The sequence below is a fragment of the Macaca thibetana genome, chromosome 1 (assembly GCF_024542745.1).
Source record: "Macaca thibetana thibetana isolate TM-01 chromosome 1, ASM2454274v1, whole genome shotgun sequence".
In the NCBI taxonomy this organism is placed as follows: Eukaryota; Metazoa; Chordata; class Mammalia; order Primates; family Cercopithecidae; genus Macaca; species Macaca thibetana.
Genome location: NC_065578.1, coordinates 54237723 through 54526080, shown reverse-complemented (window position 1 = coordinate 54526080; position 288358 = coordinate 54237723). Strand labels below are relative to the sequence as shown.

Genomic DNA, 288358 nt, shown 5'->3' with positions numbered 1-288358 from the left:
ATGCTAACGGAAGAAACCAGAGCTCTCTTTGGCAGAAGCCAGTGAGGCCCTGGAAACACAGTTTGCCTTTGGGGGCTTTTGCAAAATCTGTAATGGACTTGGGACAGGCAGAATGTAGAATTTTCTGGCCAAAATATGTCAGATCCCACCTCTTAACCTTACAGAAAAGGAAACAAAGAGGGAAAGTAACTTGCCCAAGGTCATGAAGCAAGTCATGGCAGAGTGAATACTGGTATAGAAGTTTGAAGAGTCTTCATTCAATACTCTTTCCAATAATAATAACAATAAAAGCAGCTAAGATTTACTGAGTATTTAATATGTACTAGACATTGTTCTAAGTGCTTTGAATGTTTTAACTCATTTAACCGGCAGCACTACCCCATCAGGCTGGTAATAGCATGATTTCCATTTTACAGATGAAGAAACTGAGGAACACAGAGTTTAAGTAACTCTCCAAAAGTTACACAGCTAGAAGAGTTAGAATTTGAACTCAGGCAACCTGTATGTTTAAAACTACTCAGAACTGCAGAGAGACCATCCAACCTCACATCCTCCAAAAGGCAGAATCTATTCAATAATGTGGACTCTGCTTTTTATCAGTTGGTCTGTTTTGGGCCTGGGGGGGTTCACCTGCCTTCTTCTACCCACAGCTGTTCCTCAGTCTGCAGCAGCCCCTGGTCTGCACTGAGAGTATATCAGTGCAGCACACTGACCTTTTTTCTCTATGCTAAATTATTGCTCCCATCTCCAACAAACTAAAGGCAGAAACAAGGTCACATGCCAATATGCCAGCTGACCCATGCCCCTTCACTACTCTATACTTGGCCCTCTATCCACCTTTCTAGACTTGGCTGTCTATCCCTGGTGCCTAACTTGTATAGACTACATCCATGGGCTTTCTTGCTCTCTAGTCAATGGGAAATATGATCAGGAGACTAGAGGAGAAGAGAAAAGGGAAATTGGGGTATTTATTCCTGCAGCTCCTGCTCTTTCCAGTTACTGCAGGCTGACTGGATCCCTCACCTGCAGGTCTCTGCTGCTGTAAGAAGGACCTTCCATACAGCCTTGTCTTTTTCTTGTTCCAGTCACCACTCCTTCCCCATCCCTTCAGGGCTGGGAAAGGTAAAGAAGTTTCTCTGTTATTAGATCCAGGGTTCTGCAACATTCTTTGTGGCTTTCCTATACCCTGCCATACTGCCATAAACAGTTCCTCTATGACATTCTTGATCTGTCCTAATTGGAGTGTGCTGTCTGTTTCCTGTCTGATGCACAGGCTATCCCTTGACCTTCTGCATGGTGCACTGTGCTGTAATCCAGGTGAGCTGGGACTGGCACAGAGAAGCTGGTCGCTCGCTGGTGGTGCCCCTCCTAAAAAACTAACCAGAATTGGCCGGGCGCGGTGGCTCACGCCTGTAATCCCAGCACTTTGGGAGGCCGAGGCGGGCGGATCACAAGGTCAGGAGATCGAGACCACGGTGAAACCCCGTCTCTACTAAAAATACAAAAAAAAAATTAGCCGGGCGCGGTTGTGGGCGCCTATAGTCCCAGCTACTCGGGAGGCTGAGGCAGGAGAATGGCGTGAACCCGGGAGGCGGAGCTTGCAATGAGCCGAGATCGCGCCACTGCACTCTAGCCTGGGCGACAGAGCGAGACTCCTAATTGGAGTGTGCTGTCTGTTTCCTGTCTGATGCACAGGCTATCCCTTGACCTTCTGCATGGTGCACTGTGCTGTAATCCAGGTGAGCTGGGACTGGCACAGAGAAGCTGGTCGCTCGCTGGTGGTGCCCCTCCTAAAAAACTAACCAGAATTATTGTGCTAAGTAGCTAATTTCAGGGTCATCATTAGAAACAGTCCTGAAGTCTAAAACCTAGTCTCCAGAACCATTATTAGCCTTAGTTACTGAGACTCAGTCACTTAGTCACATGTCCCAAGTGACTTATCAGGCGCCAAAGCATACATGTTCTCTAATCCTGACAGCAACCCGGCAAGGTTTGTCATTATCCCCATTTTACAGATGAGGAACTGGGGCCCAAAGAGATAGAGCTCAGAACTGTGGTTGGTAAGGCTTTTTCCCTCCACCCTGTTCCTCTGTAGAACACCTGGGCTGGATGGGTGGGCCACAGCAGAAGGATTTCTGGGAAAGGGGCAAAATTCAAAGTCCGGAGAGACCAGCTTAACTGGGGACACTGAACCTGACAGTTTGGAGTCAAATGACCTACAACTGTTAGGTAGAAGGGGCTGGCAGAGGTTGAATAGGGTTTCAGGGCTCAAACATTAAGTAGTGACCCAGAGCAGGTATTGGGAACATCTGACAGTTTTTATCTGCCAGGCATCCATTTCTCTTCCTTGTCTTTACAGCCTCATTTCCCTTAAGGAACCTCAACCTCCTACCACTCTCTTTCCACGTGGTTCAAATAGGGGTGCTGTGGCTCCACACTAATGCAGGGGACTATGCCTTAGAGTATTTAGGAGAGAATGATCCTTTCCTCATGATTGGTCTCAAATGGACACTTGACCCAACTTAGTACAAACTGAGAGTCAGCATTAGGGCTTTTCCTAAAACTGGGGCAGGAAATGTCTTCTAAAACTAGGACAAGAAGCACCAACTAGCAGAACATAAGCCAAGAGCTGCTCATGGCCAACTTGCCCTCACTTGGGAAGCACCTGCCTGAGGATGCAGCAAATACAAAGAAGCACAGAGTTGAAAGACAGAGAAAAGAAGGAAAATCCCGTCTCCATCACCAGAGTATCTAGTTTCAGTAATGCTTTAGTTCAGCACAATCCCTGCAGTTTCAGGAACTGGAAGGAAGCCAATCTAGTCCCTGTTTTGTGTAAACCTATTTGAGTTGAGTTTCTGACATATGGAACTAAGAGTCCTGACTAATATAGAAGGTCTTAAACTTAATCAAGGAATTTGGGTACAGATTAGAAAAACTGAGGCAAAAGCCCAGGTGTACGGGACCCACTGGGAGAGGCTGCAATTCCCAACATTTCTCATTGTTAAGTACACTGGCCTCTGAAATCATGCTGCCTGAGTCTGCCTGGCTCGGCTATTTACTGCCTGTGAGAAGTGCCCTCTTGTGCCTCAGTTTTCTCATCTATATGATGCAGGCATTCAAAACAGTACTATTCTGCTAGGGCTGTTGATCAAATAGGATATCGCATGTGAATCATTTACAACAATGCCTGGCGAATTGTAAACTCTCAATACACTTTGGGTCTTACTGTTATCTTAAGCCACACAGACAGCTCATTCCAGACAGCAAGGCTCATTTCAAATCCAAGGAGCTGAGTTAGCTGAAGTCAAGCAACTGGTGCTGCACCCTCATCAGAGTGCCTCAGGGACTCTGGGGCACAGCCTATAGGAGAAACTTCAGACCTGACCAGTCGTGATGGGATTAGGACAATGGGGGCCCCCAAACTGGCAAGCTAGGGGTTTCTGGACTAGCCAGCGCATCCTTCAGATGTGCTGCAGTTGCGGAACCTGCTGGGAGGCCCCATTCCCCACAACTGAGTGTTGTGATGATCCTTTCATAACCACTAGCAGCCCCCAGGAGAGGCAGGAACCAGGCCAGGGCACGGCCCAGATTCTGCCTGAGAAAGCACATTGCCAGGCCTGTCAATCAGTTTGCATTTTTGCTGCTATGTCCAAAGATAGAACAGGATATCTTTGGTTAGAGAGGAAACGGTGCATTTTCTTTATTAGATTAAAAGTCCTCTTGACCAAGAAAAAGAAGAACATGCATAGTGAGAAAAAGCCGTGGAGCAGGAGTCAGGAGGCCAAAGTTCTAGTCCAGGTCTGTACCTGGCTTACTAACGGACTTTGGCAAGTCCCATCCTGTCTCTGGCCCGTGCTTCCCTCAGCTGTAGAATCCTGATGGGAAGTAGCTGGATGGGGAGAAAGAAAGCAATTGGATGAAGTGGTCCTGGTGGCCTCCTGGTGACCAGCAAGTTGTTTGGAAATTCACTTTCACCACAGAGACTAGTAACTTGCACAGTTCAAGAAAATGAACTTTCTTCAGTCCTGACACTGGTGGTCCTGCCCCATTCTTTCTCACTGTTAGCTTCTCATCTCCTCCTGTGTCTCTCCTTAACCAGCAGCTTTTTTCCTTTTCTCTGGTTCCTTTTCTGTCCTTGGAGAGCAGGTTCTAAGAACTAGTCGATAATCTTAACACATGACCAACATTTGCATTAGCCCTTTGCAACTTAAAACTGACTTCACATGTGTTGCTTCATTTAGCCTGAGATGAATGGAATCCTCCCAGGGTGATATCCCCTACAGAAGACTTACTCCTCTCTATTGTCATTGCTTTATTGGCTTCCTTGTGAAGTGAAATCTCTACCAGTGTGGGGACTGCTTCTACCCTGCTCATCACTGCACCCCCAGGGCTAAAGTGTGGTGCCTGTTATATGGTAGACTCATAATAAATACATGCTGAATAAACCAGCAGGCCAAATCAGCCAGACCTGGAGCTGATAGAAAATGGAGCTTAAGAAAGAAGGAGTCTGGGATGGCTACTGGATCCCTGTTCTTGTGAATGGTCTCGCTGCTCACCCGGTCACTGCAGAAAAAGTGACAGAAATAGGAAGGAAATCACTGTAATAAAGGACCCAATCGGGGATAACTGGGACCTCCCCAAACTGAAGACATAAAGACTAATGCCCAAGTAATCCTTCCATGAGAGCTGGGAGAAGTCCTCAGGGTGGCTTTTACAGAGTCTGATCATTCTGCGACCCGTGACACCAAATCAGACCATCTACAGTATTTTTGTTGTCAGCGAGTCATCTGTGACAATTTAGACAAGGTAAGTGAGTATTTGGGCTTAAGTCAATCTGGAGGAAGAAAAGTTCCGTAAAAGTTTCAAGAAGGGAAAAAATAATAATAATGAGAATAAGCCCCAGTGAAGCCAATGTTTCTGATCCAGGTCAGACTCTGCAAAGAAAACCACATGGACGTTCAGACATGTTGGTCAATTAGCTAAAAGGAGCACTCACCACACCTTCCAAATGCTTTCTTCTTTTGGGGGTCTTTAATTAATGGGCCAGAGGAAGTCTGGCAAAGAGAATGACAAATGGTAAGTGGATCACCTTAAAGAAACCACTGGCACAGAAACAGAGAAGTCTAGACTGGCTGGGATGCTCAGCATTTATTAAAACTCCCAAAATGTGAACTCACACCTAAGTCAGACGGTCAGGGGGCTGGCTGGGGAGGAGAGCGGGGCCCATAAGACATTCTGCAGACCAAAGTCATGCCACCAACACCAATCCCAAGACTAGGGCTGAGTCAGGGAAGGTAGAAAGCTGAAGTTTGGCTGTGGAGTCTTAGGAGAGCAGGGCCCTCAGGCAGAATGTGACTAGCCTTGCTAGGGCTCTCCTAGCTTAGGCGGGCTCAGAAAGGAGGTGTGTGTGTGTGGGCCTTGGCCAGCAGCTCATCTAAGAGAATGAAGTGGGGGCTGAGGAAACCATGCAGGCCATGCCCGGTTGTATGCTAAGCAAGACGGAAGTATTACTACTGGAGGCTGTGGGGACCTGAAGGACCTTCACAGGCCCTTCTTTATCATTCCCATCAATGTTGGTGCTCCCCAGGATTCAGTCTTGGCCTGCTTCTCCTCTCAGTTACTGCCTCCAGCTCCAACCTGACTTGTGAGATTCAGACGCATTCTGCAATCTGCCTACGGGACTTTTCTTACTGGGTGTCTCATGGGCCCTTTGAACTCAAGATCCCCCCAGATCAGACTCATTTTCCTACTTCCTGCACAACACCGTTCCACCTCAAAGTCCACCCTGTGAGTGAACGGCAGAACCATCCACGCAGGCACTCGAGTCAAAAACCTGGGTATTGGCCTCACCTCCTCTCTTCCTGACATCCTCCATCTGTAAATAGTCAGCAAATCTGGTTCTGCCTCTTAAATGGATCTCAAAGCCAGCATCCCTCTCTGCACCCTACCTGGCATACATCAGGTGACTGCAGGTGCTTCCCTATAGATCCTGTGGTGAGTACAGCCAACCCACAGTAATTCAGAGACTGGAGGGCTGTGACCCGTTTTCTTCCCCTCCTGTTGAAATGCAAATGTCCCTCCTCAGCCTTGAATCCTAAAACCTAGCCCACCAAGCCAGCTCTCACAGGACTTGGGATCTTAACTCTTTGCCCTCAAGTTCCTCATTTCTTCCTTAGCCTCTGCTCCTGACCTGACCCTGGCCAGGCACTCCACTCGCCCCTGCTTACTCTGCACAGAAACCTGCTCGCCTCTTTCTCTTTGTCCTCGCCATCCCCGCCTCATCCTCTGAACTGCTCTGAGTGGCAGTGCCTCTCCTGATTGAGGCTCTCAGCTTGGGTTTGGCACCTTCTCTGAGTTCCCAGAGCCCTCTGTGTGTCTCTATCACCACATTCATCTCACCATATTGAATTTTCCTCATCACTTGTAGAATTGGCTCCTTGGCAAGGGACACTTAAAATGAGGTCAGTTTCTGTTGTATCTAGAAATAAGGCAGCAAGTCGCTTTTAGAGAAAATTCACTTAAGTGCCTAAATCCATGGCTTCACATCATTAAAGGTTTACTTCTCGGCTGGGCGCAGTGACTCACGCCTGTAATCCCAGCACTTCGGAACGCCGAGGTGGATGGATCACCTGAGATCGGAAGTTCAAGACCAGCCTGGGCAACATGGTGAAACCCCGTCTCTACTAAAAATACAAAAATCAGCTGGATGCAGTGGCACATGCCTGTAATCCCAGTTACTGGGGAGCCTGAGGCTGGAGGAGCACTTGAACCCAGGAGGCGGAGGTTGCCTCGGAGACTTCTCCATATAGCAGGCAGGTCAGGAAAGAGCAAGGACCACATGTGAGCCAGTTCTAGAAGTGGTGCGGTCACCTCCACTCACATTCCCCCAGCAAGAACCCACTCACACAACACCTAACTTCAAGGGAGTCTGGAAACATAGTTGAGCTCCATGCCCACAAAGAAGAAAAGAACATGAATACTGCTGAGCACTAGCATTTTTGGCCATACCTGGCCATGTTTACCAGGCAAGAGTTTGTCTGTGTGATTAGCTACCAAGTTTAACCTTGGGAAAGAGAACCTTCCTTCTTTGAAGAAACCTGGACAGGAGTAGCAAGAAAAATAAAGGCAAAGGCCCCTTCAGACTGTCTTCACTGCCATTGCTACACCAGTTCCCCGCTCCAAACACCCTGGCAGTCATCAGTGCATCTCAAGGCAAGCCATCTCCTGCGGAAGGTAGGGCACCTCCTGTCTTAAAGGGTAAGGTCTGACCACTGCGTTCTTGTGATGACTTGGGAGCCTATAGGACTTGGCCTCTCCACACACACTAGTAAGTATCCATGGAGTCCTAATGAGGTTACTGGAGGAGAAGGCGTGGGCTTCTTCCCAGTAAAGCAGGACAGGGGTAATGAGAAGGTTCTACTCTAGGATACCACTGAGGAGGACCATATCTGTATCCCAAAACATAAGGTCAGACCTTTTCATTGTATTAGCTGGTCTTTTTTTTAAAATTATTATTATACTTTAAGTTCTAGGGTACATGTGTACAACATGCAGGTTTGTTACATAGGTATACGTGCGCCATGTTGGTTTTTTGCACCCATCAACTTGTCATTTACATTAGGTATTTCTTCTAACACTATCCCTCGCCCAGTCCTCCACTCCCCAACAGACCCTGGTGTGTGATGTTCCCCTCCCTGTGTCCATGTGTTCTCATTGCTCAACTCCCACTTACGAGTGAGAACATGTGGTGTTTGGTTTTCTGTCCTTGTGATATTTTGCTGAAAATGATGGTTTCCAGCTTCACCCATGTCCCTGCAAAGGACATGAACTCATCCTTTTTTATGGCTGCATAGTATTCCATGATGTATATGTGCCACATTTTCTTTATCCAGTATATTATTGATGGACATTTGGGTTGGTTCCAAGTCTTTGCTATTGTGAGTAGTGCTGCAATACACATACGTGTACATGTGTCTTTATAGTAGCATGATTTATAATCCTTTGGGTATATACCCTGTAATGGGATTGCTGGGTCAAATGGTATTTCTATTTCCAGATCCTTGAGGAATCGCCACACTATCTTCCACAATAGTTGAACTAATTTACACTCCCACCAACAGCATTCCTGTTTCTTCACATCCTCTCCAGCATCTGATGGTTCCTGACTTTTTAATGATTGCCATTCTAACTGGTGTGAGATGGTATTTCACTGTAGTTTTGATTTGCATTTTTCAGATGACCAGAGATGACAAGCATTTTTTCATAAATGTCTTCATTTATGAAAGATATTTATGACTGCATAATGTCTTCTTTTGAGAAGTGGCTGTTCGTATCCTTTGCCCACTTTTTGATGGGGTTGTTTCTTTTTTTATTGTAAGTTTGTTTAAGTTCTTTGTAGATTCTGGATCTTAGCCCTTTGTAAGATAGATAGATTGCAAAAATTTTCTCCCATTGTAGGTTGTCTGTTCACACTGATGATAGTTTCTTTTGCTGTGCAGAAGCTCTTTAGTTTAATTAGATCCCATTTGTCTATTTTGGCTTTTGTTGCCATTGCTTTTGGTGTTTTAGTCATGAAGTCTTTGCCCATGCCTATATTCTGAATGTTATTGCCTAGGTTTTCTTCTAGGGTTTTAACAGTTTTAGGTCTTACATTTAAGTCTTTAATCCATCGTGGGTTAATTTTTGTATAAGGTGTAAGGAAGGGATCCAGTTTCAGCTTTCTACATATGACTAGCCAGTTTTCCCAGCACCATTTATTAAATAGGAAATCCTTTCCCCATTGCTTGTTTTTGTCAGGTTTGTTAAAGATCACATGGTTGTAGATGTGTGGTGTTATTTTGGGGCCTCTGTTCTGTTCCATTGGTCTATATATCTGTTTTGGTACCAGTACCATGCTGTTTTTGGTTACTGTAGCCTTGTAGTATAGTTTGAAGTCAGGTAGCATGATGCCTCCAACTTTGTTCTTTTTGCTTAGGATTATCTAGGCAATACAGGCTCTTTTTTGGTTCCATATGAAATTTAAAGTAGTTTTTTCCAATTCTGTGAAGAAAGTCAGTGGTAGCTTGATGGAGATAGCACTGAATCTATAAATTACCTTGGGCAGTATGGCCATTTTCACGATATTGATTCTTCCTATCCATGAGCATGGAACGTTCTTCCATTTGTTTGTGTCCTCTTTTATTTCACTGAGCAATGGTTTTTAGTTCTCCTTGAAGAGGTCCTTTACATCTGTTGTAAGTTGGATTCCTAGGTATTTTATTCTCTTTGTAGTAATTGTGAATGGGAGTTCACTCATGATTTGGCTCTCTGCTTGTCTGTTATTGGTGTATAGTAATGCTTGTGATTTTTGCACATTGATTTTGTATCCTGAGACTTTGCTGAAATTGCTTATCAGCTTAAGGAGATTTTGGGTGGAGACAATTTAATACTTTAAATTCTAGGGTACATGTGCACAACATGCAGGTTTGTTACATATGTATACATGTGCCATGTATGTGTGCTGCACCCATTAACTCGTCATTTACATTAGGCATATCTCCTAATGCTATCCCTCCCCCCTCCCCCCTCCCTCCACCCCATGACAGGCCCCAGTGTGTGATGTTCCCCACCCTGTGTCCAAGTGTTCTCATTGTTCAGTTCCCACCTATGAGTGAGAACATGCGGTGTTTGGTTTTCCGTCCTTGTGATAGTTTGCTCAGAATGATGGTTTCCAGCTTCATCCATGTCCCTACAAAGGACATGAACTAATCGTTTTTTACGGCTGCATTGTATTCTATGGTGTATATGTGCCACATTTTCTTAATCCAGTCTATTACTGATGGACATTTGGGTTGGTTCCAAGTCTTTGCTATTGTGAATAGTGCCGCAATAAACATATGTGCGCATGTGTCTTTATAGCAGCATGATTTATAATCCTTTGGGTATATACCCAGTAATGGGATGGCTGAGTAAAATGGTATTTCTAGTTCTAGATACTTGAAGAATCACCACATCGTCTTCCACAATGGTTGAACTAGTTTACAGTGCCACCAACAGTGTAAAAGTGTTCCTATTTCTCCACATCCTCTCCAGCACCTGTTGTTTCCTGACTTTTTAGTGATTGCCATTTAACTGGTGTGAGATGGTATCTCACTGTGGTTTTGATTTGCATTTTTCTGATGGCCAGTGATGATGAGCATTTTTTCCATGTGTCTGTTGGCTGCATAAATGTCTTCTTTTAAGAATTGTCTGTTCATATCCTTCACCCACTTTGTGATGGGGTTGTTTGATTTTTTTCTTGAAAATTTGTTTGAGTTCTTTGTAGATTCTGGATATTACCCTTTGTCAGATGGGTAGATTGTAAACATTTTCTCCCATTCTGTAGGTTGCCTGTTCACTCTGATGGTAGTTTCTTTTGTTGTGCAGAAGCCCTTCAGTTTTATCAGATCCCATTTGGCTTTTGTTGCCATTGCTTTTGGTGTTTTAGTCATGAAGTCCTTGCCCAAGTCTATGTCCTGAATGTTAGTGCCTAGGTTTTCTTCTAGGATTTTTATGGTTTTAGATCTAACATTTAAATCTTTAATCCATCTTGAATTAATTTTTGTATAAGGTGTAAGGAAGGGATCCAATTTCAGCTTTGTACATATGGCTAGCCAGTTTTCCCAGCAGCATTTATTAAATAGGGAATCCTTTCCCTATTGCTTGTTTTTGTCAGGTTTGTCAAAGATCAGATGGTTGTAGATGTGTGGTATCATTTCTGAGGGCTCTGTTCTGTTCCATTGGTCTATATCTCTGTTTTGGTACCAGTACCATGCTGTTTTGGTTACTGTAGTCTTGTAGTATAGTTTGAAGTCAGGTAGCGTGGTGCCTCCAGCTTCGTTCTTTTGGCTTAGGATCCTCTTGGCAATGTGGGCTCTTTTTTGGTTCCATATGAACGTTAAAGTAGTTTTTTCCAATTCTGTGAAGAAAGTCATTGGTAGCTTATGGGGATGGCATTGAATCTATAAATTACCTTGGGCAGTAAGGCCATTTTCACAATATTGATTCTTCCTATCCATGAGCATGGTATGTTCTTCCATTTGTTTGTGTCCTCTTTTATTTCATTGAGCAGTGGTTTGTAGTTCTCCTTGAAGAGGTCCTTCACATCCTTTGTAAGTTGGATTCCTAAGTATTGTATTCTCTTTGAAGCAATTGTGAATGGGAGTTCACTCATGATTTGGCTCTCTGTCTGTTATTGGTGTGTAGGAATGCTTGTGATTTTTACACATTGATTTTGTATCCTGAGACTTTGCTGAAGTTGCTTATCAGCTTAAGGAGATTTTGGACTGAGACAATGGAGTTTTCTAAATATACAATCATGTCTTCTGCAAACAGAGACAGTTTCATTTTCTCTTTTCCTAATTGAATACCCTTTATTTCTTTCTCTTGCCTTATTGCCCTGGCCAGAACTTCCAATAGTATATTGAATAGGAGTGGTGAAAGAGGGCATCCTTGTCTTGGGCAAGTTTTCAAAAGGAATGCTTCCAGGTTTTGCCCATTCAATATGATATTGGCTCTGGGTTTGTCATAAATAGCTCTTATTTTGAGATACATTCCATCAATACCTAGTTTATTGAGAGTTTTTAGCATGAAAGGCTGTTGAATTTTATCAAAGGCCTTTTCTGCATCTATTGAGATAAACACGTGGTTTTTGTCATTGGTTCTGTTTATGTGATGGATTACGTTTATTGATTTGCATATGTTGAACCAGCCTTGCATCCCAGGGATGAAGCCAAGTTGATCATGGAGGATTCACTTTTTGATGTGCTGCTGTATTCAGTTTGCCAGTATTTTATTGAGGAGTTTTGCATCAATGTTCATCAGGGATATTGGTCTAAAATTCTCTTTTTGTTGTTGTTGTGTCTCTGCCAGGCTTTGGTATCAGGATGATGCTGGTGTCATAAAATAAGTTAGGAAAGATTCCCTCTTTTTCTATTGATTGGAATAGTTTCAGAAGGAATGGTACCAGCTCCTCTTTGTACCTCTAGTAGAATTCACTGTGAATCAGTCTGGTCCTGGACTTTTTTTAGTTGGTAGGCTACTAATTATTGCCTTAATTTCAGAACTTGTTATTGGTCTATTCAGAGATTCAACTTCTTCCCAGTTTAGTCTTGGGAGGATGTAAGTGTCCAGGAATGTATCCCTTTCTTCTAGATTTTCTAGTTTATTTGCGTAGAGGTGTTTATAGTATTCTCTGATGGTAGTTTGTATTTCTGTGGGATCAGTGGTGATACCCCTTTATCATTTTTTATTGCGTCTTTTTGATTCTTCTCTCTTTCCTTCTTTATTAGTCTTGCTACTGGTCTATCAATTTTGTTGATCATTTCAAAAACCAGCTCCTGGATTCATTGATTTTTTGAAGGGTTTTTTGTGTCTCTATCTCCTTCAGTTCTGTTCTGATCTTAGTTATTTCTTGTCTTCTACTAGCTTTTGAATTTGTTTGCTCTTGCTTCTCTACTTCTTTTAATTGTGATGTTAGGATGTTGATTTCAGATCTTTCCTGCTTTCTCTTGTGGGCATTTAGTTTAGCTGGTCTTTTCTGATAAACTCTGAGTTACTGAGAGGAAGAAATTCTCTTATTTATCTCTGTAGCCCCAGGGCCTGAGGCAGAATCTACTGGCGAGAAGTGATCACAAATCCAGCTCCTCCCGGGACCACACCATTCCTAGAATCTAACCTGGGATTGTTGGCTCCAGTTAACTAAGGCAACCAGGCATCAAGGACAGACCAACAGAAAACTTCACTCAATACTGTGTTCCATCTTCCAGATAAGTCACCAGAGGCCACAAACTCTAGAAGTGTCATTAAATTCAGTCCATTTGGTCATTGTCTGCTAAAAATATGTAGAAATCAGAATTGTTGATCAAAATACAAGTTGGAACATGATGGGGTACTACATGCTCCTAAGTGAAGTGGTGAAATATTTATTAAGCACTGGATTGGGATGTTTCATTCATTAAGTCGTCCAATCTCATAAGGACTGCATAAAGTAGATATTTAGATGTTGTTTTTCAAGTAAGAAAACAGAAGCTTAGCAAGTGTAAATAATTTTTCTGAGGCCACCCGCTTACTGAATGACTGCATCAAGATTTGAACTCAGAACCAGGCACAGTGGCTCACACCTATAATCCTAACACTTTGGGAGGGCAAGGCAGGAGGATCACTTGAGGCCAGGAGTTTGAGACCAGCCTAGGCAACATAGTGAGACCCATATCTCTACAAAAAAATTAAAAATTAGCTTAGTGTGATGCACCTGTAGTCCCAGTTACTCAGAAGGCTGAAGCAGGAGGATGGCTTGAGCCCAAGAGTTCAAGGCTACAGTGAGCTGTAATCACACCACTACACTCCAGCCTAGGCTACAGAGCAAGACCCTGTCTCTATAAAGAAAAAAAAAGATTTGAACTCAGGTCCTTCTTCTTCAAAGCCTACCATCTTTTCACGTACTATGAGGCCCACACTCCTCCCACCAACGGAGGTTGCTAAGATTAGTGAGCCGCAGCCGAGGAGTCAGCACTTCTGAGAAAGCCGAGGGCAGAGGCATTGCTTGAAGTGAAGCCAAGCAGTGATGGCGGGAGGGGAAGGGAAAAGGAAAGAGCACGAGCTGAGGGTCCACAGCATGCCAGGCATGGGGCTTGACACTCCCCACGTGGTATTTCATCTCTTCCTCACAGCGGCCTAGAGAAGAGGTGTCATTATCTTCATTTTACAGAGGAGGAAAGTGGGCACAGAGGTAACTGAACAAAGTCGCAAACTGAACAAAGTCGCAAACTGTAATGGAGCTGGAGATTGAAAGGGTAACTCAGGAATTGCTGAAGATTCCATTGCCAAGGCCCCTGCCTGACACGTCCACTGCCACCCCTGCCGGATTACATATAATCCAAGATGCTGCCTGATCCAGAAGGATTTATGAAGGCAAAATGCTGTGTGCATCTGGCTAGAGCCCAGCCCCCCTAGTGGTTCTGAAATCCAAGATGGTGAATCCCTATTAACACTCCGACCAATGGTACTGGGGGCTGCAAATTTTGGGGCAAATGCAGGACAGATCCTGAGCTCCCTCCTCACCCCAGGTCCAGCCTCAGGGGAGGCCATATGGGAGCACTTTGCCTTCCCCTGGCCACCTCCCACTTGTATTGCTCAGCTCTGATCTGTGTGTGTATTGTACTTTAAGAGGAAAAGGCTGCAGAGACAAACAAGGAATAAAATCAAACAATACAGAAAACCTCCAGTACAAGAATTGCTGCCAGGCCAGGTGCGGTGGCTCATGCCTGTAATCCCAGCACTTTGGCAGGCGGATTGCTTGAGGTCGGGAGTTCAAGACCAGCCTGGCCAACATGGTAAAACCTCATCTCTACTAAAAATACAAAAATTAGCTGAACATGGTAGCATGCGCCTGCAGTCCCAGCTACTCGGGAGACTGAGGCGAGAGAATCCCTTGAATCCGGGAGGCGGAGGTTGCAGTGAGCCAAGATGATACCACTTCACCCTAGCTTGAGCAAAAGAGTGAAACTCCGTCTCAAAAAAAAAAAAAAAAAAAAAAAAAAAAAAAAAAAAAAAAGAAGATTTGCTGCCATTTATGACTGCATATCGTTTAAAACGCTAGCTTGCTAAAATATTTTTCTAGTCCTGGTTCAAATGCCACCTCCTTTAGGAAGCCACTCCCTGGAAGGAATGCCTCTCACCCTTTCCAATGCTCTGTTTTATGATTAGATTTTTAATTATCATATTCAGCCCAAGAATTAATGATACTTCCTTACTAAATTGTGGTCATATTGAAAGCAAGGACCCTGCCCTCTTTGCAGTAATAAAAGTAAACTAATAGCCACCATCTGTTGGGTACTCACATGTCCCACATGCTTTATATTCATTATCTCCTTTGACACTCATGATATTCTGTTTGTTTCCACTATTTGGAAACTGACATTTAGAAAGATTACCCACAGGGTCAAGGTCCAAACTCAGATCCAAGCCTGGGCTCCTTCCAATAAGCAATGATGCGCAAAGTATTTATTATAAAAATATTTGTTCAGTATTTGTGAATTCATGGGCTCCAACCCTGTTGCCCAGTGTGACAACTAAAACGGAATGCAATAGCATTTCTGTTTTCCATTGCTGTATAATAAACCACCCCCAACCTCAGTGGTTTAAAGCAACACCATTTTCTTTGCACTTGATTCTGAGGATCAGGAATTTTGGCAGGGCTCAGTGAGAACTGCTCCTCTCTGCTCCGTGCAGGATCTATGTTCCTCTCCATGGCCTGTCTCTTCTTGCCATGGCACATGTGTTTCCCTCTGACTGAAAACAAAGTCTCCTTAAAAGCCTCCTTCATCTCAGAGTGTCAATTCTGCTGCATTCTACAATAGGCCAAAGCAAGTTACAAGTGCAGACTAGAGTCAAGAGAGCACAGAGATCAACTTCAGCCCTTGTTGAGAGAAGCAAGAAAAGTCACATCATGAAGGACACGGGCCTAGGAGAAATGATCCACTGGGGCTGGGATGGTCAACCTGTTGTGCTCTCTTGGCTAGGCTGTGGGGCCCAGGTGTGGTCAAACACAAGTCTAGATGTTTGGGCAAAGGTATTTGTGGATGTGATTAATATTTATAATCAATTGACTTTAATTGAAGCAAATTTCCCTCAATAATGTGGGTGGACCTCATCCAATCAGTTGAAGGCTTTAAGAGCAAAGACACAGATTTCCTGAAAAAGAAGCAATTCTACCTCAAGTGTGCAACAAAGAAGCTGTGGAGTTTCTGCCTGGGTTTCCAGCATGCTGGCCGGTCACACAGATTTTGGACTCAAGACTACATCAGCTCTATTGAATTGCCAGCCTACTGAGCAGTCATCCAGACTTTAGGCTTACCAGGCCCCTTAATCATGTGAGCCAATTCATTAAAATAAACCTCTCTCTCTTTCTCTCTCATATTCCCTCTCTCTCTCTCCCTCTGCATATGTATATACACATACACAAACATATGCATATATAATAGTGTGTGTGTGTGTATATATATATAATAGTGTGTGTCTATATATTAAAAAGTGTGCATCTGTGTCTGTGTGTGTATAAAATAGTGTGTGTGTATATATATATATATATATATATATACACACACACACTCTATTAGTTCTGTTTCTTTGGAGAACCCTGAAATTACATGGACCATTTTTAACAATCTACTGTAAACACAAAAGATAGATTCTGATCAGAACATAGGGCTGTGGCATTAACTGTCCACGACCTTGAAGAGAGAGAGATCTTTCCTAGTATGATCTGGAAATCAGAACACAGCTGCCTCAGATCTGGGATTTTTCATGAATGTTGTTGTTTTTCTGCTTTGGCCAGGGTTTGCTATGATAATCACCACATACACTTCACAAATTATCTCTTTTATAGAATGACACAGGCTGTAAGTTAAATCTTTGCTAGATCATGCACAATCTGATGAGGGTGCCACTGCTGCCACTGCTGGACCCTGGGAACTACCACTGGCACCTCCACTGCCCCCACTGGACACGGGGCACGAAGCAGGCACTGCGGGCACCAGAATAATTCTGACTTACCCCTGGGTCACTCACTACAGATCCAGAGCATTTACAGTGACATTTCACTACCTGGAAATTTTACTATGTGGAGACTTCCTCACCGGGCAGGAAGTGGAAGAAAAGGAGGCTCTCAGGAAAAGATTCAAGTCTACCAACTAGTGCCATGAGAGACCTGGTCTCACATACACACAGCCCAACCTTCCCCAACTCACAGATCAATACCAGACATTTACATTCAGTACCCCCTTTATTGCGTGTGACGAACCATTTTAAGTCAGTTCACTACCTGTGTAATGAGCTGTGTGAGTTCCCAGCAGGAAGCAGGGAGTACACTCAAATCTATAACAAAGGGACTATACTTAAAGATGTGAGCAGACTTTAAGGAAACCAGCAAGGGTAGTGCAGTGCCCTGGATTAGCCGCAGCTGCGTTGCCTAGAACTTAGCCACCTCTGGTCTTCTGGCTGGGAGAATGCCTTCTGTCCCTCCTACCCCAATCTCCTGCCTGTGCCTTGTTCAAAAGGTAGAGGGTGCTGACACCCATGGAAGCAGTCTGTTAGGGAAGGAAATGGCGCTGAGGGACAAATGACAGGCACCCAACGCACAGTCCTTCTGCAAGGCAGCACACTGGCACTGTCTCTAAGCACTGCTTTCCCCCTCATGCCTGGCTTGGTAGTCTTTCAAATCGCATTTTAAGCTGAGTGTTATGGTATGCAACTGTAGTCCCAGCTACTCAAGAGGTGAAGTAGGAAGATCCCGTGATCCCAGGTGTTTGCATCTACAGTGAGCTATGAGGGTGCCACTGCACTCCTGCCTGGGCGACAGAGCAAGATGCCGACTCTTACAATAAATAAAATAAAATCCCATTTCACTCAATTAAGCATTTGTAGGGCAAAGAAAGAGGATAGTAGACTGAATTTGTCCCAAGCCACCGAGAGATGTCCTCTGAGGCTCAGTGCTCTGACCTATAAATTACAGATAGTAATTTTTACTTCCCAGGGTTGCTGTGTGAGTGTGCAATGAGCTCACAGAATCTTTATAAAGTATAAAGCAACATACAGAGACGCTCTGCTATGACTGACGAAGACAGAAGGGCCACAGACATAAAGCCACACATCACAGTGAAGGATGGCCAGGCCACTCTAGCTCCATCACTTCCTCCCCTAACACGTCACTCCTCAGCTACAGGCCCAGGGGAGTTCTCAGATCCCCACGAAGCCGCCTCTGCTCTGATGTGCCAGCAGTGAGGAGTCTAGTCCAGGTCCCTGTAGCGTCAGTGATGACCGCCCAGATGGGCAGGCAGGAAATGGTCCCCTCATCAGCATGACTGAGGAACTTGAGATGCATAAACGTCAGCCCAGTTTTGGTTGTAGGAACGTTCTTTTCTCCCAAGAGGCCCCGTGGGAGCACTTACACCCACAAGGATTATTTAGGGGCATAGGAAGTCAGTGAGGATGGCAAAGAGTGCTTTCCCCAGGGAACAGCTTTACAGGAGCCGCTGGCCAGAGACACATGTACAACTCAGCGGGGCCCACGGCTGTCCCTCTGCATCCTCACAGGACCCTCGCTAAGCCCTCGGCAAGAATGGCTCCAGAATTTATGAGACCAAAAGAGGCTCTGAAATGGCTTTTATTTTAAAATGAAATTGGAAAAATATAGCGGGAACAGTGAGACTCACCCTCTGCAGAGGGGGTGAAGCAGCATGACAGTCAATGGAGATGGTGCCACAGCAACTACCACACGTGCCCACTTGACCTCTGAATGAAACGTCCATTTTACTCGGGAAGGAGGAGAACACCTCCGCTCTACTTTCACAGCTAGTGGCTCCCCACTGCCTACAAGACAATGCCCATAGCTCCCCAGTTTGGCATTTCAGAGCCTTCCCAGCTGGCCCCATCCAGCTTTTACAAGCCTACTTCCCAGTACCACATTCATGGACTCACAGTTCCGCGTCACGTGGCAGTCAGAGGCATAAGCTTCAAAGTGTGACATACCAGGTTTCTAATCTGGGCTCTGACCCTTACTAAGTCATGTGACTTTCGGCAAGATCTTTAACCTCTCTGACCTGACTCAGATTCCACATCCCAAAAAGTAATAGCATTTGCCACAAATTAAATGAGATTATTCATACAAAGCCTTCAGCGCATTACCTAGCCCATAACCCAACTATGGGCCAAACTTCTGGCTGTGCCCCGTCCTTGGCCCCCAGAATCCTACCTGCCCAGCCTCTCACCAGTGCGAGCCCACCCCGAGTTCCACATGGCTGCTCCAACCACACTTGTCTCTCCCCTGGCCCTGACCTCCACTCCTCTCTCAGGACTCCAAGTAACCACACTCACCCTGGGAAGACCACAGCCATGGGATGGAAATACTACTGAATTCAACACCTGAAGACCGTGGTTCAATTCCCCACCTCTCCAGTGACTCAACACCTGACCTTCCACCGGTCACTCAACCTCTCTGGCCTTCTGTTTCCTCTTCTCTAAGAGGGGAAAAATAGCCCTTTTCACTTGTTATAGAAAGTCAACAGGATGATATATGTGAAAGGACTTTGTAAACTCTGAAATGCTGTGGAGTGTTAGGAAAAAATAAACTATTAAGTTTTAGGGCAATAGTAATACTGAGCCATAAAAACTAATTTTGTTATAATTTGGATCTTCATTTGTGGTTTGTAACTTTTCTACTAGAAAACCCAGAGTACTGACTCAATGATGCAAGAGAATTCGTGTAACTGATAAGCAAAATTTCCCACAGACTTCCTATTTTTCCCCCTAGTCCCCACTCTGGAAAATGTAAAAGTAATATATGTTGTTGCTAAGACAATGGGAGTTCTACTTCTCATTTCCAAGGCACTTTACAGTTTACAAACTGTTCATACAGCCTAGGGCCTAAGGAGGCTACAGTTGGCTTGAAGAGCCAAGTGGAATACTTTGTGTCAACCCTAAGTCATGGCCTTCCATCAAATCCAAAGGGTCCTGAGCTTATGATTACCTGGGAGCAACCCAGCCTCATCCACAAAGGGTCAAATGCCCGTGTATCGTATGAATCAAGCCAGGGTTTTTTAACCTCATAGGTAAAAGGATCGCTTCTTTTATTTCTTGCAAAGTGTAAATCTAGCCATTCTTTTTTCCTCTCAGGGAAACACACTGAGACCTCAATTTACCAACTCAAGCAGCCTGTCAAGGATTCTATACATTCAATGCCAACGTGTTTCATTGTAACTTTCTTGGCTGACATGTCCTAGGCAACATCTAGTTAGGGAATTTCACAATGCTTGAGCTATCCAAGATAGGGGAAGACATCTAGGGGAAACAGACTAATCTGTAAGCACAAGAAAAAATCAGTCCACTTGTTTAATACTACACAGCATCATAGATGAGATGAAAGGCTGTGGTCATAAATGTTCTGGGCTGCCTCAATGATTTCCATTTAAGCAATGGAAGTCCTGCTAAGGTAAGAAAAAGGAAGTTAGAGGCCGGGCGCGGTGGCTCAAGCCTGTAATCCCAGCACTTTGGGAGGCCGAGATGGGCGGATCACGAGGTCAGGAGATCGAGACCATGCTGGCTAACACGGTGAAACCCCGTCTCTACTAAAAAATACAAAAAATTAGCCGGGCGAGGTGGCGGGCGCCTGTAGTCCCAGCTACTCAGGAGGCTGAGGCAGGAGAATGGTGTGAACCCAGGAGGAGGAGCTTGCAGTGAGCTGAGATCCGGCCACTGCACTCCAGCCTGGGCGACAGAGCGAGACTCCGTCTCAAAAAAAAAAAAAAAAAGAAAAAAAAAAAAAAAAAAGGAAAAGGAAGTTAGAATCTTTAAGTCTGATTGGTGACCGTGGGAGCCGGACAGTAAGTGAGAAAAACCATTATCCCAGCTCTGTCTCTAGTTCATTGTATAATCTTAAATAAGTCAATTCCCTTCTCTGGAATTCTATTCTTAATTGGTTAAATGAGAAGGTTGGACTAGTTGAGGTACAGCAAATGCATGACACACGTGTTGCCACAGGAGACTTACTCATCTGAAGCCCATGCAGACATTGCTAATCAATTACAGCACCCTTTTCCAGTAAGCAGGACGCAGTACAGTGCCACCAATAGGCCAAAGTTGGCACATGAAGCAAATAAAACCCGTTTACCATCCCTGAGCTAGATAACTTCCAAGGAGTTTTGCCTGTTATGACATTTTGCCATCCATGCACTAGTGAAGAGAACAAAGCAGAAATCAGGAAACCTGGAGGCTTGTCACCATCCTGCCTTGAGTTTTCAGTGCCACCGAGAAAGTAACTCAAAAACTAGGTCTCTCTTTCCTCATTTGTTAAATCGAGGGTAACCATTTTATTCTTGTAATTTTCGGGATCTTTGTAAAGATGAAAATTAAAATTACCACACACTGTCTTAAAGCAATGCAAATTTACTATATTACTATTCTGTAGGTCAGAAGTCCAAAATGGGTTTCACTGGGCTAAAATTGAGGCATCAGCAGAGCCTCCTTCCTTTTGGAAGCTCTAGAGGAAAACCCACTTCCAGCTCTACAGGCTGCCTTCATTCCGTGACTGGCAGCCCCTTCCTCCGTCTTCAAAGCCAGCAGTGGGGCATTTTCACAGCTCTCTGACTCTGACTCTTCCGTTTATTCTCAACTCTCCTTCTCTTACCCTAACCTTCTGCCTTCCCCTTCCAGCATTTAAGAACCCTTGTGATTACATAGGGTCCACCAGGATAATCTTCCTATCTCAAGATCTTTACCTTAATCACATCTGCAAGGTCCCTCCAGGAAAGTGAGGTAACAGATTCACAGGTTTGTGGGGGTTAGGACAAGAATATCTTTGGGGGTTCATTATTCAGCCTGCCACACCTCACATAATTCTTTGTAAACATCGTCCTCCTGAGCAAAGACAAACTGCTCCTGGAGGAAGGCTGAAAAAGGAATTAAACTGCAGAATCACCAGAAACTTTCTATATCTGCCTGCCTAAACACCAATGGTTAACATTCAAAAGAGAGCCACAGGAAGGGAAGTTCAGGCTATTGTCCATTTCAGCAACTCTCCACCAAGTTTTTGAGATGAAATACACAAGACAAATTTGAAAACAAAACAAAACAAAAAAAATACCAAACCTGGGGTGAAAGAAATACTACTTTTTAAGCTATCCAACAGCACCCCCCAGTGCCAAGAAGCAGAAAGAGGGGAGAAGGGCTGGCAATTGGTAAAGAACCAGAATATTGTCCAGGTGTTCATTCTTGTAACGCTCCTTTGGGAGGCCAAGGTTGGAGGATCATTTGAGGCCAGGAGCTTGAGACCAGACCAGCCTGAGCAACATAGCAAGACTCTGTCTCTAAAAATTAAAAATAAAAAATTATCTGGAAATGATGGTGCATGCCTGTAGTCCCAGCTACTCGGGAGGCTGAGGTGGGAGGATCTCTTGAGTGCAGGAGTTTGAGGCTGCAGTGAACTATGATTGCACTACTGCGCTCCAGCCTAGGCAACAGAGGAAAGTTCTGTCTCAAAAATAATAATAATAATGATAATCAGAATATTTAGCTCTATGGTTCTCCATCAGACACACAAGGCGTGGGATACAAATGATCTGAGACTAGCCCAGGCATGGCATGTGAACTCCTTTTTTTTTTTTCTTTTTTTTGATGGAGTTTCGCTCTTGTTGCCCAGGCTGGCATGCAACGGCATGGTCTTAGCTCACTGCAACCTCCACCTCCCAGGTTCAAGCTATTCTCCTGCCTCAACCTCCCAAGTAGCTGGGACTACAGGCATCCACTACACACCCAGCTAATTTTTGTATTTTTAGTAGAGACGGGGTTTCACCATGTTGGCCATGCTGATCTCCAACTCCTGACCTCAGGTGATCCACCTGCCTCGGCCTCCCAAAGTGCTGGGATTATAGGCAACTGTACCCCTGTACAACTGCACCCAGCCTGCATAAGCCACTTTTTAAGCTCACCAAGTGATTCTATGTTTTGGACCTTTGATTTACAGTTAAAACCACCGACTTCAGCAAAGCAGTAAACACAGTCTGAAAGCCTTCTAGGCCTTGGGGAGTCAAAAATAAATATGATAAAGCTCCTCCTCAAAGAGAGTTTCCAGTCTAGGTAGACTACAAGAGCTAGAAGAGACATTGGCCACAACTAACAACTATGGGACATAAGGCAAATTACTTAACCTCTCTGTGCCAGATCCCTCATCTGTAAAATGAGGATAATAATAGTATCTGCCTTATAGGGGTACTAAGAGAGTTAAATGATGTAACTCACATAAGGCACTTAATGTGGTATCTGATACAAAATAAGCACACGGCAAGTGTTAGGGGCCAACTGGTGAGCCAGAGATGGGAAGTCCATGGCTACCGTTCCCTTGCCACTCAGTGCCAACCCCAGAGTCATCTGAATGCTCCATTCTATTGAATGTGGACAAAGCTCTGAATTCTTCTTAATCTAATTCTCCACGCACAAGAGAGAGAGAGGTAGGAATCCACTGTACCTTGAAAATTCTCTTTGCATTTTTCACTTAGGGAAATGGAGATCCAGGAAGGCCAAGTTCATTGAATGAGTCTATGCGGAGTTGGGAAAAGGGTCTGAATCCTCTGAAACTGATGATCCGCACATGCAGCTCTTCAGCAATCACAAGCTTGGTGGGGTCTACCATGGCCGCAGTGTGCTGTGCCCATATGCTCCTTCTGGAAGGTTCCCGGACATTCTTGTCTACCTCCCTCTCCACCTGCTGCTTCCTAGGTGTTCTGTAGCAGCAGACAGTCCCATGGTGGGCCAGGTGACGTTGTAAAAACCCACACCCTTTCCCACTAACAGAGCCCTGATACCTGTCTTGTGCTAATTGCTTGGCATACATAATCTCAGATGACTTCATATTGATTGCACGAGGCAGAGATTTTTAACCCCATTGTATAGATGAGAAAACTGAGACTTACAGAAGGTTAGTGTCTTGCCCAAGGAAAAATGATTATTAAGAGGCAGAAGAGGATCCAAATCCAAGTCTGAGACCCACGTGGTTAATCACTAGGGCATATTGTTTAGCGTTATACACCCATAACTTCATGAAGCAGATCCATTAGGCTTTGATGTACTCCCCAAATTCCCAAGTTTCCCTTCATCAAAACATTTACTAAATTACACCAAACCTACTAAATTACACATATGGGCCTCCTGCATGAGGCTGAAGTCCTTCAGCCACTACTCTGGCCAACACACACACAGCTACCTACATACCTTCTCTGGTAGAATATCCTCATTTATCCTTCAGTTTTATGCTTATAATCACTCTCCAGGAAGCCTACCTAACTGTCAGGTGTTCCTATTATTTCCACCCGTATTAACCTGTATTTCCCTTGTTTCAGCACTTGTCAAACTATCTGCAGTATGTTATCTGATGACAGTGGAATTAATCTAGAAGTCCATATAACAAGTGAAAATTATGAAACACTCGATTATATTCAGTAACAGTAGCTACTATTTATTGAGCTTTGTGCCAGGCACTATACTAAGCACTTATATAAATACATACACACACAAACACACATGCATACCTCTACAATCTCATTTACTGACTACTCCAAGCCTCTTAGGTGGTTGGTGTCACTTTTTTCATACTATAAGAGGTACGGGTGGGAGCCTGCAGGAAATCAGCCTTGGAGAGGTTAAATGATTTGCCCCAACCCATGCAGATATATATGTAGCAAAACCAGAATCTGAACCCAGATTTTTGAGTCTCCATCTCACTATACTGTCCTGCCTCAATGCAGCATGGGTTAAACTCACAGCTTTGTACAAGAACCAGGGGCCCTATAAGAACAAGTTCAACCCTGGAAAGTGGCATTCCTTTCCTCTTCTTACTGTCACTTCAACTACAGGCATCCCTTGGAGATATTGCAAGTTCAGTTCCAGACCACTGCATTAAAGTGAGTATCACAATAAAGTGAGTCACATGAATTTTTTTTGGTTTCCCAGGATATATAAAAGTTATGTTTACACTATACTACAATCTAGTACATGTGCAATAGTATTATGTCTAAAACAATGTACACACTTTAATTTAAAAATATTTCATTGCTAAAAAACGTTAATGATCATGGGAGCCTTTAGTGACTTGTAATCTTTTTGCTGACGGAAGGTCTTGGGGTGGTGGGGGAAGTTTCTTAAAACAAGACAACAATGAAGTTTGCCACATTGATTGACTCTTCCTTTCACAAAAGATTTCTCTGTTGCATGTGATGCTGTTTGATAGTACTTTACCCATAGGGAAACTTCCTTCGAAATTGGCATCAGCCATGTATGGTGTCACGCAAATGTAATCCCAGCTATGTGGGAGGTTGAGATGGGAGGATCCCTTGAGCCATGAAGTCAGGAGTTCCAGACCCTGTCTTTCAAAAAAAAAACAAAAAGAGTCAGTCCTCTCAAACCCTGCCACTGCTTTATCAACTAAGTTTATGTAATATTCTAAATCCTTTGTTGTCATTAAAACAATGTTCACAGCATCTTTACCAGGAGTAAATTCCATCTCAAGAAACATCTTTCTTTGCTAATCTATAAGAAAAGTAAGTCCTCATCCTTGCAAATTTTATCATGAGATTGCAGCAATTCAATCACATCTTCAGGCTCCACTTCTAGCTCTCTTGCTATTTCCACCTTCTTCCACTGAAGTCTTCAACCCCTCAAAGTCATCCATGAGGGTTGGATTCAACTTCTTCCAAACTCCTGTTAAGGCTGATATTTTGACCTCTTCCTATGAGTCACAAATGTTCATAATGACATCTAAAATGGTGAATCCTTTCTGGAAGTTTCTCTATTTACTTTGCTCAGATCCATCAGGAAAAAAAATGCTATCTATAGCCTCATGAAATGTATGTCTTAAGTAATAAGACTTGAAAGTTGAAATTACTTCTTGATCCATGGTCTGCAGAATGGGTGTTTGTGTTAGCAGGCATGAAAACAATATTCATCTCTGTGTACATCTTCATCAGAGCTCTTGGGTGATCAAGTGTATTGTGAATGAGTAGTAATATTTTGAAAGGAGTTTTTGTTTCAGAGCAGTAGGTCTCAACAGTGGGCTTAAACTATCCAGCAAAATATGCCGTTAACAGATGTGCTGTCATCCAGGCTTTGTTATTCCATGTACAGAGCACAGGCACTGTAGATTTAGCATAATGTTTAAGGTCCCTAAGATCTTTAGAACGAGTCACATCTGCACTAGCCCCTAACAAGAGATTCAGCCGCCCTTTGAAGCTTTGAAGCCAGGCATTGACTTCTTCTGTATAGCTATGAAAGATGGTATCTTCTTCCAATAGAAGACTATTTTGTCCACATTAAAAATATGTTGTGTAATGTAGCCACTTTCATCAATTATCTTAGCCAGATCTTCTGGATAACTTGCTGCAACTTCTCCATCAGCACTTGCTGCTTCACCTTGGACTTTGATGTTATGGAGATGACTTATTTCCTTAAGCCTCATGAAGCAACCTCTGATAGCTCTGAACTTTTCTTCTGCAGCTTTCTTGCCTCTCTCAGCTTTCATAAATTGAAGAGAGTTAGGGTCTTGCTCTGGATTAAGCTTCGGCTTAAGGGAATATTGCAGCTGGTTTGATCTTCTGTTGAAACCACTAAAACTTTTTCCATATCAGCAATAAGGTTTTTTTGTTATTGTTGTTTGTTTGTTTGTTTGTTTTTGCTTTCTTACCACTCATGTATTCACCGGCATAGAACTTGTAATTTCCTTCAATAAATTTTCCTTTGCATTCACAATGTGTCTAACTGGCACAAGAGGCCTAGCTTTCAGCCTGTGTTGGCTTTTGTGATGCCTTCCTCACTAAACTTTATCATTTCTAGCTTTAGATTTAAAGTTTAGAGATGCATACCTCTTTCTTTCACTTGAACACTAAGAGGCCATTGTAGGGTTGTTAACTGGCCTAATTTTAATATCATTGCGTCTCAGGGAATGGGAGGCCCAAGGAGAGAGAGAGAGATGGGGAAACAGTCAGTGGAGCAGTGAGAATACACACAACATTTATCTATTAAGTTTATTGTCTTATGTGGGTGCCGTTCATGACACCCCAAAACAATTACAATAGTAACATCAAAGATCACTGATCACAGATCATCATCATAACAGATATAATGATAATAAAGAAGCTTAAAATTTTGCAGGAATTACAAAAATGTGTCACAGACACACAAAGTGAGGACTTGCTGTTGGGAAAATGGTGCCAATAGACTTACTAGATCCAGGGTTGCCACAAATCTTCAATTTGTAAAAAATGCAACATTGACAAAGTGCAATAAAGCAAAGTATAGCTGTACTAGAAATTTACCCAATTATGAATAGTTAATTGAATTCAGCCATCAGAAGTTGCCAATAAATAGACCAGGCACGGTGGCTCATGCCTGTAATCCTAGCACTTTGGGAGGCCAAAGCAGATCACCTGAGGTCAGGAGTTCGAGACCAACATGGCAAAACCCCATCTCTACAAAAAATTAAAAATTTAAAAAAAAAATTAGCTGTGGCATGCCTGTAATCCCAGCTATTCAGGAGGCTGAGGCACAAGAATCTCTTGAACCTGGGAGGTGGAGGTTGCAGTTAACTGATATCGCACCACTGCACTCTAGCCTGGGTGACAGCAAAATTCTGCCAAGAAAAAAAAAAAAAGTTGCCCATAAATAGCAAAGTGTTCCCAGAAATTGATCAGAAAGAGATCACCAGCTGCTTGCAGTGGCTCATGCCTGTAATCCCAGCACTTTGGGAGGCCAAGGCAGGTGGATCATAAGGTCTGGAGTTCGAGTCCAGCCTGGCCAATATGGTGAAACCCCATCTCTACTAAAAATACGAAAGTTAGCCGGCCATGGTGGTGCGTGCCTGTAGTCCCAGCTACTCGGGAGGCTGAGGCAGGAGAATCGCTTGAATCCGGGAGGCGGAGGTTGCTGTGAGCCAAGATTGTGCCACTGCACTCCAACCTGGGTGACAGAGTGAAACTCTGTCTCAAAAGAAAAATAATAATTGTACAAATATGACACAAAAACTGTTTCAGGTAAATTTAAATGTTCAAAATTATATCCAATTTTAGAAACACATTTATCCTTTTTCTCATATCTTTCCCCAAAAATAATTATTATATAATCCTAGTTGGGCATGGTGACTCATGCCTGTAATCCTAGCACTTTGGGAGGCCAAGGTGGGAGGATCACTTGAGGCCAGGAGTTCAAAGCCAGGAGCTCAAGGCTGCAGTAAGCTATGATCATGCTGCTGCACTCTAGCTGGGCAACAAAGCAAGACCTTGTCTCATATACATATATATATATATATATATATATGAATATATGAAATATACTGGTAATTAATACACAATGCCCTTCCTCTTCCATCATCCTTAACAATAATAATATGACATAGAGAATACTAGTAATTAATGAACAATATATCACATACATTGATGAAAACAGCTAGCAAGTTGTTACCATTTTTTCTGTGAATGGGCCAGTGAAATCTGTTGAACAAAAGGAGACAGAAGAGTGTGTGGTAGAACGCAGAGGCCAGGAAAAGGCTCAAAGGAAGGAACTGAGAGAAGATGAGACGAGAAGGCTGATGCCAGAGGAGGAAATTTCCGAGGGGTGGTGCGTTAGAAGAGGTTTAGGATGGGTATCTACGGTCAGGGGAGGAAACATTCTCAGCAGCTCAGCTGGATGACAGAATATTTGTTCCCCCATCCCTAGGACTCCCAGCCACTCTGCTAAGCGGCTCTTTCCCTGGGGCTACTTGATGGTCTTTTTGACTTTTTCCTGAATGCTCCACCTTATGTTTAATCATGGTTATTCTACAAAGCAATTACTCCACCCATCCCCTTACCATAGAAAGCTAATTCTAAACAAATCAACCAATTTTTAAAAGAAGAATGCGCAGGATGAAGTCTTCACTAAAGGCTGTTGAAGAAAAGGAGAAGGTTATATTCAGGGAGTGGTTCATCGCAGCCTTTGCTATGCTTGACTAAATCACCCCTTGAAGCACTATTCAGTCCTAACATTGGTGACAGGGAAGAACGCGTCAGCCACGGTCATTGCTGTGTCCATGTCCACAAGAGGGCAGTGGTGCATGCAGTCAGAACCCACGTTCTCACCCCGGCATCAGCCGCTAGGATCAGAATTAGGGACTGTGATATAAGATCCAGAGTCAGACAGCTAAGATCATCTCACACACACATGCTCACACACACAGGCGCACACACACGCACACACACATATGCGCACACGCACAACACGTGGAGCACGGAGGCCCAGGGAGAAGGACTCGCCTGTAGTCTCACAGAGACGAATTGCAGAGCCAGGCCTCCCTCCCTTCATCAGTGGTTCCCTGGGGAGTTTCTGTTAACAGACATGCTGGGGCCCACCCAGACCCAAATAGTCAGAATCTCCAGGTGGGGCCCAGGCCTCAGATTTTTAAAGCACCCCAGGGTTAAGAAGTCCTGCTGTCTCCATGGTTGCCTCTCAACAAAAGGGAGAGAAAAGACAGAAATATGAGTCTTCGATACCTTAACAAGTCTCAAGACACTAAATGGGGCAGGAGAGGGGGAGGCAATAAATTATGCAATATTAAGAGAAAATGAATACAAAACAGAGTATAAGTCAAGGCACAGCAAACAGTCAAGATCCTACTTAAATGGGGTACCTTGGGGAGAGTTAACAAAGGAATTGCGAATATACAGTCAGGATGTAGAAAACCACAGATCAGTATCTGTGGGGGCAGGGACCCCCAGGCCAAAGAGAGTGGTTATGGGAATCCAGGGACAAGACGGGCTGGGTGGCTTCCCACCACCTGGCAGGAGCTGTGATCTTCAGTAGAGGGAAGCAGCCGGGGGATTTAATACCCAAACCCACTCTTCCCCACCCTCTGAGTCCTTGCCAGTGCCCCCTGGGCCAAACTCAACCAGAAGCCCAAAGGCAAGGCAGCCATTGAGAGTCCCTAGAGATGTGCTCCTGGGGCACCGAACAGGCTGACCAAGGACAGAGAGTGGTTCGGTGGCACACGCGATCACTGTTCAAGCGTTTGTCTGTTCAACAAAAGTTGAATGAGCATTGCTAGATACAGACACTATTGCATGTAAAACAACTTTCACTTCCATTCCTCTGTGGATGAGGAATAGACATTTTTTGCTGGTTTGAATGCAATATAGGCAAAGTCTCTTCTTGGAGAACAATAATAGGGCTTTAGTTAGAAAAAAAGTAATGCCTAAACATTCTTACTTCTTGGATTTGTTTTAATATAGCAATGAGCAACTTTCTTTAGAATTGGAAAATAGGAAAAAGTTTTCATTAAGTTACAATACAATAGGGTTGGTAACTTCCTGGTTGAAACTACAGAATCTCCTTTCTGAGGCTTAGTAAAAAGATATGTTCCTTAGATTTATTATACAATTTCTGCCTGTTCAAAGAAGTTTCATATATATTTCATCTACATTTTCTTGCCCCTAACCTCCCTCTATCAGGGCATTTATCTGGTCCTGGAGGTGGAGTCAGGGGGTTACAGTTGAGAACTCAGCAAAATTGAGTCTCAGCTCTCCATGACCTCACTGGGTGACCTTGGCCCAGTCCCTTCCACAATCATAACATAAGAGAGCTGGATGAGACATGTAGGTTTCAAACATTTTTTAACAGGAGGACTTAAAAAAAAATCTTACATGGCAACCAATAATAGAACAGATTTAGTAGCTCTTCACTTGTTCAAACAGACTCCCTCTTCTCCTGTGGCTAAAAATTCCTGTGGAAATTCTAGAGAATTTTTCAAATTCCTTCCAGGACTGTGTTCTACGAAATATTAGTTCCATAACATAGTAATATTAGCATTTGTGGGGGAAGTAGAGGGATCAGCAAAGTTCAACAGATTTTCTTTGCTGTGGGAATTTTGGGGGACTTTAATATGGTAAAGTGTTTTGTCAGTCTCCAGTCTGGTAATTTACTATATAGTTAGGGAAACAATGATTCAGACAAATTTCTTTTGACTTTTTTTTTTTTAACCAGAATCCACAGTCAGAAATACACTTTCTATCATGCGTGACTCAACACACACACAGAGATACACACATACACACATTTCACAAAACAATATTTATCTTTACTGCATTCTGATACCATCTAGTCTATTTCTCTCATTTTTTAAATGTTTAGGTTGTGTGTGAGCGTGTACATGAATGTGTGTGTGTGGGGGTGTGTGTCACTAGATCATAATGCAAAATTCATTTCTCACTGTAGGCTATAGTCACAAGTGTGTGAAAGCTGCTATCTCGGCAACTCTCAGCTCTAAGACTCCACCCGTGCAGGCTGCAGGCTGCTTGCGGGTCTCCGAGACACAGATTAACTGATTCCTTCTAGGGCTTAAAACATGGGAGCCTCTGTGCCTGTCCTCACAGCTGAGTTGGGCCAAAGAATGTGGACAGGATGGAGTGAAGAAAGCTGGCACTGCCCTGGTCTGGGAGGTACGGTCAGGAACAAAGACAGAGTTTGTTTCAAGGGCTGCCAATCCCGCTTCATTCACAGGCACTAAATTCATTCCGCCTTCGTTGCCCTGTAGGAGGTCCCCCTCACCCCACGGACCCGCCAGGCACTTCCACAAGGGGTTAGTGTCAGATCTGGGCAGCTCTCCCTGCCTGATGTGATGGGCATTCAGGTTGCCTGTGAAAATCGGAAACAGAGTCGCGCTTGTCACTTGAAAAACAACATCCGTCCCCCACCGCCCCACGTGATCCCAGCTCCCACCCTGACCCTGAGGAGGGCCCAGAAAACAAACATGTCTTGAGGTGTGTCAGTGGCGGGAAGGGTGCTGGCCAGCCTGGCTGCTGTGTGCGGGTCCCCAGAGGTCATCCTGCTCCACTCTCTTTTCCTCACCCCTCTCCTTACTTCTTGTGCAGGGCATCTGAAAGGACCGTCTTTCCAGAGTCAGCCTCCTAGAGCAATGGGAGGCTACGCTGGGTCTGGCACCTTAAGCAATAATCTGGTGGCATTTTCTTTTGTACAGATGGGGGAAATGAGGCTTAGAGAGGTTGTCGCTCAAGTCTGTCTGGTGCCAAGTTCAGGAGCTTCTAAGCCAAGGGGAAGAGGGAGGTAGCAGGGATAGCAGATCAAACTTGAATAACGCCAGGGCAGTCTCGGGCTTAGGCAAAGTGGCCAGTGTTTCGCAGAATTAGGAGCCAAGGGGCGGAGGCGTGGGCAGTTGAATGCAGGCACACTGGGAGTCGTGAGCTGGAGGCAAGAGCACACGTTTTACCATCATATAGACCCAATTGTTTTAATTAACAGACTTTATTTTTCAAGAGCAGTTTTAGATTAATAGCAAAATTGAGCAGAAAATACAGAGCTCCCCCACACTCTTCCCCATCACACACACAGCCCACCCCCACCCCAAGGTCCCCGACCAGGGTTACATTTAGTAGAATGATGAAACAACATAAATACATCATTATCACCCAAAGTCTGTAGTTTACATTAGGGTTCACTCTTTGTATTGTACATTTTATGGGTTTGTACAGGTGTATAATGGCAAGTATCCACTGCTGTCATATCACACAGAATAGTTTCCCCGGCCTAAAATCCCTGTGCTCCACCTATCCGTCCCACCTTCCCCCCAGCCTCTAGAAACCACTCATCTTTGTACTGTTTCCGTAGTTTTGTGTTTTCTAGAATGCCGTATAGTTGAAATCATAAAGTCTGTAGCCTTTTCAGATTACTCAGAGCCAGTGTTTTAACCTTTATAAAAGTATATATGGACAACATTCACTTCAGGGAAGATGAAGAAAACATACGTTTCCTTATTTCTCCTAAATACAAATAAAAACCCTGACATTGTATACATAAAACAAACCTTAAAACACTCTGAAAGGTGGAGAGAAGAAGGCAGGCCAGCTGGGGACCTCAGGAACTAAGAAACAACACAATCGTGAGTTCTCTGGGTTTCTTTTTGCCTCATATATTCCAGACTTGGAGCTAAAGAAGCCTTTGACCTGGAAACATCAATGGATGCAGACCAGAAAAGCCCCAGCAAAAGTCTGCTCTGTCCAGTCAAAGGACCAGGTGAGCAGTAGCCTAAAAAGACACAAAACTTTTGAATAAAAATCACTTTTGTGTAAGATGTGAGTGATAAAACATAAAATAAAAAAAAAAAAATTAAAAACCACTGTACTCTAGCCAAACACCACAGGAAACACACACACACACACACACACGCACACACACACCCCTGTGGCCCTACCCCCAGTGCACCAGCAAAGGTGGAGCAGGGAGCCTAGATTTCTACCTTTGCCAGCTTGAAATGGGACACCCCAAACCCCTACTGGGATGGTATCAAAGAGGGCCAAGTAAGGAGCTGGGACTTTCACCCCCGCCAGGTGGTAGCAAGAACCCTTGACATGAGGGTATCAGTAAAGGCCACATGGAGCCTGAATTTCCAACCCCACCCAGCAGTGATGAGGTGTCCCTTCATCTCCCCCATGGAATGGTCAATGGAAACAGAGTCACCACCTCCCGACAGTTAAAGGCTCCCCTCCCCACACAGTATCAGTGAGGCCACGTGTGGAGCACTAACAAGGCCTTCCAACCCTTCCTAGCCAGGGAGATATCAGTGGAGGCGTAGTGGATGGCCAGAACTCCCACCTCTGTGCAGTAGTAACAAGGAGGCCCTTGCCCCTTGAGTACCAACAGAGGCTGAGTAGGGAACTGTGACCTCTATTACCCCCCTGACAATAATAAAACAGCACTCCCCATTTCTCAGCAGACCAGTATCAAAGGAAGCCAGCTAAAACGAAAGTTTAAATAATATCCAGAATCTCATAACATAATACTCAAAATTTCAGGTTTGCATTAAAAACCACTCACTTTACCAAGAACCAAAAGATCTCAAATTGAGTGAAAAAAGATAATCAGTAAATGCCAGATCACCAAGATGACAGAGATGTTAGAATATTCTGCTGAAGATTTAAAGTAGTCATTATAAAAAATGTTTTAATAAGCAACTGAAACAAGTGAAAAAATAGTCTCAGCAAACAAATAGAAAGGCTTGCCAAAGAAAGATAAGATGTAAAGAACCACATGGAAATGTTATAGCTGAAAACTATGATAAGTGCACCAAGAATAAACACTAATATATATTGTGAACTTTGAATGATAATGATGTGTCGATGTAAGTTCATTGATTGTAACAGATATACCACTCTGGTGCAGGATGCCTTTTGGCGGGGGCGGGTGGTGGTGCTGTGGATACATGGGGATAGAGAGTATATGGTAACTCTCTGCATTTTCTACTCAGTTTCGCTGTGAGTCTAAACTTTTCTTTTTTCTTTTTTTTTTTTTTGAGACAGAGTTTCACTCTTGTTGCCCAGGCTGGAGTGCAATGGCGCGATCTCGGCTCACTGTGACCTCCACCTTCCAGATTCAAGCAATTCTCCTGCCTCAGCCTCCCGAGTAGCTGGGATTACAGGCATTCACCACCACGGCCAGCTAATTTTGTATTTTTAGTAGAGACAGGGTTTCTCCATGTTGGTCAGGCTAGTCTTGAACTCCTGACCTCAGGTGATCTGCCTGCCTTGGCCTCCCAAAGTGCTAGGATTACAGGCGTGAACCACCATGCCTGGCCACTGTGAGTCTAAACTTTTCTAAAAAATAAAATTAATTTTTGTAAACTAGTGACCAAAATTATAAATATCAATCAATGGGTTCAAGAGCATAATGAAGCGCACAGAGGAAAGGATCAATAAACTGTAAATGGAGAGATAGAACAATACAAATTATACCATCTGAGCAACAAAAAAGAGTAGACAAAAAAAGAAAAGAAGAAAAAAAAGAAAGAAGAGCCTCAGGGACTTAGTGTTCAGGCTACCACAACAAAATGCTATAAGCTAGGTGACGTATAAACAACAGAAAGTTATTTCTCACAGTTCTAGAGCCTGGGAAGTTCAATGTCTGGTGAGGGCCCACCTCCTGGTTCATAGAACAGCACCTTCTCACTGTCTCCTTACATGATGGAAGAGACAAGGCAGCTCTCTGGGGTCCCTTTTATAAGGCTACTAATAATCCCAGCACTTTAGGAGGCTGAGATGGGCAGATCACCTGAGGCCAGGAGTTCGAAACCAGCCTGGCAAACATGGTGAAACCCTGTCTCTATTAAAAATGCAAAAATTAGCTGGGTGTGATGGCATCCAACTATAATCCCAGATACTCGGGAAGCTGAGGCAGGAGAATCACTTGAACCTGGGAAGCAGAGGTTGCAGTGAGCCGAAATCATGCCACTGCACTCCAGCCTGGGCCACAGAACAAGACTCCGTCTCAAAAAAGAATCTCTTCATTCAGATTGGTGAAACGATTACACCAGTAAACTGTGATAAGTTATGCACATATAATATAATACCTAGGGAGATCATTGAAAAGCTACACAAACAGATGTAATAAAAACACTACAAATAAATCAAAAATAGAAGTCTAAAAATTAATTTAAATAATCCACAGCAACAAAGGCAGTAAAAAGAAAACAAAGAAATGAAAAACAGAGTACATACAGAAAACAAAACCTAAAGTGACTGACTCACCATCTCAATAATTACACTTAATGTAAATGGTCTACATACCCAATTAAAAGATAGAGATTGGGCCAGACACAGTGGCTCACATCTGTAATTCCAGCACTTTGGGAGGCCAAGGTGGGCACATCACTTATGGCCAGAAGTTCAACACCAGCCTGGCCAACATGGTGAAATTCCATATCTACTAAAAATGCAAAAATTAGCCAGACATGGTGGCGCACATCTGTAGTCCCAGCTACTCAGGAGGCTGAGGCATGAGAATTGCTTGAATCCAGGTGGCAGAGGTTGCCACAAGTCAAGATTCTGCCACTGCACTCCAGCCTAGGTGACAGTGCAAGAGTCTGTATCAAAAGAAAAGAGATTTGTATAGGGGATTTAAAAACATGAGCCAAGTCCATGCTATCTATAAGAAACTCACTTCAACTACAACAAAAGTGAATGATAGATTAAAAGACAGATTAAAAGTAAAAGGATAAGCCAGGCATAATGGCTCATGCCTGTAATCCTAACATTTTGGGGAGCTGAGGTGGGAGGATTGCTTAAGACCAGGAGTTCAAGACCAGCCTGGACGACATAGCAAGACCTCATCTCTACTAAGCATTTAAAAAAATAAATTAGCCGTGCATGGTGGCACATGCCTGTCATCCTAGCTACTTGGGAGGCTAAGGTGGGTGGATCACTTGAACCTGGATGGTTGAGACTGCAGTGAGCCATTATCACACCACTACACTCCAGCCTGGGCAACAGAGCATGGCCCTGTCCCAAAAAATTTTTTGAAAAATAAATAAATGAATAAAAAGTAAAAGGATGGGGAAGGAACACCATGCAAACATTAATCAAAAGAAAGTAGACGTGACTGTATTCATATCGGATAACATGAACTTCAGAAAAAAAATAAAATTACTAGAGACAGAGAGGGGCATTATATAATAAACAGCCAACCCACCAAGAAAACATTGCAATCCTAAATGTATATGTACCAAACAATAGAGTTGCAAAATATGTGAAGTAAAAATTGATAGAACAGAAAAAAAGAAATATACAAATTCACAATTTTAGTTGGAGGGTTTAACACCGTTCTCTCAAATATTGATAGAACAACTAGATAGAAAGTCAGCAAGGATATAGAACTCAACAACCCTATGAACCAACAGGACCCAGATGATGTAGATATGCTTCACCCAACAGCTGCAACAGAATACACATTATCTTCAGGAGCCCATGGAACATACATCAAGATAGACCATATCCTAAGCCAATAAAAAAATTTTTTAAAGAATTGAAAATCATACAGAGTGTGTTATCCAACCACAATAAAATCAAACTAGAAAAAAATAACAGAAAGAGCAGGAGAAAATTTCCTAACATTTAGAAACTAATAACCTACTAAATAATGTCTAAATAATCTGGCTGGGTTTGGTGGCTCACACCTGTAATCCCAACACTTTGGGAGGCCGGCCAACATGGTGAAACTCCATCTCTACCAAAAATACAAAAGAGTTACCTGGGCATGGTGGCATGTGCCTGCAGTCTCAGCTACTTGGGAGGCTGAGGCAGGAGAATTGCTTGAACCCGGGAGGCAGAGTTTGCCATTGCACTCCAACCTGGGTGACAGAGCAAGACTCTGTCTCAAAAGAAAAAAAAGAAAGAAAAGAAAGAAAGCAAATGAAGGGAGAAAACAATAAAGATAAAAAAGGAACTAAAAAGGAAATAATCTATGGGTCAAAAAAAAAGAAGTCTCAAAGGAAATTTTTAAAATATACTAAGCTGAAAGAAAATAAAAATATAACACATAAGAAGTTATGGAACATATCTATAGCAGTACTGAGAGGAAAATTTATAGCACTAAATTCATATTTTGAAAAAGGAAGTTTCAAATCAACAATCTAAACTCCACCTCAAGAATCTAGAAAACAAATGAAGGGCGGAGTGTGGTGGCTCACGCCTATAATTCCAGCACTTTGGGAGGCTGAGGCGGGCAGATCACAAGGTCAGGAGTTCAAGACTAGGCTGACCAACATGGTGAAACCCCATCTCTACTAAAAACACAAAAATTTTTAGTAGATTTGGTCTACTAAACAGATAGGATGTGGTGGCACACGCCTATAGTCCCAGCTACTTGGGAGGCTGAGGCAGGAGAATTGCTTGAACCTGGGAGGCGGAGCTTGCAGTGAGCCAAGACCACGTCATTGCACTCCAGCCTGGGAAATAGAGTGAGACTCTGTCTCAGGGGAAAAAAAAAAAAGAAAGAAAGTAAATGAAGGGAGAAAGCAATAAAGATAAAGATAAAAAAGGAAATAAATGAAATTGAAAACAAAAAAAAAAAGTAGAGAAAGTCAGTTATACAAAGGACAGTTTCTTTGAAAGAGCAATAAAATGACAAATCTCTAACAAAAGTAGCAAAGAAAAAATGAGAAGGCATAAATTACCAATATTGGGAATGAAGCAGGAAATATCACTACTGATCCCGTAGATATCAAACCCATCATAAGGAATACTACAAACTACACACATAAATTTGACAACTTAGATTAAATGTACCAATTCTTTGAAAAGTACAAACTACCTCACCTTACCCAATATGAAGTAATTATTTGCTTAGCCCTATAACTATTAGTGAAATGTAATTCATCATTTAAAAACTCTCCAAAAAGAAATCTCCAGACCCAGATCTTTTTATTAGATAATTCTAGCAAATGTTAAAGAAGAATTAACACTAGTTCTATACAATCTATTCCAGAAAATAGAAGAGAAGGGAGTATTTCCCACTTCATTTTATGAAGTTTAAATAATGCCTTGATAGCAAAAGCAAAGACAATTCAAAAAAGAAAAGAAATTCACAGATCAATATCCTTCATGAATATAAATGCAAAAGTTGTTAACAAAATATTAGCAAATAGGATTCAGCAACATTTAAAAAAGAATTATATACTATGACCAACTCAAATTTATTCCAGGGATACAAGACTGGTTTGATATTCAACAATTCACCATATTAACAGGCTAAAGAAGAAAAATCACATGATTATATCAATCTATAAAAAAATCATTTGACAAAATTCAGTATGCATTTATGATTTTTAAAAACTCTCGGAAAAATAGAAATAGAGAGAAACATCAACTCAATAAGGAAAATCTACAAAAGCCTATAGCTGACATTATGCTTAATGGTGAAAGATTGAATGCCTTCTTGCTAAGATCAGAATCAAGGCAAGGATATTACTCTCACCACCTTTCTTCAACATAATGCTAGAAATTTTGGAAAATGTAGTAAGGCAAGAAAAATAATTAATAGGCATTCAGATAGAAAAAGAAGAAGTAAAATTGTATCTATTTTCAGATGACATAATTGTACACATAGGAAATCCCCAAGGAATCTACAAAAAAAACCCAAAAAACTAAAAACTCTTGGAACTAATAAGTGAGCACAAAAAGGTTATATAAGATAAACATACGGTGATCATTGTATTTGTATAAACTAACAAATTAAAAATAAAATATCATTTATAATCACTCAAAACAATGAAAATGTTTAAGTAAATCTAACAAAATACATATGACTAGCATGCTAAAAACTACAAAATGAAAGAAATCAAAGATCCAAATAAATGAGGGACATATGGTGTTCATGGATTGAAAGAGCCAAAAGAGTGAAGATGTCAATTCTCCCCAAATTAATCTATAAGTTTAATGTGATCCTTATCTAAATTCTGGCAATACTTTTTTAGATATAAAGAAGCATATTCTAACATTTAGATGAAAAAGAGAAGAAACTACAATAGCTAAAACAATTTTGAAAAAGAAGAAAAATGAGAAGAATCAGACCACCTGCTTTCGACACTTAGTCTATAGCTATAGTAATCAAGATTGATATTGGTAGAATTGGTGGTGATCCACATAGATCAAGGGAACAGAATAGAGAACTAATCAATAGACCCATACCAAAATGCCCAAATGCAAAAGCCATCCAATGGAGAAACAGCCTTTTTGACAAATGCTGCTGGAATAACTGAATACCTAGAAGGAGGGAAAGTTAACCTCAACCTAAGTCTGACATGTTATATGAAAATTAACTCAAATTGAATTATGGACTTTAATGTAAGACTATCATACTTTTAGAAAAAAAAATCTATAAAATAAAAAATGGATAAAATGGACTTCATCAATATAAAAAATTTTGCTCCATGAAAAACCCTGTTACGAGGAGAAAAGACAAGCTAAAGACTGAAAAAACATATTTGCAAACCACATATCAAATAGGTAGAATATATAAACATCACTCAAAATTTGACTCAAAAAACAAACAATCCAATTGGAGAATGGGAAAAAGACATGTAGAGGCATTTCACGAAAGAGGTTATGCAGATGATAAATAAGCACATAAAAAGATGTTTAATATTGTCAGGAAGGAGATGCAAATTAAAACCAGAATGAGATATTACTACACACCTAACAGAATGGCTAAATTAAAAAATAGTGACAACACCAAACACTATTGATGATTGAGAAAAACTGAGTCGGCGGAGTGTGGTGACTCATGCCTGTACTCCAGCACTTTAGGAGGTGGAGGCGGGTGTGTCATCTGAGGTCAGGTGTTCCAGACCAGCCTGGCCAACACGGAGAAACCCTGTCTCTATTAAAAATACAAAATTCGGCCGTGGGCAGTGGCTTATGCCTGTAATCCCAGCACTTCAGGAGGCCAAGGCGGGAGGATCATGAGGTCAAGAGATCGAGACCATCCTGGCCAACATGGTGAACCCCTGTCTGTACTAAAAATGCAAAAATTAGCCGGGCATGGTGACATGTGTCTGTAGTCCCAGCTACTCGGGAGGCTGAAGCAGGAGAACTGCTTGAGCCTGGGAGGCAGAGGTTGCAGTGAGCCAAGATCACGCCACTGCACTGCAGCCTGGCGACAGAAGGAGACTCCGTCTCAAAAAAATAAAACAAAAAAACCCACAAAATTCTCCAGGCGTGGTGGTTCATGTTTGTAATCCCAGCTACTCGGGAAGCTGAGGCAGGAGAATCGCTTGAGCCTGGGAGGCAGAGGTTGCAGTGAGCCAATATTGCACCACTGCACTGCAGCCTGGCGACAGAACAAGACTCCATCTCTAAATAAATAAATAAATAATTCACCAGGAGTGGTGGTTCATGTTTGTAATCCCAGCTACTCGGGAGGCTGAGGCAGGAGAATCACTTGAACCTGGGAGGCAGAGGTTGCAGTGGGCCGGCATAGCGCCATTGCACTCCAGCCTGGGCAACCAGAGCAAAACGCCATCTCAAAAAAAAAAAAAAGAGAAAGAAAAGAAAAACCGAGTCACTCACGTATTGCTGATCAGAATGTAAGAGAGGAGTACATCCACGCTGTAAAACAGTTTAATAGCTTATTTAAAAGTTAAACACGCACCTACTGTACAAACCAACAATAGCATTCCTGAGCATTTATTCCCGAGAAATGAAAATTTACATTTATGTAACAATTATATGCACATGTTTATAGCACCTATATTTGTAATAATCAAAAACTAGAAATAACCCAGATTATCGGGAGAACCCGCTCCCGATGTTTAATGTGGGTTCTTTTATATTTCCTAAGTGTCTCGGCTGGGTTGAGAAATAAAGGGAAAGAGCATAAGAGAGAGAAATGTAAAGCTGGGTGTCCGGGGGAGACATCACATGTCGGCAGGATCTGTGATGTTCTCCAAGCCCTAAAACCAGCAAGTTTTTATTACCGATTTTCAAAAGGGGAGGGAGTGCATGAATAGGGTGTGGGTCACAGAGATCACATACTTCACAAGGTAATAAAATATCACAAAGCAAATGGAGGCAGGGCAAGATCACAGGACCACCAGATGAGGAGAAATTAAAATTGCTAATGAAGTTTCCGGCGCGCATTGTCATTGATAACATCTTATGAGGAAACAGGGTTTGAGAGCAGAAAACCTGTTGGAACACAATTTATTAGGTGGGAATTTTCTCATCCTAATAAGCCTGGGAGCACTATAGGAGACCAGCGCTTATTTCAACCCTTTGGGTTCGACCATAAAAGATGGCATGCTTTGAGAGGGCCATTCATAGGCCTACCCTCAGGGCGTATTCTCTTTCTCAGGGAAGTTCCTTGCTGAGAAAAAGAATTCACGATATTTCTCCTATTTGCTTTTGAAAGAGGAGAAATATAGCTCTGTTCCGTCCGGCTCACCGACAGCCAGTTCAAAGTTACCTCTCTTGTTCCCTGAACATCGCTGTTATCCTGTTCTTTTTATAAGATGCCCAGATTTCACATTCAAACACACATGCTCTACAAACAATTTGTGCTGTTGATACAATCACAGGGTCCTGAGGTGACATTCATCCTCCTCAGTTTACAAAGATGACAGGATTAAGAGATTAAAGACAAGACAGGGGGCCGGGCGCAGTGGCTCACGCCTGTAATCCCATCACTTTGGGAGGCCAAGGCAGGCAGATCACGAGATCAGGAGATCGAGACCATCCTGGCTAACATGGTGAAACCCCGTCTCTAGTAAAAAGTACAAAAAATTAGCCGGTGTGGTGGCTTATGCCTGTAGTCCCAGCTACTCGGGAGCCTGAGGCAGAAAAATGGCGTGAACCCAGGAGACAGAGCTTGCAAGTGAGCCGAGATCGCGCCACTGCACTCCAGCCTGGGCAATAGTGCATGACTCTGTCTCAAAAAAAAAAAAAAAAAAGACAACACAGGCGTAGGAAATCACAAGGATATTCAGTGGGGAAGTGATAAGTGTCCATGAAATCACAATTTATGTTCAGAGATTACAGTAAAGACAGGTGTAAGAAAGTATAAAAGTATTAATTTGGGGAACTAATAAATGTCCATGAAATCTTCACAATTTATGTTCTTCTGCCGCGGCTTCAGTCGGTCCCTGCGTTGTGGGTCCCTGACTTCCCGCAACACCAGATGTCCTTCCAAATTGTTTGCAAATACCAACAATGCCATTGTAAGGGCCATTCTTGTGAAATGTCTTCTTTTTCACATGTGAGAGTTTGGGAGACACCGCTGAATGCCTCCCATAACCCATTCTCACCTTTTAAGGTTAATAAATTAGACAGACACTATTCCCGCTATTATACAGCTCTCAGTTTGGGGAAAAAGACAGATAAGTAAACAGGTACATGCAATTGATTGCTTCAGTAATGGGTTGCAATAAACCACTGTCAGTTCACAGATATCCCAACTCAAAAAAGGTGTCAAACTCAGTAGCCAATGACACGAGCTTGCATAAAGGAGGCTAGGACTGTTTTATATTCTCATGTAAAACTCGTCACAAAACTTTCCACAGGACAAGGAGAAAGCCCTAGGAACCCTAATTAAATCTGCCTGATTTAATTAGAAATCCAAACACTGCCAAGTCTCCCTGATCAATGGAGCAAGGAACAGTTTGCCTGATTTAATTATTTTGTTTAAGGATTAGCTTTTTTTTACTTTTATTGAACTCATATATTAATGAGAACATAAAGCAAGTAAAGTTATTAGAGGTCCACACACTAGAGTCAGATCATCCCAGCTTCCTCAGTTCTTCACAATATAACCTTACTTCACTTCCTTGAGTCTCAGTTCCTCTCCTGTTAAAAGAAAGAAAGAAAGAAAGAAAGAAGAGAGAGAAGGAAGGAAGGAAGGAAGGAAGGAAGGAAGGAAGGAAGGAAGGAAGAAGGAAGGAGGGAGGGAGGAGGAAGGAAGGAAGGAAGGAAGGAAGGAAGGAAGGAAGGAAGGAAGGAAGGAAGGGAGGACTTCATGAAAATACCTCAAAAGGAAACTTATGGATGAAATGAAATAATGCATATTAATGCAGTTAGCACAATGCCTAGCATATAGCAACTCAATCACATTATATGATGATAGTGAAACATTTGCATTATTTTATTTATTTTTTTTGTTTGTTTGTTTGTTTGAGACAGAGTCTCACTCTGTCCCCCAGGCTGGAGCACAATGGCACCATCTCGGCTCACTGCAAGCTCCGCCTCCCGGGTTCACGCAATTCTCCTGCCTCAGCCTCCCGAGTAGCTGGGACTGCAGGCGCCCGCCACTACGCCTGGCTAATTTTTTGTATTTTTAGTAGAGACGGGGTTTCACCATGTTAACCAGGATGGTCTTGATCTCCTGACCTCGTGATCCGCCTGCCTCGGCCTCCCAAAGTGCTGGGATTACAGGTGTGAGCCACCGTGCCCAGCCTGCATTATTTTTTAGGATGAATTCTTGGGAGTAAAAATACAAACCAGAGAGTTTAAACGTTTTTAAATTCCGTGAACATACTATAAAATTATTTTCCAAGAATAGTAAGACCAATACATATTTCTACCAACTATGTAGAGAGCACCCATCTCTCCTAACCCTTGCCAGTTTTGTGTGCTCTCATTTTAAAGTATTTGTTATTTTATAGGTGAAAGTGTATAATGTATTCCCCCCTTTGTGCTTCTTTGATTACCAGCAAAGTTGAATTATTGTTTTAATGTCTGTTAGCTATTTGTATTTCCTCTTCAATGGATTGGTTAAAATCCATTGGATTGGTTAAAATCTGCCACCTACATAACTATCAGAGTTTTAATTTCATCAATTTGTAGGAGCTCTTTACATATTAAGGTATGAATTCTTCATTGGCAATGTGAAATTTAATAAACATGTGTGGAAAGGTGAGAGCAGTTCTAGTGTTTGTCACTGGGATGGTGAGTGATGTTTATGAGTTGATTATATATGCCCTTCAAATTGCTTTTAAATCTGCATGAATGATAGGACCACCGTTTATTTTTGTTTTGTTTCCATCTACTTGTATGTGATTTCCCATCCACTACAAACCTGAAGATACTTCTATTTGTTATTTGTAGGATAGCTCTAGTGGATCCTGTTCGTGGTCCTTTTTCCCAGCCAACAGATATGAGTATTGTTGATAAAATTCTGTTGCCCTCTTCTGGACAGAATTGCCCTGGGCCAAACAAGACCACCCTCACCAGCACTTTAGGAGGACAAGATGGGTGGATCACCTGAGGTCAGGAGTTCAAGACCAGCCTGGTCAATATGGCAAAACCCTGTCTCTACTAAAAATACAAAAATTAGCTGGGCATGGTGGCACATGCCCATAGTCCTAGTTATTTGGGAGGCTGAGACACGAGCATGGCTTGAACCTGGGAGGCAGAGGTTGCAGTGAGCCAAGACTGTACCACTGCACTCCAGCCTGGACAACAAGTGAGACTCCATCTCAAAAACAAAACAAAACAAAAGAGGCTACCCCACTTTCTCCTCTACTTCACCTGCCCACGGACCTCAGCCAATGACTGATTGACATTGGGGTATGAAAGACCCACTCCCACTCCCTTACCCTAGGTGAGACTAATGAATGTGCACGATGTGTGCTCCCGTGGGAGCAGACTGAAGCTGGACTACACTCTGGCTTAGCTTTCCTCCACTGCCTCATGCTGCCTGCCTCTCTCCTTTTCTCCGGAGAGCATTCTCCCAGCAAACCTCTCGAACAGGAATCTCTGTCTCTGGCTGTACTTCTAGGGAACCCAACCTAAGGCAGTGGCCTTTCCAGGAATAAATATTTCTGTTTGTACCTTTGTTCCCACAATCATTCTGTGTCACACTTACACCTGGCCACACTGAGCATGAAACCACTTACTTTTCTTTTTTTTTTGTTTTGTTTTGTTTTGTTTTGTTTTTAGATGGAGTTTCATTCTTGTCGCCCAGGCTGGAGTGCAATGGGACGATCTCGGCTCACTGCAAACTCCACCTCCCAAGTTTAAGCAATTTTCCTGCCTCAGCCTTCTGAGTAGCTGGGACTACAGGTGCGCGCGCTACCACACCTGGCTAATTTTGTGTTTTTAGTAGAGACGGGGTTTCGCCATGTTGGCCAGGCTGGTCTCGAACTCCTGACCTCAAGTGATCCACCCATCTCAGCCTCCCAAAGTGCTGGGATTACAGGCGTGAGCCACCGCACCCGGCCAGAAACCACTTACTTTCTTGAGGGTTGAGTTAACCTGTTGGTAAATTGTTTCAGTAGCTTGTCCAGGGTCATCTAGTGTGTTGTTTAATATTTACTGAGACCCCTGAGGCAAAGCAACCTGCATTTGAACTTTTGGCCAATGGCAGCTGGAACTATTTCTTGGTACCTAACCCTGATGAACTGAAATCTCACATCTTGTTCCCCCAGGGCTGGCTCCTTCTGAGCAGAAAATGATTCATGCTAGCTCTGCAGCTCCAGTATAAAAGATTCAGAAAGTACCTCACCCAGAGGCCCAAGAGCCTGGGAAATACGGGTTTGCACAATCACACATGGTTAGAGCCAGAGAATACCATAGTGATTACATAATCTCACAGATGGGGAAACTGAAGCCTAGAGAGATAAACTTACTTATTCGAGGCCAACCAAGCAGAGTAATACTACCACTACAGGCCGTTCTGGTCTAGGGGAAAAACATGGGTCTATCCAAAATTTCCTTTGCCTTTGATTCCCCCATTATCTCCAATATAGCAACACTAGCTCAGCTGCTAGTGTTCCCAGTTTCCGGTTCCAATGGCTGTCTCTCATACTACACTCCTTATTGTTCCTGGCTCTGCCAACACTACTGACTCTAGGGTGACCAACCACCCCAGTTTACCCAGGACTGACAGAGTTCATAGGACATGGGACTTTCGGTGCTAAAACTGGGACAGTTCCAGGCAAACCAGTGTGATTGGTCACCTAATGATATTCCTGCCTCTTAGAATTCTACCTCCACTCTCTCCTGGGTCTTCTCCTGGCTCACAAATCAAACTATTTCTTCTCAGTTTCTAAAATATATTCTTTCTCTCTTTCTCTCTCTCTGTCTCTCTCTCTCCCTGTCTCTCTCTCTCTTTTGTTTTTTATGTTTTTCCTATGAGGTATTTCTTCAGGGGTTGATTCTCAATCCAATATTTTTTTTTTTTTTTTTTTTTTTTTTTTTTTTTTTGAGACGGAGTCTCGCTCTGTCGCCCAGGCTGGAGTGCAGTGGCGCGATCTCGGCTCACTGCAAGCTCCGCCTCCTGGGTTTACGCCATTCTCCTGCCTCAGCCTCCTGAGTAGCTGGGACTACAGGCGCCCGCCACCGCGCCCGGCTAATTTTTTGTATTTTTAGTAGAGACGGGGTTTCACCGTGGTCTCCATCTCCTGACCTTGTGATCCGCCCGCCTCGGCCTCCCAAAGTGCTGGGATTACAGGCGTGAGCCACCGCGCCCGGCCAATATTCTTTCCTTAGGTGTTATCCCTGGCCAATCTCATCTATTCTCAACCCTTGTAAACTGATAATCTTCTACTTCTATACCTTCCTCCTAGAATTCTTATAAACTCTACAACTTATATCACAAGCCCATATGGAGAATCAAACTCAACAAGTCCATTGCAGAATCCATCATACATCTCCCTTTCTTGGCTAATGGTGCCAGCTCTAGAACTGTGTGTAGGGCTGTGACAGTGAGGAAGAACATGACATCCAAGATACTGATTGCTTTTACCCAATACCTATTACCCTTTTCTCCTAGGAATATCACCTGGTTTTCTTCTGGGGACCCATCTATCTCCAATATTCACTTCATTGTGGTTTGTGTGGGCAAATCCATTCAAGGTTAGCTAGCCTGTTGCGTGAAGGGATCTGAGGACACAACACAAATGATGCACGTTCATCCTAACACTGCCCATTACTTCCTACAACATGGATCCCAGGGCCTCCCCATTTCTGTCCTTTCTGAGGTCTGGTTAATGAGCTTTTCCTTTGATTCTGAGAGCTAGGCTGTTTGCATCCACCAACTATTTTCGCTGAAATTAGCCACAACTGTTTTTCTGTTGCTAATAACCAAAGAACAGTAATAGATTATAATGAGATGTCTCCCTGTCCCCTACCCACCCCATGTGTCACTGCCTCCCCACTGAAAAGTCTGCAGAATTTCTTTCATAATTTCTCTCAAATCTAATCCCTCTTCTGCATCTCCATTATTTGACTTATTTCTTGCCTGACCTATAGCATCATCTCTTGCCCAAACTATAGCTGTAACTCCCATTTTCAAGTGTCTACTTTGTGCCAAGCACTTAACAATTGTTCTTTCAAAACTCTTCAGAGTAGGTTTTGTTATCTCCTTTTTAGAGACAAGGAAATGGAAGCTCCCAGGTGGTGAGTCACCTGTCCAAGGAAACAGGCAAGACAGAATGTGAGCCCACTCTCTCTCCACCGCTTCACACAGCCTCTCCAGCTGGTTTCCCAGGTTGAGCCTTTCTCCCCACACTGCCTTCCAGAGGTGGTTTATTTTTTATTTAATTTAATTTTTTTTTTTTTTTTTTTTTTTTTTGAGGCGAAGTCTCACTCTGTCGCCCAGGCTGGAGTGCAGTGGCGCGATCTCGGCTCACTGCAAGCTCCGCCTCCCGGGTTCACGCCATTCTCCTGCCTCAGCCTCCCAAGTAGCTGGAACTACAGGCACCCGCCACCGCGCCTGGCTAATTTTTTGTATTTTTAGTAGAGACAGGGTTTCACCGTGGTCTCGATCTCCTGACCTCGTGATCCACCTGCCTCGGCCTCCCAAAGTGCTGGGATTACAGGCGTGAGCCACCGCACCCGGCCGGAGGCAGTTTATTTAAGATATAAATCTGACTAGTTACACCCTTGCTTAAAAGAATTTCTGGGGCTCAGCTAGCCCACAGCATGCCAGCCAAGGTCCTAGGTGTAGCCCCTTTTTTTTTTTTTTTTTTTTTTTTTTGAGACAGAGTCTCACTCTGTTGCCTACACTGGAGTGCAGTGGTGGATCTTGGCCCACTGCAACTTCTGCCTCCCAGATTCAAGCCATTCTGGTGCCTCAGCCTCCTCAGTAGCTGGAATTACAGGTATGTGCCACCCCACTCAGCTAATTTTTGTATTTTTATTAGAGATGGAGTTTCCGTATGTTGGCCAGGCTGGTCTTGAACTCCTGACCTCAGGTGATCCACCTGCCTTGGCATCCTAAGGTACCGGTATTACAGTCGTGAGCCACCACACCAGGCTGGCGTGGCCCTTCTTTATCCAATCCCTGCTTCCTGTCCAGACCCAGGAGCGCCTACTCCCCAGCTCAGGCTCGCTCTTCTGGGCACATTAACTTACTTGTAGAGCACACTAGGCTATTTCTTGCTTTATCGCCTTTGCCCATACAGGTCCTTCTTTCTGGAACATCTTTTCCCTCCTGTCTTCTCTCTTCTCTCAAGACTTAGGTCAGTTGCTATTTCCTCCAGGAAGCCTTGTTTGACCACCTACACCCCTCCACCGCTACCTAAGCGAAGCTCCTCCTTGCCTGTGCATCCTGCTATGTAGACCAGCACCTATTCATTTACTGCATTATAGTACAACTGTTTATGTCTGTCTGTTTCCCCCACTAAGCCAGAAGCTCCCAGCAGGCCAAGGCTGTGGTTTCTCTCTGCTTGAGTGGGATTCCAGCACCTGGCACATGTTAAGTTCTCAGTTCCTAGTGACTCCCCTTGCCCTTCCTGTTCAGGTGGTTTCTAGGGCCTCCTCTGCCCTGGAAACCTGCGACAATGCTGTGGCAGTACAGGTAAAGCCATTCCCCCAGCCCTGCCTCTGGGTACTGCCACCATCACGGAAACTGGGCTCAGCAAACAGAAAGCTAAAGAACGTAAGCCCTTTGTTTATATCTTCTAACACTGTGAAGGGGATGCATTCAATAAGAATATGTCTTTTAAAATTTCCCTTTTTCTCTCTTCTACTTCCCCAAGATGCCACAGCTGCATCAGAACCAATATCTTCAACGCTCCCCCTCATCTCTGCTCTCACTTTCTTGTCCTTCTGACACTGCATAGGCAGCAAAAAACAAAACTGGCACAGCTGGAGCCTCTGCAGGAGACAAAAAGAGGAGAGTGGCTTTCTCTCCCTTGGAGTGACAGCAGGGGGCAAATAGAGCTCAATCATCCCTCTCTGGGTGCATCCTAATTTATATAACTATTTACCTCCTACTTAGATGTGTCTAACATTTTGCTATTGTAAAATATGTTTTAAAGAACATCTTTGGCCAGATATGTTTGCCCCAGAACCTCCACTGACTAATTCTTTGACTTTTGACCTTGAACAAGTTTCTTATCGTCTCTGTGTCTCAGTTTCCTCAACTGTAAAACGGAGACAAGAATTCCCACCTTATAGAGTTGCTCTGGGTATCAAATGAGACCAAAAAATGCAGAGTACTTAGAACAGTACCAGGCTCATAATAAGCAGTCAGCAATCTTGGCTATTTTTGTTAGGTGATGGTTGTGCTTGTCAATTTATTATTATCAAGCCTGTATTGCCTACCTTGTCCTTTTATCCGACCGTGATGCTATTGTCATGACTTGGATATCCCACAGACATCTCAAACACATTTTATTTCAGACTCTATTATCACCAAACACCACCTCCCCTCCTACCCTATCATTCCACTAACTTATTTCTTCTATATTCTTCCTTTTGATGAATGGCATTGCTAACCCCCTACTCTCTCAAGTCATAAGCCCAGGAAAAGATCAACCATCCTGGTTTGCTCAGGGAAGAGGGGTCTCACAGCATGTATGACTTTCAGTTTTACAACTGGTAAAGTTTCAAGCCAACCAGGATAAGGGCCACCCTAATTCTTAATCCTTCCCCAGCTTCCCACATCCTTTGGCCACTGACTTCCATAAGCTCAACCTTCTGAATCCATCCCTCCATTCCACTGCCACTAACAAGCCTTATCCTTGAGCCTCTTGTTTCCTGCCTGTGGTTTCCTTGCATCCACCTCTGCCTCCCTGTCATGTGCCCAGCATAGACTGACCTTCCCAGAAGACGCACTAAAATCCTTCAGTGACTCCCCATAGTCTTACTCTTAGTCCTAAACCCTTGCCACCACCGGCGTTCTCTTTTGCCAAAACTCCACAGGTAGGCCACTGTTTATTTATAACCATTTTTATATTTTTAATAATTATTATTTTTTGTTTTTTGTTTGTGTGTGTTTTTTTGAGGTGGTATCTCATTCACTCTGTTGCCCTGGTTGGAGTGCAGTGACGCAATCTTGGCCCTCTGAAACCTCCCAGGTTCAAGCAATTCTCCTGCCTCAGCCTCCTGTGTAGCTGGGATTACAGGCACACACGCGACTAATTTTGTGTTTTTATTAGAGACGGGGTTTTACCATGTTGGCCAAGCATGAGCCACCGTGCCCAGTCAATAATGATATATTACTTATAAGCACTCTTTTGCATAAAACATGGTCACACCAGTGTTGGTCTAGCCTAATACACCTGTTATGTGAATGGAAAAACACTTTAAACAGACTTCCTCTTAGGATGAGTAAACTCTCTTAGTTGGCAAAATACATTAAGTGGTTGGGTTGGAACGTCTCCCCTGTGTGAGGCAGGGGAGACACTTGTGTTGGGACCAGAGGGAGGAAAGAGAAAGAGACCAGAAAAATGGAGGAAATGGAACTGGGAGAAGGCAGAAAGCTCTGTGGCTAGAACCGCCAACCTGCAAGAACTGCCCAGCCATCTTCAGCAGCGTAACTAAGCTCACAAAAGAATTGGTGTGGCCGGGCGCGGTGGCTCAAGCCTGTAATCTCAGCACTTTGGGAGGCCGAGACGGGCGGATCACGAGTTCAGGAGATCGAGACCATCCTGGCTAACACGGTGAAACCCCGTCTCTACTAAAATACAAAAAAAATTAGCCGGGCGAGGTGGCGGGCGCCTGTACTCCCAGCTACTCGGGAGGCTGAGGCAGGAGAATGGCGTGAACCCGGGAGGCGGGGCTTGCAGTGAGCTGAGATCCGGCCATTGCACTCCAGCCTGGGCAACAGAGCTAGACTCCGTCTCAAAAAAAAAAAAAAAAAAAAAAAAAAGAATTGGTGCATGTGGGTTGTTGTAGAACTTGGTGGAAAGGCAGACCTTTGCCTGTGAATTGACTTGGGGCAGGGAGCACAAAGCAGAGAGGTGGAGGAAGAGATCAGAGCAAGAGAAAAATTGCATAGAGGACTCATGATGTCACAGGCTGTGCTGTTTGGGTTCAGGTCGAGGTTAACCAGAGTTCCCAGGGAGCGGGAGCCCCAGCTAGCATCTAGGTTGCACAGATGCCTTCTGAAACACATTTTCACCTCTACAAGTCCTGGTGTGGGGTCAGGTGTTGCACTCTAACCAAAGCACCGAGAGTACAGGAGGATAATGATCTGTCTTCAGGAAAAGCCAGACTTCAACAGCTTGACCCTCTCTCTCTGATTCTGGCAAAAGCGTGTCGTGGCTTCAGTTTTCACTTCTGTTCTCTACCCAGGCCTCCTGTTCCTCTGGTCCTTATCAGAATGTATCTGTCTTGTGTATTCATCCTCAGATGTTATCACCAAACATCCCTGTCATTTATCCTTCCCTCTCTTCTTCCTCTCTCCTATAATTTTCAAAGATTTTATTGATCAAAGTACATTGGCTCATAGTTTATTTATTTCTCCATATTTTAGCAATCAGAAGCTTGTACAATTGTCAATCAATACTTCTGATTTGCTTGAGATAAAATTCATGCTGAACTGATATAATTCCAGGTCAAATCAATGCAGTTTTATGGCTTAATAATAGCTAATGTTTATGGAAAACTTATCATGTGCTAGGTAGCAATCCATTGAGGTAGGCATTATTATTATCCGCATTTTACAGACAAGGCCACAGAAGGGCTTAGCTTCCCTGGCATCACACAGCAACTAGGTAACAAGCTAGAATTAAAACCCAGGTAGCCAGGCATGGTGGCTCACACCTGTAATCTCAGTACTTTGGGAGGCTGAGGTGGGCAGATCACCTGAGGTCTGAAATTCGAGACCAGCCTGGCCAGTGTGGTGAAACCCCATCTCTACTAAAAATACAAAACTTAGTCGGGCATGGTGGTGAGGGCCCATAGTCCCAGCTACTCAGGAGGCTGAGGTAGGAGAATCACTTCAACCCTGGAGGCAGAGGTTGTAGTGAGCTGAGACCATGCCATTGCACTCCAGCCTGGGCAACAGAGCAAGACTCCGTCTCAAAAAAAAAAAAAAAAAAAAAAACCAGGTAACCTGATAACAGAGCCCAAGATCTTCTACCTTTTTGTTTTATCAAACTATTGCCAAGGTGCTTAAATATGCAGTTAAAGTATATAATGTCCATCATGTTTTATGAAATATACTAAAAATTTAGAGTCCCTCTATCGCTATCCTAGTACACCCCTAAGAGCTCTCACCTTCCAAGTAAGGGAACACTATAATAAATAAAACCTGGCCGGCCAGGTGCGGTGGCTCATGCTTGTAATCCCAGCACCTTGGGAGGCAGGGGTCCCAAGTGAGCTCAGGAGTTCAAGACCAGCCTGGCCAACATGGTGAAACTCTGCCTCTACTAAAAATACAAAAAATTAGCCCAGCATGGTAGCTCATGCCTGTAGTCCCAGCTACCTGGGAGGCTGAGGCAAGAGAATTGCTTGAACCTGGGAGGCAGAGGTTGCAGTGAGCCAAGATCGCACCACTGCACTCCAGCCTGGGTGACAGAGCGACACTTCATCTCAAATAAATAAATAAATAAATAAATAAATCAATCCCTCTTTAAGATAGTAATTACTTTTTTGTTTTAGTGTTTTAAAGAAGCTGGTTTTTGCCACTTCAGTCTAGAGTTTAAAAAAAAAAAAAATCTCCTTTTTTTAAAACTTGATTCAGCATTTTTTTTTCTCTTTCTTTTTTTATTGACTACAATATTTAAACTGCTCTGCCCAAAAATACAACAGCAAGGAAGGAAGCTTCATATACTAATCATTTGCATACCTCTATAAATACTTCTGATTCTTACTAGCATACAGACATCAATTTCACCTAACTTTAGAGAAGTGTACGCATATTCTTTTTGGTGCTATTTTGGAGCCCATCCTTTTTATTAAGTGTAGCTTCAGATGTTCTCTACTGATGTAATTGATGCATTTGTCTTTTGAAGCTTGCCATCTTATGTTAATGTGTGGGAGCTTGCCATTCCATCTTCCAATTTGAGGTCATAGGGCTGGGTGATGAACATTACAGAGCTATAAATATTTTTCATTTTGGTTTTGTTTTAACAAATGACCTTCTTTTCTTTTTAAATTATTTGCTTAGGATATTTTCCCAAAAGTGGGACTGCCAGGCCTGACAACAGAAAGGCTTGATGAGGTAAACACAGACATTGGAGGGAGGCCTGGATTTAAATCCTTTCTTCACCACCTACTCTCAGGAGGCTTCAACCATGTTGCTTAATCTCTTCGTAAACCTCATAAAGCAAATGATAATAGTATCATTCCCACAAGGTAGTTACAAGGATTAACAATAAAATAAAAGATGTGAAACCATAATAGGCCGTAACTAAATGGAGGCAGCTGTTGTTAGTATTACTAATTTAAGGCCTTTTTTTTTTGTAAGTTGCCATCTTACTTTCCAGAAAGCTTGCACAATAAAAAGATGCTCCTTAACTTACATCCAGATAAGCCCATCCTAAGTTGAAAGTATCCTAAACCAAAATGGATTTAATACACCCACATACCAAACATCATAGCTTAGCCTGGCCTACCTTAAACGTGCTCAGAAGACTTACATTACCCTATAGTTAGGCAAACTCGTCTAACATAAAGCCTATTTTATAATAAATGTTAAATATTGTTTGCAGGTGGGCATTTTATAGACATGGTAAGATATGAAAACACAATATTCAAAAAACGTTGGCAACACCATATGCGGTAAAGTACTGTTTTACCCTTGCGATTCCGTGGCTGACTGGGAGCTGTGGCTCACTTCTGCTGCCCGGCATTGCAAGAGAGTACCCTACCTCATATCACTAGCTCAGGAAAAGATCAAAATCCAAAATCTGAAGTATGCTTTCTACCAGACGCATGTGGCTTTCACACCATCATAAAGTCAAAAAATCGTAACTTGAACCATTGTAAGTTGAGGCCCATCTGTGTAGCTTAATTATTAATTAAGACAATGGCCAGGCACGGTGGCTCATGCCTGTAACCCCAGCACTTTAGGAGGCCGAGGTGAGCGGTTCACCTGAGGTTGAGAGTTCGAGACCAGCCTGGTCAACATGGCGAAACCCCATCTCTACTAAAAATGCAAAAAATTAGCCCCGTGTGGTGGCAGGAACCTGTAGTCCCAGTTGCTCAGGAGGCTAAGGCAGGAGAATAGCTTGAATCCAGGAAACGGAGGTTGCGGTGAGCTGAGATTGTGCCACTGCACTCCAGCCTGGGCAACAGAGCAAGACTCCATCTCAAGAAAAAAAAAAAAAAAAAAACTTAATAATTCAGACTGATCATAGTATAATGTGTTTCCCGTCTATGGCATTTTCTTTTAATAGGGCTTCTAAGAGATGGCATACCTTAGTGCAAATATTATAGTAGAATCACCATCCAACAATAATATATTAGAGGGAGGCTAATAATGGTATTGGAACATCCCTACCATTTATTGGTCACTGTCTACATGCCAGGCATAGTGCAGGAAGCTTCACTGTGTTTTCCAGCTTAATCTTCGCATCCCTATGAGTAATGAATCACAGCACCATTTTAAAGATGAGAAAACTGAGTCACCGTGATATTACATAAATTGTACTGGGCTACACAGATAGAAGAGTCCGAGTTCAGGCTGGACGTGGTGGCTCACCGCTGTAATCCTAGCACTTTGGGAGGCTAAGGCGGGTGGGTCATTTGAGGTTAGAAGTTTAAGACCAACCTGGCCAACATGGTGAAACCCCATCTCTACTAAAAATACAAAAATTAGTCAGGCAGTGGTAGTACCTGTCTGTAATCCCAGCTACTCAGGAGGCTGAGGCAGGAGAATCACTTGAGCCTGGGAGCCGGAAGTTGTAGTGAGCTGAGATCACGCGGCTGCACTCCAGCCTGGGCAACAGAGCGAGACCCTGTCTCAAAAACAAATAAACAAACAAACAGACAAAAAGAAGAGTCTGAGTTCAGTTTCAAACCAAGGTCTATATGACTTCAAAGCTCATGTTCTCTCCTTTGCACCAGGCTGCTTCCCAGTGAACTAGAATAACCATCCATTACTGATTACAATGATTACTTAATGAAAAGTAATCATTGACACGTGGACACCTGGGGAATATCAGGGTTCACACTTGAATCTTTCTGGAATCTACTGTTTTGATGATCATTCTCTGCTGGACCCCTGCACTCAAAACCGTAATATAATTTGATATTCTTATTCCCATGGCAGAAAATTCAGCAAACATTCCCGTATCTTCAGCTCTAAGCCCACCTGTCCTACTTACTAAGCTTGGACAAGTTGTTTAACCTTCCTAAGTCTCAACTTTTTAGTCTATAAAGTGGGACTAATAATAAGACCTAACTCGAAGGGCTATCATTAGGAAAATTAAAGGAACTAATATATGTCCACATTGCTGGTACAATACCCGGGACCTAGCAGATGTTTAGTAAATGTTACCAATTATTGTAAAACTAACACATATTTTTTAAAAAAATTTTTATAGAGACAGAGTCTCACTATGTTGCCCAGGCTGGTCTCAAAATCCTGGCCTCAAGCAATCCATCCCACCTCAGCCTCCCAAATTACTGGGATTACAGGTGTGAGCCACCAAGCCCAGCATATAGTATTTTTAAATGAAGAAATAACCTATTTCCAACTTATATGTCCTTGTCTTGATCCCTTTCCTCCCCTGCATAGCTCCCCCATCCTATCTCCGATAATATAAAAGCTGTTTGGAGATATTTCTGCCTGGGATTAGGTGGGAAGAAAACAAAATTAAACCAACCAGGCTATACAAATTTTTCTTTGCCAAGATGGCTTTGAGCCAGGCCTGCTGGCAGCCAGAATATATGAGCCAAGGAGAGATGAAGGATACAAGTCCCTTTAGAAAGTGCCACTGTCAGGATCAATCTTTGGCATGGAGTCAGAGCTTGCCTCCTCCATGACAGGGTGAGCTGGACTGGACAAGCAGCCTTTGTTGCTCCAGAGGCCCCTACAGACGTTGGGCCCAGATCCCCAAGTGTCAGCCAACCTGGATTTCCCACTAGGAAAGTGAGGGCAGAGTCAGGGCCCCCAGGTTGGTCTCCTCTCAAAGGACTGGTCAGACCTGGCCAGAATGTTACACACCCATTCCTGAGAAGGGCAGTGGTGCCTGGAGGCAAAGTAACAAGGGAAGGTCATCAGAATAGTCATGAGAGGAGGGAGCTAAGGTCAATGTGGGGAAAGAGAACCCAGTCTTCCAGGGACAGGGAGAGCCGGTGAGAAGGTCCTGAGGCGGGTTGGTGGCTTGGAGTGTGGACAAAAAGCCACTGGTAGCTGGGCAGCAGTGAGCTAGGGGCAGTGGTAAAGTGAGACTAGCAGGGTGGGAAACTCGTTGCTCAGGACCTTCTTGCTACATTGAAAATTTCAGTTTTTATCTTAAAGGAAATGGTACATTTTAAACAGAGAAGAGACATAATCAGATTTGCATTTTAAAATAATTTGCTGAATAAATATTCCTGAGCACAATAGATTACGCAAGGTATCAAGAAGAGTATTATGGAAAAAATAGCACTTATTAAACATCCAGTTTAGCAGGGAGATGAGACCAGTAACCAAATGATTCTAATATTATGTGGAAAGATATATGTTTCATTAGAAAAGCTTTGTAAGTGGAGTACATAGAATTCAAAGGTAGAAGAGGGTGTTCTAAGAGAGATCTGCTAAGCTTCATGAAGATAGTGGAATTTGTAGAGGCAGTTACACAAGTAGGTAGCATAGCCTAATGTTGTAGTGTGGACATTGTAGAGTGTAGACACTGGTGTCTGACAGCCTGGGCCCAAAGTCTGCCTCTACTACTGGCGTAAGAGTCGTAAGACCTTGGGTAAATTGCTTAACTTTTTTATTCATTAGTATTCCTATTTCTATTTGAGCCAGACTTAAAGGAGAAAGAGGTTTGGGACATACAAAGGTGAGACAGAGGGCATTAAAGAGGGGACTGTCTTTAAGGAACAGCATCACTAAACACACAGGAAGAGCAAAGCAGCTTCATTTGGCTGGACACAGTGTATTAGGAAGAACAGTTGAGGGCTGGGTAGGGTGGCTCACGCCTGTAATCCCAGCACCTTGGGAGGCCAGGGTGGGTTGGATCACTTGACATCAGGAGTTCGAGATCAGCCTGGACAACATGATGAGACCCCATCTCTGCAAAAAAATTTAAAAAATAAAAAATTGGCCAGGCATGGTGGTGCACAGCTGTAGTCTCAGCTACTTGGGAGTCTGAGGCAGGAGATGGTTTGAGCCTGGGAGATCAAAGCTCCAGTGAGCAGTGATCACATCACTGCACTCCAGCTTGGGTGACAAAATGAGGCCTTGTCTCAAAAAAAAAAAGAAGGAAAAAAAATAAACAGTGGATGAGAGAACAGTATTAATACTCTACATTTTGACCAGGTGTCAGAACTCTGTATACATTAATTCATTTAACCTTCATGACAACCCTGCAAGGAAGTTGTACTTCCTTCATTTTACACAAAGAATCTGATGCCTCAAGATGTTGAGCAGCATGGCCAAGCTTGTAAGTGGGAAAGAGAAGATTTGAACCCAAATCATCTGACTCCAAAGCTCACACCCTTTTCACTATGGTCAGACTAATGCCTCTCTCACACCATCTCCAAAGAGTAGGACAGCTCCATCTCCGGAGCTAACGCCCCATGCCCCTCAGGCCCTGAGGACATTTGAGGGTCTGATCCACACTTGGGGAGATGATTCTGAAAAAATATTCCAAAAGTGCTTTGAGCAAAAAGAGAATACTGTCAAACCAACAACAATGTCATCCAAAGGGGACTCTGAGGAGTTCAGCATTCATTTGGATGTGTCAGATGTCTGGAGGTTTTTAAGCATCAGTCATATTACTTTATATTCACACCTCTGTGTTACCTTGGAGTGGCAACAAAGTAAGCCGGAATCAGCTATTCACACTGAATGATTTTATAAAGTTTGCTTTGCTCCCGCAGCTTGTCTACTTTAAATGCCAAAAAAGGAAGCAGATATGGTGGAAACTGAATTAAAAGAAGGCGCATAAATCACTCCAACATCCTGGACCCTGCACTTCCAGAATCCCTTTTTCATCAGTTCTCTTAGCTCTCAATCAAATAAAAAAGAAGAGAGTAGAGGCAAGAATTTAAAAATGTACTTCTGTCCAAAAAGAACCATAAATGACAAATGTGTTTTGTACATTGTAGAGTAAATTCTGCCAGGAAAACAAACAAACAAACCAGCGAGTTTTTGAGAATGGGAATTGCCATTTGAGAGAGAATTGACATTTGGCAAGTTTAAAAATAGATCATCTAATGGAAAGGGCATCTGCTCACTGAAAATATGAATCCACACACAGGCCAGGGGCAGGCAGAGAGCTCTGACCAGGTTATTGGGCTATTCAATAATGCCCTATTTTTAGGGCTGTGGGGCCAGGAAATACAGCCTGGTGTCAGTGGCTCAGTTAAACACAAAGGCAAGGACATGCAGAGTATGTCTCCCAAGTACCTAGAAATAAGGATTTGTAATACATAGCATAGTTGTCTGTGGCAAAGAGATGTTGATGTAGCTCTTAGAACCTGCTGATTTAAAGGAAAGAATGTTGATGTGATGACTGTGCCAATTCTCACTGTGGTGCCCAGAAACATGGAAACATTAGTACTGGAGGGTCCTTGGAGATGGCCTAGTACTGGACATGTGATGTTCATGGCTACCCAGAATCTGAACCCTTCAGCTCCTACACTGGGGAACTTTCCATCTCAGGAGTGAAGCTGGCTGGCAGAGCCTGCCCCTTTCTCTGGAAAGCTCTGCTTTCCCACTTCCCCTGGCAGCCAGGGCTCCAAGTGTGACCTAGCTTAGACTGTCAGATGCACCTGCTCAGGTTTGTGAGTCAGGAGTTAGTGATGCAAAGAAGGAGGGAGAGTGGTGAATTCTTTCCAAGGGTAGCAGCAAAGGCAGCAACATCCAGTTTCCAAGGACAGCACAGCCAATTCAGTACAGGGGTACTCTGTGCCCATTCATGGCACAGGTGCAGGCTGTGACACTTGGCGTGTCAAGCGGCCACAGTGGCCCCGTCACTGTCTGGTCCCTCCCTGAGATTCTGGCCCTGGCTTGTCTGCACAGTCTTCCTTGCTTTTGCCTGTCCTCTAGGTCTGGTCTTCCAGGGTTCTAGGTAATCTTGTAAGCTGGCCAACATCCTTTCAATCAGTTCATTTTCTGCTTCAATTGTCCAGAAGCAATATTTGTTTCTTTGCAACTAAGAGCCCTGACTAATATAATAATCCAACCCTGTTATTTTACAGATGAAGTCGTGAATGACAGGGAAAGGACACACAGTTAGTTAGCATCAAATCCAGGCCTTGAAAGCAGGTCTTTGGACTCACAGGTTAGTGTGTGTGCCCCCGGCCATGATGCAGCCTTACAGAGGCACAGAGGGTGCCTGTGGACCTGGCCTTCTGTCCCTGACACACCCTCATAGTTCTCTTCTGCCTGAGGGTCACCACTGTCAAGACATAGCCACCAAATTGTCTATATCTGTCTTGAGTAATTCTCAAGGTCATACTCCACTTACCCTCAGTCACTTTTCCTCTGGGCCCTTCTTTTTAGGCTTTCTTTCTTCTAAAAGTGATTGAGCGCCTACTATGTCCCTAGTACTACACTAAGAACTAGGAATCCTATACTAAGGAAAACAGAAGTGGACTCAGACATCATGAATATTACAGTATAGAAGAAAAGACAAACATTAACCAAATAACCATAGAAGCATATGATTACACATTTAAAATAACTAAGAAGGAAAATGGGCCTCATCTACCCTAGAGTTCAAGAAAGACTCCCTGGGAATGGAAATGTAATCTAAGATCTAAAAGTTGGTTTATGTAATTTAGTGAAAAGAGGGGAAGTGGGTTTCTAGGAAGAAGGACTAGCACTCCATAGGTCCTAAAGCAGGAGGAGCACAAAAATAGGAACAACTGAAAGAAAGCCAGTGTGGTTAAGCAAGAGGAAGAACGAAAAGAGCTGGGACTGAAGCAGGGACTCAGGGCTGGATCATTTATGGTCTAGACCACTTTAGGGCCTTGGGCCTTGTGAAACATTTTGCTGTTGACCTTCCAGGCAGCAGGAAGCCACTGAGTGATTTTAAGCAGAGGGGGACATGGTTACACTGTATTTTTCCATGATCACTGTGGGTGTTCTATGGAGAATTAATTGGAGAAGAGGTAAGTGTGCACATAGGCAAACCAATCAGCAGGCCATTGCCACAGTTCAAAGGAGAGGTGATAGTAGCTTAGATTTAGGAGATGGCAGTGGAGGAAGAGAGATATGTTCAGACTGGAGAGATAGTTGGGTTAAAAAACAGTACTTGGTCTTTGGGAAGAATGGAGAGAAGGTGTTAAGAATGAAGCCACACTTGTCAATAGATAGTGGAGTTACTCACTGTAGAAAGGCCAGTTTTGAGGTAGATGGGACATCATGAGTTTGGTTTTAAATAAGCTGAGTTTGAGATGCCTTTTAGAACAGAAAAGTCAATATATGTGAATCTGAATCTCAAAAGAGAAGATTGGGCTAATGAAATAAAATGTTCGTGTTATTGTTGTATAGGTGATCATTGAAGCCATGGGTAGGGATGAGTTCAGTTAGGGAAAGAGGGTAGAGGGACAAGAGAAAGACATGTGGGGAAAAACCTTTGGGAATTACATTTGAAGATCATGCAGAGGAGGGTAATCTAGCCACAATATTAAGAAGGAATAGCCAAAGAAAGAAGAGGAAAGCTAGGAGAATGTGTTTCACAGATGCCAAGGGCAGCAAGTGTTTTGAGAAGGAGCTGGTGTCCATAGTATCAAACGTTGCTGCAAGTTGAGCAAGCTGAGGATTGAAGAGTTGCCAGTTGTTCTAGCAACATGGCAGCCATTATTAACCTTAGTGAGAATCATTCTGATTGCATAACGGTATTGTAAAAAAGGATGAAGTAAGCTGGAAGATGAGGAATGACAGGCATGAGAAAATGACCTCCCAGGAAGAAGACAATTCTTTTGAGAAGTTTTGCTATGCAGGGAAAAGGGGAGCTATGAATAGTGAGGGAAGTGGGGTCCAGGGAGAACACTTTAGGATGTATGAGCCTTAAGTGATTAAATGCTGAAGAGGCACATAAACATAGGTAGAAAGAGGTTCAATTTTTTTCTATCAAATAAATCTGAAAATTGTTATCAGGTAAAGTTAACACCATCCACCTCCCAGGAAATATTGTTTTTGTTTAGATACTTGATAACGTATTCCAAGTAATAGATGGTGTGGGACTTTCTTTTTTCTTTTTTTTTTTTTTGAGACGGAGTCTCGCTCTGTCGCCCAGGCTGGAGTGCAGTGGCACAATCTTGGCTCACTGCAACCTCCGCCTCCTGGGTTCATGCCATTCTCCTACCTCAGCCTCCCAAGTAACTGGGACTATAGGCTCTCGCCACTGCGCCTGGCTAATTTTTTGTATTCTTTAGTAGAGACGGGGTTTCACTGTGTTAGCCAGGATGGTCTCTATCTCCTGACCTCGTAATCCGCCCGCCTCGGCCTCCCAAAGTGCTGGGATTACAGGCGTGAGCCACCGCGCCCAGCCAGTGTGGGACTTTCAAGAGGATAGCCCCAGACTCTATCCTCTGAGCACCAGCACTTGGTTAGTGTCTATTGCAGGACCTCCAATGTTGTACTGTGATCTATCATCTGTCTTCTTCACTCACAAGGCCTAAGATTTTGCTGTTGACCTTCTGGGCAGCAGGAAGCCATTGAGTGATTTTAAGCAGAGGGGCACATGGTTACACTGTATTTTTCAATCATCACTTGCGTCTTCTATAGAGAATTAATTGGAGAAGAGGCAAGTGTGAATATATGCAAACCAATTATGTTCTTAAGAAGGTAAGTACCATATTTTCCTTATGTCATTTGGGTCAAGTACACAGCCTAACAGGGCTATGGCATTGCACAAGTTGGGGGGTTCTAGAGTTGAGCTATGATGGCTCTGCCTGACACATTGCACTCTAAATATATTTTTTAGATGATGAATGAGTAAACAACACAAACAAGTTAGAAACAGGCCTCTGAAAAAGAACATGGGTTTGGAAGGTACTTTTCACCTTCCATCAACTGTTACCCCTCTGTACATTCATCCACAAAGCTAGCTCTGATGGCAAGATAATCCCTGTCTTGAGCAATATGATTTCTGATCAATATATTTTAGAAGTACTATGTGCACATCAGGCTCTGCCAGGAGCATTCAGACTGAGGATGCGATGTCACAGAAGCTCATCCCTGTGGATGGAAGACCTGGTGAGCTAAGTCAGCTCTTCTTTGGCCAAGACAATTTCTCAAAGAACCCAGACTTCTTAAATCAACCTTTGCCTGAATTCCTTGGAAAATGGAGCAACATTCTGGCAGGAACAGGCCAGAAATTCCCAGACCTGGGGCAGTTACTTCAAATCTGGGCTGCCTACTGCCTCTGGAGACCAGTCTGAGAGTGTGTGATCTCCTTTGCCTCTTTCATTCCTTGCATAGCCCAAGTCTAGGTGATGTCACGCTCATTATGAGAAAAAAGCAATCACAAAGTTCTCATCCGCTTTTACTTTCTCTCCTAAGTGGTCCCATCCACAGGGAAACTGCTAAGTCCAGTTTTTTGTTCACCTGGAATATCAAGGGCACCAATAGTAATTGGCAAAATTCACCCTTTTTGCCACCCCACCAGGGGGTAGCACCATGATAGCTGTTGTTACCTTCTGTTCAGGGCCCTTCTGTAAACTGCACTATGTTCCAAGGAGTGAACTGCTACAGGCCTTATCTCTTGGGTTTCCTTGTCCTCTGGGTTCCAGCTGTGTTTGGCTAGTGAAGGCACTGGTGGAAGATTAAGAGCTAGAGGAGCGTGAGGTCAATATTTTTTCGCTGATCCCTCTGCTGCTGCACAGGGGTTCTGGTAATGCATTACCTCTAAGGCCCCTCTGAGATGCCAGTCCGGGCAGCTCGTCCTTCACGACTCCAGCTCCCACAAGGCCCCTTTAGGCCAACAGGCAGCAGACTTCTCCCTGTGGCTACTCCTGGGTGCCTCCTCAGCCCTAGTTGTTTCTCTAACCTGGCTTCACCTCTGTAAATAGGTAACCTTTGTTCAATTCTTTTCCAAACTCCATCTGAATGTGCCGTCTGCTTCCTGCAGGGACCGTGACTGACACACCCTCCTTGTCCCCGTTTTCATTAGGGGACCGAGGGATAAACAGTTGAAAAGTTAAATGGCAATATGAGTGAAACAATGATAAATACTTGAGAATACGTTTAAGCACCAAACAGGAACTCTTACATTTTCTTTCTAACTTGGAAAAGTGGATTCCCAAAGTCTGTCTCAAAAACTCAGAAAGCTCAGAAGCTTTCTATGGATTATATTGTGCAGCTCCTGTATTTTCACAAATGTGGGTAAATTTCTGACTGAAAGACATTTTCAGGCCGGGGTGGCAGCTCACACCTGTGATCTTAGCTACTTGGGAGTCTGAGGTAGGAGAATTGCTTGAGGGCAGGAGTTACAAACCAGCCTAGTCAACATAGCAGAGATCCCTGTCTCTAAAAAAAACTAAAACAAAAATTAGTCAGTAATTGTGATGTGCCTGTAGTTCCAGATACTCGGGAGGCTGAGGCCCAAGAGGTCAAAGCTGCAATGAACTGTGATTACACCACTGCCCTCCAGCCTAAGCGACAGACTGAAGCCTTATCTCAAGAAAAAAACCACACAAGACATTTAAGACATTTTCAAATGTTGACTAGTGGAGAACGTTTTTTCCTGCAATCTTGCATACCATTGATTGACATAGAGAGGTATGTTCATTTCAATGAGTAGGCTTCTACAAATAGACATTAAGTAAAATCCTAAAGTAAGTAAAACTGCTTTTACCTTCCCCCTTCCTGCATTTCATGCTATTCCTGGTGCTCAAGGTCTCTTCCACAGCAAAGCAAGGTGAAAAGCTAAGACACCAAGCCATTAGTGACCTGTAACAGCTCTTCAAATCTTAAAACAATTCCAGAACAGTAAGTAGATCTGGTTTTTACACAGAGACCTCTGACACCTCTATCCTCCCATGACCTCCACCCTCTCTCTCTCTCTCTCACACACACACACACACACACACAAAACACTGAAGCATTTGACAGAGCACATGGGTGGGCTTAACCTTGCCCAGTGGGAACAAGCCAAACCAGAGAGATAGAATAGAAAAGAAATTTTATATATATATACACATATATATGTGTATATATATACACACACACACCACACACACACCCCTCCAAGTATATATACACCTCCATATATATATACACACACCATATATATATACACACACACCATATATATATATATATATATATATAAATATATATATATATATTATACCTGGAGAAATAATAGAGAAACCATCAAGAAAAATCTGGATCTGGCCACGCTTGGTGACTCACACCTGTAATCCCAGAACTTTGCGAGGCCAAGGCAAGTGGATCACCTGAGGTCAGGAGTTTGAGACCAAACTGGCTAACATAGTGAAACCCAGTCTCTACTAAAAATACAAAAATTAGCTGGGCACAGTGGCCGGCACCTGTAATCCCAGCTACTCTGGAGGCTGAGGCAGGAGAATCGCTTGAACCCAGGAGGCGGAGGTTGCAGTGAGTTGAGATCGTGCCATTGCACTCCAGCCCAGCCTCGGTGACAGAGCGAGACTGCATCTCAAAAAAAAAAAAAAAAAAAAAAAAGCTGTCTCTATATGTTGAGCAATATTGGGTCAATGAGATAATTTAGTGGTGGTGGCTCAGGGTAGAAACGACATTTCCTCTTTCTTAAAGGGTTTCTTTTTCTAGGCTGCTGGAATTAGGGGTGTTGTTTATTCCTCATACTTGTGTATAACCTGTATTCTGCCTAACCCACATTCTTTCTCTTTCCCCTGATGGTGCTGACAATTACTTTTTTGTCTCTTATTTATCACTATAGCCAGACTGCTCCAGACAATCTATGTGGCTCCCCAAACTTCCATTTTTCATTAAAGGAAATACTGTGGGGGCAGTTTGTAACTCAAGGGTTATCTTTTTCAAAAAATTCCAATTCTGATTAATATGGCACCTTGTGGTCGCTGACAAGTAGACACGTTAGGTGTGCTTTTGTTATTTTTGAGACAAGAGAGTTGTGATACAGACCCAAACTCCATTAAGGCTGATGGGTTGCTTAATACTGTACCAGGAAGGAGAACTAAAGTGAGCCTACTCATAGAGACAGCAATCACTTACACCTCCCCCAAATAACAGAAACAGCACCTAGGTAAATGAGCAGACGGAGGTGGATAAAAAGATGTATGACCACCCCCAACTTCACCTTAAACAGCTTCTCAATGTCTGGGCCTGGCATTGAGACTCTCTGCAGACTTCCTCCTACCTGTGCCTCCAACCATCCTTAGCATCTTTTCCATCTGTGCCCTGTATCTTTAAATCAGCAGTCCTACTTCTGTGCCTTTTTCTGGGAGACAATATGAGTGAAGACTCAGGAATTCATCACAGCCTTTGTTCCTTCCCTCGTTCATTCACAGAATATTTTGCATGCACCTATGTTCCTGGCATTGGTGAAGGAGGGATTAATTCACTATAGAGCTGCCTGGGACCAGATGGGGTAAGGCTGCCTAATTTGACAGTGACCGTTGTCTAACTACACTTCTCAACTATCCCTTGTTAGTAAGAAAGGTGATGTTTTCACTTCTGTCTTTACCCTTTTATTATATTTATTGAAATTGTCCAGAACCTAGGGGAGGAAGAAGAGTGCTTTTTAGTGTATGTGTGTGTGTGCACATCTGTGGGTGTGTGGGTGTGTGGGTGTAGACTGTCCTTGGATCCAGCACCAGGCACTTTCTACCACTGGAGATAACGCTATGAATAAAATAGCGTGGTCCCAGTTCTCTTAGAGTTTACCTTCTAATGGAAGAAGACAGTTAATAAACAAAGATAAAAGATAAATTCAGATATTGGCAGGTACTGGGAAGAAAATGCACTGGAGAATAACAGAATGCTTTCAACAGGAGGTCAGGGAAGCTTCTCCAAGGAGGTGACCTGGAGGTGAGCCTGAATGATAACAGGACATGCAGTGAGATATGCGAAGAGCTATTTAGTAAGGAAACAGCGTGAAGCCTCTCCCAGGTGGGAAGGAGCAGAGCACGAAGAGTAGTGTGTGTGTGAGGGGAGATTTGTGTGCTTCAGCTCAGTTAATAAGATAAGGAGTGAGATGAGGTCAGAGAGAGCTAGGCAGGGAGCAGGTAAAATAAGGTAAGGAACCTGGATTTTCTTCTACTTGCAATGGGGAGCCTTCAAATGACTTAAAGTAAGAGAACACATACAATCTGATTGATATTTTTGAACTTTTTATTTGTAGATTCACAGGGAGTTGCAAAAAAATGTACCGAATGGTCTCATAATACCCTTCCCCCTCCTCCCCAATGTTAGCATCTTATATAACTGTAGTACAATACAAACACCATGAAATTGATGTTGCTACTATCCACAGAGCTTATTCAGATTTCACCAGCAATACAGGTACTCCCGTGTGTGTGTGTGTGTGTGTGTGTGTGTAGTTCTTGGCAATTTTTTAACATGTGTAGCTTCCAGTAGCCACCACCACAATCAAAATGCACAACTGTTTCATTACCACAAGGCTCCATGGCACTTTGTAGTGCCATGTAGTGCCCCTTGTAGCACTCCTACTTCCTCCCCACAAAATCCTAACTCCTGGGAAAACCCCAAATCCTAACTCCTGGAAAACACCAATCTAATTTCCATCTCTATCATTACAACATTTCGAGAATATTGTACAAATGGACTTGTACAGTATGTAATCCTGTGAAATGGGCTTTTTTCACTCAGCAGAATTCCCTTTAGATCTATCCAACTAGCGCTTATAACAATAGGTCCTTCCTTGCCAGATGCAGTGGCTCACACCTGTAATCCCAACATTTTGGGAGGCCAAGGTGGGCAGATCAGCTCAACTCGGGAGTTCAAGACCTGACTGGGCAACATGGTGAAACCCTGTATCTACAAAAAATTAAAAATCAGCAGGTCCCATTTACTTGGGAGGGTGGGGTGGGAGGATGGCCTGAGCCCAGGAGGTTGAGGCTGCAGTAAGCCATGTTCACGCCACTGCACTCCAGCCTGAGTGACAGAGTGAGACCTTGTCTCAAAAAAATAAAAATAAAAATAAAAATAAAAATAGTCCTTTCCATTTTACTGCTGAATAGTATTCCATGGTAAAGATGTACCACAATTGAACTATTCACCCATTGAAGGACATCTAGGTTGTTTCCATTTTTTAGCAATTATAAATAAATGATTATAAATGAACATTTGTGTGCAAGTTTGAACATTGAAGATACAATTTCATTTCTCTGGAATAAATATCGAGGAGTACAATTGCAACACTGTATGTTAAGTGGATTTTTAGTTGTTTTTTTTGTTTTGTTTTGTTTTTTTGAAATTGAGTCTCCGTCTTGTCCCCCAGACTGGAGTGCAGTGGCACCATCTCAGTTCACTGCAACCTCCACCTCCCTGGTTCAAGCGGTTCTCCTACTCAGCCTCCTGAGTAGCTGGGATTACAGGCGCCCACCATCACACCTGGCTAATTTTTGTACTTTTAGTAAAGATGGGGTTTCAGCCATGTTGGCCAGGCTTGTCTCAAACACCTGACCTCAGGTGATCCGCCCGCCTTGGCCTCCCAAAGTCCTGGGATTACAGGCGTGAGCTGCCACGACCGGCCGAATTTTTAGTTTTAAAAGAAACTGCTAAACTATTTTCCAGAGTGGCTGAACTGTTTTACATTCTCACTGGGATTGTATTCTCAGTGATCCAGTTTTTTCGCATCCTCAGCAGCATTCAATGTTACCACTATCTTTTATTTAGATCTTTGATTTCTTTCATCGGTGTTTTGTAATTTTTAGTATATGAATCTTGTACTTGCTTTGTTAAATTTATACTTAGGTATTTCATTTTCTTTGGAGCTATTGCAAATGATATTGTGTTTTTAATTTCAGTTTCCACATATTCCTTGTTAGTATATAGACTTTTTTTGTGTGTTCATCTTGTAACCTGTGACCTTACTGAACTTATTAGGTGTAGGAATTTTTGTATTGTTTTGTTTTGGTTTTGGGGTAGATGCCTTGGGGTTCATCTACATAAACAAGCATGTTGTCTGCAAATCAGGGCAAATTATTTCTTCCTTTCCAATCTGTATGTTTTGGCTTTTTTTCTACCTTGTGCTGGCTAGAGTTTTCATGACTGTGATGATTAAGAGTAGTAGGAGTGGGCATTCTTACTTTTTTCCTAATCTTAGAAGAAAAGCATTTAGTCTTTCATCATTTAGCATAATATTACCTGTAGATTTTTTGTAGATGCTCTTTGTCAAGTTGATTCATTTCCTTCTATTTCTATTTTTTCTAAAATTTTCATGAGAATGGATATTGAATTTTGTCAAAATTTTTTTCTACATCAATCAATATAATTATGTGAATTTTCTTCTCTAGTCTGTTAATGTTGTGGATAACATTATTTGATTTTCAAATATTGAACCAGCCCAGTATCCCTGGAATAAATCCCACTTGGTCATGGTATGTAATTTTTTATACACTGCTTGATTCAAGTTGCTAATATTTTGTTAAATTTTTTTGCATCTAAGTTCAGGAGAGATACTGGCTAATTTCCATTTTTAAAAGATCACTCTGGTTTCTTGTGGAGAATAAACAGAAGACTAAGAATGGCAGCTGGAAAACTAGTTAGAAAGCTAGTCAGAGTGGACCAGATGTTATGTCAGTAGAGGAGATGTCATTGGATTCAAGATATGTTGTGGAGATAGAATTAATTGAATTTGGGCCGGGCATGGTGGCTCACGCCTGTAATCCCAGCATTTTGGGAGGCTAAGGTGGGCAGATTACCTGAGGTCAGAAGTTCAAGACCAACCTGACCAACATGGTGAAACCCTGTCTCTACTAAAAATGTAAAAATTAGCCTGGTGTGGTGGCATAGCTACTTGGGAGGCTAAGGCAAGATAATCTCTTGAACCTGGGAGGTGGAGGTTGCAGTGAGCAGAGATCCTGCCACTGCACTCCATCCTGGGCCACAGAGCAAGACTCCATCTCGAAAAACAAAAAAAAGAGAGAGAGAATTAATTGAACTTGCTGTTGGATGAGCTGTGGCTTTGTGGGAAGGAGGACTGGTGAAGGAAAGGGAAATATTAAGAATGAGGAGTGCCAGGGAGAATAGACAGAGTCCATTCCATGAAATGGGAAAGGCAGGAGGGGGAAAAACTGGGCAGGGGGATGGGATGTAAAAATCAGGAGTACTGTTTTAGACATACTAAGTTTGAGGTGCCTGTAAGAACTCGCATGGCAATGTCAAGCAGTTGGATATCCCCAGTCCCAAGGGAAGAGGTATTTAAAGTCGTGGAATTGGATGACATCACCTAGGGAAAGACAGCAGATGAACAGAAGAGGAAAGAAGAGGGGCATAAACAAGTTGCACAAGTTTTAAGTCCCCAGGGTCTTTAACCTCAGCGGTGGCTCTAAAAAATCCCAGCATGAGTCTGCTTTACAAAACATAGTAACATTAACTTAGGTATTTTTCATATGATGATTTTGAGAATAGAGTTAGGTAATAAGTTAAATTGCTTAAAAATTAACAAATGCATAGGAGATCTGTTAACATTAAAATGGGATTTAATTTTTCAACAGAATTTGTTGTGATGTTGAAAATATCCTGAAAATGTTCATTTAGAATAATATGCTGTCCAATGTGGTATGCACCAGCCATCTATGGCTACTGAACAATGAAAATGTGGCTTATGTGATTGAGGAAAGGAATTTTTTTATTTAACTCAATTTCTATTAATTTAAATGTAGGTAATCAGATGGGTCTAAGGCTACCATATTGGGCAGTGCAAGTCCAGAACTCACATCTCAAATTTGATTTGATCATTTAATATGTCAAATTTGTAATTCATGGAGCTGACACAAAGTATTGCTACAATCAGACCATCAATCAGACAATTAAAAGACTCCAGATTTGCAACAGAGATTTAGAATAAACTGTGAGTAAGCCTCTTTTGGTGATAAATTATTAATTAATACATTAATTTGGTTATCAACTTAACTCTATAAGTAAGTCCTAATACGTGTGTTATTTTGAGCAAGTCATAAATACTAATTCTTAGTTTTCCCAATTGTAAATGTGTGTAGAAAGGTGGATGAAAATTTGAAAGAGTTAATTCATGTACTAGTCTTACAATGAGAGGTAAATACTATGTACTCAGTACATATTGGCTCCCTTTAATCAAAACAAACATTAAAGAAAAATAAACATAGCACCTCTTCTGAACGTAGAGGTATTTAATAATGACGATTTGATTATTCTTTGGGTTTGGGTAAAATAAAGACCTGAGGCTTCCCTTGAGCCAGGATTAATTCAAGACATACACTGCTGTGTTCTTGCTGTGCTTTTATGTCTGTGCTCCAGGCAGAGCTTTTAGTAGTTTATGTATCCCTAAGCTCTGATTCTTCCGCCTTTCAAAGAATTTTGCCACTTCTGAGTTGAGTTCAGAATCAGAGGAGAAGCTGGATTGTAGCTACCTTTCTGGAAACAGCCTTTCATGCCCCTCTGACTTATACTTAAAAATTCCTTAACTCTGGGTGACTTGATAGTGCTCTCTTGGTCTACATGCCCTTTCCGTTTCTAAACTACATGGGAACCCAGCCCTCCCAAAGAAATTTCTAGGGCTTTAAATCTTCTCCCTAGGACAAAATTATCTGACATTTTCATTTGTCTTCTTTATGACTTAGATTAACATTAATTTTACAGCTTTACTGATCCAAGTGTTGGCCTTGGACTAGCAGCAAGCACGGCTTTACCTTGGAGCTTGCCAGAAATGCAGACTCTCAGGCCCTACCCCAGAACTGCTCAATCAGAACTGACCTCTTATGACCCCCAGGGGGTCAAGAAATGCTTAAGAAATGCCATTCTATAGCACACTGCCTTTTGTTGGCTCTGAAATAATAGAAAAGTATCTTATTAATTGAACTTGTTATTATACCACTTCCTTAAATGAGCCAACTTCATGATCCTCAATCTACACTTCTTTTTTCTTTTCTAAATCATTCTTTCCATTTCATTTTCTTCTTAATATTTTTTAAAAGAGACAAGTACAAGAACTAGCCAGGCTTTCGTTCTTCCCTTGTCTTAGTATAAAGCATAAATGTGCATAGTCATTGTCTCATCTGTCCTGCATAGGTGCAACTCGACAGAAGAAAAAGACCATTTGTTTCCATAAATAGGTATTTGGCATCACTCGGAATATTATCAACCTGCCCTAGGAATCTTTTATGCCATTCTAATTTTAGATTTTCTTTCATGAAAACTTAATTTTCTCTTTCTCTAAATATACTTCAAGTTTTCAGCTGGGCACGGTAACTCATGCCTATAATCCCAGCACGTCGGGAGGCCGAGGCCAGTGGATCATGAGGTCAGGAGTTCAAGACCAACCTGGCCAAGATGGTGAAACTCTGTCTTTACTAAAAATACAAAAATTATCCGGGTATGGTGGCGGGGGTTCCTGGAATCCCAGCTACTCAGGAGGCTGAGGCAGAGAATTGCTTGAACCCAGAAGGCAGAGGTTGCAGTGAGCCGAAATCGTGCCACTACACCCCAGCCTGGGTGACAGAGCGAGACTCCATCTCAAGAAAAACAAAAACAAAAAAAACCCTTAAGTTTTCAATGAAACATTTGTTCTTTAATCACTGAATCAATATAGTTCCCTTTTTGTTCACTCCTTTATTCCTTTATTTGACATCTAGATGCAGGATAAATATTTAAAATATGGGTTGCATTAGTAATTCTTTTTTTTTTTTTTTTTTTTTTTGCGATAGGGTCTCACTCTGTCACCCAGGCTGGAGTGCAGTGGCATGATCACAGATCACTGGAGGCTTGATCTCCAGGCTCAAGAGATCCTACCACCTCAGTGTCCCAAATAGCTGAGACTATAGACATATGCCACCATGCCCAGCTGATTTTTTATTTTTATTTTTTCATTTTTATTTTTTTAGTAGAGCAAGTTATTGCTATGTTGACCAGGCTGATCTCCAGCTCCTGAGTTCAAGCAATCCTCCTTCCTCAGCCTCCCAGCATGCTGGGATTACAGGCGTGAGCCACCACACCTAGTAGCAATTCTTATTTGTTGTTTTTGCTTACTTTTTGTGACATAAGAGGAAATAAAAGAAAGCATTATCATCTTCCTCTTGTTTGCCCTAATATATTTGGGATATATCATAAGATAGAATGGTTGTTTTGTAAAATGATATTTGGAAGTAATCAATTTTGTTCAGATTTTCCATTGGTATCTCATGTGGCTTATTTCTGCAGGTAAAGTCTTTAATTATAATTGAATAAATAACAAGAGGAAAAAACCCTGTTAAATCTGTCACATGGCATATCTCCTATGCTTACCTTAAATATCCTGAAGCAAAAGCATAGAAGAGATTTGATAGATTATCCACCCTCTTACATTTGCTCAATAAAATAAAATAAAAATATATGAAAACACATTTATATTTATTATATCAAAATTCTGTTGGTTAGTAACCTTCACTGAAACAAATCTTGTATTATGCAACCTAAATATCTTATATTACAGTTTAAGCCTATTTTGTTTAATGTTATCTTTGTGGATCAATGTGAATTACTGAACAACAAAAACCTTTTAGCAAATCTTGGTTGAAAAAAGAAAGGCCTTTTTTTTCTGGCATTTCTTATCTTGACTTACCTACTGCTAAAGCAATTTTCCCACTTTGTGTACAATGCTTCCGTAATTTTGTTTGTTTGTTTTTGAGATGGAGTTTCACTGTTTTTGCCCAGGCTGGAGTACAATGGCGTGATCTCAGCTCACTGCAACCTACACCTCCTGGGTTCAAGTGATTCTCCTGCCTCAGCCTCCCGACTATCTGGGATTACAGGTGTGTACCACCACTCGTGGCTAATTTTGTATTTTTAGTAGAGACAGGGTTTCACCATGTTGGCCAGTCTGGTCTTGAACTCCTGACCTCAGGTAATCCGCCCGCCCCAGCCTCCCAAAGTGCTAGGATTACAAGCATGTGTCACCACGCCTGGCCCATAATATTTCTGTCTTGATTTATAATTACTCCTTTAGCACTAATTTTTCACCTTTTTTGTATTGCCAAAGTTTCTCTAATACATCTAAAATAAGTATCCTAAAATGCAGCCTGTGGCAAGATACACATTATATTTAAATATATTAATAATGATAGTGATGTTATTTCTTATTTCTTTAATAGGCATTTGTGAGAAACATGTTCTGGTTTAGTTTTGTTCAAAAAATGGTTTCCTGAATAGTCTTTTAAACTTAATCTGATATTGAGGGTTTATTTTATTCCATCTGGAACTATATACTGAATGTCCAATAGGGAGTGAGGGAAATGAGACTACAAAGAGTGGGGAAACAAAGTTATTATATTTTTATTTCTTATTGTAATAACCATCCAGAAAATATTTTAGGCTGATTGCAGTGGTTCAAACCTATAATCCCAACACTTTGGGAGGCCAAGATAGGCAGATCACTTGAGGCCAGGAGTTTAAGACCACCCTGGCCAACATGGTGAAACCTTGTCTCTACTAAAAGTACAAAAATTAGCTGGGTGTGGTGGCACATGCCTGTAATCCCACCTATTTCAGAGGTTGAGGCATGAGAACCGCTTGAACCCAGACTGCACTCCAGCCTGGGAGACAGAGTAAGACTCTGTCTCAAAAAAATTTTAAAAAAAAGAAAAGAAAAGAAAATATTCTAGGTTGGGGCCGGTGGCACGTGCCTATAATCCCAACATTTTAGGAGGCCGAGGCAAGAGGATCACTTCAGTCCAGGAGTTCGAGACCAGTCTGGGAAACATAGCAAGGCCCCATCTCTAATTTAAAATAATAACAAAAAGAAAACATTCTAAGCTCTGTTTATTTTATGTATAAGTCAGTTTCTAACAAGCTTAAAGTGTGTTATGTTCTAATAAACCAAACTCACTTGGCAAAAAAAAAGAAGAGCACAGGTTAAAACTCTGCCTCTTCCAGCCTTGCTTGCCATCCTGCACTTTTTGCTTCCCTAGTCTCTTAGGTGTGACCTCAAAATTATCCTTTAGATCTCAGAATGGATATCGTTCTTTTCACTCAACCTTGAATTCCCTTCTGGGCCTTGATCTGCATTTGCTTCTCAAATTGCATCTGGCTCCTTTGAGTCCAGGTAATACCATAGTTCAATTGAATATAACCCTGGTGACCCTAACCCAGAAGCTCCACTGAATTTGCTCCAACTCCAACAAAAGGAATAAACTTTCCATTCCAGGCTTACACATCTTCTGCAGAATGTGTCATGTGCCTAATTTATGCCTTACCCTTCCTTTGAGGTCCTACTGAAGTCCTAGCACCTCCTTAAAGCCTTTCCAATCATTCCAGTCATTGCTAAGTGTTCCTTCCTCTCACCTCCTACAGCTCCAATTGTCCATAATGTTCATTTCATTTATTTATGTACATTCCACAAACATTAATTGAGTACCTACTATCTGCCAGACACTGAGCAGATACAAGGACACTGCTGTAAACAAATGAGATGCAGCTGCCACCCCAATGGAACTTGTGGACTAATGGAAGACACAATATGAAACAAACATTTACGCAAGTATACACTATGTGTGTGTGTATATATACATATAATATATACACAAATATATAAATACAAATAGTTTGTGTGTGTATGTGTGTGTGTATATGTATATTTACAAATCAAGTGCTATGAAGAGAAGCATTCAGAACGGACTTCTCTCATTTATTTTTTTCTGTGAATATTCTAGTTTAATCATCAGCTCTTTGAAAATAGAGGTCATCTTTTATGTCACTTGGTTAAGCTCAGAATCTCACCCATAGTAGATATACAGTGAGTTTTTATTAAGGGTGTAGTGACAATGAATCCTATTGTTTGGAAATGACTCTTAAGTACCAAAGAAATGACACTTCATTCTGTATCCTTGCAAAACGAAAGCAGCCTATAAAGTGCATTCTTATTGCATTGGTTTCAAACACAAGAAACCACTTGTTTGTGCTTTATCTCTGGCAAGGATCTGAAAATTGTTTTGAAATTCCTATCTAATTGTCCCAAATGTACATGCATTTCCGTTCTGCCTCCAAATTGTTGATTTTTAGGATTGCGCCCAGTGGTGTGCTGGTGAATGTTCAGCAACTAATTCTCTCAAATACATACATGACAGATTTGTGGCATTTGCTGATTTCTTTTGGTTTAAATACTCCCAGGGCCAATTTAAAGCCATCAACATACTACTACTAAACACAGAGATGGGAAGAAATGCACAGTAACACATTTTAAAAATACCATACAGATACAGTAGACATAAATATCCCCAAAAGCATAGTTAATAGTAAAATGTAGTAAAGCATTTGAGTATTATTTGTGATGGTCTTTGAGTATTTATTATCTTTTTGTACACACTTCATTTAATTATAAGTTCATATAATTCAACTTTTTTTTTTTTTTTTTTTGAGACGGAGTCTCGCTCTGTCGCCCAGGCTGGAGTACAGTGGCACAATTTCAGCTCCCTGTAAGCTCCGCCTCCCAGGTTCACGCCATTCTCCTGCCTCAGCCTCCCGAGTAGCTGGGATTACAGGCACCCGCCACCATGCCCAGCTAATTTTTTTGTATTTTTAGTAGAGACGGGGTTTCACCATGTTAGCCAGGATGGTCTCGATCTCCTGACCTCGTGATTCACCCACCTCGGCCTCCCAAAGTGCTGGGATTACAGGCGTGAGCCACCGCGCCCGGCTTGGGTTTTTTTTGTTTTTTTTTTTTTGAGACATAGTCTTGTTCTGTCTCCCAGGCTGGAGTACAGTGACGCGATCTTGGCCCACTGCAACCTCCACCTCCAAGTTTCATGCAATTCTCCTGCCTCAGCCTCCCAAGTAACTGGGATTACAGGCGTGTGCCATCACATCCAGCTAATTTTTATATTCTTAGTAGAGATGGGGTTTCGCCATGTTGGCCAGGCTGGTCTCGAACTCCTGACCTCAGGTGATCCGCCCACCCTCGGCCTCCAAAAGTGCTGGGATTACAGGCATGAGCCACTGCACCCAGCCTATAATTCAATTTTTAATAATGTCTATGTTTATCGGCTGGCTCACAAAATTCCTAAAAATTTAACGATTGGCTCCCATGAAGTGGCTTCCTACTGACTGTGCAGCTTAACACACCCCTATATGTTCCAGATGGGATCTGACCGTGCTCTACTGGGTCTTTTAGTTAGACAAAGGGGAGAAAGCAAAGTTGACTCTTGCTAACTGACCACCAACTCCAGCCCCCTCCCTAGCTTTGCAGAACAGCTAAGAATTACACCAAAAGCTTCAGTGTAGCAAATATTACAAGTTAGCTGACCCAAGACCCATTCTTGACCATTTTCTCCCTTGGCTACCTCTACTTATAAAGGGTGGAAACGCTAAATACTCTTTTTCTCAACTTCCTGCGGAGCTGAGTGGCCAATGAGACATAAGAAGTGCTAGTGGACAGTGGTCTGGAAATGCTTTTTGCTTTCCTGATAAAAGGACTAGGTGGGTCACTTACCCTTCCTCCCTGCTTAAGATATTAGTATAGGCCGGACACAGTGGCTCACACCTGTAAACCCAGCACTTTGGGAGGCCAAGGCAGGCAGATCACGAGGTCAGGAGTTCAAGACCAGCCTGACCAACATGGTGAAACCCCATCTCTACTGAAAATACAAAAATTAGCCGGGCATGGTGGTATATGCCTGTAATCCCAGCTACTTGGGAGGCCGAGGCAGAAGAATTGCTTGAACCCAGGAGGCGGAGGTTGCAGAGAGCCGAGATCACGCCACTGCACTCCAGCCTAGTGACAGTGCGAGACTCTGTCTCTAAATAAATAAATAAATGAATAAAAATAAAGATGTTAGTATGATATATGGAGCTGTGGCAGCAATTTTGAAACCATGAGTCAAAATGCCTGAAGAAAAGGCCAGGAGAATTGAATAGCTATTAGCCATATGTTTAGTGGGCTCCCAGACTAAAACCGAACCAACAGATTCCAACATCAGACTTGGTGTTATGTGAGGGAAAAAGATCTTCTCTTTTTTATTTTTTTTTTGAGATGGAGTCTTGCTCTGTCATCCAGGCTGGAGTGCAGTGGTACAATCTCAGCTCACTGTACCCTCCGCCTCCTGAGTTCAAGCAATTATCCTGCCTCAGTCTCCCTGGTAACTGGGATTATAGGTGCACATCACCACGCCGGCTAAATTCTGTATTTTTAGCAGAGATGGGGCTTCACCATGTTGGCCAGGCTGGTCTCGAACTCCTGACCTCAGGTGATCCACCCGCCTCAGCCTCCCAAAGTGCTAAGATTACAGGCGGGAGCCACCATGCCGGGCCTATCTTCTTTATGGTCTTATGTTAAGTTTTCTGTTATTTACAGCCAAAGCTACTTCTATCCCATACACATAGGAATTTTATCTCTTGTGGCTTCTACCACCCTAAAAGCTAGAAAGGGAATAAGAGGAAAGGCAACTCATATGCCAAGCATGGTGCTGGGTGGTTTCCATGCTTCATCCTCTTTAAGTTTCACAACAACTTTATGAGAGATGACATTCACAAAAATGTGTCATTTATTATGGCTAGTCATAATTTCTGTTTTTAAGGACTATCCCACAGCACTGAAGTTATGTGGACTTTGAAAAATTAATTTCAGCATAAATGTACAAAGGTTTGAACACTTATCCTTCTTCAGCAAATTAAAAATACATCACACAGACATTTCCTTCGGGTAAATTAGACAAGAACTGCACACTGCCAGACATAGCATTCATACCTAACTTCTGCCAAGCAACCAAGGTTCCATTAACAACACACAGGAAACACCTTTCCTTTTGTCAAAGTTTGCCTGGGTTTCAAGGAGATTAAGGAAAAGGTTGTCCTCCTCAGGGCTTGGTGGCATCCACTAGGGAGGAGGAGGCAGTGGTACTTTCTTTGGTGTGGGCTGGTCCTCTCTTAGGCAGGCCATAGACCTGTATTTCCCAGGAGTCTAAACTCTCCCAATGAGGGTCAGGAGAGAAATGAAGGAGACAGTACACTTCCAGGGCTCAAACAGCCAGGCCGCCAGGAGTTAGAAGTCCCTGAGCCTTTGTTATATTTGGAAACAGGAGGTTTCCCTGGTATGAGTCAGGAGGACTGGGAAACTACAGAAGGTGGTGAGGGACAAAAGGAGAGTCAAGGTGACAGATACTACATCATAGAAACAACAAACCACAGAGAAAACAAATAAAAAAAACCATGGACTTTGGAGTCAGACAGATCTGACTTCAAACCTCAGTTCCATCACTTAACTAGCTATGTTCCCTGAGACTACTGTTTTGTCTAAGCTCCTTTCTGGATTTCTGAAAACACATCTCCTAAGCCACAAAGAGGGTGTGAGATTGAGTCTAAACCAATCACGGTGTCAAAAGCATTCAAACCAGAGCGACTCCATCTTTGAATAGGGGCTGGGTAAAATACGGCTGAGACCTACTGGGCTGCATTCCAAGGACGTTAGACATTCTTAAGTCACAAGATAAGATAAGAGGTCAGCACAAGATACAGATCACAAAGACCCTGCAGATAAAACAGGATGCCGTAAAAAAGCGGCTAAACCCCACCAAAACCAAAATGGTGACAAAAGTCCTCACTGCTCATTATATGCTAATTATAATGCATTAGCATGCTAAAAGACACACACCAGCACCATGACAGTTTACAAATGCCATGGCAACATCTGGAAGTTACCCTACATGGTCTAAAAGGGAGAAGAACCCTCAGTTCTGGGAATTCGTGAGCCCTTTTCCAGAAAACTCATGAGTAATCCACCCCTTGTTTAGCATATAATCAAGAAATAACCATAAAAATAGCCAACTAGCAGCCTTTGGGGATGCTCTGCCTATGGAATAGCCATTCTTTTGTTTCTTTATTTCCCTAATAAACTTGCTTTCACTTTACTCTATGAACTCACCCAGCATTCTTTATCAAACCTTCTCTTGGAGCCTGGATCAGGACCCCTTTCGGTTAACAATGGTACCCCTTTTCCTCCATAGAGACAGACAGCAGAGGGGCTGGCCTTGCTGGCCAGAGTCCCTCTCCAGGATCTGGTTAAGTGGGGTGGCAGTAGTCCTTTCCTCTCTAGCTGCAGAGTGTTAGGGAGTGAATCTAAGCTGTGCACAGCCATATCCTCATTCTTGTGAGGACGTCTGTCTGTAAAAGACTTGACTCAGAAGCAGAGATAGGAGAAAGAACCTCGTTGGTTTCAATGTTCCAAGCTTGTCGGTTCCAGGAACTAATAACACTCCTTTCCTCTGAAGCAAGTTTGAGCTCAATTTCTGTCACATGCAACAAGTCCCAAGCCCATCTGTAAAGTAGGAATAGTGATACCTAATCCTAAGATGTTGTGAAGATAAAATAACCTGTAATAAAGAACTCAACAGTTCAGCCTGCTTGTGACTGCTTGGTATCTGCTTTAACAGATACCATGTATTTGTTCATCAAAGTGTCACTATCACCAATGAACACTAATTACACAAGCTGTTACTAGATTTTCTTTGGGAAGAAAATAATGAAGAAATGATTTGAGAAATGCTTAACAAAATCCTTCCTAAGGAACCTACCAGAGTTTCCAATCTTCAAATCTGCATCATGAATTCCCAACTATACCAAGTAATATGACCACAAAACCCTATGTCAGAGAGCGTCTTTGAACATCTTGGGAACCGCTCGATGATATAAGTGGCTAACTCGGTAGTTGTGCTATGGCAAATACTGCTGCAGTGAGAGTTTGACTTTCTGGTGACTTTCAGTTCCTTTTCTACATGAGCAAAACTCTGACAGCTTTTACCCCAGCACTGGTAATTACTATGAGACTTGGAAAAGTCACTTCAACTCCCTGAGCCTCAGTTTCTTTATTTGTAAGATGACAATGCTAGACTCCATAACCTTTTAAGCATCCATGCAACTATGTATTTCTTTGCTTGTGGGAGTATAGATGGTTCTGGGAGGATCAACTGTACTGCATGGATATCCTGGGTCTATGAGAGTCAAGAAAAGCCCAGGTGTTGAGTGAGAAAAAGGGAGCAGAAATGGTATACGGCGTGAAGGTTCAGAGCAGACACTAGGATCAGCTAAGCTATTTGGAGATTGTATTCCAATATTCTGATGTAAGTAATCTTTGGATTAACTAAACTTTCTTAAATTGAGGCTTCTTTTGACACCACATTCTGTGGATTCACACATTTTAGGTTTGAATGGAATAAAATTAAAGCCTTGAAAAACAAAGAGTTAATGTAACTGAATGTTTGCTCCATGGGTCCTCAAAGGCCAAGAAAACCTAACAAAAAAAGGTGGTGAGGAACGAAGATCATACAACTCAGACCTCTAAACTCCTGAATGTTGTGTTTCTTATGTTCCTATTCAGTTCAAATTTAACCAAGACACCCATAAACTGAACCCTCTTCTTTTCTACTAGCCTAAGCTAACCAGCAGAAAACCCTCTTGGGGATGATTAGTAAGCATGAAGAATAAAGTGTCATGAAACAACGAAGGAAAAGATCCTTTGAAAATTGAAAAACACTCCACAAATATATTATTTTTATTATTATTCATCTGTTTAAATTGTAATTTTGGCTTAACCACAGACATGACTTCAGGGAAGTAATTCATCAGCTCTGCCCTTCATATAAAACAAATGCAGTCATGGATGCGAAAGATTAACTAGAAAATGATGGTGAACGTCTTTGAAAATTGAGGGTCACTGTGATGCTTATTAATTAATAGTAGCCATACAATTGTGATGTTATAAATAGCTTTACATTCGAGCAGCACCCAGAGTAACCTGCTATTTTTTCGCTTGTTGCCATTTTGATTTAGTCCATTCCTCCACTAACCTATAATTAGCACAACACCCTGGAAAATTAATCCAGCCTGGTGACTCAACATCAGGGAAATGAAACAGACTTCTAAATCATGTTAGAATTAAATTGGAGCCCAAGGGCTAAGTCCTCATGGTTTCAGAGGGAACTAAGAGCCTCAAGCCCTGATTTTTCAGCTAAATATAGGGGAGTCCATCTTTCTAAACAACTGAGTTTCAACATTGCTATCAAGGTACACATATTCCTTATTAGAATTTTCAATCAGTTATAAAATAAGAAAGAGAATTGCAAACTGTTACATTATGACTATGTATTTTCAAATATTCCTTGTAAGAATGTGGCTTTGGAGAACCTAACCCTGCTAACCAAATTAAGATAAACTGCCCCAATCTCCATCTCCTGGCAGAGATTCTGGGGTCAATCTGAGCAGGAGGGTTTTGAGGGACTGGACTGGCAGAGGAAGTCTTCTGCTAGAAACTATGCAATCGCTGGCCGGACGCAGTGGCTCAAGCCTGTAATTCTAGCACTTTGAGAGGCTGAGACGGGCAGATCACGAGGTCAGGAGATCAAGACCATCCTGGCTAACACGGTGAAACCCCCGTCTCTACTAAAAAAAATAAAAAAAGCTAGCCGGGCGAGGTGGCGGGCGCCTGTAGTCCTAGCTACTCGGGAGGCTGAGGCAGGAGAATGGCCTGAACCTGGGAGGCGGAGCTTGCAGTGAGCTGAGATCTGGCCACTGCACTCCAGCCTGGGCGATAGAGCAAGACTTTGTCTCAAAAAAAAAACAAAAAACAAAAAAACAAACAAACAAAAACTATGCAATTGCTGAAATCTGAGCATTCTCAGAGCCCATGGAAAGAGGTATCCAATAGCCAGAAGAGACCACATGCAGATCAAAAGCAATATGGAAAGCTAGAATATGGAACCAGCTATCCAGGAGCAGGAAGATGAAAATAAGTGTCAATGGGGTAAAAATGGACAGTGTGGGCTGGGCGTGGTGGCTCACGCCTATAATCCCAGCACTTTGGAAGGCCAAGGCAGGTGGATCACCTGAGGTCAGCAGTTCAAGACCAGCCTGACCAACATGGTGAACCCTTGTCTCTACTAAAAATACAAAATGAGCCAGGCATGGTGGCAGGCACCTTTAATCCCAGCTACTTGGGAGGCTGAGACAGGAGAATCGCTTGAACCTGGGAGGCAGAGGTTGCAGTCAGCCAAGATCACACCACTGCACTCCAACCTGGGCGACAAGAGTGAAACTCCGTCTCAAAAAGGACCGTGTATACTTGGGGCACTTCTCCCAAAACAAGCTTTGCTTGCTTCCCCTGACATATATTGTCACGGGTAGGTCAGTATGCTGAGTTAAAGGCTAGGAACTAGGTCATCAGATAAATAAATAGATCCTTTCACCTTTCTCTTTTTTTGCTAAATCTTTTCACTTTCTAAATTAAATAGCCCCAGTGTCCTTTCCTTGTAAATGTTTATTAGCTTTGGCTGTTTTATTTCCAATTGTTTGCATGGGATATGATTGTGGAAGCCTGCAGGCAAACTTTCCTAGTTTTAAATCTCAGCTCATCTAAGGCCAAAGCCATCACCTTTCCTTCTAGTCAAACTTTGACTTCAGAAAATACCACCAGTATTGTTTCAATTGCTCGACCTTAAAATCTAGTAGTCTTTCCTTTCCCTTGATCATCAAATCTAATTGCCAGATCCTGCAGAATTTACCTTCTGCAAGCTGCTTTTCATTCTCATCACCCAGCTGCTTATTTGATCTTTTATATCCAATGCACTAATGCTAGTTTAATCTTCTTAAAGCACAGCTTCAATCATGGTATTCCCTGACTCAAATATTTAATGGTTGCCTACTGCCTAATAAATCAAGGAAAAGTCCTGGGTTTGGCAGTCAAAACTTTGGTCTTAGCTCCCATGTCTCCTCTACTTGACAATCCAGTATCATGCATTTTTTAATGCTGTGACTACCAGATATAAATCCAGCTCAACTACTACAAGTAAAAGGTATTCCAAAGTGGAGGCAGTGGAACCAATTTGCAGTGCCCAGGAAATAGGTCTACCTTAGTGATGGGGGCTCAGAGCAACTCGTTGCTGCTGCTGCTGCTGCTGCTGCTGCTGGAAAAATAACCAAAAGCTAATGTTGGGTTGTCATTAGATCAGTCACATTATCAGTCACATTATTTCTTATGTGAAGGACAATACCACATTAAATTTCAAATGACTCTCCATTTGGGAATATACTGTCTTTACTGAGGGATAGGGAAACTTAAGAAATATCTTTTCTCTTTCTTCTTTCAGCCTTCTCCGTTGTCCATACTGACTTTTTAAAAATTTTTTATTTATTTATTTATTTTTTGGCAGTACAGACTCAGAACCTAGATTCCTATAAAAGTAATTGCTCTTGGCCAGGCATGGTGGCTCATGCTTGTAATCCCAGTACCTTGGGAGGCCGAGGGGGGGCAGATCACTTGAGGTCAGGAATTTGAGACCAGCCTGGCCAACATGGAGAAACCCTGTCTCTACAAAAAATACAAAAATTAGCCAGGCGTGGTGGCATGCACCTGTAATTCCAGCTGCTTGGGAGGCTGAGGCAGGGGAATCACTTGAACCCAGGAGGTGGAGGTTGCAGTGAGCTGAGATCACACCACTGCACTCCAGCCTGGGCGACAGTGAATGAGACTCCATCTCAAAAAAAAAAAAAAAAAATAGGCTGGGTGCAGTGGCTCACGCCTGTAATCCCAGCACTTTGGGAGGCTGAAGTGGGCAGATCATGAGGCCAGGAGATTGAGACTATCCTGGCCAACATGGTGAAACTTTGTAACTACTAAAAATACAAAAATTAGCTGGGTGTGGTGGCACTTGCCTATAATCCCAGCTACTTGGGAGGCTGAAGCACAAGAATCACTTGAACCCAGGAGGCAGAGGTTGCAGTAAGCCAAGATCACGCCCCTGCACTCCAGCCTGGCAACAGAGTGAGACTCCATATCAAAAAAAAAAAAAAAAATTTAAAAACAAAAGTAATTCCTCTCTTTCCCCAATATTATCACTAAGCTTTAAAGGAAAATATTAGCAAGCTGAATCCAGTATCATATGTAGTAAATTATACATCTCGACAAAGTGGGATTCACTCCAGGAATGCAAGGTTGGTTTAACATCTGAAAATCAATTAAGGCAACACATCATATCAATAGAATTCTTTTAATAGCATGATTATCTCAATAGATGAAGAAAAAGCATTTGGAGACAAAGATCCAATGCCTGTCATGATAAAAACAAAATAATAATAAGGAGCAGGTCACAGTGGCTCACGTCTGTAATCTCAGCACTTTGGGAGGCTGAGGCAGGTGGACCACGAGGTCTGGAGTTTGAGACCAGCCTGACCAACATGGTGAAACTCCGTCTCTACTAAAAATACAAAAATTAGCCACATGCCACGGCACTCCAGCCTGGGCGACAAAGCAAGACTGTGTCTCAAAAAATAGTAATAATAATAATAAAAAGGAGAAAAAGAACAAAAGAGAAGTCTGTCAACTTGATACAGGCATCCGTGAAAAACCCATAGCTAACATCATTCTTAATGGTGAAAGACTGGGTATTTTCCCCATAAAATAGTAGCAAGACATGGATGGCTGCTCTTACCGCCTCCATTCAACACTCTACTGGAGGTTCTAGTCAGGGCAATTAGGCAAGAAAAAGAAATAAAAGGCATCCAGATTGGAAAGATATATAAGATATATTATCTTACATATCATTAATATACAAGATAACATGATCTTGTGTATTAAAATCCTAAGGAATTCACAAAAACTATTATAAATAATAAACAAATTCAGCAAGGTTACAGGTTACAAAATCAATATATAAAATTCAATTGTATGTTTATACATTTGCAATGAACAATCCAAAAATGAAATTAAGAAAACAATTACATTTGTAATAGCACCAAAAGGTAAAATATTTAGAAACAAATTTAGCTAAAGAAGGATAAGACTTGGCTGGGTGTGCTGGCTCATGTCTGTAATCCCAGTACTTTGGGAGGCCAAGGAGGGTAAATCACTTGAGGTCAGGAGTTTGAGACCAGCCTGACCAACACAGTGAAACCCCATCTCTACTAAAAAAAAAAATACAAACGCCGGGCACAGTGGCTCACACCTGTAATCCCAGCACTTTGGGAGGCTGAGGCAGGCAGATCACCTGAGGTTGGGAGTTCAAGACCAGCCTGAACAACAAGGAGAAACCCTGCCTCTACTAAAAATACAAAATTAGCCAGGCATGTTGGCAGGCACCTGTAATCCCAGCTACTTGGGAGGCTGAGGCAGGAGAATCACTTGAACCTGGGAGATGGAGGTTGTGGTGAGCTGAGATCACACCATTGCACTCCAGCCCGGGTAACAAGAGCAAAACTCTGTCTCAAAAAAAAAAAAAAAGTCAGATACTTAATACTTATTACTAAGTATTAGAGAAGATGTGTAGAAATCAAAACCCTCATACACAGCTGGTAGGAATATAAAATTGGAAAAAATTTGGCAGTTCCTCAAAAATTTAAACATAGAGTTAACATTTGACCCAGCAATCCAAGTCCTAGGTTTATGTCCAAGAGAAATGAAAACATATGTCTACACAAAGACTTTTACTTAAATGTTTATAGCATTCTTCATAATACCCAAAAGTTGGAAACAACTCAAATGTCCATCATGAATAGATAAACAAAATATCCATATAATGGAATACCATTCAGCCATAAAATGGAATGATCTAGTAACACATGCTACAACATGAATAAATCTTATAAAGGTATGCTAAGTGAAAGAAGCAAATTCAAAAGATCACATATTGTAAGATTCCATTTATTTGAATTTTCTAGAATAGGCAAATCTAGAGAGATCAAAAGTAGATAAGTGGTTGTTTATCTCTGTGGGGGTTGGGGGAAGTAGGGAAATGGGAGGGTGATAGCTAAAGGCTACAGAGTTTCCTTTTAGGTGATGAAAATGTTCTGAAATTGCCAACGGTAATAGCTGTACATACCTGTGAATGCACTGAAAACTAGAATTGTATATTTCAAATGGGTGAATTGTATGGTACGTAAATTATGCCTCTCAAGAAAGCTGTTATAAAAAAATCAATACTCAATTAGAGTATTCAAGGTATGAACACTGATGACAATTTTCTGGTTGCTGTTTTTTTTTTTTTAAGAAAAAACAAACATATAATATATAATGGATACAGATTTGTATCCATCAAAACCCAGTACATTAAATATCATTTTACTTTGCTTTTTCTGAAACAAATTAAAACTCACCTGAACCTTCATTTGCTAAAATATTGAGACATTGAATTATAGTTATAATTAGGGCCCCCCTACTTACCTTCCAGGAGGATTTATTCAGGTTGCAGGGTTCCTCTGCAGTCAAGAGCATCAAGAGGGCTCACTGGTACTTGGTGGGTACTTCCTGATGCTTTTGACTGCAGAAGAACTGGTTAACTAGTTAATACTGGTTAACAGTGAAAGAATGACAGTCTAAGCTTGCACAGGCTAAAGTACTTTGAGGAAAGGTGGTTCTGCTGCTCCTCTGCCCTGCCCTGCTAGAGACTGAGGGATTTTCCAAGACTAGAAGCCCTGGGACCCAACCAGTCACTTCTCTTTGAGCTCTTTCTACTTCCCGGGCCACTGTGAGCCAGCAATACAGATCAGCTTGCTTAAGACCATCCCTCCTATGGAGAATAACTAGAAAAGCTGGGAACAATACAGGAAATATCAGTTTGAAGGCACTGGAAAGTTTCTAAGAAAATGTGAGCTCAGAGGACCAATCCCGAAGAGAAAGGAAGTACAGAGAAGTGAACCCATCACTTGGTATTGCTTTTCCTTTGACATTTTTGCTGATTCTTAATCAGCAACTGAGAAGCCCAAAAACTGAAGAGAGCTTACAGGGCTGAGATGACAAGAATTGGAGATCAGGAGCCATTAAAGAGGAGGTACTCTGGTAAACACTATAGGATTTCATTTGATATGGTAATATGTTACATTGCCTGCCGCTAGTGAACCAAACCTTCCAGGATTTATGCCTGTGGGTGGTCCTCTTCACATTGGCTCTGGGCTTAGCCATGTGATTTGTTTTCTTTTGTTTGTTTCTTTAGAGACAGGGTCTTGCTGTATTGCCCAGGCTGGAGTGCAGTAGCTATTCACAGGTGTGATCACAGCACACTCCCTCCTCAACCTCCTGGCCTCAAGCAATCCTCCTGCCTCAGACTCCTTAGAAGGTAAGACTACAGGTGTGCACCACTGCATCTGGCTCATGTGATTTGTTTTTATCAATAGTACATTAGTGAAGGTGAAAACAAAGATTAAATATGCACTTGCTCACTGGGACTTGTACTTTTGGATTTCTCCCTGTTAGAATCTAGCCTCCATGCTTAAGTCAAAGTTATCCCAGTGGAGAAATACGCCATGTGGAAAGGCCCTGGGGGATGGAATACTGTATAGAGATGCTATGTGAAAGCTTACCAAAATGCCCCAGCCCAGTGCCCAGCTGAATGCAGCTTTACAAATGATCCCAGCCAACACCAAATGGAGAACTGTCTAGTCAACCCAGAGAATTACAAGAAATCACTATTGTTTTAAGCCACAAGTATTGAAGTGGTTTGAGATACAGCAATAAACAAGTAAATCAGTTGGGAACCCTAAAGAATCCTCCAAGTAAGGATGGGCCAAATATAGACTAGGCCTCACAAAGACTGAGGTCCAGCAAACCCACAAAAACCTTCCTAATCTCTGATTGAATTAAATTGCTTTTTTTTTTTTTTTTTGAGGCAGAGTCTTGCTGTGTTGCCCAGGCTGGAGTGTAGTGGCACGATGTCAGCTCATTGCAACCTCTGCCTACCAGATTCAAGTGATTCTTCTGCCTCAGCCTCCCGAGTAGCTGGGACTACAGGCATGCGCCACCATGCCCAGTTAATTTTTGTATTAGAGACAGGGTGTCACCATATTTGCTAGGCTGGTCTCAAACTCCTGACTTTATGATCCGCCCGCCTCGGCCTCCCAAAGGTTGCTTATTTTTTATTTTTTACTGCAATAAGTCTTTATTTTTCATACAGGGTGCCACTGTAGGTAACCATCAGAGAACATATTGGTATTTTCAAATATGCAGACTGAACAAAAGCATTTTAGCATGCTGCCTTACCGTACATAGAAAACTGGTGAACATCTTCAGACACTAAGACCAGGAAATAAAATGGGTTAATGCTATTTGTTGATACGTTTATGAATCATTCAGCAGTGTTAATATAAGCTATATTTACCTGCAAGCAGAATTACAATCACTCACTCTGGCAGCACGGGGCAATTCTAAAATGCAGGTCTAGTGAAAGGTAGGTACAACCAGCAAGCAAGCAAGGATCAGATGCCATGTCTACTTCTGAAAGCAGTGACTGATTTGGAACCAGGGTCTGCAGATTTTAAGAATCGATACAGCCACCTTAACAGCTTAATATTGAGCTTCCCTTACTTTGTATGTTGGCAGTCAACAAAAGTGAGAATTTCTGAAACAAGCTAAATAGGATTAAAAAGCAAAACGCTGTCCAGGTAACAACAGAACTGCTGCTTCACAACTTTTGCCCAGTTCTCACCTGTTGTCTTACAAAAACCCCTCATCTGGTAAGTTTTAGTGAAAACCTCTAGCGACTGTAACAGACTTTTCTCAACCCAGCTCTAGATACTAAGTATCAGAAACAAGGCTTGTGAAGTGGATGTGTCCACAGGAAAGTGCAGTGTTTCTACTGGAGGTAAGTGTCAAGTTTCCTCTCCATGTTGCCAAAGGAATCAGCTCCCATGTAATCAGCCTGGCCCTGTTCCCACTGCTCCTTCCATTCTTCTGAGGATACAAAAGCTGGGCCATAGCGGGGATCTCCCTGAGAGAGATGTGATATGGCTCCTGAGACATCTTCCACATTTATGTATGAGCAGTTGCCTTTGACAAGGCCAAATTGTTGAAGTAGAGGTAAAATGATGGTGGTAAAGATGTTCCACCAGGATGAGAAACTCTGAATGAGTCATGTTGTGATGGTGGGACTCACTTGACACTTTTTGTTTTGGGATCATAATTCCATGGTTTGCCTCATCCCAGGAAATGCACAACTTTGGCACTTCCGCCAAACACTTTAAATGCTGGGAGGTAGGAATATATAGAGATGCGACTTAGGCTATAAATAAACAGCAGGTGTTTTCTGATATCTGTTGTTGCCCAGCTGTTAAAAAACGTGTTCTGTATGCTTTGTTCCCCCACCATCAAAACTACCTTGCTCAGAAGCAAGATGCAACAGCTGATTATATGTTTCAACTGAAGGCTGATAAATTCAGAATTGAAGCAGTCAGACTACCCTGTGTCAGGTGCTGCTGACAATTCTTCTCTCTCAAAAAGATCATCAATATTTGCTGGGACCAGAGTATCTGCATCCATGAATACACATTTTGAATAATATGTAAGCGACCAGCAGTGGAGCTTTGTCAGCGTGACACCCAACTGTGACCTCTTCATTAAGCTTAGATGAGCAGAATCACCGCTGTCCAAGACATCTACCATGATGACTTCATCAAAGACTCTCTTTCAAACTTTTCTCATGGAGTCTGAGACCTGTGGGGTGGGGAGCATGACTAGCCTCCTGGTGGTCCTGTGCTGTTTCAGAGATGAGTCCGGGACCAGGGCACCTTTGGTGTAGGCATCATTTGTGGTCAGTGTCACAAAGGCCTGATCTGTCATGGTGCTGCCAGAGGTGCAGGTGGACCAGGGCAGCCACAGGCTGGTGGCTCAGAGAAGCCAGTGCCTGGAGGGAGTGTGGCCAATGAGGAGGCACGGTGGGACTTAAGTTGCTTATTATATGTACTCCCAACTGCTTGTTGAAACTAAAGTGAATCCTCCCTTAAATAAGGTATCAACTAGAACCTCAGGTCATCTCTATAGTTTTTAAAACACAATTTTCCATTTCAAAAAAACTATGCTGATAAAAATATAAGAAGTGACTGATAATCAAGAGAAAAATCAGACAATAGAAACAGACCCACAAGAGATCCAGGTATGGAAGTTATCAGACACAAACTATAAACAGCTGTGATTAATGTTTGTGAAATTAAATGACAAGATAGCTTCAGCACAGATGTGGAAGTCATAAAAAATTAAAGTGAATTTATAGAAATATATACAATAACTAAAATTAAGAACACAATAAGTAGACAACAGCAGATTAGGCCAGGCGCGGTGGCTCATGCCTGTAATTCCAGCACTTTGGGAGGCCAAGGCAGGCGGATCATGAGGTCAGGAGATCGAGACCATCCTGGCTAACATGGTGAAACCCCATCTCTACTAAAAATACAAAAACTTAGCTGGGCATGGTGGTGGGCACCTGTAGTCCCAGCTACTTGGGAGGCTGAGGCAGGAGAATGGTGTGAACCCAGGAGGCGGAGATTGCAGTGAGCCGAGATCACGTCATTGTACTCCAGCCTGGGCAACGGGGCAAGACTCTGTCTCAAAAAAAAAAAAAAACCCAGCAGATTAGATATAGCTGAAGGGAGAATTTGTGAATGAGAAAAGAGGCAGAAAAAAATATTGAGATGAGCATGAAGAGAGAGAAGAATATAACACTTTAGGAGGCCAAGGCAGGTGGCTCACTTGAGCCCAGGAATTTGGGACCAGCCTGGACAACATAGTGAGACCCTGTCTCTACAAAAAAAAATTTTGAAAATTAGCCAGGCAGATGGCTCATGTCTCTACTCCCAGCTACTTGGGAGGCTGAGGTGACAGGATTGTTTGAGCCCAGGAGATTGAGGCTGCAGAGAACTGGGAACACACCACTGCACTCCAGCCTGGCAACAGTGTGAGACCCTGTCTCAAAAAAAAAAATTATAAAATAAACAAACAAACATAGGAGACAAATGTGATTTGGTGAAAAAGGTCTCACATTTATGTAATTAATGTCCCAGAAGGAGAAGAGAGAGACAATGAAACAAAAGCAATATATGAAGAAATAATGACCAAGAATTTTCCAAGCTAATGAAAGACCTCAAACCACATACTCAACACACTCTACAAACTCCACTGAAGATAAATACAAAGAAAGCCACATCTAGACATATCACACTAAAACTGCTTCAAAGCAAGACAAAAGACAAAAATTGTACACTGCATAAGAAAATAAAATTCAACTTTTCATTCCAAAGTGGTTACCTAGGAAGGCTAACTGGTTTTGTCTCCTTACCGGGTTCTCTCCCTTCACTTTTCCTCCCTTCTAAACCATTCTCCAAATTGAGTTAGGTTGATCTTTCTACAATTTAAGTAGCATCATTTCTGTCCTCTGCATAAATGTTTCTGTGACTTTCCATTCCCTCAGAATAAAGTTCAATTTCCTTATTGCAGTTTAAGCGGCCCTCTTGGAACTGGTGTCTGTCCACCTTCTTAGCTTCTTTTCTCACTACTACATGTTGAATATCTCTCATCTGAAATGCTTGGGACCACAAGTTTTTCAGATTTTGGACATTTTTGGATTTTGGAATATTTGCATATACACAATAAGATATCTTAGGAATGGGACCCAAGTATAAACACAAAAGTCATTTGTTTTATACAAATCTTATTTTTATTTATTTATTTTTTAGACAGAGTCTCACTCTGTCACCCAGGATGGAGTGCAGTGGTGTGCTCTCGACTCACTGCAACCTCTGCCTCCTGGGTTCAAGCGATTCTCCTGCCTCAGCCTCTTGAATAGCTGGAACTACAGGTGTGTGCCACTACGTCAGCTAATTTTTTTTTTTGTATTTTTAGTAGAGATGGGGTTTCACCACGTTAGCCAGGATGGCCTTGATCTCTTGACCTTGTGATCCGCCTGCCTTGGCCTCCCAAAGTGCTGGGATTACAGGCATGAGCCACTGTGCCCAGCCTTTATACACACCTTATACACCTAAGCTGAAGATAATTTTATTTATTTATTTATTTATTTATTTATTTATTTATTTATTGATATGGAGTCTCTGTCACCCAGGCTGGAGTACAGGGGAGCGATCTGAGCTCACTGCAACCTCCACCTCCTGGGTTCGAGCAATTCTTCTGCCTCAGCTCCTGTGTAGCTGAGCTCACAAGTGTGCCACCATGTCCAGCTAATATTTTTTTTTTTTCAGATGGAGTTTCACTCTTGTTGCCCAGGCTGGAGTGCAATGGTGCAATCTTGGCTCACTGCAACTTCCGTCTCCTTGGTTCAAGCGATTCTCCTGCCTCAGCCTCCCGAGTAACTGGGATTACAGGCAACCACCACCATGTCTGGCTAATTTTTTGTATTTTTAGCAGAGGCAGGGTTTCACCATGTTGGCCAGGGTGGTCTTGAACTCCTGACCTCAGGTGATCTGCCTGCCTCGGCTTTTCAAAGTGCTGGGATTACAGGTGTGAGCTATCACTCTCTGCCTGAAGATAATTTTATATTAAGTCAATGCAAAAGTAATTGCAGTTTTGCCATTAAGAGCAATGGCAAAAACTGCAATTACTTTTGCACCAACCTAATACACATTTTTAATTTTATGCATGAAACAAAGTTCGTATACATTGAACCATCAGAAAGCAGAGGTGTCACCATGTGAGCTACTGATGTAGACAATCTGTGATTATCTGGCATCACCATCACTCCTGACTATGAATATGTATGCTACCAATAAGCAATTTTTTTCTTATACCATTCACACTTAAGTACTTAACAGTAAAAAATATGGCATATGCTTAATACAGTGAAAGAATAATGTGTTCAGCATACCTAAACAGGGCAGTATCATCCCCAGAATACCTATATTAGCTGTTAAACAACAACAATAACAAACAATGGCAGGCTTTCAGTTTCCACCCACGTTTTGTCTGCAATCTATCACATGAAGTCAAGTGTGGAGTTTTCCACTTATGGCATTATGTCAGCACACAAATTTTCAAATTTGGGGGGCTGGGCATGGTGGCTCACACCTGTAATCTCAGCATTTTGGGAGGTCGAGGGAGGCAGATCACTTGAGGTCAGGAGCCTCATTGAGACCAGCCTGGCCAACATGGTGAAACCCTGCCTCTACTAAAAATACAAAAATTAGCCAGACATGGTGGCAGATGCCTGTAATCCCAGCTACTTGGGAGGCTGAGACAGGAGAATCGCTTGAACCTGCGGCAGAGGTTGCAGTGAGCTGAGATGGCACCACTGCACTCCAGCCTGGGTGACAGAGTGAGACTCCAAACCAAAAAAAAAAAAAAATTCAAATTTTGGACTGGGTGCAGTGGCTCACATGCCTATTATCCCAGCACTTTGGGAGGCCGAGGTGGGAAGATCACTTGAGCTCAGGAGTTTGAGACCAGCCTGAGCAACATGGTGAAACCCCATCTCTTAATAAGAAAACAAAAAAGAATAAGAAAATAAATTTTTTTCCCCAGATTTCAGGTTAGGAATGCTCAATCCATCTCTCTCTAGAATTCTTTACTCCACTGGCTTTTAATTCATCCAAATTGCTTTATTTTCACCCATAACAGGACCTTTGCACATGCTGTTCCTGTTCTTTTGAACTTTCTCTCCTTATTTCATACTCCTTTTCCTGGCTTTCCAACCTTATGTCAGATTATAGTTTGAATGTCATCTTCTCTGGGAAACTTTTCAGTTTTCATAGACTTGGTAATTACCCCCACAGAGGGCAAGAATTTGCCCCTTATGTCCTGAAATTCCCCCATCAAAGTACCTATCATGCTTTATGACTATTATTTGTCGATTTCCCTTTATTATAGACGGTAAGTTCCAAAGGGGCAGAAATTGTGTAATGTTTTTCTCACAGGTGTCTCCCTAGTCCTCAGCCTGGCTCAAAGTAGATATTCAATAAATAATCTGAAAAACTACTTATTAACATTAGAAAACCCTCAGTCTTCAAGATAATTCATCATACCTTACTTCTAGATGTAGTTATTTTTTTTTCTTTTTCCTTTAGAACCTTTCTAGAGAAAGAGGTATGGGAATTGAATGTAATTTAAATTTTTAAAAATCTTCTCAACATTTTCTAGATTTTACTGCAATAAAAATAAAAATGTAAATGAAAATTATGAATATTCATATCATAGGCCCCACCCCTGCTATCCCAATTCCACAGTTTGAAGTACTCACTTGCTTTCTTATATGCAAAAAAAGTATGATTATACTACTCGCATCCTCAAATGACACTCTGCCTTTTCAGTCACTCCAGGATCCGGTTCCAAAATGGACTTCCTTGTTTTTTGTGGCCTTTTGTGGCTCCTTTCCAGTTTTTATCACAGACTTTGTTTTTCTCTGCTTCCTTCTCTGCTTCCTCTTCTCAGCTAAGCACAGCTTCCTCTGTCATGTTCTATAAACTTGCCACCGTTGATGAGTCTTTTAACGTGCCATCTGATTCAGTTGGCTCTCTCATGACCTCTTAGATTCAACCTCAAATTTTAGTGACAATTTTTTCGTTACCTGTTACTTCCTCTCTCCTTGTAATTCATTTCTTAGTCACTAACTCTTCAAACACAAGGCAGAATTGAATGCCCTCACTTTGCCATCATCAAATTTTTGTTTGTGCCAAGAATAGTACCTGGCACCTAGTAAATAGAATCATTTTTATTCTATTTATTAAATTTATTGAATATATTATTTATTGAATTATTTATTGAATAAATTTATTCAGATAAACATTTAAAACTTCATTGTGTACCTAGAAGTTCATACTTAACAAAATTTTATTTCAATATATACATTGTGACTCAAACCAATTATAGGCATTCCTTCTTGTCATTGTTGTTCAGAAGTATGAGAAGGTTTCCTTTTGTTACTTTTAATTCAAAAATTAAGAGACTTTATTTGCTTTGGATATGAGGTCTAGGCTTTATAATGTCGCATTTAATGGAAAAAACAAATACAGTAACTTCATTTAAAAGTAAACAATAGTGACAAATCCACCCTGTAAATCAAATTGCTGGTGTTTATAAATATAGGTGGCAATTAACTAGGTACGAAGGGTTCGTGGTCCAGGGGAAAATATGCCAGCAGAGTGCAGAGACAATGTCTGGGTACTGGCACTAATTTTTTTTTTTTTTCTTTTTTTTTTTTTTGAGACGGAGTCTTGCTCTGTCGCCCAGGCTGGGGTGCAGTGGCCGGATCTCAGCTCACTGCAAGCTCCGCCTCCCGGGTTTATGCCATTCTCCTGCCTCAGCCTCCCAAGTAGCTGGGACTACAGGCGCCCGCCACCTCACCCGGCTACTTTTTTGTATTTTTTAGTAGAGAGGGGTTTCACCGTGTTAGCCAGGATGGTCTTGATCTCCTGACCTCACGATCCGCCCATCTCGGCCTCCCAAAGTGCTGAGATTACAGGCTTGAGCCACCGCGCCCGGCCTACTGGCACTAATTTAATATTTGGTGTATGTGGAGATCTTAGTGCGTGCTGGTTTGGCAACAGCAGGGGTTTGATGGGATGAAAAAGAAAGGTTAGTTGGATTTCAGGTTCAGGAAGAAACCAGGATGAGGACATTACAAGATGAATTCAGCAAGTATGTAAGAATAGGCATAGGAGATGAACTCAGCAAGAACGAAGGAATAGGTATCTGAATCTTGGGAAAGGGTGGGAAAATAACCTAGAGAACTATGAATTGAAGGAAATTGAAGAGGAAAAATAGCAAGGACTTAGGCCCAGGACGGCTTTGAATGCGGCTCAGCACAAATTCGTAAACTTTCTTAGAATATGATGAGAGTTTTAAAAAATTTAATCAGCTATCATTAGCGTTAGTGTATTCTATGTGCTTTCTTAGAACATGATGAGAGTTTTAAAACATTTCATCAGCTATCATTAGTGTTAGTGTATTTTATGTGTGGTCCAAGACAATTTTTCTTCTTCCAATGTAGCCCAGGGAAGCCAAAAGATTGGACACCGTTGGCTTAGATAGTGGAAGTCAAGGGAACTAAAGATATGGCCCCAGAGTGCCAACGCCAAAGGTGAGAGAGAAGAGAAAGCAAAGAAAGCAGGCCTTCAAAGGGGTAGACGGATGTTCAAAGGTGGAAAGAAATAGGGATAGGATGCTGCCCAAGAGGCAGGGACAAAGAATCAGAGCCAAAGACTGCGGTGAAAATGTGGGAAGGCGATGTCCCATGTTCGAACGAGTCTGTGGTCGAAGTAACAAGAGTCTGGGTTTCTGGAGGTTTTCACACAGAGAACTGGGATTTAGATTTCGGGCTGAAAAAATATATTTTGGACTCCCAGGGGATTTCAGGGTAAGAGTTCGGTAGAGTTCAGTCAGTTTGGCGGAGACAGGTGGTCAATCTTGAAAGGAAAATTCGGACGGCTGAGAATTAATTTCAACGGGTTTAGGGTGATTTCGGCAAGGGCTGGCGGGGCTAGGGTCGAGTGTCAGTGAGCGTGAATTTCAGCTCAGGTGGTCCACGCGTCTGGTTTGGGCAGGAATTTCTGTAGGCAGCCAGGCGTATTCAGGCAGCGTTGCGGGTGAATCTGCGTGGGATGAGGGTGGATTTCCTTCAGGACTGCGGTGCATTTCAGGCCGGGGTGTAGGTGCCTCACAGCCGCGGCGAGGCAATTCCCTCTAGGATGCGGGGAGGCTGGTCGGGCGGCGCCGGCCAGGGAGGGGAAGTCCAACGGGGGCTCGGAGAGGCTCGGGGGACTCGGACCGAGGGAAGCCGCGTCGCGGCTGCGGAGGCTCGGCCGGCCAGGGGATTTCGGCGACGTTCGGCGCTGCGAGCTGCGCGGCGCGGCGCGGCGCTGCGGCCCCTCCCGCCCCGGGGGAACCTGTTGCCGGCAAAACGGGCGGGCGGTGGCGACGACGGAGGAGCTTCCCTCGCCTCTGCCGGGCTGCGCGGCAGCCCTTTCACCTTAGGCACGCTCCGCGGCGCGGCCCCTTTCTCGGCTCCTTCATTTGAAAGAAACAGACTACGCCGCAGCCACCCCTAACCAGGCAACGGCGAGCACGGTCACCTCCCGTGCCGCTTCCGGGAGCGGAGGCGCGGCCCCGCGGCCCGGGGAGGAGGAGGCGGAGGGGGAGGAGGCCAACATGGCGGCGCGCAGGGCTGGGCCGGGCAGCCGCCGCGCCTGAGCGCCCCACCGCCGTAGCTCGGCTCGCAGAACCCACGCCCGCACCCAGCCTGGCCTGCGGCTGCGGACCACGCGGGACAGGAACGCAGGGGCCAACCTGGGCGCGGAGGCGGCGCGGGGGGTGCGCCGCGCGGTCCGCCAGGCCCGGGACCCGTAGCTTCGCCGTGCGTTCGCCGGGGCGGCCCGGAGGCCCAAGCCATGGAATCGGAGGAGGAGCAGCACATGACCACGCTGCTGTGCATGGGCTTCTCGGACCCCGCCACCATTCGCAAGGCCCTGCGCCTGGCCAAGAACGACATCAACGAGGCCGTGGCGCTGCTCACCAACGAGCGGCCGGGCCTCGACTACGGCGGCTACGAGCCCATGGACAGCGGCGGCGGCCCCAGCCCCGGGCCCGGTGGGGGCCCGCGGGGCGACGGCGGAGGTGACGGCGGCGGCGGCCCCTCCCGCGGCGGGAGCACCGGAGGCGGGGGCGGCTTCGACCCCCCGCCCGCCTACCACGAGGTGGTGGACGCGGAGGTGAGGAGGGGCAACACCAGACCTCTGTGGGAAGCCACTGGGCTGGAGTTACTGGGAGGGGACACACCCCGCTGGGCTTGGTGTGGGAAGAGGGCATTCGGCGGGGGCTTTAGTGGGGGCGGGGCGGAGACAGAAGCCCCAGGCGACAGTTGGGGACCGAAGTCACTTGATTGGGGTTAAGTGGGGAGAGGGACCCTTAGGAGAGGCGTGTAAAAGGGAATTAGGGATGCCGAGAGCAGAGCTGTGGGTTGGGGTGAGGAGGGGTCCCTTAGGTTTCCGGCTATGCACGCAGACGATGGGGAGGAGGTTCCAGGGCCATCATCCGAGATGGGAAGACAGACACTCGAGCGTATAGTGAGAAGGATGCGTGCAGTAGGGCGTCGGAAATGGGGTACTGGTGCACTAGGCTAGGTCGGAGATTTTGTGGCACGAGGTTTCAGTGAAGGATTGGCGGAGGCACCAGGTTCAGAGTCAGAAAAAGTGGTGTGGGCCGGCCGGAGTAGTGGTCTTTGACAGGATCACAGGAAAACTGTTGGGGTTAGGAATGAGGTTGGGGTTTTAGTCAAGGATCGGAAAGAGGGGACATTGAGTAGGATTTAAAATGAAGAGGGAAGGGGCCGGGGCCAGGAATGAGGACTTGAATCAAAGTCTGGGTTGTGGGCACTGGACTTGAATAAGATCAGGTATTAGAGCAGTGGGGATTGCACTGAGAGGGCAGAGGTGGGAGGCCTGGGCAGGGATGGGAGCTGAGGAGGGTCTAGGCAGGGATGGGAACTGGAATTGGAAGATAGAGCTGGGACCAGGTCTGGGTAAAGAGGGAGTGCTGGTCATCGGTAAGGTCAGAAATGAGAGAAAACTAGACTGGGGAAAGAGATTGTAGTCATATTGAGGTGCTATGCAGAGGGCACGGAACAGGGTGGGAGCCCAATGGGAGTGGAGGAGGAGTCTTGAGGCTAATGGCTTTGATCAGAGACCTCAAGTCTAGGTGGAGAAAACTATGCCTGTTTAGTTTGGGGTGTGAGCAAGGAACATGGGGGAAGAAAACGGACTCTTCTACAATGAAGAAAAAAGATCAACCAGAAGCAGCAGTGCTTTTGAATAATTACTTTGCAGAAACATAGCTCATGGCAGGAATTTTGGTCAGATTCGTTGGGCAGTTCATTTCAGGGGCCGGTAGAGCAGCTTGGCCTGACCACAGAAAAGCACAGATCTCAAATTATTGGGATTGCATTATTAGGTAGAGATACGAATTTGGAAGCTTAGAGAAGCTAAGCCTTCTGAAAGACTTTTTCCTGAGCAGTTTTATATCCTTTTAATTGTATGCTTTTGCAACAGTTTCTGGGGCTGAAGTAGCTTGAGCAAGAAGGTGGCACTTAAAAAAAAACTGGTTTCTGCACAAGATTTCTTTGGCTTCCACACTTTGACACAGTTGCTAGATTGCCCCTGTAACCCACTAACTCAGCTGTATCGTTGACTAGTATTTGGAAATAAATATTGTTATTATTCCTAGTTTGGGAATTTTTAAAAATTCCCATATAATTGAGTAACCGTACTTAAGTCACTTTAAGAAATGAGCTTCTCATTGCCAGTTCTTATCACTCCTCCCTTGTTCCTTCTAGTTTTGACCCAGTTTTGAAATCAAGAAGAAAGCCGTTGCTTTTTCAGAAGGTGTTTGTATAACTGCAAAGCTCAGTGTATCCTCATTATGTGAGAAATTTGATTCTTTTTTTCTTTTGTCATACCTTTTAATTTCCTGTGATTGGAAAATCAATTTAAATTACAATGCTTGGTGCATTCATGTTAACATTAGCGCTAACCTTAGCTTACTGCCAGTACATGTACGTACAAAGAATTGGGAGTGGCTTCTTATGTGAATGGCAGGCTAAGGAGTTTGGTTTGCGGTAAATTAAAATCCATAAAATCTTCATCTTTTCGAAGCAGTGCATCAAGTCCTCATTTCTCCTAGACCTGTGGGTTTGGCCTGCGGGAGGGAGGCTGCACTGTTTACTTTTTAGAGTTCTAGAGGAGCTGGTGACTGAGGCTGCTTTACCCAGGAAGCGTGTTGGCAGAGGTTGGCAGGCTGACACTTTACTGACACACAGGAGCCTTTTGGGAACATTTAACCCAGAATGTGCCTCTGTGGTTTAAAAATCTTAATGCATGCCACCTATGCAACTTCTTGGTCATCCTTGGTGTACGCAGTTGGGAAACTGAGGCTCTTGATCTTGGGAAATAGGGAAAGGCAATAAATATTATCCAGCATCTACAGGGTGTCAGGCCCTGTCTTAGGTGCGTTATACAGTTTATTTAACCCTTGGTGAGAGAGTTAACGTAGCCATTTTAGTGATACGATTATGTAGTGGGTGGCAGAGGCTGTGAACCCAGGTCTCTGTCTTCAAAGTCAGTGTGCTTTTCACTCTGCTCAACTCATGGTTTTGGGATTAAATTTGTTTGGTAACATTATGGATAGTAAGGAAAAATAATGAGGGAAAGACAGATTTTGAGGCTACTGTGCAATGATGTGAGCACCAATCAAGGCATTAGGAATCGAATAATGGATAGAAAATAAGGTGAATCAGATTTTTAAAAAAGAAGCATACTTTAGAAATTAATAACTGGTGCAGCTCCCTTGTTTAACAAATGCAGCCTTTCGGGCCCCAAAGGGGAAGTGACTTGTCCCCACAGAGTCAGTTAATAGAAGAGGTGGGGCTAGTACTCAGGCCCTTTTGCTCTAAGTCCTGCACTCTTTCGGCCTCTCTTTCAAGGAAAAAGGAATGGGACACAGTAATGGGTTAAAGGGAAGGAAGAAAAGAGTAAAAAAACTGGGTGAAGATTGTCAGCTATTATATAGTTAACCCTTTTTATTTCTAAAAACAGAACCTTATTTTAAATTATATCCATTTCTATTTGCTGCATAGGAAATTTCAGTTTCATTGTCTTCTTTAAAAATGGGAAAAACAGAATAAAATCTAATTGATTAGAAAAGAAAAAAATGACTTAAGCTTTTTTTTATATTTGTAGTTTGGGGACAGCAATGGTTTTCTCTTAATGCCTTCCTGTCCCAGGGGCAGGGAGTAGAGTGGTGAACAGAACATGGTGTTTACATTCTAGTGGGTCTTAGTCCAAGCCTCTCATTTTACAAGAACTGACTGCCCAAGGTCATGTAGCTAGTTAGGTAAATCTGTTTGGGGCCCTACTGTAATTAGTGGTTGGTTTAAAAATTAATATTTGAACAGTGAAAGCTGTTAACTTCCGGTTCAGTAGAAGCAAGGAGAATGCAGATAAAAAAGAGCCAGATATCTAGCAAAACACAGAACTGCATAGAAAGCCACCTTGTTGATATCCTCCAATTAAGTAAAGATACTGTTTTTCAGAAAAGATGTGTTTGGTTCTCGCTGGTATTGTTGGATGTAAATGTTCTTGGTCTCTGGATCTGGAAGGGACTTTGAGAAGCTGTCCAGTTTTGATTTTGAATAGCAATACTTCAAAATCATTCCACAGCATGTAAGAGTCTGTTCTATTATTAAAGAGCGTGATCTCTCACAGCTGCTCTAAATAACTTATTCTGATTTTTAACCACCCCCCCGTCAGAATTCTTCGCTCTTTACTGCATGGCTAATGTAAACTCCTTTGGCCTGCTAAGTGCGTACCAATTGGTTCTGTTCTCTGCACAACGGGAAGAGTCAGGCCTTTGTAATCCCTCCAGGGGATCAGTAGAAATCTGAACCAGGTATCCTGTGCATCTTACAGAACTTAACAATTATGAAATGTACGTTATCCATAAGGAATACCTTCATACATTAATACTATAATGAATACCTTATTTATTAAGTTTGTCTTTAGAAAATACTAAAGTGGAAGTTTGGGGAAGGAAATTTCATATTAACTGAGGAAATACTTTTCTTAGCTGTCTAGTGCTGTTAATTAATATTCCCAGAAGTGACATTTAATACTGGGATCTGATAAACATTGTGAACTCCTTGCTTTGTTCCTGTTTTAATGTGGATGTTCCTTCTGGAGGTATTATTTTGTCAGAAGTGCTTTCAAGATTTCATTGCTTTTTTTTTTAAGTTTAGAGCCCCAAAGTTGGTCCTGCTGTAATATATCTAAGTCACATAAAAATAAAAAAGCATATTAATTTGTAGTTCCTTAACTTACCTCATTCCTGTCTCTTTTTTTCCCCTTTGGTAGTAAGTGTTAATTATAAATGGATTAAAATTGTAATACTGTCAATGTGTATGATTGAGGTTTATGTTAAAATTCGTGTTATTCTTTTCCTAAAATACAGCAATCCTAGTATGAATGTGGAGTGAATATCAAATGAGTAGCTTTTAGTTAACTATTAGTGATTGGAATCCATGACCTGTGGTTTATGAATTACTGTGATTTGGTAAATTTTAAAAAAAAGGCCCTTTAAAGGCTTTAGAGTAAAAAAATGAAATAATTTCCCAAATCAGTTGAAAGTAGATGAAATAAAAATAGGGAATTAAATAAGAATCAGCATAGCCTAATTTTTAAATAAGAATTTCTTTCTGATCCTATATATATATATCTCCTTTGGGAATTAGGTCTGTGAGTTAATCTAATGGTTGGAGTCTCACCTTGTAATTACCTGGCCATTCACTTTTAGAATGAATGTAATTTGGCATGAAGGGAGTACCTTTTGTGTGTCTGTGAATGTGGTTTTAGTGAAATCATAGTAGGTTGTGACAGCTTTATATAGCATAGTAATATTGTTAGCTTAAATTTTGAAAACAATTTCAATGTTAGAAAAGCAAATGTTGTAATGTTTTAGCAATTTGAGGAAAAGGTTTCAACGTTAATAGAAAAATATGTCCATATACTTATTTTTGTACTTACTGCCTACAATATCATATACCATTTACTTGAATCTGAGTGTGAAGGAGGGCATTTTTTGCTTTTAATAAGAAAATATTAAGAAAGATTTAGTAGAGTCTCAAATCTAGAGTTCAGTTTTCCTGGAAATTTTCCTTATATGGAACCACAGAGAGAAATAAGAAGTAAACACATAAGATTGAACCATTTCAGAACACCTTCATACATGCGTTAAAGCTCATGCACTACTCTACTCACTAAGCGCTCTCAGTGCATGAAAGCTCATGCATTTCATTCGTGTTTAAACTTAAAAAAAATACAGTTCAAACAAGTTTCAATATTAGGTTTCCTATCAAATTAGAATGGTTTTATGGCAGTCTAAACACAAGGTGATGAGCTCTTAGAGACAAGCCCATTTGACAATAGTGAGAAGTGACAGTAGCAGCTTAGTGGTCAAGGAGGGGACAGGAAAGCTTTAAAAGCCGACTCAACCAAATCACACTAGCCAATTTGTGTAGGGTGATTTGAAACAGCTTTATATGTTTCATGGCCCTGAGAGGATAACTGTGTTTTCAATGATGCCACAGTCAAGAAGAGGTTCCAGTATGGTCTGCTTAAGAAGGGTCAGGAATGTTTAATGTATTTTAGTAAGGTTTTCCTTAAAAAAAAAAAAAAAAAAGAAGAAGAAGAAGAAAGTTGGACGGATGGAGAAGTAGGCTTCAGACACCTGGAAAATTCAGATGTGAGGACATTTCAGTCACAATACTAGATTACAGAGGTACGACTAAGAGAGTTGTGCTTCATTTTCAAAAGAGTAAATGTTTTTCTCCTCCCTTTTTTTCTAGGGAGTTTTACTTCCTTTTTTTTAAGCTTGTATTTCTCATTCTCCTTATCATAGGAATTTTTATTGTTTAGTGTTATCACATTTTTCAGTCACAGCTGATATAAAAATTGTTAAGCTCATATTGATAGTAGGTGATAGTAGGTGACATTATTGGTTGTTTTTTTTTTTTTTGAGATGGAGTTTTGCTCTTTCGCCCAGGCTGGAGTGCAGTGGCGCAATCTTGGCTCACTGCAACGTCCGCCTTCCAGTTTCAAGCGATTATTTTGCCTCAGCCTCCCAAGTAGCTGGGATTACAGGCGCCTGCCAGCATGTTCTGCTAATTTTCGTGTTTTTAGTAGAGATGGGGTTTCACCATGTTGGCCAGGCTGGTCTCGAACTCCTGACCTCATGATCCGCCTGCCTCGGCCTCCTGAAGTGCTGGGATCACAGCCGTGAATCATCATGCCCAGCGCTGTTTTTTGTTTTGTTTTATTATTTTGAGACAGAGTATAGTTCTGTCACCCAGGCTGGAGTGCAGTGGTGCGATCTCAGCTCACTGCAACCTCTGTCTGTCAGGTTCAAGTGATTTTCCTGCCTCAGCCTCCCAGGTAGCTGGGATTACAGGCATGCACCCACCACGTCCGGCTAATTTTCGTATTTTCAGTAGAACTGGTGTTTCACCATGTTGGCCAGGCTGGTCTCACTGGCCTCAAGTGATCCGCCTACCTTGGCCTCCCAAAGTGCTGGGATTACAGGTGTGAGCCTCCACACCTGGCCAACATTATTGTTTTTGTCCATAATCTCTGTGGTGAGTTTTGGCGAAGTATTTTATAAGCATTTGTTTTTATAGTATGTTTACAGGGTCACTTGTCTGTCCACTAGTGAGAAACCTGGCTCCCACCATTGTTAGCTTCCATTTTTTTATTTCTCTGTGTGTGTTATGTGTGACAAGTAGAATCCACTGTTTTAGAGGTGATTACCGTAAGCTAGTTAATGGAATATATAACCGTAGATTTGATTTGTTTTTATTTTCTCTGAAGAGCTAACACAAGTAAGTTTAAATTTTATTCTTACAATCTTTCCAACAATTACAATGCTTCAGACATGATGCAACAGTCCGTGGAATCTTTTAAAGGACTGAGTTGAAGATGTGATTGTTCTCTTAAAAAATAAATAATATTAGGCCGGGCGCGGTGGCTCAAGCCTGTAATCCCAGCACGTTGGGAGGCCGAGACGGGCGGATCACGAGGTCAGGAGATCGAGACCATCCTGGCTAATATGGTGAAACCCCGTCTCTACTAAAAATACAAAAAACTAGCCGGGCGAGGTGGTGGGCGCCTGTAGTCCCAGCTACTCGGGAGGCTGAGGCAGGAGAATGGCGTAAACCCGGGAGGCGGAGCTTGCAGTGAGCTGAGATCCGGCCACTGCACTCCAGCCTGGGCGACAAAGCGAGACTCCGTCTCAAAAAAATAAAAAATAAAAAATAAAAATAAATAAATAAATAAATAATATTTTAGGTACTCGCCAAAGGCTTCCTACTTCTAAAGATAAACACTAACAAGTAGTTGTTCTAGCACACAATTTGCTTTCCTGTAGCATCAAGCCAGTTATTTGTATTGTGAAATTCATTTGACATTATTTATTATATTTTCACTTAAATTTATATCAAGAATATTTTATAAAACCATTACTTACAAAGCAACACAATACAGTTGTCCCTTGATACCCATAGGGGGCTGGTTCCAGGACACCACCTGGCCATGCTCAAGTCCCTAGTGTTTCCATCTAACCTACACACATCCTCCCCTATACTTTAAGTCATCTCTAGATTACTCGTAATACCTAATACAATGGAAATGCTGTGTAAACAGTTGTTACATCATATTGTTTCTTGTTTGTATTTTTTATTGTTGTAGTCTTACTTTTAATTTTTTCTTCAAATAATTTTGATTTGCAGTTGGTTGAATCTGCAGATGTGGAACCCATGGATACAGAGAGCCAGCTGTACTTAACTCCTGTATCAGTAGGTTTCCAGAATTGTTTCTGAAATTAAATTCTTTGTCAGAAAGACTTGTTGGTCAGAAATTCAAATCCAAGACTTTTCAGTCTCTGCTTCATGTACTGTTAAAACCCAGCTTTTCATAAACAGTTCAGCATTTCCTTTTTTTTTCCCCCTCTCCATTTCTCCTATATTGTCAGTTTTGGTTGAACATTAATTGCTTTTTGAGAACTATAGTTGGTAATCTATAGTGTGGAGCATTTTGGTAACAATTTTATTACTTTGTTTTAGTTTTTGAGACAAGGTCTCACTCTGTCACCCAGGCTGCAGTGCAGTGAGGTGATTTTGGCTCATTATAGCCTCTGCCTCCTAGGCTCAAGTGATCCTCCCCACCTCAGCCTCTCAAGTAGCTGGGACCACAGGTGTGCACCACCACACCTGGCCAATTTTTGTATTCTTATTTGTAGATACGGGGTTTCGCCATGTTGCTCAGGCTGGTCTCGAACTCCTCAGCTCAGGTGATCTGCCCACCTCAGCCTCCCCAAGTGCCACGATTACAGGTGTGAGCCAGCCACCATGCCCGGCTTTGGTAGCAGTTTAAGATGTATTTCAGATCCTAGAAAATATGAAGGTACTCTGTGAATAGCAACACTATTATTAATCATCTGTGTTATTCTAGACTCCTTGCTCTCTTTCTTATGGAATAGCCTATTCTAATCCTAAATATTTTTCATGCCCCTTCCCTCTATCCTCACTGTTACTACTCTGGTTTTGGCTCATGTCCTCCCCCCGACCCTTTTTTCTTTTTTAGTGTTTTTCTCTAAAACTGGCACAAGAATGATTTCTCTAAAATATAAGTTTTAATTGTGGAATAATCTTGGTAAAATGGTTTTGTGGTTCCTCATATCCTATAGGTAAAACCTAAACTCCTTTTCTTTCAAGGTCTCCAAACTTACCTATCTGGTCTTACCTCCTGCCTTCCTGTTCTAAGCCCTTTTGCAGTTTAGCTGCTATTTTCCCATTCTCATTCCTACTCCCCGATATCTCTTCTGCCTGTCTAACACTAAATCATTCTTCAAGGTTAGCTCAATTGCCACTTCTCTATAGGGAACACTTGTCTTACACCACTACGGTCTCCCACTGCATTGTGCATGTACACCAAGTAAAATAGTTAAAAAATTTTCTGTGTTTGCACGTGTGTATTGATAATTCCCATTAGGCATTGAGCAGGACTATTTTTATCTCTGTGTCCCTAGTACTGGCTCACAATAATACTTAGTTGGATAGAGAGATGACTCAGTGGTTGGATGGAAAGAAAATTGTAAATGAAATGAAAGAAAACGTCTCATGGTATTTGAAAGAGTATTCAGCCCAGGATTTGTGAGACTGCACCTTTCTGTTCAGCGTTCTGTTTCTTGCTGTTATTTGGCAAGTCAGTTTGCCTTTCTGAAACTCCATTTTCTCCTCTATAAAGTGGGCATCATCTTAGACTAGATCTAGAATACTTAATTTTTTCATTCATTGACTCCTTTAAGAAATTAAGAGGTATGGGGCCTCTCATGTATACATGTAAATATGCATACTTAATTTTGAAAATAAGCTTGTACTAAAATATTAATACTGTTATTTTGGGGTGATGGGGCTATACTCTCCCTATTTTTCTGTGTTTTAGAATTTTTCTTTCATGAGTTTTTAAAAAGTATGTAAACTTTATTAAAATTAAAAGCAAACCAAACTCTGTTTAAATGAGAGTAGTTAAAAAGATTAAAGTATTGCATAATTCTTAGGAAAATTTTGCAGACTCTAAAATTATTCAAAAACTTTACTAATGAGGAAAATGAAATATAAAAAAGATTTAATTTGCTTTTTATCTAATTGAAATAAGGAAAAAAGTATACTGCTTCCTAGCACATCATTGGGAGCTATTTTTTTAAAATCTAGAATTCACATTTGACTGTTACGTTATATAGTTATTTCTAGCTTTAAGAAAACTGGCTCAGAAGATACAATTCAGCAGGGCTTTTCGAATTTGAGTCACTGTTTAAGCCTTTTTTTTTTTTTTTTTTTGAGACGGAGTCTCGCTCTGTCGCCCAGTCTGGAGTGCAGTGGCCGCATCTCAGCTCACTGCAAGCTCCGCCTCCCTGGTTTATGCCATTCTCCTGCCTCAGCCTCCCGAGTAGCTGGGACTACAGGCGCCCGCCACCGCGCCCGGCTAGTTTTTTTGTACTTTTTAGTAGAGACGGGGGTTTCACCGTGTTAGCCAGGATGGTCTCGATCTCCTGACCTCGTGATTCGCCCGTCTCGGCCTCCCAAAGTACTGGGATTACAGGCTTGAGCCACCGCGCCCGGCCTGTTTAAGCTTTAATGGAGCTTCTATTTCGTTGCCTTTTCTGCCCCTTCTGTTCTTTTTCTGCGTGCTCCCCTTGTCCTGCACCCATATCTCACAGCATTTTGCCTTGCTAATTGTTTTTAGGACATTGTTATATATGACTCCAGTGTGTATTTTGATTGACCTTTAGATTATCTGCCAGCTTTTGAAGACTCTCAAAGTTCTGTGGTGACTACATTTTGAAAACAGCTGTGTTTAGAGCCTGTTTTTTGGCCAAAGGGATGGAATGGAAACACACACTTGGCTGACATGGCCTTCCCTGGTGACCTCTGTTCCTGTGACCTGTGCGGTATTACTCATTGTGGGGCCATTGGTAGTTGCACTCACAGTCTCATCTGTTACTTAACTTTCTTTTTTTTTTTTTTTTTTTTTTTTTTTTTTGAGACGGAGTCTCGCTCTGTCGCCCAGGCTGGAGTGCAGTGGCCGAATCTCAGCTCACTGCAAGCTCCGCCTCCTGGGTTTACACCATTCTCCTGCCTCAGCCTCCCGAGTAGCTGGGACTACAGGCGCCCGCCGCCTCGCCCGGCTAGTTTTTTGTATTTTTTAGTAGAGACGGGGTTTCACCGTGTTAGTCAGGATGGTCTTGATCTCCTGACCTCGTGATCCGCCCGTCTCGGCCTCCCAAAGTGCTGGGATTACAGGCTTGAGCCACCGCGCCCGGCCTCTGTTACTTAACTTTCTTTCTGTCATTTGTATACTTTAATGTACTCTCATGTCTGTTTGCACATTTTTAAGAAGGTGGGGCTGCTATTTCTGTTGTTTTTATTAAGTAGAAAATAAAGAGTTCTCAGAATAAAAACTAGTTTTAAATTAAATAATGGTTTAGATCAAATTCCAATGGAAAGAACAGGCATTATACTGAAAATGTCAGAGCAGCAAAACAGCCATGATCCAGTTTAACATAATAACCATTCAGTAAGTTTTTATTGAGAACTTATTGTGTGCTAGGTACTAAGCGAGATGTTAGAAATGAATACAATGGTAAACAAATCAGACATTTTCCTTCTCTTACTATAAATTCAAGGCTGGTTGGTTTCTTATGCCCCAAGTCTAATAAATCTTTTTTTTTTTTTTTTTTTTTTTTTTTTGAGACGGAGTCTCGCTCTGTCGCCCAGGCTGGAGTGCAGTGGCCAGATCTCAGCTCACTGCAAGCTCCGCCTCCCGGGTTCCCGCCATTCTCCTGCCTCAGCCTCCCGAGTAGCTGGGACCACAGGCGCCGCCACCTTGCCCGGCTAATTTTTTGTGTTTTTTTTTAGTAGAGACGGGGTTTCGCCGTGTTAGCCAGGATGGTCTCGATCTCCTGACCTTGTGATCCGCCTGTCTCGGCCTCCCAAAGTGCTGGGATTACAGGCTTGAGCCACCGCGCCCGGCCAAGTCTAATAAATCTTAATATTCTCTTTCAGAAACTGGAGAGAGGTCTTGAAGGGTTGTAGGTTAAATATGAAAGCTTAAATCTGTGTATCAAAAGCATTTGTATAGTACCTCTAGAATTTTTTGTGATGTAATTTGATCCATAGTGGTATCCATTGCCAAGAAACCAAATGATATTTTTTTTAAGCAGTATTTCTTTAGTGTCATGGAATATACAGAATTTGTATTTATTTGCCTGTTAGATGTTTAATATTAGTAGATGATGACTCTCTCAACTAGTATCTTTTTAGAGTGATGTTAATTATTTTAATGAAATGGCATTAGTTTTTATCCTAAAAGCATAAGTGTATCAGTTTTTCCCAAAAGGAGAAATTGCTTTAGGTCTTATTTTAGGCTAAAAATCTCTTAATGATTATTGATAATAAAAAAAATTACTTTAGAGAAATGTTGGTAATTTTAGAAAGACTTAATTATAGTGGAAATAGCAGTAACTCTGTAAATAAAAACTTGTCTGGCATTAATAACATGAGGACTGCTTAGTTTATTATAAGTATTTTGCTTTTGTGGTCAGTTTTATATTGGAATGAACTGTGCTAAAACTTTGAAAATGTTAATGATTTTTCTTTTAGTAATACACTTCTCATGATGTCTACCTTATTTTGAAATATTTTGGTGAGTTACAGTAGCAGCAGATCATCCTATAATTCCCTAGTTAACAGCTAAAATATTTTAGATGTGCACATGCACACACATGTATGTAATGTATTTAATTTTGAGAAAATGTCAGGCATCTATTGAGCAGCCAGACTCTCTGTGTTGAATTATGTCAGCCAAAAATATATGATTTATACCATTAAAACAATTGGTTCATGATATATGTGCAGATATACTGACACCTTTAGAGAATAACAAGGAAGTGCTATTTGCTTTCTAATACTTTGAGCTTTCTATGGTTGAAGTATAAAACATGCCTGTGGTAGAGAAATTTTAAGCATCTATTAAGGAGGGTCAAAGATTAGAAATGATGCAGTTACCTTGTATTCTCCCAGTTCATAGTGATTGTAATATGGGAGAGAAATATTAAGACTACTTAGCAAGGTATACTTCATAAAACAGCACAATTATCTGTAGAGCTGACAGTATTTCCTGCATTTCCCTCTCCTTATTCCAGTAAGTAGAACTAAAAGTTGAAACTTTAAGGATTAAAATGGATTATTTGTTTCAGAGCTGGGACCATGGAGATCTGCTGGTGGTAAGCTTTGTCAGCTTAGGGAGGAGGACCTTGACTCTTGGCTCAGCAGAGTCAGAAAAGGAACCCAGCCTTCTGCCTCTTGAGATGTATTTTAGTTACTTTACCATACTGTTCTTCTGACCTGAGGAAGTCTTTGACTGTAGGTTATCTTTAATATATCCTTCCTCATAAACTTTCTCTAAATCATCACATTTCCTTTGTTAGATATACACTGGTGTCTCCCCTTATCTGTGGGGAATGGATTCCGAGAACCCCAGAGGATGCAGAAAACCACAGATAGTACTGAACCCTATATATATTGTTTTTTCCTATATATACATACCTGTGATAAAGTTTAATGTATAAATTGGGCACAGTAAGAGATTAACAACAGGAACTAATAAATAGAACAATTACAATATATGGTAGTAGAAGTTTTATGAATGTGATCTCTCTCACTTAAAATGTCTTATTGTACTCACGCTCCAGAGTGTTTATTCTATAGTTTATCTTGCTTTCTCATTAGGTACTTTTTAACTTTGGTTATTCGTAAGTTTATAAAGATGGTGGGAGTTGAGGAAAGGAAGATTGAGCAATTGCTATCACTTGTGAAGGTGCTGTGTCGTTCTCTCGACTAGCATGCTTGTACAAGTGATCCCCTGCCTGAGTCTATCCACAGTTGCACATGGTATTGAATATTTTAAAAATAAACTTTAAGAGTCAGTATACAGGCTGGGCGTGGTGGCTCACGCCTGTAATCACAGCACTTTGGGAGGCCGAGGCAGGTGGATCACCTGAGGTCAGGAGTTTGAGACCAGCCGGATCAACAGGGTGAAACCCCGTCTCTACTAAAAATACAAAAATTAGCCGGGTGTGGTAGTGGGTGCCTGTAGTCCCAGCTACTCAGGAAGCTGAGGCAGGAGAATTGCTTGAACCTAGGAGGCGGAGTTTGCAGTGAGCCAAGATTGCACCAGTGCACTGCAACTTGGGTGACAGAGTGAGACTCCATCTTGAAAGAAAGAAAGAGAGAGAGAGAGAGAGTGTGTGAAAAGAGTCGGTATACACATCGCTTGAAACAGTGTACCATCTAATTTAGTAATTTTTTTGTTTCAGATGTGTGTTGTTTAGTTTCTTAGAATAGCCTTTTCATTCTCTGTGTGTCAAACACGGTAATGATTACAAATATCAACTGGAATGTATTATATACTTGCAGTTTTGAAGTTAAACATTTTGAAATATACCTTGGAATGGGGTAAATATACTGTAAATATAACGCTTGCCTTAGGTTATATATTTTAATGAATACAAAAATAAAGCACGGTGAATATTGATGAACTCTTAGAAGATACTTAAAAAGGCAATCAGTTCTAAAATTTTCTTATGACTCCTTGCCTGTGCACGTGGGTTTACTCCTGCCTGGCACGCCCTCCTCCTTCGCCTCTTGCCATAGTGGGCTGTTGCATAGCACTGTGTGTGTGGTATCAATTTGATCCTTGCATTTGATCCTTTCTCTACAAAATAGATTTAACACAGCCTTGCAGTTGGCAGAGATAGGGTAGGAACATCCTCCTTCCTTAAGTCCAGCAAGTTCCAAGAGACTCCGAATGCTAACATACCACCTGTACTGTTAATCACTTGCTAATGGTTTTCTGTGAGAACTTGATGCCTTCCATTATACCTCCTCTCATTCTTTCTTCCCTTCCTGCTAGTTAAACGTCCCTTCTTGAGTTTGAATAGAAACCCTTTCATACCTCTGTCATAGCATTTATTTCATTGCATTGGCATTGTTCCTTTGTCACCATATTAAATTGAGGTTTTTTTTGTTTTGTTTTGTTTTTTTGAGACGGAGTCTTGCTCTGTCACCCAGGCTAGAGTACAGTAGCATGATTTCGGCTCACTGCAAGCTCCGCCTCCTGGGTTCAAGTGACTCTCCTGCCTCAGCCTCCCGAGTAGCTGGGATTACAGGCGACTGCCACTGCGCCCAGCTAATTTTTGTATTTTTAGTAGAGATGGGGTTTCACCATCTTGGCCAGGCTGGTCTCAAACTCCTGACATCGTGATCCACCTGCCTTGGCCTCCCAAAGTACTGGGATTACAGGCATAAGCCACTGCGCCCAGCCTACATTGAGTCTTTTGAGAGCAGCGTCTGGTTTTCTGTGTTTCCTGACAATTCAGGGAAACCCTTGACACAGGAGATACTCAACTGAATCAAAGAATCTGATCTGGAAAATACTTATTTGCATCACCATTTGGGAACACTTTTCCTCCATTCATGCTTATCAAATAGTCTCTTAAATCTACTTTTGCCTAAAATACCCTACACTATAGCTTGAAAATAGCATAAATGTTTTTGTAGTCTTTCGGCAGATTTCTGTCATAGTGTTTGCCTTATATTACAGTTGGTGGGAAGGAACATTTTTTAAGCTATTCCTGGTGTCTTTATAATGTATACAATTTTGGATATAACACATTACATTTGAACTTTGGTATTCTGTACCACTTCCTTTGATTTATGTTTTTTCTTTAGCCCACATAGAAAAATATTGGACACAAGAAAGAACATAGTGGACGCTAAAAGAAACAAACCCTTTTTCAGCCTTTAGTAGGACTGTTTGCCAGTCTGTTTTTATTTAGTTTTGTTACATCACTTAGGTGAGCTCTACTTTAGTAAGGAGAAGATTATTTGCAGAGATTATCATTTCTGGAGAGGAAAGAGAGAAAAGAGAAAACATGTCATAGTATAAAGCAGAAAACTGACTTTTAGTGTTGTTTTTGTTTCAAATAGTCACATTTATTTCATTTATTTCTATAATAATGATTAATGATTATACTATTAATCCAAGTGAGTTTATTTTGAAGAAAAGCTATTGAGACAGTTTTTTTTTTCTCCTTTCTCCTCCCAAAATACAAAAAATGTATGTGGAGTGGGAGTAGGAAGAGGAAAGAAACAATAGTATGGTAATTGTTTGTTCAACACTGAGCAATCTGTTGAATGTCTTTGGCTCTCTTCTGGCTTCTGAGAACTAAGATACAGCCCTTGCTTTTAAGAGGTTCATAACCTACTCCAGTGGTTCTAAAGAGTTGCTAAGGATGGCCAACATCAGATCAGAGTCACTTGGATTGTTTTTTCAGTATAGCTTATCCCCATAAGGACCTCAAACTATCCTAGGAACTTCTGACAGACTGGGGAATGTTGTGGAAAACTGCTTAGTAAAATATTAGAAAATGGTCTGCTACAAATTTAAACTGGGTGTAATTTGATTTGATACTTGATAAGGTTTGGTTCTGTGTCCCCCACCCACGTCTCATCTTGAATTATACTCCCATAATTCCCATGTCCACGTGTTGTGCGAGGGACCCAGTGGGAGATAATTGAATCATGGGGGCAGTTTTCCCCACTGTTCTCATGGTAGTGAATAAGTCTCACAAGATCTGATGGTTTTATCAGGAGTTTCCACTTTTGCATCTTCCTCATTCTCTCTTTGCCTGCTCCTGCTGCCGTCCATGTAAGACATGACTTGCTCCTCCTTGCCTTCTGCCTTGATTGTGAGGCTTCCCCAGCCACGTGGGACTGTTAAGTCCAATTAAACCTCTTTCTTTTGTAAATTGTCCAGTCTCAGGTATGTCTCTATCGGTGGCGTGAAAATGGACTAATGCAGTACTAGATATATTTTTTCCAAGTTTTTATGTTGAACAATTTATAGTCTACAGAAGTCAAAAGAACAATACAGTGAACACTTGTATACCCTTCACCTTGATTCATTATTTACAAACACTTTGTCATATTTGCTTTAGCTCCTCTCTCTCTCCCCCCACCGTCTCTCTTTCTCTCTCTCTCTCTCTCTCACACACACACACACACACACACACTTTTTCTGAACCAATTTCAAATAAGTTGCCAATGTCAGGACCTCTGACTCCTAAATACTTTAGTGTGAATCTCCTAAGGACAAAGACATTCTTCTACAGAACTGCAGTACCATTATCCTACCAAAGGAATTTAACATTAATAACGATAATATTGTCTGTAATTTAGTTCATATTCAAATTCTCCATTTATACTACAGATATCCTCTATAGGCTTTTATAGAAATTGTAATCTAGGATTGAATCAAAAAGTATGCATTGCATTTGTTAATCATGTTTTTTGTTTTTTTGGGTTTTTTTTTTGTTTTTGGATACAGAGTCTCACTCTGTCGCCCAAACTGAAGTGCAGTGGTGCAATCTTGGCTCACTGCAACCTCCAACTCCCAGGTTCAAGTGATTCTCGTGCCCGAGTGTCCCAAGTAGCTGAGATTACAGGTGCCCACCACCATGCCTGACTAATTTTTATATTTTTAATAGAGGTGGGATTTTGCCTGTTGGCCAAGCTGGTCTCAAACTCCTGGCCTCAAGTGATCTGCCCGCCTTGGCCTCTCAAAGTGCCGGGATTACAGGTGTGAGCTACCATGCCCATCCTGGTTATCATGCTCTTTTAATCCAGATTCTAGAATGGTCTTTTCATCTTTTTATACTGATACTTGTGAAATATCTAATTCAGATCTCTTATTTTAAAAATATTTTATGAATGAATCATTTTAAATACCCAAGGATGTTTTATTATTTATTAAGGAAAACTGAAGAAAAATATTTACCTTATTTCATTACATAATTTGTTCCCCATTAGTAAGACTGCATTTGTCAACAACCTATATTTTGACTTGTAGTAGAATTTTAGCATTTTTAGAGCCAGAAGAGATCTTGGATCTGTAGGTAAATATTTTCATTTTATAGATGAAACTGAGGTATGGAGATATCAAGTCTTAACCAACCAGGGGTGATTTGTCATCCCACCCCAGAGACATTACGCATATATGGAGATGTTTTAGTGTTGTCACAATTACAGAGGTGTTACCGGCCAGGGATGCTGATAAACATCTTACAGTGCACAGAACATAATTGTCCAGCCCAAAATGTCAGTAGAACCAAGGTTAAGAAACCCTGTCCAGAATCACACAGCTCATGATGGGACTTAAAACGACGTTACTTGACTTTCAATTCTGTGTTCTTTCTACACACAAAAACGGAAATGCCTTTCTTACCCTTTCCTTCTCTCCGCCTTCATCCTCCATTTCCATTAAGACAAATTAGAGCATACTGCTTGAGAGAACCTGGAGTATCTTTCTAAAATGAGAAATACGGGCTGGGCATGGTGGCACGCGCCTGTAATCCCAGCACGTTGGAAGGCAAGGCAGGAGGATCGCTTGAAGTGAGGTATTTGAGACCAGCCTGGGCAACATAGTGAGATCCTGTCTTTAAAAAATACATATTTTTTTAATATGTTTTTTAAAAAGAAAGAAATATAAGTGTGCTTTCAGTGGGGTTTTATTCCTATAAGTAAAAATTTGTGCAGAATGACTTTTGGGTAGTTTAGATAACCATGATTGCTCTTCACTTTTGATTATATGAGGTTTGAGTTAAGAAACACTTTCTCATACATTATCTTATTTGGTACTCACAGAAACCCCTTGTAGTTATAATAATGAGCAGAGCAAAAAGCATTTGCTTTTCACAAGTGAGAAAATGAAGGTTCCCAGAAAATAACGTCCCATCTAATTGTGGTCAGGTAAGGTATTAGTCAAAGTTATGTGGAGATAGATTTCGGTTGAACGGGCAAAACAGAAACAGGTAATCTCAAAATGTCCTAAGCACCTGGTCACTAAATGTATTTAGGCAGAGGTTCTGGGATATTGTTGGGGATGTTGTACAAGTGATTAGGTATCAAATAGACATTGGAGATAAAATGGAGAATTAGATGGAGCTCCATTGAGTAACACACTCTTATTGGGGAGCCAGACCTTAAATAGGTGAAGTTTACTACAGCTCAGTATATTTGATGTTATGAAGGTAGTGCTTTAAGTGTGCCATGCTTTCTCTTTCGTGCCTGAACACACATACAGTTCTCTGTGCTCAGGATCTGTTTCCTTTCTTTCATGTCATGAGCATCTATTAGGTCTTAACATTCACTCATTCATTCACCAAATATTTGTTGAGCACCCATTCTGTCTTAGGGACTGTTACAGATAATGGAGCAAACAAAACAATTCTGCCCTGTTGGAGCTTATATCCTAACGAGGGGAGACAGAAAACAAACAAGATAAGTGAAATGAAGAGTGTCAGATGATGATAAGTACTATGGAAAAGCAGCACAGGAGAGAGATCATGCTGGACAGCAGTGGGTGGGGGTGTGACAAGGGCTGATTTTTGAGTATTATTCAAGGAAGGCCTCACAGAGCAGGTCATATTTGAGCAAAGACCTGAAGAAGGTGAAGCCAACTGTGGTTATCTGAGAGAATGGCACTCCAAGTTAGGGGTGGACAAACGTTTTCTGTAAAGGGCCTAAAGTAAAAACTTTAGGCTTGGTGGGTTACATAGTCTCTGTTGTAGCTATTCAACTTAGCTATTGTAGTATGAAAGCAACTATGTACTATATGTAAGCAAATACGCAGGTCTTTGTTTCAATAAAATACAGAAACAGGCAGTGGGCTCTACTTTGCCAGCTCCTGCTTTAAGTGGAAGGAACACCTAATGCAAAAACACCAGGTACCAGCAGGGCTGGCATGTTGGAGGAGCTGCAGGGAGGCCAGTATGGCTGGAACTCAACGGGCAAAGATCAGCTCCCCATTAGGGCCTTGCAGCAACTGTCACGATAACTTTTTGTCAGAATAGGAAGGAAGGCATCGAAGGTTTTCAACAGGGAGATACCATGATCTGGTGAGAAAGATCAGGGGTTTGTTTTTGAACATGTTGATTTTAGATGCCTATTAAATACCCTAGTGGAGTTGTCAAAAAGGAAGTTGGATATATGCCTGGTGTCCAGAGAAGAGGTCTGTACTGGAGCCAAAATGTGAGTCTTCAACTTAGAGATAGCACTTAAACCATTAAACTGTTCTTAACAGGAGTAATGTAACTCTGTGGGGGGCAGAAATTGGTTCTTGAGGGAGATGAAAAACAATCTTAGATATTACAGTGGATCACACCAAAACTCAGCCCTACCCAACCCAGTCAATTCTTAGTATTTAATTTCATGGGAGGTAGGATGGTTAAGAAAAAGATGTCTGAAAGTCTCCTTGGAAGAATGATAATGAAAATCAGGTAGAAAACACTGCATTAGATTAAACTCACTGAGGTCACCAAGGGGGTGCCTGTAGATAAAGAGGAAGTCTGAGGACTGAGCTCGAAGGTGCTCCAATATTTAGAGACTGGGGTGGGAAGGCGGAACCAGCAAAGGAGATTGAGGAGTGGCTGGTGGGGTGAGGAAGCAGGTGAGAACTGTGTTTGGAAACTGAGAGAAAGAGGTGTTTCCAGGACAAGGGATCCGCTGTGCTAAATGTTGCTGATGGGTCAGGTAAGATGAGAACTGAGAATTAACTGTGTATATGAGGCTGTGGTGAAGAAGGTGGATATTTACTCAGGTCTTGGCTTAAGTATTATTTCATTTAGTAGGCTACCTTTGACTACGATTAGGATGGGTCCCCCCTTTTTTCTTAACTGTGGTAAAAATCACATAACGTAAAATTTATCATCTTAACCTTTTTTAAGTGTACAGTTCAGTATTGTTAAGTATATTCGCATTGTTGTGAAACAGATCTCCAGAAATTTTTCATCTTGCAAATCTGAAACTGTACCTGTTAAACAACAACCTTTCCTTTCCCCTACCCCCTAGCTCCTGGCACCCACCACTCTGCTTTCTGTTTCTGAGTTTCACTACTTCAGATACCTCATATAAGTGGAACTATACAGTATTTGTCTTTCTGTGACTGCCTTATTTCACTAAGCATGATGTCCTCAAGGTTTTTTCATGTTATAGTATGTAGCAAGATTGCCTTCTTTTTAAAGGCTGAACGGGCCTCCTTATGTACTTTCATAATACTCTGTTACGATAACACTCCTTATAGGAAGTTGTAATTTCTTATTTGTCTTTTTCCCTGAAAGACAGGATATTTCCAAGATTCAGTGGCAGAATATGTTTGTCTTATTCATAGATGTATTCATAGCCTCTGGAAAACACTGAATGAGAATTCTATGTAAAAATAGAAGACAGAATACCTTCGTTTGTCTGGAGGAATCTCAACACTCAAAAATGTTGTTGAAGAGACGGTACTTGAACTGGTTTTGAAGAAGTAGGAATTTGTCAGGCTGAGAAAGGGCAACCTAGGCAGAGAGAGCAGCTTACAGCTATGCATGGTTTCATAATAGGACCTTGTGTGTAGCTCTAGCAGAAGGTTTGGAAAGTGGCAAACCATATATTATGATGGGTTGTGGTCAGAGGATGGAGAGCCTTGCCTGCCAATGCAAGAAGCTTGCGTTTACTTTCTAGGCACCTTTAGGCAGCTGGGAGCAAATGGAGCTTTCTGAGGAGGTGAGTGATGGGATCAGGTTCCTTTTTTTGGTTTGGGTTGGGGTTAGGGTTTTTGTTTTGTTTTGTTTTAAGGAAGATCCTTCTGGTGGCCCTTTGGAGGGGGCACAGGAGTGGTATATGGACTGGTGGAAGGAATGGCAGTTATATGAGTATTGCAGCAGTCCAAGCAACACATGACGGAGACCTCAAGTAAGCAGGCTTGGCTACAGCAAACTATTCAGAAGAAATTTATGAGGTAGAATTATTGTCATGTGGTGACCAACTGGCTGGGACGATGACACAGTTCCAGGGATTAGGAACGTTAGAGAAGTAACAGATTTGAGCCAGCACTGAGTTCTTTGTGGATGTGGTAAATCTGGAGTACCTTGAGGGCACCAAGGTTAGAGTCTAGCATAGAGAGAGAGAGAGAGAGAGAAGGAGAAAGAAAGATTCATCTGAAGTCTGAGGAGCGGACTAGGCTACTATTTCTTTTTTTTTTTTTTTTTTTTTTTTTTTTTGAGACAGGGTCTCCCTCTGTCGCCCAGCCTGGAGTACAGTGAACCTGGAGTACGGTTCACTGCAGCCTCAGCCTCCTGGGCTCAAGTGATTACCCACCTCAGCCTCCCAAAGTGCTGGGATTACAGGTGTGAGCACACTGCTCCCAGCCTGGGCTTCTGTTTCTTACTTTGCTGTGTGTTGTAGCTGGCACTATAGTGAATTATCCCTCATCGGTGTAGGAATCCTGCAAATTAGGCACCATGCTCTCTTTTTCATTGAGGAAAACAAAGACAAATTATAAGAAGTTTATTCAAGGTGACACAGCTAGCAAGTGGTAGTGAAAGAATCAACAATTAGATCTGTTTGGTGGGAATACTTAGTAAAGGAAATGTCAACAAAATTAAAAATGAAAGTTGCTTGCTTATGCTAGATAGCTCTTTATCTAGAACTTTAGATTAAGTTTTAATGGATTAAAAAATACTAGTGCTTTGGAAGAAAATAAGTTTTACTTGATAATCCTCTCCCAATTCTTGGCTTGGGGTCCATTATATAAGTTCTGTTTGTTTTTTGTAAAAGCATTTTTGCCTCCATTCTGCATTGGTGTTTTTTTGAGGCCATGTCATGCTACCAATTTTAGGAGGAATTGGAATACTTTCAAGTGTGCTTAATCTAGAGCCTGAGATTTGGAGAAACCGTGACTTAAATTTTTATTCCAGTCTGAACGCATTAATGACTGTTGGTGTTAGGCAAGTGACCATAAGAAATGTGACTTTAGGTGAGTAACTTTGCCTTATTTGAGCCTCAGTTTGTTTGCTCATGTAAAAAATTAGGATGATAACTCTTACCTCCTGAGGTTTGAGAGTAATTAAATTATAATATTTGTACACTTTCCATAGTTACTAGTGCTATTCCTGACGTGTAGCAGCTAGGTGCTCAGTAGACGTATTAGTTCTCCTTTGCCGCTCACTCATATTGCTCTCATCTGAATTTATCTCAATCCCCTTTACCATATCTCTCCTCCTTCCTGCTGGCTGCTAAAACTGAGGGCCCAGCATAACTGCAGTCACTGGAGATGCCCTAAGAAAACTGGGACTGGAACAACTACCTACTATTTCGGTCTTGTAATGGATCATCTGTACATCCCAAACCTTAAATATTAAATGAAGGTTACCCTCTATTTGTAAGATATCACCTTTGGATTATAGGACAACCTCTTCTCATGAAAACCTTGTTCCTCTATATTCTAAATACAGTTGTCTGTTGGTATCTGCGGGGAATTGGTTTCAGGACCCCCTCGGGGATACCAAAATCTGCATCCCCCTGCCTTCTGCGCAGGTACCGAAATGCTCAAATCCCTTATATAAAATGGCTTAGTATTTGCATGTATCCTAAGCACATCCTCCTGTGTACTTTCAGTCATCTCTGATTACATGTAATACCTGATACAATATAAGTGCTGTGCAAGTAGTTGTTATACTGTATATAAATACGTTATTTGTAATGGAAATTACAAAATGTAAATACGTTATTTTCTATGTATGTAAGGAATAATGACAATAAAAAATGTCTGGATCTGTTCAATACAAATGCAACCATCCATTTTTTTTCCCCCAAATATTTTCAGTTCACATTTGGTTGAACCCATGGGTATGGAGGACTGACTTTAAGAAGTCAGCTTTTGTTGAATAGTTTAGGAAATTATTTACTACTCATAACATGGAATGAAGATGCATTCCAGGAAAACATTTGCAGACTTCAGATACAAATGTATTCATACATGGGGACTACCTACACTTGTTTATCATCTCCTGTTTTTCCAGGAAGCAATATTTTAGGAATTATTTTCTCTAGTCTGAATTAACAGGGAATATCAGATCTGCAAGTAACCATCTCCAAATTGCTTTGAAAAACAGTAAAACTGAGAACCTCAAGGTTTAATGAAAGGTATTTTAAATTAGTGACTTGCAATCGAATGCCCATGTTTGCATGTTTTTCCTTAAGCTGTTGACATATATGTTACTAATTGTTTATTATGATAAACAATTAAATAATAGACAAATCTGTTTTAAATCATCATGAAGAAATCAGTCTGTCATCTTCATTTTTTTGTATATTGATCAGCAGTTCTTTTGAGTACATGTCGGTTAATAGCATAGTTCAGTAATTGAATTTAGTATTCAAATAAACTTTAAGCAACACTGGTAGTCTCTTATCCGTTAAGTTGAATAATTTTCTTTTATCTGTATTTGTTGAGTCAGTGGGCAGACAGGAGCTTATCTCTAAACTAGCAGATGGTATGTACCTCCGCAGCAGGTTTTACTTCTTTCAACAAAGAAGGCTTAAATTACAATAATGTATCCTTGTTGGGTTCACAAGTAATCAGTTTATTGTCTCTTTTAAAAAAATAAGGGTACTTTTTCTAAATAGATATTAAACTCAATTATTAAAAGCTTGCATGTTGATTTTTTAAAGCTCATTTGCAAGGATTAGGTAGATTTTGTGTGCGTGTGTACTTAACTGCCAGTTAAGATATCATCTGTACTTAGGTTGGTTCATTTGCATTTTTCAAACGGGCAAGTTTCTGGATATGGATAGCAACATATGTACAAACATGTCTGGCTACAGTTTGCAATATAAGAGGTAGCATGCAGAAAGATATTTTTGTCAAAATAATCTATATTTTAAACCTAACGATCTTTGCTAAACTGTGTGGGGGCAGATTAATACTGTACAGTGACAGTGTATATCAATTCCATGAAAAACTTCAGTTGCAACAATTAAAAGTGCCAGGCCAGGCAGGGTGGCTCATGCCTGTAATCCCAGTGCTTCGGGAGCCTGAGGTGGGCAGATCACGAGGTCAGGAGTTTGAGACCAGCCTGGCCAATATGGTGAAACACCATCTCTACTAAAAATACAAAATATTAGCCAGGTATGGTGGCAGGCGCCTGTAATCCCAGCTGCTCAGGAGGCTGAGACAGGAGACTCGCTCAAACCCGGGAGGCGGAGGTTGCAGTGAGTCAAGACCGCTTCACTGCACTCCAGCCTGGGTGACAGAGCGAGACTCCATCTCAAAAAAAAAAAGTGCCATATTGATCTTATAAGTGAGTAAATAGTCCTTAACAGTTGGCAAACAGATGAAGTCATAATCGTAACTATTTGAATTCCTACCATATTTATGGTGCTATAAAGTATTATGGCAGTTACAGAGACTTGTTTATATTTTCATTTGTACTTATGGGCATAAAAATATTACATATTTAGAAAGTAGCCTAAAATACTGAAGAGATGAGTATGTATCCAACAATGTTAATTGTTCTTTCTTTAATCGTAAACTGACCAATTAGAAATCATAATTGAACACTTTAGTTCATCTGTATTGTTTTTCTTGAACAACTGAATACACAAGATTTAATGTTATTAAACATTTTTCAGGTTAAAAGTGACATTCAATAGTTGTTGGCAAGCTCATTTCTCTTCTACCTTCGTGCCAGAGCTGTGCATCTCCTAACAACTGCTAGATTTACATGAATATTATAAAATATTTTATAAAAATTATTTTTCAATTTTAAATGAAGTTGATGGAGTATCATAAAAAGCAGCAAAGATATTAACTCCAGTAGTCAAATGGCTAAAAATGTTGAAGTTTTATAAATATACTTGAAAAATAAATACTGGTTTTGAAATAGTTTGATCTATAATCTTCTTTCTGGAGCACCATTTCCTTTCAACTTCTTCAACTGTGTACACATGTTTGTTCTCACTGCCCATATATCTGGACACCCACAGGCTGGTTTGGCATCCACCATCCCTTTCTTTACTTTCACATTATCCTGTTCTTTAAAGACAAGAATTGTGTCCATTATCTCTGTCCTCAGCACTGAGCATTTTGTTTGGAGCATAGCACTCTCGATAAATATGTTTTTAATTAATTTAGAATCAGTGACCATTAATGGTTACTTTTGTATCATTTGGATTTGGCATCTAATGAGAAAATAGTAAGTTAAATTACAGAGATCTTACTAAAAGCTGAATACATTATGTCTGTTTGGAACTATGACATTTTGCAATAGAACAATACTGAGCTGCTTTGTGTATGTCTCTTGGTCAATATGTAGTTTTTGCCAAGGACAGGCTCTACTTAAAGTGATAACTCACAATATCAAACCAACCTAAATATGGGTTCATACTGTCCCCCTCTGTGGTTGCTTATCTCTGTGTTTGCAGCACCCTCCTGAAAATGTAGTGCTGCTTTGTGTCATTCCTTAACCCTGTGTATAATGTGCGGTTGCTTCCTTTTTTTTTTTTTTTTTTTTTTTTGAGATGGAGTCTCGCTCTGTCGCCCAGGCTGGAGTGCAGTGGCCGGATCTCAGCTCACTGCAAGCTCTGCCTCCCGGGTTCACGCCATTCTCCTGCCTCAGCCTCCCAAGTAGCTGGGACTAGAGGCGCCCACCACCTCGCCCGGCTAATGTTTTGTATTTTTTTTTTAGTAGAGACGGGGTTTCACCAGGTTAGCCAGGATGGTCTCGATCTCCTGACCTTGTGATCCGCCCATCTCGGCCTCCCAAAGTGCTGGGAGTACAGGCTTGAGCCACCGCGCCCGGCCGGTTGCTTCCATTTTTAAGATCAAGAATGTTAACTACCTAGGAGGCAGCATGGTATTTTTCACCTGTCAAGTCTTAAATAATATTTTCTTTCTTTCTTTCTTTCTTTCTTTCTTTCTTTCTTTCTTTCTTTCTTTCTTTCTTTCTTTCTTTCTTTCTCTCTCTCTCTCTCTCTCTCTCTCTCTCTCTCTCTCTCTCTCTCTCTCTCTCTCTCTCTCTCATTGAACTCATTTTTGTGTATCAAGTCATTTAACAGCTTTATTGAGAAAGAATTCTCACACTATAAAGTTCACCCTTTTAAAGTGTGCATTCACAGAGTTGTGCAACTATCACCACCATTTATTTTGAGAATATTTTCATCACCTCCAAAAGAAACCTCATACTCTCTTTTTCTTTCTCCTGCCATTCTGTGGCAAACACCAGTCTGCTTTCTGTGTCTATGGATTTGCCTGTTGGGGACATTTCATATAAACAGAATCATACAATATGTGGCCTTTTGTGTCTGGCTTCTTTCACTTAGTATATTTTTGGAGTTCATTAAGAACTGAACTTCAGAACTCATTTTTGTTGAAATTCATCCAACTCACTATGTTCATTCAAAATACTGTAACTTGTGAGTATTTTGTTCATTTTTAGAGCTAAAAAATACTTTATTGTATGGGTATAACACATGGACATAAAATAGATTGCTCATTCATTCTTTCTGATGGACATTTGGGTAATTTCCAGACCTTTTGGTTGTTAGCAACAGTGCTGCCATGAACACTCGTGTACACATGTTTCGTGTGGACATGTTTCCATTTCTCTTATGAATATTTGTAGGAATGGAATTGTTATGTAATGTGGAAACTTACTAACCTTTGAGGAACTGCCAAACTCTCTTGGAAAGTGGTGGCCCCATTTTATAATCAACCAGCAATGTGTGAAGTTTCCAATTTCTTCACATTCTCACCAATACTTGTTATTTCCTATCTTTTTTTTTTTTTTTTTTTTTTTTTTTGAGATGGAGTTTTGCTCTTGTTGCCCAGGCTGGAGTGCAATGGCACGATCTCAGCTCACCACAACCTCCGCCTCCCAGGTTTAAGCAATCCTCCTGCCTCAATCCTCCTGCCTCAGCCTCCCTAGTGACTGGGATTACAGGTGCCTGCCACCACACCCAGCTAACTTGTTATATTTTTAGTAGAAACGGAGTTTCATTCTGTTGGCCAGACTGGTCTTGAACTCCTGACCTCAGGCGAGCCACCCGCCTCAGCCTCCCAAAGCGCTGGGATTACAGATGTGACGCACCATGCTCGGCTTCTTCTCTGTCTTTTTGAATTTTAGCCATTCTAGTATGTGTGAAGTGATATTTTGTGGTTTTGATTTGCATTTTCCTGAAGATGCTTAGCATCTTTTTGTGAACCACTTATATATCTTTTTTGGAGAAACGTTTATCAAATCTTTTGCCCATTTTTATTAGGTTATTTGTCTCTTTATTGAGTTGTAAGGTTTTTTTTTTTTTTTTTTTTAATTCTAGATGCAAATCTCTTATCAGATCTATGATTTGCAAATACTGTTTCTCACTCTGTAGATTCTTTTTTCACTTTCTTAATGGTGACCTTTGATGCACAAAATTTTTATTTTTGATGAAGTTTATTTTTTCTTTGTTGCTTTTGCTTTTCCAAGAAATAATTACCTAATCCAAGGTCATGAAGATTTAGTCTTACGTTACATTGAGTTAGTTTTTGTATGTGGCTTGAGGTGGGGTCGTTTCATTCTTCTGCTTGTGTATATTCAGTTGTCTCAGCACCATTTGTTGAAAAGACTGTCCTTTCTCCATTGGATTACTTTTGTGCCTTTGCCAAAGATTAAGTTGTCTCGTGACTCTTGTTGAAAAATTAATTGACCATAAATATCAGGTTTTATTTATGAAATCTCAGTTATATTCCATTGATTCATTATGCCAGTACCAGATTGTCTTGATTATTATAGCATTGTAGTAAGTTTTGAAAATGGGAAATGTGAATTCTTGAACTTTGTTACAGTTTTGACTATTCGGGGTTCCTTGTAAATTTTAAAGTTTGTCGTTCTTTCAAAGAAACTAGCTGGAATTTTGATGCAGATTGTGTTCAATTTGTAGACCAATTTGGGGAATATTGGTATCTTAACAGTTTTAAGTTCCAATCTATGAACATAGGATGTCTTTTTGTTTATTTAGTTATTTTAATTTCTTTCAATGATGCTTTGTAGTTTTCAGTGTACAAATCTTGTACTTCCTATTTTATTTTTTTATGTTACTGTAAATGAAATTATTTTCTTTATTTTAGGATTACCCAGTGTTAGTGTATAGAAATACAGTTGCATTTTGTATATTGATACTGTATTCTGCAACCTTGCTGAACTCATTTATTAATTCTGGTATTTGTTTTGGTGAATTCTTTAGGATTTTCTATGTGCAAAATATGGCATCAGTGAATAGAAGTAGTTTTATTTCGTCCTTTTAAATCTGAATGCCTTTATTTTTTCTTTTCCTAATTGCCTTGACTAGACACTCGAGTGCAATGTTGAATGGAAACTGTGAGAGCAGAGATCTTTGTCTCATTCCTGATCTAGAGAAAAGCACTCAGCGTTTCACAGTTAAATATGATGTTCACTGTAGGTGTTTTTATAGATGCCTTTAATCATGTTGAGGAAGTTCCCCTTTATTTCTAGTTTATTGAGTGTTTTTTGTCATTGTTTTAAAATCACGGAATGGTGTTGCATTTTGTGAAGTTTTTTCTTGCTTCACTTGAGATGATCTTGTGATTTTTAATGTCCTTTATTCTGTTACTATGGTGTTATTATATTGATTGGTTTTTTGGGGGGGGTTTTTTGTATGCTAAACCTACCTTGATTCCTGAGATAAGTGCCACTTGGTCATGGGTTAGGATCTTTTTAATATATGTCTGGATTTGGTTTACTGGTTTATTGTTAAGGATTTTTGTGTCACTATTCATAGGGATATTGGTTTGGTGTGTGTGTGTGTCTTTGTACATTATTTTAAAGTGTGATAATATATACATAACATAAAATTTACCATTTTACTCATTTTTAAGTGTACAGTTCTGTGGCATTAAGTACATTTAATTAATCCTTCAGTCCCATCCATCTTCAGAACTACTTCATCTTCCCCAGCTGAAACTCTGTACCCATTACATGCTAACTCCCTATTCCCCGCTTCACCCAACCCTTGGCAACCACCATTCTACTTTCTTCATCTGTGAATTTGATGACTTTAAGTACTTTCATGTAAGTGGAATCATATAATATTTGTTTTTTCTGTGATTGGCTTATTTCACTTGGCGTAATATCTTCAAGATCTTCCATGTTGTAACATGTTATCGGAAATACCTTTTCTTAAAGGCTGGATAATATTTTATTCATTCGTTGATGGACACTTGGGTTGCTTCCACCTTTTGGCTATTGTGAATAATGCAGTTATGAACATGGGTGTACACATACCTGCTCAAGCCTCTTCTTTCGGTTTTTTTGTATGTGTATATCCAGTAGAGTTGCTCAATCATGTGGTAGTTCCATTTAAGTTTTTGAGAAACCTCCATACTGTTATTCACTGTAGGTACACCGTTTTATACTCTTATCAGCAATGTACAAAAGTGCCAGTTTCCCCACATCCTTGCCAACATTTTTTTCTCTATTTTTGATAATGACCATACTAATAGATGTGAAATTTCCCTGTCCATTTTTAATGTCAGGGTAATACTTGCCTCATAAAATAAGTTGGGAAGTGTTCCTTGCTTTTCTATTTTTTGGAAGACTGAAGGATTGATGCTAGTTCTTTAAATGTTTTGTATAATTCACTGGTGGTGTCATCTGGTCCTGGACTTTCCTTTGAGGGAAGTTCTTGATTACAAGTCATTCTTTTCACTTGTACGGGTCTTCAGATTTTCTGTTTCTTCTTGAGTCAGTTTTGGTGGTTTATGCTTTTCTAGGAAATGTTCATTTCACCTGGGTTCTCTAATTTGTTAGCATACATTTGTTAGTAGTATATCTTATCATATTTATTTTTGTAAGGTCAGTGGTAATGTTTTCTTGGCCTGGCGAGGTGGCTCACACCTGTGATCCCAGAACTTAGAGCCTGAGCTGGGAGGTTCACTTGAGCCCAGGAGTGTGAGAACAGCCTGGACAACATAGTGAGTCCCTGTCTCTATAAAAAAAAAAAAAATCAGAAAAATGAGCCAGTTGTGGTGGGGTGCTTCTCTGGTCCCAGCTACTCAGGAGGCTGAAATGGGAGGTTTGCTCTAGCCTAGAAGGTCGAGGCTGCAGCGAGCCATGATTGTGCCATTGCACTCCAACCTAGATGACAGAGCAAGACCCTGTCTCAAAAATAAATAAAATAAAAAGTGGTAATGTTTTCTCTTTCATTCTTATTATTAAATTTGAATCTTCTCTCTTTTTGTCAGTCTAGTTGAAGGTTTGTCCCTTTTTTTTTTTTAATCTTCTCAAAAAACCAACTTTTGGTTTTGTTTATTATGTATTTTTTAATGTATTTATTTCCACTCTGATCTTTTCTGTTTCCTTCCTTCTGCTCGCTTTGGGTTTAGTTTATTCTTGCTTTTCATGCTTCCTAAGGTGAAAGGTTAGGTTGTTGATTTGAAATCTTTCTTCCTTTGTAATACAGGCATTAACAGTTAAAAATTTCCCTCTAGTGGCCAGACATGATGGCTCACACCTATCATCTCAGCACTTTAGGAGGCTGACCTGGGAGAGTCGCTTGAGCCTAGGAGTTCGAGATCAGCCTGGGCAACAAAATAAAACCTTATTTCTAAAACAAAACATAGCCGGGCATGGTGGTATGCAGCCATGGTCCCAGCTACTGGGGAGCTGGGAAGTGGGAGGATCCCTTGAGCCCTGGAGGTCAGGGCTGCAGTGGGCTATGATTGTGCCACTGCATTCAGGCCTGGGCAACAGAACAAGACCCCATCTCAAAAAAAAAAAAAAAAAGAAAAACTCCCCAAACAAACAAATTTCCCTTTAATCACTGCTTTTGCTGTACCCAAAAGTTTTATATTTTAATTTTCATTCATCTCAAAGTGCATTCTTATTTATCTTGTGATTTCTTCTTTTTGCCATTGGTGATTAAGGAATGTGATGTTTAATTTTCATATAGTTTTGAATTTTCCACATTTCCTTCTGCTGTTGATTTTTAATTCCATTGCAGTCAGACAACATATTTGGTACGATTTCAATTCTTTTAAATTTGTTGAGGCCTGTTTTGCAACCTAACATATGCTCTGTCTTGGAGAATATTTCATGTGCACTTGAGAACAATCTGTATTTTACTGTAATTGGGTGGAGAGTTCTGTAAATGTGTTTTAGGTCTAGTTGGTTTATAGTGTTTGAGTATTCTATTTTCTTGTTGATCTTTTGCCTAATTCTAAGGTATTGAAGTCTCCAACTATTATTGTTGGTGTATTTCTCTCTTTAATTCTGTCAAATTTTGCTTCCTGTGTTTTAGATCTCTGTTGTTAGATGCATATGTGTTTATAATTGTTATATCTTCCTGATGGATTAACCTTTTGTCATTACAAAATAGCCTTTCCTGGCTGGGTATGGTGGCTCATGCCTGTAATTCCGGCACTTTGGGAGGCCAAGGCAGGTGGATTGCTTGAGCTCAGGAGTTTGAGACCAGCCTGGATAACATGGCAAAACCCCGTCTCTACAAAAAATACAAAAATTAGCCAGACATGGTGGTGTGTGCCTGTAATCTCAGCCACTTGGGAGGCTGAGTTGAAAGGATCATTTGAGCCTGGGACACAGAGGTTGCAGTGAGCTGAGATTACGTCACTGCACTCCAGCCTAAGTGAGAGAGCCAGACCCTGTCTCAAAAAAAACCCCTAAAGAATGGGGAAAAAACAGCCTTTCTTGTCTCTAGTAACAACTTTTCAGTATCTTTTTTACCCCCAGTGTTATCGTAGTCACCCCAGCTCTCTTTGGTTATTGTTTTTAGGGTATATATTTTTTCATCATTTTATCTTCCTGTTGTATTGACCTTTTTATTATGAAGTGTCTTACTCTCTAGTAATACATTTCTTGCCTTAATGTCTGTTCTATCTAATACAGCGACTCCAGCTCCCGTGTGTGTGTATGATATCTTTTTACATTCTTTTATTCCAGTCTCTGTATCTTTGTCTAAATTGTCTTTGATGTAAACAGCATATAGTTGTATAATATTTTTAAAAAATTCATTCTGCCAACCTCTGCCTTTTGGTTATTGTCCATTTGCATTTAATATAATTACTGGTAAGACAGGATTTACATTTGCCACTTTGCTGTTATTCTTATCTCTTACATCTTTTTGTTCGTCTGATCCTCCGTTACTCCTGTGTTTTATATTACATACATATTTTCTGGTGTATCATTTTAATTCCCTTGTTTCTTTCACTATATGTATTTTTATTTTCTTCATGGTTGTCCTGGGGATTGCAATTAACATCTCACATTTACAGAGAAGTAACCTTTACTCAGGTTCTTTAAGTATTAACATTTTATCGCATTTGCTTTATTTCTTTCTCTATGTATGTATTTAGATATACAGACATATATAATACGCACGTATGTATAAAATGTGTATTTTGTTGTTCCTGAACTGTTTGAGAATAAATTACATGCCCCTTTACCCTTATACACTTCCTAAAAATGAGGATATTCTCTTAACCTTAGTATATTTATGAAAACCAGGAAATTAACATTGATCCAGTACTAAGTCCTTTGAAGCCAAAAATGTAAAATAAAACACATAATAATTTCTGTTTTAAGATCCAGTCCAGGATACCATGTTGTGTTTGGTTGTCGTATTTGTCTAGTCTCCTTGTCTTTGGTGACTCTGGCATTTTTTTAGGAATAGAGGCTAGACCATTTATAGACTATTTTTTGGCCAGGCACGGTGGCTCACGCCTGTAATCCCAGCACTTTGGGAGGCCAAGGCGGGTGGATCCCTTGCGGTCAGGAGTTCGAGACTAGCCTGACCAACATGGCAAAACCCTGTCTCTACTAAAAATACAAAAATGAGCTGGGCATGGTAGTGTGCGCTTGTAGTCCCAGCTACTCGGGAGACTGAGGCACGAAAATCGCTTGAACCCAGGAGATGGAGGCTGCAGTGAGCCAAGATGGTGCCACTGCACTCCAGCCTGGGCGACAGAGCGAGACTCCGTCTCAAAAAAAAAAAAAAGAGACTGTCTCAAAAAAAATAAAAGACTGTTTTTTGTTTTTCACTTTGGGTTATCTCATTGTTAGATTCAGGTTATACATTTTTTGTGGGAATATCAAAGAAGTGAGAATTGTGCGGTTTACAGTGCGCCATATCAGGAGGCACATACTAAGATTTTCCCCCTTGCTCCCCCTTAGATTTAGTATCTGCTAGGTACATTTGACAGTTTCATATGTGGTTTGATTTATTAATTTCTGTAGAAATTAATGATGGATATTCCATAGTAATGAAATATACCCACCTCAGAATCAGCCTGAACAGGCTGCCATAACAAAATACCACAGACTGGGTGGGTTAAACTACAGAAAGTTATTTCCTTACAGTTGGGGCTAGAAGTCCAAAATCAAGAAGTCATTAGAGGCCGGGCACAGTGGCTCACGCCTGCAATCCCAGCACTTTAGGAGGCTGAGGTGGGCAGATCACGAGATCAAGAGATCGAGACCATCCTGGCCAACATGGTGAAACCTCGTCTCTACTAAAAATACAAAAATTAGCCGGGCATGGTGGCGCATGCCTGTAGTCCCAGCTACTTGGGAGGCTGAGGCAGGAGAATCGCTTGAACCCGAGAAGCAGAAGTTGCAGTGAGCCGAGATTGCACCACTACACTCCAGCCTGGCAACAGAGCGAGACTCCGTCTCAAAAAAGAATAAAAATAAAAAAGAAGTCATTAGAGTTGGTTTCTGGTGAGGATTCTTTTCTGGGCTGCCTTCTTGCTATGTCCTCAACTGGCCTTTCCTCTGTTCTCTGACAAAGAGGGAGATCTCTGATGTCTCTTCCCCTTCTCATAAAGACACCAGTTTTATTGGATTAGGGCCCTACCCTTATGACCTCATTTAACCTTGTTTATCTCCTTAAAGGTCCTATCTCCAAATGTAGTCACATTGAGAGTTAGGGCTTCAATTGATGACTTGGATTTGGGAGAGTAGACACAATTCACTCCTTAACACTGATGATGCTAGAGGACTTATGTTTCTTTCACCAAAGAGGCTCTTAGTTTTTATAGCTACTGGGTACATTTGATGATTTTATATATGATTTGATGTATTAACTCCATAGAAATTAATGATAGATACTCCATAGTAATGACATATACCCACTTCAGAATCAGCCCGGTAAAATTTTTTGTTTTTATATGACTTAATTCCACTTCAATCCTAAGGTAATAAATCTAAGCAGTTAGCATGTGTGCAATTTTAAAACTATCCTAAATTTTTTACTATTTGAGTCCCATCAGGTTCCTTTTTTTTTTTTTTTTTTTTTTTTTTTGAGACGGAGTCTCGCTATGTCGCCCAGGGTGGAGTGCAGTGGCCAGATCTCAGCTCACTGCAAGCTCCGCCTCCCGGGTTTTTACGCCATTCTCCTGCCTCAGCCTCCCGAGTAGCCGGGACTACAGGCGCCCACCACCTCGCCCGGCTAGTTTTTTGTATTTTTTAGTAGAGACAGGGTTTCACCGTGTTAGCCAGGATGGTCTCGAACTCCTGACCTCGTGATCCGCCCGTCTCGGCTTCCCAAAGTGCTGGGATTACAGGCTTGAGCCACCGCGCCCGGCCCCATCAGGTTCCTTTAAGTAAAATTGGCTTACTTATAGTACTTATGAATTAAATGTATTTCTGTAAAGTGTTACACTTTAAAAACTGAATTTTTCCTGTGCATTGTGATTCTAAGCATACTTAATTCATCACCCCCTCCTTCTACCCTTGCCCAATTTACATTGTCGTCTATGCTTAATTACTTTCCGTTTTTTGTTTTATTTAGTTACAAACTTTGGCTGTGGGGGGTAGAAATGTGTTGGATTTCTTTAGATATCATTGATATGGCATTGAAATTAGTTTTCTTCTGTGTTTTTTTATTTCTGCTTTATATTTATGGTCTTTTTCTTCATTGAGGTTAAACATTATTTTTTAATGGGATTATTTTATTTTGTAATGATTATATAGTAAGTTGTGAGGATATGTAGGTTTTCAAAAACAAACAAACTAGTGTAGGTATTAGGCAATTTGGGGTCCAGTTTACTTTATTACAAATTAGCATAGTGAGAACTGAAGGAAAGTCTGGCAGTTACCCTATTAATCATTGAAGCTTTATATGGATTATTTTTACATTTAACAATATTTACTAAATACCTGCTTTATGCTAGGTACCAGCTTCTAGAGATACAGAGGTGGTCAAAAATAGATAGGGTCCATGCCCTTAAGCAGCTTGGTCTAGTGAGGGGCAAACATAAATCACAGCTAAATGTAAAATTACACCTGTGAGTAGTGCTGTGAAGGAGAGGTTGAGGATGATTAGGGTATATACTAACTGGAGGAATTTGTCTATTTTAGAAATTCTGGAAAGACTTCTCAGAAAGAATTAAAGATGTGTAGGAGTTAAGTCGGTTAAAGAGAACAGAAAGATGAGCTCAGGAATAGTGGCGTAAAGCAACCATTTATTGTTCCCATAGATTATGTGGGGAAGGGATTCAGACAGCAGTTTGTCTCTGCTCCATGATGCTGAGAACCTCAGCTGGAAGACTAAGGCTGGGGATGACTTGATGGCTGCAGGCTGGAATCATCTGAAGGCTCCTTCTCTGGCCTTCAGGGGCTGGTTGTCCAAGGAGACCTCAGTGAGACTGTTGGACAAGACAACCATATGGGCCCTCTGCATTTAGCTTGGGTTCCCTCAGGACATGGTGTCCATATTGTAGGAGGGAGTGTCCTGAGAGAGAGCCAGGAGGAATCTATATTGCCTTTCATGACCTAGGCTTAGACGTGTCTCTTTCTGCTGTATTCTATTCACCGAGGCATGCACCCACACGGTTCTACCCTGGTTCAGATCCAGGGGAAGTAAATGCCACTTTATGGTGAAGAGAGACAAGGTTCTGGAAAAGTATATGTGACCAGGAATACTGCTGTGTCCTTTTGGGAAAATAGCCCAATACATGGAGCATTATGCCTGACAAGAAGCTAAATCCCAGAGAAATGATCTGGAGTGCAAAAAGCTGGAGAGAGTGAGTTAGGGAATAGACCATTCAAGGCCTTGTAAAATATTTTAAACATGATTTAGGCTTATCTTAAGAACAAAGGGAAGCCATGAAGGTTTTAAGCTTAACGTCAGATTAGTGCTTTATGAAGATCGGTATGAAGAGTAAATGTGTGTATGAGGCAGAGGGAGAACAGTTAGGAAGCTGGTGAAGTAATCTAGGCATAAACCAGGGCTAGGTGCTAACTGCGGAGATGGACAAGAGTAGAGGAATTGGAGAGAAATATATGAGGTCCAATCACCAGGTCCTGGGGATGGGGATGGGAGAACAAAGTGTTAAGAATGATCCCCTGGCTTCTGGCTGTGCTCCTAGATGAATCTGGTGCCATTCACTGGGATGAAGAACACAAGAAGGGGACCAGGATTTACGGGGAAAGGATCATGAATTTGGTTTGGGGCAAACACTGAATTAGAGAAGTTATCAAGTAGGCAGTTGCCTTTGTGGATCTGAAGCTCAGAGGAGAAGTCTAAGCTGGAGATAGAAATGTATGAGTCATCTACAGCTAGGAGGTAATTGAGATTTGGAGTGTGGATATGGTCAACCAGGGAAATCAACAGGAACAAAAGAGAAGAGGGCTTAGCACTGGGGTTTGAGGAGCTCAAATATTTGATGACTAGGAAGAGGAAAATGTACGAGAAGAGGAGACAGACTATAACACCCAGACCCATGGGAGGAGAACAGAGTGTGTGCTGTTTTAGGAGGCAGGGAAGAGAAGCCAGCATTTCAAGAGGAGGGAATGGACAGAAGGTCAAATACTCCTGAGAGGTAAGGTTAGGACTGAGACATAATTGGATTTAATGAAATAAAGTTCAGTGGTGGCCTTAACAGTAGCCATTCTGGAGAATAGGGAATCTGGAATCCAGATTGGGGTGTTGTCAGGAATGAGTCGGTGGTGTGGAGATGAAAATGGCAAATATAGATGCCTCTTTGAAGAATTTATCCCCTCAGTGAGAAAAGAGAGGTGAGGACAGGAGGGCTGTTGATGAAGGCAAGCATTTGATATTTTATCATGAGAAATGGACAGTTTTTTTTTTTTTTTTTTAGAGAGACAGGGTCTCACTCTGTTGCCCAGGCTGGTCTTGAACTCCTGAGCTCAAGTGATCCTCCCGCCTTGGGCTCCCAAAATGCTAGGGTTACAGGCATGAGCACCGTGTCCGGCCTGGACAGTTCATTTTTAAAGAAAGAGATGAGGTCACCTTCTGAGAGAGCGAGTAGCCATGCCAGAATGATAAAAGTTGAGAATATCTGAGATATTCTTGGTGAAAGATGTGATTACAAGAAAGAAAGGTGGAATCCATGCTATTGATATTAATAGCTACCATTGATTAAGTATCTGCTCTGTGTTACATAGGAAGTTTTTAGAGTAATCACTAATTAGTTTATTTGCTTTTTTTCATAATCCCTTTTCGTCAGAAGAATGATGAAAATGGAAACTGCTCAGGGGAAGGAATTGAATTCCCTACAACAAATTTATATGAGCTGGAAAGCCGTGTTTTGACTGATCATTGGTCCATCCCTTACAAGCGAGAAGAATCACTAGGCAAATGCCTGTTGGCATCTACCTACCTAGCAAGGCTTGGTAAGTTTTCAGACCTCAGAACACATGAGTATATTTGTTTCATAGAATGCCTGAGTTTAATCTTAGCTTTTATTGTTGCCTAGCTGTGTGATATTGGACAGATCATTTTTCTGTTAGTCTTCGCTTATCTCCTGCAGAAGGAAAGCTTTGAGCTAAATTGTTTTCTTCTACCTTCGATAGAGTATAAGATTATTTAAAATATAATTGAAAAACTTAATGGAAATTGAAATTAACTTTTTCCACAGAAGCTTGGAGCACTTTAAGCCTCAATTCAACAGCTTTTTTTCTTTTAAGAGAAGAAAGTAATATTTAACACACTTGTGCTTATTAAGTGGCTGACATTGTTTTAAGCTTTATAAATATCAAGCTATTAAAATAATAAAATATGATTAGGTTGGAAGAGTGGGTGTCAATATGAACACCTGTACTAAAAAAGAGAAAATAACTTATTTTTCATATTGAATTCAGTTATGAAATGAATATGGCCACAATATGGTGTATTTCTGACTGGCTTCTCAGCAGTAGCATTTATTGAGTGCCTGTTAGGATCTAGGTACTATGCTAGGCAGTGGGTCTGAAAAAAAAGAAAGTATGTTTAGCAGTATTCCCAATGATAAGCAGAATCCATTATTGAATTTAATAAAGAAATGTACTTTTTCCAAAAGATGATTTTACAGGAAATTCATTCATTCACTTAGCAAGTATTTATCTCTTACTATGTGAATTGTGCCAAACACAAATCTGTGTAACGGAGTTCATTGGTTTGTTTTAGGGAAGAAGAGTGACTTAGGCATTTATTGCAAATATTTGTGTGGTTTGTTTTTTTGTTGTTGTTGGTTTTTGATTTTTGATTTTTGAGACAGGGTTGCTCAGGCTGCAGTGCAATGGCATAGTCATGGCTCACTGCAGCCTCAACCTCCCAGGCTCAAGTGATCCTCCCACCTCAGCCTCCCAAGTAGCTGGGACAACAGGCAAGCACCTCCACGCCCAGCTTTTTATTTTCTGTAGGGATGGGGTTTCACTGTGTTGCCCAGGCTGGTCTCAAACCCTTCGGCTCAAGTGATCCTCTTGCCTCAACCTCCCGAAGTTCTGGGATTAGAAAATATTTGTGTTTCTGTAGAACTTCTTAGGAAATACTAATGGCTAGTAAGTAGCTGCTATTGGTGTTTTATTAGCTATTTAATCAGATCATTGAAGTTACTCTGACATGGGAATATAAGTTCAACCATTTCAGTTCAATTGGTGTTTATTTAATCTAATGCTGTGGTTATTTCTCAGCCTTTCCTTCATCAAAGGTATATATTCTACTTTTAATAATTTCTTAAGAATTAAGGTTCCTATGACATAGTTCCATGTGTATGAATTTAGAATGATGTGTATGATTTTTACAAACTACCAAAGAACTAAAGTATATTATTTCATTCATTTTACTAAGGTCTTTCTGAGTCTGACCTAAATAAAGTATATTATTTCATTCATTTTACTAAGGTCTTTCCGAGTCTGATGAGAATTGTAAAAGGTTTATGGATAGATGTATGCCTGAAGCATTTAAAAAGGTAAGAAAAACGTGCTGATGTGATATTTTGTGTGTGTTGGGGAGCAGGGGTGAAGGAAGAGAAACTTATTGTTTTTAGTTTTTTATGTATAAGACCAGTTTATGAATCTTGTTCAACTGAGGAATCTTTTAATATGAAAAACAGAGCTCTGAATTTGGGGCTTATAAATGATTTATCTCTTTTATATTGTCTACATGTGTCTTTGGTTAAATATAACTTTTATTAATAATAAATACTTCCTACTATTGCTAAATAATAGGTTAAGACTTAATTATACGAGGATATTGCACATATTAGTAAACAAAGACTTGTGGCACTTAGAACTAAGACAATATATACTTATCAAAATATGAGCTGCTTTAAGTGTGTGAGACAGGAGAAGACCTTTTAAACTACTGAAAGATTGACTAGGTGTTCTCACTGACAGAATAGCATGCATAAGGCACCATTTCTATTAGAGCCAGAGTGATACACTTGCTTCCATTCAGGTCACATCTCTTAGAAAGCAATGTTTCTTAACAATAGGAATAGGAGATCACAAGAATTGTGTTTCTAAAAGCAGACTGAATCAGCCTCCCTTTTTAGTAGGTGAGTCTTGAATCCTCATTAGAGCAAGGACTGTGTCTGTTAACATACTGCCATTTCCCCCAGCATATAACTAAGTGCCTAGCTCATAGAAAGAGCTCAGAAAAGTTTCAATGAATGATTCTTTTGCTGGCTTAACTTCTGGATTTTGACGTCCATTTTTGTCCAATATGCAAATAAGTCCCTAGAACTACAGATGGGTAATGTTTGTGTTTATCTTAAGACCCAATAAGGCTGGGTGCGGTTGCTCACGCCTGTAATCCCAGCACTTTGGGAAGCCGAGGCAGGCAGATCACGAGGTTAGGAGTTCGAGACCAGCCTGGCCAACATAGTGAAACCCCCATCTCTACTAAAAATGCAAAAAATTAGCTGGGCATGGTGGGTGGGCACCTATAATCCCGGCTACTCGGGAGGCTGAGGCAGGAGAATCTCTTGAACCCAGGAGGTGGAGGTTGCAGTGAGCTGAGATCACGCCATTGCACTCCAGCCCGCATGACAGTGCGAGACTCCGTTTCAGAAAAAAAAAAAAAAGAAAAGAAAAAAAAAAGACCCAGTAAAACAAACAGTTCATTTGCAAATAGTTATTCCCAGCTGCATTTTGGTAGATAGAACCTCCCTTGATTCAAGCCTTAAAAAATAATAAAATTAATTTTAGAAGCAAAAGTAGCTTCATTTTTTAAAAAATTGGAGAAATCTTTTCAAATTGCCATTTGGGCAAAGATTATATGAAATCAAGATTTACCTTCATTTTAGATTAGGTCATCTATCAGTTTGTAGTTTAAAATAATTTTAAGCTTTTTAGAATTATAGCAGCTTTTAAAAAATCCAAAATTGGCTAGTCCAAGTGCTTCACACTATAATCCCAGCACTTTGGGATGCCAAAAGTGGGAGGACATCTTGAGGTCAGGAGTTTAAGACCAGCCTGGGCAACATAGTGAGACCCCTGTCTCTACAAAATTTAAAAAAATTAGAAATAGCAAAATTGTTATATTGTAACATATTGTGATACATATCACAGTGGATACATAAACTTAAAAGGAAAAGTGTATTCAGAGTTGTGGAAAAAGGGCTTATTCAAGGTTGAGGATCTCCAGATCCAGAAATCCCTGTATCCAGTCCATTCACCAGCAAGTTGCATATTTGGAATATAATACTCTAACTCTATACAGAGATACTTCAGAAAACTGTTTTGTCTCAGGCCTTCAGCTGTTAGTAGCAGTGTAATAAATGGTCACATGGTTGGTCGTTTTTCTGTAAAACTATGAGTACAAAGGTATCCTGCCTTATGTTATTCAGTTCTGTTAAGGTAAAAATATTAAATTCTCTTGCACTTTAGAGCTATTAAAAAGGTTCTCCTCCCCGTCAATTAGGCATACTTTCTTTTATTACATCAGAAGAGCTGGAGTTCTGTGTACCTTTAGGCTTGTCTGCCAGAAAACTCAGTAGGATCTGATATAATTGGTACTACTTCCCTAGCTGTGTTTCCTGGTTGGGTGACCATCCCTCTCCCCAATTCCCCAGGCTTTTCTCACGAGCTGCCGCAGGTTTTCTTTTAGAAGTGAGGGTGTGGGCCGGGCGCGGTGGCTCAAGCCTGTAATCCCAGCACTTTGGGAGGCCGAGACGGGCGGATCACGAGGTCAGGAGATCGAGACCATCCGCGCTAACGCAGTGAAACCCCGTCTCTACTAAAAAAAAATACAAAAAACTAGCCGGGCGAGGTGGCGGGCGCCTGTAGTCCCAGCTACCGGGAGGCTGAGGCAGGAGAATGGCGTGAACCCGGGAGGCGGAGCTTGCAGTGAGCTGAGATCCGGCCACTGCACTCCAGCCTGGGCGACAGAGCTAGACTCCGTCTCAAAAAAAAAAAAAAAAAAAAAAAAAAAAAAAAAAAAAGAAGTGAGGGTGTGAATGATAGGTGATTACATGAATAAGGTGCCCAAAGGAGCTTTGTTGTCATTTCCACCTTCTTCACCTTTTACCTTCAGGCTAGCCTGGATTTTTTACTAGCATATTCAGGCAGAGAAGATAATTCAGGTGTGGCCATAGTGCATGGTTATTAGTGTGTGCATCTTCTCCACAAGGTACTGCCTCCCTTTCCCTGTCTCTTCCAGAATGTAGGCAGAATTGCATTTTCAAAGTGAAAAATGAACAAATGGAATGGCGCCAGAGGGATTGCTGCTTAATCCACATACATTTTCATTTTGTAGTCACTTGAAGCTTTTTAATTGGTAATCTCTGCTTTGTTTTGCTTTATTATTTATTTTTTAACTATAGGAGGAATATGTAGTCAGGCAAAAAAAAAATCTGCAAAAAATAGTAACTCATTGGTTTACATAAAATCAGTCTTATGACTTTTGCTAATTTGAGCAAATAGTGTGGCTAATTAGTATTTAGAAAATCTGGAACTGAGGTTTTTCTCTGCAGCTATTACAGTTTGGGCTCTTCCAGCCTACTCTTTTTAAAGAGATTCTCAGTAAGGCCAAGATGAAATTTTTGTTACATAGTATTTTACCTTTGAAAAATCTTACAAAAACATGAAACCACCATACCAATTTAAGTGAAATCCTTTGCTTTTTCATTTCTTGTTCTGGCATTTGTTCTACACTTCCCCAAAGACCAGAAGACTGAGAATTAGGGGCATCCAATTTCTCTGCTTTTTAAGGAATCTAAGAAGGTATCTAATTATAAGATTTGTACCATTGTTTTATATTTGATGTTTATGTTTAAGAAACATAGCTACAAAGTAAACAGTTTAATGTCTTAAAACTTAGAGCTATTTTAGATTTGCTTAAACAGTTAAAAAATTAAATATTATTTTGTACATGCCAAAAAGGAAAATGTAAGCCAAATAAACTGTTACGATATTTCTAAAACTTCTTTTTTCACATTCTGAGTCCTGCTGTCATCTAATCAACAGGTAGAAAAAAATTATCCTATTTCTGAGATGTTAAAAAATGTTAAAAGGATATGTATGGTAGAATCCATGCAATACAGCATTCATTTCTTAGGTTCCGGAAATATTAATATGGATAGCCAGCCATCAAGATATATTAATAATGCCTTACCATTTGTAAAATGTTTCATGTTTGTTATACCTTTTAATCCTCATAGCATTTGTGTGAAGTGGGTAGGAGTTAGGCCTCTTTAGAGTTGAGAGAACTGAACCTTTGAGAACTCAGGTAAATTTGTTCGAGGCCACACAGCTAGAAAACAGTAATACTGGAATTGATCTCAGATTTTTACCTTGCTCTGTACCACGTGACCTCCCCTTGTAATTATGAAAAGTAGAGAACCAAATAAAATTTTTATTTTAAACCAAGTGCTTTAATGCAAGAGAATTAAAATTCAAAAGCAAAACTCTGTATTGACTTTGAAATAAATGGGCAAGTAGATGAACTACAGCTGTGGGTCTTTTAAAAGCCAATCATATGCATAAAAAAGTATTTTCATCATAATCTCTCAGTTATTTGAGATGGACCTGATAAACTGTAGATTTATTTTCTTTTTTCAAGTTAGACTCTAGACTGCCCTGTATGTTTTTATAGCTCCTGACATCAAGTGCTGTTCACAAGTGGGGTACTGAAATTCATGAAGGAATTTACAACATGTTGATGCTGCTAATAGAACTGGTTGCAGAGAGAATAAAACAAGATCCAATTCCCATTGGTCTCCTGGGTGTGCTTACAATGGTATAGTATCTCTAAAATTAAGTACTTTATATTTTGATTTTGTTTAAAATACTTGCTGTTCTCTGACTTGTAATTAATAATGAGTGATAATGATTTTGTCATTAAGGATATTAGCTGTTAGGATCCTTTGTCTTTATTTTAAAAGCAGAGCAACCATCTTGTGTTCTCAGTTTGAAAGAAGTACTTTTCTAATTTTAATGGGTTTTTCAACTTATAGAATGATTAAATGCCTTTCTCTTACCTCTCCCTGATTATTCATGTCTTAAGTACTTTTATATGGAGTGTTCATATAGATGTAGTTTGGTTTCTGGCCTTTTCCCCCAACAGGTAACAGTAGCTGCATGAAGAAGGGACCTGCATATTTTCCTCTCCTGACTTCTGCCTTCAGTGCCTCTGTTGCTCATCTCATCCCCAGTAGCCCTAGCACACCTGGGGCATTGGCATCACACTGCCTTGAGTCAGACCTCTCATCCTGTTACCTCCTCCTCTTCCTTCACAGTGAACACTGAACAGGACAGGAGAATAGCACATTAATTCTTAGCGCCTCTGCTCTAGCTAAGGCATATGCTTTCGGTGTATTCTTGAAAGATTCCATTAATGAGGGGAGTCCAAGGCTATATTTTTATCTTCTTTTCTAATGCTAATATGTGTTGCTATAGAAATAGATAATAATGTTTCTCTGTTCTCTTTGAATCTAGGCTTTCAATCCTGATAATGAATACCATTTTAAGAACAGAATGAAAGTGTCTCAAAGGAATTGGGCAGAAGTGTTTGGAGAGGGAAATATGTTTGCTGTTTCACCTGTATCCACTTTCCAAAAGGTAAACATAGTTTAGTTTCATCTTTTTATAGAAAAATGTGTTGAAAAAGAAGATTTTTCTGTGCTATAAAAAAGACAATTTACATGGGAGGATTAAAACAATCTGAAAAATGACAAATATCCCATCTGGCTCATAAAATTTTTTTTTTTCAGATAGTGCATAATTTTTCCATAGCTGTTAACTAATATCATGAAGAATTTTATAGGTTTGAAATGATGTTTAGTAAAATGAGAAATGTCTTTAGTGTCATATATTGGATTATCAGAACCCCAGTTTAATTGGTGTTCCAGTTTCTTAGAGAGAGTTGAGAGACTAGAACATTTAAAATGATTAATTGTACCTAGAAAAAATAATCTAGTAGTTAATCTCATATATAATTTTCTTTTGAACTTCATACGCATTAAAACTTGCTTTTTCAGGCCTGGAAACAATATATTGTATATCAAAAGACTACAGTCTGCCAGTAAGAGTATACTCACAAGAAGTACATAATCTAAACAATCCTCTGGTTAAAACACTGTTTGGTTTCAGAAAGTGTTGAAAGAAGTTGAGTTTAATCAATAGAAAACTTGTTAATTGCCTTAGTGGAAGCAGAGGTTTAGGTCAACAATCATTTATTTAACATTTACTATATGTCTGGCATTATTCTAAGTTTGAGATGTTAAACATAAGTATACAGTCCTGTCTTCTAAAGAGTAATAAGATGTCATTACTAGCTTGTAGCATAGTGGAGGAAATATGAAAACAAAAAAATGACAGCATGATGAACAGTAGGTGGAATTATAATAATATGTCCTGTGCATAGAATCCAGGGGAAGGAGTAGTTATTGCCACCTTGGGGAGTCAGACAGTTCCCCAGAGAGGAGGAAAAAGTTGAGCGGCAAGGGCAGTGAATATGTACTTTGGAATTTAATCCTCACAGCGGCTCTTTGAGTTGGGTACTATTTTTACCCCCATTTCATAGGTGAGAACTGAAATAGACAGAAGTGAAGTACTTGCCCAAGTCCGCATACCTAGTTACAGGGAGAACCCATGCAGGCAGCTAGTCTATGTTCTTTAACCATATGCAGTACTGCCTCCCCAAATGCTAAACTCTTCTCTTCATATGCGTTGTGAAGATCAAGTGACAAACATACATAGAAATAATGAACATGGTGGTTCACTGTAGTGAGTGCTCAGCAGATGTTCATTCTCTTTTTTCACTTTACGTATGCATCTGCTGAGACCCAGAAAGGTGCAGTCTTTGTGTTTCATCTCATTACCACAGAGGAATTCTCTCTCCTCTGGATCCCCTCTCCTCTTGCCTTCTCCAGCATATTCCTCCTTTAGCTTTCTATTATTTCTTTGGTATCCTCGATCTTTCCCTCATTTTTGGGATTGTTACCCTTTTATGCAACATGATCTAGTATTTCCCATCTTTAAATATTCTGCCTTTAATATCATACCCCTCTGTAGTTTCAGCATGGTCCTCTGCTCCCCTTCCCAACCAGACCTGAAGATTCCATGTCCTCCCTCTCAGTTTTCTTTCAGTGGTTATCCTAAAATTTTAACTTAATAAACAAAATCTAAATTTCACTAGTATCTTTCTCCTCCTTGAGCAGTACATAAAGACCTTATAACGTTGCATGTGCTCGCTCCCCTCTTAAATGATTCATTACCTCTTTGTCTTACTTGTGCATTGTCCTAGTCCCCTCCTGTCATTTTTTACCCAGTAAAGTCGATAGTGCATTCTATAAACAATCCTTTAGTAAGGTTCTGTTTGTGGATAAGTCTTGATTTTTGATGACCTGAACTTTATTTCCCATTCCTTGAAGTGTGTATTTTCACTGGGTTCAAAAGTCTAGATGATATTTCTTTTCTCTCAGAACATTAAAATGCCATTTCACTGTCTTGTGGCTTTGATTATTGCTGTGGAGAAGTTGGCTATTGATCTGACTGTGGTTTTTTTATTAGAATTCTGCCTTTCCTCCATGGCTGTATTTTGAAATCTTTTCTTTCTCTTTGATGTTTGTAAATTTGACTCTAATGTGATTAACCATGGTATTCTTTTTATTTATTTTGCTTCAGATTCATTGGGCTTCTGAATCTAGGGTTAATGTCTACGTCAATTCTGGAAATTTCTCAGCCTTTATCTTTTAAAATGTTCCCTCTTCCCCATTAGTCTCTCTTCTTCTGAAACTTGATTGGATACGTGTTAGACTGACTCATTCTGTCCTCCATGTCCCTTAACTCCTTTTCACATTTTCCATCTTTTTATCTCCTTGTGTTGCAATTGTGCTTTTTTCCAGATCTATAGCAGTACAGTTCACTGATTTTTTTTTTATTTGTATCTAATCTGCTGTTTAACTTGTTTATTTAAGTCTTTAATTTCAGTTACTGAATTTTTCATTTATATAAATTTTGTTTGTTTGTTTTTGACTCCGTTTAATTTTGTATTGTCTCATGTTCTTAACTCATATTTTCAATCCCTAATTTGTTTAATACTTTATATTCTGTGTCTGATACCTACTTTACTCACTTGCTTTGTGTATGTATGTAGGTGTGTAGAAATGTACTTATACTTATTTGTTTGTTCATTTTTCTATGAACTCATGTTTCTTCGCATTTAATCTAGGAGTGGGCAGTTTGAGGCCTAAGTTGAAAGTTCTTTCTTCCAAAAAGGATTTACTTTTACTTCTTCCGGGTGCCTGGAAGCACTACATTTTGTGACCATTTTAGAATAAATTATCAGCTTAGGGTTTTTGAGACCATAACGTCAGTGTGAATTTGAGCAGTAAAGCCATATAAGGGCAATTCTGTGGTTATGAATTCTTGGAGAATTTTTTTTCTCTTTTTAGGTGTCCTTATTTTCTCTTTCCACAGGTAAATCTATATCAGTTCATCTGACACCAAGGATGTAGCCCTTTAGTTCCAGCTTTATGTTACAGTACCCTCTGAGTCACCCTGTACCACCTGGGATTGGTGTCCTTTTTCTCCTGCAAATGGAAGCTCATGGTCACCAGGGCTCTGCACTTGCCTGTGGGTGAAGCTGGCTTCAGAGCCTTCCTGCCTGCCTCACAGGATTCCTGCTTTCTCTTTGTTTTAAGCTTCTGAGCTTTTTTCTTTTCTTTTTTTGTCAACTCAGCTGTATGTTTTAAAATATTGTATGTTTTTATCCAGTAGTATTATTTTTAGTTGGAGAGCCATTTAGGATACCTAGATAGAAGTCTACTAAATTTTCAGGGCATTCCATTCTGCCTTCGTCCACCATCTACTGAAATCATTCTCATTAAGGCACCAACACCTCTCCATGTTTCCAGATTGGAAAGAAATGTCCCTTGACCCCATCAACAGCACTGGTCCCAGTTGTTCTCTTCTTGGAGATGTTTCTTGCTTGGCTTTCAGGATCTACAATGCCTTGTGTTTCTGCTTGCCCCCAAGCCATGTTTCCTCTGTTGACTCCTTCACCTCTATCCAGTTTTCTTCAGTGCTTCCTCTCTTTATTCACTATACTTTCTCTAATGAATTTAAATGTCATATTTCTGCCGACGGGCCTCCAATTTGTATCTCTGTGGCCCAAACCTCTTCTCTTGAGTATACCAGACTTGAAGAGTCAGTTATCTCCTTTTGGTTGCCATACAGAGTTCTCAAACTTAGTGTGTCTGAAATGGAATTTCATTTTGCCTCTCCGGCCTTTATTCTCCTTTTTAGTAAATAACATCATCATCTATCTAGATGCTCAAGCCAGAAACATGGGAGTCGGCCAGGATTCATTCCTTGAATAAAGAATAACCAAACCATAAACAAGTCCTTTGATTTAATCTCTAATATGTCTCCATTTGACCTCTCTCTCCGGCTTCTGCTGCCATCCTTCTCCATTAGTCTGTGAACTACCTAGACACTGCACTGGCCTTCTAACTGGTTGTGTCTGACTATGTCTCATTCTCCCATTCATCCATTCCATTCCATTCTCCACAGAACTGCAAGAATGACCTTAAAATATAAAACACTCTTTTGCTGAAAACGCTTCTGTTGCTTTCTTTCTAATCATGGTCTGTAAGTGTCTCCATGATCTACATTCTTTGCCTCTCTGTATAACCTCATCTCTGCCACTCCTGGCTCACCATGTCGCAGCTGGGAGAGTTTTTAAACACAGCAGACTCTTTTCTGCCATCCCCAATCAGGACCTTTACCATTTTAGCCTCACTGCCTGGATTGTTCTTTAAACAGCTACATCTGTCTCATCGTTTAAAGATTATGTATTCAGAGAAGTCTTTCATGACCACCACCCCAAGTAGAGGAAGCTCCTGTTTTTCTTTTGAGGCCTTTTTGTTTTTCCTTTCATGGGACTTAGCACAATCTGAATTATCTTCTGTATATGATACTCTACTTGGTTTTGTTGACTCTGCTAGAATGAGCTTCGTAAAAGCAGGTACAACATCTCTTCGTAGTCACTGTTCTGTGTCTAGTCCCTAGAACAGTGAATGCTCAAAAAAGAAAAGAAGAAAAGGAGGAGAAAATAGAGCTTGCTTAAGAGCGTTAATTAATGATCTAACTGGGACTAAAACTTTTAATCGCTGCTGATTTACTACTTTTTATGTTAATAATTAAGTTTTAATTTCTAAAATAAAACTTTTTTAAAGAATTTAACTCAAGTTATTCTGTATGTTGGAGAGCTGAAACAACTGATCTCAGCTATCCAAAAATGCATAGATGTTCCACATTGTGGCAGTTCCATCAAAATACAGACTTACAGACTCCCAAAATTATATACAGTAATGTTAAAGACATATTAGGAAGCATTTGGGAAAAAACTTTGAAAATAGTTTCCAAACTTTTATGATTTTTCCTCTAACTTTTCACTTAGGATAAAAGAAATGTAAGGGTTAATGGGGAAACTTTTATATTGCCATCTCAATTTTTTTTTTTCTTTTCTCATAGGAGCCTCATGGATGGGTTGTGGATTTGGTAAATAAGGTATATGACTTTTGTTAATATTGTCATGTGGTATATTTTCAGTTTTCTAATGAGATGTCCTAGAGTTTGGTATGTAAAGCAAATGGCAGCTGCAGAGAATAATAAAAATGCTTTAAGGAGTGGATTTCATATTTTCTTCCCTTTTTTGTATGTACAATATTAGCAGGTAAACATCAGCTTTTGGACTTAGTACTATCTGCAGTATGCCACAGGAGCAGTAGAAGGATCGATGCAAGGCTTCTCTCAAGACCAATGTTACAGAGCACAGTGATAAAGTCGAATGTTAGCTTTAGTTCCTTGCTTAAATTATTAATATATAACATTTTAAAATTAATTTGTGTAGTATAATATGATGACTGCAGTCAATAATTACTTAATTGTATATTTTAAAATAAAGAATGTAATTGGATTGTTTGTAACTCAAAGGATAAACGCTTGAGGGGATGGATACCCTGTTCTCCATGATGTGCTTATTTCACATCGCATGCCTATATCAAAACATCTCGTGTGCCCCATAAACATAACACACCTACTATGTGCCGAATAAATTTTTCAAAATAAAACAATTAAAGGGAAAAATAAACTAAATTAATGTGTGCCTTTTTTCTTCTCAGTTTGGAGAATTAGGTGGATTTGCAGCAATCCAAGCCAAGCTCCATTCAGAAGATATAGAACTTGGGGTAAGTTAAACCACTGTCTGTGCCCAGTGTGGGAGTTCATTTCATTTGCGTTGGTATACAGCCAGAGGGCACGGTCTGGACATGCCAAGTTAAATGTCAAATTCAAGGTTTTCATCTTTAGAGGAGCAGATTCCACAGTCCTGATAACCAAAGAAATGTTTACTCCTAATTATAATCAAATTGCCATGTAGAGTTTTTTTCCTCACTATTTTTTCTTTACCTATGGAGTTTTTCTCTTAACTTGTAATGGTTACATGAAATTATCTTGCTGTTTAAAGTTGGTTGCTATATATGGCAAGTATATATATGCATAACAATTTTATGGCTCAGTTAAATGATTGTATAAAATCAGAATTTACTTCATAGACTCAGGCACAAATAAAAATACTTTAACAGAGTTGTTTAGTAAGCTTTTTGGTGTTACAAAAACTTTTAGATAACAAATGGCTGTAACATGGGAGCTTAGAATCATCAGGTGCAGTGTTTGTATCAACTTCATTTTCTCAAAACATAACCTCATAGTAAGGGGAATAACTAATCTTTAATTTTCAGATACTGTTGACCTGTTTGTTGCTGAGAGCACTTTATTCTTTTCTATAATTAATAATAATTCAATTAAAAACTATTACGTACTTGGCATAAATAAGACACTGCGCTATCTGCTGTAATTTGATAAATACAGAAAATAATGTGTTAAAATAACATACCCAAGTGTTACAGATTGTGCTTACAGTTGCAGTTATTTCTGTGAAACCATGACTAATCGATTCCTATTGGTCCCTCTCTGGGTGAAGGAAATAGCAATGGTCAAGGAGAGAGACTGATGGTGTAGTACTGTATTGACTCTTCCTTGCGACCTAGTGTTTATCCTAAAGATCAGATGTCTGCCAGATCAGAGACACTGATGCAGAAGCCTCCTCTTGCTTCCCTGGAAGTTAATTAGGTTGTTGAACTGTCCTTGTGATCCCCATTGAATAGATCAAGTATGTTGGAAATGACTTTATTGGACTGACATCTTTATATCAATTCTTTCTATCCAGGAGTTTAGTTTCTCTAGTCTTATTCATGACTTGATCAAATCACTATTCAAACTTTTTTTCTGATATATGAAAAGAGATTTGTTTAATTTTGACAGGAAAAAAATCTTCTCAAATGTATTTCTAATCTTCACTGTCTTTTTCCAGGCTGTCTCAGCACTGATTCAACCCTTGGGAGTGTGTGCAGAGTACCTCAATTCCTCCGTGGTACAGGTAAGATTAAACCATTTCACGTTACTTCTTATGATTGAAGACGTGCAAACTGTAATAACTTCTTTTTATCAGGTTATTCAGAATGGTCTTTAATCCAGAGTAACTCCTTTTTTCACATTAGCTGTCCTTTTAATAAAAATGCCATCAGATAATAAAAATTATTGAATAATTTGAAGTATAGGAGACCTAACATTTGAGAAGGCTATTTACCTTTTCAGTTTATCATTTTATAAAATACAATTTTTATTTATTTTTCATTTTATTATCTGTAAAGTAGGCAGCATATCCTTATTTGCTTCACAGGATTATTTAAGGATTTAATGCCATTATGTATTGAATCAGATTAGTATGTATGTATTAAATCAGCTAGGCTCACTTACTGGCTCAGTCGCTCACTTCTGAATATCAGCTTAACAGCACATCTTGTCTGATTTCCTGCCTCTGTAGGATTATAAGTCAGCAGGTCATAGAACAGTCAAAGCTGCGAGTGTTCAGTTTTCCTAATGCTAAAAGCCTATTCTACTACCTTGATTCCTTCATTTCAATTAACAAGTTTTACCGAGCAAAATGTCACGTTGAAATACTTCTTTTTATTTATTTATTTTTATAAATAAGTCTATGCACCCTAAACTTTTATAGAGCTTTTACAAAATCACCGTAAATGGTTTTGAAAGCATGGTGTCCTTCTGGAGCAGTGTTTTTAAATGCACTGTTCCTTCTTTCCAACATCACATTTACTTAGGGCTGCTTTAATAAGGGAGATAGGATTTTTTTTTAGTAGGTTCTGGAAATTTCTGTTATTTCTTTTTTCTTTTTCTTTTTCTTTTTTTTTTTTTGAGACGGAGTCTTGCTCTGTCCCCCAGGCTGGAGTGCAGTGGCGCGATCTCGGCTCACTGCAAGCTCCGCCTCCTGGGTTTACGCCATTCTCCTGCCTCAGCCTCCTGAGTAGCTGGGACTACAGGCGCCCGCCACCTCGCCCGGCTAGTTTTTTGTATTTTTAGTAGAGACGAGGTTTCACCGTGTTAGCCAGGATGGTCTCGATCTCCTGACCTTGTGATCCGCCCGCCTCGGCCTCCCAAAGTGCTGGGATTACAGGCTTGAGCCACCGCGCCCGGCCTTTTTTTTTTTTTTTTTTTTTTTTTTTTTAAGACAGAGTCTCGCTCTGTCGCCCAGGCTGGAGTGCAGTGGTGTGATCTTGGCTCACTGCAACCTCCACCTCCCCGGTTCAAGCGATTCTCCTGCCTCAACCTCCCGAGTAGCTGGGACTACATGCATGTGCCACCATGCCCGGCTAATTTTTGTATTTTTAGTAGAGACAGGGTTTCACTGTACTGGCCAGGCTGGTCTCAAACTCCTGACCTTGTGATCCACCCTCCTTGGCCTCCCCAAAGTGCCAGGATTACGGGCGTGAGCCACCATGCCTGGCCAATCTCTGTTATTTCTAAATGTTAAATGCTTTCTTTAGATGTCAAGGTAATCCTGCAAGAGTTTTAGGTGAAATAGGATGGCTGTTTATATATTTCTCCATTCTGTATATTAAGCTCTTTAGAAACAGCTAATGTTCCTTCAGTTTATTAAGCATATAAATATAATCATTAATTTCATAGTTGAAACATGAAGACATAAAGAGACAAAGTGATTGGACTTTTTAATATTTTAATAATAAACATTAATAATTCAATAATCAGGGTCAGGATTGGGTTTTAAACACATGCTCTTTACTCATGCCTTGCTCTCTGGAAGGGAATTTAGCATAAATACCCCAGCTGCTAACATTAAAGTCTTTAGAAATTCCAGATTTAATATATAAACAGAGTGTACTTTAAAAAGAACAAGAAGTGTATGAATTCCCAACCAAGCACATCTGACTTCATCTTTATTTTAATTATATCAAACCATCCAAAATTAAATTTCAGCAATAAATTCATACAGTACATGTTACTTACATAACAGTTGTCTCTACCACTTGCTACTTGTATGACTTCAGAAGACTCTTATTTAACTTGTGTGCCTCAATTTCCTAATTTGTAGAATGGCCATAATAGTAATAGCTATCTCAAGAGTTGCAGTAAGGATTAAACAGCACATGCTGAAAAGAACACTATGACTCTCTTAACCGTAACAGCTCTCTCTCCTTCCTATACAATTGGCATTAAGTGTAAATGAAGAAATTCTATCTGGATAAATGCCTGATGTCATTTTAGCTCATTGCTAATGTATTCTTGGCTTTGACAGCCAAATATTGTTTATCTCTTTCTTCATCAGCTAAGTTTTAAATATTTTCTTACTTAGATGGAAGTGGTAATTTAGATGTATTAATGGCTAATACTTTACCATTCTCACATACTCTTTAGAGTTAGTTTTCTGGTTGTGTTACCATTCTGGAGCAGTGTATTGTATGAATCTCATCTATAGGCCTCATTCACATCAATAAGCAAAAGTCGTTCATATGACAGCATATTTTCCATGGTCTGTGTTTACATTCATTTTTAAAAATCAAACACAAAATATTTATTATAAAAACAGTGTTTTAAAAGTTAGACTGTGTGTCTTGAGTCACTCTTCAAAATTACCTTTATAAGATGGTAATGACAGAAATTGTACTTATATTGAAGAAACTGAGGCACCTAAGATTAAGCAGAATCAGTTAAGGGTTTATTTGGCAGTATTATCTAGTTAGTAGCTGCTCTGATATGAAAATTTTTATCTTTTCATTGCACCCTCTCCTTTGCGAATTGTAGATGAAGAAGTATTCTCTCTCTACTTTTGGGACAGCTTCGGGAGTTCTTAATAACTGTAGCATTTTATTTCTACAGCCCATGCTAGACCCAGTCATTCTTACTACAATCCAGGATGTACGGAGCGTAGAAGAGAAAGACCTCAAAGACAAGGTAAACGCTCTCTCCAGCCAGATACGCCCTAGTGCCAGTTAGTTCACAGAAGCAGAGCCAGGACTTAGCAGGGTTCACACACTTTGGATTCTGGTCACATGCATTCACATCAAATTAACTTTACATTTCCTAATTAAAAAGTACTGTTTCTGAAGCACCATTGGTTGTTGTTGCCTTAGTCAATAGAGTTAATACAGTGAGTAAGTTATACCATTCAGAATTTTACTAACATGATTTTGATGGTATCACAGTTGGCGTAGAGGAAACTTTAAAATAATAGTGTTAAAACTTACCCAGAGTTGTTTAAAGCAATTTTACCATTTAAATTTAACATGATTTATTTTGTCTAGCCTAAATTTTTCACAGGACCATTCCCTTTCCTTTACTGCTCACCTATGTGCTGTTTTGTTTCTAAGCAAAATGAAGTTAATTGGCTTTGTAAAATATCAGATACTGCCAGACCATTGTTACCCAGTATTCTTGTGTGTGTTATAAGAATTGGGATCAAAATGTTTTTACAGTTCCTTTTTTGTTTTTTGTTTTTATTCAATAAAAGAGATTAGTTAGCATCCCTGAGCTCTTGTCTGCCATTAAGTTACTTTGCATGCGCTTCCAACCGGATCTAGTGACAATTGTGGATGACCTTCGACTAGATATTCTACTGCGCATGCTGAAATCACCACATTTCAGTGCTAAGATGAATTCTCTCAAAGAAGTAAGTTTTGCATTTGTTTCTACAAGACTTAATGCGCAGATACTAAGTTCTACCAAAATGTGTGCTTATTACTATAAAAATGTTGGGAAATATGAATAATTTATTGTAATCATAAAAAAGAGGTAACGATTCTGTATAAAACGTTGTATATCATTGTTAGTAAAGACATCTTCTCTGTTACTTTCAAAATTTATGTCTGAAATATTTAAAATATGTAGTGTTTTTGTGAAATTTCCTAGAATATAATCCCTTAGAATGTACAGTTTGAGACTTTTGCTCTAAGGGTACAGTTCATTTTGTTTTATTTCAGATGTAAGTTTACTTCAGTCTTCTTGGGGTTGGGACAAAAACAAAATGACTGCAACAGTGTTGGTCGAAGCAAAATGATGGAAATAATTTTCTGTAGCTTTCTGAACTTGCTATCATATCCACAGAAACAGCACAGTTGGTTTTGGTGTGTGACACATGGATCCAATGCAGTTCAGTTATAATTCAGTTATTTTTCCTTCAGTTTTGTATTGGTTAGGATTCTTGGCTACCAGTGAAAGAAACTCATCTTGAACCATTTTAGGCCAAAAGAGGAGTTTATTGAAAAGAGACTGGATTATTTCACATGAATGAAGGGTTTACTAGCCAGACCAAGAAAGGGTGGGCACATGTGGGCAACAGAACAACTAAAATTTGCAACCTGACCACTGTCAGGATTCTCTCCAAGTCTCGTGCCTGCTTTTCATAGTATGTTGGCCTTGCTCCCTCTCTACCTGCATTTGGCATTTTTCATATGGTAGAGATCAAGACAATGAATAGATCCCATGTTTCACATCCTGCGGTTCCCATCACCAGAGAGGGACTGACTTTCTGTATATGAAGTGTCTTCTTGACACTTCTGTATACTTTCCACATATAAAATTTGGAGGAAGTGCCTGGTTGAGGTATGGGTTAGATGTTCATCCCTGAGCCAATTAGCAGTGGTCCAGGGAACGAGAGCTGTAAGAATGACTCCATGTTCCTTTTTTTTTTTTTTTTTTTTTAAAGATGGAGTGGTGCTGTGTCACCCAGGCTGGAGTTCAGTGGCACAATCTTGGACCACTGCAACCTCCGCCTCACAAGTTCAAGCAATTCTCCTGCCTTAGCCTCCTGAGTGTTTGGGATTACAGGCACCCACCACTATGCCCAGCTAATTATTTGTATTTTTAGTAGAGACGGGGTTTCTCCATGTTGGCCAGGCTGGTCTCAAACTCCTGACCTCAAGTGATCCGCCCACCTTGGCCTCCCAAATTGCTGGGATTACAGGCGTGAGCCACCGTGCCTGGCCCTCCATGTTCTTTTTAAAGGGACATCACAAATGGTAGTCTGTTAACTTCTTATAACTGGCCTTTGATACATTTTGGCTAGTTATCGAAGCACATTGTAACATTGTAAAAATTATATACATATGAATATTTGATAATGTATATTAGACTCAGTCACAATAATCTTATCTTTTTAGGTAACCAAACTAATAGAAGATAGCACTTTATCCAAATCTGTGAAGAATGCTATAGATACGGACAGATTATTAGATTGGCTAGTTGAAAACTCAGTTCTGTCAATTGCACTAGAAGGTAAGTTGCTTTCAAAAAAAATAAAAATTACCTAACATAATTTAAATAGTATATCTTTGTATTAAAAAGTATACAAAATTGTTGCTTTGACTGTATTAGCCTTTAAATGATCTTATAACGTTATTATTTTGAATTAATAGAATTGTATTTAGAGAGTCAGTGTTCACTATATCTGACTTTCTCATGTTTCTTCAATTAGGCAACATAGACCAAGCACAATATTGTGACCGTATAAAGGGAATTATTGAACTCTTGGGTAGTAAATTGTCGTTAGATGAGCTCACTAAAATTTGGAAGATACAGGTAGGTGGATCAGAATTATTTTTGCCTTTGCCTAACGTTTTTGAACTACAGGAGAGGGAGAAGGGTGGTGAGTGAGCAGGGAAACGGAATCTTTATCTTGCTTTAAACAGAGCAGCTATACCTAACCCACTTTACAGTTTCAGGTTTTTATTAAGATTGTATGTATAAATCCACTTGCCACAAGAAGTTTCAAACTGCTGATCTAGTCTGGTCTTTTCATTTTTTAGATTAAAAAAATTTTTTAATTAAAATGTTAAAATTTTAAAAATTTTTAAAAATTACCTTTTTTTAGATTAAAAAATGAGAAGGTTATATAGCAGTTAGTGACAGAGCTAGGAATAGGTATGTGTCTTTGTTTATCAATGTAGTGTTCTTTTCATTATATTATTTTCATTAATAATTTTTTCCCATTTAGTCCCTATTAAATAAAGATGATAGATGAGTTTGTAGATCTCATCTTACTAGGACTGTCAAGAGGTGTGACAGAATCCAACATAGTCTTCAATTTCTCTTTTCTTCACTTTAGTCATAGTCCATTTTACTGGTTTTCCTAACTTTCCTGGCATTCCTCCTTGAGTCCCCTTTACTAACTTATTCGCTTCTACTTTGACTTTATTTGGTTTTTTCAAGCCTTAGTTCTTAGCCCCTTTCTCACTGTATTCATAAGTCAATTGCAGGCACTCCTGTGACTTTGACTGCATTTGTATGCTATTGACTCTATGAATTATATCTCTAATTCAGATCTCTTCTTGGAGCTCCAATGTAATATATCTAAATATGTAACACACGTTCCCATGCATAGTGCGTTGGCATCTCAAATTAATTATTTCCCAACCTAGTCATTCTCCAGTCTATTTCATTAATGGTATTATTCTTCATCTAGTTGGTAAGCCAGAGAAAAACCTGCAGCACTTTTTGACTGTATCAGCTTAGTCACTGTATCAGTCAGAATCTAGTCAGGAAGTAGAAATTGTGCTAGGTATATCAAACAAAGGGAATTGATTACAGGGGATTGTTTACAAAGGTGTTCCTAAGTAAGGTAGAGGAACAAAAAAGGAGAATGTTGGAGAAGCAAAAAGAAAGAAGGGGTATTAAGTTCACAGAAATGAAGCTGCTCTTGGAGGCGCTTTTACTTGAAGTGCTGGAACTGTCAGAGAGGTGCTACTGCCACCAAGGTTTCCAGAGTCCCTTGCTGCCACAGCCAGCATCTGCATCCACTCTGAGCCTAAGCCAGACGTACTTCATCCTGCCACTCATCTCCCAGTGCTTCTTCTCATTGGCAGAACATAATAGGAAGTTGGCTGGCAGAGGAGTTTGGGAAATGTAGTTGGCAGGCTCCCAGCCCAGCATTGCAGAGCCGACTGTAAAAAGTCAGGTCCAGGAGTAAAAGAAAACAGTCCTGGGTCCCAAGATATTACTTCCCATGTCTTGACTTTGGTGGAATACACTCATATAATTTTGTTTTGCGAATATAAATTTTGAATCCACATAAGGTTGAAGATTTAGGTTGACGATTAGAGACCATGATTTATATATTGTATATTCCTACTACATTCAATGAATGACTCTATGTGCATAGTATATATTGAGAAAATTCTTAAGAAATTGAATCTTAAAATGTCCTCTTTCAAGTCTCTCACATGATGAACAGTGAGGCATAACAGTGACATAATTGAGGTTATAAAGTGAATTTAAACCTTAAGGTTGACAATAGGGTCTATAGCTCTGCAGCAAAGACTTACTGCCAATGGGATAAATAAACATTAATTGAAATCACAAAGTATCTATGAGTAAAATAAGAAATGAGGCAGGTAATACACTCAATTGGAACCTTCAGTATCATTTATAAAATGCCGAAAGTGAGTACATTTGTTTTATAATTCAATCTGTTTAAATCTTTTAGCAGTTGAAAATATTTTGTTCTTTTCTTGAAGTGAAATATGTCAGATTAAGAACTTGATTCTTGTGTGTGTGTGTGTGTGTGTGTGTGTGTGTGTGTGTGTGTGTGTTTTTCCGTTGTCGGTTTAAAGAATTAATGCTGCTAGGAATTTAAATAAGGCCAGCTGATAACGATTAATAATGGTTGCTTCATATAGTCTTGCCAATATTATGCAAGTGGATGCTGATTAGACCAGAGTCGATTTATCTTTGTTATATTTTTGCTTGTGCTTCTGTAAATTGCTAGGGGGAAGACTTAGGTTGTTCCAAGTTCCACGACTTAACTTTTTGCCAATGTTTCCTTTTCCAGTCAGGACAATCATCTACCGTGATTGAGAACATTCATACTATTATTGCTGCAGCAGCTGTGAAATTTAATTCAGATCAGCTTAATCATTTGTTTGTTCTCATTCAGAAGGTATGTGTTCAGTCAGACATGCTTACTTTTAAATTTTCTTAAAATAAGCTCTTTTGTGGTCCTGAATACCCTTCCTCCCCACCAATTAGCAGTGTTTAAGTGTACTTTTCTTACGTTATTGTTTTTAGCTCAAGTTTAAAATTTCTGCATATTTTGCCAGTTTGATCGTGAAGCAATTCCTGTGTCTTTTCCATTCTACAGAGCTGGGAGACTGAGAGTGATAGAGTAAGACAGAAGCTATTGAGCCTGATTGGACGAATAGGCCGGGAAGCTCGCTTTGAGACCACTTCTGGAAAGGCAGGAGAATCAAATGGATTTTTCTAGCTACAAATGCTCAAAGCAGCTATTTGCGTATTGGCTGGCTGATTATATGTAATATTATTGTAGGTATTAGACGTACTCTGGGAACTGGCTCACCTTCCAACCCTGCCCAGTAGCCTTATTCAGCAGGCCTTGGAGGAGCACCTGACAATCCTTAGTGATGCGTATGCAGTGAAAGAAGCAATCAAGAGGAGCTACATCATCAAGTGCATAGAAGATATTAAGAGGGTTGGTTTCAGCTTTTATCTGATTTTGTTGTTAAAGCAACAGTATTCCCTGAGTAATTAGAGCCAAATAATTTTCCTCCCCTATTCTGTAAATTAAACTAAATGCTGTATCTGGAAGCTCTTACCTTAAAGTACAAGATCGGGAAATTATAGGTATTGCTTTTACCAAGTCACTTATATTTCTCTTAAAATGAATTTTCAGCCTGGAGAATGGTCAGGTTTGGAAAAAAACAAGAAGGATGGATTCAAGGTAAGAATTTGCAAATGGAACCAACTAAAAGGTATACTAGTTTAATAATTTCCTTTAATAAATTACATCACAATTTTAAAATAATAGTATGTTTTAATGTTTCTTAATGTTCATATTCAAATTTGATATCTAAAAATTTGTTTATGACTTATGCTTTATTAAAAGCTTGGGAGTTACTCCTAATGGGAAAACAAATCTAGGGTCACATTCAAAGAGTTAATTTTCTGAAATTAAAATTAAAATCTTCTAATTTTATGAAAAGTATATAAGAAGATTTTCAACTTAGTTTTTCTTTTTAAAATTAAATCTAAAGTATGCACAATTTTAATAAGTACAGTGGATTCTAAATAAATATTGTGCTTGTTTTTCTCCCATAAGGGAGAAACGGAGGAACAGTCATAGAATGAGAGAGAGAAAGGAATGAGGTTCAGTCATCGATGGCACATAGTAGTGTTTCAGGTTCTTCATTTAGACATATTCCTAAGGTAATTCTATAGGCAAAGTCATTCAGTGAGTATCTGTTGCTGGGGCTTGATTTTAGAAGGCAGGGTTGGATAGTGACTTGTATAAGAGGGACTGGGACTGTAGGTTACTGTGAACTTCTGGACTTTCCTTGGAGGTGGTGGTTAGCAGATTGAGCGGTAATGATTGCAGCTCTCCAGTCCTTACGCCTCAAGCCTCTCCTCTGAGAGGGCTGATCACAGCGGCCAGCTCAGTGGACTGTGCTGCTGTTGTTGCAGCAGCACTAATTGGAGCAGTGTTGTCCTTCCACCTAGACCCTCAGGATGCCCAGACCAAACTTAAAGCCTAGCACCGGGAAGGCTTCCACTTTCTGATTTTCATTTTATTATTAACATAAGAAAAGTTTTGGTAGAATAACTAGTGGCTTAATAATTTCATTGGTAAAACACATTGTTTGACTTTTGTTAAGTATTTATTTAAAGGATCTTGGATACCGCCAACTAATTTTCATTGGTATATTAAGAGACTCTTAGCTCAATGGGCTTTTATTTCTTATGTTGTGTTTGATCATAAAGTTTAGTTGGGGGCATTGAAGAACTTTGTGTTTTGTATTTCTGACACTGAAATGTGACCAAGTGAATTTTCTACATGTAACCCAGCTTTAGAGATTTTAAAAGGTATTTGCAAACTGGAGCTGGTAATTCTCAGGTTATGAGGAATTTTTCTTTTAACTCAACAACATTGCTTTCTTTTCACTCAGATACAATCTGAATTTTCCCAGTTTCCTTAGCTCAGTGATTCAGATAATTTAGCAACCTCTCCTTATGATTACAATTCATCCATAGTTATTGAAGATGTTTAGAACCTTCAATAGTAATAGTAAGAGGAAAAGGGTATCCATAGAAAAATGGTCTTTTCTTCTCAGCAACAGACACGTTTCTTTGTATATAAAAGGTCAAAGCTGAATGGACTTTTCCCTCCTCCAGGGAAGTGGCGTTATGAAACCAGAATATCCCTCCTGACCATTATTCCTTCCTTGTTACAGCTAAGCATTACTTAGCTTTTCTAGTCAGTTGCATCACTGCATCTTTATTGCTTCTCTTTGCAGTCATTTCATTTATGTCTGTTGTTTTATAACAAAACTCAAAAAGTAAAAGAATTTTTGGAGTTATTTAGTGAGACTTGAAAGTAATATTCTTTCTTTTTTATTTCCCCACTGCTCCCAGTAAAGAAATTCTGGTGTACCATTATTTCATTCTAAACAATAATATCTTGCCTTTTATATAGCACTTTTCAGTTTACTAAGTGCTTTCATGGACTTTTACAAAGTACACATTGCTGAAGGGGGGCAGTGGGAAGATCAAAGCCCCCTGGATATGGCTCCAGGCAGGGGGGTGAATTATTTACTTCCACTAAAGGTGTTTTTCTATGCTATGCCCTTTCCTGCCAGGCAGCAAGGTGGGCTGACTGGGGATTATGTCTCCCTGCCAGGCTACACAGAAACTAAGCAAAGGGTAAGACAAGATCACCCACTTCTTACTTCCCTCCCGCCCTCAGCTACCTTTATTCCCCCAACTGATTCCCCTTCCCTCTGCTTTTGATATTTTTAAAATTCCCAAGTTCCACTGTTGTGTTCAGAAATTCTGACCTTGATTTCCTAACTTTATTTCTATAGATTCTGCAGGGTACCCTTGGCTCCCTTGGTCCTCTTTCCTTTGCTGCTTCTATACCTTCCACTGTCTACCCCAATCCTTCCCTCTTATTTCACTTCTTTTTTTCTTCAATTAAAAAGTTTAAATGTACTCATCCAAAAACAAATTACTAAACCAAAAAAAAAAAAAAACAAAACTCATTTTTCCTCAATTAGTTGTATCTGCATATTCCTTAAGTTGTTTATCTTCAGGCCACCTACCACAGTGCCTGACAGGCTTTTAGCAAATGTTGGTTTCCTTCCTCTTACCTCCTCCCCTTCACCCTATGAGGACACCAAAAGCCTCACTTAGCCATAGCTGAGTTGCCTCTACTTAACAAAACACATAACCGAAAATAAAAGTAGCAAAATGTCCTCAGTACAGATACTTTCACATGATGTGGTTAGTACAGGAGGAAATACTTTTAGAAATTGTCCTCCCAAGCAAAAATTTTTGCTGTGGTCCTAGATAAAAGGGTAGGTCTGGAAAAACAAGACAGAAGAGGAAGTGGGGATGTTCAACTTTGAGAAGAGAGAACTCAAGAAAATATGAAAGCTTTCTTTAAATACTTAGAGCATTGTCATAGAGAAGTTTCATTCAACTTACTTTTTATGTCTCCTAAGAAGTTATGCAGAAGCATGTTTCAGTATCAATGAACTTTTATGTGAGAACAGTCTGAAAACAGAATTCAGTCCCTTCTGAGGTAGTGAGTTCCTCATCATTGGAAATAGTAAGTCAGTCATTGTATAAAAAATGAATAAATATAATTTAGGCATAGGTTTGCAGGCTAAACCAGTTGACCTCTAGGGCTTCATCTAATGTTGAGTCCAATTTAGACATCCCATTAGCTCCTACTTATGAAACCTCCACTCTGTGACATTATCAGATATCTTTGTTGAAATTGGAGAAGAGTAATTAAAATTTTTCTTATAACTTGTCACCATGTCATAGATAAGATGAAATAAATAACATCTTTCCTGTTTGCTAAACTTTAAAAGGGCTATATTAGAAATAATTCTTAAATTTTAATTTTATGGACTTTTTCTTTGAATTTTATTGTATAACAAGTTACCTTCAAAGGATAATTTTCAATATTAAATAAAAATAGTGTTACCATAATTGACTTAATTGGCCATCATGATACTTTTTAATATATTTGCTTATTGTTGAAGAGTTCATATTTATGTCCCAATTTTGTAATCCTTTTGGGAAGGTATCTGTTTGGATATGAACCTTACAGTTTTTATTACTGTCATTTTGCAACGTGTAGCAAGAAATAGTCTAGCTGGTCTCACTACGTAGTTGGCCTTTAATATATACCTTATTTCTGTGATTCCGAGATGCCAGTGATTGCAGCCTGCATCTCAGATTTAATAAGCTTGCAAAGAAGAAAAAAAGAAACTGTCCATTTTGCAGTTATGGACCGTTGGTTTAGATTCTTAATGAGAGGTTGAGCCTAAGCCTTTTTTTGAACAATTATGAACAGCTTCATGGGAGCACACTGCTTTGCATTGTATGTAGTAATGCTTTGGACCTCTCTGAAATCTTTAAGATTGGCTGTATAATTTTGAGGCATGTTATGAATATGGAGTTTTGTGTGCTTGTTCTGTTTTGTAAAACTCAAGCTGCTTTTTTTCATGATTGAGTTATGTACACTACAAGTTAAACACCTTCTCTTGAAATAAGGTGCAGCTTAGGACAGAGAGATATTTAGTGTTGAGTGGTACAGCCCTTCACAGGGTATAAGTCTGTCATGCCAACTTCTCCTGGCTTTGGAAAATGCTTTAGTGTGAGACCACTGTTTTCTTTTAGTTTAATTATGTTGATGGACAGAACTGGTTAGTTAGTGCTGCATTATAGTGTAATATTTTTTATAACATTTAAGTAACATATTAGTGATCCAAATTTAAGTGAGAAAGCCATTCTTGTTTGGTACTACCTATACCAGGTAACAACTAAAATGACAGGTAGATGAACAAATACCTTTTGTGTCCAGCTAAGTTTGCACATACTCAGGTAAGCACAGCTATATAAAAACTTACTCCCCTGTGCCTAGTGGCTAGTGAGTTTCTTTTGACATAATTGTCTAATGTGTCAATTTCAGAAATGTTAAAATATATGAAATCTTTGTCTTAGAATCTAGGAAATATGGTATTTGCTGATTGAGGATTGGCTGATGTCTATGAGGCAAGGAAAAAACTATTGTGTGACAATAACACATTTACATATTCAATAGTGAGATGTTTCTCTACAAAGACAACAAAAGTGTATTTCCCCTCCACAAGGGTCTTCATCTTATACTAAGGTTCAATAGAACAAGGAGGCTTTAAAACAAAAAATTCAGCCTCTGAAGAATGCTGAGGAGTTAAGTTTTTACTCAGCTTTTTGGTTAGAGATTTAATAGTCATGTTTTAACTGAAATTCTTACCAATTTTGAAATTTCATAGTTTGAAAGATGCTATTTATTAAAAAGTAGTTGTCTTTATAAAGAGTATTACACGAACAGTAGACTTTTTAGATCTGTACTATGACGATCTGGATTGTCATATACCAGTTTCAGAAATAATATATTTGAAAGTGTTTTGAAAAATGTACAGTGTAAGTGTAAAATGTCTGTAATAATAAAAGTAGAATTACCTCTTATGAAAATGTTTTAACTAGGAAATACAGATTATGAATATTTTCTTTAATATTTAGACCACTATTGGTGTCTTGATCATGTCATTGGTATCTTAATCATATAATCATAGAAAGCAATATTCTTACTCCATTTTACTTACCATGCAGTTCAGTATTATCCAAGTTAAGCTTTGGCCATCAGTTTATTTTGTGTCAACATGACTTAGCAGCCTGTGCTACTTAATCTGTCCTCTGAAGTTGCTAATTCCTTGTCTGTTTTTTGCTGATGTACCCCTGTACATTTACTGTCACTTCACATCCACTCCTGTTTGCAGTTCTTGGCTTTAGGAAATTGCATGCAGATTAAGAAGTTGAAGACTGAATTATGAGTGCATGGAGATAAGCTCTAAATGGTCAATATAAAGAGTAAAATAATAAAATGTGTAACAAACCTGATTGACTTGGAAATTTTGTATAGCTAATAAATGAATCTCCTGTTTATTTCTAAATTTAATTAATGTAACTTCTTTTTAACTCTAGTCATCTCAGCTTAATAATCCTCAGTTTGTATGGGTGGTACCAGCTTTACGTCAGCTCCATGAAATTACTCGCTCATTCATAAAACAAACTTATCAAAAGCAAGACAAGGTAAGGGTATAGCTATTTTTTATTATTATACAGTTACTGGCATAACTTTTATAATAACAAAATATGGCTAAAATTGCTGAGTTTATAGTCACTATCTTTATGTTTATTAATGTAATTCACTTACATCATTTAATAATCTTGAGTTTAAGCATCATTCTGCTTTCATTTCTGTGGAGCTTTTTTTTTTTGGTATCTCCTTAACTCATTTTCTTTTTATTTGCTTAATTTTGAAATAATTAAGTTAAACCAATTTTTAAAAGTTAGAATGGCATTTTAAAAATTGGTTTGAAAAGATTAAAAAGCTTGTTGCTTGTTTTGTATCATAAAAAGATTAGTTTGCTTAAAGTACTAGAGTTTCCTCAGTATATAGACATGGGAAGAACGATCCAGAAAAGTATACAGGAAGTGAAATAGTTATTTTTAAATAACTTTAAACTTTTAAATAACTTTTAAATAGCTTTAAAAAAAAAAAAGGAATATTTTTTAGATGGAAAATGTTAGTAGTTTATTAATTTTCTAGTAAATGTACATACCAGATTGATTTTGTTTACTTTTGTGTAGGAAATATGAATGAGGAAATTCTTATGTTTGCTTTGTCTCATCTAGGACTACATATTTAAATAGCAGCTTGTATTAAACCAACAAAATAACTGCAAATTCTCATTACCACTTTTCTTTTTGTTATTTTCGCCAAGAGCATTATTCAAGACTTGAAGAAAAATTTTGAAATAGTGAAATTGGTAACGGGAAGTTTGATCGCTTGTCATCGGCTTGCAGCTGCTGTGGCCGGGCCTGGAGGCTTAAGTAGCTCTACACTAGTGGATGGCCGGTACACTTACCGGGAGGTATCAGGCCTTGTGTTTTTGCTTCATGATTTACAACATTCATTGGACCTTTTTATACTTTTACTATAAAAAGAATTTTTGTTAGCTGTAACTATAAAGAGGTTGTGTGAGGTTATCTTTGTAGTGATGAAACAGTTTTGTATCTTGATGTTTGTGAATTATCTTTCATATGATGAAGGAATAAACATCTTTTTCTTGGTTTTTGATCTGAAATAATAATTGCTAATTCAGTGGATAATGGGTTTTGTTTTTCAAATCAATTGATTAGCAATATTATAGTTCTTTAAAAAATTAGGAAAAAATTTGTTTTTTCCTAATTGTGAAATTAGGAAAGTTGTGAGTTTGTAGCGTTTTACTCTGAGATTGCTGAAATTACATTTTATTGACGTCCAAAATCAACCGAATTTCTAATAGACTTGAGATAGATAGCTGCTATTACATTGTACTATCAACTTGTAAACAGAATTCTAATATTTACTTTACCCTAAATTATATGAAAAAGGATTAAGTAAAACTGTTGTTAAAACTTAAGAGTTTTGTTTTAATGTTGCTTTTAGGAATGAATGCCTGGAGTTAACTAATTAGCATTATTTCTTTTTGCAGTATTTAGAAGCACATCTAAAATTTCTGGCATTTTTCTTGCAAGAAGCTACTCTGTATCTGGGCTGGAATCGTGCCAAGGAGATCTGGGAGTGTCTTGTAACTGGCCAGGATGTTTGTGAATTAGATAGAGAGGTAAGAAGATGGTAGTGTGGATAAAGTAAGGCAGAAATATTTAAATATTTCACTTTTTCTGAAAAGTGTTTTCACATCTTCTAAACACTTTTCAGTTTATATAAGCATAAATAGTATGGGCCAAGAACTGTAAGTGCTGAAAAAATGTTTTATATAACATGTATTCATGATAAAAATAAATGTATGAGTTCTTTGGTAATTTTGATACCATTCTGGATAAAATACCAAGTTTAACCAAATGAGTATAAAGAATTCTAGATATATTTAAGTTTTTTCCCCTCCATATGAAACTAATTTTAAATTATCAACAGAAAACTTTGAGTTCCTATAATGATGTTGCACCCCAAAAACAGTAAAGAAGAATTGGTACCTGGCCAAATTTTTTTAAACTATAATTAAACAGCCAAAGATAGATTAAATCAGGAACAAAACACCTGTCTTGATGTTTTCTAACAGTGAATTTCATTTTCCTCATCTTATTTGACAGAATAATATTAACTACTTCCTAGACTTGTCGAAAGGCTTCACTATTGTGATAGTGCCTGGCGTAAGCAGGCGATAAATGTTGATGGAAAAACCCAAGTATAAAATCCAGTGAAAAGTATGAGTAGATATTTTCATTATCTAGAGGAAAGATTGCTAGTAACTGCTTCATTTAATTTCAGAATTCCAAGCATTTTAGCTTTGAGTGGTATTTTGACAATATAAACATTTGAAGTATTAAAATAATTTATCTTTACTTTTCCAGTTTGGAATATGTATGTGCCTGAAATGGATCTTAGTTACAGGGTAATATTTGTCTTATTCCACAGATGTGTTTTGAATGGTTTACAAAAGGGCAGCATGATCTCGAGAGTGATGTTCAGCAACAGCTCTTCAAGGAGAAAATTCTTAAATTGGAGTCATATGAAATCACTATGAATGGTAGGAAAAAACTTAAGATCATTTTTTTCCAGTACTTTTAAGTAAGAATTGTTATTCTTTCCTTTACTTTTAATCCTCCTTCCCAGAAGCAACTAAACAGGAATATCATTCTAGAATTTTTCATGTACATATAAAGACATATTTAGTACTCAAATTCCTTTTTACATGAATGGTATCTTATAATTAGTTTTTAAATCATATGGCCTGCTAGGTCAAATTGCCAAATTGTCTTTTTAAAATTTCTTAGTACAAAAGGATTCATTAAGGTAAAAATGTATCAAAGTATAGAAATCCTCCTTTCAGGTGTTTCTTTTCATTGAATTTTTAAATTGAGATATAATTTACATACCATAAAACTCACTTTTTAAAGTGTACAAATGGTGGCTTTTAGTATATTCACAAAATTATGTGACCTTCACTCTGTTCCAATCCGAGAACATTTTCATCACCCCAAAAATAAACCTATACCCATTAACAGTCACTTTCCATTCATTTTATCCAGCCTCTAATCTATCTTCTGTCTATGGATTAGCCTAATCAGAACATTTTATATGAGTGGAATCATACACTGTGATCTGTTGTCTCTGACTTCTTTCATTGTATTAAGGCATAATGTTTTCAGGGTTCGCCCAGGTTATGGCATGTATCAGCACTTCGTTCCATTTTATGGCTTTATAATATTCCACTGTGTGGGTGTACCATATTTTATTTATCCACTCATGAGCTAATGAACATTTTGATTGTTGCCCCTTTTTGGGTGTTATGGTTAATACTGCTGTAAACATTCATGTACAAGTTTTTCTGTGGGTATTAGTTTGCATTTCTCTTGGATGTATATCTAGAAGTCAGATTGTTGTGATATGTAATTAACCTTTGAGGAACTGCCTGTTTTGCAAAGTGCCACACTATTTTGTAATTTCGTAATCCCACCAGCAGTATATGAGGGTTCCAATTTCTTCACATCCTCACCAATACTTGTTATTATCTGCCTTTTTTTATTTTAGACATCCTAATGGTCATAAAGTGGTATCAGAATTTAATGGGTGTTTTTTTTATTTGTTTGTTTGAGATGGAGTCTTGCTGTGTCGTCCAGGCTGGAGTACAGTGGCATGATCTTGGCTCCACCTCCCAGGTTCATGTGATTCTCCTGCCTCAGCTTCCCAAGTAGCTGGGATTATAGGCACATGCCACCACACCTGGCTAATGTTTGTATTTTTAGTAGAGGCAGGGTTTTACCATGTTGGTCAGGCTGGTCTCAAACTCCTGACCTCAGATGATCCGCCTGCCTCAGCCTCCCAAAGTGCTGAGATTACAGGCTTGAGCCACCACGCCCGGCCATATCTAATGGTTTTAATGTGCGGTTCTCTGGTGACTAATTATATTAAGCATCTATTTATATGTGCTTATTGGCCATTTGTTTATATTCTTTAGAGAAATCTTAAAATCTTTTGCCCATTTTAAAATGGGTTTGTCTTTTTTTTTTTTTTTTTTTTTGAGACGGAGTCTCGCTTTGTCGCCCAGGCTGGAGTGCAGTGGCCGGATCTCAGCTCACTGCAAGCTCCGCCTCCCGGGTTTACGCCATTCTCCTGCCTCAGCCTCCCGAGTAGCTGGGACTACAGGCGCCCACCACCTCGCCCGCTAGTTTTTTGTATTTTTAGTAGAGACGGGGTTTCACCATATTAGCCAGGGTGGTCTCGATCTCCTGACCTCGTGATCCGCCCGTCTCGGCCTCCCAAAGTGCTGGGATTACAGGCTTGAGCCACCGCGCCCGGCCGGGTTTGTCTTTTAATTGTTGAGTTGTAAGAGTTCTTTATGTATTCTAGATACTAGCTCCTTATCAGATAGTTGATTTGCAAGTATTTTCTTCTATTATGTGAGTTGTCTTTTCACTTCCTTGTTAGTGTCATTTGAAGCACTTAATTTTGATTATATCCGATTTACTAATATTTTCTTTTGTTGCTTCTGCTTTGGTACTATATCTAAGAAACCAATGCCAAGAGTCTTACAGTTTTAGTTCTTGATCCACTTTGAGTCTTTTCATTGATTATCTGTGTTACCTAGAGTACATGAATTTATTTGGCATTTTATAATTACAGGTTTTAACTTATTTAAAACTTTTTTTGAAAATGTGAATCTTTGTGATCATCGATTGAAAAGACAAGGAGCTCAGTTGGTAAGTATGTTATTCTCAAATCTAGAGAGTTGGGATAATCTAGTATAACTTGATATTCAGCAAAACAAAAACAAACGAAAAAAAAGTGTTGAGAGATAACATGGATTTTTTTTTTTAAAGAACAGCATCTCCTTGACTGCCAGTTTCTACCTTGATGACAGAGCTTCTCCTAGAGTGTAAGGGAGGCTCCTACCTGCACTACCATGCCTCACCAGCTACCTGGGAGGACACCAGTCCCTCCTCACATCTCTCTGTTTCTGGCTGATCTAGGGACAGCCAGTGGCCTCCTGTGGCTACATGAATGCAGAGCAGGGATAGTTCACCTAAGCTTCCAACTCCTCAGATCCAGCAGTTCACATGTACCTAAAAAAGCAAGCGCAGTCTTCGTCCTGGGATCACAATGGCAGGGATTTGGGGAGAAAAATTCAGAAATAGACAGGCAGGAAAACTAGGATGTACAGCTTATGTTTATATTTACACATACCCCTTTGGGGGAAAAGAAACAAAGGCTTATTAACTCTTTTTCTACATCCTTTTTATTCAAGACATGACTTCCTGGGTGGTAAGAGTTTTTACCAGATCTTACAAGCTCTGGGTCCTGCTGTTGCCTACTGAGCTTTAGAAAGACCAGATTGAGCCCCAAGAATTAGTGACCACTTCTGGCTTGACTGTGTTTCCTTTTGAAGAAAAGCTCCTGAAAATGGTGCCCATCTCACTCCTCCTCTATTTCTGCTTCAGTAGCCTGTCGGGCTGTGTGTCCAGTTTGGGTCTAGGGATGTCTGAAGAGATATCTCCATACCTATCCTGGTTCCCATGGAATTTGCCCAGTGCTTCTGTGGTTGGTTGCTTTTTAAAGTTCCACATCAGTATAATATTATTTTCATATAGCTGAGGTTTTGCAGCCTTAATTCGTATTGAACTGAAGAAGTGTGGACTCGTGATGTAACAAAATAATTGTTTGTGGTTTTGTAATTTTGTGATCCTGATATGCTTTATAATTTTTCTTCTTTTGAACAGTATGTAGAAAAGCTGGAATTGATAGGAATGGATTTCATTTGGAAAATAGCCATGGAATCACCTGATGAAGAAATTGCTAATGAAGCTATTCAGCTAATCATAAACTACAGTTACATTAATCTAAATCCTAGATTAAAGAAGGTAGGTATCTAAGGAAAGAAGTTACCCATACACAAGAAAGCAGAAAATTATATATATATTTTAGTGATAAGCTATGATCCTTGGCATGACCAAAAATTGGCTTATTTTGATATTTTGTGCTGAATAATGATTACAACTAAATGTCAAGGACTAATTGTAATTTCCATATACTCTTTCAGGATTCAGTATCTTTACATAAGAAATTCATTGCTGATTGCTACACAAGATTAGAAGTGAGTAGCAAATTTTATTTGACCTCTCTTTGAGGTAAATTTTTTTTCTTTTGTAATTTTATCTTTTTAGATAATTTATAATGTTGATGTTTGTGGCTGGATCCTATTGAAGAATTTATCAATAGTACCATATTGTGGCATAGGGAACAGATGTTTGCCCAATATATAAGTGTACTTTATAGGAAATCTTTCTCCCTCTCATCAGCTGTTTTCCCCACTCCATCCACCTTCCTCCCCTTTTGGAGTATAGGAACTATCTTCAGAAAATAGGTCGTCTATACATTCCATGTTTGTAATAGAATCTTTTTCTCTTTTTTCTTTTTCTGTTCAGGAATTTTATACAAGCGCTGCTTCTTTTCTTTTTTTTTTTTTACTTTATGTTTCACCTACTTATACCATAAATGTTATTAAAGGCCACAGCAGGACAGTTAGTAGTAGGTGGTATCGGTTGTCTTTGTCCATTAGAAGCCTGCTGTGTAATGCTACCTCACATGTATCTCTTTTATTTGTAGCATGACGGTTAAAGCATTAAACGTTCATATTCAGTTGATATGCTTAAGTTTCATATCTAATCAAAAATATTCCAAAAGCCTAAAATGCTACTGCCTCCCAACTCCAATAAGTTAAACTTTGTGATGATAAGTATGTGCTAGAATATGTACAGTATTTCCCTAATTGTGACTTCTATCCAAATATGTCATTATAAAAAAATATTCAAGTATTCAAATACCCTTTATGAGGTCCCATGTAAGTATTAACATATGTATGTAGGGCACTAGTTCTCAGCTGTACCTTATTTTGCCTCTGGGGGTCATTTGGTAATATCTGGAGACATTTTTGGTTGTCACAACTAGAAGCATCCTACTGGTCCCTAGGTAGGTAGAGGCCAGGGATCCTGTTAAACATCTGGCAATGAATGCCCAGGCCAGCCCTCTGCAACAGCAAATTATCCTGTCCAGAATGTCATTAGCGTCCAGGTTGAGAACCCCTGATAAAGAATGATTGATTGGTATCTTTTAGGCAGCCAGTTCAGCACTTGGTGGCCCCACTCTAACACATGCTGTGACCAGAGCAACAAAAATGCTTACAGCAACTGCCATGCCAACTGTAGCAACCTCAGTTCAGTCTCCTTATAGGTAAGTGATCAGAAGTGAAAAATACACAACACACATACGTCAGTTTTCTTAAATGGTATTTTTTATGTAGGTTTCTGAATTATTGATTTCATCATTTTGTATCATCATTTTTGCAAGCTGTCATAATCCTGAGAATTACATGTTCCCCATCATACACCCCTGAATCTGTGTCTCTTTGGAAGTTCTCTGTGTAGGTCATCACCAGAACCACCTAAGTACTGCCCTGTGCCTACCCTTCTACCTGGTGGACAAGTCTTCTTGTTTTAGTTTTTATTTGATTCATTTTACTTTTATTCTATGTAGTATGAATAACTTACTGTTTAGAATGGAATACACATACATTGTATGAAGATTAATTTTTTTCAAGTTTAAAATATTTACTTAGGCTTTTCTCCTTGAATACTCAAGCTCAGGGCATTAATAGGGTAAGCAGAATGAAGTGGAAGATGATTAATTAAAATTATGCATTATAGTATAATCATAAAATATTCAAATAATAAAAATATTTTTCAAAATAATTTTTAGTGAGAACTTTATCCCCCAATGTTTGTGTTAAAACTTTAAACTGACATTGTCTCTTTTTTTTTTTTGTACATTGGCTCTTAATCTATTACACTGCTGTTTTTTGAGTTTTCAGTTATTATTGATGAAATCTTTTTTTTTTTTTTTTTTGAGGCGGAGTCTTGCTCTGTCACCCAGGCTGGAGTGCAGTGGCGCGATCTCGGCTCACTGCAAGCTCCGCCTCCTGGGTTTACGCCATTCTCCTGCCTCAGCCTCCTGAGTAGCTGGGACTACAGGCGCCCGCCACCGCGCCCGGCTAATTTTTTTTTTTGTATTTTTAGTAGAGACGGGGTTTCACCGTGGTCTCGATCTCCTGACCTTGTGATCCGCCCGCCTCGGCCTCCCAAAGTGCTGGGATTACAGGCGTGAGCCACAAAACTGGCGAGTGCTCTGGGAAGGGCTTGCTCTCCGTACCTCACTCTGCTGCTGCCCTCTAGTGATAGGTACTCATAGAGTCTGTCTCTACTCTAGAGTGACTATTCTTATTCACAACTGAATAAGGGTATTCCTTTGCTTGTTAAAGCCTTCCTTTAAAAAGGGGAATCAAAGCAGTGAGTCCTTTCCCCCATTCTTCTTTTTCTTTTTCTTTCTTTTTTTTTTTTTTTTTGAGACAGAGTCTCTCTCTGTCGCCCAGGCTGGAGTGCAGTGGCGCAATCTGGGCTCACTGTAAGCTCCGCCTCCTGGGTTCACACCATTCTCCTGCCTCAGCCTCCCGAGTAGCTGGGACTACAGGCGCCCGGCACCACGCCCGGCTAATTTTTTGTATTTTTAATAGAGACGGGGTTTCACCGTGTTAGCCAGGATGTTCTCGATCTCCTAACCTGGTGATCCGCCCGCCTCAGCCTTCCAAAGTGCTGGGATTACAGGCTTGTGCCACTGCTCCCAGCCCATTCTTCTTTTTAAAAATGACTTGAGTACTGTGTCACTATACTTCGTTAATATGAAGGAAGCCAATAAACTCAGCCTTCTCAGACTTCATTTTTAAATGGCAGAAGTAATGATAGATTCAACTCATGATAAGAACACTAACATGACTTGCACATTCCTACATTCTTGGAAGTATATCTCAAATAGACTTTCATTTAAAATGTATATTAAGAATTCCCAATTACATGTTTGTAAGATGTAGTCCATCTCTATGACTCAGTTCCTTAATAGTTTATTTATCTGATAAATTAGAATGTAAGTGTATTTTATGTGCTTTTGGGTTAGGATGTCCAAACTCCTACTTCTTTAAATGACTATGCTTTTTGTTTTTTTCTCTTTACTAAGTGCTTTTTATTCTGAATCATTTCATATTTAGTGCACTACAGAGAAAAACCACATAATTTAAAATATTCTTATTACAAACTCTAAATTGGATTAATAAGAATATATAGTTTCAAAGTCAAATTTGAACCAGAACATTGTAGTTTATCTCATTTCACTAGTTTGGAAAGAACTTTTCAGTATCCATAATTGTTCCAACTTGGGGTAGTGGGGTTTCTGTCATCTGTACAGTATTTCATAATACTGTCTGTGATTTAATTCATTATTGAGGCATAATTTAAAAACAGTTCACTCAATAGTTCACTCACTTATTAGGGACTTAAATATTTTCTAAAAATTTTTCATCTGAATTTCAAGTTCTAGTTCTTGCCCATAGACTGGAATAATTTAGAACTCCGTTAAATATATTTAATAGAACTGCTGAAATGTGTTTAATCAGCTGTTTTTAGAGTGAAATTTTTGGTACTGCTAATCAGCATACCAGACCAATTGTTAGAAAATGGTGGTACCTCTTTTCAGTTTTAGAAATATACCTCTTTGAAATATCTAGACTCTCGGGAATATAAAATGTTTAAATTAAGAGGACTTGGATTTTCATTTCTTAATGTTAATACATACAATGTTTTCTTTAGTAAAGTATGGGGTTATGACTATATAAGCTGATGAATATTGCAGTCTGATTATTTCAACTGATAAGTAAGATCCCATAAGTCTTCAACCAAAAGAGACCTCAGATTTCAGATAGCAACTTTTGTTTGTGTCATACTTACTGATTTGCATTTGTCTTCTAATTCTCAGGCAGTTCAGAACTTTGTCAGATTTCATGTGTTCACAGAATTGTATGTCATATTTTAGTTACAAGATTAATGAGAGTCAAACTCACTGATTTCATTCTTGATGAATTAATGGACAGATAGGCCTAGAAACCCAGGTCCTCCATTTGTGGAATAACTGTTTAAAGAATTAAATAGAAGAAAGGAAAGGAAACATGGGGAGGTACAGGCTTCTCCCTTATTCCATCTGTATGCTACAGCTGTCAGCTGGTAGAACCACCTCCCCATTGGGTAAAAGGGAAGTTTAATCTTTGCGAATTTCAGTCCTTGACCACTGAGTGCTAACTGTTACTGTGGTTTTGGTGAAATAGACTAGAATTGAGGTCAGATCAGTAACTCACTTCAAATACATTGTAATACTTTTTTTTTTAATCTGTAGATCCACTAAACTTGTAATAATTGAGAGACTGCTGCTTCTGGCAGAGCGCTATGTGATCACTATAGAGGTAAGCCGCTTCCTTCTTTTAAGACGCGTGTTGCTTAGGCTGGGCTCAAGCCATCTTGACACCTCAGCCTTTCTAGTAGTTGGGAGTTTAACACACCACCACACCCAGTTAGCATCTCTTTTCTTAAGAAAGCATCTTCATTCATCATATGTACATAGGCATGTATTTCTGATGTGGTACTGTCCATCTGACTTGACTTATTTGTTTTTTAAGGATTTTTACTCTGTTCCACGAACTATTCTACCTCATGGTGCCTCATTTCATGGACATCTTTTAACTCTTAATGTTACCTATGAGTCTACCAAAGATACCTTCACTGTCGAGGTAGGTTTACATTAAGAACTATAGCCATTTTCATGTTGTCTTATTAGTTTCATAAAGCAGTCTTGATTGAGATAGCTACATAAATAATCATTCTAAAGGTTGTTTGGTAAACAGATGTAGAATAAAGACCTGAAATGAAACTGTGGGGTATAAGCAGATATATAAATAAATATTATATAATGTCAGTCAGTGGTGAGTATTATAAAGAACAAATAAGAGTAAAGTAGGATACATTGGTGAGGACGGTGATAAGAGGGTGATGGGAATGCACAAAATATTTTATTTAAAGGTGGACAGGGAAAGGTCTCTCTGAGGTGGTGACATTTGAGCACAAACTTGAGTAAAGTGACAGGGTAAATGACGTTTGCTTGGGAGAACATTCCAGGCAAATGGAGGAACAGGTACAAAGGCAAGCAAGGTGGCTGGTGTGAGGGGAGCACAGTGAAAAAGGGAAAGAGTGGACAACACCGCAGTGGAAGAAGGGCTTGAGGTCTCATTCCATGCTTGATGGGGAGGAGGTGGAGTGTGGAATGGAACATTTAATTATAGCAGAAGGGAAGCCTCACGAGGGTAGGAGTTCTTGTCTTTATGTTCCCTGCTGTGTTCCCAGCTTCTAGAACAGTGCCCATTACCTAGTAGATGACCAGTTGTTTAAATGAATAAATAAATGAATTCTCTCACAACATGTTTAATTTTATTTTACAGGCTCACAGTAATGAAACCATAGGGAGTGTCCGGTGGAAAATAGCCAAGCAGTTGTGCTCTCCTATGGATAATATACAGATATTTACAAATGATAGCCTGGTAGGTTTAAATAAGCAGTTTTTATGAATAATAAATGATACAAATATTTAGCCTGATATGAATAATTTCCTCTTTTCCTCTTGATAATTAAGAAACCACTTTTTGCAGCTGACAGTGAATAAAGATCAAAAGCTACTCCACCAACTGGGCTTTTCTGATGAACAGATCCTTACAGTGAAGACTTCTGGCAGTGGGACGCCATCTGGGAGTTCAGCAGATTCTTCAACCAGCTCCAGCAGCAGCAGCAGTGGGGTTTTTAGTTCTTCATACGCCATGGAGCAGGTACTGGGTGATCAATTTCAATTTAAAAACAAGAACTTAACAATCACTGTCTTTTTGTGTTCCGCCCATATGGGTTTGGATGATGATATCCTTTTCTCTCAGACAAGTTCTGACTCTTCCAAACTGTATAACAAAGGCTGGGATTCAGTTGAGAGAAGAAGATAATATAATTTACCAGCCTTCTGAGTCAATCACTGAATGATTCTGCCTGGCCACTCACTGTCCTCTCATGATCTCTCTCTTCATTGATTTTTTTTTCCCCCTCTCTACTGGGTCATTCCCATTAGTGTTCAAGCATGTTGTGTTATTTCCTCCATCTTAAAGAAACTCTTCACCCCATTTCCACTTTAGTTTCTGCCCCATTCTCCTTCCAAAATCAGCAAAGCTCCTTGAAAGAGTTGTCTAAACTTCTTTCCAGCTTTTCTTTGACATCCTGTCTTGATCTCCCTTGATAAGAATTAACCTCTTTTCAAGTTAGTCTGTCACCTCCACCTCTTAGTCCTTGTCTTCTTGGTGTTTCATTGAAGCTGATACGTGTGGTCACTTCCCCCTTGGAACACTCTTCACTTGGCTTTCAGGACTTGTGTGACTTTCCACTGCCTCTCTGCCTGTTTGGTTTTTTTGTTTGGTTGGTTTTTTGTTTTTTGGTCTCCTTTGCCAATTTCTCTTCATCTCCCTGATCTCTGTACTGAGGAGTTCCCTGGCCCAATCTTTGGACCTCTCCTCTGTCTACAGTCATTCCCTTAATAATCTCATCCAGTCTCCAGTCTCAGCATATTGTGTGTACATTGCTGACTTCTAGTTTTTAGCTTTAACCATCTCTTAAGTGTCTACAAGGCACCCCAATCCTAATTTATTGCAAATTGAACTCCTTATACCCTTTTCCCCACTACCTCACTCCCACTCCAAATCTCTTTCTTGCTGTATCGCAAATGATGGCATCTCCAGTCTTCTAGTTGGCTCATGTCAGAATCTTTGGGTTCCTTCTTTCACACCCGTGTCCATGAGCAAATTCTTGACTCCACCTTCAGAATGCATCGAGAATCCAGCTACTTTTTTCTGCATCCACAGCTTGCACACCAGTCTAGGCAATCACCATGCCTCACCTGGCATGTTTTAATAGTATCCTAACTGCTCTCACAGTTTCTGCTCTTACAACAGTTCAGTCTCTTCGCTACAGGGCACCCAGTGGCCCAGGATCTTACTAAACATAAGTCAGATTGTACCACTCTGCCCGAGTGGCTACTGTCTCACTCAGAATAAGAGCCAGTCTTTACTGGGACCTTCAGGGCCTTCCTAATGTGTCCCCCAGAGCCTCTCCAAGGTTGTCTCCTGTGAGCTTCTCCTCTCACCACTCCAGCCGCACTGGCCTCCACGTTGGTCCTCAAATAGCATGGTCTGTGAACTTGCTCTTCCCTGTGCCTAAACTCTTCTTTCCTGATATATAGGTGGCTCACTCTCGCTTTCTTCAGCTTTTACTCATATTCTCAGGCAGCCTTCTTTGACTGTCTTATCTAGATTTTCAGCCTCTTTCCTATCCCTGTATCTTTTTATTTCCCTTCCCTACTTTATTTTTTCTTTAGCATACTGTGTATTTTATTTATCTTGTTTATCTCTCTCCCCCAATAAAATGTAAGCTCCATGAAAGCAGATTTTCTTCTGCTTGGTTCACTGCTGCATCCTTGACACCCAAAACAGTGCCTAGAACGCGATAGATAATCAGTATTTCAGTGACTTCATGAATTGATTTATTTTGTACCTTGTCTGTGTTAGGACTCCAGGTGTACAAAGCTGCGTAAGACTGTTCTGCTTTTTCGGCTTCTATATAGAAAGCAAGCTAATGTAAAATAAAGGTATTGAAAAGACATACACAGTTTTTTCCCCCTATGGTTATTATATATATTTCTTTAATTCCAAACATAAGACTTTGTGTGACTGCATCTTTTTAATTTACAGAGCATAAACCTTACTAGAGAGATCAAATAATTCTTAAAGTTTAGTGCAAGTTGAGTAGTCCTTAGGATTTTAGAATATTTGCATATACATAATGAGATATCTTGAGGATGGGACCCAAATCCAAACACTAAATTTATTTATGTTTCATATACACCTTATATACATAGCCTGAAGGTAATTTTATACAACATCTTAAGTAATTTTGTGCATGAAACAAGATTTTGACTGAAATCGGTTACATGAGGTCAGGCATGGAATTTTCCACATGTGGTATCATGTTGGCACCCAGAAAATTTCCGATTTTGGAGAATTTCACATTTCAGATTTTTGAATTAGGGATACTCAGCCTGTGTTGGTATTGTGGGGTTGTCAAAGTTAACTGTATTGAAAGATTGGGTGTGGTGGTGTGGTGGCTCATGCCTGTAATCCTAGTAGTTTGGGAGACTGAGGCAGGAGGATTGCTGGAGGCCAGGAGTTCAAGACCAACCTGGACAATATTGTGAGACCCCCATCTCAATTTAAAAAAAAATTATGTTTCATATATAACAAGAATTTTAAAAAGAAATCCCACTCAGAATGGTATTATAGCAGCTAAATAACAACAAAAACAATGTACATAGTGTCTTCAAGTTTACTAATTTTTAACTGTCTCACATTTATCCTGAATTTATTAAAAATCTTCCCACTTGTAAATACATTGTGTAATGATGTCCGATTTCTTATTCCTTATAACCAGAAAATAGTACTTTAATCATATCCGAATCTCTTTTATGCAGTTATAACCATTTTGTCTTTTCTGATCTTTAGGAAAAAAACATGGTAACTTCTTTTTCTCAACTTAAATTACATATATCTAGTGTTATGTGTGAATGTAGATACATAAACACACTACTTTTGTTTTCACATCACTCACCCTGTTCTCTGGTAGTGAGCAGTCATTAGCTCAGTGGTGCCTGCTCTCCATTATATTAATTACATATGCCCTCTGCTTTACCTCTCTTCTACTGTGCCTGCCTTTGTCATCTTAGTCCCTTCACTGGCAGGTGGCCAGGATAAGGGAGAGCAAGTAATACACACTAGAAGGTAGTGATCCCTCATCTATTATGTTCCAATGTGGTGTTCTTCAGTACAGATGAGCACTGTGCTTCCCTCAAGCTTTACGGTGACCAGCCTTTCAGAACTAGTATTTTTATTGCTTGTAAGTTTGATTAGGAAAGGAGAACATTCTTTTGTAAATTTGAATTTCTATTTTGCTTTTTTCCATCAGGAGAAATCCCTCCCTGGCGTAGTGATGGCTCTCGTATGTAATGTATTTGACATGCTTTATCAGCTCGCCAATCTGGAAGAGCCAAGGTAAATATAAATATTTGTGAGACTTGGGCAGAGAGAAAGTTACTAACGTTAGGGAGCCAAGTCACTTTTCACTTGAAATGCATTTTATTTTATATTCCATGCAAATGGACTTTGTTATTAAACTATGGCTTATATGTAAAAAAAATTTGTATCTGAAAAACTTCAGGATAACTCTACGAGTACGGAAGCTTCTGCTCTTGATACCTACTGATCCAGCCATTCAGGAAGCCCTTGATCAACTTGATTCTTTAGGAAGAAAGGTATGAGTATTTTTGATAGTTATTTAACTAGCATTACAATTTTATATCACAATTCAGTGAGTGAAAATGCAACCTGAAATCACATCAAGGTCATATGATATCATCTTTCCCATACTGTTTTTTCTTCTTTTGAAAAATACCTTTGCCAGCCCAGTGCAGTGACTCACGCCTGTAATCCCAACAATTTGGGAGGCCGAGGTTGGAGGATGGTTTAAGCCCCAGAGTTCAAGACCAACCTGGACAATGTAGGGTGACCCCATCTCTACAAATTAAAAAATTACCCTGGTGTGATGACATGTACCTGTAGTCCCAGCTACTCAGGAGGCTGAGGTGGGAGGATAGCTTGAACCCAAGAGGTCGAGGCTGCAGTGAGCCAAGATTATACATGCACTCCAGCCTGGGCAACAAAGTAAGACCCTGTCTCAAAAAAAGAAAAGAAAAGAAAGAAATACCTTTGCCATAAATGGAAATCAGAACTTAATGTTGGCTTTTAAAGTGCCTATATAAAAGTCAATAATGACATCAGGTTTCAGAACTGGAAAGAACCTTTAATATCATCTACCTTTCCACCTCCTCATGTTATATATTAGGAAACCAAAGCTCAAAGAGATGAAGTTACTTGTCCCAGATCAGACTCTAGTTGTGATTCAGCTGAGAAGTTTTTCATTAGCTATGATGCCTCTTTGAATCTGATTGTTGCCTATGTCTGAGTTGCTTATATAAATGGATTACCATTTAATTTTTTCACAGTCGATATTTAAAGTTCATTTGTGTTAATTGTTAGAATGTGGTTCCTTAAGAGATTTATCTACATATTAATATTGTCTTATCTATAATACTGTTTAATTATGTTCTCAGAATAAATTCATGTAGAAAAAGTTGTTAGAACTGTATTTTCTATTTTATAATTTAGTGTTAGAAATTTAGGTCAGCTCAGTCATGTCATTTATTGCTTATAAATTAATTTGAAGGATAAGCGAACTAATGTAATTATAAAATATATCACTAGTATTAGCTTAACACATTTTTCAAGCCCACCACTTTAGCAGTCTTATAATTTTATTATCAATATTTAGAGATACAAATTTTAAACACAGAAACAAATTAAAATGACCTTCTCAGTGTTGCTTAGAATACATGCTCAGAAGCATTCATGTAGTATTTGAATCTTATTGAACGCTTAGAATTTGTATGATCAAGTTTGATGTTTTAATAGTTACAGAGTAATGTGGTTTTATGAAGTTAATTTTTAGAAAATAACATTGGTGTGGCTTATATTAAAGAGGGAAAGAATATTAGAACATGTACTAAGATCTATTTCTCTTTAATTTGTCCTTTTAAGAAGTTTACGTCTTTTTTTATTCTCTTCAACTTAGAAAACATTGCTGTCTGAATCAAGTTCTCAGTCCTCAAAATCTCCATCCCTGTCATCAAAGCAACAGCACCAGCCAAGTGCCAGTTCAATTTTAGAAAGTCTGTTTCGATCTTTTGCCCCGGGAATGTCTACCTTCAGAGTGCTCTACAACTTGGAAGTAAGAAACCTAATTTCTTTCCGTTTCCTTTTGACAGATCTATTTGGATTTATAGATTCATGCTTTCACATGTCAGAAATAAGTAAATAGGTTTCTGTTATGTAATGATTGGTTGAAAATTAGTTTTAAGAAATAGATTATAAATTGAAACTTCTTTGCCTTTGAATATGCAAAAGATTATTTTTATCACTACCTTAGCCCATTTGGGCTGCTATAACAAATCACTATAGACTGGATGGCTTAAACTGCAAGCATTTATTTCTTAGTTGGAGTGGCTAGGGAGTCCAAGATCAAGACACTGGCAGATTCGGTGTCTGGTGTGGGCTGGCCTCCTGGTTCATAGATGGTACTGCCTCACTGTGTCCTCACTTCCAAAATAGGAATTTTAGGGGAATACAAACACTCAGTTCGTTGCAATTAGCCTCCCCAAAGGAAGCTTTAAACTAATACATTTAATTGTTTACTGTCTATAAGTCATAGTGGTAGTTAAAGGAACAAAGTTGGAAAAAAACAAGATATTCTCTCCAAGATCTTATGAGTAAGACATATGGAAGCTGGATATACTGAGTCTGGATGGCAGAGTGTAAACAAAGCACTATGTGAAAGTGACCAACTGGAATCAGTTCTGCTCTTGGAGAGTAATAGGTCAGACCCTCATACCACTTTTGGTTTGAAGAAAATAAGGCCCTGAGTGATTTTGCTTTGTTTTAGGACGTTATATCTAGGCAATAAAGAATCCATATCAGTGCCTAAGCAATCTTAATTATTATATCATGTATCTTAAGTACACAAAAGTCAAACTTTTTAAGAGGGTACCTGCATTTTTTCCAAGTTTCATTTCATTGACAATCTAATTGGGAGCATATAATTATAGTCCTTCATTTTTCCACTCGTTGCTTGTACAATGTGATAACTTTTCATACAAACAGTATCTTATTGCTTCAGGGTGTGATGACATTTCATATTTGCCTTAATCATTCTTGTGAAAAGACATATTGGTCTAAAAAGGAAAAAGTACTTAGCAAATATTTTAAAAATTAAGCATGTCCTTGTTTAGTGTGAACATTTAAAAATATATACAGTATTCAGCATGAAAACCATGTTCAAGGTTGAGTCATCCCTGTGTTTAAGAATTAACTTTATGAAATGTAGTAGCATTCAGTGTAGTATTAAGTTATAACAACAGCATGAAGTACCAAAGTGCTTTCTGTTTAGATTATATTTTACACTTTCGTGCATACTGAGGAGGCTTATTCAAAATGAAAATACTAACTTAGTGTTCACCCTGTTTAATAAACAGATATCAAAAAATAAAATGTATGCAGTATTCCAAAACAGAAAATTGCCTAGGAATTTTTAGCCCATTTAAGTCTATAGAATTTGCATCTTGTGATTCCTGCCAGATCTGTCATTTGTTTTTAAATGATTATCTCCAAAAAGTTCAAGTGTAATTTTTAACACCCACATTTGATAGAAAAACAGAATGGTCCAACAATGGGTCAACTTGTCATCAACTATCTGAATTACATTATCTTAGAGCCATAGCACTGCAGTAGTAAAATACCTCTGGTACCATTTTAGGACTCCTGAGTAAGTGTGAATTCCTTTGATATTTTTTGTTTTGATTTAGATACACAAAACAGTTGGAAACCTAACACTCCCAAAAGCTCTTATTTTGCTGTCAGCTAAAAGGTTAATTTCTTTACAATTTGTTCATTAACTTTTGTTTACCTGCTAGGAAACTTCAAAGTGGATTATTTCCGTGTCTTTGAAGAAACCTGTCAGTTCACTAAATTGTTGTCCATTAAGCATGAGGTGGGTGGGATCGGAGTGTCCATGTAGACAAAGAGCTCAATATGCTTGAAGGGCTTAGAAGAGCACAGGTTCCTTTTCTCCCATGTAATGCTCTTTATCCCAGGTTGGTGGACCTGTTTCTCCAAGAGCAACCTGAGAAGAAGGCATCTTTAACAAAATCCCACATTAAGTTCTAAACTCATAAAACTCATGGGTTCATAGAATCAGATTTTTTTAGACTGGAAAATGATCTTGAGCCACATCTAGTTTAAGACTGAGGCAATGTGAGTTTTTATTTTTAAATCACAACTAAATAAGCAGTTGTTTATTGAGTACTTATTTTGTCCTGATGCTTCTACTAAGCACCTTTAAGCTTGTGCTGTAGTATTTAATCCTTTGATCTTCCTGTAAAGGTAATTACTATGCTCACTTAGTGATGAGAAAACTAGGACAAAAGGGAGCATTGTATGCCTAAGGTCTCTCAGCTAGGTAAAACTAGAATGTGAACTAGATTTGTAGTCTTGGCTATAGTATGGTTATTTATGTGAAATTCTGCCCAACCAAAGTATTCAGTTGAACTCCACTTTAGGTAGGCATTGCGGCATCATAGAAGGGCATGAGTGTTAGAATGAGACACATCTGAATTTGAATTCTAACCATGCGACTTTGGGTGGGCGATCATTTAACCTACTTAACCTTTCAGGTCTCAGTTCTCTCACCTATCAAGTAAAATACGTATGCCTGATACATTGTAGGTGTTCAATAAATAGGAGTTAGAGTTATTGGGGAACTCATCTTGCATTTTTAATATATGGGCTGTTTTATAAAACTTTGGTTTATATCTTTCTAAAGAATATATCTAGCATATCACATGGAATTATCTGTTCTTATCTAAGCCTGAGGGCCTGAGACTTTCATGTTTGCCAGTTTCATGAAAAGAACACACCAACTTTCTCTAGAATGGAAAGATTTTTCTTCCAAAGTAAATAGAATAGGGAAAATGTGATTATTTTATCGTGAAACATCAGCTTCTACATACTTCTGGGGGAAAAACAGTGTGCAACATTTAAAGAAATTCTAACTCAAGTTGTCTGAATGTTTTATTTAATAAAAGAGTAATTTCTGCTGAAAATGTGTGAATGAGTAATTGTGCTTACCTATTTCCTAGGTTCTAAGCTCCAAACTCATGCCAACAGCTGATGATGACATGGCCAGAAGCTGTGCCAAATCCTTCTGTGAAAACTTCCTCAAAGCCGGCGGTTTGAGGTTGGAGTTTCAATGTCATGTTACATGAGTTGCCGAACATGAATATAGTTATTTTAGTTAATTTCCCCTGCAAAGTCTTGCTTATTCCTACAAGGTATCATATGACTCATTGTGAGAGTTCTTATAAGAAGGAATGATGTTTCAGTCCTTTAGAATATTTTAAATCCTTTTATTACTTCTGATTATTTGAGAAATGTATGGAAACATGTCTCCCATCTGGTAGTGGGGGACATCTTCAAGAAGAGTAGAAGCAAGGAGACTATATCTGTTTCTTTTGTGTCTTATGTCAGTTTGAAATAAGGTGAATTTGATCCCTGTGAATCCATGTTGTGCAAGGTATTAGTGTTGTGGATGCAAAGATAAATTAGATATTATCTCTGCCTTTGAGAGGCAGCTGATGTTTTAACAAAGAATAACAAACAGCTAGGTAACTATATTATAAGTATTAAAATAGGCCAGGCATGGTGGTTCGTGCCTGTAATCCCAACACTTTGTGGGGCTGAGGCAGGAGGATCACTTGAGCCCAAGAGTTTGAGATCGTCCTGGGCAACATAGTGAGACCTCATGTCTACGAAAAATAAAAATAAAAAAATAGCTGAGTGTGATGACATGCACCTGTAGTCCCAACTACTTGGGATGCTGAGGTGGGAGGATCACTTGAGCTTGGGAGGTAGAGGTTTCAGTGAGCCATGATTGCACCACTGCACTCCACCCTGGCAACAGAACAAGATCCTGTCTCAAAAAAAAAAAAAAAAAAAAAAAAAAGATATTAAAACAGAGCTATGTATAAAAAGTACTTGTGACGGGGAGGGGCGAGAAAGTGGTGGTTAAATTGGTTGAATTTGCTTAGGGTCATAAGGTTAGGAAATGATTCACAGAAAATGACCGTTGAGCTAGGAATTGGGAAATTATTTACCTAGAAATCCTCTAGGTAAATAAGGAGGGAAAGAGCACTCCAAGCTGGAATGGAGGGAAGGATGAGTGAGAGCATGAAGATGCATCGCCTCTCTTGGGCACCTCAGTTGCCTGGTGAGGTTCAAGCAAAGGATGAAAGAGAGAAACATGTCAAGAAGGGTCTCATTGGGGAATATGAGTGTTGTAGTCCATGAAAAAGCAGGCAGTTTCTAAGCCAAGAATTACCTGAGACAATTACTCTGGCAGCAGTGAAGAGGATGAAAGGAAATGGGAGAGACTGAAGGAAGAGAAGACTGAGAACTGACAGTATTCAAAGAGGAGATGAAGGCCAGTGACAGAATGACATTTATGACTAGGTAGAGGGTGGGGACATTTATAAAATGGCCCTGTGGTTTGTAGCTTGGTAGAGTGGCGAAATGGTGAGTCATTAGTCAGTATGGGAAATAAACACAGAGAGAGATGGAAGGAACAGAGGAAAGCAAGAGAAATAAGTTTAATTGCATACAAGGTCCTTCCGAGTCATGTGAAGTAGATGGTTTGGATTGGATAGGGTGCTTGTTAGAAAAGTGGAGAATGGCATGAGAGATTTGGGAGCGTGTGAGTAAAACCATGAGGCCATAATCCAGCTGTCAGAGCTGAGTGGCAAGTATAAGGCAGGAAGGTAGCATCAGGGCATAGAGATCTCTCCTTTCAGATGAGTCAGAAAAAAGGGGTGACAGTAAATTGAAGAGAAAAATAACTGAGGGGAAAGTTGGCTTTTCTGTTTTGATTTTAGCTTGTGGAAAACTGGAAGACTTGGTTCTCTTCATAGGCTAACTAAAAGGGACCAATGAAGGAGAAAAAAATAAAGATAAAAGAGAAAGGGGTAAATGATGGGGCCAACTTGTACTGCAGTTGGAAGCAGATTTTCTCTAGAAAGAAGTAGGCATACCATTTCCTCTGGGTGAGGAAAGCATGGACACCAGCTCGATGCATGAGCAGAGGATGTTGAAGGAATTCATGTGGGGAGGTCTGGCACAGAGAAGCTGGGTAGGGACCTTGAGGAGGTTGAGGGAATGGGAAACAGGGAAACGATGGCGAAAAGGATTCCCAGGTATTGTAGAAGGTCTGGCACACATGTAGCTTTATTCTGTGTTCAACACTGTAGAGGTGTTTTTAGTAAAAGCTCCTTTCATATCACTCAGCCATTTACAGGGCTGTCAAACTAAAGGCATTAAACATTTGGCTTATTTGTGTATGTCATTTAATTCATGTACCAGATACTGTTCTAAGCACTGAGAACAGAGCAGTGAGTAGATTAGACCAAAATCCACATCCTCATGAAGCTTACAATTTAAGGGGGGAAACAATTAACATAAGTAAAAATATGTGTCAGGTGGTGAGGAGAGCTGTAGAGAACAATGAAGAAGGAAGCAGGGATTCGGGGGCTGTGATTTGCAGTAGGGTGATCAGGAAAAACTTCACTAGGGTGACATCTAGCAAAGACCTGAGGAGATAAGGGAGCGAGACCCAGGAGAAAGCTTTTCAGAGGAGCAGCCAGCACACACCCATGCATGGGGACCTGCCTGGTGCCTGCAGAGGCCACAGGAGGCCAGTGTGGTTGGGGCAGAGTGAATGAGGCAGTGTTTCCCATTCTCAAATGAGACAGAGGTCTGGGACATGACATTGTAGAGATATCAGAGGTCAAGTTATGAAGGATCTTATAGGCTGCTGTGAAGACTGCTGTTTTTCAGTGTAGGAAATAGGAAGCCATTGAAGGATTTTATGCAGAGGAGTGCCATGATCTGACTCAAATTTTCCAAGGATCACCCTGATGGGTCTTTTGAAAATAGGTTTGGAAGGTGGAGAGTCAAGAGCAGAAGCAGAGAGAACAGTTAGGAAGCTTATAGGTATCATAGGAAATTATTATGATAGATATGTTTAGGCTCTTATATTATATGACAGAATCATGTAGAAACTAAGTGATGATATTGATGACCAATTATATTACTATACTTATGGAAAATTTAAAATGAAAGAAACAGAAGTCTTTAATATCCTGACTTTTTTTATTCTTTTTGAAGTTTGGTTGTAAATGTCATGCAGAGAGACTCCATCCCATCAGAAGTAGACTATGAAACAAGGCAGGGTGTTTATTCCATCTGTCTACAGCTTGCAAGGTATGTAAATACATTGCATTAGTCTCAACAGGCAATATTTGACTTTTTCTTTCAAATCATGTTTTTAAATAGTGTGAAATGGACTCAGAATAAGTCTAGCTGTTTCTTTTTAAGATTTTTACTTGTTGGACAAACAATGCCCACGTTATTAGATGAAGACCTCACCAAAGATGGCATAGAAGCACTTTCTTCCCGCCCATTCCGAAATGTCAGCCGGCAGACAAGCAGACAGATGTCCTTATGTGGTACCCCAGAAAAGTCATCCTACCGACAGTTGTCAGTGTCTGACAGGTCTTCTATTAGGGTTGAGGAAATCATCCCTGCTGCTCGAGTTGCAATACAAGTAAGTGATTTGTGTGTTCAGGACATTTTAGTACCTCTTATTCAGAATGTCTTGTTTTGGAAGAGGTGCTATGGGGATTTAAAAATGATTAAGACGTGAATTTTGCCTTCAAGAAATTTATGGTGATTTAAAAAGAGATCACTAGGGCATAAATAACTCTAATTCCCGGTAGAAAGTATCAAGTGTTGTAAAATTATAAGACAAAGCGTTCTGTGTGTCTTCAAAGTAGGTAGAATAATTTCCTTCACCTGTGGCTGTGATGGGTGATTTTATGTTATAGATGGCGTTTGAGCTAGGCCTTGAAGAACAGATGAGGATTAGATATACAGAGATTAGTACTTAGAAAGTTGGAGAAAATAGATTCGTTCAAGCAAAAGGGAGCACACGTGCAAACTAGAGACAATACTAGAGCTTATGGGAGGTCACGAGGTCATACTATGTGGGAAAGGGGGAAAGTGAAAAAAAATTGGTAAAGCGTAATTTGAAGCCACAGCATGAAGATCAATCTGTTTTACAGATGAAAAAACAGAGAAATTGAAAGTCCTGGAGCAGGATGGCAGCTTGAGAAAGGCCATCCTTCTGGATGACCTTGGAGGGAGAGGAGGCTTATGAAACTGAGACCTGTAAGAAGGTTGGAGATGTCAGGGCATGTGTTCAAGTATTGCTTTTTCTCATAATACTTGTTCCATTCTTTAGACAATGGAAGTAAGTGATTTCACTTCTACTGTGGCTTGCTTCATGAGATTGTCATGGGCTGCGGCTGCAGGACGGCTTGATCTTGTTGGGAGTAGCCAGCCAATTAAAGAAAGTAATTCCCTGTGTCCTGCTGGAATTCGAAACAGACTCAGCAGTTCAGGTACTGATTAAAAAGAGACAGTAATGAGAACATTGGGTAAGAAATAGCCATAAGAATTATCTATGTGTAGGTTTGCCAGAGTCACAAAAGGGGGAGACCCTCTTCTCTTGCTTGTGAGCATGAGTAAAAATTCATCAAGCTCTGTATACACTTGGTATTTATGCGTGTTCCTATATGCATGTCATGTTTCACTTAAGAAGAAAAATATTTATAAACACACAGAGTAAGTGAAGAAACCAAATCAGCAGTTTTTAGCTTAGCTGAGTATAAAAGTGTCATGAAACCAATCATTGTGGCAATAATACAAATTCATTTAGAATTCTGTCCTGGAAAACAGTTCTTTTCTTCGTTTACCAGGTTATTTTTCATTAGGGCTTTTGAAAATATAGCTTTATTTCCCAGCTTTGTTTGGTCTTCTGCTCAATCTCTGTTTTAGAAATACCTCAATAATAAAGGAAGTTTTTAAAATTTTGACATACAGTAAAGCATGTGGAATTTTTAGGATTTTTGTGTGCATATAACCCATCTACATCAAGTTACAAGGTAGGAAACATTTCTCATATACTCTGGAGGGCTCCCTCAGGCCCACAGAATTGCACTATTCTCATTTCTGTCACCTGAAATTAGTTTTGCCTTGTGAACACATTTTTATTGCCTGCAAATGTGTTCTAAAGAAAAAGTAGTTAGAGTGTTTCAAATACAGTGTTAAGTCTCTCTTGCTTCTTGGACCTAAGTGCTTTCTTTAAGTATTTAATGTCACATGAGGATTCTGGAACATATAGTAAAAAGATTAAAATATTGCATAGTTCCTGTTGGATCCACAGTAAATTTCTGCTTACCTATTTTCAGGAAGCAATTGCAGCTCTGGAAGTGAAGGAGAACCGGTAGCCCTGCATGCAGGAATCTGTGTTCGACAACAGTCTGTATCCACCAAAGACTCGCTGATTGCGGGAGAGGCTTTGTCTCTTCTTGTTACGTGCCTACAGCTTCGGAGCCAGCAACTAGGTGTGCTGGAGGCTTGTTTGTGATTAATCTCTTTCAGGGAAAGGCCACGTTTCTGTTGGGAATTATTTACATTTCTTTATAGATAAGGTCCCATTAGTCAAAATGAAAAAGGCAGGAAGTTGGCATGTGGAGTAGCTAAGGATAATGCTAAAGTAGCTCATTCTGAAGAAATATTTACTGAGCACCTTCTGTATATGAGGTTCCACAGTTGCTGTCACCAGGGCAGTGTGTCTGCACGCCACGAGCTTGCTGTCTAGTTGAGGAATTCAAACAGCCCAAATTTACTAGTTTGTAAATTACAGAATTAGAATTGCATATCAATTCCTGATAATGACTCTAGTATTAAAAATTGTGTAACTGGGCCGGGCGCGGTGGCTCAAGCCTGTAATCCCAGCACTTTGGGAGGCCGAGACAGGTGGATCACGAGGTCAGGAGATCGAGACTATCCTGGCTAACACGGTGAAACCCCGTCTCTACTAAAAAATACAAAAAAAAAAAAAAAACTAGCCGGGCGAGGTAGCGGGCGCCTGTAGTCCCAGCTACTCGGGAGGCTGAGGCAGGAGAATGGCGTGAACCCGGGAGGCGGAGCTTGCAGTGAGCTGAGATCCGGCCACTGCACTCCAGCCTGGGCGACAGAGCGAGACTCCGTCTCAAAAAAAAAAAAAAAAAAAAAAAGATTTACCCTTTCATCTTTATTGTTGGCTTTGGTGAACGGGGACCATTACTAATCATTCTCTACCATGAGAGCACCCCAGGGCTCAGCTCCTCATCATCTCTTCTCTATCTCCATTCATTCCCTTGGTGATCTCGTGCAGTTTCACAGTTTTAAATTCCTCTATGTGTTGACAACACCTAAATTTGGGTCTGTGGCCTGTACCACTGTCCTGATATCTCCAGTTGGATATTAAATAGACATCCCAAACTTCTCATTTCCAGAACTGAGCTCCCCTAATCCTGCCCATATCACCCTAGAGTTTTCTCAACTTAAAAGCAGTTCTGTTCTTCCAGTTGCTCTGGCCAAAAACCTTGGCTTCATCTTTGATATGTTTTTTTTCACCCCCTACTTCTAATCTGTCAGCACATCCCCCTTCAAGCCCTCTCTAGATTCTACCCCTTAGCACCCCTTTCACTGTTGGTACCCTCTGAGCTGCCATTGCTTCCTACTTGGACTATAGCAAGAGTACCCTAACTCATCTCCCTGCTTCTGCCTTGCAGTTTATTCTTTACTCAGCAACCAGGGTGGACCTTCTTCATTTTAAGTCAGAGTGTGTCACTCCTCTTTCAAAGCCTTTCGGTGGCATCTCAGTTCACCGAGTAAAAGCCAGATCTTTACAAGGGGTGGACACAGTGTACCCTTGATACTTCTGTGCCTTTGCTTCTACTCTCCCTTTTACTCACTGTGTTTTGGCCACCCTGGGTTCCTTGCTGTTCCCCCAACAGCCAGCATACATTCCTTCCCTTGCACTGGCTGTTTGTTCTCTCTTTCCATTGTGCTTACTGAGACATTCCCCAACCACCTTTGAAAAAATTACAATGCTCCTCTTGCCCCAGCACTACCCAGACCCCTTACCTTATTTTTTTCCTGTATCATTTATCATTTTATAACATGCAAAATAATTACTTATTTATTGTGTTTATTGTCATTATCTCCTCCCCAACTACACTGAAAGCTCCATGAGGACAGAGACTTTTATTCATTTTGTTCCCTGATGAATCTCCAGCCCCCAAACACTGTCTGATGTGTAGTAGATTCTCAATAAATAAATATTCAGAAATGAAGTTTTAGCAACTCCACTTTTAAAAAGTGTACTAGTCCTACTCTTAGCTGTTTGATTTCGTTTAATTTTCCTAGAATTGTTTAACATAGAGATATTTTCAAATCAAGATGAAAAAATAACTTCCCTCCAAACTTTTATCTGTTATTATTTGTAAGTTTATTTTAGGGTATATTTTATAGTTTGCAACTATTGATAGTTTCTCAAGGCAAGACATTTATTCTGTAACTGGTATGTGCAAGGCATTGTGCTAAAATATGGGGCCCAAAAATAAGACATGGTTTCTTAAGTAACTTAGAATTTTACGGGGTAAATGGACAGGCATGAAAGCAGTTGTAAAAGGTTCTGAATTATTATATGTAAAAGAGATGAGCTTATGCTTAAGATGAGCTTAAGAAATTAATCAAAATTTGAAAATGCATTACCTAACTTGTTTCACACACCCACATCCCCCATTTCTTCTTCTTAGCATCTTTCTATAACTTGCCCTGTGTTGCTGATTTCATCATTGATATTCTGCTCGGATCACCAAGTGCTGAGGTGAGGATTTTTCATGTTACTTACAAAACTCCTTTGGTCCTGTTGTTCTGTGAGCTCTCTCAACTACCTGTGACATTGTTGGGAATACAGGAGTGGCATTGGGTGCTCTCAGGGAGTGTACAGAGGGGCTGCAGACCATGAAAGAAAAGTAACCATTTGGACTCTACTGCCTTTCCTTCTACTGTCTCCTCCATATGCCATCAAAAGTTATGAGACTAATGTTAGTAAGTTATTTTTGTTTATAACAATGTTACAACCAGTGTCTGACATCCATAACTGGCAAGGGCAGCTGGCATTAAGCATCCACATGTTGGTCAGACTCAGGAAAAATCAACCTCAACCCATAAACTTTCATTAGATTTTATAGTCCTGACATTCTTACATGACCTTGAGGATTAACTTAAACTTTCTTTTTTCTTATTTTCATTTACATTAAGTTATAAACCTATTGAGTAGAGTAAAATAGTAGAATAATTAGGGAAATCAGTTCCCAAACCACAGTGGGTTTTAATTAGCCTTAGTTTATTCAATGGAAACCTTACCATTAAAAACTGAAACACTCATACCTTTCTAGTATCCTTCAATAACTTGAGTGACTAAATAGGGTGGACTTTGGAAGAAAATCACTCTTGAGGTAGTCTCAACATGTTGATTCATGTCTGTCCTTTGCTGCTGATCATGTAATTTCAGATTCGCCGGGTTGCCTGTGATCAGCTGTACACTCTTAGTCAGACAGACACATCAGCGCATCCGGATGTGCAGAAGCCAAATCAGTTTCTTCTAGGCGTCATCCTCACGGCTCAGCTGCCTCTCTGGTCTCCAACTAGTATTATGAGAGGAGTCAATCAGAGGTATGTAATAAAAATGGAAAAGCTCACCTTATACAGAGAGAGGATAAGTGATAATTTGTGTGCTGCTCCCCTAAAGTCCACAGTGCATTATTGAGATGACTAGAATTTCTCCTTTCTTCTTCTGACATTTGGGTCCTGAAAGATGGCATTTGGATAGGAGAGTTAGAAGAAACACTACCAGGCCTTCTTCTCCATACCCCCAGGTCTCACTTCACCCTGTGTGATTCATCTACCCCAGAGAGAAAAAGGAGTTCACCTGATTGGTGAGAGCTTGCAATTACTGGAGCCCAGTCACTGTGTAAAGGTTATACTGATTCTCTCCCCTTGTGCATCACTTTTTCAGTGCAGATATCTCATAGCTCCATGTCTAGAGGTAGCCGGGGTATCCTCCTGGCTTGTTTTCTTGGTTTTATACATGCTTCAGTATGTAAGAGAGCTTGTAGTCCAGGCTCGTGAGATAACTGTTCTGCCTGCCCCATCTTACCTCTACAGGTGAGCCTGCATGCATGTGCTCCTCAGTCTAGTCCCAGGATAGGAGGTAGGGGTCTCACATTGACCTCAAGTTCATACGACTTTTTCTAACTTACCTTTACCACACAGCCCCTACCGTGGGGCTTATAAAGTGTCATGGAGATTTGTGAAGTCAATGTTTCCTTTCCTCGTTTATGTGCTTTATAAATTAGGTCCATCTCCAAAACTTTTGCATCATCCTAAACTGAAACACTATGCCCGTGAAGAAGTGATTAAATGAAAGACTGAAAAATTTGACTCCATAAAAATTACAATTTTCTATATAGGAAAAAAAATGCCTCAAAAGTCAATCACCAAACTGGGAAAATAAATCTGCAACATACATGACAGACAATAAGCTAATTAGAGAGAGAGAGAGATATATATATATAACTATTACAAATTATTAAGCAAAAGACCAGCAGCCAAGTTAAAAAGGGACAAAGAATGTAAACAGACTGTTCAAAGACATGTAGATTTTGTTTGAATTGCTAAATTTTTTTTATTGTGGTAAATATACATAACATAAAATTTACCATTTGAGGTGTACAGTTCTGTGACATTCAGTACATATACATTGTGATGCAACCATCACAACTGTCTATTTCCAAAACTCTTTATTCATCCTAAACTGAAACTCTCTACCCATTGAACAATAACTCCCTGTTCTCCCTCCACCATCCCACAGCAACCACCATTCTACTTTCTGTCTCTAAGGATTTGACGACTCTAGGTACCTCATATAAGTGGACCCATACAGTATTTGTCCTTATATGTCTGGCTTATTTCACTTAGCATAATATCCTTAAGGTTTATTCATGTTGTAGCATGAATTAGAATTTCCTTCCTTTTTAAGGCTGAATTATATATCATTGTATGTGTAAACAATATTGGTATATCCATCCATAGATGAACATTTGGGTGTTTCCACCTTTTGGCCTTTGTGAATGCAGCTACAAACATGGGTGTGCAAATATCTATGTGAATCACTGTTTTCAGTTCTTTTGGGTGTATACCCAGAAGTGGAATTGCTAGATCATTTAGTAATTGTGTGTTTGATTTCTTTGTGGAACCACCATACTGTTTTCCACAATGGCTGTACCATTTTACTTTCCCACCAGCAGTGTACAAGGATTCTCATCATTTCTCCGCATCTTAGCCAATGCTTATTGTTTTCTAGGATTTTTGTTTTTGTTTCGTTGTGTTTTTGATAGTAGCTATCCTAATGCATGCGAATTGGCATCTGTGGTTTCAGTTTGCATTTCCTTGATAACTAATGTTGAGCGTCTTATCTTGTACTTGTTGGCTATTTGTATATCTTCTTTGGAGAAACATCTATTTTAAGACCTTTGCTCATTTTTAAATTGGATTATTTGTTGTGGAATTCTTTATATATCCTGAATATTGATCCCTTGTCAGATAATACGATATGCAGATATTTTCTCCCAATCTGTGGGTTGTCTTTTAGCTCTCTTGATGGTGTCCTATGTATGTATTTTGTCTTCAGTTGCCTGGAAATTATGGCCAAATCCTATGTTACGAAGTTTTCCCCATTTTCTTCTAAGGGTTTTATAGTTTTAGTTCTTACATTTAGGTATTTGATTCATTTCGAGTTTAGTTTTGCATATGGTGTAAGGTAAGGGTCTGACTTCATTCATTCTTTTCCATGTGAATATCCAGTTTTCCCAGTGCTGCTTTTTAAAAATACTATCCTTTCCCCATTGAATGGTTTTGGTGCCCTTGATGAAAATCAGGACCATATGTTTGAGTTCTGTATTGCTATTCCATTGGTCTATATGTCTGTCTTTATACCAGTATAACACTGTTTTGATTACCATAGTATTGTACTAAGTTTGAAATCAGGAAGTATGAGTCTTTCAACCTTGTTCCTCTTTTTCAGGATTGATTTGGCTACTTGGAGAGTCCATGTGAATTTTAGAATGGGTTTTTCTGTTTTTGCAAATGTCTTTGGGATTTTCATAGAGATTTCATTGAACCTGTAGGTGACTTTGAATAGTAATGACATCTTAACAAGATTTTGTCTTTCAATCCTTGAACACAAGATGTCTTTTCATTATGTCATCTTTAATTTCTTTCAGCAATGTTTGTAGTTTTCACTGTACAAGTCTTTGGTTTCCTTAAGTTGGTTCCTAAGTATTTTACTGTTTTTGATGCTATTGTAGGTGGAATTGTTGATTTCTTTTTCAGTTTGTTCATTGTCAGTGTAAGAAACACAACTGATTTTTGTGTTGATTTTGTATGCTGCAACTTCGCTGAATTTATTAGTTCTAACAGTTTCTTTTGCAGAAACTTTAGGGCTTTCCATATATAGTAACATGTCATCTGCTAACAGATAATTTTACTCCCTTTTCAATTTGGATGTCTTTTATTTCTTTTTCTTGCCTAATTGCTCTGGCTGAAACCTTCAACACTATGTTGAATAGAAGTGGTAAAAGTGGGCATCCTTGTTTCTGCTGTTAGGATAAATACTTTCAGTCATTCAGCATTGAGTATGTTAGCTGTGGGTTTTTCATATCTGACTTTATTATGTTGAGGTAGTTCCCTTCTATTTGTAGTTTGTTAAGTGTTTTTAACATGAAAATGGGTTAAATTTTATCAAATGCTTTTTCTGCTTTGATTGAAATAATCATGTAGGTCTTTTTCTTTCTTTCCCTTAATATGGGATTACATTGATTTTTGTACCCTGGACCATACTTGAATTCCAGGAGTCAATCCCACTTGTTCATGGGGTGTAATCCTTTAAATGCACTGCTTTGGTTTGATAGTATTTTGTTCAGGATTTTTGCATTAGCATTCATAAAGGATATTGGTCTGTAGTTTTCTTGTGGTGTCTTTTTCTCACTTTTGTGTCAGGGTAATACTGGTGTCATAGAATGAGTTAGGAAATGTTACCTCCTCTTCAGTTTTTTGAAAGAGCTTGAGAAGACTTGGTGGTAATTCTTTAAATATTTGGTAGAATTCACCAGTGAAGCCATCTGGTCCAGGGTTTTTCTTTGTTGGGAGTTTTTGGTTTTTTTTTTTTTTTTTTTTTGGATTACCAATTCAGTCTCCTTGCTGAATAGATTTGTTTACCTTTTCTGTTTCTTCTGATTCAATCATGGTAGGTTTTGTGTTTCTAGGAATTTGTCCACTTCATCTAGGTTAATTTGTTGGCATACAGTTGCTTATGGTACTCTCTTATATCCTGTTCATTTCTATAAAATTGGTAGTTACGTACCCACTTCCATTTCTGAGTTTAGTAATTTGATCCTTCTGCCTTTTTTGTCTTAGTCTACCTAAAGATTTGTTGGTTTTGTTGATCTTTTCAAAGAGCCAACTTTTGATTTCACTGATTTTTTTTTTCTTTTTGGTATTTTTTTTATCATTCTTTATTTCCACTCTAATCTTTACTCATTTCTTTCCTTCTACTAGCTTTAAGTTTGGTTTGTTCTTCTTTTTCTAGTTCCTTAGGTGTAAAGTTAGGTTGTCAGTTGGATCCTTTTCTTGTTTTTAATGTAAGCATTTATTTTAATTATACTTTAAGTTCTGGGATAAATGTGCAGAACATGCAGGTTTGTTACATAGGTATACACATGCCATAGTGGTTTGCTGCACCCATCAACCCGTCATCTACATTAGGTATTTCTCTTAATGCTGTCCCTCCCCTAGCCCGCCACCACTGCCCCCAGTAGGCCCCGGTGTGTGGTGTTCCCCTCCCTGTGTCATGTGTTCTCATTGTTCAGCTCCCACTTATGAGTGAGAATATGCAGTGCTTGGTTTTCTGTTCTTGTGTTAGTTTGCTGAGACTGATGGTTTCCAGCTTCATCTGTGTCACTGCAAAGGACATGAACTCATCCCTTTTTATGGCCACATAGTGTTCCATGGTGTATATGTGCCACATTTTCTTTATCCAGTCTATCATTGATGGGCATTTGGGTTGGTTCCAAGTCTTTGCTATTGTGAACAGTGCCTCAGTAACCACACGTGTGTATGTGTCTTTATAGTAAAATTATTTATAATCCTTTGGGTATATATCCAGTAATGGGGTTGCTGGGTCAAATGGTATTTCTAGTTCTAGATCCTTAAGGAATTGCCACACTGTCTCCACAATGGTTGAACTAATTTACACTCCCACCAACAGTGTAAAAGTGTTTCTCTACATCCTCTCCAGCATCTGTTGTTTCCTGATTTTTAATGATCGCCATTCTAACTGATGTGAGATGGTATCTCATTGCAGTTTTGATTTGCATTTCTCTGCAGTGATGATGAGCTTTTTTTCATGTTTGTTGACCACTTCTTTTGAGAAATATCTATTCATATCCTTTGCCCACTTTTAGATGGAGTTGTTTTATTCTTGTAAGTTTGTTTAAGTTCTTTGTAGATTCTGGATATTAGCCCTTTGTCAGATGGATAGACTGCAAAAATGTTCTCCCATTCTGTAGGTTGCCTGTTCATTCTGATGATAGTTTCTTTTGCTGTGCAGAAACTCTTTTGTTTAATTATATCCCGTTTGTCAGTTTTGGCTTTTGTTGCCATTGCTTTTGGTGTTTTAGTAATGAAGTCCTTGCCCATGCCTGTGTCCTGAATGGTATTGCCTAGGTTTTCTTCTAGAGTTTTTATGGTTTTAGGTCTTACGTTTAAGTCTTTAATCCATCTTGAGCTAATTTTTGTATAAGGTGTAAGGAAGGGGCCGAGTTTCAGTTTTCAGCATAGAGCTAGTCAGTTTTCCCAACACCATTTATTAAATAGGGAATCATTTCCCCATTGCTTATTTTTGTCAGGTTTGTCAAAGATCAGATGGTTGTAGTAGATGTGTGGCGTTATTTTTGAGGCCTCTGTTCTCTTCCATTCGTTTATAAATCTGTGTTGGTACAGTACCATGCTGTTTTGATTGCTGTAGCCTTTTGGTGTAGTTTGAAGTCAGGTAGCATGATGCCTTCAGCTTTGTTCTTTTTGCTTAGGATTGTCTTGGCTATACAGGTTCTTTTTTGGTTCCATATGAAATTTAAAGTAGTTTTCTCTAATTCTGTGAAGAAAATCAGTGGTAGCTTGATAGGGATAGCATTGAATCTATAAATTACTTTGGGCAGTATGGCCATTTTCACAATATTGATTATTCCTATGCACGAGCATGGAATGTTTTTCCATTTGTTTGCGTCCTCTCTTATTTCCTGAGCAGTGGTTTGTAGTTCTCCTTGAAAAAGTCCTTCATATGCCTTGTAAGTTGTATTCCTAGGTATTTTATTCTGTTTGTAGTAATTGTGAATGGGAGTTCACTCATGATTTGGCTCTCTGTTTGTCTGTTATTGGTGTGTAGGAATGCTTGTGATTTTTGCACATTGATTTTGTATCCTGAGACTTTGCTGAAGTTGCTTATCAGCTTAAGGAGATTTTGGTCCAAGAGCAGATGGGGTTTTCTAAATATAGAATCATGTCATCTGCAGACAGAGACAATTTGACTTCCTGTCTTCCTATTTGAATACCCTTTATTTCTTTCTCTTGCCTGATTGCCCTGGCCAGAACTTCCAATACTATGTTAAAGAAGAGTGGTGAGAGAGGTCATCCTTGTCTTGTGCCAGTTTTCAAAGGGAATGCTTCCAACTTTTGCCCATTCAGTACGATATTGGCTATGGGTTTGTCATAAATAGCTCTTACTATATTTGAGATACGTTCCATCAATACCTAGTTTATTGCATATGTTAAACCAGCCTTGCTTCCCAGGGATGAAGCCGACTTGATCGTGGTGGATAGCTTTTTGATGTGCTGCTGGATTCAGTTTGCCAGTATTTTATTGAGGATTTTCACATCAATGTCATCAGGGATATTGGCCCGAAATTTTCTTTTTTTGTTGTGTCTCTGCCAGGTTTTGGTATCAGGATGATGCTGGCCTCATAAAATGAGTTAGGGAGGAGTCCCTCTTTTTCTCTTGTTTGGAATAGTTTCAGAAGGAATGGTACCAGCTCCTCTTTGTACGTCTGGTAGAATTCAGCTGTGAATCCTTCTGGTCCTGGGCTTTTTTTTTGGTTGGTAGGCTTTGGTTGAGGCATACCAAATTGAGGTTGGTATCCCTCAATTTCAGAACTTGTTATTGGTCTATTCAGGGATTCAACTTTTTCTTGGTTTAGTCTTGGGAGGGTGTATGTGTTTAGGAATTTATCCATTTCTTCTAGATTTTCTAGTTTATTTACATAGAGGTGTTTATAGTATTCTCTGATGGTAGTTTGTATTTCTGTGGGATCAGTGGCGATATATCCTTTATCATTTTTTGTTGTGTCTATTTGATTCTTCTCTCTTTTCTTCTTAATCTGGCTAGTGGTCTAGGAATATTTACCAAGCAAATGGAAAGCAAAAAAAAAAAAAGCAGGGGTTGCAATCCTAGTCTCTGATAAAACAGACTTTCAACCAACAAAGGTCAGAAAAAGACAAAGAAGGACATTACACAGTGGTAAAGAGATCAATGCAACAAAAAGAGCTAACTATCCTAGATATATATGCACCCAATACAAGAGCACCCAGATTCATAAAGCAAGTTCTTAGAGACCTACAAAGAGACTTAGACTCCCACACAATAATAGTAGGAGACTTGAACACCCCACTGTCAGTATTAGATCAATGAGACAGAAAATTAATAAGAATATTCAGGACTTGAACTCAGCTCTGGACCAAGCAGACCTAATAGACATCTACAGAACTCTCCACCCCAAATCAACAGAATATACATTCTTTTCAGCACCACATTGCACTTGTTCTAAAATTGACCACATAATTGGAAGTAAAACACTCCTCAGCAGAAGAATGGAAATTGTAACAATCTCTCAGACCACAGTGCAATCAAATTAGAACTCAGGATTGAGAAACTCACTCAAAATCGCACAACTACATGGAAACTGAAACTGCTCCTGAATGACTACTGGGTAAATAATGAAATTAAGGCAGAAATAAATAAGTTCTGTGAAACCAATGAGAACAAAGACACAACGTACCAGAATCTCTGGGACACAGCTAAAGCAGTGTTTAGAGGCAAATTTATAGCACTAAATGCCCACAGGAGAAAGCAGGAAAGATCTAAAATCAACACCCTAACATCACAGTTAAAAGAACTAGAGAAGCAAGAGCAAACAAATTCAGAAGCTAGCAGAAGACAAGAAATAACTAAGATCAGAGCAGAACTGAAGAAGACAGTGACATGAAGAACTTTTCAAAAAATCAGTGATTCAAGGAGCTGATTTTTTGAAAAGATTAACGAAATGTAAGCATTTATAGCTATGAATTTCCATCTCATAACACTTTTGATATTTCCCATAATTTTTGGCAAGTTGTATTTTTGTTTTCATTTGTCTTAATATATTTTCTAATTTCCCTTCTGGTTTCTTTGATCCATTCTTGACTTTTTTTTAATACCTCTGTTTTCTAGATACAATATGTATAATCTATAGAATTTCTCAAATTTAGTTATAATTTTATCTGTTGTTTGCAAGTCTTTATTACAGGATTAAATGTGTGTATAAACACTTGTTATATTCTCATTCACTTTCTAATATACGGAGATTTCTGGCCCCCATATCCAGGCTTCTACATAAATATTATTTTGAAACATTTAACCTTCTGTTTTAACATTCCAAATGTCTAAGAAAGAAGTCAACATTTTGGTTTCTGAGATAAGGTCATTGTGAGTGACTTAGAAATGTTAAAAATTCAGCCAAAACTTAAAAATTATGTTATAGTTTACCATCAAGATTTAAGCTGAATTAGACATTAGCTGTATATTTCTGGTAATAAAAAATAATTCTTTAGTGATATTTCAGAGAATGGCTTCCCCCAGTAAACATATGAATTAAAAGCTGTAGAAATTTCTTCTTTTGTCTTTGTATACTTTTTACTTTAGAATTCCAACTTTTCCTGGTTAAAATTTTTCTAAACAGACGAACTTTTTATTTGAAAGACAAATGATTCTTCAGTATAAATGTTTAAGCCATTTTTTAAGAAGTTAAAGCTATTGTGCTTATACTTGTAAGCCAGTTTACTTAAGTACATGTTAATTTTTTATTTAATATTAAGTTCCTCTAAGTTTTACGAAAGAAGCAGAAAGCATTAGACGAGAATTTTAACATACACTCTTAAAGAATCCTTAAAAATATGTTGAAGGTAGAGCTTTTTAATTTCACATCAAACTGAATCTTTAATTATATGTTTGCATAATTTAAAAAATTACGTCTCACAGCTTTTTTTAATGCCCAAGTTTGGTACATATTTTCTCCCTCAGTAGTATGATGATGATAGTTGCATGCTAAATACCAGGAAAAAAAAAACCAGTATGGTGATAATAATAGCAGTTACCATGGGCCAAGTATATGCCACACAGCATACTAAACTGCTTATGTATGTTTTTCTTTTAATCCTCAGACTGGCCTAATGAGTTTGGCAGTTTTATTGTCTTCATTTTTTATAACTATAATTCTTGGTTCATTATATATTCTCCTCATTAGTTTGTGCTTGAACCTTTTCTACATGTTTGTGTATATGCATCTGTTTTTTATTTCCAATACTATAGTAAGCGTTTTAGAAGTTACAATACTAAAAGTTAAAAGTGTAATAGTTGTCCATGGGACATCCAGCTGCTATAAGTACGGGAGCCAGGTTTAAAACCCATTTGTGTCTGATTCTAAAACCTGTGCTGTTCACTACTATAATTGCAGAAAAAGCTGCTTTGATCATCCTCTGTAAAATAGTTTCCCTGTGTCTTTCTCTTCTTACTCTGCTCTATTTTTCTTCTTAGTGCATATTACCACTTGACAAATGTGTATATTTCTGATTTGTTGTTTGTCTCCCTTCTTAATTTCACTGATCTCCCAAAACAGTTCCAGGCATTTGTAGGTGCTTAGCAGATACAGGTTGAAATGTAAATGAATGAAATGAGTGTATTATGTATGCAGTCAGTACATTTATTATTTTGAGATGTGATAGATTTAATGTTTCCCTCTCTTTACACTGTTATTTCTATTACTATATTTGCATTAGTAAAATCAATATACTTCTTGCTAACATATAGAATTTGAATTAATATGAAAGTGGTATGCTTATGAAACTTGTTTTATGAACTTGTTCTTACAAGGAAAATGCTTTTTATTTTCAAATCAGCCTCTTATTAGTAACTGAAACCTTTCTGTTTTTTAGACTGTTATCTCAGTGTATGGAGTATTTTGATTTGAGATGCCAGTTATTAGATGATCTGACAAGTAAGTAAATGACTAATATGTAGGGGAGAGGGACTGGGGAAGAGTAGAAGAGAAAGTCACATGGACATTTCTAAGTATAATTTACATATCTCAGGTGTAAATAAAATTACAGTTATTGTTTGAAGTTGAACCTTGTTTTCTTGAAAATAGCGTATAAACCTATGTACCAGTGAGCTCTTCTTCTGTTACATAACCAGTCATTAATGAATTGAGAAAATTTGTTGATTTTTAAATTGTCTAAGGCTCATATTTTAATTACACTGATACAAAACTATTATGAAGGGTCTTTCTCTCCAGTGTAGTCTGTTATAATTTTAAAGGTTGATTGTCGAAGGAAAGAGGGACTCTTTATTGCAGCATGTTGATAGTGTTAGAAGTCAGTTCATTAGTGTTACTTGTAAAGTATCACGGTTAGAAATTCTTTTGTTAGTGTGCTTAGATTTTAATTGTACTTACCCTTAAATAATGCAAATGTATGTTGCAATGCTCTGTGTAAATTTTAGTTCAGATCAAGAGTTTGTTCTCCACTCTTTACAGAGAATTTGCTTCAGCTTACAGGAAATTAATAAAATAAAAATCAGGATCCACAAAAATAGCAATTGGTAAAGAACGTCAAGGCCAGGAGGAAAAAAAATACCTCAGAATTAATTTGTGAGGTTCCTGAAAGCCAGAAGTAAAAAGAAAACAGCATATGGTTAGTTGTTCAGCATATGGTTAGAATGCCCTGTAAGAAGAAATAGAATAGTTTCTCAAAAGAAGCAAATCTCTTTCCCAGCACCTAAGTCTAAAAGAAATTTCATACAAAGGCCATCATGTAATGGACACATAAAGACAGTGACTAATAATCCTCAACAACATTTCTATGGTGGCAGATGCCTTCATCAGTTTCGTAAGTGTCTGTCAAAAACAGGAGGTGGCTGGGTGCAGTGGCTCATGCCTGTAATCATGGTACCTTGGGAGGCCAAGGCGGGCAGATCACTTGAGATCAGGAGTTTCAGACCAGCCTGGCCGACATGGTGAAACCTTGTGTCTACCAAAAACACAAAAATCAGCCGGGCGTGGTGGCGTGTGTCTGTAATCCCAGCTGCTTGGGAGGCTGAAGCAGGAGAATCGCTTGAACCCGGGAGGTAGAGGTTGCAATGAGCCGAGATTGCACCACTGCACTCCAGCCTGGGTGACAGAGCAAGACAAAGTCTCCAAAAAATAAAAAAGAAAAACAGGCCACATTGCTCTGAGCAATGCAGTGGAATTGGTTTCGTGAAGAGGGAGTTAATACAGTGTGAGAGTGTGTCTTGATTCAGAGAGAAGGATCTGTTGGATCTAGCGAAGTGGGTGGACTACATGTCCATCTGACAGTCTCACGTAACACTGGTTTTCACCCAGGCTCCCAGGGAAAGCTGACCAGCAGCCATCCAGGCTTTGCTTTCTGCTCTGCAGCAAGGACAGGAATCATGAGTTGGCTACACACATGCAACTTTGAAATGAATGAATGAGTTTTTATTGTAGACCTTCCCTGTGTTGTTGAGTGATAAATGAGGGACCCAGGATCTCTTGTTAAGATCTTGGGAGGTGAGGGGAATTAATTCTCAGGTAATAACATGTCTTGAAACAAACAATATTTGCCATTTCTGGAGTGTTTTCCATAAGCCAGTGCCTACACTAGCACTAAGCCAGTGCCTACACAGTGCCGACACAGCACCCTGCCGTGTAGGTGCTGGTCTCTTTGCATAAATAAGGAAAGAAGATCACACAGTAAGTGGTAGACATAGGGTTTGTATCTGGTCCCAGTCCAGCTCTGACTGACCCTAAAGCGTCCTTCACTTCACTGTGTGGAGACCCTGCTTGCTTCTCACTAGTACAGTGGAAGAAGAGCATAATCACTCTTCCTCTCCTCCCCAGTCTCAATTTCCAATGTGAAATTGTGCTTTAAGTCCTTGTTTGAAGGGGCAAGTGAAATACATAATACAAAAGAACAGAGTAGTTCTCAGGAGTTTGGCACATTGTTTAGAAACCTGGACTCTGGCAGCTGTACTTCTGACCTCATTGTCCTTTGCTGAACTCAGCCCTCCCTTGGTTCAGGTAATACTGCAGGAGTGTTGATTCTCCTCGTACTCTTCTACCCCTTCTTTCTCTAGAAGATTTTGTTTCCTAGGACTTCTGCTACCCCCCACCAAACCAGGAGCTCCTTCAGAGCGGGATTTGTCTCCCTCATCTTACAGCCTCAGCATGTGGCACAGTGACCTGCACAGAGGAGGCAACCAATAAGTAGTTTATGAATGAGGGTGCCTTCATTCCCTGTGGGCAGCAGCTGTCGCCTACTATTTGTTAATGACAGTTTTGTGGGGTTTTTTGTTTGTTTGTTTTGTTTATTTTTTGAGACAGAGTCTTGCTGTTTTCACCCAGGCTGGAGTGCAGTGGCATGATCTCAGCTCACTGCAACCTCTGCTTCCTGAGTTCAAGCAATTCTCCTGCCCCAGCCTCCTGAGTAGCTGGGACTACAGACACGCACCACCATGCCCTTCTAATTTTTGTATTTTTAGTAGAGACGGGGTTTCACCATGCTGGCCAGGCTGGTCTCGAACTCCTGACCTCGTGAACCGCCCACCTCAGCCTCCCAAAGTGCTGGGATTACAGATGTGAGCCAGCAGCCCCGGCCTTAATGATAGTTTTTTTAAGATCTATGAAATAAAAAATCGGGGCTTGACTTTGCTTACTTCAATTCAAGACTTTGACTGCTTGACGTTGCTTACTTTAGTTCAAGACTTTGACTCCATAAAGGGAAATTCTTCTTAGTTTGTAATGGATTTTTTTTTTCCTTCTTAGCTTCAGAAATGGAGCAGTTAAGGATCAGCCCAGCTACCATGCTTGAAGATGAGATTACTTGGCTGGATAACTTTGAACCTAATCGCACAGCTGAATGTGAGACCAGTGAAGCAGACAACATCTTACTGGCAGGGCACTTACGCCTCATCAAGACCCTTCTTTCACTCTGTGGGGCAGAAAAGGAAATGCTTGGTAATTATTGCTTCATCTTATATGGCAGATTCTTCAGTGCTCAGTTATTGCCAGTGTGTGTAATTGGGAAAATAAGATAGATGCCAAGTGTTCCATGGAAAATTGACCCTTCACACAGTAGGAAATTGTCTGTTATTTTAGTGGCTAACAAATTTAAGGTGTACTTTACCCGTGTCATTAAACAACATAGAGAATGTTATAGCGTTCAAAATAGCTGGATCACATAACTTCCTAATACCAAATAAGAATTATAATTCAAAGTAGATTTTTCTCTTTTTGCTGTTAGATACTTTATAATACATAATTTACTGTCTGTCTTCTCTTAAGGGGGATTCTCATCTGAGGAGGCAGCCCCTAACCACCCCTGCCCTCCAGTGGTGGGGTGCATATGAGGTTCTCCTAGGGTGCACATGTAATTTGTAAAAGATTATTCAGTATTATAAATTGTATTCAGAAGACAAATGAAAAATTAACTCTTTTATAACACAAACCAAGCTTTACAAAATATTCTCAGCTACTGGGAATATATAGAAAAGAGTGATTCTTAACCAGAGAGAGAAAGACATATCATTTTAAACTAAAGAGGCAAGATTTTAAAAGTTTCAGGAACCCTTATGTGGACTCCCCTATGCCCAGAGTAAAAACTATTCACTCAAACCATTCTGCCTTGTGGTGTTCTTGGCACTTGTGTTTCTAAAGTGAAAGCTTGACTCCTTTCACTGTATTGTAAGCCCATAAAGGAAAGCACCCTCACCTACCTATCTTTGTATTCTGTGCCCTTTGTATTCTACCCCACGAGCTTTGCCATGTCGTAAGTTCTCAAAAAATAAACATTAAATTAAACTAAATGCCCTGCTTTTGGCTAGCCTCAGGTACCTTTGCTGCTCTGATAAGAAAGCGCAAGATAGGATCTTTGAATTAAAATATATGTTCATCTTCAACATGAATATTATGCTCTATTCCAGGTTCATCACTCATTAAACCATTGTTAGATGACTTCCTTTTCCGAGCTTCTAGAATTATTTTAAATAGTCATTCTCCAGCTGGCAGTGCCGCCATCAGTCAACAGGACTTTCATCCAAAGTATGGAAAATGCACGTTGTGTTCAGTTTTGGTAAAAATTCTAATTTGAAACTTCAGTCCCAAAAGATTTTGTTAACTTGGAGTTTGTCTTCCATCCGTGAGTCTGTATATCCTATGTTATCCACTAAATGAAGAAATGCATGTGAAGGGGCTTAGCGTCAAGCCTGCCTGGCACATAGTAAGCATGGAGCAAGTGTGCTGGCACCATTATTATCATCAGAATGGAAGAACAAATAAAATGTGGCTAACTTGGTCAGTAACAAATTCCAAGAGAAATGAAGGTTATAAGAATTATGTCCAAAGTACAAGTAAATAGACTCTGGGTACAATCTTGAAGGTTTCTCAGGAGAAAACGATAGGTGCTTTAGTGCATGAACCTTGTCGTTTGCTGAGTGCTGGCTGTGTTCTGTTAACTACAACTGCTCATGATTTATTGCAGGAGTAATTTTGGAATCAAATTTTGTATTAGTTTTATGGATACAAATTTGAAATATCTCTTTGTAATGTTGACCCTACTAGAGTGGTATTTATACTCTTGCGGGTAGGAAGAGGCAGAGCTACAAGCTGCTATTTCATTTGCTCCAAATCTAACTAACTTTGTTCCTTTCTTGTGAAAACCAGAGTTAATTGAGTAATCCTGAAGAAACTGATTTGCTATTTATAGTGAAAAGGGTTCCTGTACAATATCAGTGGTTATTGAAATGGACAAGGCATAATAAATAGTATTTTGTGGAATCCTAAGAGGTATCTTATCATGTATAAATATTTCTTTTTTTTTTTTTTTTTTTTTTTTTGAGGCAGAGTCTCGCTCTGTCGCCCAGGCCGGAGTGCAGTGGCGCGATCTCAGCTCACTGCAAGCTCCGCCTCCCGGGTTCCCGCCATTCTCCTGCCTCAGCCTCCCGAGTAACTGGGACTACAGGCGCCGCCACCACGCCCGGCTAATTTTTTTGTATTTTTAGTGGAGACGGGGTTTCATTGTGTTAGCCAGGATGGTCTCGATCTCCTGACCTCGTGATCCGCCCGTCTCGGCCTCCCAAAGTGCTGGGATTACAGGCTTGAGCCACCGCGCCCGGCCATTATTTCTTTACGTAAAGTTGCCTCATTAGCAAAATCTGTTTTAGGTAAGAAAAAAAAGCAAAACCCTTCATTAGAACTCTTGGGGTGTTCCTCAGGCTGTGACTCCCATCCTCATTGCTATCCCAGCCCTGTTTTGGAAGATTTGGTGCTAGGTCTATGAGCATCTTTTATTAAAGCAGCAGAAACAAGTGAATATTTTAATTTTCAGTAAACACAAAAGACATTTCTTTAGCAGTTTTATTATTAATAAAAGCAGTTCCTCCATAAATGAAGAAGGAAGGAGTGTTTTTATAAAAATCATATACAGTGCCTTGACTAAAAAACGAAGTATTTGTTCATCCCTCCCCATTGTACTGAATGGTGTTGATTTATCACAGTAACTCCCAGTCTTTTCCCACCAAAACCTTCAAGGAAGAAAGAGATTTAAAATACACAGAAACTCTTTTCAGAAGTAATGCTATTTTGTATCACAGTAACAAAGCAACTTTTAATGTTTAACCTGTGTAAATGGCACCTCCCTATTCTTTTCTTACTGTCCTTTGCAACCCTGAAGTTCAGATAAGAAGCAAAGGACAGTGCCAGCTCCATGGCCATTGTCCTCAGTGCCTGGTGTTGTGCTGGTCTAAAAGCCTCATAATCCCCCCCCCTTAAATGCCTCCTACACTCCCTGAGTGTTTCACCCAGAGGTTGGCATCCTCTTTTCTGTGTATCCTTCTTAACCAGTGATCCCTCAGTAATGCAAGGTTAGCATTGGTTAAAGTGAGATATAATTGTCCGTCCCCAAAGTGATTTCTACTACAAGGCAGGCAGTGTAGAAAGCCTTTGATTTCATGCAGAATGCTTGCTAGTTATCTTTTGTGTCACTTTAAACGAATTGATTTGACAAGCTGTATTTCCGTTTCCATTTTTTCATAGAAAGTTCACATAAAATGTTTACGGCTATCTATTCTGGTTTTTACAGCCTTCTTTTGCTGCCAGTTATATATTCAGATCTTAGGATGACAGCGATAAAATCTTTCTACATACCTATTTTATTTGAAAGACAGTTATTCCCATGTCATCTTTATTACAGAGTTCTCTTTACTCTTTCTCCTCCATTCTTGCTGATCCATTCATTAGATAAGACTCCTCTGATCATAAGTGAAAGAATTTTGCTACTTTATCATCAGGCCAAGAAGATAGTTATTAATTCCTTCTGTATTCATGACCTCTAGATTACTAGATGTCTGGGGTTAGACCTGACTTAAGTATGTTTATCCTCAAATTGGACAAATTGGAGCTCTTCTAATTCCAACTGTTGTTTTAGTTTAATGAGTAATTTAAGTAGACTATTCATTGTTGAAATTGACTTGTGTCTTGTTTGTAGGTGTAGTACAGCGAATAGCCGATTGGCAGCCTATGAAGTCCTTGTGATGTTGGCTGATAGTTCACCTTCAAATCTTCAAATTATTATAAAAGAACTGCTTTCTATGCATCACCAACCTGACCCTGCTCTTACCAAGGAGTTTGATGTAGGTTTTCTAGACCTTGATGAACTTAATTTTTTTAGAATGATCTCTTAAACGTATAATTTTAAGACTGTATTTGCATTCTGCTGACCACAAAGAAAGTCAGTATTATTATTTTGCTTACTGTGTTCACATACTCAAATCAAGTATAAGCTATAGTATCACTCTAATATACTGAATATATTGTGAAATAGTATCCTTTTAATTAAAGAGGGAGAGACATTTTCAAGTTGCTTGGTAGTTATTCTAACTATTTTAGAATAACTACCAAGTAAATAAGTAAAAAGTAGCATTCCAGCCTATTTTTTGAGCAACTTTATGCTGGGCATAGGCCAGACCCTAGAGATACAAGTCAAGTAGACACTGGCAGTCAAGTCACAGTACAGCCTATGTTCAGTTAAATTCAATGAAGATTTATTGAGATTAGTATGTGCTAAGAGGCATATTTGGCTTTTGGAGCTCAAAAATGGAAATAGGATCCTAGCCCTCAAGCAGGTCAGTGTATAGTGAAAGAGGCCCATAAGCAGATAATTTCAGTATAATGTGATACGATACAAGATAGAGGTATGTCCGGAATGCTCTACTAACACAGAGAGGCACTTTACCACCAGCTCAGAAGGCTTCTTAGAGGAGATGAAACTTAAAATAGGGCCGTAAAAACTAGTGAGCCCGGTGAAGCAAGGTGGGAAGGTCATTCCATTCCAGTAATGCGAAGAATATGAACAAAGCTATGGAGCCATGAAATAGCTTAGTGTATGTTGGGATCTGCGAGAGGGAAGTATATTGCAGGTCCACTGGAGTACCAGACCAGAAATGGGAGGATGCTTTCAAAGCTGCCTTTTGTGTTCTCTAACATCACAGAAAACCAGACTTACCCTCTAGATGCCTGAGTTAAGTATTACAGAACAGAGGGGTTAGGTAGGAAAGGAAGTGGGGACAGATGTCCTAAATAGAGGGAATAGCACTTGGCAAAGACTTAGAAGTGTGGGCTGTCATAAATTGGAAATGGTTTTGATTGATCAAAATGGGTTTATAATGCTTTAGTTTGTAGGTTATGTGTTACTTTATATGCATTTATTTAATCAGATTTTTGAACTTTTTATGTTTTTCCTTACGCATAATGAAGGCAATATCTGTGTTAGATATTTATATTTTTAACACTGTTATAAACCAGTTTTTTTTAATCTATGCTTTGGACTACAAATAAATTTCGGTGTTAATTAGGTCTTAGAAATAATCCTGCTCTAAGTTTATGTCTGATGTTATTGAAGAATAAGTAATACTTAGCAATTGCTTGAGGTCTAGAAGACCTACACATTTATGTCTGCTAGTTGGTTATTACATGGATGCAGATACTTGATATGTGCAGATAACATGATTCTGGTCATGGCATGAGAACCAAGATCTTGCTATAATAGCATTTCAAAGTGTAAAATTACAGTATCCTTTTCCACTTGGAGAAATGCCATGTTGAACTTTATCCACTATGCTTTTTCTGGATCATTTCTACCCAGTAAAGCTCTGTACTAGGGTCTATGTTATTTCAAAACACTTGTAAGTAAAATGGTAGGATAATCACCTATTTAATTATATGTTTACTGGAAAAAGTTTAATAGAAGAATGTTACCTTCTCTAAAAGGAATTACAATATGAGCCTTCTTTTACCATCCAGATTGGTCAGGATCCTTCATGGTAATCACTTCCTAGACTCACATTCCTTTTTTTCAGAGTACTACCTTAATTCATGAATATATATCAGGACATTTGCTTGATTATGCCTCTTTACCCTAATAGACTATAAGCGCCTTGAGATTAGGAGCCATGCACATTTCTGTTCTCTCTTATATCCCATGCACAGTGCCTGGCGTATATAGGGTATTTAATCAATATTTGTTGAATGATAAGTGACTATATAAATAGATAAACAAATATACACCTATCTGCCAGGTATTTTATGAATAAAAAAGCAACATTGAGATAGCAGTATTTGATAATTATATCGGCATCTGCAGAAGTACTTCATGAACATAGGTTTTTGCCAGCATAGCTTTCATAACATGCTGGATGGGTAAATCTGTGAATGTATCTCCCACATAGCTATAGTGTAAATGTGTCTGTGGCAGAGATGCTCATTCTCCTCCTCTGCTGTTTCTATTCCTCTCTTTCCCAGTACCTTCCCCCAGTGGATAGCAGGTCCAGTTCAGGGTTTGTGGGGCTGAGGAATGGTGGTGCAACTTGTTATATGAATGCAGTCTTCCAGCAGCTGTATATGCAACCTGGGCTCCCTGAGGTGATTTCCTTTTTCTGTCCTTTTTGGTATGATAGATAATATGTGCGTTACTTGAAAATTGTTTCATAGTTTTTTATTGCTTTTGGGGTTTGCTAAAACGAGACATGGCGATTCTTTAGTAGCTCCTGAGATGTGTAGAGACATGTTGTTTATAATCACACATTTTTATAAAGCTGCTGTTGTAATAAGCTGCCTGTATTACAGATGGACTTGGCCTAATGTGAATTTTGAACTCCAAAGTTGTTTTTAAATCATGTTCCATAAGGTTACAATTTTAGTATTTTAGAAATATATGGGGTCTACCATGAGCACTTTACAATAATATGGCAGTGGCTTGTAATATGGTAGTCAGTGGTTTTGAGAGTATTCCATGTGTATTGGGCTGCACTTATTACTAGACCAATTTTCATAATCAGAGCTTAAGGACATGATTTGTTCATAATTAAACCAGATAGAAATTACTGAAGTTAAATATCTGCAGCATTACAGCCATGTTCAAACATACAACATTCTAAAAAAGTAATGTGGGTACTAACGTGCACATATGTCAGAGTTACCTGTGAAGCATTTTAAATATTTCAAGCTTGATAATGTTTCTTTTCTGTGCAGTCATTACTTTCGGTGGATGATGACACAGACAATCCAGATGATAGTGTGTTTTACCAAGTGCAGTCTCTCTTTGGGCATTTAATGGAAAGCAAGCTGCAGTATTATGTACCTGAGAATTTTTGGAAGGTATTTCACCCAGTAACTCTTGAGATTTAAAGATGTTAAATATTTGGAGTTTGGCTACATTCTTTCTCTAATGATAATGGTTTTTTGTTTTTATTAACTTTAGACTAATTCCTTGCCAAAAAACTGTAAAAGGATTTGTTATACCCTTGTTGAAATTGGTACTTGGTTTCAAATCATTAGAATGTTGAGAATAGTCATTCATAATTCCTAGGAATTTGCTCTTCTTAATTGTTTTGAATATTTTTCATGATTCTTATTTTAGCTCTTTGCAATATTTGTTCATATCATTCCCCTGACCTTGTGCCAGTTTCACTAATGTCTTTAAATAAAGAACACTTAAAGTTTTTTGAGACGGAGTTTCGCTCTTGTTGCCCAGGCTGGAGTGCAGTGGTGCGATCTTGGCTCACGCCATCCTCCACCTCCCGAGTTCAAGCGATTCTCCTGCCTCAGCCTCCCAAGTAACTGGGATTACAGGCACGCACCCCATGCCCGGCTAATTTTGTATTTTTAGTAGAGATGGGGTTTCTCCGTGTTGGTCAGGCTGGTCTTGAACTCCCGACCTCAGGTGATCTGCCCGCCTCAGCCTCCCAGAGTGCTGGGATTACAGGCGTGAGGTACCACACCCGGCCAAGAACATTATTTTGAAACATTGCTGTACTGTGTTTCACATATTGGAGGATCACCTTGTGTTTTTCCCCATAGGTTGATTAGTTTCTAAGAGAGAAATTCTCTGTTTCATGGCCTAGATCTTACCCAGTATCCACTTCTGATTTCAGAGACTTATTATGATTGTAAGGGGACTAGGAAAAAGGGTGGATGGCTGAATACAAGCTAGTCTCACTTTACTAGAAATGTTCACATCCTAATAGTGAACCTGATTTTTAGAAGCATTTAAGTGCTCTTTTATGTTCCCTTTCTACCACATTCAGAAATTGCTACTTTTCCTTTAAAAACATTTAATTTTTGTTATATAGATTTTCAAGATGTGGAATAAAGAACTTTATGTGAGAGAACAGCAGGATGCATATGAATTCTTTACTAGTCTCATTGATCAGATGGATGAATATCTCAAGGTAATAAAAGTTTTACTTTCCCTCTAACTCCCTCAAACTCTAATTATAGTATGAGAATAGTGTCTTAGAATTTGAGGTTACTATGAAACTGACAAATCAGAAACTGATTATCTTTAACATAAGAACTATAATGTATTCTGTGTTTAAACATCAAAACATAACACAGATCAATAGAATTGTATATTTTCTCTTTTTTTTTTCTTTTCGTTTTTTTGAGACAGAGTCTCGCTCTGTCACCCAGAGTGGAGTGCAGTGGCACAATCTCAGCTCACTGCAACCTCTACCTTCCAGGTACAAGAGATTCTTGCACTTCAGCCTCCCGAGTAGCTGGGATCACAGGTGTGCACCACCACGCCTGGCTATTTTTTTTATTTTTTGGCAGAGATTGGGTTTCACCATGTTGGTCAGGCTGGTCTCAAACTCCTGGCCTCCAATGATTCACTCACCTCAGAGCCTCCCAAAGTGCTGGGATTACAGGCGTGAGGTACTGTGCCTGGCCTAGAATTGTATATTTTCTTAATTCATCTAACGCTCAATGAAGTATGTAACTCTTAATCTCTACTACATAATAATAGCCATTCCTACCTACATATTCTGTGTGTCCACTGAAATAATCTGGCCTCAGAAGAGTGCTGTAGTCAGCAGTGAGCTGACGGCCCTGTGCAGAGCAGAGAGTGCCCTGGCAAAGGGGAGAAAGGAGCCAGTTTCAAAGGTTATTTGTGGTGCTGTTGAAACCCAAAGCTCTCTACCTCAACCCTGTAAGCCATGTGGCAGACTTCCTAAACGGCATTGCCTTCTCAGATCCCGCTGTCACTGCCAGCATTGGCCTCTCATCAGTAGGCACAATTCTTCCATTTTATAAAGTAACTTGCAAATTGATGGCATTCTATCCACAAGAAAAAAGAAAAGATTGCCGAGAGTTGCCCCTAACTTGGTCCTTGTAGCACAGGGAGAAGGATTCGGAATCACCCTGGAGAACATTCTGTTGTCATTAGCTCTACCTGACCCATCCCTCCTCCTCCTCCTCTTCCTCTTCTGATCGTCTGCATCACTCTGACGGTGGAACCAATAATGGGTTTGGCCTCCATTTATCGCAGCTGACACTGCCAGAATGACTCATTTTGTTTTGGTCCTTAAATTGCAATGTGTTAATAAAATTCTATATACTCATAAGTTCTGGAGGCATCACTTAAAATTGTAACTTTTCATTCCAACAGAAAATGGGGAGAGACCAAATTTTTAAGAATACATTTCAGGGCATCTACTCTGATCAGAAGATCTGTAAAGACTGTCCTCACAGGTGAGTGAAGATATCACTGACAGGAAAAATAAATATCATTTTGAAGTGATTTGTCTAGTATGTTGTAAATTTTGCATTTGTTAAGAGACTTAGAACCCTCTCCCTCTCAATAGATCTATAAGTATTTAGTGACTTAAATTTCTTTGGTTTCTACTTCCAGAAGTAGAAAAAATTTCTTTGTGGGCTTAAGAAAATATTCATTGAAATTCATAATTTTAAGCAATTCTAAATTGTCACAAAGTGGCATTTTAACTTATTAATGGACTTTTAAAATATTGAGGGACTCCCAGATTAAAAATGTAGTTCTGTGTTCAATTATGGTAATTGAAGAGTTTTAAATTCCATTGCTGATTGTGGGTTTTCTGTTATTTCCTAATCAGATATGAGCGTGAAGAAGCTTTCATGGCTCTCAATCTAGGAGTGACTTCTTGTCAGAGTTTGGAAATTTCTTTGGACCAATTCGTTAGAGGAGAAGTTCTAGAGGGAAGTAACGCGTACTACTGTGAAAAGTGTAAAGAAAAGGTATTAAGTTTGCCCTTTTTAAAAAACAAGATTAATTTGTTATTCACATAGTGTGTCTTGGTTTTATGTAAAATCAGTAGTAAGCTCATATTGTTATTTCCATTAGATTGTGTCATTACTTGTTTTCACATGGGTCAGAAAGACCTTTGCCTTAATTACTGTGCTGTTTTATTTTCTCCATGGAGATCATTCATATTTGCTCTTTTTTCTTTTTTTTTTGTCTTTAGAGAATAACAGTGAAAAGGACCTGTATTAAATCTTTACCTAGCGTCTTGGTAATTCACCTAATGAGATTTGGATTTGACTGGGAAAGTGGACGTTCCATTAAATATGATGAACAAATAAGGGTAACTTTTTATCTTCCTGAAATTTTTCACAACCATTCATTTCCTCACTCCTTTTTTTTCCTTTTTCTGTTTTCATATTCCGTCTACCATGTTAAGGCTGTTGTCTCAGCATTATGAAGAGCCCCTTGTCTTAGGCAGTTGCTGCTACTGGAATAGGCAGATCTGGAAACAGTCGCCCTCATTTCTAGAAGGCACCCTAGTGATTACTGTGAAGGAAAATGCCTTCCTTAGTGCTCAAACCAGAGACTACTTTAGACATTCCCAGACTTAGCATTTCTGAGATTTTATACTTGAATTGTTCCTAGCTTAAACTAGGAAAACACATAGTTGTTCCTAGCTTAAACTAGGAAAACACATCCTCTTATTTGGATCTCACTTAACTGGGTACTGCTGTATACGTTACTAATCAATGTTAATATGGTCTTTTTGCTTTTACGTAGTTTCCCTGGATGCTAAACATGGAGCCTTACACAGTTTCAGGAATGGCTCGCCAAGATTCTTCTTCTGAAGTTGGGGAAAATGGGCGAAGTATGGATCAGGGAGGTGGAGGATCCCCACGAAAAAAGGTTGCCCTCACAGAAAACTATGAACTTGTCGGTGTCATCGTACACAGTGGGCAGGCACACGCAGGCCACTACTATTCCTTCATTAAGGACAGGCGGTAAGGGTTTCCTGAGGCAGCACTTACTCACTTTCTGCCCTCGCCTTCTCTCCCTTATCATCCATACTCACCACTGTGGTGCAGACACACTTTGGCATTGTTCTTGACTGTGTTTCATTTTGAAGTTTTAAAGCTTAGTGCAACTGGTTTTACCCCTTCAGTTTGAAAAGTTGTTTTAGAAATTGAAATAATTGTTACTACATATTTCTTAGATATTTTCAAATGATAATCACCTGCTTTATTTGTAGACAGTACATAGAGATAAATGCTAAGGATGAGAATGTTGATTTTTTTAACCTTATGATGTTTGTCTGATTTCCGGGCTCTAGAGGGTGTGGAAAAGGAAAGTGGTATAAATTTAATGACACAGTTATAGAAGAATTTGACCTAAATGATGAGACCCTGGAGTATGAATGCTTTGGAGGAGAATATAGACCAAAAGTTTATGATCAAAGTAAGTATTTACAAATGGATATTTTCCATTTTTTATTTATAGTTTTCTATAAAAATAGTATTCTTTATATAAAAACAGCAGATTTTGTTATTTTTATTATACTACTATTCTAGCTATAGAACCATGAGCAAGCTCTTTAATAACCAGCGTGAAAATGTTCAAGGTGTTTATAAAAATTTTTAAAATAATTTCTTACAACAACCTTGAGGGATAGGTAGGGGAGCTGGGAGTAAGTTAAAAGGATGAAATGAACATCAAAGAGAAACTAATGAGTACAGAAATTGAACCTTAAAAATAGTTTTGGAAGTAGTTATCCATTAAAATTTTCAGATTTCCTTTTCACTAATATAGAGGTGTGACTAATTAGAGAAGACATTTCTAGCACCTGTGTTTTTAAAACCATATTTATTATGCAGTGTGGCAAAGCAGTCTTCCCCTCCACAACCCCCACTCCCACGAGAAAAGAGTATGAGGAGAAGCACAACCCAATCAGAACTTGCTCTTTGATAAAAAGCTATTTGACGGAGACCTTGGCATTTCAGAAACCTGATTTTGAAATCTTCTAGTGGTATTTCTAAATTTTTAGCTGTATTGGATTCACTGTATTAGATTTTGATACCATGCCATTATAGTCGTGCATCGTATGGTGGTAACCTTTACGGGTTGGATATAGTATTGTCAGAATTTACCTAGATTTGGCCGATCATGGCAGAAATGGTTAAGTGAGGCCAGTTATCCCATCCTGTGCCACATAACATATTTTTAAATGTCACTTGCTATTTGCTTACATTTAGACCTCCCTAGGATACTTACCTTCTTTCTCTTACTCCATTACCATACTGCTCCCTTATTCCTTGCCCCCGCCTATATCACTTCCAAGTAAGAGATCAATCTTAGGCCCAGAACTGAAGTATCCTGACTTCCATGCTAAGCACTACTCTAGAGACACTCATATTTTACTTAACACTTTGCATTTTACAAATTTAGGGAGTAGTTAACTACTTACTGGAATAATGGGCCCTTTGTTTTAGATTGTCAAGACAAGAAAAGCTTTTACTTACAGATGTCTTTCTTAATGTCTTGTTATAAAGCAAACCCATACCCTGATGTACGCCGAAGATACTGGAATGCCTATATGCTTTTCTACCAAAGGGTGTCTGATCAGAACTCCCCAGTATTACCAAAGAAAAGTCGAGTCAGCGTTGTACGGCAGGAAGCTGAGGATCTCTCTCTGTAAGTGTCTCTTCCCTGTAATTTGCTGTGTGATTTCTGTGGTGATGATGTGGTCTATGAGAATATACTATTTGAGCTTTTAAAGATAATTAGCTAAGCTGGAGAGAAATTCTAAAGAATTCCAAAAAGAAAATAAATCCATTTCCTTATTGCTTCCTGGTTATTTTCTTGGCAATAGGTTGTTACATATTTAGAAAGATGCACGTAAGTTAAATCATTCTAGAGTTGAAGTGTTTTGTTTTTTGTTTTTTTGAGACAGAGTGGTCTCACTTTGTCACCCAGGCTGGAGTGCAGTGGCATGATCATAGCTCACTGTAGCCTTGACCTCCCAAGCTGAAGCGATTCTTCCACCTCAGCCTCCCGAATAGCTGGGACCACAGGCAAGAGGCACCAGGCTCAGATATTTGGTTTGTTTGTTTTTTGTAAAGACAAGGTCTCCCAATGTTGCCCAGGCTGGTCTGGAACTCCTGGGCCCAAGCAATCCTCCCACCTAGGCCTCCCAAAGTGCTGGGATTATAGGCATAAGTCACTACACCTGGACCTTTTTTTTTTTTTTTTTTTTTTTTTTTTGATGTTAGCAGCATTTGTTGAATACACTTTCTGTCCAAAGCACAGTACTGTGCCAGCACTGTCAGAATGTTGTTGTTTTTTAAAGGTCCTGTCGTTGGTGAATTTGCCTTTTAATGTGTTGGGTCAGGAAAGTGTTTACTTTTTCATGTGAGAAATATGACTATATGTGTTTTATTAAATTTGAAAACTTGGTTTAATACTTTGTTCTTACAAGACTTTGAGTGTATGGCTCTAAGATAAGTTTATTTCACTGCTTTTTAATGGCTGGGAAAGATATCTCACAATAATATGTAGAAAGAATTCATTTTTGTGCTTACTAAATGTTAAATCTCATATGCCAATTAAGTAAAAATTTCTGTTAAAGTTTGTCCTGCACTATTTTATCTTCTATAATGTCAATCAGTTCTCCCAACTAATTAGAAGGTATTGCATTTTTTCATTTCTTAATTGATACATTACGATCATATATATTCATGTGGTACAGTTTTATGTTTCGATACATGTATAATAATCAAATACTTTAAGTCTAATACCCTGTTTATGTGAATGTGGCAAGTCTTACTAACTACTGAAAAAATAGCCATTTTATACTAGACGAAATTTTCTGATTCTGTCTCTTAGGTCAGCTCCATCTTCACCAGAAATTTCACCTCAGTCATCTCCTCGGCCCCATAGGCCTAACAATGACCGGCTGTCTATTCTTACCAAGCTGGTTAAAAAAGGTGAGAAGAAAGGACTGTTTGTGGAGAAAATGCCTGCTCGAATATACCAGGTAAGAACCATATAAAAAATTCTAAGAGGGAATGTCCACGTGGACATCAAAATGTATCCAGTAGGTCCAGAAGTACTCCTGCTGGGTTAGTCGTACCACTGGTGCTACATCATCTGACACACTTGTCTCATGAAACTTTTACGCCACGCCACAGAGGGGACCATAGAGCTAGAGCCATGGAGTGCTAAGAACACAAGTATGAATACACACTCAGGATTGGCAGGCACAATCACTGACCTGCTGTGTGAGTGTGAGATGTCACAAATAAACAATGTTGTGGGGAGTGGGCAGTAAAGAAACCATGTTGCCAAAATAAACTTATTTTGTCCAGAGAGAAAAACAAGGTTCATAACCTTTGAGTAGGACTAATAAGACAATGATTGGCCATTATTTATTGAACACCTACTGTGTGCTACGTGCTTGAAGCAAATCTTTAATTTGTAAAAGATTATTGTGCAGTATCAGGTTTTATTCTCATTTTTTGGATGGAAAAACAGGTTCAGAAAAGAAGAAACACGTGCCAGTGTCACAGGGCAAGGATCTAAATTCAGAACTGTCTACTCAGTCCAGACTTTATACACTAATTAATCAAAAGCTCAGTAGCTAGAACAAGAGACTTTGAGAAAAATACGGAGTCTTACATTAAGAAAGAGAGAGAATTAAGCCATCTGACACAAAGGAAGCATGGAGTTGGTTGTACTTGGGAGAGCTCTATTTGTCCCCTTCTGCCTAAAATACCGAGTTAGAATTTATTTGTCCTTCATGTGACGGTTTACCTGAATTTCCCAAAAGGATATGGTTTAATGAATAATAGTTCTTATAACATCTTATATTCCAGAGGAAGGTTTTCTCTCTCCTCTTTTGAAAGTTCAAAACTTGAGAAAGGGGAATTAAAAATTATAATTCACTTTTTATAAGTGCTTTTTACCTATATTTTTACATATCATTAGAAATGTCCTTCACATATTGAATATTTTTCCATATCATAAAAATAATTATTAATCTTCTTTTGTAGATGGTGAGAGATGAGAACCTCAAGTTTATGAAGAATAGAGATGTGTACAGTAGTGATTATTTCAGTTTTGTTTTGTCTTTAGCTTCGTTGAATGCTGTAAGTAGCTAATTGAATTCTTAGAAATAAGAAAGATTACAGTTAAATATATTTTAGCGAAAGCATTCAGTGATTCGTCTTCAATCTCAGTAGTTAGCATTCAGATTAGATGCAAAAAGATTTTCCCATAAATGTAGCCTGTATTGGGTAATATTAAAATGCAGGCAGCATTCTGAATGTATAATATAGATGGTGGGGAGGTGTGAGTTTCCCACATACTGGCTTTCTAAAGTGCCCTTGTTTAGATTTATAGAAGAATCTTGGAATAGCTGTAACTGTGAACTCATGTCAATGGATACTGGGCTTTGTGGAGATTCCTAATTTGTAATAAAATGTTACAAGACTAAAGATTAACTTTCAACTACTTTTCCTTGAGTACCATGATTATAATTTGCCAATAAGGGAAAACAGTGTTCTTAGTCTCTTGATGACTTAGCATTCCTGTGGTCTAACAACTGTTTTGAGAGGATTTCATAAAAGAAATGAAGAAGATGTCTTTTCTTAACCTTTTTAAAAATTTAAATGGAACATTTTTTATAATGAACTGGCTAGATTCTTATTAGTATTTAACTTTATCATGTGTGTATATCATATTCATATATTGTGTCATATTTAGTTCGTAACAGTGTGTAATAATCTATAAAACTTCTGTGAAAAACGTCCTCTTTCATGTTTCCCTCTTAGACTAAATTAAAGCATCCATATTATCCTTGCATGGCAAAGGTGAGCTTACAGCTTGCTATTCAATTCCTTTTTCAAACTTATCTACGGACAAAGAAGAAACTCAGGTGAGAAGTGATATGTTTTGATAATCTATTGTGACAAAGGGCACTGGTTAATTCAGTTGAAGTTGAATTTATAATTTTAAAATATTGTGAAAGCAACTAGCTAATTTTATTCAGAAGACTAAGACATGTTCTCTAGCTTTAAGAAACTTCTAATCTAATGGACAGAATAGATCAAACAAAAGAGAAATACCTAAAAAGAGAATGGGCATAAATTCCGTACATCTTGGAATTGGGCAAAATCATACCCAGATAAGGAGATTAGAGTAGGCTGTAAGACACTGATGTTCTCAGAGGGTTTTGAAAGGCAAAACAGAGAAACACAGAGGGCTCATTTTAGGCAGAAGGGAAAGCCTGAGTAACAGACAAGACTTGGCCTAGGGAACCATGAGTGACTAATTGTGTTTTACTAGGACGGGTGAGAGACTCCTGGAGCTGAGGCTGAATATTGGGTTTGGAACTCACTGAGTGCCCTTAGTACCAGAGCAGGGAGTTTGGGCTCTGTTCAGTGGGAGATCATGAAAGATTTTTGAACAGGGAAGTATGTCCAGAGTAATGTCTTAGAACAACAGTCTCCAATATTTTTAGCAACAGGGACTGGTTTCATGGAAGACAATTTTTCCACAGAAGAGAGGGTTAAGGGACAATTAGATTCTCATAGGGAATGCACAGCCTAGATCCCTCACATGTGCAGTTCACAATAGGGTTCTTGCTCCTATGAGAATCAAATGCTACCACTGATCTGACAGGAAGTGGAGCTCAGGCTGTTCCTAACAGGTCCCAGACCGGTACTGGTCCATGGCCCAGAGGTTGGGGACCTCTGCCTTAGAAACTTTACAGACATGACTATATCTTATTCATCATTGGTTTTATGGTTTTTTTGTTTTGTTTTGTTTTGTTTTTTGAGGTGGAGTCTCACTCTGTTGCCCAGGCCAGAGTGCAGTGGCACGATCTCAGTTCACTGCAACCTCTGCGTCCCAGGTTCAAGCGATTCTTCTGCCTCAGCCTCCCAAGTAGCTGGGATTACAGGCATGCACCACCACATCCAGTTAATTTTTGTATTTTTAGTAGAGACAGAGTTTTGCTGTGTTGATCAAGCTACTCTTGAACTCCCGACCTCAGATGATCCACCTGCCTTGACCTCCCAAAGTACAGGGATTACAGGCATGAGCCACTACGCCTGGCCTCATCATTGGTTTTTATCTTCAGCACCTGATAAGGTGCCTGCACATTATAGGTTCTGGATAAGTAGTTGTGAATAAATGAGTGAAGAATGAAGAGTATTGAGCAGTGGTTTGTAGAATATACCTAGAGTAAAGGGAGACCCAGGATGAGGAGACCAGTTAGAGTTAAAAGACCACTGAAGTTCCCAGACTTTTCCCTCACTAGCAAAGTCAACTTCTCCAAGTGTGGAGAGGTTTTTGGACAGATTTTGCAGTCAAGAAACTCTTGAGAAAAAAATATATATAGTGACAACTTCATTTTTATGTGTAATAATCAAAGATATATTAAGTGATCTCAGTCTTTAGTATTTGATTGAAAAAGAAAAAATAATGTATTCCTTTCTTTTAATGTCCAGATGGCATGGATTTTTATGTCCTAATGGCATAGGATTAATTAAGGACACTTGGTCACTTCTGTTTGTGAAATTTGCTCATGCTCTTTACACGTTGCACACTATTTCCATTTTGTTTATATGGTCATTACACACAATGATCATTTTGGGACATTGAGGGATGTAAGGGAGGTGTTATGAGGGCATGGGTAGAATAGTCATTATGCCTTTTTTCTGCCTGAATTTTTTTTTTTATTTCATAAGGTAGAATATTAACGATTTTAGCAATAAAGTATAAAAATGTAAATGTAAGTTATTCTGAAAGTGGACATTTTGTGAGTGTAAATTAATTGAACAAAACAAAATGCTATATAGTTCAGGCCTTTTTTCCAATTAGAGATGTTTGGTAAAGATGCAGAAGGAAGGTAAAGTCTAAGACTTAAGCTTCTTTACATGTTTTTGTTTGTGGGGAAAGATGAGCCACAACATAAGGAGCCAAGGAATGCAAAGCACTGGCTTCCAGAGTACACTGAGCCATGGTAGTGGGCAGTCATTGAGTGTCTCTTATCCCTCCACCCTACCCCGATAGGCAGACAGAGAGACAGACATTGATAGATAGAAATAAGAACCAATAAGAGTGACACTGCATGGGGTCATTGGCTGGGCTCATGCTCCTAACATTGCTGTCTCTGCTTCTTTTTAAAGGGTTGATACTGAAGAATGGATTGCTACCATTGAAGCATTGCTTTCAAAAAGTTTTGATGCTTGTCAGTGGTTAGTTGAATATTTTATTAGTTCTGAAGGACGAGAATTGATAAAGTAAGTGTTGGAGTCTTTTAATTGAAAGAAATTTGTGTCTCTTCCAGTGATTTAGAGCTGAAGTTTCTTATAACCCTTTTTATTTCAACTTGAAATTATTTTCTGCTTAAAGTCCGTTTTAAACTCTCTTCACTGAAACAGTGAGGAAATTATTCAGGTCACTCTAAAATCATCTCAGGCAAGTATTCAGTGACCGCAAGAAGAGCCTGTGAGGCAGATTGCCTGCCAGGTGCTCATAGGCACGTGGGTCCTAAACCCCTGTTATGGCTCAAGGGGATCAAAGACGCAAGTCTTTTCCCTCAGGGACTCAGAATCTGGTGGAAAGAGATAAACAATCCCAGGTTACTATAGTTCACAATATTGTCTAACTGTGTTTGGATTGTGACTAAAAAATAATTTTTTTAAAATCTACTGGTCGGCCGGGCACAGTGGCTCACGCCTGTAATCCCAACACTTTGGGAGGCCGAGGCAGGCAGACCACAAGGTCAAGAGATTGAGACCATCCTGGCCAACATGGTGAAACCCCATCTCTACTAAAAATACAAAAAAAAATTAGCTGGGCATGGTGGTGGGTGCCTGTAGGCCCAGCTACTTGGGAGGCTGAGGCAGGAGAATCGCTTGAACTCGGGAGGCGGAGGTTGCAGTGAGCTGAGATCGCGTCACTACACTCCAGTCTGGCGACTCTGTCTCAAAAAAAAAAAAAGCTACTGATAGTGTATTACCTATGATAGTACATCTATATGTGTACCTGAAATTTAAAAAAGAAAAGTTGCTTTTCTGGCAGAAATTCAGAATGCTCCAATCACTATGAATGTTTATACTTTACTTCTGATCATCCTCATCAAGTCAGCTTCTCCTGTCCTTGGTAGTTCAACATTTATGTGGGGTTCCAGCAAGCACTGCTGTGGTCTCTGGTGTCCCGTCTCCTCTATTCCCATTGGGCTTCTCCTTCACTCTCCTCAACTGTGCCTGCTCCTAGCTGCTCAACGTCACTGAGGAAGTACAGATTAGCAAATGAGCATTCCCTACCCCAACCACAGATGCAACACACCTGCCAGAGTCTGTTCCAGCTTGCCCTTTCCTCTCTTTATTGTGGAGGAAGTATCCCCTCTTCTCTCAAAATGAGTCTCTTTGCATGTCCTGACCTTCTCAAGGAAGTGGACCCTTTAAGTATCTCACTCTTAATTCTTGCATCTTTACTTTCTAGAATTTTCTATCACTTCTGTCACTTCTGCCAGCATACAAATATGCTCTGTTTTCCCTCAAAACAAACACACAACAGGGAATTCAGAAACGCAAGTCTCTTCCCACAAGGCAATCAGTCTGGTGGTAAGTTAGAGATCTTTTCAGAACTGCTGGTCCCTGATCCCCTTCCTCTCTAGGTCTGAGCTCCAAACATTTATTTGCCTACTTGATATCTCCACTTTTCCCTCTAATCTATTTCATTCAGCAACAGAACTGTTCTTTTTTAAACAAATTAGATCACATTACCTCTCTGGTTAAAAATTCTTCAACGGAATCCTATTAGACTCAGAATAAAATCCAAAATTTTCACCACTACCCACAAGGCCTTGCTTGATCTGGTTTTTGTCCTTCCACGCTTTCCTTGACCCTCTCCCTGCTTATCAGGCTTTAACCATACTGGCTTATTGATTCCTTGAACCCGCCGAGCTTATTTTCCTGCCTCAAGGTCCTTGCACCTGTTATTCTTTATCTGGAACACTGTCCTCCCCTCTTCACATAGTAAGTGACTTCTCCTTCAGACATCAGCATGAATAACATCTGCTCTGAGAAGTTGTTCCCAGTCACACAGTCTAACGGATGTTTGCCTGCTAGTCTGCTCCCTGTTTTTCTGCCCATCTCCTCCACTACAACTTCAGCTTCTTGAGGCCAGAAGCCAGGTTCAATTCATTCCCGACTAGACACAAAGAGGCTGGCAAATAGCAAGCACCCAAATACTTATTCATGCATGTATACATGCATATATATCCATATAATTCATAAAAAGTGTCAGTAAGCATTTCTTTGAAGTGCTGTGTACTATATGCCTTTCCCTTTAGAGTTTGCATTAGAGATAACCATTTTTTCTAGTTTGATTCCAAAATATCTTTCCAACAGGACTCCTGAGCATTGTGCAAGCCTTAGAATGTTATAGAAACACCATCCATTTGGAAGGAACATAGCAAATATTTTATTCATTCCCTTATATCCAAGCAGGCTTGCTTTTAAATTTCTCCAGAGAAGCTGTAACGTCCTTTGGGTAGTATGTTTTTGGTTTCTTAGTATTCCTAATGCTCAAGAATCCTGGTGAAGTACTTCTGCATTCTTCCCGATAGAGTTTATTATAGTTTGTTTCTTTCTTTATAAAGACCAATTACTCATCACTATCAATTGCTATGATTTTGTGTTCGAAGAATAGTCTTTTTTTTAAATTACTTACTTCTTTACAATTTTTTAAGATAGTCATTTTTACAACTAAAAAATAAGTATACTGTATTCATACTTTAGTAACTGTAAACATAAAGTGGTGTCGTCTTTTAGATCAGCCCCTCGGTGTAGTCTTCTTTTAAGGCAATTCTTTAAACCTAGCTGTAGTTGTAAAAAAATTAATTCATAGTAAATATTGCTTACAGATTGATCTAAAGAATTCAGACTACTAACATGAAGGATACTTTACATCTTTTAAGAGCCTTTTATTGTGGAAATGTTTAAACACACACAGAAGTAGGCAGAATGAGCCCTTTCCTGTACCCAGGCCCCAGGCAAGTTGTCAACTTTTGCCTGTCTTGTCTTAGCTATCTCAGCTCTCACACACGACACCCACGTGCAGGCTTTTTTTTCTCTCTGAAGTATTTTAAATTTCAGACATTATATCATTTCACAATTAATTTTCAGCATGTATCTGAAGGTAAAGTTCATCTCTAACAGTGAAGTTTAAAAAAAAAAAAAAAAAGCAATGTAAGTACTTTACCATTATCATGAACCAACAAAATTAATATAATTCCTTCATATCGCCTTGTATCTAGTCCGTGTTCAGATTTCATCCAAAGGTCTCGGAAGTGTCATTTTACCATTGAGTTTGCACAAATCAGGATCCCGTGAGGTCCCCACATGGCCTTTGCTTTCTGTGTCTCTTAAGGCTCTTTTGACCATCAGTCGTTCCTTTGTCCCCCTGCCCCTTGTATGCTGTGCCATTTGTTTGGGGAGTAGACTGTTTGCTCTGTAGAGCTCCCCATATTCTGGATCTGTTTACATCCTCTAGGTATTCCCTTCAAGAGAATTGTACCTGAGTCTGATTATACCTCTAGAGCTGAACTTTATGGGAGTACTTGTTATCTTTTAAACTTTCTTATAGTTGCCACTTAGAATTTTAGTGAATTTTGAACAGAGCCTTGTCGGCTAATACGTGGCATTCCAGTTAGCAGGAATAAGCAGAAGTGAAGTGACCTGGGAAAGCTCCACTTGGCCTGTAAGCGCTAACAGTGTCAGGAGACTCTACTTTTGTTTCTTGGCTATTAGGTGGGAACTGTGTTGGAGAGGTTGAGGTTATGGAAATGTATCTTGCTTTCTCACACCACCTTTCTCTTTCTTTCAGGATTTTCTTACTGGAGTGCAGTGTGAGAGAAGTACGAGTTGCTGTGGCCACCATTCTGGAGAAAACCCTAGACAGTGCCTTGTTTTATCAGGATAAGGTCGGTCTTGTTTTTAAAGCATTATTTATACATTGTGTTTTTACCAAATGTTTTAAATTACAGGTAATAAGAAAGAGCCTAGGATTGGAGTCTGGTAATTTTGCCACATAAATGCACCTTCTGTGGACTGCTTTTTGGTACATGCCAGGGAGAAGGCATTCTGTCCCTTCCTCCTCACATCCCAAACACCACGGTAGGCCGGGAATTCAGGCCTGCTTTGGTCTGCTTTGGGATTTTCTCTCTAGAAACACTCCCTTTTCAGAGTCCTCTCTCAAGAATTTGTATTAGATCTCTCTGAACTGAGACTAATCTGTGTCTAGAGACTCATCTAGACCAGCAGACATTTTGAGCCACCTCTGGCTTTGTCTCTTTCCTTATAAGCTATTTTCCTGATCTAAACCTGCAGCTGGCAACCAAACCAAATGGTGCCATTCATCCAGGGGCGTTAAGTCCTTACAGATACAGCAGTTACTTCCCAAGTTTGCTGTTTCAAACAGCTGACACTACATGGAAAACTTTGAAAAATGTTATTTTCACAACAAATTGGCTTCTTATAAACATTGGCTGGAGGCATTGTGCCTCAATGAACTAAATACAGATTCTAGGAATTACTGCTTCAAATGCAGATGTTGGCTTTGCTGTGCAACTTTGAGCAAGTCCTTTAAGGAGGATGTTGATCCAGATACAGTGCCTGCCACCCAAGCACTTAGTTCCATGAACAAGGCTGTCAAATATGCCCTTTAGGAAGGTCCTCAAAGACTGTGTCTCAATTCCGGGAATCATTAGGAAGTTGAGGTTTACTGTAAGGCAGTGGTTTTGATCAGCTTAAATAGCAGAACCATTTTTTAAATAAAACCCTATCTGGATGCACAATATAGAATACAAACCACAGGAGCTGCTGAGGACAGTTCAAATGCCATTGCTCCATTCCCTGTAGAAGTTTGTAAGATGTGTCAAGAATCCTTAACGTAAGGACCATATCACTCTCCTCCTTCCTCCCATGTACCAACCCAAACAAAGGATAAAGGCAGAGTTAGTGCAGCCTCCCTAGAGATGGGGTCAGGCCACAGCATATTACCCACCAGCCTCTAAAGGCAGGACAGCAGGTGGCAGAAAGAGAAGGGAATGGCAGCCATACACTTGGAAGCCATTTGCTCAGTGAATTCTGTCTGATGCCCAGCTGATGGATTTTCATGTCTATTTCCCCCGCCTCCCCCCATAAATGGAAATGGTGCCTCTTGCCACCCACTTTATCTTGGAAAGTACTTTGAAAATGAAGTGCTATGTAAGTGCTAAATTTTACTGTATTTATAATGGGTGTGACAGGATGGATGGGAATATTGCAAAAGTATGAATCTTCAGAGGAAACGAACTAATGAGAGTAGTAAGCCTGGTCTTAATTCTAGATCACAGATGAATTTCTAGGGACTTGTCCAAAAACAGGTGGGGTGGGAGGGAAAGAAGAAGCAATGTCATAACCAAAATGGTTTCTAAACAAATAAAATGTTTTTCAAAGCTTTCCATGAGGCGTCAGCGGGCTCTCAAGTAAGTTCACGGCTGAGTCGATATCACCGTTGTCATTCTGTCAGGCTGTTGCTCTCCATTTGCTCCATCGGCTTGGTTTCCAGCCCCTATGCCTGTGTCTGTGTTTTTTATTCTTTGCATCTGTGATTATGTGAAGAAGTAACGTAGTGGAGGGAGGGATTCAGAAATGTCTTCCCTAAACACCCCACCTTTTTTTAAGAGACAGAGAGATACTGGCTCTGGAGAAAATGTGACTCGGCGGTAGAATCATGCCCTTGACTCTGAAATCTAGGAACTGAAACTAAGCTTTCCTTTTAATTATTGCTATGGTACCAATCTTTCTCTGGAAGGTAAAATGGATAATTCTGTTTTTGCTCTTCAAAGCATAAGTCCATCTGAATCTGAGACTGGATTGTATCAATCAGACTTTCTTTTGTTCTTATGGTGGTTTACCTCAAATTAATCCTGTTATAAATGTCTGTCTTATGTTCTTTTTCTTCATGTAATTTTATCTTTCCTCTAACCAGCTAAAAAGCCTTCATCAGTTACTGGAGGTACTGCTTGCTCTATTGGACAAAGACGTCCCAGAAAATTGTAAAAACTGTGCTCAGTACTTCTTCCTGTTCAACACTTTTGTACAAAAGGTAAATAATTTTTTTCCTAATATCTTTTTCTAATACAGAAGACTTATACGCTAAAAAATTTTTAGACTGGTTAGTAAAGTTCTGTATGGTATGTTTTTTATGATATTTCTTCTTAAAAATCTTGTGAATTATACTACTTGTAAGAATTCTGATGAGGTGCGTGTAGTTACTCATTGATAGCAGTAGAAGTCTGCATTAAAACTAGGGGTTAATTGTTTAGTAGTTATTGTGAAGCAATGTGAGGCTTAGGAGTTTTTTTAAATTAGATTTTAACAAGTACTTTCTATATGGAAATAATATTCGTAAAATATATATTGACTCCTTAAAACTTTTCATTGATCTGTGTTTTTAAAACCAATTTTTGTCTGGATGGAAATATAATTTGCTATTCTCAATATTTTGTGACAGCAAGGAATTAGGGCTGGAGACCTTCTTCTGAGGCATTCAGCTCTGCGGCACATGATCAGCTTCCTCCTAGGGGCCAATCGGCAAAACAATCAGGTAAGGACTACTTTTATATCCCTAGTGGAATGGCTATGGTTTTCGTAGCCACTGTGTTTCTTTTTGTAGGTGAAAAATGTTTTGAATTTCATAAAAGTCTAAGTACTAGTACCATAGAGACTTTAAAATTCTTTGGAGTTAAATTATTTTTACAACTTCTTCATAGAATTTAGTCTAATAACCCATGGAAATTACTAACTAATGACAAAGTCGTAAGAGGGAAGGATGGATTCTGACTGGGGAGGGGCTTTCAAAAACCTTTAAGGAATAGGTGGTATTGGGATCTTCTGCGTCTTTCTGGGGCTGTGAACAAGGCTGTCTTGGTGGTGGTTCTTTTAAGTCAGATGCTGAAAACACAGCCAGAATCCAAATGCAAAGTTGTGCTGTTATAAACTGAATGATATTGCAGATATAATACTCTTGTTCAAATGAAAAGGAAGTTATTTGGGTTTTTTGGTTTGTTGTTTGTTTGAGACAAGGTCTCACTCTGTCACCAGGTTTGCTGTCACCCAGGTTGGAGTGCAGTGGTGTGATCAGGGGTCACTGCAGCCTAGACCTTTTGGGTTCAAGCGAACCTCCCTCCTCAGTCCCCTGGTAGCTGGGACTATAGGCACATGCCACCATGCCTGGCTAATTTTTGTATTTTGTATAGAAACAAGGTTTCACCATGTTGCCCAAACTGGTCTCGAACTCCTGGACTCAAGTGATCTGCCCACCTCGGCCTACCAAGGTTGTTTTGTTATAATAGGGTTGAATATGTCCAAAACCAACTCTCCTGTTTGAAATTCTTTTATTGCAGTGTTTCTCCCATCCATTGTATTTCTTTTATTTGATATATTCAAAATACATGAAATGCTAACATGCAGTGATAATAAGTACTATTTATGAAGTACTTATTTTGTACTCCATACATCTGGTCACTTTGTGGTGGTATACTTTTGATACTCAGTTCAACAAAATTAAGCAGCTTCATCTCCATTCTCAGGCAAGGAGTAAAGCTCAGAGATGATAAGTAACTTGTCCCAGGTCACAAAGCTAATGCAATGGTGGAGCATGGATTCAGACCCAGCTCTGCTGGTGTCGAAGCCAGAGCCTTTTCCCCTGTGTGTCAATACATTGCACAGGCACTTTTCCTTCCTGCTAAGGGAGACAGATTTTCGGCTTAGGCTTCCTCTCAGCTTTCTCTTTAGTGTTAAAAAACAAGTACTGACAGCATCATGTGCTCTGTGTGTTGATACTATGTTGAGATTTACAATATCCCTTTTCCACTTCAAGCTCTTCAATATCCAAGGCCCCATTGTCACTAGCAATTGATTTAAATTCAGTATAATTCAGCTGCATATAAAATTAATATTATTTTGCATTTATGGAGTACATTTCTACTTTTGAAAACATTTTCACTTTTAATATTTCATTTGGTCCTCAAAATCACAAAGTAGGCAGAATAGAGAGGTAGGAGGTAGCCTTACCTCTGCCAGTACATGAAGAACTCAAGATAACTGTTGTGGTGAACAACGCACTCACATTATACAGCACAGTGAGTGGCAGAGGCAGGGCCAGACCTGCAGATCTCCAGCCTCAGAGTTTTTCCCATTATACTGAGGCACATTGTAAGCACTCCGTACCTACAGTGAATCCATAAAGGGACTGGTTTTAGAATATGAGTTAATATAACCCTTTGAGCTTGCTTAAAACCTGTGGTTTTTTTGTACTTTGACCTCTTCTATCAAGCACTGAGAAATAATTAAAGCCCAGAATATTATGAACCAGCAAACCCTGTCCCTTCCTCTTCATATTATTTCTTTTTTTTGGTTTTTTTTTTTTTTGTTTTTTTTTTTTTGTTTTGTTTTGTTTTTGTTTTTTTTGAGACGGAGTCTCGCTCTGTCACCCAGGCTGGAGTGCAGTGGCCGGATCTCAGCTCACTGCAAGCTCCGCCTCCCGGGTTCACGCCATTCTCCTGCCTCAGCCTCCCGAGTAGCTGGGACTACAGGCGCCTGCCACCTCGCCCGGCTAAGTTTTTGTATTTTTAGTAGAGACGGGGTTTCACTGTGTTAGCCAGGATGGTCTCGATCTCCTGACCTCGTGATCCGCCCGTCTCGGCCTCCCAAAGTGCTGGGATTACAGGCGTGAGCCACCGCGCCCGGCCCTCTTCATATTATTTCTAATGACAACGCTAACAGCCACTTTATCTTCCCTCATGACAGATACGTCGATGGAGTTCAGCACAAGCACGAGAATTTGGGAATCTTCACAATACAGTGGCATTACTTGTTTTGCATTCAGATGTCTCATCCCAAAGGAATGTTGGTAAGCCTAACATATCTTAGAATGAAGAGATAATGAATTTGTCTAGTTTGGGGAGTAATAATATTAGCAATTAAATGAATATCTCTTGTTTGTCATTCAACTACTTGCTAATTGAGGTGCACTTAAAATTTTTGTTTTAATTCATGTTAAACTTTATAATGTTTTACTAGTTTGCCATAAGAGAAAGTGAGTCATCATTTATTTGGGGGAGGTGAGAGGTTATATAAGTATTTTTTTTTTTAAATAACTCTTTAGGATTAAAAGCTAATTCAGAGCTCATTTATCACCTTAATTTGAACTGCTACTGTGTGGAAAATAGCCATGGTGTGGGTTGGAGTCTCCTAGCTAGCTGTGTGAACCTGACCGTTCTGATCTTCAGTGCAAAATGAAAATACTAAAAACGTAATTCCCCAGGTATAATGAAATAAAGTACTTTGTAAAAACAAAGAGAATGCAGATATAAATTACATCACTGAAATATATTTGAATGTAAGATATAGTTGGTAGCATTTTCCATTTGTCTCCCAGAACTAACAGCATAGTCATCATTTAATACAGCAAAACCGCAGATTGTCCTATATGATTATCCAATGTCCTAAACTATGTGTGTATTGTTTTTATACCCGTCCTAGGTCTTGTCATGATAGCGACAACAACCATAGTAATAATACAACAAACCAGCTTTTCAATGTTTTCTGTGTGCTGTGCTTTAAATTTGTTGTGTTTAAAGCGCACAGTGCTTTAAACTTACTGTGTTTGATCCCCATAACAAACCTATGAGGAGTATTAGTCCTGTCTATGGATGCGAAAACTAAGGTACAGAAAGGTTCAGTTCAGTAACAAGGTTGTACAGCTAGTTAGTGGCATAGAAGCCAAGGCATGAATGCAAACTCAGACCCAGAAGCTGCTAGGAAGATCTAATGTCAGGAAACTAACTAAAAAACACAGAGCATCCTTCTGATAGAGAAATGCTTATTGACTCTCTAAAGGGACATTGGAGGAACACTCGGACGGTTGTATTATAAGGCACAGTTTGCTTACTAAACTCCGACTCATCTAAAAAGACAAAGCTGCCTAATTTCGTGAGTTCAGACAATTTTGTAATGAAAACTAAAGTATGCATTCTGGTTTTTGTAGTAAATGAGAGAACTTCTTCCATATGGGTTGATTCTGCTTAGCATAGGTGGTGGTGACCATTATTTGAGAACAGCTGTTTGAGGAACGGAAGTGTCTTCTGCGCTGTATCTTCAGTGGCAGCTTTCGGCAGTATTTCATATACTATTTATATTTTTACCTGTTTGAAAGATTATTGAGTGGGAATCACTAGGTATCCCTAGACTGTGAGGGGTCCGCTTGTGTGAGTATTCAGTGTGTTTGTGAGTACTCAGTGTGTGTGTGAGTACTCTGTGTGTGTGAGTACTCTGTGTGTGAGTACTCAGAGTGTGTGCGAGTGCTCAGTGTTTGTGAGTACTCAGTGAGTACTCAGTGTGTGTGCTTGTACTTAGTGTGTTTGTGAGTACTCTGTGTGTGCGAGTACTCAGTGTGTAAGTACTCTGTGCGAGTACTCAGTCTGAGTACTCTGCTCAGCGTGTGAGTGCTCAGTGCGTGAGCAGTGTGTGTGCGAGTACTCAGTGTGTATGTGCACACTCAGTGTGCGCGAGTACTCAGTGTGTATGTGGGTACTCTGTGCAAGTACTCTGTGTGTACTCTGTGTATGCAAGTATTCAGTGTGTATACTCAGTGTGTGTACTGTGTGTATGTGAGTACTCAGTGTGTGTACTCAGTGTATGTATGTGAGTACTCAGTGTGTGTGTACTCAGTGTGTGTGCGAGTACTCAGTGTGTGAGTGCTCAGTGTGTGTGCGCAAGTACTCAGTGTGAGTACTCTGCGAGTAGTCAGTGTGTGTGCGAGTACTCAGTGTGTGTGAGTGCTCAGTGTGTGTGCGAGTACTCAGTGTGAGTACTCTGCGAGTAGTCAGTGTGTGTGTGTGTGTGTGAGTACTCAGTGTGTGTGCGAGTACTCAGTGTGAGTACTTTGCGAGTAGTCAGTGTGTGTGTGTGTGTGTGAGTACTCAGTGTGTGTGCGAGTCTTGAAGGAGGCACATTTCCTTATGGATGTGTATTTTGTGGAGTAACACCAGGTGAGACAGGTTCTGTTTTGTTTCTTTGGTCTCTTAAAGCTCCTGGCCTATTTAAGCAACGACCACCCATTAGCATTGCTCCCTCAAGCCCTCTGCTGCCCCTCCATGAGGAGGTAGAAGCCTTGTTGTTCATGTCTGAAGGGAAACCTTACCTGTTAGAGGTATGTATTTGTTATTCTAAAGCCATTTTTTTCCTCCTATTTGAAGAAAATTGCTTTTTGTTAGTAGTTATGTTTGGCATGGAGAGTATTGTTAAGAGAAGAAATGATTATTTCAAATTAAGTTTTCTTATATGTCAAAAAGAAATAATTAGTGGAAGAGAATATTTTTAGTCCTGCGTTCAGCCAAGGTCCAGACCTCCAGGTCCAGCCCAGCCAGCTACCCATCAGGGCCCCAGAGGGAGGTAAATGGCACTTCATCCATCAGAATCATTTCATTCATTGTAGAAGGTTTTGTCCCCAATCTCTTTTGTGTGTCCCTGGTCCTGGAATACTACAGCTCTGAACCACGTGTTGTTAAACCTCAGGAGTATGGGTGGGCTGCTCTCAGCTCTCCATTGTGGCGCTTGTGTGGCTCATCCTCAGTCTGACCTTCCCATCCTAGCAGAGCCGCCCCCAGCTGTGGACTCCATCTTCCAGTTCTTCTTCCCTACCTGATTTACAGATATGTGAATCTATGAACAATATAATTCTGTTTTTTTAATTAAATCAACAGTGTTGTACTATTTAATACATATCTTTTTTTTTTTTTTCTTAATATTTTTTGGATCTATTGGTGATTATTTTAATTGTGGGAGCTTTTGCCTTTGAAAAACTGATGGAAATGACTCCTGAAAAAGTGCACATTTGCACAGAATTGTGTAAAATTTCAGACAGGCTTAGACACCCTGAAGTCTATCTATAGACTTCTAACAGTTAAGAAACCCTGTTTTCAGGCAGTGTTAATTATCTTAAAATCTGGGTAGATTTCAGTTAAAGGCAGCAACAACAGATGGACTGTTAACTGTGACATGAGAAGAGCTGACTGTGTTATGTCCTCCCACCAGGTAATGTTTGCCTTGCGGGAGTTGACAGGCTCGCTCTTGGCACTCATTGAGATGGTAGTGTACTGCTGTTTCTGTAATGAGCATTTTTCCTTCACGATGCTGCATTTCATTAAGGTAAGACCTCAGTTAAACGAGTGATAGCCAGATCACCTTTAGGTGAGACTCTAGGAGAAGAACATCTGTTTGCTCCAAGGCAGTATGCTTGTTCTCATAGCCTAAATTGTTTTTCCTAATCATTCTACTATAGGCTCATTTTTATTCATTTTTAATCTTTAATTTTTAATTACATAGATTAATTACTACACTCTCTTTGGGAAAAATTTAAGCATAGAAATGAGGCCAAAAGAAAAAATATAGGCCAGGAAAAGAATAAGTAAATAAGAAATGAGACCGAAGTCTACTGTGGTCACCACTAGTCGCCCTTGCTCACTGTACCCCAGGGACCAACACTGTTACATTGATATTTCCTTCCAGGCCTCTTTGTATGGATTTACACTATGTATATATCAGTTTCTGCCCACAGAATTTCTGCATGCCTTCTTTTCTGCACCAGTATTTATAGTGGTGATACATGTAGTGTTAACAAGAAGCAGGTGATTAGTGGATTATGTCTTTAGGCTCTTACTACGGTATGTTTTTCCCTCAGCCTTTTCTGTACAGACCTGTATCAGAGGTGATTAAGTTCCTCTCTTTGCTGTTTACTAATTATATGACCTTGGGCAGTTCCTTCCTCTGTTCCAACTTCTCACAAACTTCACAGGTTGTGAGAATTCCGTGAGGTGGTATAATATGTGAAGTGCTCACTTAGTACCATACCTAGCCTCTTGGAAGTGTGGTATTTTACCACAATGTCCTTTCCCACCTTTTATACATATAAATTTTATTAAAACAGCTGAAGGAATGTGTTTTATGAATTTTGCCTTCTTCACTTAGTATATCTTGGCACATTTTTCTATTTTATAAGCTGACTTTTTATGTACTTTGTTTACAGCATCCTTAACTCAAGAGTATTCTCATTTGTATTCTTGTAGCTCTACCAGCATCTTCTGGAAAACAAGCTAGGATATGCATATATATAAAATGGGATCTGTTTAGTGACTTGAAATCTCCCCTTCTCTTTCTTCTCTTTTCTCCTTCCTAATTTCATAGTAAAGTATCAGAGTGTTGCAGCTGGAAGAACCTTAGAGGTTGTTTATTTCTGTTCCCAGATTTAGCATTTGAGAAACTAAGGCCTAGAAAGGGGTATTGACTTGTCCAAGGTCAGCCAGATGGTGATAGAACTAGAGTGTGGATCCAGCATTGTTTATTGCCATTCCAATATGCTTTCCACTGAAATTTTTATGCTTTTAAAAAATATTTCAGAACCAACTAGAAACGGCTCCACCCCATGAGTTAAAGAATACGTTCCAACTACTTCATGAAATATTGGTAAGTCATAACTGTTCTGATTCACTTTTATTTAAGAATGTATTAGTCAACAAGTGTTTATTAATTTAAAATTGTATGTCTTTTTATTGTTTCTCCATTCATTTGGTCTGCATTTATTGAGACCAAATCTTCATGTCAGTCACGTGTCTAATGCATTTGATTTAGAGGTGAGCAGTAATAAAACTACCTCCTAGGAGCTCACAGTTGAGTGAGGGAGCAAGACAACTACACAGACAACTGTAGTGCAGGGGACTGAAGGGGAGTAATAGTGATGGTTAACCCCTGCCGGGGCCTTACGGTGGAGAAGGCATCGTGTTAGCGCAAATGATGTTAGGTTTAAACTTCACAGTCACCCTCAGAGGTACATTTCTGGTTTTATAGTTTATCAAATCTTAGACACTATTAATTGTATATACGTACTACGAAAAGTATTTTTAAGAGCCATGAAACTGAAATGTAATCAATTGTAGGATGCTTTCCAGTCTCAGAAGTGTGAAGAGCTGGGGAAAAAAAAATCCTCTGGCAGTTGTATTGAAGGATGGAGTAAAGAAGGATGCAAGACTGGGAACTGGAAGACCATTTAGGAGTCTGGGAATATTCTGAGTGTGAAATAACAAGGCCTGTGGTGGGGCAAGGGACAGACAGATCAAGAGGTATTGTGGAAAGAGAATCAATGGGATTTGGTGACTGGTTATGAGTTAATGAGAGTCTGGTCCAGAGGTTCCTTAGAGAGTGAGGGCCTGGGTTCCCTTTGGATTCTTGATACTTCATAGAGGCCTTGGCACAGAATAGCCATTTAATAAAGAGTTTTGAATAAGAAAAGACATCATAGATGCCATTTGTTAAAAGCTTGTTTTTCAAGTTCTTTACCTCCTTTTGGTCCTAGTGCTTTTACAAACTTTGGCAGATTAATACACAGTAGGACTGCGTATTGTTCATCTATCAACAACAAACCCATATAGTTTTATACCATGCACAGTTCAGTAGTAAGAAATAGAAATACAGCTATGATAGCAAAACTTCAACACATTTTTAGTAAGCAAGTTAGAGCATAAACCTCTTATCCTTAGGAACATAAAGTATATGTCCTCGTAGCCCACAGAGAACTATAGATGTAGTTGATAGCAACACATAGATAGGAAATGAATAGATCTTTAAGTATACTTAATAGTTTTTTCTCTTAGTTTTAAGATATATTTGAGATATGTGGCAGTGATGTAATATTTGTTTGTATTAGGGGTTTTTTTGTTTTCTTTTTTTCAAGACAGAGTCTCCCTCTGTTGCCCAGGCTGGGGTGCAGTGGTGCCCGGGCTGGAGCCACAGTCATAGCTCACTGTAGCCTCAAACTCTTGGGCACAAGTGATCCTTTTGCCTTGGCCTCCTGAATAGCTGGGACTACAGGCACATGTCACTGTGCCCAACTAATTTCTTTTTTAATTTTTTTGTTTTTTAGAGATGGGATCTTGCTTTGTTGCCCAGGCTAGTTCAGAACTCCTGGCCTCAAGTAATCCTCCTGCCTTGGCCTCGCAAAGTGCTGAGATCACAGGCATGAGCCACCATGCCTGTTCTGTATTGGTTTTGTTGTTGTTGTTGTTGTTGTTGTTAAACACTAAATTAATCTCTTGAATAGAATTATAAAGAAAGCACCCGTGGCTATGACACAAGTTCCTTCTTTTATTTACTAATTTTTGTTTCTTCCTTTCACAGGTTATTGAAGATCCCATACAAGTAGAGCGAGTCAAATTTGTGTTTGAGACAGAAAATGGATTACTAGGCAAGTATGCCTGGCCTTATGCACAAATGTCTATAGTAAATATGTGGATAATCTATTGTTCTGGCCAGTTCTGCCTCCTGCTACTCTCGATGGGCTCTGCAGTGACTGATACAGTAGAAGTCTGGTGAGGGCCACTGGGCTCCCTCATGCTGGTCAGAAAAATTAAAACCCAGGGATCTTCTCACCCTACACATTCTCTTCTTTTAGTCAGGAAGGTGTAGCTTGGGGTTCTTTTACCAGATCAGGTAAGATTCAGGGGTGCTGTGAATTTTTTTCAACAAGCTAATGGCCACTCCCTGATGCAAGAAATCTTTCATTCCACTCTGTAGCCACTGGGGAGGGAAAAACCAAAACCTGAGACTCAGGATGTTGTCAGGCTCATGAAATGTGAATGTCTTTTTACCTATGGTACAAGCGTAACCACATTTTCACAGTCTACTCTTAAGTTGTTTTGGCAGGGCTTTTTTTCCAGAAGACTAAATTGGCTTTCCTGAGCTATTTATTAGAAAAAGTTTAGTTAAGAATAATTTTAGCCAGCTCCCGCCATTTACCCGTATTTCTACTTAGTCTGAATCCTTTTAGATTTTGCTATGTATTAAGAGATTTAGGGCGTTTTTTTGTTATAGAAAGGAGATTTAAGCTAAAAAGTTTTGTAGCTTCAGCTTTTCAGGCCACCCTTTGGAATGCTGTACTCTAGTCAGAGTCACACACAGGCCCTCTGGAACTTAAACTCCTCAAGAGCAGGACCAAGTATTATTTATTTATTTTTATTTTTATTTTTATTTTTTTGAGACAGGGTCTCACTTTGTCTTCCAGGCCAGAGTGCAGTGGCATGATCTCAGCTCACTGCAACCTCTGCCTCCCAAGCTCAAGTGATCCTCCCACCTCAGCCTCCCAATTAGGTGGGATTATGGGCACACACCACTAGCCTAGCTAATTTTTGTATTTTTTGGTAGAGACAGACTTTCACCATGTCGCTCAGGCTGGTCTCAAACTCCTGACCACGAGTGATCCACCCACCTTTGCCTCCCAAAGTGCAGGGATTACAGGTGTGAGCCACCGTGCCCAGCCTATTTATGTTTAAATCCCTAAAACACAGAGCAGGTCATAATTGCTGAACTGACCCTAGTATCATAAAATTTCATTTATCAAACTAAAAGTGTTATAACTACTCTCAGTAATATGATGTGTGGAAAAGTCTCTAGGTGAATAATCAGGCAGTAAAAAGTTTTGTTCCTGTTCCTAAAAATCAAACTTGCAGCACCATGTATGTTTTTTGTTGTCTTTGTTTTTTTTCTTTTTAACATACTTAAAGTAGGGTTTCTGCCCATTAGAATTTAGGGATTCTGTGGGGTCAGGCACCACCATGCTTTTAGTTAAGTTGTTCCTTATCTGTTTATTAAAATTGTTTGTCGACTTTTAGAACAAGAGAGCTTGTTGTTACTTGGAACCACTTTCAGTTTAGTCTTTTATTGTTAAAATGTCCTTTTCTCTTCCTTCAGCTTTGATGCACCACAGTAATCATGTGGACAGCAGTCGCTGCTACCAGTGTGTCAAATTTCTTGTCACTCTTGCTCAAAAGTAAGTATTGAATTAAAATGCAGGGAGGAAATGGTGTTTTAATTACAAGTCACATATGAGCAGAAGGGAAACATGTGCCCGGTTTTGATACCTGGAGAATCTGACTCAGTCAGGGTCTGCTTGCTTGGAAGGTACAGAAACCTATTTGAATGATCTCAAAAAAATATGAGGGGAAGTATTGAAAGAGTGGCCCGGAAAAGCTCACCCATCAGGCCTTATGTCAGAAAGGCAGGAATCAGGGCAGATACGGAGGCTTTAAGAGCAAGAGTTCATGAGCTTTCACTCAAGGTCTCGCATTAGTGTAACCCAGCCACCAGCTCTTCAGGCTCTAGGCCCCTAACCTCAGAATAGCCTTTCAGATCATGTCACCTGTAGCTCCTGAGTGCTTGTGAACCTAGGCACTGTTCAAGAACCTTGCCTGTATTATCTTATTTCATCTTGGTAACAACTTCATGATGTTAGTACAGTTGTGAGTCATATATAATGGGTAGTTTAAGTGACATGCCTAGAATCCTAATGTGAAAACTTGAACACAGGCTGATTGACTGCAAAATGAAGGCTCTTTTGTTTTAATTGTGGTGAAATGTACATAACGCAAAATTTACTATTTGAACCATTTTTTTGTTTTTGTTTTTGTTTTTTTTGTTTGAGACGGAGTCTTGCTCTGTCGCCCAGGCTGGAGTGCAGTGGCCGGATCTCAGCTCACTGCAAGCTCCACCTCCTGGGTTTACACCATTCTCCTGCCTCAGCCTCCCGAGTAGCTGGGACTACAGGCGCCCGCCACCTCGCCCGCTAGTTTTTTTTGTATTTTTAGTAGAGACGGGGTTTCACCATGTTAGCCAGGATGGTCTCGATCTCCTGACCTCGTGATCTGCCCGTCTCGGCCTCCCAAAGTGCTGGGATTACAGGCTTGAGCCACCGCGCCCGGCCACTATTTGAACCATTTTTAAGTGTATAGTTCAGTGACTTTAAGTACATTCACATTGATGTGTAACCATCACCACCATCCATCTCCAGAACTCTTTTCATCTTCTGAAACTGAAATTCTGGACCTATTGAAGACTAACTCCCTATTCCACCCTTCCCGCAGCCCCTGGGGGAAGCAATTTCTGTCTCCATGAATTTGACTACTCTAGGAACCCCATTTAAGTAGAATCACAAATATAAAGACAACTGAATTTTAATGAAATTAGCATTTACGTTTCAAAATGAAGCACTGGGAACAAGGAAAGAAAGAATTTGGCTAATAAAAATCTCCTCGGTCATCAGGTGTCCTGCAGCTAAGGAGTACTTCAAGGAGAATTCCCACCACTGGAGCTGGGCTGTGCAGTGGCTACAGAAGAAGGTAATTAAACGTTGAATTTTTCTAGCTGTAACACAAGACTCAATAATAGCACATCTTGTCAGGAAAAATCTCTGGAACTGAATATGGAGACTGACCTTAAAGTGTTTTCAGATTTCAGACATTTCTTTGGTACAGTTTATATCTTGTGTGCATTAAATTTGTCCTAATACATATGTCTTAACTTCCTAGGGGAAAAGGTAGGGATGATGATGATATAAGCAGCAATATTTGACTGAGGTCTTGAATCGCTTTATGTGATGGAAGGTCTGGGTAGACTTGTAGCCTACTTTGGATGCTTTTAAGATTCTTAATATCTAATGGTAGAAACTGTGAACTCATGGGGGCTTATTTGTAACCTCTGATGGCATTATTTTTGACCTTTCATCTCAGATGTCAGAACATTATTGGACACCACAGAGTAATGTCTCTAATGAAACATCAACTGGAAAAACCTTTCAGCGAACCATTTCAGCTCAGGTGAGAGTCGTCTCTCGTTTTTGTGTGGTCTGAATCCCTTACGGCGGATTCTCAGTGTGTTTCTCAGAAACTGCAACCTCTGAGAAGAGAGATGAGTTGAAAATGAGAACAAGCAGAAGAAACAATTGGATTTCTATGAAAAGACAACAGATTGATGTACACTTATGCAAATATGTGCAGATTATATGTCTAGAAGGAAAGTCATAGAGGTTGGGCAGTCTGGTCCCAAAAAGGGACAGGGGTTGAGGGGGTTCTGGTGACTGTGTTGAAGGCCTCACTCTTAGGCCTCCGGTACTGTGGAAGGTCAAATGAAAGGTAGTCTTCCCTGGTGGTTGCTGCTGCCACTGAATGGGTCCTAACTTTGTCATCGTGTGTTTGAATCTTCTGCAGGACACATTAGCGTATGCCACAGCTTTGTTGAATGAAAAAGAGCAATCAGGAAGCAGTAATGGGTCGGAGAGCAGTCCTGCCAATGAGAACGGAGACAGGCATCTACAGCAGGTATAACTGTCAGCATGTCCTTGTGTGCAAAGGGCAGCCTTGCTCTTAAGCTTTCCAAAAAGAACTTCCACAGTTGAGGAAAACAAGATGCCTCCTCTGGAATGTGAGTCCAAAGAGACACCAGCACTGCCCTCTAGTGATCTCAGCTTAGCACGCACTAAGCATGTGTTTATGGGGCTGAGCAGTGCTGCAGTGTGAAGTGAATGCAAGGCCTCGAGATGTCTGGCTGGCCACCCTGATCAATCTGCAGGTAGTCCCGATGAAGCCAGGCCACAGGTGGATTTGTTCCAGCTCGTTCACTTTATTCTGCCTTGCCAGGTTACTCAAAGTCCCTTGTTTGCTCTCACCAGCCTTCCTGGAAACGTGGACTCTTGAAAGAAAAGCTGCCATGTTCTTGAATTATACCTGCTTTCTGGGGGAGTCCAAGAAAATTTTGACATTTATTTTAAAAAAAGAAAAAAAAAACAGCTTTAATACCAATCATGATAGTGGAAAAAGAAAATAAATACGTATTGAACACCCACTGTGTGCAAACACTGAACTAAGTGTCAAAGTAATCATTACGTCTTTCCAATAGTCTGTAACCTTCCTTAACAGCGGTCTCCTCTGTGGTCCCTTCACAGTACTTGATACAGAATAGGCCCCATTAAATGAATGTTACTGATGTAGTGGGTGCCATTTTTTTTTTAAGCATTATCTTTCCAATCCACATAAGCACTATGTGAGGCAGCTGTCACCCTGATTTCACAGAAAGGTAACTGCGGCCCAGCACAGTGATGTGACTTAGCCCAAGGTCACTCCACACGTGACCTCACCACCTATTTCATTTGCAGAGAAAATAAAAGCTGTCACAGGAAAGCTCCTACGGCCACTAATTCCCAAGCATCTGCACTGTTCTTGTCCCCTCTCCTGTGACAGTGGGAATTTGCCTCTGTCCACCTAAAGCCCCTAGCACTCATCCCCGCCCACCTTGGCAGAGCTTTGCATTCTAGTGTGTATGTAACTCTTCAGTATCCGGAACACTCCTCCCTGCCAGACCCTTCCCAGCGGCGTCTCAGCACACTGGCTTCTCTTCTGCCCTGTCAAAGCCTCTCTTCTCCCTGTTGCCCCTGCCTTCTTTCCTCTTCTTTGCAGCCAAACTTCAACTAATTCTCTAAACTTAACTTTCCCCATTTTCTTATCTCTCACTTGCTCTTCAACCTCTTCCCCGCTGACTCCCTCTTCTCTCTCACTCAGCAGTTGCAGTGACAGGTGGCCTGCAGCTTTCAGGCCTCATCTTAGCCGAGTGCTCGGCCGCATCTGGCGCTCCTGGCGCTCTTCCCATTTGAAACACTCTTCCAGGGCTTTCCTGACACTTCTCTCTCGTAGTTTTCCTCAAACCCTTCTGACTGTTCCTTCTTCGTCTCCTTCCTAATACCACCTCTTCTAGGCCACCAGTAAAGGTTCGTGGAGTCTCCGACCTGTGTCCTCCTGCCCCCACTCCGTATTCGCTCTGTACCCACCTTGGATTTCTGAACATGAACATCCAGCTCTCTTGTTCTTGACGTTCTCCACTTGGCATACCTTAAAAACCTCAGGCTCGATGTGCCCAACGACTCCTCCCTGCCCCCACCAAAGCTGGCCCTCCGTCAGTGTTCCTTATCTCACACACAGCACCCCCATGTCATCGCGGACAGTTCCCTTTGAAAGGGTGCTCATCGCTCTCTTCTACCTGTCATCAGCCTCTCTCTCCTCATGTCTGTAAGGACCCCCTCACCTCCACTCCTGCTTCTCTCCGGTTCATGCGCTAAAACCTTTCAAAGACTTTCCTTTGTTATGAGGAGAAAAGCCAGAATCCTCAACATAGTCCTGCTTGATCTAGCCCCTGTGCACCTCCCCACCCCATTTTCTGATTTTTTGTTTGTTTGTTTTTGTTTTTGAGATGGAGTCTTACGCTGTCGCGCAGGCTGGAGTGCAGTGGCGCCATCTCAGGTCACTCTAGCTCTGCCTCCCAGGTTCCAGCGATTCTCCTTGCCTCAGCCTCCCAAGTAGCTGGGATTACAGGCATGAGCCACCGTGCCTGGCCCATTTTTTGAATTTTATTTATCAAATATACTCTCTTCCTTCCACCTCAGGGCCCCCCTACTCACCCCCAACTGTCACTGAGCTTAGGTTGTCACTTTAGAGAGACTGTCCTGGCTCCTCCCCACCCGAGCTCCAACTAGATCAGTCCCACGGCATACGGTGAGTATTCAGAACGATTCGCCAAGTGTGTAAGCCAAAGGCCACACAGATGGTAACGGAGGCAGCCTTCAGACCCAGGAGTGACCCAGAGCCCATATTTGGCAGGTGCAGGGCAGGGAGGCTCACACAGTGCCCAACGTGAAGCGGGCGCAGTGGCCACCAATGCCTCCCAGCTTTATCACTGCTCTGCGTTCTCACGTGAGTGCAGAGTAGCATTGTGACTTTAGACAAGTCGCTAGGTGGTTTCACTGACTAAATGAGATCATAGAAATGTACATGTTTTACATAATCATGAATTGTCAAATATTAGATGTAATGGTTATCACATTTTATTACCCTTTGATAAACATTGCATTAAGTTGCCAGATGAAGACATGTTTAAATTGCAGAACACAAGTCGGCATAGAAAATCTTTTCTCTAACCATATGAATTTTAACTTCCTTTTCTTTTCTGCAGGGTTCAGAATCTCCCATGATGATTGGTGAGTTGAGAAGTGACCTTGAGGATGTTGATCCCTAGAGGAACGTGCCCAGCCTGAGAGGAGTCAAGACACAATACAGGATGCTCAGCATCTTCTTGGAATCAGAATCTCAAACTTGAACCCTTTGGAAGAGCCTGGAGATTAGACTGGGAAAGCTGCTGTGACTTGGGCGGATCGTGTATTTCTCAAGGAAAGCATTTTTAGGCCACTAGAAGATTTGGGAGCTGTTTGACAGTGGAAGAACTCCGGCATGTGAATCAGCTGTCCCGGGAGCGTGGTCTATATGTGGATTCACATTTCTGTGGAGATTTTCAGAAATAGAGCCAGTGGCAGACTTTTTTGTTACACAGACATACAAAAGTGAGCATAAAGCTGTTGCTTTCTCTACGATGCTACAAAACAAATTCCTTTGGTTTTTATATTTTAAGAAAAAAAAAGCAAGCTGCTTTTAGATATGTGGGGGCAAATTTTTAATCTTGCAGTAACATTAAACAGGAATATCCAATTTAAAATGATGTAAAGATGTAATAAAATTCCTTTTCACTGTAAAATAGTAGTTAAAGAAGTCAATTTACACAGACCTTTGTATTTAATATGTCTCCCTATTTGTATAGAATTTCAGATGGGTCTAGATGAGAACCCTACGCATAAGCTTGGATCTTGATGAAAGGTTACCAGGATCAGGATCAAAAATTGGGAAACATTAAGCTCTTGAAGGTATTTTTCTGATATAATTGATATTAAAAAGAGCAATTTTGAAAATGCTGTGTTCTCCAGAAGTACAGGGTGCGTTATTTGACATCAGTCACTTATGAGTTATTCCCCAAACATTTTAAAAACAGCAAAATAAAAGCACTTTAAGTTATAATTTTACTGCGTTCGACTTCATAGAATTATCTTTTTAATGCTTGGAGACATATTGAATAAACTGTAGTCTTAAATCATGTGATCTGCAATCATTTGCTTTTGCTTAAAACATAATTACTGAAACCCTTGGTACTGGTTGTATATGAAGTTAACTATTTGAGTTGGTACACACTGCTTGTGAGTTTCGTAGTAATTGTAATGCAGAGAAGGAATTTGAGAATTTGTTTCTCCTCAACATGACTGATTAACTGAAAAGGCAGTCAAGGTTTAAGATTTATTTTCCCAGAAATAAATATAAAGCAATTGAATAACCATTCATTTAGTTGTATTTGCAAAGTATAGCACCATTCACTCATTTATACCAGCTCCCTTTTATGGTGGGGGAGGTTACACCCACATATTTCATATATATTTTGTACATTTTGTATTTTGAATTGCTCACATTTTCGGCCCTGTTTTGCCTTTAGTTACAGGTTCTGCCTTATTTTCATCTCACCATGCACAGAACTAGGGAGCTTCAGGAAGTGCCAGGTTTTCACTGTCAGTTAGATTTGCCAAGTCACAGAGGCGCAGCCAGCCCTGAAGTGCCTGTCTGGCTGCTGTGGCATTGTGTGGGCACGTGGCCAAGCAGATGGCGTCTCATTGTTGTGCTCTCGCCCTGGCCCAGTCGTTTCATTCTCTGGCAGTGAGGGTTTCTGTGCCGTCAGACTTCACTTTGTTATTCTGTGACTTGCTGGAGGCTGGCAATGGCCTTTTGTCAAACACACCGAAAAGATGGAAGGGCCAGCACTTAAGACCAGAACTGTGCCCTTAGAGAAATGGACAGAGGCAAGTGGCACACTTCAGACAGTTCCAGTGTTCTTGCAGTTTGAAATGTGATGTTCTAACATTGGTTTTGAGTACGTGAATACTTCCTGTCCTACTGTTTCCCCTACCCTATTCTCACCCTCTCTCCACCCGCATCCTCACCAAGAGATTGTGTGGGACATGACCTTGAAATGCTGGCGATGATCCACGCTGGGATGTCATCGCTGGCAACTGCACTCTCAGGAGCCCAAAATCAGGAGTGAAATCGCCACTTCTAGTCCCCTTATTTCCTATGGAAACAACGCCTTCCGCACCCCCAGCACCTGCAGTCCTCACTGAAAAGCTTCATCAGGATCGTCCACCGTGTATATTATACGCTTCAGATCATGTTGCTTATGTTGTTGCTGCAATGACCATCGTTTTCACTTTGCTGGTAACCACTTGATTGCTGACAGCTACAGTCAATGAACCTGCTGATGACTTTTTTTAATGTAGTACAACAGTGACAATTATGACAGGCTTACCTTGGAAGAGTTGTCATTTTTACTGCCAATTTTTTGGATGAAGATGTTTTTATAAACCTTTCAAAATGGTCTGCAAACAGAGCAGGAATTGCACAATTAACTCAGTAATGCTGTGTGTTCTCAAGAAGCTCCCTTAGTGAGGCCGATCTTAGGATGGCCGATTCTGCCTGTTGAAGGCATCCTGGGAAAGAAAACAAGCATCCCAGCGGGCATCTGACCACGACTTCTCCTGGAGTCCTCACACGGTCACTGACAACTACAATCAGTTTTAGGAAGTAGAGCACCGTATCATCAAACTTACCCTGTCCTGCCCCACCTTCCCTGCTAACATTGAGGTGTGTGCAGTTACCTTCTGAGCTTGGAACAAGCAGACTGGAATTTTCCTCTGCTACCTCTTGTGTATAAAATCTTGTTTATAAAATTTCAAAAGTAAGTAGATACACTAGGGAAGAACCTTAATTCTAAATTTGGTTCATGCGTGGCAAAGTTCTTAGCTTCTAAGAGTATAAAATAAATTTTTCAAAAACAAGAGTTGGAGTCTCGCCGCCATTCTTCATGTATCAGAACACGGCCATAGTGGGCGGGGGAACACAAGCCTGTGCCTGGGGCTAAATGCTGTTATGGTTCCTCTTAGTGCTTTACACTAATAAAGGGGACTGTGGGTCCTCTGAGCCTTTTGCCGTTCTTCCCTCTGGAGAGGTTGACCATTTTAGGATTAGTCTGCAAAGCTTAGAGGAGGATGCTGAACTTAGGTTGATGTTCTCCATTCATCTCCACCAAAGCTTTCGGCTCTCCCAAGTGGTCCCCAGCATAGATCGTGTCGCTGGTCACGCTGGGCTTCTTGCTAGATCCCACAGGTCTCAGTCTCATTCCTAGTGTCCAGTGTTGCTCACGTGGGTCCCCTTCCCTATTTGCTAGTCCAGATCTTCCTCTTCCTGCAAGCCACACCCCTTCCTCCCTGATCCCTGGTGACGACCTGCCAACCCTCTGCAAGAACCAAGTTGTTCCAACATCACAGAGCTGTCAAGGTGTGGATATCTAACCAGCTGACACTTGATCCTGGGGAGGGGAAGGAGAGAGAGTCTAGGCTTGCACAACAGGCCTAGGTTCCAAGGGGCAGAGATACACAGTTGGGGTGTTCAAGCCATTGCCATCTGTCAACTCTTGAATGATTTCCATATATGACACTAAATTGTCAGAAAATGTAATCTGGGCGGATTTTTGCCTGAGATTCTTTATGACCTGGGCTGTGTAGAGATACAACTTGCTTAAGACAGCTATGCTCACCAGCCTTAGAGTGGAGGGCCTGGAGGTCCTACATTGAATGGGATCAGAGTGCACTCTGTAACCCAGGCTGCAGTGCAGTGATGCAATTACAGCTCACTGCACCCTCAGCCTCCCAGCTCAAGCAAGCCTCTCACATCAGCCGCCTGAGTATCTGGGACCACAGGCATGTGCTACCACACCTACCTAATTAAAAAAATTTTTTTTATAGAGATGACGTTTGTGTTGCCCAGGGTCTTGAACTCCTACATGCAAGCCTCAGCCTCCCAAAGTACTGGTATTACAGGTGTGAGCCATTGCACCCGACCTGAGACTGTTCTGAATTTTAAATCATGAAAAATAGCCATAGACTTAGCACTGGCTCATCACAGAAGCATCTGGCACTGTAACTTATTCCATAAATACTCTGGGCCAGGCCCTGTGCCAGGAACTGGGGAGAAAAGAATGAAAAGGGCATTGGGAGGTTAGGACAACAGAGCGTCTAGGATGTAGGGCATCCGTCACCAAGGAGGAGGCACTTTGACTGCCAGGGTCATCAGGGGAGCTGCAGGAAGACATTCATTTCATTCCTAGGACAGGCACAGGGAGTGAGTTCACATCACCAGTACTTACCCAATACTTGTACTCAAGATACAAGTACCTGGCTTACTCAACAAACTTACCCAGTTCCTAGTATAAACAAGGCATCACCCGAGGCAGTCAAGTCTATGCAAAAGTCAGGACAAAGTTTGTTTTTATTTTAAAAAGTCACTATATTAATAAAAATGCTACAAAACCCAGAATAAATATCTTCAAGTTACAAAAGCAAAACAGGTCTAGAAAAGCTGGCTGTAAAAAGGCAACAGAGAGGACAGACCCAAAAGATAAATGTCTGCTTGCTTGGGTGGGGCTGGTGCTCAAGGAGGGACAGTTGTCCCTCTCCTCCCACCATCCCTTAGAAGCATCTCCATCAGGCCACAGTGAATCAGGCCTAGATGATACGGGAAAAGTTCCGTGCCTGCAGGCATCGTTCCACCATCACTCACTGAGCTTCCTGGTCTGTGTTCCCCCTCCCAGCCTCACTGTTACCTGCGGGGTAAAGTAAGAAGAGGCTTGGCTTCAGAGGCAGCCCAATCTGGGTTTCTGGCTCAGTTCCTGCTGTGTGAGCTTGGCAGGCATGCCTCCTCTGGTTCCAGGTTGCTTCCCCTGTAAAGCAGGGGTGCAAATGTGTAGTCTGCTGGGTAGTGGAGCGGGTTGGCTGAGACGGTGCGTGCACCATTGCACACTGCAGAGTCAGTGCTAGGTGACGGCTCCCTGCAGGCCACCCTTGGGTGTTGTTAGCACAGCCTGGCATAGAGCAGAGTAAAGGTCACTCAGGAAAACAAGGCACAGCCCATGACCACCAGGGACGCGTTGATCTCCAGCCTCTGGCTAGATGCCATCCAGAAAGCTGAGCCTCCACTAATCAAGGGAGCCCCAAGGGGCTTCCCCACAGTGAGCTGGAGATGAGGGCCATCAGCATCTTTCACACTCGCCCCCTGACGATGCTTGTCCCTGCTGCCCCTACCACCTCCTCCCCTACCCATGGGAAGAATCCTGCCTCCTTGGTGGAGACGTGAGGACTGAATGCCTGGCACCGAACAAGAGCTCAATAAAAGCCGTTCTGCCCACAGATGTTGGCATGTTGGGAGCAGCTGGCAGCACCAAGCACAGCTCAACCTGTTTCAATGGTGAAATGCCCCACAGTGAGGGAGGGAGCTTCCTGGCACCTCCACCAGGGGAGGGGGCATCCAGAGTGAGTGAGTTCTGGGCAAGGAGCCTGCCCCACTCAAGGGCCAGGCCAGCAGCTCCAGGAAGGTGGAAGCATCCCCGTCCCCTCAGGCTAGGCCATGGAGGGCTGAGGGAGGGACAAGTTGGAACCATTTTAAAGCTCAGCCCCAGCCCCTGACCCTACCCAGGCACCATCCTGGGATGGGGCTGTCACTGGAGCTCCTGGGAGGCCTGCACCAGGTGCCGGCTCCGGCAGCAGATGGCAACGGCTGCCACGGCTTCTTCGCTGGTGCTGCCTGTGGTGCTGACGTCCCGGCTCCTGACCACACACGTGTTGTCTACAGCGTAGGCCCCCAGGACATGGGAGGTCCCAGGGAGGGCACTGCAGCCGGTCAGGGTCCAGCCGTCCTCACAGGCCACGATAACCTGCCAGAGCCGAGGAGAAGAAAGCACAGTCCAGCATGGCCTGGGACCCCCACCTACACTTCATTTCTCCCTCCAACATCCCGCTGTGAGGCCAAGGGGCAGATAGCCCTCCCTGGCTCAGAGCCCATTTGAGACACAAACACATATCTCCCACCCCGCACCTCCCGCCCCGGCGGTTCTGCACCATCGATGACCAAACACGTGAGCTCCTGCTTCATGCCTGGTTTGAGGGGCGCGGGGACAGACAGACGCCTACCATGCCAATGCCAAACTCATCTTCCTTCTGAAACTGACGGCCCCACAGCCTGCCCCATCCCACTTAATGGCAACTCCATCTGTCCAGGGGCCCGAGCCTTGGTGCCGTCCTCCCCTTCTCCCACCCATGTCCACCCACCAGGCCTGCAGGCTCCCTTCAGACTCCAGCCTGAGCCCCGCCCCAACGCCTGGACCCTCCACCGCCTCCCTCCAGTCTCCCTGCTTCTGCCCAAGGCCCTTGTCATCTCTTCTCAGCTCAGCAGCTAGGCCACAGTGAGAGGTTCAGATCCAGGCCAGATCACACTCCCCCTAGGCTGGACCCCTGTGTGGCCCCAGCTGACTCCTGACTGTGGCCCTCGGTCTCACCTGACTTGGCCCTGTCCCCTCTGAGGCATCCCCCACCTCGTAACTACTCCCACCTCTGGTTTCCTGGTACTCCCGGGCGCATCCCCACCCCGGGGCCTTTGCTCTGCCTGGAACACATTCCCTGCCTGATGGCCCATTTCCTCCACCTTCTCAGCAAGACCTCTCCTGACTTCTCCCCCACCCCATTCCCTTCCTTGCTATAGTTTTCTCCATCGCATCTTTTCAGTACTCTGTAATTTACTGGTTTGTTTTCTGTCCTCCCCCACTAAAATAGATGCTCCAGGAGGGAGAACAACATGTCTGTCCAGCCTGTATCCCTCCCCAGTGCCAGGAAGAGCACCTGGAACCTCGCAGCCCTCAGTGCACCCAGGGAAAGTGGATCCAAGAACAACACTGTCTTTTGCTATGGAGGAATGCACCATCCAGACCAGAATCAACACAGACTTGCATTTTAAAACCGAGTCTGAGTTCATTTAAGAGCGGACTCCTTAGGGCTGCCTTTGAAGAAGCTCCCACTGGCTTTTAAAAAGGAGAGTTCCAGAGCAACTGTTGGTCATGTCCACACCCAGGTTTCTAGAAGGCCTTGCTCTCACATTCCAGGGCTTGGCACGTGCCTCGCTAATCTCCGCAGGGCCTTTTCTTGCCTTGCTGGTCATGCTAACAACCTTCGGCATGCAGCTCAGGCAACCCCTCTGGGTCATGGCTGAGTGAGCTCTGTGTCCTCACAGCCCAGTGCTGCTCCTGACCCTGAGAACCTCCCAGCAGGTTTGTTAAATAGATCAGAGAGGCCAGGTGCAGTGGCTCATGCCTGTAATCCCAACATTTGGGGAGGCTGAGGCCAGAGGATCGCTTGAGCCCAGGAATTTGAGACCAGCCTGGACAACATAGCAAGACCCCATCTTAGAAAAAAATAGATCAATCAATAAATGCATGCATATTGTATTTCTTTATGGCAAATTTATGCACATTCTACACCAAGTGGAGTGGGGTACTCAGGCAACAAACCTTACTGATCTGGACAAAAGCAAAAACAGACCCAGCCACACACAGATACATACACACACTGTCCACACGATGGCGGAAGCTGCCCACAGCATCTACCCGGCAAACCGCCACCCTGATGCATGGCGGTATGGTGGTGGCACAAACTGACCCAGAAAAGCTGCACAGGAGAGACTCACGCCACCCCACGGCACCCCACCCACCCGTCCTCACAGGCCTCCTCACCTGCTCCTGAGGGGCCGGGATTCCATGCTCCTTGACTTTGCATTCCAGACCTGGGGCATGGCAGCAGGAAGCGTGGATGCTGGCCTCCCTGTGGCCCACACACTGGTTGGGCTGACCTCGTGGCCTCAGCACAGGCGGCTTGTGGGTGCCAAGGTCCTCCACCTCCCAGTGGGAGCTGCAGCCTGGGTCAGAGGAAGGCCAGCTCAGATAGTGAAATGCTGGAATGCTCCGTCTCCAGTGCCCATCCCCATCAGACCTTCTCTCTTTAAAGTGTGAGGCAGGAGCTAGGAAACCCAGAAACAACTCAAAGAAGATAAGAGATGCTGGCCTGAGCATCAGGACTCCTGTGTTCTCAACTCCACTCCTGACCAGCTGTGTGACCATGGGAGAGCCATTCAACCTGAGCCTTAGTTTCTCAGGAAAAACATCATCTCTCCACCCAGAGATGGAGACAGTGAAGCAGGGGCTCTATGGCCTGAGATGCTCAAACTTCCCCCAAACTCCCCATGCAGCCAGCAGGCAGAAGTTCAACGGTAAGCTGGGGTCTGTCTGGACCACCTGGGGATGCCCTCCATGGGCTTAGGAGTCAGACACACGCATTGGCTAAGAAACCGAAAATAGTTATTACTCAGCTACACTGAGGCTCTGTTTACTCATTTGTAAGATGGAAAGAGAAACCGCACCTACTCACAGGGACACTGTGAAGATGACACGTGTGAAGCGCCAGCATGGAGCCTGGCATGTGCTCTGAACATGGTAGGGTCGTGGTTACTAGCATTCTCTATGTCCTAGATGCAAGGGCTCAGGGCAGTCACTCAGCATGTCCAGCCTGCAGTTCCCTTAGCTGCAAAATGGGGCTCTTTGAGGTGTGCCTCATAGAGTCAGATTCCATGACTTCAAACTGACATGTGCCTGTGAGTTCATCGGCTGAGCACTTCCAAAGGGGAGTGTGATTACAGCATGGCGGACTTCCCTCCAAGCCAGGATCCCCGGACCGGATGGAGCCTCTCCCCTGGACAAGGGCACCAGCCACCTGACTACGCTCATCTTTCCTGAACATCCATCCCACATGCCAGCCTGCTGTGCCCAGAGTTAGGTTCTCACCCTCACCTTCCTGTTCCCAAACCCTCAGTGGCTCCCCTGGACATGCTCAGACGAGAATCAACTCTGAGCCTCTTATTCCAGGCTGGAGTTCCACTGTCTTCCCAGACCTCTCACGCTCCACCCAACCAGAACAGCTCAGCCTTGGGGCGCCAGCCCTTGATGCCCCAAGAGTCCCCATCTGTGACTTCCTGCTACCTGCCTGGACATGTTTTCGACACAGGGTAGCCTATCAATAGTTGCCTATACCAGAGACTGGATTTTAAAGCAACAGGTGATGACAATAATAGTAACGATAGCTAGAATCTATATTGTCCAAGCATTAAGCTAAGTGCTTAGCACCCATCATTTCCTCATACAGAGACGTTAAGTAACTTGCTCAGGTCACAGAGCTATCGAGTGGCAGAGTGAAATTCAAACCGAGGTCTGCCCTCCTTTCAGCCCCAGCCGGGGTCCTCTCTCTGGAGCTGCCTCTCCTGAACTGCACCACCTTAGGCAAAGCACCTGCCATGCTCCAGGCCAGTGCCCTATCTCCTCGCAACACAATGAGGCAGGTGATACCTTTTTCCCTCTTATGGAGGAGGAAGCTGAGACGAGAAGTAAGGTCACCTGCCCAGGGTCAAAGGGCATGGAAGTGACAGAACCAGAGTATGGAATGGAAAGTCGGGTTCCAGTCTCATGGATCACACTCATGAGGACCAAGCCTCGAGGGCAGTGGGTGCATAAGGAGAAAAGGAACTCTCCTCACCCCAGGGCAGGCCCAGCCTCCTACCTGTGAGGACGTGGCCCTGCTGATGGCAGTGGACACGGGTCCCCATGCTGGCCCCAGCTGGTGGAGCTGTGTGGACGCTGCAGTTGACCTGGGGTAGCAGGCAGCACCTGGCAATGGCGTAGACACCCTCACCCCCAAAAGCGTTGTGGGCCCGGCAGACCCGCTTGCCCCCTTGGGCCTGAGAGTCAAAGACAGAAATAGGAATCTGCTTTAGAATGGGCTTTGAAAACAGAGAAAGGGACTAGACAGGATCAACTCAAGCACCCTCGTCAGTGTCCCTACCAGGGGCCAGTCAGACCCTGCCCCTAGCCTTCTGGGGACAAGGAGCTCGCTCCTGCCCAAAGTAGACTGTTCTGCCAATGGGCAGCTCTGAATACTCAAAAGTTCTTCCAAACACAGAGTGGTTTCAAAATGGAGATACAGGGAAATCCAAGAGGCCAAAGCAAGGACCCAGCGGGCTCCACCCCACCCACTCTGCCTCCCACACAAGCATTAAGACACCATCTCCCAGGCCAGAAATGCCTGCCCCTCCTCACTCTCCTGACTGGGCACTGCCCTTCCACCAAAATGCTGCGACCAGATGGCATCTGTGCACTACCCTGTAGCATCAACATCAATTCCCCTTTTTTGCTGGTTTGAGATTTCTCAGCTCCCAGAACCATGGAGCACCTGAGTGAGAAGGGCCTAGAGATGGCTGAGTCCAGAGTAGCAGATCCCTGACCCTCACGCTGACACCCATCCAGCACCCATTGAAAATCCATCCAGCACTGTCCTGCAGCCTCTAGGAAATCCTTCTCACTGCGGCTCTCTCCAGCGGCCCCCAGCAGCGTGAGATGAGGAGTGCCCCACTCCTGCTCTGGCCAGCCCTGTAAGCTTACAGAAGAGCTGGAGTGTCGAGGATGGAGGGGCTTGCTGCGGGTCCCTCAGGGCCCAGCACTCACACACACACACACACACACACACACACACACACACACACACACACGAAGGAGGGGTAGCCACCTCGATGCGCTCGCCCCGCCGCTTCCCACTCCTGGAGAAACTGGAGCAGCTCAGCAGCTCCTCATCCTGGGCGCAGCGGGCTACGGCTGTGGCCATCCGTGTAGGCCCCGAGTGTGCTGACCACACAGTCCTGCAAAACAGCTGCCAACCTGCAAAAAGTGCCTGGGATGAGGAGGGGGTGCTGGGAGTGAGGGGACCTCCACAAAAATCTTTAGTTCATGGTAGGAGAGAGGAGGGCTTAAAGAACATACTCAACTGTCTCTATAAAAACATGTTATGAAAATATTGCAAAGCCCTTTCAGAGCCCCCTTCTCATTTAATCCTATTTAAGGTGGTGTCATCCTCCTTACACAGACAAGGGAGAGGGGAGAGACTGTCAAGGTCACACAGACCTCCCAAGCCCCAGCCTGGCCTCGCCCACCCTGCCGTCCTGCTTACCTGCCCTGTGGGTGCTGGGGGGCAGGGCGGCCACCAGGTTGGGGGTCAGTACCCGCTGGTCCTCAGGGAACCAGGCCTCATTGATGACGTCTTTGGCAGAGAAGTGGATCAGTCTCTGCCTCAACTCGGCCAGAGTGAGCTCCGGCTCGGCAGACAGCATCATGGCTGCAATGCCTGGTACAGGGGTGAATGGTGAAAGATGGTGACGGCCTGACCCTCCTGCCCCAGCAGGGGACTCCTGCCAGTGCACACACGCACACACATACACACAAAAACACGTGCACACACCAGAGACACCAAGCTCTCTTCTAGAAGGTAAGCCGCCTGCAGTCCCTCACACAGTGAGGTAAGACAGCCTTCCGTCACACCTCTAAGCCTTGGTAGTTGCTGTCTTATCGGCCAGGTGGACTCCTATTCATCCATCAAGCTCCAGATCAAATGGCCCTTGTCCAAGAAGCCTTCTCTGACCCTCGGGCTGGGCAGGTGCCTCCTCTGGGCTCCCTCTAATACAGCCCTAACCTCGTGTTCCCACTGTGCACTCGTCTCCCTCATCAGACTGAGTGTCCATGAAGGCACCATCAGGCCTGTCTCATCTCTGGTCCCCCTGCACAGATCCTGGCACTGGAGGTCCTGGCACAGACCCTGACCGCCAAAGGGCTGTTAGCATCACGGTGGCCAAGGCAGTGGGGTGGTGACTTACCAGCCACGTGGGCAGCAGCCTGCGATGTCCCACTCCGTGACACAAAGCAGGTGCTGCAGTCGCTGGAGGCACCAATGATGTCCTCCCCTGGGGCAAAGAGGTCCACACAGCGGCCAAAGTTGGTCCCCAAAGTCCCCAGGGTCACCGGCTGGTCCTGGGCATTGGTGGCCCCAACTGTGATGACCTGGAAAGGTGAGGAGGTAGGTGGCACAGAAAGGAGCCCAAGAGAGGGGTTGCAGAAGCAAACTGAGGCCTTGCCAGCTGGGCTGAACAACTGCTATACACCTGTTTGGGTCCCATTCAAATGTCCCCTCCTAAGGAAAATCTGACTCCCCAGGCAGAACTCTGGCACCCCTGCCCCGCCCTGGTGCTCCCCTCTGTCCCTTACCATAGCCAGGCAGCATTCCCAATGCCCCTGTGGAGTTTACATTCTAGTGAGGGAGATAGGAAACTACTCGGTGTATCAGGTGGCTCTAAGTGCCACGGGGGGAGACTGAGAGGGCAAGGCAGAGATGTGTTGGGCTTTGTTTGCTTGATGCCTTTAAATTGGGCTGCCAGGGAAGCCTCCGAGGCCAGGGAGGATCTGGGTTACAGCTGTCAGGTATGCTTCTGCTCCGCAATCCCCACCCACAACGCGCGCGCGCACACACACAGACTTGAAGTTCCAGACTTGAAGTGGAACAAGATTCTCTCCCCTAGATACCCGCAGTGACCTGACACTGGAGGAGTGGTGGTCACAGGAGGGACGGTCACTGCCCCCCAGCTCCTCAGGGCCGAGGCTCCGTGTCTGTGTCCCGGCAGCCACACTGCACGGCCCTGCGGCACACTCTCTGGATGTCCCTCGGGTGAGGTCTGAGCCCTCAACTGTTCCCATTCACATTAGCCTTGCTCAAGCGGTCAGTCATGCAGCTGCGGAGGGATCTGGATAGTGGGGAGGGCCTAAGAATATTGGGCGGGCCCTAAGACTATTGGGCGGGCCCTAAGAATATTGGGCGGGCCCTAAGACTATTGGGCAGAGGACGCAGGGCCTGGGGAGGGAGATGGGGAGGGGGCGGCTACCAGGAGACCCTCAAGAGGGAGAGTGGCCAGGACGGGGTGTGGGGGCGTGGCTTCGTGGGCGCCGCTACGTGGGGGCGTGGCGGGGTCACTGCTGTTCAGACTCTGGGATGATGGAGGCTCGAGGCCATTCCTCCCCAGCCTCCCGCATGGCGGGGGGGCTCTGACGACTCCTTCCAAAGCCAGAAGGGTTCAGCCTCCAGGAACGTGCTGCAAGAAGCCCACGAGGCCCGCCTGCCCTTCGCTCCCCGTCTTGGGGCAGCAGCCTCAGCACCTACCTCGGGAGCCGAGGCTGGGGAGTAGAGGCAGGCATCGTCCCGGAAGTTGCCGGCAGCGGTGACCAGCACGACCCCAGCCCTCGCCAGGCGCTGGCAGGCGGCGTTGAAGACCCGGCTGTACCCACCCGCCAGGGGCAGCAGCACAACCAGTGGCCCCACGGGCTGGACCAGCTGGCTTTTCCGAATAAACTCCAGGCCTGGGAGGAACAAACCTAGGTCACCCCCTGGGGAGAACTGTTCCCCATTCCCAGCCCCTCCCTTACAGGCACAGAGTGATGGTTAATTTTGGGGATCAACTTGGTGACCTGATGTTTGGTCAGAAGCCAGTGGAAATGCTGCTGCGAAAATATTTTTTAGATGTGACTAACATTTAAATCAGGAGACTGAGTAAGGCAGGTTACTCTCCGTAACGTGGGTGGGCCTCATCTAATCAGTTGAAGGCCTGCAGAGAACACACTGAGGCCTCCCAGGGAAGAAGGAATTCTACTCCAGGCCTGCCTTAGGACTTAATACTGCAACATCAAATTCTGCAGGAATTGTCTGGCCTGCCCTGTGGATTTCAGACTTGCCAGCCCCCAGGGTCACATGAGCCAATTCCTTGAAACTCTTAATATATACATCCTACTGGCTCTGCTTCTCTGCGGAACCTTGACCAATAGAAACTGGAAGATATTAGCAATTACCTCAGCAATCAAACTAGCCAACCCCGGCCCTTCTGTGTGCCTGGCTCTAAGTGTCTGAATATATGAACTCAGGGGATCCTCACAATAACCTTATTATCCCTTTCCAGGAAATGGAGGCACCGAGAGGATGAGCCTCAGAGGAATGAGAAGGGCGCCCTGCCCCACCCAACTTCTCCCTGCCACTCTCTGAGGCCTGGCTCAGATGCCCCTCCACCGTGGCCACAAGTGTTGAACCCACACAAACTTGAACAGAGTCTTGGCTGCCCACTCACCAGCTGTGTGACCCCACTCTCTATGAAACAGGGTTTCTCTATGCTCCCAGGATTGTCTGAAGAATTAAAAGACTCCACGCCCAGGACCCCCCCATACCATAACACCCCACCTTTGAGGGTGTGGTTCCCTCTGGCCTCAGTGGCACTACATCCCCCATTTTGGTGTAGACCATGATCTACCTCATGCTACTGTCACCAGTGACAGCTCTTTTTTTTTTTTTTTTTTTTTTGAGACTGAGTCTCGCTCTCTTGCCCAGGCTGGAGTGCAGTGGCGAGATCTCGACTCACTGCAAGCTCCGCCTCCTGGGTTCACGCCATTCTCCTGCCTCAGCCTCCTGAGTAGCTGGAACTACAGGCCCCTGCCACCACACCTGGCTAATTTTTTGTAGTTTTAGTAGAGACGGGGTTTCACCAGGATGGTCTCGATCTCCTGACCTCCTGATCTGCCAGCCTCAGCCTCCCAAAGTGCTAAGATTACACGTGTGAGCCACCACACCCAGCCACCAGTAACAGTTCTAACCCTTTGCCAGCCTGTGAGCTCTGGCCCAGTGGCCTAGAGACTGGGAGCCTAACTCAGCTCTGGCCCTGATGTGCAAGGGGACCTGGAACTGACAGTTTCTCCCCTGTCAAATGGGGTGTGGGAGCCTTCCAGATCCTGGTCTCTGAGATGTCTCCAGGAGCTGTGGCCAAGGATGGAGCTGGAATCTCACAGCCATGCTCCTCCTAGAAGACAGCTAGTGAGGACCCTCACACCACGGAGGAAGGGAGCGGAGTGGCACTGAGTGTGGAGGTGAAGAACAACAGCCACATTTACAGCTGCTGGTTATGTGTTTATTTATTTATTTTTGAGATGGAGTCTTGCTGTGTCACCCAGGTTGGATTGCAGTGGCACAATCTCGGCTCACTGCAACCTCCACCTCCTGGGTTCAAGTGATTCTCCTGCCTCAGCCCCCAAGTAGCTGGAATTACAGGCACCCACCACCACGCCTGGCTAATTTTTGTATTTTTAGTAGAGATGGGGTTTCACCATGTTGGCCAGGCTGGTCTCGAACTCCTAACCTCAGGTGATCTGCCCACCTCGGCCTCCCAAAGTGCTGGGATTACAGGCGTGAGCCACCACACCCAGCCTGCAGCTGCTAGTTATTAAGCACCTGCTGTGTGCTTATCTGTGTGCTCAGACTCGACACACAATCACCTGCTTACAGAGGAGGAAATGGCAGCGCCAAGGAAGGCAGTAGTGACTGTTGAGCCCCTGCCCTGTGCCAGGTCATGCAGTAAGGGCTTCCCATACACTGACTGGGATGCCAAAGAAGGGACTTCTCCAGGAAGTCCTCCAGAGGCCAGAGCACCAGGCCTGGGGAAGGCCTTTCTGGGAAAGAACAGCCTCCCCTCCACACACTGACCTTCAGGAACTGGCCTGACTGAGCCGAGGTCAGTCAATAAAGGGGTGGGACAGGCACAAGGGTTCACCTGATGGGGCCGAAGGTTATTGATTCTTGCCTTTAAAACTGAACATCAAAACCTGTACTCTGTAGGAAAGTCTCAGGGCAGACACAGGGAAGACTCCTGGGCCTCCTCAGCCTTTCAAACGGACCCATGGGCTGCTTCCGCTAGCTCCAGAGCCAGTGTTTGACCCTGGGGCCTGGGGCCTGCAGTGGAAGTCAAGCTGCTGCCCAGAGCTGGCACCTTTCCCAGTGACATCATCAGCTTGAGTGTGTGACCCTGGGCAGTCACCTCCCCTCTCTGGACTGGTTTCATCAACTGTTCAGCAGCTATGGCAAGGCCAGCCCCAGGGCATGTTGTACAGAGGCCTTGCTCAGTGGCCACAGGAGGAAGTCAGTAAGGGAGAGCATCCTCCCTCTTCTCTGTCCACAGGCCCCCGGAGTCCTAGTTCTCAGCTGGACTTCACAGGGGGGCCGCCAGATGGACTAAATAGAGTCATAGTCTAGAAAAAGTCCTCTGCCAGTTCCTCCACCACATCTGCCTGGCCAGTGTGACCTGCAGGGCCAGTCATGCAAGTAAGTGAGTCCTCTGGTCTCAGAAGTATGCAAGCAGAAGATAGAAGAAGTTTGCTTAGATCACCTCGAGTCCCTCCACATTGAAGATAACATCACAAAAGACACAAAGATGTCACCAGGTTTGAAAAGGGGAGCAGTGTGGAATTGTGGAAAGGTCACTGACCCAGGGTCAAGTCTGCACTCCTTGGGCTACCTGCATAACCCTCTTGGGGCCTGGGTTTCTTCATCTGCACTCGTGGTCACTGGGGACCCTGCCAGCTTTGGCACTCTGGTTCTCTGGCTCTGCGGCAGAGGCTGCCACAGCATTCTTGGTTAGGAGACTAGCTCTCCCTGGGCCCAGCCCAAGCCACTTCCCAGGCCAGGTCCAGATGGAGAGAGACCAGCGCTGTCTGGGGCCATCACTCACCTATGAGGGTGCCGCTGACCGTGCCCTTCCCTTGGCAGTTGAGCACGCGCAGGCTACGCAGGCCGGCGCCCTTGGCCACGCCGGCATCCCGGCCGCTGACCACCCCTGCCAGGTGGGTGCCATGGCTGTCACACTTGCTGGCCTGCTCAGCCAACACAAGGACCACATAAGAAAGACCCCCCCACCCCATAACAAATCAGCAAGTGGCTGGATGGATGAACACCCTTCCCACAACTGATGGCAGGGAGGGGACAGTGACAGCTGGGGACTGTAGCCCAGCAGTACAGCTGCAACACTCTTGGACGGGAGTCCCCACCCACCTCCAGGATGGGGATATGGGCAGAGGCAGCCCTCCCACCAGAGGGCCGTGCTTACCTGTCTGTGGAAGCGGGTCCCGTCCTCCTCGGGCACACTCTCGAAGTCGGTGACCATGACCCTGCCCTCGATTTCCCGGTGGTCACTCTGTATGCTGGTGTCTAGGAGATACACCTCCACCAGGCTGCCTCCTTCTTTCCAAGGTGACATTTGTGGGAGAGGAGGGAATGAGCATGAAGTCAACCTTGTAGTTAACACACAGAAACTGTGGAGTACATCCCAGGCACTGGTGAAAGCACCTTAAATATATTCACTCATTGAACCTCCAAAAAAATCCTCGCACGCTAGATCCTATTCTATATTTCATAGACAAGGAAAGGGAGGCCTAGAGGGGGCAGATAACTGGTAGCTGCTGATGCTCCCTGGCTTGTGGTCACATTTCTCCAGTCTCTGCCTCTGTCTCCAAGTGGCCCCTCCTGTGTGTCTCAAATCTCCCTCCGCCTTTCGCTCATAAAGACACATCACCGGACTTACAGCCCACCGCATAATCCAGATGATGTCATCTTGAGATGCTTAATTACATCTACAAGGACCTTTTCTCCAAATAAGGTCCGGCTCACAGGCTCTGTCTGGGTGTGTGTATCTGTGGGGGCCACTATTTAGCCCACTACAGAGCAATTCAGTGGCTGCTCTGAGATCCCACACTAATTTCAGGCAAGGTCAGCTCCCAGTCCTACGTCCTCCCACCCACCCACTGTGGCAGTAGGGCTGGGCCCAGTCCGAACTGTGAGTCCCCAGCCTGCACAGACACTATTCGCCCTGCCCTATGGCCTCCAGTCTCAGCAGGACGCTCCACTGATCAGTGCCCATGCACACTTCGGTTACTTCTGTAGCATGCTGGGCAGGTCCTCGGCAGTCTGCCTGTCCTCCCAGGCTGCGGGATGAGGCAGAGTCCTTGCTCTCCGAGTGTGTTAGGAGCTTTCACTCATCAGTAGGCATCTACCACGTGCCCGGTGCTGCACTGGGAAGGGGTAGTTGAGAGCGCTGTGAGCTCCGACCTGAAGACATGTGGAGACCAAAGGGTGCTGGTCACCCTAGAGGAACCACTAGATATTGAACTGGGCTATGGAATGTCGGAGGGGCAGACACATGACAAGGCCAGCAAGGTGGGCAGAGGCCAGATGGTGCCAGGCCCATAGGCCATGCTCGGTCTGCTCCTAGCAGAGGCCCCGAGCTGGCTACAGGGGATACAGGTGCCTAGGAAGCAGCCCAAGGTTCTCCCTCAGAGCTTCCAGGCTGACGGTACAACTGGATACATTGGCAGACAGCCCAGGGGATACAGGCTCATTTAGAAGACAGCACAGAAGCTGCTTCCCCACCTGGACATAAGCCACACAACGCACATCAAGCCAAAGGCCTGCTGGGCAGGATTCCAGTCCATGCTGCTCGTCGTGTGTGAGGAGGGAACTGAGGCCGCAGCTGAGTTAGCCCAGGTGACAATCCTTTCTGGTCCCACCTGTGCTTGGGACCACCATCTGCTCCAGGAGCTGTACTTGGGGTCCGCTGCAAGATGATGTGACCACTGTGAGGTCACATCCCTGGGCCTGGGGTGTGGCCCCAGCGCAGCCCCACACCTTCTAAATACAGGCAGTTCCTGCCCGCTGACACCAGCGCACTCTCCTGCTGGGACAGGGTCAGGAGGCTGCAAGCATGGCCAGCAGAGGGCAGGCGGGCCTGGCGAAGGGGCAGCTCTTGGTAAGACACTGCCAGGAGAGAGGCTGTAAGCCTGGAACGCCCACCCAGGGCCCACAGCCCCACCATGGCCTCCACAGCTGGAGGGAAAGCACAAGCCAAAGCCCCCACAGGAACATCCTTGGGCTTCCTTCCAGTGAGAGGCTGGAAAGGGGTTCAGCTCGGACAGGACACAGGGCCTCTGGGGCCCTTCCTAGGCCCCCCTCTATCCTCCAAACCCCTGGGTGAGGCAGAGGCTGCTAGTTCCCTGTGACAGTGTGGCAAGGTGGCCTCAAGAAAAGCCACCACTCTCAGGGGCAAAGAGGCCTTGGAGTGGCCTCTTCCAGCCTCTAGGTTGGTACAGAAAGCTCTGCGGCCTCTGGCAGGTGGGAGCCCAGTCCTGCTTGCATACCTCCAGAGCAGGGAGCTCATTAGCTCTCACCAGGCAGCCCTGCCATGCACCTGAGAAGCTCAGACTGTGGCCGAGTTCTTCCTTTCACATCTGCCCTGGAGGTCACCCAGGCCCTGCTGGTCTCACCAGCCTCAGTCCCTTCTGTACAGGCTACACTCCCTCCTGCCTCACAGCTTCAGTCCATGTTCATTCCTCTGCTTGGACACTGTCCCCTTGGCCTGGTTAATAATGCCCCCGTGGGTCTTGGCTGGAACAGCGCTTCCTCCAGGAAGCCTTTCCTGATCCTTCTGCCGGATACACAGGCTCACAGTTGCCTGCACTCCTTCAGAGCTCTCAGCCTATCCGGAACTAATTTGTGTCGATAGCATTTGTTTAAGGAATGGATTAATCTTCTGGATACACTGTTGGGGAAAGAGACCACGTCCATTTCATTCACCTTTGTATCCCCAGCACCTAATACGGTGCCTGGCACACAGTGGGTGCTCAAGACGTTATTGTTGAATGGTAAGAAAAGAAAAATGCAGGGCTAAAATCACAGCACCTCACTCAATACCTGACAGAGAAATGCATGCTATAGCAATAACTCATTTAACCCTCCTAACAGCCCCCCAGAGCGAGGCTTACTATTCCCTCGCTTTTGCAGAGGAACCTAGGAACCTGAGGATCAGAGAGGGTGAGTGATGTGTGCAGGGTCACACAGTTAAGAGTGCAGAGTCTGGGTTTGAGGGCGGCAGCCAGCTCCAGGGCCCATGCCTGTGGCCTCCCCATGAATGAAGAGGCTGCTGCTGGGCCCAGCCAGCCTGCCCCATGCCAGCGCAACAGCTCCAGGAGGACATCCTCCAGCCAAGCCCTTGATGTGACTCCAGAAGGGGTTCCACACCCCTGCCTGCCATTCCTGCCACTTCCCACAGACACTCGGGGGAAGTGGGGAGGGGGACAATCCATGGGCATCCTATGGGGAGGAAAGGGCCCCACGTCTGCTTCTGGCCCAAGGGAGAGGAGGGAATGGTGGCTGCCAAAGGGTACACTCACATCTTAACCCGCACCGCCTGTGGCTGTGACCTTATTTGGAAAAAGGGTCCTTGCAGATGTGGTTACGGTTCTCCACATGAGATCATCCTGGATGATCCAGTTGGCCCCAAATCCAACAACGAGTGTCCTTATGAGACAATGAAGAGGAGAGAGACCCAGAGAAGGCTGTGTGAAGACAGAGGCTGGGATGGGTGTGCTGCCGCTGTTGGGACACAGAAGAGACAAGAGAAGCTTCTCCCTGGAGCTCCCGGGGAGAACGTGGTCCTGCCGACACTGATTCAGGCTTCTGGCCTCCAGTACTGCAGAGAATCAATTTGTTCCAACAAGGGGGTGGTAGTTTGTCACAGCAGTGCTAGGAAACTAACTTAGGGGGCAAGATCTTCTTGGTCTTCTGCCTGGACTGGGGCCTCTGTGACCCTCTGCCAGTGTCCCTCTCAGTCTCTGATATTAGCCTGCTCCGGGAGGTCCCTGAGGCGCCAATGTGGAGTGCAGGGGGCTCCAGGAATCCACAGAAGAGGTCCCACCTGGTTGGAAAGGAACAGGCTCCTCCTACAGAGGAGCTGTCCTCTCCCTGGCCACAGGCTGCCCAGGTCAGGTCAGCACACATGACCAACCAGGCCCCTCGCTTCTGCTGCTGCCACCCTTGCCAGAGGATGTCCCCCGCACAAACCCTATCTCCACCTCCTGCCCACCAGCTCTGATCTGTTGCAATGGCAGCAACTCAGACATATGCAAGGTCATACAGTATGCAAAGTCACACAGAAGCCCCCAACTTTTCACTTCCAAAAGCATCTGCACACCCTTCAACTCACTGGAGTCTCACAGCAACCTGTGAGAAGGACAGGGACAGGGTTATGTGCCCATTTTACAGACAAGAAAGACAAGGCTAATAGAACGAAGTGGCTTCCCAAGACCCCACGAGAACCGGTAAGGGGTGGAAGCTGAGTTCACCCCAAGCTCTGCGTCCTGGCACCATGTTGCACAGACCCACCACATTGCATTGTCTCTGCACTGAGCTGCAGACCTCACACCATGGGCACCTCAAACTTAACACAGTCCAACTAGAACCCTTCATCCTCTCCTCAGGCCAGGTGCATCTAGAGTCTTCCCTGACTGAATTGCCACCTGCAAGGAATTGCCACCTGCAAGGCCCTGCTAGAATGCAGACTGTTTTCCATGGCTACTCCTCCTCCCTCCCTCCCACAGTCAGGCCACACCAGGCAGAGGGAACAGTGGAAGGAAAGGCCTAGAGGGAAGACACAAAGTGGGCCATGCAGGAGATCCAGAAAGCCAAACAGAGCTGGAGGCAGGGAGAGCAGCAAAACAGGAAGCTAGGCAGGGGCATCCCAGTCCGGGTTGTGTCTGTCCCATTAAGGGGTCTGGTCCAGTCTGCAGGGCACTGGGAGTTATAGAGGCCTGGGGAGGGGCCCTAGGTAGAGTCACCATCAGATTAACCCTCCTTCTAAGGTAAGTGCAGCCTGCTGGGCCATTCCAAATGGAGAGAAGAGGAAAACAAGAGACAAGGAGGAAAAGAGGATCATTTAAGGCAAGACTTTTGCATTTGTGGAGCTACAGGAAGGCAGGCAGTGGGGGCTGCAGGGGTTGGGGATGGGACAGAAAAAAAGGGGTCAGTGGAGGTGCTGAGTCCCAAAGCCCCCCAAGAAGTGGAAACCACTGGCAGGGAGGCAAGGCCAGAGCAGAGCAAATGGATTCAGCTCAGGTGTGAAGGGGCAGCGCACAGATGGGGGGTCTTACTGGGGGGCTGGTATTCATCCGCCCGGTACCGTGCAGGAGTAATTCGCTCCAGGTTCCATGGGATGCTCTGGGCAAAGACAGAGGAGTCCTCCTCGATGTAGTCGACATGGGGCAACTTCAGGGCCTGCAGAAGCCAGAGAGGTTGGGGGACTCTGCTTAAGCCATCTGGACAGCAGCAAACACAGCCACAGCCTGGCCTCACCTGATCACTCCTGTCCCCACATCCCAGCCCAGCAGCCTCCCACCCTGTCCCGGCAGACTCCCTCCTGGTGCCCCAGAGGACAGACTAGGAGCCTGAGTTTTCTCACTCGTTGATCAGGCTGAGAGCCCAGCACTCCCATATCCCTGCAACAAGGCCTAGCACAAGGGATTCCTTTTAGGAAGGATTCTGAACTTGACATCTTGTCTGGGAGCCAGGCTGTGCTAAGGCTCTGGGCAGGATGGACACGGAGTGAAGCTCAGGCCCTGGACACCATGCCTAAATCATGACATAACAGCACTGGCGATTCGGTTTGTCCCCCAGTCTATTCCCCAGCCTTCTCCAGCCTGCTCAGTGCAAACTGCAGCACCAGCTCCCTTGCAAAGCCTCCAGTTAGGCTCAGCCAATGGGAGGCACCAGCAGGAGTTAGAGGGACAAGAGTGCATCTGCAGCTGGGCGCAGTGGCTCACGCCTGTAATCCCAGCACTTTGGGAGGCCGAGGTGGGGATCACCTGAGGTCGAGAGTTCGAGTCCAGCCTGGCCAACATGGTGAAACTCCATCTCTATTAAAAATACAAAAATTAGCTGGGCATGGTGGCACACACCTGTAGTCCCAGCTACTCAGGAGGCTGAGGCATGAGAATTGCTTGAACCCGGGAGGCAGAGGTTGCAGTGAGCTGACATGGCACCACTGCACTCCAGCCTGGGCAACAGAATCTCAAAAACAAAAACAAAAACAAAAAACTGTGCATCTGCCCCACTCCCTCCCTACCTCCTGACTCCCTGCGCATGGCAGCGGTGAACCCTCAGGTGACTCCCCACTGGCAGCCTCTCCTCCATGCCACCAGCTCCAATTGGGCAGAGGGAAAACTATTCCCTCTCCTTACCCTTCAGACCTAAGTGGTAACAGCTTCCTGCCACAACTAGTCCCTGGATGCCTTGGTATCCCCAGAGGCTTCTTAACCTGCCCCCACTTTGGCGAGTTTCTATACCTAGCATCTGCTGAATGCTTCACAACCTCATTTAGTCCTTAAATGAATGTTCCCATTATTATAACTGGTTTACAGATAGGGGAATGAGGCTCAGAGAGGTGAAGGCATTTGCCCAGGGTTAAACAACTAATAAGGGGCTGGGTGGGACTCAAACCCAGGCTGGTAGGATGCCCAGTTTGAAGCCCAGGTCTCGATGGCAAATGCCTGCAGCTTTCTGCTTGGCTTCTGCTTGGCCTACTCTCCTCTGAGCAGCTGCCCTGGCCTGTGGGGCTTGTGCCTGTCATCTGGTGCTATACGGGTACCTTCTTCGTCTCGCCCCAATGCTGAGCACATTGTCCCATAGTCAGCTGTACTGGCTGGCGGTCACTGATCAGTCTCTCCTTCTGAACTGTAAGCTCGAGGGAAAGGCCTGGGCTGTGTCATCTTCGCCTCTGCAGCACACAGTAGGCGCTTGGTAAATGTGTGTTGAGCAGACTGATGGAAGGCATTGACTTGTCAGTCTCCTCTACTTAGACTATGGGTTCCTAAGGCAGGGACCCTATCAATCCCTGTCATGGCCCCACAGGCCTTGGTATGAGGTCGCTGTTCAGCCACGGGATGCTGAGCTGATTAACCCGTGGAGCAGCAGTACAGTGCAGCTAGGAGACCCAAGTCCAGACTCTGACCCTGCCCATTACATGCTGTGTGACCTTGGGCAAGACCCTGGGCCTCACTGTCTGCAGGAGGCTGAGAAGCACCCCCTGCCATGTGGAGAATCAGTGTGAAAATGACACACGCTCTCATCAAGTGACAGGCCAGGAAAAGAGGTGGGCTAGAAGGTGGGGCAGAAGCAAAAACAAGAAGGTTTTTTTTTAAGATTTGAAGCATTAGGGCCAGGGTGAGGAGAATACCCAGTCCCCTTTCTGCCTCTCCACCAAAGATGTGACATCCAGGAGGGAGGAGGGCCACCCTGTCCTAAAGTAGGGTCTTTACTCTGATAGCAGCAGCCTCAAAGAAATTGCGGACCCTTGAGTCATGCTTTTTTATAAAATGACTCAGGCTCCATTGAACATCCCAGGGCCTTGTCCCTAAAGGTTTCCATAGGTAGCAGATGCATTGGCATAAGAATGGCTGGCAGGCAGACCACTGAGTTTGATCCAGGTCCTACCCCTAGCTGTCTGTGTGGTCCCCTCTGAACTTTCAAATGAAGATGGACATACCACTGGGGCATGGCCAGGCTTAAAGGGAATTCCATACAGAAAGCCAGTGGTTACTGTGCTTGGTACCCAATAAGTGCTCAATACATACTTGCTGTCCCCTTCTGATTTTCAGCAATAGGCCTACTGAGCACAGTCCCCAGTGTATATGCAGTGGCCCAGCCCTATCAGGAAGTGCCATTCCCAGAAAGGGTGGCTCACCAGCTCCAGCAGGTCGCCACTCATCTTCACCAGGAAGCCAGGAAGAAGGTGATGGAAGACATGCAGGATCTTGGTGAGGTATCCCCGGCGGGCAGCTTGGGCCTGCAGGCGGCGGGCAGTGCGCTCTGACTGCGAGCGGTGGGTCTCCTCCTTCAGCACCACCACGTAGGTGCCGGGCAGCCTCCACGGATCCTGGCCCCGTGCAAGGAGGAACATGATGACGTGGAAGAAACCCAGCAAACCCTATGTGTACTTTATCTCACCCCTACTTACAAATTAGAATTACAACAAAAGAGGCACAACAGAGTGTAGTAAGTGATAAAGAAGTTACCAAATGCGGACCCAAAAGCAAATTAAAAAACGCATATAGGCCAACTATTATTATTCACATAGTTATATAACACTTTCAAATGTGCCAGTCAGGCAAAAATGGGAACCATGGGCCGCACTCGACAAGAGGTTTTCCTCTGTACCTGCAGCCAGCTCTCTATGGGCCTGGTTACCCGTGGCGGCCCTGCCCAAAGGCCACCTCCTCCCCCCTGCCCCAATCAGAATAAACTGAGGGAAAAACTCATGGCTTTGGAGCCAGGAAACCGTGGACCTGAATTCCAGCTCTAATATTTACTGGTTGTGTGGCCATGAGCAAGTCACTCAACCTCTCTGGGCCTCAGATATCTCCGCTGTATTGTGGAGACCATAGTACGTATGACACAGGCCTGCTGGGAAGGTCAAGAGTGACGGTTGTAGAAATCTCCCATCCAGATGCTCTACAAATGCAGGTGGAAGGGATGACTAAGTGAGCAAAGACAACACTTCTTAAAGAGAGAGAAGAGTCAGGGCCACTGTCTTAGTCCTTTTGTGTTGCTATATAAAGGAATACCTGAAGGTGGGTAATTTATAAGGAAAAGGGATTTATTCAGCTCATGGCTCTGCAAGCTCTCCAAGAAGCATGGCACCAGCATCTGCTTCTGGTGAGGGCCTTAAGCTGCTTCCCCTGATGGCAGAAGGTGAAGGGGAGCCTACATGTGCAGAGATCTATCACATGGCAAGAGAAGAAGCAAGAGAGAAGAGAGGGAGGTACCAAGCTCTTTTTAATAACCAGCCTTCAAGGGAAATCATAGAGGGAGAATCTAGTCATTATCACAAGGATGGCACCAAGCCTTTCATGGGGGTTCCTCCCCCACGACCCAAACACCTCCCATTAGGCCCCACTTCCAACACCGGGGACCACATTTCCACATGAGATTTGGAGGGGACAAACTATAGCAGCCACGATCTGCAGGTGATTTGTTTGGTTGTAGCTCTCGTCTGCTCCAGCTGCTCTCAGGCAGACACACCTGCTCAAGAACCTTCACTGGCTCCCCACAGCCTCATGGATCAAGTCCAAACTCCATGCTCCTCCTTGGCCCCTACCTCAACCTACCTTTGCGGCCTCACCACCCACATCTCTGTATATACGCATCTTGGACTCCAGTCAGAGTAGAACAGAGTTCACCCCCTTTACCCAAAGCCTTAGGGCCAAATCGGTTTTGAACCTCAGAACTTGTTTGGATTTTAGAAAGACAGTAGTGGGCAATCAGAGAGCCTGCTTGGAGGAATCTGGAGCTGCATATGTAATCTATGCAGCAAAATACATGAATACACATATTCATACAACTAGATTAAAAATAATCTCATGTCAGTTCACATCAGATGCTACCATCAAATAAATCACAGAAAAACCTTTTGGTTTTCAGAACATTTTACATTTCAGAAGGTGGATAAAGAACTGTGGAGCCTGGGCGCAGTGGCTCACAACTGTAATTCCAGCACTTTGGGAGACCAAGGCGGACAAATCAGTGGATCTGAGGAGGTCAGGAGTTCAAGACCAGCCTGACCAGCATGGTGAAACCCCGTCTCTACTAAAAATACAAAAATTAGCCGGGTGTGGTGGCAGGCGCCTGTAATCCCAGCTTCTTGGGAGGCTGAGGCAGGAGAATCACTTGAACCTGGGAGGTGGAGGTTGCAGTGAGCTGAGACTGCACCATTGCACCCCAGCCTGGGCAACAAGAGCAAAACTCCATCTCAAAAAAAGAAAAAGAACTGTGGACATGTGCTCCTTATCCTCCACCTCTGATTTTCCCAGCTCTGTGCCTTTGTTCATGGTACCTCCTAATCCTAGAATAAAATTCTCCTGACATCGTCATCGCTGAACTCCTACTAATGCTTCAAAGATTCATCTAAAAATGCCTTCCGCTAAATAAAAATCGAATGAATTGGGAGAGTACTCTGTGCAGTGGAATGTGAGTTCTGGAAACCCAGTTCTAATGCACCTGGGGTGACCTCCTCTCTCTGAGCCTCAGTTTCTCATGACTAAAACAAAAGGATTGGTCTAAAAATTCTTTTCTGCTTGCCAAAAAATATTTTCATTCTAAATTCGACTCCCACAGAATATCCATTGAATGAATGAATAAATAAACTTGAGGAGGCTCCTGTTCCAAATTTCCACCAGAGAAGAAACATCCTCAAGGGCTTGGTTCAGGTGGTCATACAGCCTCTGCTTACTCACCTCTCAGGATGGGGTACTCACTATTTCCAGAACAGTCGTTTTGGAGCAGTGGTAACTTGAAGTGCCTTTTCTTATCCTGGCCACAACCCCACAACATCCCTCTAGAAAGTCAAAGGCTCAGGGAACAAGGAAGAGGACTATACTGAGCTGAGTAAGGACCTGCCATCCTGCCACCCAGAACACTCAGACGAGGCAGGCAGCTGTGAGTGGCAGAATTTTCCCCTCTGCCCCAGGAGCTGTAGTTTGGAGCAAAGACAATGTCACCAACAGGTCACGCTGCAGACAGGGGCAAAACTGCAAGTGATCCCTCCCTGGGCTTGCATGAGTGAGGTCACTCATGGTCAACAGAACTTTCCCTTCATCTCCCCATCTGCTGCCACTGAGCCCTTAGGGAGGATTGTCACTTCCTTTTTAAAGACTAGGCAATGGAGGCTCAAGGATAAGTGGCTTGTCAAGCACCACAGCTAGTGAGAGGAAACCATCATTCAACCCCAGATCTGACTCCAAGCTGGGGGACACAGAACCTCAGCCAAGTCCTGGGCTGATAATACTTAGAAAAAACTAGTGACCCCGCCCCGGGAAGAAGCTTCCCACAGCCTGAGGGCCAGATGCTGGCAGAGTCGTTGAGCAAACTCGCCTCACCCTCGGTCGGTCGGCAGACAGCCAGGTGGGCTGAGGCGCCGGGCTCAACTGCGGGGTCCCAGTACCAGGCGCGCCACCTCCGGCTCCAGAGCACCAAGGGCCCTTCCCTGCCTGAGTCCTAAAGGACACCAATGGGCCTCGAGAATAACTCCGCCCCTTCTCCCCTGCCCCTTCAGCTGGTTCTTTTCTTCAATTGAAACAGATGGAATACTACAGCATAAGTTCTGTGTCGTAAAGAAATTGCCTCGCGCTCCCAGCATCTGCAGTCCTTCCCACCCCGCTCCTGTCTCGGGTAGGGCCTTCTCTCCAGGCCCTCCATCCTCCGCTGCCCATATTTCCCAAACCGAATCGGAACCCACTATAATGGCAAGCCCACTTCCTCTGTGTCTGGTGCGTTCCCAGTGCTTTCCAGGCATTCACTTCTTCACCCACCTGTGCCGCGGCGAGGCGGAAAGTCTGAAATCTGGGCAGGAGACCCTGGCAGTGCTCTGCCCGCCCTCCCTCAGCCTCGCAGTCTCCCAACCCCGCGAGCCTTCCCACTGAATAGCGCAGCCGCACGCCCCCGCAAGTCCCCGAAAGGCCGGCCGTCCCCGCTCTCCACCGCGCTCCCCACGACCCGTCCTCCCACGCCGCCTTGCCTGCAGTCCCCAAGATCGTGCCAAGCGAAGAGCCCTCGGAGACCTGCACCCCACTTCCTCTCTTAAATGGGGGGAAACTGAGACCCGAGAGGAAACAGCATCGCACCGTCCCGGCTGCGGGTTCCCCCAGGCCTGCCACCCCTCCGCCCGCACCTTGGCGCAGCGGTGGAAGGTGGCTGTGGCTCCGTGCTCGGGTGCGTCGGCCAGGCCGTCCTCCTCGGAACGCAAGGCTAGCACCAGCTCCTCGTAGTCGCCGTCCTCGTCCTCCTGCGCACGGGCGCCAGCGGGACCCAGGAGCAGGAGCAGCAGCAGTGGCAGCGGCAGAGGCCACCAGGACCGCCTGGAGCTGACGGTACCCATCAGGGCCAGGGGAGAGGTTGCCGTCCTGATGAGGAGACCTAGAGGCCGTGCACGGTCCACGCGGGCGGCGCCTTGAGCCTTACGGTGGGGAGGACTGTGCAGCAGCTGGAGTTCAGGCTCAGGGCGCGCGAAGGGGCAAGCGGAATCCTGGCTGGGAGCTGGGAGCCGCCGCTGCAACGACACGTCCCGGCCCGCCTGAGACAGTCTCACTGCCTGGCTCACTCCTCCAGGCTCGGACCCTGAACTGAGCGGCGGCGCCCTCCTGCAACCACGAGCGCCTCGACGCCGCTGCGGAAACCTTCTAGGGTGTGGGTGCTTGACGCCTGGGGCCCGCAGATCACGCCACCAGAGCCCCATCGGACGATCCTATCTGATTAAACATTAACGGAACCCCCGGACTGGAGGATCAGGTTTCGGCCTCGCCCTCCCCAAACAGCGTCAGATTACGTGCAGAGGGAAGAAAAAACTCCCAAATTCTAACTGGGCTGGAAGGCGGGTCGGCGCTCTAGAGGCACCTCCTCTCCCGCCTCTCACCCTGCGTGGGATGCCAGACTCCGAGTTCTGCCCAGCCCACCTTTTCAGTGTTTCCTGGGTCCACCTTGTCACCTGCTGACCAGTGAGACTTCTGAATCAATCCTACTATGGACTCCTCCCTGCCCACCGAATTCTTTCCACCGACCTTAACCTGGCAACCTTCTAAACTTATCTTGGACCCCCGCCGGCCTCTGCTCTTTATGCACCCTGCACACTGACCTTACCGACTAGCTGTTCCTTGAAGATACTGCTTGCTTTTGATGCCCAGCCTCCATGCGTTTCAAGGGATTTATACTGCAAAGATTCAGGTTTTAAGTTTGCAAAGATGTCATATAGGTACATTCAGAATTCTATGGTAGGCACAAGCTCAGCGTTCCAGAAGATTCAATTTGCAAAGATTCCTTTTACACACCATGTTCAAGAACTCAACTGGACAAGCATCCAGTAAACACCTATTGTGTACTAGGCAGGAGGATGAAAAGGGGAAAGAGAGCTCCTGGCCTCAGATTGTACATGTGGCATGCCATGAGGCTTGCTCTTTCTGGAAGGGCTGTCAATACTGGGAAGAAACAAAGGCGGCTTTATGATCCGTCATTGCAGATGCACAGCATATTCTGAGTGAAATGACCTGCTCGGAATCTAGGTGCTGGAGTCCAAAGTTGCTGCATTTCCCACTTTGTTTGCAAAGACCTCACTCCAGAGAGCCAGGGCACAAAGACTGTGCAACCAGTGGGTTGACAGTGACTCCATGAGGTAAGGTCAGAGCTATCCGCATTGAGCCGCCATCGCAGCACAGAGTGGGAGCTCATTGTTTGCTGACTGGCAGAGGTGGTTTTCCTTCCTGTTGCCTGTAACTGGAATTGTATTTGCAATGTGCTTTTGGCAGCTTCCTCATCAAAGGCCTCCTCCTAGAGAAAGAATGGATGGGAGCTAACTTTCCCTGCTGCTGCTCTTTGGGACCTTGGCCTCTCACCTACCAGGGGTTGTTACTGTGCACCCAGAGGATGATGAAGCCTGTGCACAGAGGGACACGGATGTCCCCAGGCTCAGGAAGGGGGCCGCTGTCTAGCGTGCAGTGGGTGTGTTCTGAGGGAGGTTGGGGAGGAAGGAAGCACCCTGGGCTCTGTGACAGATGGAACCAGAGGGGCAGTCACTTCTCATCCCACATCCTCCACTGCACTCTTTGAGGGGCAGCTCCAGCTGGGCCTCCTGCCACTTGGCAGGGCTTTCATCCCTCACCAATTACCCCTCCCATAAGTTGCCTGAAGGAGTTGTGTCACCTCCTCCCTCTTCTCAAATGGGTCCCTCACACCCTGGCCAGCAAATAACCAGCTGGCTCCCTTGAGAGGTACCAGCAATCAGGGTAAGTCAGAAACCTCTTCTGGGGCCTCCCCTCCACTACAAGTGCTTTCTGGGTCAATACCCTTCCTTCTCCCCTCCTGCCTTCCTCCTTCAGGGCAGAGGGGACCATCCTCTTGTACTCAGCTGACACTCCCCTGCCCCAATCTGGCCTCCGCAGGGATCATCTGCCTCCACTATCTCCTCTCCTCTTCTTATCCCTAAATCCCTCTTCCTGTGTTATTCTTTCCCCTCACCCCACAAGCATCCTCAAGGCTTCCCCCTCTAAAAATGCCGCTTTTACTCTCCCTCAAAATGCTCTTCCAGCCATTGCCTCCCCCTCACAGACTGAATGAGTAGACAGAACTCACTTTTATGCTCCCTGGCTACCTTCTCCAGCCTCCGAAACTTGGAGCCTGCAGCCACCATTGGTGCTAGTGTACATTTCAACACTTTGAATAGACATACTCTTTTCTGCAAGGGAGGGGGCATCTTTTTGTGTGGATGTTCAGTTTTTTAAAATTTACATGAAAAATTTTTAAATGTGAATAGCTTGAAAGAATATACAGTGAAAAGTTCATCTTCCTCCCGCTCCTGAACCCCCACCTTCCCAGGGGAAACCACTGTTACCCACGGTAGTGGGCTGAATGGTATCCCCCAAAAAGAACAGTCCAAGACTAGCCCCTGGTACTTTTGAATGTGACCTTATTTGGAAATGAGATCTTTGCAGATGTAATTGACCTAAGGATCTCATGAGGAGACTCGGTTTTAGGGTGGGCCCTAAATCCAATGACTGATATCAGAAGAGAAAGGGGAGAGATACTTGAGACACAGAAACACCTACGTAACGATGGAGGCGCCCATTACAGCTGTGCCAACATACGTCAAGGAATGCCAGGAGCCCGCAGGAGCTGGAGGAAGTAAGGAATGTTCCTCCCCTAGAGCCTTCAGAGAGGGCACAATCCTGCAACCCTTCATTCCAGACTTCTGGCTTCCATAACTGCAAGACAATATGTTTTTGTTATTTGAAGCCAGCAAATTTGTAGTACCTTGTTATAACAGCCCCAGGAAACTGATATACCTATTTATTGGGTATCTTTTCGGAGATAGTCTACTTTTATAAAACTATTTGGATGGGCTCTTCAACCCACTTTTTAAAACTGTAAAAGTAGTTTTTGATTTACTTTTAACTTTTTATTTATATTGGTGGGGTGGAGAGGGACAACTTAATCTAACGTCTTAACCTAGCCCTAATCTTGGAATAAAAACTACACTGGTGAACCTATATCTACTGCCTTATTTTTCTGGTTGCAGATTATCATTCTATGTATGTTTCACACTGTCTTTAGCCAATTTCCTATTGATTGGTGTTTCTGTTGGTTGTTTCTGTCTTTTGCTATTACAGTCCAAGTTGCTATGTCTACCCTTATCCATAGCTCTTGGCACATGTGACAGTATCCATTTCACATGTGAGTATCTCTTTGCATATGTGAGAGTATCTGTTTCATAAATTCCTGGAAGTGGAATTTCGAGATAAAGGGCACAAGAATGCTACACATTGATGATGTCTTCCCACAAGCAGGGCGGGAGGAATCCATCAGAATGGGCTAGGTCCTGCTTCCAGCATGTGCACGCCCCATATCTCAGGGGCTTGAAATGTCAAAGGTTTATTTCTCTCTCACTCCACATGTCCATCAAGGACTTTGCTTCACTACTTTATTACCCTCACCCTGGAACCAGACTGATAAAGCAACCATCATCCAGAACATTGCTGAACACTGAGGCTGACGGAAAGCAACGAGGTGACTCCATGCAGCTTCCACCCAAAAGTGACCCACACCACTTCCGCTCACCTTTCCTCCTCCTAAGCAAGACACATGACCACACCTAAGGTCAAATGTAGGAACCTACAATCATACCAAGTGCCCAGAAGGAGAAGAAAGGGTAATTTGTGAATACCACTGGCAACTACCACTCACGGTCACACCCAGGTCAACACAGAGTTGCCAAATATTTTGACCTTTCCTTAAGTTAAAAAATTATCTACATTTGTTTATCTTTGAACTGTCTCTTCATTTTTTCATTTTGGCTGTGGATCTTTTGTTTGTTGATTCATAATAGCTTTTTGTGTATAATACCAAAATTAGCCTGCTGTCTCTTATGTATGTTATAGATCTATTTTCCAGTTTGATTGATTTTTGACTTTATTGTATTTTTCCATAAAAATTTTAATTTTCATGGAGTCAAACTTATCAGCCTTTTATTTAATGACTTCTTGATTTTGTACTGTGCTTAGAAAGGCCTCCCCCTTATCAAGATCATATAAAAATTGTCCTCATTTTTTAAAACTTTTTTAATATCTTGGCTTCCACTGGGATTTACTTTTGTATAAGGAGTGAGGTTATTTTCTCCAGATGGCTAGCCTATTGTTCCAATACCATTTTCTCCATAACTCATTTTTTCTCCCTGATTAGAAATGACGTCTTAGTAACAAAGCTCTCTTGTGGCTGTGCATCTAATTCTGGCTGTTTTTGTACCTTTAATATCTCTAGTCAGAAGCAAACTATGAAAATGTGCTATATACTGACCTAGCTATTTGATTTCTTAGGAATTTATCCTAAGGAAATAATTAGGCAAGTGGACAAAGAGGTACTAATGATATAGAAATCATTGTGCAAAACAGAGAGCAACTAAAGTGTGTGGCAGCCCTAATATAATCTAGCAAGGACCCCAGCGATGTTCACCCACCATTCAAGAATGAGGCTGGAGCTGGCCTAATGGCCCAGGATGGACAAAGGGTCCAGGACAGCAGCACGCTTATCCGTAAGAAATTCTGCTGTAAAATGTGTGTGCCCAGCTCTCAAAACAGCCTCTGACTCAGTAAAGACTGAACAAGATATAGGAAGCCCAGACATGTGGTAGGGTGGGAAGTTTGCATCTGGTCCCACAGCTGGGAGCCACAGGGAGCTGTGGCCACAGCTCCTCAGTGCCCTTCTGGCTGCACTGCCTCCTGCCTCTTGGGGTGGTATGAGTCTGGGCTCCGACTGCAACATGTTGATTCACTTAGCTCTCCCCCCGTCATAGCTTTACTGTCTCCTCTAATAAAACTCTCACTTTGATCTGCCGGGGTGTCATATATTACACCTCTGTTTGCACCTATTGAATTTCTTCCAGTGGTTCAGCAATCCAAACATCCATCAATGGAGGGACAGATTTTAGTCTGTTCATATGGTGGGATATTTGGCCGCTGGTAAAAAGAAATAAATAAATAGATGTTTATATATTGGCATGGAAAGATGTCCAACATCAATAACTTTTAAACAGCATATTATGACCCCATTTCAATAAAGTGGTTACATATGTTTATATAACGTTTGTCTCTGCATAAACAACACAAGATTTAAGGTACAGACCCCAAATGGAATTATAAGAGAGTCTTGATGTCTGCGTTCTACAGTTCTATCATGTTTAAAATTGTAAAATAGGCTGGGTGCGGTAGCTCAGGCCTGTAGTCCCAGCACTTTGGGAGTCCGAGGCAGATGGATCACTTGAGGTCAGGAGTTCGAGACCAGCCTGGCCAACATGGTGAAACCCCATCTCTACTAAAATACAAAAATTAGCCAGGCATGGTGGTGAGTGCCTGTAGTCCCAGCTACTAGGGAGGCTGGGGCAGGGGAATTGCTTGAACCCGGGAGGCGGAGGTTGCAGTGAGTTGAGATTGCACCACTGCACTTCAGCTGGGCAACAGAGTGAGACTCCACCTCAAAAAAAAAAAAAAAAACCAAAAAAGACATAACATTGTAAAATAAACATGACGCCTCTCCTGTAGCACTTAGAACTCCTCCTCTTTGTCCACAAAGCATTTTCACCCTTCCTGTCTCATTCACCCCAGCCCTGTGGGACTATCATCCCTGTTTAGACTATCATCTCTGTTTAACAGACAAGAAAATTGAGAGCCAGAGAGGGAGAGTATTTTGTGCACATCACACAGCTATAGGTCAGAGTGGACTTAGACTCCCTTTCCAGCTGTTTCCCATGGCCCAAGAGGGCAAGGGTTGGAGCCCAGTGCTCTCCCTCCTGAGGTCGGGGAGACGGGGCTGCAGCTCTCTACTTCAGAGCATTTCCTCCCATGTACAATAAGGGCTACATTGGAAAGTGACAGATACAAAGGGCTGCCTGCAAACCTGTGAGGGAATGCATCTGTCTCCCCCACTTATACTGAGTGAACTCAGTATAAGCAGGGAACCTGAGTCAGGTCATCCTTGGCATCCCTAGCACCAGGCTAGAGCCTGACGTGTATGTTTAATGACTGAGTTAATTACTGAGCACCTACTATGTACCAGGTACTGTTCTAGATGCTGGGTATGGCAGTGAACAAGATCCACACAATCCCTGCCCCTGTGCAGCCCTCCCTCTAGTAGAGCAGAGCAGACGACAAATCAAACATGCAGTGTGTGAGATGGTGATGAGTACCATGAAGGAAAAGGAAAAGAGAAGAGGGTGGGAGACCTGCACTTTAAAACAGGGCAGTGTGCAAAGAGGACACTGGAGGAAAGGAGCTGAGAGGATGGGCCGTGGACACAGTGGAGAAGTGTCACCCCAGACTGGAACAGCCCAGAGATGGGAGGGAGCCGGCAAGGAAGAGCTGAGCTGGAGGCTGGTGTGGGGGCAGACCTGGGGGAGCTCGCCAACCATTCTGGGGACTCTGGCTTTTCTCCGGGAAGGTGGAGAGCTAAGGGCAAGTTTTAAGCAGAGGAGGGTATATTAGTTCGTTTTCATGCTGCTGATAAAGACATACCCAAGACTGGGAAGAAAAAGAGGTTTAATTGGACTTACAGCTCCACATGACTGGGCAGGCCTCAGACTCATGGCGGGAGGCAAAAAGCACTTCTTACATGGCAGCAGCAAGAGAAAATAAAAAGGATACAAAAGCAGAAACCCCTGATAAGTCCATCAGATCCTGTGAGACTTATTCACTATCACAAGAACAGCATTGGAAAGACCAGCCCCCATGATTCAATTACCTCCCCCTGGGTCCCTCCCACAACATGTGGGAATTCTGGGAGATACAATTCAAGCTGAGAGTTGAATGGTAACACAGTCAAACCATATCATTCTGCCCCTGGCCCCTCCAAATCTCCTGTCCTCACATTTCAAAACCAGTCATGCCTTCCCAACAGTCCCCCAAAGTTTTAACTCATTTCAGCATTGACCCAAAAGTCCACAGTCCAAAGTCTCATCTGAGGCAAGGCAAGTCCCTTCTGCCTATGAGCCTGTAAAATCAAAAGCAAGCTAGTTACTTCCTAGATACAATAGTGGTACAGGTATTGGTAAATACAGCCATTCCAAATGGGAGAAACTGGCCAAAACAAAGGGGCTACAGGCCCCATGTAAGTCCAAAATCCAACGGTGCAGTCAAATTTTAAAGCTCCAAAATGATCTCCTTTGACTCCAGGTTTCATATTCAGGTCACGCTGGTGCAAGAGGGGGGTTCCCATGGTCTTGGGCAGCTCTGCTCCTGTGACTTCGCAGGGTACAGCCTCCCTCCCAGCCGCTTTCATGGGCTGGCATTGAGTGTCTGCAGCTTTTCCAGGAGAACAGTGCAAGCTGTCAGTGGATCTGCCACTCTGGAGTCTGGAGGACGGTGGCCCTCTACTCACAGCTCCACTAGGCGATGCGCCAGTAGGAAATCTGTGTGGGGGCTCCAACCCCCACATTTCCCTTCTGCACTGTCCTAGCAGAGCTTCTCCATGAGCACCCCACCACAAAGCAAACTTCTGCCTGGACATCAAGGCATTTCCACACATCTTCTGAAATCTAGGCAGAGGTTCCCAAACCTCAATTCTTGACTTCTGTACACCTGCAGGCTCAACACCACACAGAAGTTGCCTAGTCTTGGGGCTTCCACCGCTGAAGCCACAGCCCAAGCTGTATGTTGGCCCCTTTCACCCATGCCTGGAGCGGCTGGGACACAGAGCACCAAGTCACTGGGCTGCACACAGCACAGGAACCCTGGGCCTGGCCCACAAAACCACTTTTTCCTCCTGGGGCTCTGGGCCTGTGATGGGAGGAGCTGCTGTGAAGGTCCCTGACATGGCCTGGAGACATTTTCTCCATGGTTTTGGGGATTAACATTAGGCTCCTTGCTACTTATGCAAATTTCTGCAGCTGGCTTGAATTTCTCCTCAAAAAATGGATTTTTCTTTTCTACTGCAACATCAGGCTGCAAATTTTCTGAACTTTTATGCTCTGCTTCCCATTTAAAACAGAATGTTTTTAACAGTACCCAAGTCACCTCTTGAATGCTTTGCTGCTTAGAAATTTCTTTTACCAGATACCCTAAATCATCTCTCTCAAATTCAAATTTCCACAAATCTTTAGGGCAGGGGCAAAAATGTTGCCAGTCTCTGTGTTAAAATGTAACAACAGTCACCTTGGCTCAAGTTCCCAACAAGTTCCTCATCTCCATCTGAGACCCCCTCAGCCTGGACCTTATTGTTCATATCACTATGAGTATTTTTGTCAAAGCCATTCAACAAGTCTCTAGAAAGTTCCAAACTTTTCCACATTTTCCTGTCTTCTTCTGAGCCCTCCAAACTGTTCCAAATTCTGCCTGTTACCCAACTCCAAAGTCACTTCCACATTTTCAGGTAACTTTTAAGCAACACCCCACTCTCAGTACCTATTAACTGTATTAGTCCGTTTTCATGCTGCTGATAAAGACATACCTGAGACTGGGAAGAAAAATAGGATTAATTGGACTTATAGTTCCACATGGCTGCGGAGGTCTCAGAATCATGATGGGAAGCAAAAGGCACTTCTTACATGGCGGCGGCAAGAGAAAATGAAGATTAAGCAAAAGTGGAAACCCCTGATAAACCCATCAGATCTCCTGAGATTTATTCACTACCATGAGAATAGCATAGGAAAGACAATCCCCCATGATTCAATTACCTCCCCCTGGGTTCCTCCCACAACACATGGGAATTCTGGGAAATACAATTCAAGCTGAGATTTGAATGGGTCCACAGCCGAACCATATCAGAGGAACATGATCTGATTTATCATTTTTGAGGATTACTGTGACTGCTATTTGGAAAAGAGATGTTAGGGGGCCAGGGTAAAAGCAGAGAGAGCAGGCGGGAGACTGTGAGCCACACTGGCAATGGCTTGGACCAGAGGGAGCAGTGGGAGTGTGAGTGTATTTGGATTTGCCCACAAGTGAGATGTGGGATGTGACAGTGTTTTGGCCTTGTCACTTAAGGAGCAGCAGGGGACCCCAGGGAGGAGTCGCTTAGTAGGGAACTGACGACGTCTCGGTACATGGGTTTGAGCCATTCACCAGATGGCCAAGGTGTCACATGGAACTTAGGGGGGATGCTAGGCTGGCAGTTGTCAACATATCAATGTTATTCAATGACAGGGGACTCACAGAGATCACGAGGGAGCATGTCCAGGAGGAGGAAGCAACCAACTGGGTCAAATGCGGCCCACGAGGCAAGCAAGGTGAGAAAGGAAGATCAGTCAGCTACTGGGGTCCAGTGCTCAGATTTAGCCATGTGGAGATCACCAGGAAGGCCTGTGTAGAGACAATGCAGGAAGAGGAGCCAAAGACAGCCACCACAGACATCGCTTTCAAGGATTTCCCTATATCCTTGGGGAAGCAGGAAGATGGATGATGGTCTAAAGCTGATGGAAGTGATACAGTTGAGAGGGACAAGCTGGCAATGTTGGAGAGTAGGGAGCATCTTTTAGGAGGTGAGAAGGGATAGATCCTAGTGCACAGGTGGAAGCCTCCATCCTCTAGACAGGGGTGCAGCCATAATCACAGGGGAAGGTGGAGAAAGAGGCACAAGCAGGCAGGTAGGGAGATGTGGAGGTGGGAGCCGGTGGAGGTTCTCTCTTTCTTGAGTCTATTTTCTTGCTGGAATGGGAAGCAAGCAGCAGCTATAAGGAAGGCTGGGGGAGAAGGATTTGGGGTTTAAGGAGAAAGGAGCAGGCATGTTGCTGTCTTTGTCTGGGGGCAGGACAGCACTGCATGTGGCCACGGGCCTGGGCTCCAGGACAAGTCACGCAGTCTCTTCCTGCGTGTCTATCTCTTCGTCTGTGAAATGGCAATAGTTACAGAATGTACCTCACAGTGTTGTTTAAAAAAGAGTTGATAATAACTTGCTTAGAATATTGCCTGCAACATGTTACTATTATATATACTTTTACTGAGATTAAAAATAAAATAAGTAAGTCAGGCGGAGTGATGGACTTGGAAATGGAGTGGGTTTTTAGGACCACTTCCAGGGCCCACTGGAGCCAAGTGGTTGGTGAGTGAGACCAGAAAGCAATTGTGTTTCTCTCTGGTTGTGCTCAGCCACCTGGGTGCAGGAGCAGGGGGTGGGGGGTGGCTGAGTTTAAGCAGAGTGGGGTTTTTGGAGTTTCTCCTCTGTGAGTACAATAACTAGTACGAGGGTGTGGGGAGGGTGGATGGCACGCTGGACCATGAAGTCTGGGCTGGAAGGAGGGGAGATGTGCAAGGAGGTGAGTGAGAGGCAGAGGCGAAAGGCTGGCGTGAATGAAAATGTTGGAGTTGGGAGAAAAGGAAAATGGTGGTCAGAAACGGGGTGTTTGGAATGGAGATTCTGGAGGAGCTTATCACCATACTGACAAGGGCGAGAGTATGCAGGTGGGAATGGGAGACTGAAAAAGGGGCAGGCAAGGTCTCTGGAGGTGGAAGGACCGAGAGGCCAGAGCATGAGACCAACTCTCTAGAAGCACGCTGAAATCCCCCAGCAGGAGAAAGGGGTCATGAGCTGGAGCTAAGTCTTCCGGTGTAATCTGATGACAGGAACTTCAATACAGTCATGCATCCGTATGTCCTTGGCAATTTTGTCATGGTGTGAACACCATGTAGTTAGACCTAGATGGGGTAGCCCACTACACACCTGGGCTATATGGGATAGACAGCCTATTGTTCCTAGGCTACAAACTTGTACAGCACAGTGCTGAATGCTGCAGCCAACTGTAACACAATAGTAAATATTTGTGCATTTAAACAAATCTAAACATAGAAATAGTATAGTGAAAATACTATAGTAAAAATAAAATATAAAAGAAAAAATAGCACATCTGTGTAGGGCACTTACCATAAACGGAGCTTGCAGGACTGGAAGAGGCTCTGGGTGTCAGTGAGTGAGTGGGGAGTGAATGTGAAGGCCGGGGACATTACTGTACCTAACTATAAACTTGATAAAAACTGTACATTTAGACTACACTAAATTTATTTTTTTAAGTCACTGTGCTACGACGTTACAATGGCTGTGACGTCCCTAGGCGAGGTGACAGGAGTTTCTCAGCTCCGTTGTAATCTTACGGGACCAGTGTCATGTATTTGGTCTGTCGCTGCCCGAAACATTGCTGTGTGGCACATAACTGTGTTTATGGAGGAGAGAAGGACAATGATCCAGAGAGCAGGGCATTGAGAGCAAGTAGACCCTACCCCTCCTCAGGCCAGGGGAACGGACCGCAGGGACGGCAACAGTGTCCTTGGGGGACAGGGACCTTCCAGTCAGGGCCAGAAAAGGACGGAAACGCTGCCAGAGGCTGTTGAAAAGCAGGGGGTTGCTGGTGCTGGAGCAGGATTTGGAGGACGCAGTGAAGTTCCAGGAAGGGGGAAGGAAGGAAGAGGGAGGGAGGAACAGGCCCAGAGAACCAGGCCTCTCTCCCTGGAAGCTTCCGGCCACTCTGGAGCAGCTGCCGTGCCCAGCTAGACCAGCAGAGGGCGCCAGGTACCTGTCATCGGAGCCCATGGCCTGCCCACGGCCCAGGCCCAGCTCAGCCCATCAGCTGCTGGCACCTGCTTTCACCCCTGAGCTGAATCAGACCCCGCCTCACCCTCAGAGTCCACAGGGAGGCAGACGAGACCACAGGCGTCTATGACAGGAGGCGAGAGGAGCCAAGTCTCACAGAAAGGACAGGCTAGGTGCTGCGGGAAATCCTCTGAGCAGGCTCAGGATCTGTGGTCCGGTTATAATGGTGGCAGGAAGCAGTGCATGGCCCAGCTGGGGACACTGGGATGGGAGGCTGGTTTTTAACGCCTCTCGAGGCCAAGGCATGGCCCCCTCCTGACCCTAGGATATTCTGAACAAAAGATGGTCATGACCAGCACTCCGGCCTCAAAAATGCTTTCCTCTCCACCTGCTCAAGAATGGCTCTGGGCCCAATGCAAATCACCAGCCTCCACCCTCTCCTCTCCCCAACTCTCTTCCCAGGAAGCCCCTTGTCTGCCACTTCATGGAGAAAAGGAAGCCACTGGGGTCTTCCTGGCACCTACCACAGGCAGCCCCTCTCCACCCCGTACCTCCCCACTCCCTGCCGGCTTAAAGGGGAGAGATGTTGCTGTTCTCAGACATGTCTGCCTGGTTCTCTCTGTCTCTCTTTTGTACACACCAAAGCTTACTCACTCCTTTCCCTGCCAGCCTCTGAGCACACTCAAATCTCTTCCACCCTCAAAAAACAAAATGCAGGCCAGGCGCAGTGGCTCACACCTATAATCCCAGCACTTTGGGAGGCTGAGGCAGGTGGATCACCTGAGGTCGGGAGTCCGAGACCAGCCTGACCAACATGGAGAAACCCCATCTCTACTAAAAATACAAAATTAGCCGGGCATGGTGGCACATGCCTGTAATCCCAGCTACTCAGGAGGCTGAGGCAGGAGAATCACTTGAACCCAGGAGGCGGAGGTTGTGGTGAGCTGAGATCATGCCATTGCACTCCAGCCTGGGCAACAAGAACGAGACTCCGTCTCAAAAAAAAAAAAAAAAAAAAAATGCAAACAGAACAAAAGCTCCCTTGATCACCTTCCATGTTACTGACATTGGGGTACAGCAGTGAAAAATACAGACAAAATCCCTTTCCTCATGCAGCCCTCATAGTTGAGTGAAATAGGTAATAAATTAATGTTCAGCCTATGGGTTGGTGATAAGAGCGCTAGAGAACGATGAAAAGAGAAGGATAAAATGTGTCAGTAGGGACAGGGAATGGGCAAGCCAAACTTTTCAACAGGCTTGTCCAAGAACGTCCAGGTCCTGCAGCTCTTCCTGCAGCGCACTCCACCTCTGCCTCCACCCTAGACCCCTCCACAGTGCTCTGTCCAAAGCCACCTCAGTCCTGCTAGTGTTTCTCCAAACATGGGCCGGGGACCACCTGTATCCGAATGGTGGAATGAGGCTGCGACAACTCCTACTACCCTCCCGCTTTGAAAGTTGCAGATTCCTCTGACCGGCCCAGAATCTCCAGGAACTGGGCCCAGGAATCTGCATTTCATAAACTCCTCAGGAGATAGTGAGGTAGCCCTAAGTGTGGGAACCACAGATTTACTCCCTGAAAATGTAGCACTGCCTCAAGTGGTCCAGACCGCCCAGCTCCACTCTACAGCCATGGCTCATGCTATTCCCTCCTCCTGGAATGCCCTTCCCAGCATTCTTTGTCTGATCATTCCCATGACACCCACCCCAAGGGTCTCCTCCTCCAGGCAGCACTCCCTGAACTTTCTGCCCTATGTTCCCTCTCTCCTCTTTGCCAAGGGAGTCCTCTACGTGACCACATCTTCCACTGGACCAGGAGCTCCTACAGCTGGGACTCCCTTTAGTCCAATTTGCATTGGTCTGGAGAGAGTGGTTTTAGAGCCCAATTACCACTTAGGAGAATCCCTCTGGTGGGTGTGGTGGGGTCCAGCTTGGAGCTAGTACCCAGTGAGGGGCCGTGTGATGGTGAGCACAGGCTGGAGGGTGGTGACAGTGGCTATGGTGGGGAGGGAAGAAAGTGGGGGGGGCTTGTGGAGGCAGAATTCTCCAGGCCTTGGCAGCAGATGGGACACGACCCAGGCGGGGATCCAGAACATGAGTTCTAATCCCAGCTCTGCTACAAATTCATGGTGTGACCCTAGGCAACAACTGGCCCCTTTCCCAGCCTCAGTTCACTCATCAGCAGAACGGTGGCGATCACTCTACCCTCACTGAGGAGACGTGAAGTCAAACCAGATGGCATATGCGAAACTGCTTTAGAAAATCATGACAGGAGGCAAGCGTGGGGGAGGAGGAAGGACGGGATCTGAGTGGTCAGATGGCAGCCCCACTCCTCCACACAAACACCCAACTGTGTCACCCAGACTGGCCATTTGGATCTAAAGGACCCCAAGGGCATGCACCCAATTTGCATCAGTGCTCTGAGGTCAGGGTGAAAGGAAAGAATCCCCAGCAGCCCAGGCCCCAGGGCAAGTGGAGGTGGGGACCGGGAGGAATGTGCCTTCAGCTGCTTCAGGGGCCCCTAGCCCTCACCTCCAGGCCAAAATATTTCCATCACCTCCTGGTCAGTGTGTTAATGGTGCAGAGAAGTCAGCCATCTGAGCCAGGGAGGCCGGTCAGAGCTCCAAAACCCAGCACAGCAACGACCACTGAGGTCCCCACGAGGTCCCCAGGCCTGGAATCATTCCTGTGAGGGAGGCAGGCAGGACTTCCAGCCCATGCTGGGGGTGGAAAACTGAGGCTGGGAAAAGCCCCATAGGAAATCAGGGCCAGGGTCTAGATCCACCACTGCAAGCAGGGAAGAGTGAAGTTGCTCTCCGCGAAGAGGTAGGGAGGCATTGACTGGCACCCTGTTATTGAGATGAGAAACCCCAGGCTTGGGCAGATGAATTGAACTTCAGGATGCAGAAGGCAATGCTCAAAGCTGCCCAAAGAATGGGCAGGAACATGTCTGAAAGAGGTTACACTTCCTGATGGGGGGGAGAGAGAGAGAGAGAGAGAGAGAGAGAGAGAGAGACAGAGAGAGAAAGCTAAAAATCAGACAGGATTTTTGCTTCCTGTGTTTTAGATCTCTGTTATAAGATGCATATGTGTTTATAATTGTTATATCTTCCTGATGGATTAACCTTTTATCATTAAAAAAAAAAATAGCCTTTCCTGGCCAGGTGCAGTGGCTCACGCCTGTAACCTCAGCACTTTGGGATGCCAAGGCAGGTAGACCAACCTGGCCAACATGGTGAAACCCATCTCTACTAAAAATACCAAAAAAACTAGCCGGGTATGGTGGCGTGCACCCATAGTCCCAGCTACTTGGGAGTCTGAGGCAGAAGAATCTCTTGAACCCAGAAGGTAGAGATTGCGGTGAACTAAGATCGCGCCACTGCGTTGCAGTCTGGGTGACAGAGCAAGACTCTCGCAAAACAAAACAGTTTCCCTGGTGTATTTTCCCTTTCTTTCTCTGCTGACACTTTTTTTTCCTCTCCTCCAATTTTCCTCAAGGTCATTTTCATGCAGATGACCTGATTTTGTTGTGGGAAGAGATGGTCACATTCAGCTTTCTGAAAATATGTATTTATAGCCAATACAGGTGCCACGGGGCATCAGCACCACCTGCAGATCCCACAGCTGCCCTGGCTTCCCGAGGCTGTAGGACCAGCTTCCCCTTCCTCCTTGCCATAGCCCTGGTGCTGTTGAGAATCCACCTGGCAGGCTGGCCAGCGGAGGCCTGGGGGCCTAATCCCAGGTGAGGACAGATTTGTCCTTGTGGGAACTGAGGGACATAACCTCTCCTTACAGAGCCTCAGGTTTCCATCCATTTCCCTGGGGCTCTGATGCCTGCCTGCCTCCCTCAGAAGGCTGGAGTCACACCTGCTTTGGAGGGGAATCTCTGTAGGTCAAGTCTAGCCTCCCACTGGTGCTTGAATCCGTGCTCCAGGATGGCCACAGGTGGTCATCTAGCTTCCTTCAAATTCACTTATCTCGTGGATATGATAAGTGGGGGCTTAACATTTTGTTTATTTTTTAGAGTAGAATTAGGCCAGTCATGGTGACTCATGCCTATAATCCCAGCACTTTGGGAGGCCAAGGTAGGCAGATCACCTGAGGCCAGGAGTTCGAGAGCAGACTGGCCAATGTGGTGAAACCCCGTCTCTACTAAAAATACACACAAAAAATTAGCCGGGTGTGGTGGTGGACGCCTGCAATCCCAGCTACTCAGGAGGCTGAGGCAGAAGAATCACTTGAACCCAGGAGATGGAGGTTGCAGTGAGCTGAGATTGCCCCACTGCACTCCAGCCTGAGCAACAGAGCGAGACTCCCGTCTCAAAAAAAAAAAAAAAAAAAAATTAGAGTTAGCATGATTGCTTATTTTCTGAATGTAAAAAGTTCTTTTTCTGGTTATTATTTACATGCTGAATGGAAAAACTTCATAAAATAAAAAATA

At 41.9% G+C, this 288358-nt stretch overlaps 2 protein-coding genes and 1 pseudogene across 6 annotated transcripts; 1 reads left to right on the top strand and 2 right to left on the bottom strand.

Annotated features, from left to right (window-relative positions):
* Window positions 1-88904: 88904 nt before the first annotated feature.
* On the bottom strand, window positions 88905-89887 carry LOC126962413 (glycogenin-1-like; annotated as a pseudogene).
* Window positions 89888-97186: 7299 nt separating this feature from the next.
* USP24 (ubiquitin specific peptidase 24) lies at window positions 97187-246723 on the top strand. The gene is made up of 68 exons (XM_050803861.1): window positions 97187-97752; window positions 135562-135727; window positions 137216-137283; window positions 141411-141554; window positions 142253-142375; window positions 147296-147331; window positions 147946-148011; window positions 149196-149261; window positions 152078-152152; window positions 152709-152867; window positions 154357-154471; window positions 154671-154774; window positions 157023-157130; window positions 157332-157427; window positions 157518-157679; window positions 157881-157928; window positions 163241-163348; window positions 164044-164193; window positions 164797-164928; window positions 165741-165852; window positions 167949-168025; window positions 169043-169183; window positions 169363-169416; window positions 170437-170552; window positions 173595-173661; window positions 173875-173985; window positions 174691-174789; window positions 174898-175071; window positions 178295-178380; window positions 178547-178640; window positions 180017-180172; window positions 183135-183232; window positions 186211-186306; window positions 186421-186649; window positions 187346-187505; window positions 188355-188510; window positions 190755-190825; window positions 191516-191676; window positions 201361-201422; window positions 204246-204437; window positions 205403-205520; window positions 207964-208108; window positions 210276-210395; window positions 211005-211130; window positions 212105-212203; window positions 213421-213503; window positions 213884-214025; window positions 214253-214372; window positions 214813-215033; window positions 215363-215487; window positions 216579-216720; window positions 217912-218062; window positions 219078-219173; window positions 219858-219961; window positions 222219-222332; window positions 225928-226024; window positions 228076-228192; window positions 228601-228693; window positions 230898-231000; window positions 233180-233301; window positions 234186-234299; window positions 235548-235613; window positions 237321-237387; window positions 238890-238968; window positions 240238-240313; window positions 240704-240790; window positions 241181-241291; window positions 243972-246723. The coding sequence occupies exons 1-68, from the start codon at window positions 97432-97434 to the stop codon at window positions 244032-244034; spliced, it is 7860 nt and encodes a 2619-aa protein (XP_050659818.1). The 5' UTR covers window positions 97187-97431; the 3' UTR covers window positions 244035-246723.
* Window positions 246724-248196: 1473 nt separating this feature from the next.
* Window positions 248197-272687, bottom strand: PCSK9 (proprotein convertase subtilisin/kexin type 9). 5 transcript variants are annotated; one of them, XM_050802860.1, is made up of 13 exons: window positions 272042-272687; window positions 270001-270123; window positions 268061-268252; window positions 265473-265596; window positions 260603-260736; window positions 260228-260369; window positions 256849-257045; window positions 255515-255698; window positions 254815-254988; window positions 254377-254525; window positions 253375-253552; window positions 251502-251683; window positions 248197-249653 (listed from the first exon to the last, which is right to left on the bottom strand). In XM_050802860.1, exons 1-13 carry the CDS (start codon window positions 272603-272605, stop codon window positions 249438-249440), a joined length of 2559 nt encoding a protein of 852 aa, XP_050658817.1. In that variant the 5' UTR covers window positions 272606-272687; the 3' UTR covers window positions 248197-249437. The 5 variants fall into 5 exon arrangements, with proteins under 5 accessions (XP_050658817.1, XP_050658788.1, XP_050658794.1 ...); XM_050802831.1 differs by lacking the exon at window positions 270001-270123 and having other exon boundaries at window positions 248197-248663; window positions 249412-249653; XM_050802837.1 differs by lacking the exon at window positions 270001-270123 and having other exon boundaries at window positions 248197-248546; window positions 249412-249653.
* Window positions 272688-288358: the final 15671 nt, after the last annotated feature.

Bases quoted from the DNA above. Each gene is read 5' to 3' on its own strand.
- USP24 (XM_050803861.1), top strand. From the start codon at position 97,432: ATGGAATCGGAGGAGGAGCAGCACATGACCACGCTGCTGTGCATGGGC. The intron at 170,553-173,594 runs GTAAGTGATCAG...TTTAATCTGTAG, and splicing joins TCAGTTCAGTCTCCTTATAG to ATCCACTAAACTTGTAATAA. The intron at 204,438-205,402 runs GTAATTATTGCT...GCTCTATTCCAG, and splicing joins GGCAGAAAAGGAAATGCTTG to GTTCATCACTCATTAAACCA.
- PCSK9 (XM_050802860.1), bottom strand. From the start codon at position 272,605: ATGGGGCTCTGGTGGCGTGATCTGCGGGCCCCAGGCGTCAAGCACCCA. The intron at 270,124-272,041 runs GTGCGGGCGGAG...TCTTTTTTTGAG, and splicing joins CCTTCCACCGCTGCGCCAAG to ATGGAGTTTTGCTCTTGTTG. The intron at 254,989-255,514 runs GTAAGTCACCAC...CCCCTGTACCAG, and splicing joins GGCTGCTGCCCACGTGGCTG to GCATTGCAGCCATGATGCTG.